Genomic DNA, 288,358 nt, shown 5'->3' with positions numbered 1-288,358 from the left:
AATGCTGCTGTGAACATCAGGGTGCATATGACTTTTCTTTTCTTTTTTTTTGCATATGACTTTTCAAATTAATGTTTTCATTTTCTTCACATGTATACCCAGAAATGAAATTTTGGATCATATGGTAGTTCTATTTTTTAATCTTTTGTGAGTACCTCCATACTGTTTTCCATAGTAGCTGTACCAATTTACGTTCTGGTGAACAGTGTTACTGGGGTTTCCTTTCCTTACATCCTCACCAACACTTCTTATTTACTGTCTTTTTGAGGATAACTATCCTAATAGGTGTGAGATAGTATCTCGTGGTTTTATTTGATTATCATTTTTCTGGTAACTAATACTGAGCATCTTTTCACATGCCTGTTGGCCATCTGTATGTCTTCTTTGGAAAAATGCCTATTCAAGTCTTCTGCCCATTTTTTAAATCATTTTTTTAATGTCGAGTTATATGAATTCTGTTTTATGTATTTAGATGTTGTTGCCTAGTAGCTAAGTTGTAGCCGACTCTTTTGTGACCCCCTAGACTGTAGCCTGCCAGGCTGCTCTGTCCGTGGGATTTCCCAGCAAAAATGCTGGAGTAGGTTGCCATTTCCTTCTCGAGGGGATTACCTACTCCGGAATCAAGCCCACACGTCCTGCGCTGGCAGGCGGCTTCTTTACTACTGAGTCACCAGGGGTGTGCGGTTGGGTGTTACCACCTTCTCAGATGCACCATTTACAGTTCTCTTTATTCAGTAGGCTCCCTTTCAGTTTTGCTAATGGTTTCCTTTACTGTGCAAAAGCTTTTAAGTTTGACTGGGTTTCATTTATTTTGGCTTTTGTTTCCCTTGCTTGAGAAGACAGATTCAAAAGATACTGCTAAGATAGATGTCCAAGAGTGTGTTGCCTATGCCTTCTTCTAGGAGTTTTATGATTTCCAGTCTTACATTTAGGTCTTTAATCCATTTTGAGTTTCTTTTCATATGTGGCATGAAGAAGTGTTCTAATTTCATTGTTTTGCATGTAGCTGTCCAGTTTCCCCACCACTTACTGTCTTTTCCCCATTGTATACTCTTGCCTCATTTTTCGTAGATAATTGACCATATGTGTGTGTGTTTATTTCCAGGCTCTGTATTCAGTTCTTTTCCATTGATCTCTGTGCCTGTTTTTGTGCCAGTACTATGTAGTATAGAGTGAAGTCAGGGAACATGTTAATTTTTTTTTATCAATTTCTTTGGTAATTAAGGATCTTTTGTGGCTCCACACAAATTTTAGGATTGTTTATTCTAGTTCTATGAGAAATATGGGAATTTTGGTATGAACTGCATTAAAGCTGAAAATTACTTTGGTTAGTACAGACATTTTAACAATATTAATTTTTCTAGTCCTTGAACATGGGGGCTTCCCTTGTGGCTCAGCTGGTAAAGAATCCGCCTGCAATGCAGGAGACCTGGGTTTGATCCCTGGGTTGGGAAGATCCCATGGAGAAGGGAAAGGCTACCCACTCCAGTATTCTGGCCTGGAGAATTCCATGAACTGTATAGCCCTTGGGATCGCAAATAGTTGGACACGACTGAGTGACTTTCACTGAGCATGGCTTATCTTTACATTTCTTTGTATTATCTTTAATCTACTTCATCAGTATTTTATAGTTTTCAGAGTATAGGTATTTCACCTCCTTGTTTAAATTTGCTTAGTAATTCAGTCGTGTGTGACTCTTTGTGATCCTATGGACTGTAGCCCACCAAGCTCCTCTGTTCATGGGATTCTCCAGGCAAGAATACTGGACTGGATTGCCATTTCCTCCTCCAGGGAATCTTCCCGACCCAGGGATCAAACCCATGTTTCTTACTTCTGCAGCATGGGCAGGCAGGTTCCTTACCACTAGCTCCACCTGGGAAGCCTAGGTATTTTATTTTCTTTCATGCAATTGTAAGTGCAATTGTTTTCTTATTTTCTCCTTCTGATTGTTCATTGTTAGGGTATAGAAAAGCAACAGATATCTGTATATGAAACTTGTATCCTCCAAATTTACTGAGTTAACTTATTCTAGTAGTCTTTTGATGGTCTTTTGTGTTAGAATTCTATGTATAGTATCATGCCTTCTGCAAATAGTTACAGTTTTGCTTCTTGACTTCTGATTCAGATGCCTTTCATTCATTTTTCTTATCTGATTGCCATGGTTGGAACTGTCAATACTACTTTAAGTAGAAATGTTTATGGTGGGCATCCTGTTTTGTTCCTAATCTTAGAGGAAACACTTTCAGCTTTTCACTGTTGAGTATGATGTTAGCTGTGAATTTGTCATAAATGGCCTTTATTCAGTTGAGATATGTTCTCTTTATACCAACTTTGTTGAGAGTGTTTATCATGAATAGATATTGAATTTTGTCAGATGTTTTTTCTGCATCAGTTGAGATGATCATGTGATTCTTAATCTTGTTAATTTAGTATATCTTATTGATTTGTGGATATCGAACCGTTCTTACATCCCTAGGATAAATTCCACTTGATCATGGTGTATGATCCTTTTAATGTATTAATTGAGTTTAACTTGTTAATATTTTCTTGAGGATTTTGGCGTATATATTCATCAGAGATATTGGCCTTTGTGTGTGTGTGTGGTTTCTTGTTCTGATTTTGATATCAAGGTAATGCTGGCCTAATAAAATGAACATGGGAGTGTTCTCACTCTTCAGTTTTCTGGAATATTTTGAAAAGGATAGGTATTATCTCTTCTTTATATGTTTGGGATTCTGTGAATTGTGGTTCAGTCCTGGACTTTTGCTTGTTGGGAGTTTTTATTATTATTCTTCCTGATTCAATTTCAATACTAGTAATCTGTATCTTTAGGTCATCTGTTTCTTCCTAACTGTTGGAAGATTGTATATTTCTAGGAATTCACCCTCTTTTGGGGGGGCTGTCCAGTTTGCTGACATATTACTGTGCTCTTACAGGTCCCTGCTAGGGGCGCAGGCTCTGACTAGTTGGCTTTGCTCCCCTTCCTCCCAGACTGTGTGGTTCTTTCTTTGCAGCCAGGATCTTAGAAGCATCGCTCTGCTAGTCTTCAGAGCACTCAGTGAGAGCTGCCCTGTGTGTAGTTGGAGTACTGATATATTCATGAAGGGAAGTGTGCTCAGGGTTCTCCTACTCTGTCATCTTGATCCCACCCTTAGAAATATTTGAGATGAATATATTTAATCTAAAATTAAAATTCATATCAATGTGCCTACATTTTTATAGTGACAAGAAAAATCATATTTTATATTGACTTAAGTTTTTCATACAAAAATCCAAGCTTCATCCATATACTTTTCCTAATGGTTTTAGCCATTTTAGGTTATAAGAAATCATTCTTGTATGCTCCTTAGTGATATATCTTTTTTTTTCTTTTTTCTCTCTCCATAACAAAATTGTTTTACTGTTTTGACTTCTTCTACATCAACTTACCTTAGACATATTTCATATATGTTTTGTCTATGTATGTCTTCAAACTAGACCTTATTTATTTTAGTGAAATAGCATAGAATCACAAGATTGTTGCTTGATAGGCAAGAGGTATGCAAAATATATTATACCTCAAACCACTTCATAGAGGCTGTGTTAGCACTTATAAACGTTGAAAAACACAAATGTAAAAAAAAAAAAAAGCACAAATGTTTAGGAGTCAAACTTAAGATTCAGATTCACCTATGAGCCATATAATTCTAGACAAAATGCTTAACACCTGAAGACTTCTACCTAACTGCACAGGAAGAGTAAGTGGAAAAATGTACATATATTAATAACATGATGTCCAGACCATATTATATTTACAACAGAGGTTAGTTTTATTTCCTGGACTTAATGGTCTAACTCCATGTTTTCAAAATAAAAACACGTTTTGAATGAAATGAAATTTTATGGGAACTCCTACATACCAAACAGATATAATCACATGTGATATGGTCAAAATGTTAGTGGGTGCAGAGAATCCTATCAGTTCATTGATCACTGCCCCTTCCTACTTCATTCTTCCTGGATCATACATTGCACCATCATGGAGATAATTTATAGAATATTGAGGGTACTTCTCAAAAGAGCAATAGAATTTTGAAGGTACTGAGATTTTACTTTTATCCAACAGATGTTCTTTTGTGTATTACAGGACACATCCATTGTTTCTACCATGTGTTTTCTTCCACTTGTTTCTTGAGTTCTGACTGCTTACCCACCCATATATTTTTTTTTTATATTTTGTCTTTATTTTTAAAATTTTTATTGATGTCTATTCTTGCTTTGACTAGTGTTGGGGTACCATATGGTGGTCTTCTGTTTTTTGTTTTTTTTTTTTAATTTTATTTGTTATTTTATTTTTTGGTTAAATTCGTTGCTGTGTGCGGGCTTTGTCTGATTGCAGTGAGTGGGCTTCTCCTATTGTGAAGCACGGGCTCTAGGCACAGGCTTCAGTCCTTGAGGCTCGCAGGCTCTAGTTGTGGTGCATTGTGGCATGTGGAATCTTCCTGGATCAGGGATTGAACTCATGGCACCTGCATTGGCAGGTGGTTCTTAACCACTGGACCACCAGGGAAGTCCAAAAACCACAGTTTTTATTCTTGACTTCTTTTTTCTTCTTTTAACTTCTTTCTTTGATCTTGAGAAACCCGACTGTCCTTATCCATAGTATACTTACTTGTTTGCTCAATCCTAGAATATTCTTAGTTTCAGAAATGCTAACCCATAGCCCTGTGAAAAACAAATTTACCACTCAAGTGCAATATTTGTGTCCAGGTCATTTTGTCTTTAGTCTTACATAATATGAAGTACCAATTTCCAAAGTTACCTAGGCTGGTTCATTTTTTCCCCACTTACTTTATTAATTTGTTGAACCACTCTCCCATATATGATCACTTAGATTGTTTGCAACATTTTGCAATTGCAAACAGTGCTACAATAAACAAGTTTGTATATTTATTATTTATTATATACATTTTTTTTCATTTATTTCTATTAGTTGGAGGCTAATTACTTTACAGTTTTGTAGTGGTTTTTGCCATACATTGACATGAATCAGCCATGGATTTACATGTATTCCCCATCCCGATCCTCCCTCCCACCTCCCTCTCCACCCGATCCCTCTGGGTCTTCCCAGTGCACCGGCCCCGAGCACTTGTCTCACGCATCCAACCTGGGCTGGTGATCTGTCTCACCCTTGATAATATACATGTTTCGATGCTGTTCTCTCTAAACATCCCACCCTCGCCTTCTCCCACAGAGTCCAAAAGTCTGTTCTGTACATCTGTGTCTCTTCTTCTGTTTTGCATATAGGGTTATCATTACCATCTTTCTAAATTCCTACCTACCCATATTTTGACTAATCCTATTGACTTCACATCCCCTGAGTTATTCCAATTTTGCTTTCTTTTTAAAGGAAATTGTGTCATTTTAATTTTGAGTCATAAAATGCAATATTTTCATATTCTCCATAGCAACATTTTCCTGGGACATGCCTCTCATCTAGTGCATATAGGGGTATACTGAGTTTCTCTCAGATTCTTCTCTATACTTCCTGTTACGCATTTTTGCTGAGATATCAGATATTTTACAAGCCTTCTATAAACTTTGGAGTGTATGTGTGTGTGTATGCATATACATACATGTACACTTAGATTTGTTGAAAATGTAGCTTTCAGGTTTTCTTATATTTTCTAGTTGACTTTTTATGGATTTCAGAATAAGAAAGTGTTTTATGAAGCCATATTCTTGCTGCATGTCCCATATTTTCATTTCTCTCTTATTATTTCTGAATCCTGATATGACAATGAAGCTATCCAGTTGAGTTCATTAGAATGGTAATTAGGTCGTAAGTAGAAATGAAATATCATGAAAAACCACTACTGTCATGAAAATGTACTGTCATCAATAATCTATTCATTATGCTAGGCATTCTTAGCATAGAAGACTGCCTGTGTATAAGAGATTTTAATCTATATTTTAAATGCTGTCTAAATCTGTTCATGGGAGGGTAGCAGAGGATGAGATGATTACATAGCATCACTGACTCAATGGACATGAATCTGAGCAAACTCCAGGAGATAGTGAATGGACAAGGAAGCCTGGTTTGCTGCATGGGGTCGCAAAGAGTCAGACATGACTTAGTGACTGAACAACGAAATTTAAATCTAATTTTAAAATGCTAGTTTTCATATTGTAAATATCTTTGCTGAGAACTAATGGAACAATGTACATAACTTAGTTCAAATTTTTTATATATGTTTCTTAATGAGAAGGGTAGAAATGATTAATTACTTGTCCCAATTCACAAAGCAACCCAGAGGACCAAAATAGCCAATTTCATTATTTCGATAATTGTTTACACTGATGAAGCCTCTGTATGAGTTCCAGTTGTTGACCGTATGTGCAGTGATCTTTATAAGCAAAATAGTCTTTGCAACTACTTAAAAATATGTACAGCATATGTAACCAAGACCATTTTTGTCAGCATGAGGGGCTATCTAAACCAGTTATCGTTAGTGTTTTTCTTTGAAAAACAAAATCAGATTGTTGCATTAAGTACAGGAGAGACAAAAGCCAAGAAATTTGTTATATCATGGAACTCCTGACTTGTTTGTGCACAATAGTCATCTGCTACATGATTGAAATATCAGTCAACCACAGAGACATTATTTTTTAATTAGCAAGTGAGCCAACTACTGGAGTTGGAAAAATACTTGGTAGATCCAAGTATAAGATTGCTCAAAGTTCAATAAGAAAGAGAAAGGAATTCAGTAATTGCATAAATGATCGCATTCCCTCTCGATTTTGCATTGTTTTGCACCTGCTTTAATATTGATATTCTCCTTACACATGGTTTTAGTTTAATTTTAAATGAATTAACCAAAGTAGCTAAGAAATTGCATTTGTTTCCTAGCCTCTCTTTATTTAGTGAGAAAATAGATGCTAAAAAGAGAATGGTTAAAGAGAACTTTTGACCAAAAGGGATAGCAGATGTCATACATTTTCAAAAGTTGTAACATTTGTTTCAATTGACTTCAATTAATTAATTTAACTTGCCCAAGAGAAAATCTGCTAAATATTCTGAAATCAAGTGAAAACCAATGTGACAAAGAGATATTATACTAAATAACACTGGAATGTGGTATAGTGGGAAGTTTTCATTTAAATAAGCTGTAAGATAAATAATTTTAAAAATCATAAATAACTTATTGCAAAAGGTTGCATATTTATGAAGGAGGTTTTCTTGGAGGAAGAGTAGTAACTAATCTTAAACGTGGGAGACGTGACTCTGTTAGTCTGTGGTTTCTTCATGTACTTCATATTGTATGACGTTACATGCAGCATGCCTATATTCTTCAGCTAGAATTATGTATTACTGTTACATTTTGAGGAATAAGCATAAAAATGACCTTGTCCCCCTCAATCAAATAATACATCATAGGTAAATAATTATTCTATGTTTCAAAAAGCTGGTGGTGAGTAGGGCAGTGGAGGAATGAGAGGCATGAACCTAGGAAACTTGTATGTAGAATCTCCTTATATTAACAAAATATATAAAGTTTGAAATTTTATCCACTTTGTAACCCCCAATATATTGCCCTTCAAACTTGCTTAAAATATCTGTATAATTATAAAAAAGCTATACATTTGCTAAATGAAATAGGTTAGACTTGAAAGAAAAATCTGTATGATCTTATTTATATGGAGAATCTAAAAAAGTTGAATCCATAGAAGTAGAGTAGAATGGTGGTTACCAAGAGTGGGGAGGTGGGGGAAATGGAGAGATATTAGTCAAAGGTACAAAGTTTCAGTTATGTAGGATGCATAAAATCTTGAGACCTGATTTATAGCATGTTAGTTAATATTATATTATATACCAAAAATTTGCTAGGAGAGTAGATCTAAGTGTTCTTACCACAAAAATAACAACAACAACAATAATAATAAATGTCAACATGAAAGTACCAGGGTCTGGTTAGCGCATCCACTAACTATCAGAGAGAGTGAACCAGGATAAGAACAGGCACCCTGAAATCATGGCATGTCTGGATATTTGCTTATGCAGTAGAGTTTCATGGATGATGGGAAGACATTATCTCCTCAACACAGCATGCTCCCAACTGAATAAAATACCTAGAGGATCCTCCCCATTACCAGCAAGGTGCTACTTTTGAAAGTTATTTATTTATTTAACTTATTGAGGCCAGAATTCTGGTTTCTTCTTGTCTATAATCCCTGTCTCCAGACACAGCTGTGTTGTTTTCACATTCATACAGAAATAGCAACTCCAAGCAAATAATTGGACATAAAGGAAAGAAAATGACTTGGCATTATGTAAACTTGATTGTCTTATGGTAAGGAGATAAGAAGAATGTTGGTTGCCAGATTACTGGGAATATTATTTTCTCACTTTTTTTTTCAAAAATTCAGAGTACCACAGAACCAGGTGTGGGTAGAAGAATAAAATAATATGTCTATATGACTGACCTTTCTGACAAAAGTTAGAAATTGAATATAGAACTATGATCATTAACCAGCTCTTTTGTTGATCTGAAAAGATCACCCTTCAACTAAGGCAAAACTGCTACCACTTTCTACAGCACTTAGTATACATGAGATATTATTTTAAAAACTTTGTGTAAATCAACTTGTTTAATTTTACTAGACACCTTTTGAGGGAGATATTGTATTACCCGAAATTTACAGATGTGAAACTGAAGTATAGAAATGTAAAATTCACAAAACTAGTGAGTGGTGAAATTTGGATTTGAAACTAGGCAATATGGATGCGATGTCTGGACTTTGAATCATTTTGCAATACAGAAAGAGAGTGGGACCCAGGTGGGCTTTGAACCAGACCTATCTCAAGATCCACCGCTTCAGAATTTGTAACAAAATAAAACATAATTAGAATCAGTGAGAAAAACGACCTAACATGAGGAAAGAAGTATCATCCTAATGGGCCAAAGGAATAGCCACCTCTGAGAATTCTCTCTTGTGAAATCCAGAAGAAAATGTTAAAAAATTGTATGGAATCTTTAAACATTGTCTTAGAAGAGAAAAGGAAACCTGAAATCACTAAGAGATGAAAAAAGACAGTAGGCTGGGGTGAAAATAATGATAGAGGATTAAAAAGAACTTTGAGAATATCTAATTCAGTATCAGATTAAAAGTCCACAAGATACTACTCTATGCTGATACTGTATACAACTTAACGAGTAACAAACAGGAACAACTTACATTCATTTGCCAAAGACTTAAGCTGAAAATTAATACTCCTTGAGAAAATATTAGGCCAAATGGACAAGAAGCAGTAATCAATAGTACATGGTAGAGACTGTTTTACGATATGGGGGATAAAAGATCTGATGAAATACTAAAAGAGCTCTCCATGTTCCACAGAAAATAAAATGTATTTATCTTAGATTCTTAAGGGCGAAATATCTCTCCTGTTTCTGAGAGCTAAAATAGTTAAGTCTGAGGGGGGGTTGAGAATTTTCTGGAAGGGATCTCTAGTCCTTTGCTCTAGAGATCCCTTCAAGAAAATTAGAGATACCAAGAGAACATTTCATGCAGAGATAGGCATGATAAAGGACAGAAATGGTATGCCCTAAACAGAAGCAGATGACATTAAGTGATAGCAAGAATACACAGAAGAACTATGCAAAAAAACCTTAATGACCCAGGTAACCACAGTGGTGTAATCACTCACCTTGAGCGAGATGTCCTGGAGTGTGAAGTCAAATGGGCCTTAGGAAGTATCACTATGAACAAAGCTAGTGGAGGTGATGAAATTCCTACTGAGCTATTTCAAATCCTGAAAGATTGTGTTGCTAAAGTGCTGCACTCAGTATGCCAGCAAATTTGGAAAATTCAGGAGTGGCCACAGGGCTGGAAAAGGTCAGCTTTTATAACAGTCCCAAAGAAAGGCAATGCCACAGAATGTTCAGACACAATTGCACTCATCTCACATGCTAGCAATGTAATGCTCAAAATTCTCCAACCTAGGCTTCAACCATAGGTGAACCGAGAAATTCCAGATGTTCAGGCTGAATTTAGAAAAGACAGAGGAACCAGAGATCAAATTGCCAACATCTGTTGGATCATAGAAAAAGTAAGAGAATTCCAGAAAATCATCTACTTCTGCTTCATTGACTACATTAAAGCCTTTGACTGTGTGGATCACAACAAACTATGGAAAATCTTTAAGAGATGGGAATACTGGATCACCTGACCTGCCTCCTGAGAAACATATGTGCAGGTCAAGAAGCAAGAGTTAGAACCAGATGTGGAACAACAGATTGGTCAAAATTGGGAAAGGGGTGCATCAAGCCTGGATACTGTCACCCTGCTTATTTAACTTCTATGCAGAGTACATCATGTGAAATACCGGCCTGGATGATTCACAAGCTGGAATCAAGATTGCAGGGAGAAATATCAATAACCGTAGATATGCAAATGACACCACCCTTATGGCAGACAGAAAGAGGAATTAAAGAGCCTCTTGATGAAGGTGAAAGTGGAGAGTGAAAAAGCTGACTTAAAACTCAACATTCAAAAACTGAAGATCGTGGCATCCAGTCCCATCACTTCATGGCAAATAGATGAGGAAACAATGGAAACAGTGACAAACTTCATTTCCTTGAGCTCCAAAATCACTGCAGAACATGACTGCAGCCATGAAATTAAAAGACATTTACTCCTTGGAAGAAAAGTTATGCCAAACCTAGACAGCTTGTTTAAAAAGCAGAGATGTTACTTTGCCAACAAAGCCCATAGAGTCAAAACTGTGCTTTTTCCAGTAGTAATGCATGGATGATAGAGTTGGACCATAAAGAAGGCTGAGCACCCAATAATGGATGCTTTTGAACTGTGGTGTTGGAGAAGATTCCTGAAAGTCCCTTGGACTGTAAGGAGATGCAATGAGTCAATCCTAAAGGAAATCAGTCCTGAATATTCACTGGAAGAACTGATGCTGAAGCTGAAGCTCCAATAGTATGGCCACCTGTTGTGAAAAGCTGACACATTGGAAAAGACCCTGATGCTGGGAAAGATTGAAGGCAGGAGGAGAAGGGGATGACAGATATCATCCCCTCTATGCTGAGTACATCATGCGAAATACTGGGCTGGGTGAATCACAAGCTGGGTTGAAGGCAGGGAAGAAGGGATGTCAGATGGCTGCACTGACTCAATGCACATGAATTTGAGCAAGCACTGGGAGATAGTGAAGGACAGGGAAGCCTGGTGTGCTGCAGTCCATGGGGTCACAGTCAGGCATGACTGAGCGACTGAACAGCAACAAAAATAAGAGGAATTGTCATTTTTTATTGGTTTGGAGAAACCCATTCCCAAAATCATATGGCCTCTAGACCCAAGAGCAGATGATGGTAGTTCCTTGACAATATTTTTCATTGCTTTTATGGTTTGGACAACCTGTTTCTTGTTCAGTGTTGATGATTTTTGTATTCTAAAGAAGCATAAAGGCAATCTAAATTTCAAAGTTTACAACATGATTATTTATTTTAATATCTTAAAACAGTATGAGTTCCTATTTGTGGTCATATACCTTTTCTCATTCCTGATGTTATTTATGCCTGTCATTCTAGCCTTTCATCTGCAAGTTAGTCCAGAGACTTGTTTATGTCATGGATCTTTTCAAAGAACTAGCTTTTAAATGCAATTAGGAATTCTGCTGTTTCTGTTTTCTTGTGTTTCCTTTCTGCTGGATTTTTTTTTTTTAATTCCCTCATGGGTTTCTTTAAGCTTGGATTTTGTAGGGTGGAGTGCTTTCACTAGTTTGAAGAGTTGAATATTAAATGTGTTTTCATTCTTTCTTAATTAATACTAAGAGCATTTAAGACTGAAAGCTGTTTAATTTTTCCTCTTGAGCTGTATTCCACAACTTGTAGTACAAATATAATATCTAACTAGAAAGCAATTGCAATTTTTATTTTCTTAATGATACAGGACTTATTTAAGAAAGTGCTGTTAAGTTTCCAAATGGATAGATATTCTGGATGTTTGTATTTCCTTTAACCCTTCCTGTTACTTCCTAATTTATTTCACTGTGGATGGAGAATGTAATTTGTATAAATTCTATCTCTGCTGCTTAAAAAAAAAAAAAAATCACCTGCTTTAAAAAAAAAAAAAAATCACCTGCTTTAAAAAAAAAAAAATCACCTGCTTAAAAAAAAAAAAAAATCACCTGCTTAAAAAAAAAAAAAAAAAAAATCACCTGCTTAAAAAAAAAAAAAATTCTATCTCTGGGAATTTTGAAATATATTCTTTCTGGGCTAATATAATCAATTTTGAAGCTTTCTGTGGGAGTATAAGATGTGTTCTTTATTGGAGTTAAATTATATGAAGCAATTAAATCATTTTTATTTATTATATCATTACTTTTCTTGCATCCTGTATAATGGATAGCCCAGGTGATAGATGAGCAAAATTTAGTTTCTAATTTTCTGCTTTTTGATTTCTAGTATCATTCCAGATCTTATTGATGCTGATCAAAGAAGTATTCTGGACATGCATATTAAAAAATTGAACATTACTTTATTGGGTGATTTTATATATACATATATATGTATATCTCAGATTTAAAAAATGAACATTACTTTATTGGGTGATTTTATATGTACATATATATATATATATCTCAGATTTTGAGCAACTGTATTATGTACTTGTAGTAATATTCTTTAATATGATTCGATACAATCAAATGTATATTGGTGCAATTCAGTTCAGTCGCTCAGTTGTGTCTGACTCTTTGCGACCCCATGGACTGCAGCTCACCAGGCTTCCCTGTCCATCACCAACTCCTGGAACTTGCTCAACTCATGTCCATTAAGTGAATGATGCCATCCAACCATCTCATCGTCTGTCGTCCCCTTCTCCGCCTGCTTTCAATATTTCCCAGCATCAGGTCTTTGCCAGTGAGTCAGTTCTTTGCATCAGGTGACCAAAGTGTTGGAACTTCAGCTTCACCATAAGTCCTTGCAATGAATATTCAGGACTGATCTCCTTTAGGATGGACTGGTTGGATCTCCTTGAAGTCCAAGGACTCTCAACAGTCTTCTCCAACACCACAGTTGAAAGGCATCAGTTCTTTGGCACTCAGCTTTCTTTATGGTCCAGCTCTCACATCCATATATGACTACTGGAAAAACCATAGCTTTGACTATATGGACTTTTATCAGCAAAGTAATGTTTTCTTCTTTTTAATATGCTGTCTAGGTTGGTCATAACTTTTCTTCCAATTTTTTTCTTTCCAAACTTTTCTTTTTAATTTCATGACTGCAGTCACCATTTGCAGTGATTTTGGAGCCCAAGAAAATAAAGTCTATCACTGTTTCCATTGTTTCCCCATCTATTTGCCGTGAAGTGATGGGACCGGATGCCATGATCTTCGTTTCCTGAATGCTGAGTTTTAAGCCAGCTTTTTTACTTTCACTATGATATATTGATTACCATACCATATTAGTGTTTTCAATGCCAGATTAATTTGATATTAAAATTCAACACTCTGCTTTACCTTTTATATCTGTTTACTTAATATATTTATTTCAGTGTAAACTATTTAAGTTACTTTATTTTAAATGTACCTGTTTGAAAGCCATTAATTAATTTTTCTTACCTATTTTTCTCTCTTAATAAGGGATATTTTACCATTTAGATTTATTTCTAAAAACTCCATGTTTATAAATAGCATTTTAAAATAAATTATAATAGTAATAGTAATGCTAATTTAGAATGTTTTCCATGGACAAATAAGTATGTAAACACTGAATACTGCAATAACTTTTTAGAAATTCTAATTTCACATTAGAAAATTAAAGAATCTAATAAGTTTTGAGTAAAAAACCTGTTTAAATCTTGCTAGTTTAGCCGATAATCTAAGATTTTATAATGCCTAAGAGATATATTTTTGCATGGAGAGCTTCTTAAAATTAATTATGCTTTAAAATAATGCTTAATTTATACCAATTAAAATTCATAAACTTTATTTTTCTTGGATCATTATGTTCAGCTTGCTATGTTGTTTATAGATCCCATAAAATAAGAACAATCACCATTTAAGAAAGGACTTCCCCGGTGGCTCAGCTATAAAGAATCTGCCTGCAATACAGGAGATGTGGGTTCAATCCCTGAGTCAGGAAGATCCCATGGAGGAGGGCATGGCAACCCACTCCAGTATTTCTTTCCTGGGGAGTCCCATCGGCAGAGGAGCCTGTGGGCTGCTGTCCATGGCATCGCGAAGAGCTGGGCATGACTGCAGTGACTGAGGGCACACACCTTTAAGGAAAATTTATGTTCTATTGTATCAGCCTGAACACAGTAAACTCCTAAGTTATCAGATCCAGTTATAAACCTAATTAATATCCTTATACATATTAAGCTGCATTTCAGAAATTTAATATATTAGAAAGTTTTGTGTTCTGTGTATATTTGACAGAATAAATTTGGAATTCTAATTTGCCACAATTTAAAAAGTGAAGCATTGCAAATTATATATAAATGAGTAAAACTACTTTTAATTATTCCTATACAGTTTGCAAACAGTCAAAGTTCTGTGTATATTTCAGCTCAAAATCACAGAACAAATATGTCAGCTTTCTTAAATATAAAATATTAAGTATGAAAATATTTAAAAAATACAAATACACCAAAGTAATTTTTAACATAGCACAAATAAGACTCCCATGAGTTTTACTTAGATTCATCACCTCTATAGTTGGTTACTTTTATTTTGTTTAACTTTTAATTTTTATTTTATATTATAGTTCATTAACAATGATGTGTTTGTTACAGATAAATAGCAAAGTGATTCAATTATATCCATACAAGTATTCATTCTTTTTCAAATTCTTTTCCCATTTAGGTTATTAGAGAATATTGAGCCTAGTTCCCTGTACTATACAATAGGTCCTTGTTGGTTATCTATATTAAATACAGTGGTGTGTACAGGTCAATTTCAAACTCCTAATCTATCCCCCAACACCAACCTTTTCCCCTTGGTAGCCATACGTTCTTTTTCTAAGTATGTGAGTGTTTCTGTTTTGTGAATAAGTTCATTTGGATTTTTTTTTTTTTTTTTTTTGGTTTTCATGCATAAGTGACATCATGTGGTATTTGTCTTTGTCTGACTTACTTCACTTAGTATGATAATCTCCAGGTCCATCTGTGTTGCTGCAAGTAGCATTATTTCATTCTTTGTAATATTTAAGTAATATTCCATTATATATATGTACCACATCTTCTTTATCCATTCCTCTGTCAATGGACATTTAGATTGCTTCCTTGTCTCCAATGTTGTAAACAGCACTGCAATGAACATCAGGGTGTATGTATCCTTTTGAACCATGGTTTTCTCCAGACATATACCCAGGAGTGGGGTTTCTGGGTCATGTGGTACCTCTATTCTTTGTTTTTAAAGGAACCTCCATACTATTCCATAGTTGTTATATGAATTTATATCCCCACCATCACTATAGTTGGTTACTCTTTAAAAATAATTAGTTTTATGTTTTAGAGCAGTTTCAAATTTACATAAAAATGAAGTAGAAAGAAAAGCAAGCTTCTTTCATGCCACTTACACATAGTTTCCTCTATTATTAATATCTTAAATTGATGTGGTATATTTACTATAATTAATGAATATTGATAAGTTACTATTAGCTAAAGTTCATAGTTTGCAATAGGGGTCACTTTCTTTTTTTCTTTTTTTTTTTTTTAAAGTTGTTCATGTGTCTGTGTGTGTGTGTGTGTGTGCTCAGTCATGTCTGACTCTTTGCAACCCAATAGACTATAGCCCGCCAGGCTCCTCTGTCCATGAAAGTTTTCAGCTAAGAATACTGGAGTGGGTTGCCATTTCCTACTCTAGAGGATCTTCTCAACTCAGGGACTGAATCTGTGTCTCTTATATTTTCTGCATCGGCAGGAAGATTCTTTACCATAAGCGCCACCTGGGAAGCCCTTACAGTTATGTGAGTTTTGATGCATGCCTAATCAAACAATTACTATATCATACAGAATCATTTCACTGCACTAAAAATCCTTTCTGCTCCACCTATTCATTCCCTCAACCCCCACCAATATTTGACAACCATTGATCTTTTCCTTGTCTGAGAAGTTTTGCCCTTTCTAAAACATTGCATAGTTTGAATCATGTATAGCCTTAGCCTATAGATGGGGAAACAATGGAAACAGTGAGAGATTTTGTTTTTTTGGGCTCCAAAGTCACTGCACATGGTGATGCAGCCGTGAAATTAAAAGATGTTTGCTCCTTTGAGGAAAAGCTATGACCAACCTAGACAGCATACTAGAAAGCAGAAACATTACTTTGCTGACAGTGGTCCATCTAGTCAAAGCTGTGGTTTTTCCAGTAGTCATTATGGATGTGAGAGTTGGACTATAAAGAAAGCTGAACACCGAAGAATTGATGCTTTTGAACTGTGGTGTTGGAGAAGACTCTTGAGAGTCCCTTGGACTGCAAGGAGATCCAACCAGTCCATCTTAAAGGAAATCAGTCCTGAATATTCATTGGAAGGACTGATGCTGAAGCTGAAACTCCAATACTTTGGCCACCTGATGTGAAGAACTGACTCACTGGAAAAGACTCTGATGCTGGTAAAGATTGAAGGCAAGAGGAGAAGGGGTCGACAGAGGATGAGATGACTGGATGGTATCACCGACTCGACATGAGTTTGAGCAAGCTCCGGGAGTTGGTGATGGCCAGGGAAGCCTGGTGTGCTGCAGTCCATGGAGTTGCAAAGAGTCGGACACGACTGAGTAACTGAACTGAGAGCTTTTCCAGGCTGGCTTTTTCACTCAACAATATGCATTTTAGGTTCTTTCATGTCTTCTTCTTCATTTTTCTTTCTTTCTTTTTTCTTTTTTTTTTTTTGTAATTTACATTCTCTCCTGACTGTCTTTTTGTGGGGGAAGAAAAGTTGTTTGTGCCTGATCTTAGCTGTAGCACATGATATCGTTGATCTTCATTTCCATGTGCAAATTCTTTAGTTGCGGCATGTACTCTTAGTTGCTGACATGTGGGATCGAACCTGGCCCCCTGCATTGGGACTATGGAGTCACTGAACCACCAGGGAAGTTCCCATGTCTTTTTATAGCTTATTTGTTTTGCAGTTCATTTCCATTGCTTAGTCATCTCCAACTCTTTGTGATCCCATGGACTGCAGCATGCCAGGCCTCCCTGTCCATCACCAATTACTCCAACTCGTGTCCATTGAGTCGGTGATGCCATCCAACCATCTCATCCTCTGTCGTCCCCTTCTCCTCCCAGTTTCAATCTTTCCAGCATCGGGGTCTTTTCAGATTTAGTCAGTTCTTCGCATCAGGTGGCCAAAGTATTGGAGTTTCAGCTTTAACATCAGTCCTTCCAATGAGTATTCAGGACTGATTTCCTTTAGGATGTACTGGTTTGATCTCCTGCAATCCAAATTTCTTTTCAGCACTGGATAATATTCTGTGGTATGGTTGTATTCATTCATCTGTCCCAGGTTTTGACAGTTATTAGTAGAGCTTCTATAAATATCCATGTATAGATTCTCATGTGGATTTAAGTTTCTCACTCCTTTGGGTAAACACTAAGAATCATGGCTACTTGGTCATATGAAAAGTGTATATTTAGTTTTGTAATAAACCACCAAACTGTCTTCCAGAATGGCTGTTTTATTTTGCATTCCCATCAGCAATGAATGAAAGTTCCCACTGTTGTACATGCATTTGATGTTGTCACTCTTCCTGATTTTGACCATTCTTAAAGATGGTGTCTTGTTGTTTTAATTTGTAATTCCCTGATCACATATGATGTTGAGCATCTTTTCATATTCTACTTGCCATTTATGTAGTATATCTTCTTTGAGGTGTCTGTTCAGGTAGTTTGCCCATTTCTAAATGGGCTATTCGTTTTCTTATTGTTGAGTTTTACTAGTTCTTTGTATATTTTGGATTCAATCCCTTCATCGCATATGTGTTTTGCAAATATTTTCTCCCAATCTGTGGCTTATCTTTTCATTCTTTCGTATTTAAAAATTAATCTTTTCCAAACTCACAGCTACTTACCTACCAAGAGATGCTGATTTATCATCTCAAGTTAGTTGACATTACTGAATTGAAAAATCAAGTTACTGTTTTTATATGGAACCCTAATGGTTGTGGGTATTCTGTTAATCATAGCAAAAAGTAACAGTAACAGTAAAACAGTTGACATTTTTGTATTATGCCAGGCATAGTAGTAAGGACTTTGAATGTATCATCTCAAAGTCTCCTTATTGTAATATTCCTTAGTAGTTGCTGCCATTATTCTTATTTAACAACTGGCAACATTACATTGTGGAAAGATTCCATAATCTTTCCATAACACAGGGCTTTTGGGCTTTATGGTATCATCTGGGAAAGAGCTGAGTACCTCCTATCCAAATTGTAACAAATCCAAAGGCTCCAGATGGATAGAGCCTTGCCCAGTGGCTCAGCAGAAACAGTCCACCTTCAGTGCAGGAGACACAGGAGACCCGGGTTCCATCCCAGGGTCAGGAAGACCCCCTGGAGGAGGGCATGGCAACCCACTCCAGTGTTCTTGCCTGGAGAATCCTATGGACAGAGGAGCTTGGCGGGCTACAGTCCAAGGGTCACAGAGAGTCGGACACGACTGAAGTTACTGAGCACACACAGATAAAGGAGGTGAAACTTTCCCTCTTTGTCTAAACTTTGAGAAACTGAGATGCTTGCTTCTTGACAGATGGATGCTTAAATAAAGGTAAATATGGTTTCTAATCATCCTTTAAAATGGTTTTACAAAATTTACATTCTCGTTTAGCTTTTTAATATTAATAAAAAGCTTCTGAGTGTATAGAAGTTGTTTGGCTAAATGTAAAAGAATTAAAGGAAATAGAAATTCCTGGCTCTAAAGGGACTAAAGGTATTATCAAAGTGGCTCCAAATGATTGATTATCAGGCATTCAGCATCTAGCTCAGAAAGCTTTTGGCTGATTTCAAAGGGAAGTCATTTAGCTTTTTTGCTAATTAATTAAGAAAAATGTAAGTCAGAAATCAAAATTATGTGATCAATAGCAAAAGTGAAAAAAGAATCCACAGTTTCAGCCAGTGTTAGTTTTAATGATGTATATAGCTACCACATGCCAAAGTGATTCTGAACTATGTTAGTAGCATCTCAGTTTGCAGCAGGCTTAACTGATTCCTTAGAAGAAAGTATTGTACGTATTGGAAAATTGAAGTTACTGTCCGTAAGAAAATAACCTGTTTGTTTAGTATACATTTTCCTTTCCATGAACAGCTATTAGTGTGGTGATTAATAGTATGCACTCTGGAGGTACATAGGCTTTGGGTCTAAGCACTTGCCTTTCCATTTTAGATTTTGTATTATTTTAGACAAATCACTTAATCATCCTAACCTGTTTTATGGTCACTAAGATGGGGATAAAACTAACATATATTAGTGTAGTTATAACCACTAAATGGTGTAAACTATGAGAAATACATTTAAAATAGTTCCGTGGGCTTACCTGGTGACTCAGAAGAAAAAGAATCTGCCTGGAAATTTGGAGACCCAGGTTTGATCCATGGGTTGGAAAGATGCCCTGGAGAAGGGAATGGCTATCCACTCCAGTATTCTTGCTGGTGAATCCCATGGAAAGAGGAGACTAGCAGGCTACAGTCCATGAGGTCGCAGAGTCGGACATGGCTGAGTGACTAACACTAAGCATAGGGCAGGTACTTCAAAATAGCACCTATATTTATAGGATTAATTTTCTTCCTGCATTACAGCTTTGTGGACCTTATCTTACTAAGCGAGGTAATTTTTCCTAAGAAACCTGCAATTAGCTAAACTAAGAGAGATGCATTTCAGTTCTAAAGGTAAAGCAAGCATACTTGACCTTTTGATTGTTTTAAAAAACTGTCTTTTTCAAGTACTTTATTTAACAGTCGGTTCAGTTTTTTCCTATTGGTTGCCTATACTCTAGCAGTCACCATTCTTTGTAATAGAGTAGCAAACACAAATATATTAATACTACCCTTGCATACCTACAAATGTTCTCTGTAACACATATTCTATTGGAAATTAAGTTAAAGTCCATTTCATTTGGAGACCTTTACCATTCCTCTTGAGAAAATCAGAATTTTTTTGGCAGAGGCAGAGGGGTAGTGTTGACAGGGACAGGGTTTACAAAATGAAAAAGATATTTAGCATTTTGGAAAATACTGTGGTTCTCACTTTATTTTCCAAAAGTTTTTTCAGGACTTTCCTAATGCTACTGATTAAGAAATGATGAATCTTAAGTTATTATTGTTATCATTTTAACAAATAGAAGATTTATTTACTGACTTTGTACACTTCTGTGCCCTGTTGTTCCAAGAGAGAACTTTCATAGGGTCATTTTTGGGACGTTGTTAGGAAGTTCTGTGATACTCAGATTCTTAGGATTCCTTCTCTTTTCCTCTCCTACTTTATCCAAGAGTATAGCAGTTGAGTGAAATGCTGTACGCCCCTCTCTGGAAGAAATATGGCATAACATTCCTTAATTTTCAGAACTATGGCACAGCATTTTTCAGCCCTATCTGTCCAGATCTGAATTTCTACTTCACTATGGTATTGTGATCCATTACCAGGAACAAGAGACCAACTTAAAAGACTTAAATGGTTTTCATTTTAACTCTGGAACTTGATATTTTAAAAGCTAAAAATGCTGTCATGTTTAAAGTAATCATCTCAATGTTTCTAAGTCTTGGTATGAAGCTTAACTTACAGAGAATGCTGACTTGCCAAATGACTTTCAAGCTACCTCGGTATTTATTCAATTTTAAGGTCTTAAAATCTAGTCACAAAGCATATGTGAAGGGAATTCCTCCAAGCTATACTTCAGGTTAAAAAGAAAATTTAATTCAGAGAATGTACCCCAAAAGAAATTTACATCTAAGGAAATTTAATCAAAAAACTAGAGGAAAATGAACACTTAAAAAAAAATAAGATGACTACAATGATGTTTCAGAAAGTGACAGTAAACATATCCTGTCTCCCTTTTAATGAATCATGATGGAAAAAGACACAGGGGAAAATAAAACTCAAGAAGCAGCTAGGGAACAGAACAATGTGGGTCCTACAAACATGGTCTGCCTGAGTTCCTTAGTGACCTAAAAGCAACAGGGGTCTACCTAGGAGTGTTGGGGAGCAAGAACAGCCCCTCAAGTAGCTATAGATTTGGACTTGCTCATCTTTTTCATTCCTGTAAGATAGCCAGAAAGTCCTGAAGTCCCTCCCTTATCCTGAGGGATAAGGGAGCATAATTTGGAAGCTCTCTATGAAAAGTACTATGTTTTCTTACAGCTATTTCCAAAAAGTTTCTTGAGTTAAAAAAAATTAGATACACACATACCACACATATGCAGATATATGCAGGCTTTTTTTCTTTTCTTTTCTTTTCTTTTTTTTTTTTTTGGTGTTTTGCTCAGTCTCTGAGTCGTGTCTGATTTTGTGACCCCACGGACTGTATAGCCCGCCAGGTTCCTCTGTCCTTGGGATTTTCCAGGCAAGAATACTGGATTGGGTTGCCGTTTCCTACTGCAGGGGATCTTCCCTACCCAGGAATTGAACCCACATCTCTCATATATATGTGTATCCATGCACATACACACCTCCACACATACTGGCCTTCAGTCTCTCTGAGGTCGTTCCTTAATCTGCTGAGCAGGCATTACGCTTTACCTCCTGGGTTTTATGGCAGCTGTGTTTGAGGATAGGGCCTGGTGTCCTTGCAGTTCTGTCTCTGGAGCCTCATCAATTGCCTGTCACATAGTACCAATGGATGCTTAGGAAATGTTTTCTGAATAAGTGAAATGAAAAAAAAACACAATAAATCCATTATTTGAGCATGACTTAAAAGGACTTAAAATCCTATCCAAATGCTAATTGTTACCATTGTAAATTCTTCCGCTGAAACTAAAACACAAAATCATATCATTAATCTTTTGCCATGGTTAAATTGATTTGCTGTGATTTCATATATGAAAGAGCTCTTTTGAAATTGATGAAATATTTCCATGTAAATTCCAGTCATCAGCCTATAAAGAAAAACATAATGACTGTTAATTCTCCTGATTTGAGTTTTGGTGTTGGTCAGCAGGGGACATAGAGACATTTTCTCTCATAACTTAAATAACTAAATGTGCTACAATGACTATCTGGTTTCCTCAGAAGAATATGGCAATATGGCATTGGACTTACCCTGAATAATAACTGAGTATCATATACCAAGTCTTGGAAGACTAAAAATCTTCTCTGATAATGACAGATTATTTGTTCTCAAAGATATATCACAGTGGAAGCCAAAGAGATCATCTGATGGTCACAAAAATGTTTTCTTAAGAAGTTGCTTACTGGAGCTACCTGCTTCTTTATTATAAAATCAATGCTAAACAAATCTTAGAGTCTTTACTTAATCATGATCTTACAGACTGAGTAAAAAATGTTTTTAAAATCTAGATATAATCTTGCTTTGTTTTCCATTTTCCAGTATCATTTAGAAGTCCTATATAGCCAAATTTTTTTCAGCATGAAGTTAATACTTTTGTATTACTGGAAAATTTTGAAACGTTTTAATATTGTTTTTCTATAACTTAGTGTTTTTCATACCCTCAGTTCAGTTCAGTGACTCCATCGTTTACAACTCTTTGCAACCCCATAGACTGTAGCACACCAGGCCACCATGTCCATCACCAACTCCCAAAGCTTGCTCAGACTCATGTCCATCGAGTCGGTGATGCCATCTCACCATCTCATCCCCTGCCATCCCCTTCTCCTCTTGCCTTCGATCTTTCGCAGCATTAGGGTCTTTGCCAGTGAGTCAGTTCTTCGTATCAGGTGGCCGAAGCATTGGAGCTTCAGCTTCATCATCAGTCCTTGCAATGAATATTCAGGATTGATTTCCTTTAGGATTGACTGGTTTGATCTCCCTGCAGTCCAAGGGACTCTAAAGAGGCCTCTCCAACACCACAGTTTAAAAGCACCAATTCTTCAGCACTCAGCTTTCCTTATCTCCAACTCTTACTCTATACATGACTACTGGAAAAACTATAGCTTTGACTAGATGGACCTTGTAGGCAAAGTAATGTCTCTGCTTTTTAATATGTTGTCTAGGTTGGTCACAGCTTTTCCTCCAAGGAGCAAGCATCTAATTTCATGGCTGCAGTCACCATCCCCAGTGATTTTGGAGTCCGAGAAAATAAAGCCTTTAACGGTTTCCATTGTTTCCCCATCTGTTTGCCGTGAAGTGATGGGACTGGATGCTATGCTCTTAATTTTCTGAATGAGTTTTAAGCCAGCTTTTTCACTCTCCTCTTTCACTTTCATCAAGAGACACTTCAGTTCCTTTTCGCTTTCTGCCATAAGGGTGGTTTCATCTGGATTTTTGTGGTTATTGATATTTCTCCCAGCAGTTGTGATTCCAGCTTGTGCTTCATCCAGCCTGGCATTTTGCATGATGTACTCTGCATAGAAGTTAAAAAAGCAGGGTGACAATATACAGCCTTGCTGTACTCCTTTACCAATTTGGAAACAGTCCATTGTTCCATGCCCAGTTCTAACTGTTGCTTCTTGACGGGCATACAGATTTCTCAGGAGGCAGGTCAGGTGGTCTGGTATTACCATCTCTTTAAGAATGTTCCATAGTTTGATGTGATCCACACAGTCAAAGGGTTTGGCAGAGTCAATAAAGCAGAAGCAGATGTTTTTCTGGAACTCTTTTTCTATGATCCAACTGATGTTGGCAATTTGATCACTGATTCCTATGCCTTTTCTAAATCCAGCTTGAATATTGGGAATTCTCATGGGGAGAATTTTGAGCATTACCTTCCTAGTGTGTGAGATGAGTGCAGTTTTGTGGTAATTTGAACCTTCTTCAGCTTTGCCTTTCTTTGGTATCAGAATGAAAACTGACTTTTTCCAGTCCTGTGGCCACTTCCAAGTTTTCCAAATTTGCTGGCATATTGTGCACAGCATTATCTCTTAGTATTTGAAATAGCTCAACTGGAATTCCATCACCTCCACTAGCTTTGTTCATAGTGATGCTTCCTAAGGCCCACCTGACTTCACATTCCAGGAAGTCTGGCTCTAGGTGAGTGATCACACCATCGTGGTTATCTGGGTCATTAAGATCTGTTTTGTATAGTTCTTCTGGGTATTCTTGCCACCTCTTCTTAATACCTTCTGCTTTTGTTATGTGTCCATACTGTTTCTATCCTTTATTGTGCCCATCTTTGCATGAAATGTTCCCTTGGTATCTCTAATCTTCTTGAAGAGATCTCTAGTCTTTCCCAGTCTATTGTTTTCCTCTATTTCTTTGCATTGATCACTGAGGAAGGCTTTCTTGTATCTCCTTGCTATTCTTTGTAACTCTGCATTCAGATGAGTGTATCTTTCCTTTTCTCCTTTGCCTTTTGCTTCTCTTCTTTTCTCAGCTATTTGTAAGGCCTCCTCAGACAACCATTTTGCCTTTTTGCATTTCTTTTTCTTGGGGATGGTCTTGATCACTGCCCTCCTGTACAATGTCATGAACCTCCATCTATAGTTCTTCAGGCACTCTGTCTATCAGATCTAATTCCTTGAATCTGTTTGCCACTTCCACTGTATAATCATAAGGGATTTGATTTAGGTAATACTTGAATGGTCTAGTGGTTTTCCCTACTTTCTTCAATTTAAGTCTGAATTTGGCAATAAGGAGTCTATGATCTGAGCTTCAATCAGCTCTTGTCTTGTTTTTTCTTTTTGCTTCCTCTTTTTTTTTTTTTTGGTACGTTATTCATACCTTATTTATTCATTCAACAATGTTGGTGTCATCTGGTGGCCCTAATCTTTCTTTTCAGCTTCCTAAATTTTAATGTGATATTTTATCCTGTGTCTTTGCTTTATTTGGTAAGAGCTCAGAAGCCCAATTCTGTTCACTAGAATCTTCATATTATTTGATTTTTATTTGCATCTGATCAGCTGCTGACTTACCTTCTCGCCACCTTACCAAAATATTTTTCAGGAAGATTTCTATAGGACCTATACAATAAAAAAGGCATCTAAAGTGAGAGTGGCTATCATTCTTTTTCATCTTTAAAAACTCGTATTTGCTTTAAGGAAATAAATTCAACAAAATATCTTGGTAAACTCAAAGTAATTCAAATGCGGAATTTAAGAAGTTAACACCTTTTCTTTCTTTCTTTCTTTCTTTCTTTTTTTTTTTTTAAGCAGGAAAAAAAAAAGAAATTTTTTTTTTTTTTAGTTTTATTTTTTCTTTTTAATTTTTTCTCTTTTATTTTCCTTTAAAATTCCCTATTACTCCCCCATTACTCCTTAACATTCATTTTCATAAATTCTTACGATTTTTGTAGTTAGGGAAAATTTTTTTTTCCTCTTTTTTTTCTCTTCTTCTTCTTTTTTTTCTCCCTTCTCCTCCTCTATTTTTTATTTTTCTTCTTCTCTTATTTCTTTTAAAGTCCTCTAGTACTCCTCTACTACTCCTTAATTATTCATTTTCAATACACTATAACTTACAAAGAGGAGAGGAAAAAAGGAAAAAAAAGAAGAGAAGCCTTATTTTTAAACCGAACCTCATATATATTTCTAAAATTTTTGGGGGGGTGTTTTTGTTTTTGTTTTTAATATAGTATTTTTATGAGTCTAACCTATACTCTAGATTTTTAATTTTTGTTCTTCAGTATATGATATAAACTGTGAACATTTAAGAATCCAATATTCAGTTTCCATTTTTATTCAGGAGTGTGGTGATTATTCTCTCCCAATCTTGACTCTCTGTTTTCTACCTCAGAACACCTCTATTTCCTCCTTTCCCCTTCTCTTCCCAATTCAATTCTGTGAATCTTTGCTGGTGTCTGGGCTACGGAGAACACTCTAGGAACAGACGACTGCATAGATCTGTCTCTCTCCTCTTGAGTCCCCCTTTTTCTCCTCCTGCTCATCTCTATTTCCCTCTTCCCTGTCCTCTTCTTCATGTAACTCTGTGAACCTCTCTGGGAGCCCCTAACAGGGGAGAATCTTTTCGCCATTAACCTAGAAGTTTTATTATCAGTGCTGTATAGTTGGAGAAGTCCTGAGACTACAGGAAGAATAAAACTGAAATCCAGAGGCAGGAGATTTAAGCCCAAAACCTGAGAACACCAGAAAACTCCTGACTACATGGAACTTTAAGTAATAAGAGACCGTCCAAAAGCCTTCATACCTACACTGAAACCAACCACCACCCAGGAGCCAACAAGTTTTAGAGCAAGACATATCACACAAATTCCCCAGCAACACAGGAACATAGCCCTGAAAGTCAACATACAGACTGCCCAAAGTCACACCTAACACATAGACCCATCTCAAAACTCATTACTGGGCACACCATTGCTCTTCAAAGAGAAGAGATCAAGTTCCACGCTCCAGATCACTGAAACAAGCTTCCCTAACCAGGAAACCTTGACAAGTCAACCGTCCAACCCCACCCACTGGGAAAAAACTCCACAATAAAAAGAAATCACAGACCTCCAGAATACAGAAAACCCACTCCAGACACAGCAATCTAAACAAGATGAAAAGGCAGAGAAATACCCAACAGGTAAAGGAACATGACAAGTGCCCACCAAGTCAAACAAAAGAGGAGGAGATAGGGAATCTATCTGAAAAAGAATTTAGAATAATGATAATAAAAATGATCCAAAATCTTGAAAACAAAATGGAGTTACAGATAAATAGCCTGGAGACAAAGATTGAAAAGATGCAAGAAATGTTTAATAAAGACCTAGAAGAAATAAAAGAGAGTCAATTAAAAATGAATAATGCAATGAATGAGATCAAAAACACTTTGGAGGGAACCAAGAGTAGAATAACGGAGACAGAAGATAGGATAAGTGAGGTAGAAGATAGAATGGTGGAAATAAATGAAGCAGAGAGGAAAAAAGAAAAAAGGATCAAAAGAAATGAGGACAACCTCAGGGACCTCTGGGACAATGTGAAACGCCCCAACATTCGAATCATAGGAGTCCCAGAAGAAGAAGACAAAAAGAAAGGCCACGGGAAAATACTCGAGGAGATAATAGCTGAAAACTTCCCTAAAATGGGGAAGGAAATAGCCACCCAAGTCCAAGAAACCCAGAGAGTCCCAAACAGGATAAACCCAAGGCGAAACACTCCAAGACACATAGTAATCAAATTAACAAAGATCAAACACAAAGAACAAATACTAAAAGCAGCAAGGGAGAAACAACAAATAACACACAAAGGGATTCCCATAAGGATAACAGCTGATCTATCAATAGAAACCCTCCAGGCCAGAAGGGAATGGCAGGACTTAATGAAAGTAATGAAAGAGAATAATCTACAACCTAGATTACTGTACCCAGCAAGGATCTCATTCAGATATGAAGGAGAATTCAAAAGCTTTACAGACAAGCAAAAGCTGAGAGAATTCAGCACCACCAAACCAGCTCTTCAACAAATGCTAAAAGATCTTCTCTAGACAGGAAATGCAGAAAGGTTGTATAAACGTGAACCCAAAACAACAAAGTAAATGGCAACGGGACCACACCTATCAATAATTACCTTAAATGTAAATGGGTTGAATGCCCCAACCAAAAGACAAAGATTGGCTGAATGGATACAAAAACAAGACCCCTATATATGCTGCCTACAAGAGACCCACCTCAAAACCAGAGACACATACAGACTAAAAGTGAAGGGCTGGAAAAAAATATTTCACGCAAATGGAGACCAAAAGAAAGCAGGAGTCGCAATACTCATATCAGATAAAATAGACTTTCAAATAAAGGATGTGAAGAGAGACAAAGAAGGACACTACATAATGATCAAAGGATCAATCCAAGAAGAAGATATAACAATTATAAACATATATGCACCCAACATAGGAGCACCACAATATGTACGGCAAACGCTAATGAGTATGAAAGAGGAAATTAATAGCAACACAATAATAGTGGGAGACTTTAACACCCCACTCACAACTATGGATAGATCAACTAAGCAGAAAATCAACAAGGAAACACAAACCTTAAATGATACAATGGACCAGCTAGACCTAATTGATATCTATAGGACATTTCACCCCAAAACAATCAATTTCACCTTTTTCTCAAGTGCACACGGAACCTTCTCCAGAATAGATCACATCCTGGGCCATAAATCTGGTCTTGGAAAATTCAGAAAAATTGAAATCATTCCAGTCATCTTTTCTGATCACAGTGCAGTAAGATTAGATCTCAATTCCAGGAAAAAAATTGTTAAAAATGCAAACATATGGAGGCTAAATAACACGCTTCTGAATAACCAACAAATCATAGAAGAAATCAAAAAAGAAATCAAAATATGTATAGAAATGAATGAAAATGAAAACACAACAACCCAAAACCTATGGGACACTGTAAAAGCAGTGCTAAGGGGAAGGTTCATAGCATTACAGGCTTACATCAAGAAACAAGAAAAAAGCCAAATAAATAACCTAACCCTACACCTAAAGCAGTTAGAGAAGGAAGAAATGAAGAACCCCAGGGTCAGAAGAAGGAAAGAAATCTTAAAAATTAGGGCAGAAATAAATGCAAAAGAAACTAAAGAGACCATAGCAAAAATCAACAAAGCTAAAAGCTGGTTTTTTGAAAAAATAAACAAAATTGACAAACCATTCGCAAGACTCATTAAGAAACAAAGAGAGAAGAACCAAATTAACAAAATAAGAAATGAAAAGGGTGAGATCACAACAGACAACACTGAAATACAAAGGATCATAAGAGACTACTACCAGCAGCTCTATGCCAATAAAATGGACAACTTGGATGAAATGGACAAATTCTTAGAAAAGTATAACTTTCCAAAACTGAACCAGGAAGAAATAGAAGATCTTAACAGAACCATCACAAGCAAGGAAATCGAAACTGTAATCAAAAATCTTCCAGGACACAAAAGCCCACGACCAGATGGCTTCACAGCTGAATTCTACCAAAAATTTAGAGACGAGCTAACACCTATCTTACTCAAACTCTTCCAGAAAATTGCAGAAGAAGGTAAACTTCCAAACTCATTCTATGAGGCCACCATCACCCTAATTCCAAAACCAGACAAAGATGCCACAAAAAAAGAAAACTACAGGCCAATATCACTGATGAACATAGATGCAAAAATCCTTAACAAAATTCTAGCAAACAGAATCCAACAACATATTAAAAAAATCATACACCATGACCAAGTGGGCTTTATCCCAGGAATGCAAGGATTCTTTAATATCCGCAAGTCAATCAATGTAATACACCACATTAACAAATTGAAAGATAAAAACCATATGATTATCTCAATAGATGCAGAGAAAGCCTTTGACAAAATTCAACACCCATTTATGATTAAAACTCTCCAGAAAGCAGGAATAGAGGGAACATACCTCAACATAATAAAAGCTATATATGACAAACCCACAGCAAGCATCACCCTCAATGGTGAAAAATTGAAAGCATTTCCCCTGAAATCAGGAACAAGACAGCGGTGCCCACTCTCACCACTACTATTCAACATAGTGTTGGAAGTTTTGGCCACAGCAATCAGAGCAGAAAAAGAAGTAAAAGGAATCCAGATAGGAAAAGAAGAAGTGAAACTCTCGCTGTTTGCAGATGACATGATCCTCTACATAGCAAACCCTAAAGACTCTACCAGAAAATTACTAGAGCTAATCAACGAATATAGTAAAGTTGCAGGATATAAAATTAATACACAGAAATCCCTTGCATTTCTATACACTAACAATGAGAAAACAGAAAGAGAAATTAAGGAAACAATACCATTCACCATTGCAACAAAAAGAATAAAATACTTAGGAGTATATCTACCTAAAGAAACAAAAGACCTGTACATAGAAAACTATAAAACACTGATAAAAGAAATCAAAGAGGACACAAACAGATGGAGAAACATACCGTGTTCATGGATTGGAAGAATCAATATTGTCAAAATGGCTATTCTACCCAAAGCAATCTATAGATTCAATGCAATCCCTATCAAGCTACCAACGGTATTTTTCACAGAACTAGAACAAATAATTTCACAATTTGTATGGAAATACAGAAAACCATGAATAGCCAAAGTAATCTTGAGAAAGAAGAATGGAACTGGAGGAATCACCCTCCCTGACTTCAGACTCTACTACAAAGCCACAGTCATCAAGACAGTATGGTACTGGCACAAAGACAGAAATATAGATCAATGGAACAGAATAGAAAGCCCAGAGATAAATCCCCGAACCTATGGACACCTTATCTTTGACAAAGGAGGCAAGGATATACAATGGAAAAAAGACAACCTCTTTAACAAGTGGTGCTGGGAAAACTGGTCAACCACTTGTAAAAGAATGAAACTAGAACACTTTCTAACACCATACACAAAAATAAACTCAAAATGGATTAAAGATCTAAATGTAAGACCAGAAACTATAAAACTCCTAGAGGAGAACATAGGCAAAACACTCTCCGACATAAATCACAGCAAGATCTTCTATGACCCACCTCCCAGAATATTGGAAATAAAAGCAAAACTAAACAAATGGGACCTAATGTAACTTAAAAGCTTTTGCACTACAAAGGAAACTATAAGTAAGGTGAAAAGACAGCCCACAGATTGGGATAAAATAATAGCAAATGAAGAAACAGACAAAGGATTAATCTCAAAAATATACAAGCAACTCCTGAAGCTCAATTCCAGAAAAATAAATGACCCAATCAAAAAATGGGCCAAAGAACTAAACAGACATTTCTCCAAAGAAGACATACAGATGGCTAACAAACACACGAAAAGATGCTCAACATCACTCATTATTAGAGAAATGCAAATCAAAACCACAATGAGATACCATTACACGCCAGTCAGGATGGCTGCTATCCAAAAGTCTACAAGCAATAAATGCTGGAGAGGATGTGGAGAAAAGGGAACCCTCTTACACTGTTGGTGGGAATGCAAACTAGTACAGCCACTATGGAAAACAGTGTGGAGATTTCTTAAAAAACTGGAAATAGAACTGCCATATGACCCAGCAATACCACTTCTGGGCATACACACCGAGGAAACCAGATCTGAAAGAGACACGTGTACCCCAATGTTCATCGCAGCACTGTTTATAATAGCCAGGACATGGAAGCAGCCTAGATGCCCATCCGCAGATGAATGGATAAGGAAGCTGTGGTACGTATACACCATGGAATATTACTCAGCCGTTAAAAAGAATTCATTTGAATCAGTTCTAATGAGATGGACGAAACTGGAGCCCATTATACAGAGTGAAGTAAGCCAGAAAGATAAAGAACATTACAGCATACTAACACATATATCCGAAATTTAGAAAGATGGTAACGATAACCCTATATGCAAAACAGAAAAAGAAACACAGAAGTACAGAACAGACTTTTGAACTCCGTGGGAGAAGGTGAGGGTGGGATGTTTCAAAAGAACAGCATGTATATTATCTATGGTGAATCAGATCACTAGCCCAGGTGGGATGCATGAGACGAGTGCTCGGGCCTGGTGCACTGGGAGGACCCAGAGGAGTCGGGTGAAGAGGGAGGTGGGAGGGGGGATCGGGATGGGGAATACGTGTAACTCAATGGCTGATTCGTGTCAATGTATGACAAAACCCACTGAAATGTTGTGAAGGAATTGGCCTCCAACTAATAAAATAAAATTAAAAAAAAAAAAAATAGTTAACACCTATTCTAGTATGTATATGCATGTGATTATATATTTGATGTGTTCTTTGTTGTGTATAGTGAGTTCTATATCAGTCAAGGTTTTTTATTTTGATACTGTCAGAATAGTGCTTCATAACCTATAGGTACATAAATAAAATTTATTCTACTTTGATCTTTAATTCCCAGTGTTCATTCATTATGTTCATTTGATGATATACGAGCTTTAAAAGCTCCTCTTTTTTGGCAAAATATATATTAATAAAACGTAATGATAGCTTCTCTGATGGCTTAATGATAACAATCTGCAAGCAATGAGAGAGATGCAAGTTTGGTCCATGGGTGGAGAAGATCCTCTTGAAGAGGAAATGGCAACCCACTCCAGTATTCTTAGCTTAGCTAGAATATCTCATGGACAGAGGAGCCTGGTGGTCTGTAATCCATGGTATCTCAAAGAGTCGAACATGGCTTAGCAACTAAAAAACAATAATAATAGAGCATAATATTTATCATCTGTTTATTCTAAACATTTATTGTTGTTGTTGTTCAGCCGCTCAGTCATGTCTGACCCTTTACAACCCCATGGACTGCAGCACGCCAAGTTTCCCTGTCCTTCACCATCTCCCTAAGCTTGCTCAAACTCATGTCCATGTCCATGTCCATGAGTCAGTGATGCCATCCAACCGTGTCATCCTCTGTCGTCCCCTTCTCCTTCTGCCTGCAATCTTTCCCAGAATCTGGGTCTTTTCTAAGGAGTCAGCTCTTTGCATCAGATGGTCAAAGTATTGAACTTTCAGCTTCATCATCAGTCCTTCCAATGAATATGCAGGACTTATTTCTTTTAGGATTGACTGGTTTGATCTCCTTGCAGTCCAAGGGACTCATAAGAGTTTTTTCCAACACCACAATTCAAAATCATCCGTTCTTTGGCATTCAGCTTTCTTTATGGTCCAACTCTCACATCCATACATGACTACCAGAAAAACCATAGCTTTTACTAGACAGACCTTTGTTGGCAAAGTAATGTCTATGCCTTTTAATACGCTGTCTAGGTTTGTTACAGCTTTGCTTCCAAGCTTTCACTTCCAAAAAAACAAGCGTCTTTTAATTTCATGGCTGCAGTCACCACATGCAGTGATTTTGAAGCCCAAGAAAGTAAAGCTTGTCACTGTTTCCACTGTTTCCTCTTCTATTTGACTTGAAGTGATGGGAATGGATGCCATGATCTTTGTTTTTTGAATGTTGAGGTTTAAGCCAGCTTTTTCACTCTCCTCTTTCACCTTCATCAAGAGGCTTTTTAGTTCCTCTTCACTTTCTGCATAAGGGTGGTCTTATTTGCATATCTGAGGTCATTGATACTTCTACCGGCAATCTTGATTCCAGCTTGTGCTTCATCCAGCCTGGCATTTCACATGATGCACTCTGCATAGAATTTAAATAAGTAGGGTGACAGTATACAGCCTTGACATACTCCTTTCCCAATTTGGAACCAATTTGTTGTTTCATGTCGGGTTGTATCTGTTCTTTCTTGACCTTGCATACATTTGTTGCAGGAGGCAGGTCAGGTGGTCTGGTATTCCCATCTCTTTAAGAATTTTCCACAGTTTGTTATGATCCACACAGCCAAAGGCTTTGTGTGTTATGTCACTTCAGTCCTGCCCAACTCTTTGCAACCCTATATAGACTGTAGCCCACCAGGCTCTTCTGTCCATGGGATACTCTAGGCAAGAATATTGGAGTTGGTTGCTTTGCCCTCCTCCAGGAGATCCTCCCAACCTGGGGATTGAACTGGTGCCTCTTAGGTCTCCTACATTGGCAGGCAGGTTCTTTACCACTAGCACCACCTAGGAAGTCAATGAAGCAGAAGTAGATGTTCTTCTGGAATTCTCGTGCTTTTTTTGTGATCCAATGGATGTTGGCAATTTGATCTCTGGTTCCTCTGCCTTTTCTAAATCCAACTTGAATATCTGGAAGTTCTCTGTTCACAAACTGTTGAAGCCTTATTTGGAGAATTTTGAACATTACTTTGTTAGTGTGTGACGTGAGTGCAGTTGTGTGGTAGTTTGGACATTCTTTGGCATTGCCTTTCTTTGGAATTGGGATGAAAACTGATCTTTTCTAGTCCTGTGATCACTGCTGAGTTTTCCAATTTTGCTGGCATATTGAGTGCTGCAATTTCACAGCATCATCTTTTAGGATTTGAAATAGCTCAGCTGGAATTCCATCACCTCCACTGGCTCCTCAGCTAACCATTTTGCCTCTTTGCATTTCTTTTTCTTGGTGCTGGTTTTGATCACTGCTGTCACAAATCTCTGTCCATAGTTCTTCAGACACTCTATCAGATCTAATCCCTTGAATCTATTTGTCACTTCCACTGTATAATTGTAAGGAATTTGGTGTAGGTCATACCTGAATGGTCTAGTGGTTTTCCCTACTTTCTTCAGTTTAAGTCTGAATTTTACAATGAGTTGTTCATGATCTGAGCCACACACAGCTCCTGGTCTTGTTTGTGCTGACTGTATAGAGCTTTTCCATCTTTGGCTCCAAGAATATAATCAATCTAGTTTCAGTGCTGACTTTATAGAGCTTTTCCATCTTTGGCTCCAAGAATATAATCAATCTAGTTTCAGTACTGACCATTTGGTGATGCCCATGTGCAGATTAGTCTCTTGTGTTGATGGAAGAAGGCGTTTGCTATGACCTATGAGTTCTCTTGGCAAAACTCTGTTGTCCTTTGCCTTGCTTCATTTTGTACTCCAAAGCCAAACTTTCCTGTTACTCCAGGTATCTTTCGACTTCCTACTTTTGCATTCCAATCTCCTATATAAAAAGGACATCTCTTTTTTTCTTTTTTTTTGGTTTTAGTTCTAGGAGGTGTTGTTGGTCTTCATAGAACCATTCAACTTCAGCTTCTTTGGCTTTAGTGTTTGGGGCATAGACTTGGATTACCATGATATTGAATGGTTTGCCTTGGAAACGAACAGAGATCATTCTGTTGTTTTTGAGACTGCACCCAAGTACTGCATTTCAGACTCTTTTGTTCACTATGAGGTCTACTCCATTTCTTCTAAGGGATTCTTGCCCACAATAGTAGACATAATGGTCATCTGAATTAAATTTGCCCAGTCCGGTCCATTTTAGTTCACTGATTCCTAAAATGTCGATGTTCACTCTTGTCATCTCTTGTTTGACCACTTCCAATTTACCTTGATTCATGGACCTAACATTCCAGGTTCCTATGAAGTAGTATTCTTTACAAAAATGGATTTTACTTTCATCACCAGACACATCCACAGCTGGTGTTGTTTCCTCTTTGACTCAGCATCTTCATTCCTCTGGAGCTATTTCCCTTCTCTTTTCCAGCAACGTGTTGGACACCTACCGACCTGGGGAGTTCATCTTTCTGTGTCATATTTTTTTTGTCTTTTCACACTGTCCATGGGGTTCTCAAGGCAAGAATGCTAAAATGGTTTGCCATCTCATTTCCATTGGACAGCATTTTGTCAGAACTCTCCATCATCACACATCCATCTTGGGTGGCCCTAACTGGTATGGCTTATAGTTAACTCACTGAGTTAGGCAAGACTGTGATCCATGTGGTCAGTTTTCTGTGATTGTTGTTTACATTCTGTCTGGATGAGGATAAGAGGCTTGTGAAGCTTCCGGCGCTTCCTAATGGGATGGACTGGCTGTGGGTTAACTTGGGTCTTGCTCTCATGGGCAAGGCCATGCTCAATAAACCTTTAATCCAGTTTTCCACTGATGAGTGGAGTTGTAGTTTGGTCTGAGGCCAAATTATGGTAGGGGTAATGAAGGTAATGGCAACCTCCTTCAAAAGGGCTTATGCCAGCATCCCAAGGTTCCAGGACTGTTATAGTCAGTGTCCTTGACCCTGCGGCAAGCCACTGTTGACCCACGCCTCTGCAGGAGACTCCCGGGAACTCACAGGGAGGCAAGTCTGGCTCAGTCTCTTTTGGGGTCCCTGCTCCTTTCTCCTGGGCCCTGGTGCACACAGGGTTTTGTTTGTGCCCTCTAAGAGTCTGTTACTCTGGGGGTTTCTGAGTCCTTTTGCTGGATCCCCAGGATGGGAAATCTGTTGTGGGCCCTCGAACTTTTGCTACAGTGCCAGAACTTATTTGGTATAATTTTTCTCCGGTTTATCAGCTGTCTGATCAGTGACTCCATAGTGGAGATCTTAACAACCTCCTCCAAGAGGACTTACACCATATGCTCTGCCCCTCAGGTCTGCTGCAGCCAGAGCCCCTGTTCCTGCGGCAGGTCACTGCTGACTCGTGCCTCTGCAGGAGACCCTCAGACACTCAAAGGTAGGTCTGGCTCAGTCTCTTGTGAGGGTCACTGCTCCTTGCCTTTGGTCCCCTCTGAGTTGTCTCTGGCAGGTCTGAGATTTTGTTTTAAATGTGATTGCACCCCTCCTACCATCTTGTTGGGGCTTCGCCTTTGCCCTTGGACATGGGGTATCTTTTTTTGGTGGGATCCAACATTCTCCTGTCAATGGTTGTTCAGCATCTAGTTGTGATTTTGGTGTTCTCACAGGAGAAGATGAGCCCATGTCCTTAAACTCTACCATCTTGTACCACTACCATTTTTGTTTGAATTTTTATGATGAATTGTATCTTATATATGGTGTATAATTAACAATATGGACTTAAAAGATAATTTTATTTTCTTTGTCAGCCCACATTTCTTCCTCTAACTACAATAAACAGAATTGGCTTTTATTGTTTATACAAGTCAATAATTTCATATCCAGTTTTCATTTATACTTGAATAATAATTTATATGTAGTTTGTAAAAGATTCTATTTCTGTCATGACAGATTGTGAGAAGAAATATTTTATTTCACTTCAGCCAGGGTTATACTTGGATTGGATATTTTCTGCGCCTCATGCAAACATTCTGCTAGTCTAAATATAATATTTAAAGCTCATTCAGTGTATTTATGGGCAATGACTGCTTTGTTTTCATTTGTTTAAAGATTTTTTTATGAATTTTATTGAAATGTAATTTATCTGCAATGTATTAATTTCTGCTATACAGCAGAGTGATTCAGTGATTACATATGTGTGTGTATTCTTTTTCATGTTCTTTTCCATTATGATTTATCACAGGATATTGAATATAGCTTCCTGTGCTGTACAATAAGACCTTCTTGTTTTTCATCCTATATATAACAGTTCGCCCCTGCTAATCCAAAACTCCCAATTTTTTCCCACCCCTGGAAACTGGAGATCTGTTCTTTATGTCCATGAGTCTGTTTCTGTTTTGTAGATGAGTTCATCTGCATCATGTTTTAGATTCCACATATAACTGATATCATGGTATTCGTGTTTCTTTCTCTCTTACTTTGCTTAATCTCCAAGTCCATCCATGTTGCTGCATATGGCGTTATTTCAATCTTTTTTCTGGCTGAGTGGTATTCCATTATGAATATGTACCACATCTTCTTTATCTCTTCATCTGTCAATGGACATTTAGGTTATTGTTTTGTCTTGGCTGATGTAAATGGTGCTGCATATATCTTTTCAAGTTATCGTTTTGTCTGAGTGTATGCCTAGGAGTGGGATTCCTGGATCATATTGCAACTTTATTTTTAGTTTTTTGAGGAGCCTCCATGATACATTCCATTGTGGCTGCACCAATTTGTATTCCCACCAGCTATGTAGTAGGGTTCCCTTTTCTCCACACCACCCTAGCATTTATTGTTTGTAGACATTTTAGTGATGGTCATTCTGATCCATGTGAGGTGGTACCTCATTGTAGTTTTGATTTGCATTTCTCTAATAATATGATGTTGCACATTTTTTCATGTGTCTATTGGCTATCTGTATGTCTTTTTTGGAGAATTGTCTGTTTAAGTCTTCTGCCTATTTTTTGGTTGGGATGTGTGAATTTTTTGTTGCTGAGTTGTATGAGCCATTTGTATAATTTGGAAATTAAGCCCTTGTTGTCCGCATCATTTGCAGATATTTCCTCCCAGTCCATAGGTTGTCTGTTCACTTAGTTTATGGTTTCCTTTGCTGTTCAAGAGACTATAAATTTGATTAGGTCCCATTTGTTTATTTTTGCTTTTATTTATATTGTCTTAAGAGACTACCTAAGAAGACATTAATATGATTTATGTCAGAGAATATTTTGCCTATGTTCTCTTTGAGATTTTTGGTGTCTGGACTTATATTTAGTATTTAAGCTATTTTGAATTTGTTTTTATCTATGTTGTGAGGGTCTGTTCTGACTTCATTGATTTACATGTGACTGTCCATCTTTTCCAATACCACTTTTGAAGAGGCTGTCTTTTCCCTATTGTATATTCTTGCCTTCTTTGTCAAATATTAATTGTCCATAGGTGTGGGGTTTATTTTTGGACTCTATTCCATTCCATTGATCCATATGTCTGTTTTTGTTTGTTTGTTTGTTTTTTTGACAGAACCATGTTGTTTTAATTGCTATAGCCTTATAGTATTGTCTGAGGTCTTGAGAGGTTATGCCTCCCAGGTTTTTTTTTTTTCTTTTTTTTTTTCACCTTGGGATTGCTTTGGCATTTCTGGGTCTTGTATTTTTCCATATAAATTTTGGGATTATTTTTTCAAGTTCTGTGAAAAATGTCATGAGTAATTCGGTAGGGATCATATTAAATCTGGAGATTGCTTTGGGCCATATGGCCATTTTATTTCTTACAATCCAAGAATATGGATATATTTCCATTCTTTGAATCATCTTTGATTTTCCTTGTTAATGTTTTATAGTTCTCAGTATATATATTTCACCTCCTTGGTGAGGTCTATTACTAAATTTTTTATATGATTTTAAAAAGATTGTTTACATTTCCATTGTTTGTGTAAAGAAATGCAACTGATTTCTGTATGTTAATTTTGTGTCCTGCTACCTTGCTGAATTTGTTAATCAGGTTTAGTAGTTTTTGTGTGGAGTCTTTAGGGTTTTCTATATACAGTATCATGTCATCTGTGTATAGTGACAATTTTACCTCTTCCCTACCAATTTGAATACCTTTTGTTTCTTTTTCTTGCCTGATTGCCATGGCTAGGACTTCTAATACTACTTGCATAGAAGTGGTGAGAGTGGGCATCTTATTCTCATTCCAGATTTTAGTGGGAAGGCTATCAGTTTTTCACCATTGAGTATTATGTTGGCTGTGGGTTTGTCATAGATAGCTTTCATTATGCTGAAATATGTTCCCTCTATACAAACTTTCATAAAGTTTCTTTTTATCATAAACAGATGTTGAATTTTATCAAATACATGTCATGCATTTATTGAGATGATCATGTGGGTTTTTTCCTTTTTTGTTGATGTAGTGTATCATATTTGTTAATTTCTTTATGTTGAACCATCTTTGTGACCCAGGGATGAATCCAACTTGGTTATGTTATATGACCTTTTTTGTCCATGATTGGATTAGTTTTGTTAATATCTTATTAAGAGTTTTTGCATCTATGTTCATTAAAAATATTGGCCTGTGGTGTTTTTTGGTAGTGTCTTCGTCTGGTTTTGGTATTAGGGTGATGATGGTTGCTTCACAGAATGTCTTTGGGAGTATTCCTTCCTCCAGTCTTTTGGAAGAGTTTAAGAGGAATCCTTTAAAATTTTTCTTTGTATGTTTGGTAGAATTCCCTAGTGAAGCCATCTGGTCCACAGTTTCTCATTTCTTGCTTTGTTTAAATTTTTGATTCTTCTGGAAATATGGGGAATATGTAGAGACTTACTTCATTGACTTGAAATGTGTACCTAAGATATACAATAATCATGTGACAAATTTTTCTATAATGTGGAAAACATTTTGTTAAGATAAACATTTAGCATTAAGAAAATACAAATTAGCCTTTAATTTTTCAAGTTTATAGAATATTATTAAAGTGTAAGTCAAAAGAAGAGGAAAAACTTTCGTGTATGAAACTGTGAAAAATTAGCCTCAAGTAGTGCCAGGTGAACAAAAGGGGGAACTCGCACACCCTGTGATGGTAACAGAGCCCAACAGGAAGGAAAACTCTACTTTGCCAGCAAGGACATAGCCAGTGAAAAGCCCTGGGCCCTGTTTACTATATCCCTCCCCACTTTCTTCTATAGAAGAGTGCCTTGCTTTTGGCTAGTTTGCCATGGTTGTACACCCTGAATTGCAATTCTTTATTGATTGTGAATAAGCCTATTTTTTCTTGAGAAATGACTGACAGTCTATTTTTTAGGTCAGCAAAGCCATATGCTTATACAAAATAGGAGTAGTCTTCTGGGCAAGTGTTCTAGAGAAAGAGAAAAATGGATATCAAGAAGGAAAACAGTAAGAGTAGAATTTGGTGATAATAAAAAAAGTTAAGACAGATGAGAGAAAGGGAGCAGTCAAACGATCAAAGGAATGACCAAGAAGTAAAAGTAGGAAAAAGACAAATACTGTGGAGTGGTGGGGAATGCAGAAGCAGTATTATCACCATCCAAGTTTGGCCAAAGAACTCTCACTGGCACCCTTATTCCATTTACAGATTCAGCTTGTCTTTCGATATCCCTAGAAATTAGGAGTTAGTGAGATCAGGATTATCTTTCCCCAGAGAGAAAAGACTTGAGACCAGAGAAATTAAAGAAAAAAGGGCTGCCTGGAGACTGGACTTCCATCAGCACTGCATACCTGTAGATGAGTTTAACAGTGGGGACTGAGTGGGTTTCAGGCATGGAAGATCACACTGACAACAAGTTGGCTTGGAACTATACTTATCTTACAGTTAATTCAGACTGTCATGAACCCATCCTGCTGGAATGCAAATGGCAGAATCAGCTGATACGAGGAAGAGCTCAGGGTGTGCTTTAAGTACTCCATGACCCAAATCTTCAATTTTACTAGTCTCTCCTTGTGTCCAAAGCCACTTTGTGGTCACAGCATGCCAGAAATGTCCACATCCACTTGAGCTTTCCTAAACTTAATAGCCAGGAGTAAGCTTTTAGCTTAGGATCATAACTAAAATTAATATGAGGTATGGATAAGCAAGACTCTGGAGGAGTCATTATCTGTCTTCCAGATGCAGGGGCAAGGAAAGTATGGGAGTTACTGTGCATCTAAAAATATTCATATTCTCCTGGCTCCAGTCCAGATCCTGACTAATAATTTTGAAATGCTGAGGACAGAAGTTAAACAGGCATCTAGATCCATGTCCACTAGGGAGCCCTTGATCAGCCAGCAGCAGGCCAGCAGTGAGAAAAACTCTGAATCTTGAAGTCAGGCCAAGAATATAAAACCCAGTGGGTCTGGGCCTATCCTAGGCGCTAATGGAGAGACTGAGTCCTAATGAGGGTAAAGGCCAAAGTCTAAGAAGCAAGGATTGATTGAGAAGTGAGGGAATTGTGTGAGTTCAAGTTGCATAAACTTAAGGAAGGTCTCTCATGTTAATGGCTCAGAAACTATAAAGAACTAGGGGCATAATTAGAGCTCTATGTTTGTGATTAGCTTGTCTAAATGCTGATGAGGGAATGATAGTGAGAAATAAGAGGGTATAAGATCAACGGGGTCAGGATAATAGCCTATTGGGGGTCAACTTTAAAAATAGTTAATTGAAAAGGTAATCAGTATATTATCTAACTAGCTTTCTGTTTGCAATGTAAACTAAGGTCACCCTCTTGGGAGTTTGTTTTGTTTTGTTTTTTAACGTTCCCTGAATGGTCTCTATGATTATGATTTGTAGTTTATTTTCCCAAAGCACTTTTTTTTTGTTTTTTTAACTTTAATATCTGAAAAGTCATCAAGGAAAATATCAGAATGTATTGCTTCCTCCTAATGCCTCATCATTCATGCTATTACATTACAAAGAAGTAATTTGGAAAAGTTAGGTCATAAAAATTAGAGCTAGCTCTAATATCTAAATTTAATATTAAGTAAAACTTACTGTGTTTTATACATTAATAGGTATACATTTAATATAAATATTAGATAAAATAACATTCATTGGAATGTTTATTGCTTGCCCCATATGTATTATTTACTTCACATATATTAATTCATTTTTTGAAATAGATACTACCATTATACATAGTTTATAAAGAGAAAACCAAAGCACAAAGAAAGTAAGTAACTTGTCCAGGGTCACAGTTTGTAAACATATAAACCAGAATTCAAATCCAAGTAGTATACACATGGGCCTATTGAGTATGTGATCTTGCTGCTTTTGGAGGGGAAACACTTTTACTCACACACACACACACACACACACACACACATAAAACTTTAACTGAAGATCAAATTGAGATAGAATTAATGAAATAAAATGGTGGTCAGGGACCTGTTTGAAATGGTATTTTTCTCAAGAAAAAAAAAAAGCTTTAATATCAACATTATTGAAAGTCATTAAGTGCCTGCTCACCAGAATCTGGGTAACCAGATAAGGAAATAAATCCAGGAACCACAGGATCCAGTAAAAATGAACTAAGTTAGCCATTTGTTGTAGTTGTTCAGTCGCTCAGTCGTGTCCAACTCTTTCTAACCCCGTGAACAGGAGCATGCCAGCCTTCCCTGTCCTTCGCCATCCCACAGATTTTTTTCAGACTCATGTCCATTGAGTCAATAATGCCATCCAACCATTTCATCCTCTGCTGTCCCTTCCTCCTCCCACCCTCAATCTTTCACAGCATCAGGGTCTTTTCCATTGAGTTGGTTCTTTGCATCAGGTGACCAAAATATTGGGGCTTTGGCTTCAGCATCAGTCCTTCCAATGAATATTCAGGATTTGTTTCCTTTAGGATCGACTGGTTTGATCACATTGCAGTCCAAGGAACTCTCAAGAGTCTTCTCTAGCACCACAGTTCGAGATCAGCAATAGGTCTGTCACTAATGGCATATTTAAATTGGATTCTTCCTATATCCTCAGAAATAAGTGATGCTCCAATTTTTTTCTGGCTTTTTGTCCTGAATATCATTCCCCTGAAATATCTCCTTGAATTCCTTGTTCATTCAAGCAAGACTTGAAGAAAGGGCACTTTTATCTTTAGCTGTGTCATTCATTGATCCTTTTTTTTTTTTTTTTTTTTTTTTTGGTCCCTCTTCTGAGCTCTAAGTAGAACTACAATTAAATGTTGTACTATCTGGGGCAAATGGAACTTTAAAGAGATAGCTTCAATAAAGCTGGTTTAAGAGTCCCTGTCTCTCAAGCCAGAACCAAGCTATGACATATTACATATTAACAATTACAATATAATTTGGGCAAACATTTTGCCCATTACCTGCATGATTACTGTCATCCTCAGCTTCACATTGATATCGGTCCCTGATCCCCAAAAGGACTGCATTTGGGCTAACTTTACATCAGAGTCTAATGGGCAGATTTGATGGGAGCATTCCAGCAGGAAAAGTGAAGATTGCAGAGGAATACTAAGCAGAAATGGCTTGGGAAGAAGAGAATAAAGGCTAAAAATATACAGAAATAAAAAGGGAGAGGAGTCTTGGTTATATGGGAAAAGAAAAAAGAAAATTTGTTAATAATTTAGAAGAGGTTTTCAGATATAGAAGCTTTAAAGGGCAAGTTGTTTTACTTCATTAAGAAGTTTTAGGCTCTGGATTCCTTGCCGCATTAGGGTAATTTAGGTAAACTGAAAAAAAAAAAGAGGCAGAAAGATGTAATTAGGTGAGAGGAAAAAGAGCAATTGACCATGCCAGGTAGAGAAAATAAGAGATTTATGCTAAAATCCATAGGAAAATGTGATATGGAGATATTTCGTGATTTTTTTTTTTTTGATAGAATGTCACTCCCACTAAAAACAAAACCATGCTATATCAAATTGGATAAATATTTGGGGAATATCCCTTTTACTTGAACATTTACACTGAAATAAAGTGCACTGTAATTGATTAGAAATTTTATTCATGTCAATATGTTACCATTATTTTTTGTTACTTATTATAATTTTCATTAGCTATAATTTGTTGTCCTTCAGTGAATTTATCATTTTTATATCATAGAGGCTGAATTAATGAATCAGTTTTTATCTATAGTATTCTTAAAATTTTAAACACTCAAAATTAAACTATATATATATTTATAAACACAGAGAAATATATTTAAGAAAAAGAAACATAACAAAAATAAATTATTTTTAAAACTGAAATATTCTCAATTTGCTGTCTATGCATATGGATATAATATAGATTTTATAAAATCAGATTATACTGTAAATATTATATAGCAACCTACTGTTTTCACTTAATGTATTTTGCACATTTGGCTTTGAAAATATAAATGCCCCTTTTCAGAAGCTTTGTGACTTTCCATGCAATGAGTAGACATTTCTTCCAACCTGTGTAAAAGTTTAGAATTCCCATTTTTTGCTATTATCTAAAACAAAGAACATCCATTGTAGCTAAATTTTGCACTTATCTCTAATTGTTGCTCTAATATAAGTTTCCCTGAAGAGAAATAATGCAAAATGGGCCTCAGCCAAATGTCACTCCAGAAAATTTTTAGTGAGTTAAAATTCCACTAATGATATATGAAAGTATCCATTTGCATATGGAAGGGAGTGAAGCCTAGGAAGGCAGAGGGCCAAGAGGTGGTGGTGAGAAAATCCCAATCAGACCCCAGTATCTGTTTATTCTTGAATTCATACCTTATATAATCTCTCACCTTGACTAGGGCTGGTCCTGTGACTTGCTTCTTTCTCAATATGGCAAAGGTGATAGAAGGTCACTCCCGTAATCGTTACTTTACTTTGTATAAGGCTTTGTCTTTCCAGTAGACTAGAGCCTCTGTTGCTACTTTTCAAGAAGCCAGCTGCCATGAAATTAGGGCCAGTGTGAAAAAAGCTTACATTTTAAGGGACTGGAGGTGGTCTTTATGAGCCAACGGTGATTTTCAGCAAAAAAATCAAAACCCTCAGCCCTGCAGCTGCAAGGAACTTAATTCTGCAAACAATCTGAGGAGGTTTAGAAGCGGATCTTTCCCTAGTTGAGCCTCTGATGAGACCACAGCTCTGGCTGACAATTGGATTGCAGACTGGCAAGGCCCTGAATGAGAATCTAGCTAAGCAGTACCCAGATTTGTGACCTGCAGAAACTGTGTAAGAACAAATGTGTGTTGTTTAAAGCTACAGAGCCTGGAGTAATTTGTGATGTAGCAGCAGAAAACTCATACATTAATCAAACTGGCAATTTACTCACTTATTTGTATAAATATTGACCTATGGTTTCTAATTCTTTACCATCATTTATTTCAGTGCTCTTATTGTCCCAGATTTGACCAGTGTGAACCAGTAGGGTTGCTGTGTCCTTTTGTCATGTGGCCATCATTCTTTGATTATCTCCTGCTTTCTGTCATAATGCTTCTTCCTCTTTGCAGACACCCTCCCAGTCACACTCAGGTTCTCATACACTGCCCCGAATTTTACTGCTCCTTCCCCTCTCTTCCATCCCCTGCCACCTGCCACCATGGACATTATCTTTACTCTGCTTGAAATGTGATCCTCAAGCCAGGCTGCCTACCTCCTACCCCTGAGTTGATGTCCGCTTTGTCCTAGTTGAACTCAAGGCAGTCCCTGTCAGCTCATCCTTCCATGTAGATGCTCCTTCCAAGCTGCTAAATTGCTGGCATGCGATGCCAGGCAGCTGCTATGCATGACCACCTCCTCATCTCCCTCAAGCTCTGATAATCCATGCCAGGCCTTTTTATTGAGTTCTCTCTTCCCTGTCTTCAGGTTCTGAAGTGAGACTGTCCTTTGATGGATGATTTCCCCACACAGCTCAGGCTTTGACACCCAATTCTGGTCATTCCTCCCATCCACATTTACTCTCTAAAACCTCTCATTTGGTCAGCCCTCTGCAGGGATGCCCTACCCGCCCTGCTTGAATTCTGACACCCTACAATAGATGTTCTAATGCCTGGATATTCCTTTTAGCCTTCTTAATTTTCAACACTGACGCCTGGCAGCCCTTCTATGCAAAAGCCTTCCTTGCATAGAAGGCACCTCTTCCTCCAACTAGACCAATATGACTCATTCCATCTCCCCAGTTCAGATATCTACCTGGTTTTCAGTCTCCCCAAAGGTCTTTGAACTTAATTATTCAGAGAGAGGAATGAAGAAAGGAAAGGCAAATTAAGGGTGGAGAAGGAAAATTGAAAGGGGAATGAGAAAAGAAAGAGGAAGTTACATACATATATATATATATATACACACACGCACACACATACATATATATATATATATGATCCTATGTAAATTAAATATACCAGTAGCTCAAGCCGTAAAGAATCTACCTGCAATGCGGGTACCTGGGTTAAATCCCAAGGTACAGAAGATCCCATGCAGAAGGGCATGGCAGCCCACTCCAGTATTCTTGCCTGGAGAATTCCATGAACAGTGGAGCCTGGTGGGCTACATGGACCCATAAAGAGTCAGACACGACTGAGCAACTAACGCACACACAAATTAAATACCAGAATAAGTGTCATAGGTCAAAATGTATAACGATTCATATTTCCAGGTCTTACAAGGTTTCTCAAATATGTTTATTAACATAAAGTTTTTTAAAGTTTAGTTTATTATGGAATTCACATCAACTGTGCTAGGCACATATAAGGTACTCAAAAAGTTAATTCCTGTTCTTTTAAAGGAAACTTAATAAATTTGATATTGATTTTTCTCATAAAGTATTTACCACCATCTCTCTATTTTCTGTGACTTATGTGTAAGCAATGTATGTCCTTTACCTATCAAAATACAGCTAAATTGAAAGATAAGCCAGAATATAATTTTAATGATGTCTCAGTTCAGTGTTATACCTTCCTCTATACACATATAAAATTTAACCAAAATGACAAATGTTTATTTCCTCCACAATATGAAAAAGTATTTAGTGTTGTTGAATTTTTCCACTCCATTTTCAAATATTGTTCTTGTTCAGTCACCAAGTCATGTCCAACTCCTTGTGATCCCATGGACTGCAGCATACCAGGCCTCCTTGTCCCTCACCATCTCCTGGAGTTTGTCCAAGTTCATGTCCATTGAATTAGTGATGTCATTCAACCATTTCATTCTCTGTTGCCCTCTTCTCCTACCTGTCTTTCCCAGCATCAGAGTCCTTTCCAGTGAATCAGCTCTTTGAATCAGGTGACCAAGGATTGGAACTTCAGCTTCAGCATCAGTCCTTCCAATGAGTATTCAGGGTTGATTTCCTTTAGGATTGACCGATTTGATCTCCTTGCTGTCCAAGGGACTCTCAAGATTCTTCTCCAGTATTCTGTCATTTTTATGGTCCAACTCACATCCATACATGAATACTGAAAACACCATAGTCTTATTGACCTTTGTCAGAAAAGTGATGTTTTTGTTTTTTAATAAACTGTCTATGTTTTTCATAGCTTTCCTTCCAAAAAAGAATTCTCTCCTAATTTCATGGATGCAGTCACAATTCCACAGTGATTTCAGAGCCCAATAAGAGGACAGGGTGAACCCTGTCACTGCTTCTACTTTTTCCTTTTCTCTTTACCATGAAGTGATGGGACCAGGTACCATGATCTTAGATTGTTCAATATTGAATTTTAAGCCGGCTTTTTCAGTCTCCTCTTTCACCCTCATCAAGAGGCTCTTTAGTTCCTCTTTGCTTTCTGCCATTAGAGTAGTATCATCTGCATATCTGAGGTTCTTTATATTTCTCCCAGCAATCTTGATTCCAGCATGTAACTCATGCAGCCCAGCATTTCACATGAGGTGTTCTGCATATAAGTTAAATTAACTGGATGACAATATATAGCCTTGTCGTACTCCTTTCTGAATTTTGAACCAGTAAACTTTTCCATATAAGGTTCTAACTGTTGTTTCTTGACCCACATGCAGTTTTCTCAGGAGACAGGTAAGATGGTGTGGTATTCCCATTTCTTTAAGAGTTTTCTAGTTTGTTATGATCCACACAGTCAGAGGCTTTAGATTAGTCAGTGAAACCTTGCTTTCTCTATGAGGCAGCAAATGTTGTCAATTTGATCTGTCTCTGGTTCCTCTGCCTTTTCTAAACCCAGTTTGTACCTCTGAAAGTTCTTGATTCAAGTACTGCTGAAACCTAGCTTGACGAGTTTTGAGCATAACCTTACTAGCATGGGCAGTGAGTGCAATTGTCCAGTAGTTTGAATATTCTTTAGTACTGCCTTTCTTGGGAATTGGGCTGAAGATTGACCTTTTTCAGTCCTGTGGCCCCTACTGGGTTTTTCAAATTTGCTGACATAATGAGTGCAGCACTTTAACCGCATCATCTCTTAGGATTTTAAATAGCTCAGCTGGAATTCCATCACCTCCACCAGCTTTATTGGCAGTGCTTCCTAAGGCCCACTAGACTTACCACTCCAGGATGTCTGGTTCTAGATGAGTGACCACAGCATCAAGGTTATCCAAGTCAGTAAGATCTTTTTTTGCACAGTTCTCCTTTGTCTTCTTTTCATCTCTTCTTGATCTCTCTGCTTCTATTAGGTCTTTACCATTTCTCTCATTTATTGTGCCCATCTTTGAATGAAATGCTCCTTTGATATCTCCAATTTTCTTGAAGAACTCTCTAGTATTTCCCCCTTCTGTTGTCTTCCTCAGTTTCTCTGCATTGTTCATTGATGAAGGCATTCTTTTCTCTCCTTGCCATCTTCTGGAACGCTGAATTCAGTTGGACATACTTTTCCCTTTCTCCCCTGTTTTTTGTTTTTCTTCTTTTCTCAGCTATTTTTAAAGCCTCCTCAGACAACCACCTTGCCTTCTTGCCTTTCTTTTTCTTTGGAGTGGATTTGGTCAGTGTCTCCTGTACAATGTTACGAACCTCTGTCCATAGTTCCTCAGGCACTCTGTTTACCAGATCTAATCCCTTGAATCTATTCATCACTTCCACTGTAGAATCATAGGGAATTTGATTTAGGGTATACTTGATGGGCATAGTGGTTTTCCCCATTTTCTTTAGTTTTAATCTGAATTTTCCAGCATGGGGCTAATGTACTGAGCCACCGTCAGATCCAGGTCTTATTTTTCTGACTGTGTAGAGTTTCTGATTCCTAAAATGTCAGTGTTTAACTCTTGTCATCTTCTGCTTGACAACTTCCAATTTTCCTTGATTCATGAACCTAACACTCCAAGTTCCTAATACAATACTGTTTTTTACAGCATTGGATTTTACTTTCATCACCAGACACATCCTCAACTGAACGTCATTCTTGCTTTGCATCAGCCACTTCATTCTTTCTGGAGCTATTAGTAATTGTCCTATGCTATTCCCCAGTTGCATATTGGACACCTTCTGACCTGGAGGGAATCATCTTTTTGTGTCATATCTCTGCATTTTTATAGTATTCATGGGGTTCTCTTGGCAAGAATCCTGAAGTGCTTTCTCAAAGCTCTCCACCATGACCCGTCTGTCTTGGGTGGCCCTGCAGGGCATGGCTCATAGCTTCACTGAGTTACACAAACCCCTCCGCCCATCTATATTTCACTAATAAAACTCTCTGAACTAAATAAAATAAAATAAAATCAGTGCAAATTTCTTGTAGTTGTTAAGTAGTCACAATCAGAAGATTATTTCATGTGACAGTCAACTCATAGGAGAGAGAGAATAGACAATTGAATTTTCATTCTTTTCAATAAAATATTTAATACCTAATTGACAAAACAAGTAATGTTTTCAGGGAAAAAACAGTGACATTGGTCATTTATTTAGCAGATGGGAAAAAAGTTGAAAACAGTTGAATTTTAAATAACAAAAATGAGCAGAGAGTGATTATCTTTGCTTTATACTGATAAAGTAGTGGTTGTATATATGAATATTTTTTATAATACCTAAATCATAGCATATGTTGTTAATTGTTTAAAAAATGCATATTGAAATATATTTGATTTATTCTTTTTAACAGAGTTAGCAAATTCCCTTGAGTTTGCTCAACTTAATGTCAGGGTCAATTAAAATATGCCATTTTTATTCCACAAAGTGTGACATGTTTATTGAAATGTGATATACAGACTTTCTATCTTTTCAATAAGTGGTTTCAAATTAACTCAAATCTGTATGCTCAGAGAGGACTGTGTTCAATAATATCTGTTGCCTAGAAGTAAAAGTATGGTAAGAATAAAGTAATAAAAAAGAACAATAGAGGAGGAAATAAACAAATTGTGTAAGGGCTGGAGCATAATGAAGCTTTTACTGGCATGAATGGTACTAACTGTAAATTGTATCTGGGTGGCCAAGCCACAAAGAGATGATGCAATCAGTGATAAAGCTGTGTATCTTAGGACATAGTCACTTTATTACCACTTTTATTTTGTGCTCTTTTCTTTCTAAGATCTTTGTAACATATAGTGTAATTTATGGATACCTTTATTATGACGATCCTTGCTGAAATGTAGCTTATGGAACTTTTCAGTAAGGATAAGTGCTTCCTGAAAATACTTCATTTTGAAAATCAGTTTTTATTTCCAGACAATTGATACCACCTCTAATTTTTTATGAAATTACACATTTTGTATTTTAAGCTTTGGGTTGATTTTAATATTTTAAAGTTTTTATGTACATTATATTTAACTTTTATAAAAAGTAAGACAGTTATTTGGGACAGAATTACCTCCTTGGTTATATTATAAAAATAATGTTTGTCATTTATTCAGTAAATGCCTGGGACTTGAATTATTTTCTTTATTCTTTCAACAGCCTTTTGCCATAGATGCCATTGTGTCCTCCACATTTTGCCAGAGGAAGGTAAGTTTTAGAGAAGTAACAAATTCATGGTTGCAGAGTTAGGAAGTGGTCAAGCCAATTAAACTCCAAGTTTATTCTAGGCCCACGATCAGCTACTATACTGGCATAGAAAAAAAAAAAAAAACTAATTTTGTTTTTAGTCTCTATAATTGTGGTTATGTGCAGGTGGAAGGAAATAAGTGAATTTAAGGTCTTCTTAAATGTAATAATAAGAAAATTGTAATAATGTACTGTAATAATAAGAAAATTGCTTGTATGTTTTAGAAATAAGTGCTTTGGTCCATGGTCTAAGTTCACCCTGCAGGTCACATGAAAGCATACATTCTTCATGTGCTTCTTGGTTTACTTATTGTAGAGTTCAGCAATGCTAGTGAGGCTGGATCACTGCCTGGTATGGGGTTTTAGCTACAGCTCGATTAGACCATGATAGCTGTTGTTCACTTGCCAAGTGGTGTCCAACTCTTTGCGACCCCATGGGCTGCAGCGTGCCAGGCTTCCCTGTCCCTCACCATCTCCCAGAGTTTGCCCAAGTTCATGTCCATTGAATCAGTGATGCCATGCAGCCATCTCATCCTCTGTCACCCTCTTCTCCTTCTGTCTTCAATATTTCTCATTATCAGGGTCTTTTCCAATGAGCCAGCTCTTCACTCCAGCTGACCAAAGTATTGGAGCTCCAGCTTCAGCATCAATCCTTCCAATGGGTATTCAGGGTTGATTTCCTTTAAAACCATGGTTATGTTGGGTGAAATTCTCAAGGTACAGAAAGGCTGGAGAACATCCAGAAGCAAAGACTTTTTAATTAACTTACTTCCATTTCTCTTCCATAAAGTACCATTTTCAGTTTGAAATTTCAGGAAACATTCTTTAAATGAGGAGGGATGACTGACTTCTGTCTTCTACTTTACCTTTACAGTTTTTAGGTTGCTTTACCCCTATGTTAATGAAATGATGGCATATAACACTGATGACTGATTTTCTGGCACATATTTTGAAGCAAAATTATTCTCAAAGTTGGGAATTATAATATTATTGGCCCTATACTCTATATCTATCCACCACCATAAGCTATACTCCATCCCTGTTACTTCTTAACTTACTAAGTAAAGTCAGGTTAGAAATATGAATTTTAAAAGATATATATAATTAGAAATCTGACATGTAATAATCTGTATCAGCAATGTCAATAAAACTATAGTGTAAGCTGCATGTGTAATTTTATTACTTTTTAGTTTTTTAAATTAGAATATTTTATTGAAATATTATTGATTTACAATGCATTAGTTTCAGATATACAATGTAGTGATACAAATTTTATATAGACTGTTTATTACAGTATTGTACCCCATTTAAATTTATTACAAAATATTGGCTGTGTAGCTTGTGCTATACAAAATGTCTTATAGCTTATTTATTTTACACATTGTTTGTACCTCTTAATCCCCTACTCCAAGCCTGCTCCTCCCTTCTACTGTCTCTGCTGGTAACCACTACTTTGTTCTCTGTATCTGTCAGTCTATTTCTGTTTTGTTATATTCATTCATTTATTTTTTAGATTCCACATACAAGAGATGTTATATAGTGCTTATCCTTCTCTCTCTGACTTACTTCATTAGCATAACACCTGCTAAGTCCATCCATGTTGTTGCAAATGGCAAATTTATTCTTTTACGTGACCGAATAGTATTCCAGTGTGTATATATACACCATATCTTTTACCTAGGAGTGGAAATTCTAGATCATATGGTAGTTCCATTTGTAGTTTTTTGAGGCATATCTATACTGTTTTCCATAGTGGCTGTACCAGTTTGCATTCCCACCAACAGTGTGCAAGCGTTTCCATCTCTCCACAGCTTTGCCAGCATTTGTTACTGTGTTCTTTTTTATGGTAGTAATTCTGAAAGGTGTGAGGTGATTTGTCAGTGTGATTTTGATTTGCATTTCACTGGTAACTGGGCTTCCCTAATAGCTCAGTTGGTAAAGAATCCACCAGCAATGCAGGAGACCCCGGTTTGATTCCTGGGTTGGGAAGATCCACGGGAGAAGGGATAAGCTACCCACTCCAGTATTCTTGGGCTTCCCTTGTGGCTCAGCTGGTAAATAATCCGCCTGCAATCCAGGAGACCTGGGTTCAATCCATGAGTTGGGAAGATCCCTTGAGAAGGGAAAGGCTACCCACTCTAGTATTCTGGCCTGGATAATTCCATGGACTGTGAAGTCCATGGGGTCGCAAACTAGCTGAGTTGAGCATCTTTTCATGTGCCTGTTGGCGATCTGTGTATCTTATTTGGAAAAATATCTATTCAGGTATACTGCATAATTCTTAAACAAGTTGTTTGATTCTTTTTTTATATTGAGTTATATAAGCTGTATATTTTGGATGTTGCTTTTGTTCAGTCGCTAAGTCATGTCTGACTCTTGCAACCCCATGAACTGTAACATGCCAGGCTCCTCTGTTCTCCACAGTCTCCCAGAGTCTGCTCAAACTCATGTCCACTGAGTCAGTGATGCCATCCTACCATATCATCCTCCATCATCGGCTTTTCCTTCTGCCTTCAATATTTTCCAACATCAGGGGCTTTTCCAGTGAGTCAGCTCTTAACATCAGGTGGCCAATGGATTGAAGCTTCAGCTTCAGCATCAGTCCTTCCAATTAATATTCAGGACTGATCTCCTTTAGGATTGACTGGTTTGCTCTCCTTGCAGTCGAGAGGACTCTCAAGAGTCTTCTCCAACACCACAGTTCAAAAGCATCAATTCTTTGGCACTCAGCCTTTTTATGGTTCAACTCTCATATCCATACATGACTACTGGAAAAACCATAGCTTTGACTAGATGGACCTTTGTTGGAAAAGTGATGTCTCTGCTTTTTAATATGCTGTCTAGGTTTGTGATAGTTTTTCTTCCAAGGAGCAAGTGTCTTTTAATTTCATGGCTGCAGTCACCCATCTGCAGTAATTTTGGAGCCCAGGAAAATCGAGTCTGTCGCTGTTTTCATTTTTTCCCTCATCTATTTGCCATGAAATGATGGGACCGGATGCTAACCCCTTATTAGTCATATCATTTCCAAATGTTTCCTCCTATTCAGTAGGTTGTTGTTTTATTTTGTCAGTGGTTTCCTTTGCTCTGGAAAAGCTTTTAAGTTTAATTAGATCTTATTTGTCTGCTTCTCCTTAGGAGGTCAAAAACACATTGCTATGATTTATGTCAAATCTGTCTTTGTTTTCTTCTAGGAGTTTTGTGGGTTTTGGTTTTACATTTAAATGATTCATTCATATGAGTTTATTTTTGCATATGTTATGAGATGTTTTAATTTAATTGTTTTGCATGTAGCTGTCCTGTTTTCCTGACACTGTTTTTTTAATTTATTTTTTAATTACAAGATAATTGCTTTACAATTTGTGTTAATTTCTGCTGTAGAGCAGCATGAATCAGCTGTAAGTATACATATGTCCGCTTGCTTTTGAGCTTCCCTTCTACCACCATCCCCAGTCCTAACCTTCTAGGGCATTACAGAACACCAGAATGGGCTCCCTGCAACACTGCTTATTGAAGAGACTGTTTTTTCCTCCATTGTATATTCTTGGCTCTTTTGTCATAGTTTAACTGACCATAAGCAGGTCGGTTTATTTATGGACTATCTGTCCCATTCCAATAATCCATGGATCTTTTTGTTTTTAATGTGTCTGTTTTTGAGCCAGTACCATACTGTTTTAACTACTTTAAACCATAGTTGAAAGTCAGGGAGTGTGATACTTCCCTGTTCCAGCCCTATTCTTCTTTATCAAGATTGTTTTGGCTATTTGAGGTGTTTTGTGGTTCCATAAAATGGTGTTGAAGGAGACTCTTGAGAATCCCTTGGACTACAAGGAGATTAACCAGTCCATCCTAAAGGAAATCAGTCCTGAATATTCACTGGAAGGATTGATGCTGAAGCTGAAACTCCAGTACTTTTGCCACCTGATGCGAAGAACTGACTTATTTGAAAATACCCTGATGCTGGGAAAGATTGAAGGTGGGAAGAGAAGGGGATGACAGAGGATGAGATGGTTGGATGGCATCACTGACTCAATGGACATGAGTTTGAGTAAACTCCAGGAGTTGGTTATGGATGGAGAAGCCTGGCATGCTGGAGTCCATGGGGTCGCAAAGAGTCGGAGATGACTGAGTGACTGAACTGAACGGAAATATTTTAAAATTGTTTGTTCTGTTTCTATGAAAAATACCATTGGTATTTTGGTAGGGACTACCTTGGGTCATATGGTTGTTTAACAATATTAACTTTTCTAAGCCATAAACATGGTATATCTTTCCATCTATATGTGTCTTCTTTGATTTCTTTCCAGTGTCTTATAGTTTTTCAATTGCAAGTCTTTTTCCTCCTTAGATGGATTTATTCCTAGGTTGTTTGTTTGTTTGTTTGATTGCATTGTAAGGGTGGTTGTTTCCTTAATTTCTTTTTCTGATAGTTTATTGTTAGTGTGTAGAAATGCAGCAAGTCTCTGCATGTTCCTTTTACATCCTGTAATTTTACCAAATTCACTGAAGAGCTCTAGCAGTATTTTGGTGGTGTCTTCAGAATTTTGTGTGTCATGTCATTAGCAAACATGGTAATTCTGCTTCTTTTCCAGTTTGGGTTCTTTTTATTACCATTTTTTTGGTCTGATTACTGTGGCTAGGACTTCTTAAACTACATTTCATTAAAGTTATGAGAGTGAGCATCCTTTTCTTTTTCATGATTTTAGATAAAATGCTATCAACTTTTCATTGTTAAGTATGGTATTACCTATGGGCTTTTCATATATGGATTCTATTACGTTATGTTCTCTCTATACCCACTTTGTGGATAGGTTTTTTTTTTTAATCGTTAATTGGTATTGAATTTTGTCAAGCTTATTCTGTATCTATTGAGTTGAATATATGACTTTTATTCTTAAATTTGTTAATATGATGTATCACATTGATTGGGCTTCCCTTGTAACTCAGTGGGTAAAGAATCTGCCTGCAATGCAGGAGATCTGGGTTTGATTCCTGGGTCAGCAAGATCCCCTGGAGAAGGAAATGGCAGCTTACTCCAGTATTCTTGCCTGGAGAATCCCCGTGGACAGAAGAACCTGGCTGGCTACAGTCCATGGGGTCACAAGAGTTGGACACATATTAATCACATTGATTAATATGCAGATATTGAATCATTCTTGCATCCCTATAATAAGTCTCACTTGATCATGTTGTATAATCCTTTTAATGTATTTTTGGATTCGTTTTGCTAACATTTTATTGAGGATTTTTGTATTTCTGTACATCAGTAGTACTGGCCTGTGATTTTCTCTTTTGTCATGTCATTGTCTAGTTTTGATATCAGGACGATCCTTATCTCAAAATAAGTTGTGGAGCATTCCTTTCTCTGCAATTTTTAGAAAAGTTTGAGAAGTTAAACCTAAATATTTGGTAGAATTCACTTGCAAATTTTTCTTGCCCTGGACTTTTGTTTGACAGGAGTTTCTTTCTGTTTTTTTCTTGTCCTGGACTTTTGTTTGACAGGAGTTTCTTTCTGATAATTGGTCTCTTCATATGTTATATTTCGTCCTGGTGCAGTCATGGCAGATTATATTTTTCTAGAAATATGTCCATTGCTTCTAGGTTGTGTATTTTATTGACATATAGTTGTTTGCAATAATCTCTTATCTCTTGTATTTCTGTGCCCACTCCAGTATTCTTGCCTGGAAAATCCCCATGGACAGAGGAGCCTGGCGGACTACAGTCCATTGGGTCACAAAGAGTCAGACAGGACTGAGCAACTAAGCGCAGCATAGCACAGTGTTATTTTTAGCTTCTCTTTTTTCGTTTCTGTTTTTATTGATTTTGTTTGATCTGTCCTCTTGATGAGGCTAGCTAAAGACTTACTGTTGTCGCTGTTGTTTAGTCACTAAGTTGTGACTCTCCTGCAACCTCATGGACTGTAGCCCACCCAGCTACTCTGTTCATGGGATTTCCCAGGCATGAATACTGGAGTGGGTTGCCATTTCCTTCTTGAAGGGATCTTCCTGACCCAGGGATCAATCCCAAATCTCCTGCATTGGCGGGCAGATTTTTTACCACTGAGCCACCAGGGAAACCCAAAAAAGTTTATGTTTTGTTTATCTTTTTAAAATCAGATCTTAATTTCATTGACCCCCTTTTTTTGGTTTTGTTTTGTATTTTTCTATTTCATTTATTTCTTCTCTGTTCTTTATGATTTTTTTCCTCCTACTAATTTTGGACTTCATTCCTCTTCTAGTTGCTTTAGGTGTAAATTTAAACTGTTTATTTGAACTTTTTCTTGTTTTCTGATATAGGCTTGTATTGTTTTAAACTTCAGTCTTAGAACTGCTTTTGCTGATCTCATAGGTTTGGGATCATTGTGGTTTCTTTTTCATTTTTTCTCTAAGTATTGCTTAATTTCTTCTTTGATTTCTTCAGTTATCCATTGGTAGTTTAATAGTATATTGTTTAGTCTCCACATGTTTGTGTTTTTTGCAATTTTTCTTATTGTTGACTTCTTGTCTCATGGCATTATGATCAGAAAAGATCATTGATGTGATTTCAGCTGTCTTAAATTTATCAAGACTTGTTTTCTGATCTAGTGTGTGAACTATCATGGAGAATGTTCCATGTGTACTTGAAAAGAATGTGTATTCTGCAGTTTTTTCCTTTAATTTTTGCCATTTTAATTGCAGTTTGTTTTGATGTGGTCCACTTTAGGGTGGTCCTGTTTGGGGTCTTCTGTACTTTCTGGACTTGTATGTCTGTGTCATTTCCCAGGTCAGGGAAATTTTTGGCTGCTATATCTTCAAATTAGTCCTCTGCCACATTCTCCCTTCGCCTTCTGAAAACCCTACAGTACAAATGTTAGTACCCTTGATGTTGTCTCAGAGTTCTCTTAAACTATCTTTGTTTCTTTTTATTCTTTTTTTGTTTTTCTGATTCTGTGATTTCCCCTACTGTCTTCTGGATCACTGACCCATTCCTCCGTATCATTTAATTTACTGCTGATTTCTTTATTTTTTTTTAAATCTCGTTGTATCTTTCATCTCTGTTTGGTTTTCTTATATTTTTTAACTCTTTAATAAAAGCTTCTAGTTTCTCCCTCTGTTCATTCATTTTTCTAACAAGTTCTTTGATCTTCTTTATGGTCATTACCTTAAACACTTTCTCAGGTAGATTGCCCATCTCTTCTTCTTTTTTTTTTTTTTTTGCTTTTTTTTTTTTGCCCATCTCTTCTTCACTTAGTTCTTTTTCTGGGGTTTATCTTTTTGCTTTATTTGGAACTTGGTCCTCTGTCACATCATTTTGCCTAATTTGCTGTTTTTATTTCTATGTATCTAGTGGGCTGGTTATCTTTTCTGACCTTGAAGAAGTGGCCTTTTGTATGAAGCATCCTATACACCCCAGTAGAGCTATTCCCTCTTGTCTTCCTAGCTGTATGCTCTAGGAGTACTCTATGTGAGCTATATGGGTCCTTCTTGTTTCTTGATTTTCATTTTTAATTGGAGGATAATTCCTTTACAATGTTGTATTATTTTCTGCTGAACAATGTGGATCAGCTCTAAGTATCTTGTGTCCCCTCCCTCTTGAGCCTCCCTAGCATCCCCCACCCCACCCTCCAGGTCTTCGCAGAGCCCCAAACCGAGCTCCATGTGTTACACAGCACTTCCCACAGCTCGCGGTTTTACCTGTGCTAGTGTATGTTTGTCAGTGTTACTCTCTCAATTTGTCTCACCTTCTCCTTCCCCTGCTATGTCCACCAGTCCATTCTCTATGTCTGTGTCTATATTCTTGCTCTACAAACAGGTTCATCAGTGCCAATTTTCTAGATTCCATATATATTTGTTATAATATATGACATTTCTTTTCCTCTTCATGACTTACTTTACTCTGTATGACAGACTCTAGGTTCATCCACCTCAGTTCAGCTGATTCAATTTTATTCCCTTTTATGGCTGAGTAATGTTCCATCATGTATATGTAACACAACTTCTTTATCCGTTCATCTGTCAGCGGACATCTTGGTTGCTTCCGTGTCCTGGCTGTTGTAAATACTGTTGCAATGAGCATTGGAGTACATGTGTCATTTTGAACTATGGTTTTCTCAGGGTGTATGCCCAATAGTGGGATTGCTGGGGCATATGGTAATTCTATTTGTTGTTTCTTAAGGAATCTACATACTGTTCTCTATATTGGCTGTATCAGTTGACACTGTCACCAACAGTGCAGGAGGTTTCTCTTTTCTCCACATCTTCTCCAGCAATTTATTGTTTGTAAATTTTTTTGATGATAGCCATTCTGACTGGTGTGAGATGCATGGGCCTTTCTGTCGTGATGGAGTGACCACTGCGGGTAGCCTGGTAGGAGTGGCTGGCCTGTAGTTCAGTTGGTGGCTAGCCCTGATTTGTGTGGAGGCTGCCAGTCATGTTTGGCAGTGATAGGTCACAATGTCACTCAGAGTGGAAACCTGCAGGCTGCTGGGGCTAGTGTTGGCTCACCCGTGGACAACACTTGATTTGGTGTGGATAGTTTCGTGGCCTGGGTTCCCAGATAGTGTTCGCCTGCTGGGGACTGGAACTAGTTCCTTACACAGCTGGCTGAAGATTCTGCAGTTATACTGAGACATCACAAATGCTATACCCTCAAAGTAATGAGACCTAGGAGTCACAACCATACTATGGGACAGAGGGCTCTGTCTTTGGGGTAGGGGTACACCTAGATACATGACAGAAAGATTTAATAAAAGGGGAACATTCTAAAAACTTTCAAAGATAAAAGCACATTACTCACAAGAAAGCAAAAATTAAGTTGCTTTGTCAGCAGTGACTAGAGGCATAAACAAATTTAAGAAAAAAATCAAATAAAATATTTAAATTATTAAAGGAAAATAATACCAGATCTAGAATTTTATATTTTAGATATTTTCTTTTAACTAAGATGGCAATATAAAAATATTTCTATAATAAATATTGTTGTTCAGTCACCCACTTGTGTCTGACTATTTGTGACCCCATGGACTGCAGCACACCAGGACTCACTGTCCCTCACCACTTCCTGAAGTTTGCCCAAGTTCATGTCCATTGCAATGGTAATGCCAACCAGTCATGTCATCCTCGGATGCCCTCTTCTCCTTCCTCCCTCAATCTTTCCCAGCATCAGGGACTTTTTCAGTGAGTCAGCTGTTCGCATCAGATAACCAAAATACTGGAGTTTTAGCTTCAGCATTAGTCCTTCCAAAGAGTATTCAGGGTTGATTTCCCTTAAGACTGACTGGTTTCAACTCCTTGCTGTCCAAAGGATTCTCAGGAGTCTTCCCGAGCACCACAGTTCTAAGGCATCAATTCTTTGGTGTTCCACTTTCATTACAATCCAGCTCTCAAAATCATATGTGACCACGGGGAGGACCACAGCCTTGACTATGCAGACCTTTCTGGGCAGAGTAATGTCTGTGCTTTTCAACACGTGGTCTAGGTTTGTCATAACTTTCCTGCCAGGAAGCAAACATCTTTTAATTTCATGTCTGCAGTCACCATCCACAGTGAGTTTAGAACCCAGGAATATGAAGTCTATCACTGCTTCCATTTTTTCCCCATCAAATATCATGATCATACTTTTTTGAATGTTGGGTTTCAGGGCACCTGTTTTACTCTTCTTTCTCATCCTCATCAAGAGGCTCTTTAGTTCCTCTTTGCTTTCTGCTATTCAGTTCAATTCAGTTCAGTCGCTCAGTCGTGTCCAACTCTTTCCGACCCCATGAATCGCAGCACAGCAGGCCTCCCTGTCCATCACCAACTCCCAGAGTTTACTCAAACTCATGCCCATCGAGTCGGTGATGCCATCCAGCCATCTCATCCTTTGTCGTCCCCTTCTCCTCCTGCCCCCAATCCCTCCAAGCATCAGGGTCTTTTCCAATGAGTCAGCTCTTCACATGAGATGGCCAAAGTATTGGAGTTTCAGCTTCAGCATCAGTCCTTCCAATGAACACCCAGGACTGATCTCCTTTAGGATGGACTGGGGATCTCCTTGCAGTCCAAGGGACTCTCAAGAGTCTTCTCCAACACCATAGTTCAAAAGCATCAGTTTTTCGGTGCTCAGCTTTACTCACAGTCCAACTCTCACATCCATACATGACCAGGGTGGTGTCATCTGTATATCTGAGATTGTTGATGATTCTTCCTGAAATCTTGATTCCAGCTTGTGAGTCATCTAGCCTAGCCTCTTGCATGGTGTAGTCTCCATAGAAGTTAAATAAGCAGGATGACAATATAGAGCCTTGACTTAACTCCTTTCCCAAATTTGAACCAGTCATTTGTTCCATGTCCAGTTCTAACTATTGCTTCTTGAGCCACACATAGATTTCTCAGGAGACAGGTAAGGTGGTCTGGTATTCCCTTCTCTTTAAGAATTTTCAACAATTTGTTATGATCCACACAGTCAAAGACTTTTGTGTGCCAATGAAGCAGAAGTAGATTTTTTTGGAATTCACTTACTTTCTCTGATCCAAAAAATAGTTGAAGGATTCCTTCTTCTCTCACTCCCCACACCTGATGTATCACAAAACCTCTTTATACCATCTTAAAAATATACTAAAATGGACTGGAATGGGTGAATTTAACTCAGATGACCATTATATCTACTACTGTGGGTAGGAATCCCTTAGAAGAAATGGAATAGCCATCATAGTTAACAAAAGAGTCCAAAATGCAGTACATGGATGAAATCCCTATTCATTTTCAAGGCAAACCATTCAGTATCATGGTAATCCAAGTCTGTGCCCCAACCAGGAATGCTGAAGAAGCTGAAGTTGAATGGTTCTATGAAGACCTACAAGACCTTCTAGAACTAACACTAAAAAAAAAAAAAAAAAGATGTCCTTTTCATTATAAGGGACTAGAATACAAAAGTATGAAGTCAAGAAACACCTGAAACACCTGGAGTAACAGGCAAATTTGGCCTTGGAGTACAGAATGAAGCAGGGCAAAGGCTAATAGAATTTTGCCAAGAGAACGCACTGATCATAGCAAAGACCCTCTTCCAACAACACAAGAGAAAACTCTACACATGGACATCACCAGATGGCCAACACCAAAATAAGATTGATTATATTCTTTGCATCCAAAGATGGAGAAACTCTGTACAGTCAGCAAAAGCAAGACTGGAAGCTGACTATGGCTCAGATCATGAACTCCTTATTGCCAAATTCAGACTTAAATTGAAGAAAGTGGGTAAAACTGCTAGACCATTCAGGTATGACATAAATCAAATCCCTTATGATTATACAGTGGAAGTGAAAAATAAACTTAAGGGACTAGACCTGATAGACAGAGTGCCTGATGAACTATGGACGGAGATTCGTGACATTGTACAGGAGATAGGGATCAAGACCATCCCCATGGAAAACAAATGCAAACAGGCAAAATGGCTGTCTGAGGAGGCCTTACAAATAGCTGTGAAACGAAGAGAAGCAAAAAGCAAAGGAGAAAAGGAAAGGTATTCCCATTTGAATGCAGAGTTCCAAAGAATAGCAAGGAGAGATAAAAAAGCCTTCCTCAGTGACCAATGCAAAGAAATAGAGGAAAACAACAGAATGGGAAAGACTAGAGATCTCTTCAAGAAAATTAGAGATATCAAGGGAACATTTCAAGCAAAGATGGGTTTGATAAAGGACAGAAGTGGTATGGACTTAACAGAAGCAAAAGATAGAACTGTACAAAAATGATCTTCATGACCCAGATAATCATGATGGTGTGATCTCTCACCTAGAGCCAGACATCCTGGAATATGAAGTCAGGTGGGCCTTCAGAAGTATCACTATGAACAAAGCTAGTGGAGGTGATGGAATTTCAGCTGAGCTATTTCAAATCTTATAAAATGATGCTGTGAAAGTGCTGCACTCAATATGCCAGCAAATTTGGAAAACTCAGCAGTGGCCACAGGACTGGAAAAGGTCAGCTTTCATTCCCTAAGGTCAGCTTCCTCCCTAAGAAAGGCAATGCCAAAGAATGTTCAAACTACCACACAATTGCACTCATTTCACACGCTAGTAAAGTAATACTCAAAATTCTCCAAGCCAGACTTCAATCATATGTGAACCGTGAACTTCCAGATGTTCAAGCTAGTTTTAGAAAAGGCAGAGGAACCAGAGATAAAATTGCCAACAGCTGCTGAATCATCAAAAAAGCAAAAGAGTTCCAGAAATCATCTATTTCTGCTTTATTGACTATGCTAAAGCCTTTAACTATGTGGATCACAATAAAGTGTGGAAAATTCTGAAAGAGGTGAGAATACCAGCCAACCTGACATGCCTCTTGAGAAACCTGTAGCAAGTCAGGAAGCAAAAGTTAGAACTGGACATGGAACAACAGACTGGTTCCAAATAGGAAAAGGAGTATGTCAAGGCTGTATATTGTCACCCTGCTTATTTAACTTATATGCAGAGTAAATCATGAGAAACACAGGGCTGGAAGAAGCACAAGCTGGAATCAAGATTCCCATGAAAAATTTCAATAACCTCAGATATGCAGATAACATCACCCTTATAACAGAAAGTGAAGAAGAACTAAAGAGCCTCTTGATGAAAGTGAAAGAGGAGGGTGAAGAAGTTGGCTTAAAGCTCAACATTCAGAAAACTAAGATAATGACATATGGTCCCATCACTTCATGGCAAATAGATGGGGAAGCAGTGGATCAGTGGCTGAGTTTATTTTTCTGGGCTCCAAAATCACTGCAGATGGTGATTGCAGCCATGAAATTAAAAGAAACTTACACCTTGGTAGGAAAGTTATGATCAACCTAGACAGCATGTTAAAAAGCAGAGACATTACTTTTTCAACAAATGTCTGTCTAGTCAAGGCTATGGTTTTTCCAGTGGTCATGTATGGATGTGAGAGTTGGACTACAAAGAAAGCTGAGCAGCAAAGAATTGATGCTTTTGAACTGTGGTATTGGAGAAGACTCTTGAGAATCCCTTGGACTGCAAGGAGATCCAACCAGTCCATCCTAGGGGAGATCAGTCCTGGGTGTTCATTGGAAGGACTGATGTTGAAGCTGAAACTCCAATTCTTTGGCCTCCTGATGTGAAGAGCTGACTCACTTGAAAAGACCCTGATGCTGGGTAAGATTAAGGGCAGCAGGAGAAGTGGATAACAGAGGATGAGATGGTTGGATGGCATCACCAACTCAATGGACATAGATTTGTATAAACTCCGGGAGTTGGTGACGGACAGGGAGACCTGGCGTGTTGCAGTTCATGGGGTCGCAAAGAGTCGGACACAACTGAGCGACTGAACTGAACTGAAAAGTATACTCACAATCCAGCCATATTTCACTATTTCCACTGCAACATTCATTATGTGATTCGTCATGGTGCATGCATGCTAAGTTGCTTAGTCATGTCCAACTGTTTGTGACCCCATGGACTGTAGCCCATGAGTTTCCTCTGTCCTTGGGATTCTCCAAGCAAGAATACTGGAGTGAGTTGCCATTTCCTCCTCTAAGGGACCTACTGTCGTCTCTTGATTTTTCTCTTTTCCATCCTTGATCCCATAGCCAGTAAGTCACTCAATAGCCAGTGTTTAAAATGTGAGAATCATATTACTCCTTTGTTCTAAAACTTCTGAATGCTTCTCTGTCTGAATAAAAAGGCGAATTTTTTTCAGTGCCCTGTGAGACTCTCCATCATTTGGCCTCCATAACCACACATTCCTTGAAGGATCTGGCTACCTCAGGACACTGAAGGGGCTGGCCCTTTTCCCTGGAATTATATTTTTCCAGATATCTTATTAATTCCAGCTCTCATTTCCTTTCGCTATCTGTTTTAATGCCGCCTTTTCAAGAAAGCCAACCTTGATCATTTTGTTTTATAAAATTTAAATCCTGTCTCACTTGACATTGCCAATCTGCTTTATCCATCTCTCCATTTTTCTTCCCATAATGTTTGTTTATTTTTAGCTTTCCATTTATCTACTAACTAGTATTAGCTATCCTTTTTCTTTCTGGTAGACTATAACCTCCTTGAGGAAAGAGATTTTATCTTTTTTATTCACTAACTTACCCAAGTGCTTAAAAGCGTATTGGAAACTCAGAAACTGAATATTCATTAAGTATTGTTACATGACTGAACACGAAGCAGTCAAAAATTAAATTTTCTCAAGGCCATGTGGAAGCATCGTTATATTTTTAACAAGCAAATATCGTAATGAATGTGTTCTCTGATCCACAGAGCAATAAAATTAAAAATTAATAATTAAAGGAACTTTAAAAAAAAAATCCCGAATGTCTGGAAAACACAAAATAATATACTAGAAAAAAAAAAAAACGTGAATTAAAAAGCAAATCTTTAGGGAAATTATAAAATGGTAAAAACTGAAGAAAAATGAAAACATTACAGTTAAAATTTATTGTGTACACTAAAACAGAGTTTGGAAAGAAGTTTAGCTGTGTATACAATTAGTCACAGAGCAGGAAATGTTGAAGTCATACTAATTTCCTTTTGTAAAAGAACAACAGAATAATGCCAATGAAACAAGAATACAACAAACATAAAAGCAGAAATCATTTAAATAAATAATGAGAGAAGTCAAAATTTTGGCAAGATTTATGTATGGATTAAAAAGGAAGATGCTAGCAAAATTATTCTAGTAAAGGGGGAAGTAATCTCAGATATAACAGATTTTTAAAAAGCAATATATGAATATTTTATAAAATATAAATATGATAATTTGCTTTCAATCAGAGGCAACATCAGTTCCTAGCTGACATTTGGAAATCTGTGGGTATTTATAATTGTCACAGTGACTGGGGATGTGACATAGTTGTCCAGAGCCCAGGATAGAAAACTAAAATATTGAAAAAAATTGAAATGATTAATGAAAGATACGCCATTTTCCTCCTTCCCTACCATTGCTCTTCCACAAAATGCCCTGGTCTATATTGCTTTATTTTTGAATTTTGCTGACCTTTATATAGACAGAAATATCTACCATATGTATTTTGTTTCAAGACATAGGAAAAAAGGACAAGTTCACAAATGAATTTTATGAGGCTAGCACAACATTACTGTAAAATCATCCAAGAATAGTATAAGAAAAATATATGATAGATCATTTTTATTTTAAATCTAGAAGTAAATATCTTAAGTAAATTTTATCTAAGTCCAAAATACACTAGGAAACTGAGGATAGTTCACCGTTATAAACTATTATTTTTTTAAACTACCTTCATTTACCACATAATTGAGTATTACAACAAGCAGATAAAACTAATACTTATTTAAAACTAATTACTTATATTTGGTTTTTAAAATTCATAAAACAAGGAATTGATTGAACTTTCCTAACAATAAACATCTGTATACCCTAAACCCACAGAAAGAAAGCATTCTTACTGCAAGAAATTTAGATGAATTTAGATGCATAATATCAGGGATATGATACACAGTTCATTACAGCTACCTTTTAGCATAATATTGAAGATCATTGCCAATGGCTGTGATTTGAATGTTTGTGTGGGCACGTCCTACTCTTCCTGTTAAATTTATGTTTTGAAATCCAAATGCCCGAGGTGAAGGTATTAGTAGGTGGGGATCTTTGGGAAGTGTTTAGGTCATCCTCATGAACGAAATTAATGTTCTTATGAAAGAGATCCCAGAGAGTATACTTGTTTTCTGTTGTGTGGGAATATGGTAAGAAATCTGTGTCCCAGATGAAGGCCTTTATCTGACTATGCTCTTCTCAGACTACCAGCCTTCAGAACTGTAAGCAATACATCTCTCCTGTTTATAAGGCACACAGTCTGTGGTGTTTTGTTAGAGCAGCCCAAATGGACTAAGACACCCAACATTTGAGAAAGAGGCAGGAAGAGTGTAAGGATTATAAGGGAAGGAAAAAAATCTGTTATAGGTAGTTCAATAGTAAACAATTTTTAAATAATAATGACAGTTCACCTGAATGAAAGTTGAACTTAGAAAATCAATGATATAATTCTTTACCAGCATCAAACAATCAAAAAATAATTTTAAATGGGATTGGATTTATAAGAGAAATGTAAAATATATAACATGTTATAAATTAATGCAAGTAAGAATAACAAACAGTACATAAAGCTCCTCAGAGAACAACATGAGAAATATATTAAAGGAATAAACCTGAAAAGATGCTCAGCATAATTAGTCATTATGGAAATACAAATCAAGCCCACAGTGAGATACCACTTCACATCCACTAGAATGGCTAAAATAAAAAGGAAATAACAGGAGCTGCAGAAGCTTTTGAATAATGGGACGCCTCACACATTACTTGTGGGAAGTAAAACGGAGCAGTCATGCAAAATATTTGTTGATTTGTCAAAAAGTTAAACTTAGATGTGACCCAGAAATTCTTCTCTGCAGTAGACGGTCAAAGAGTCGAAAACAGCTACTCAAATACTTGTACACAGGTATTCATAGCAGCACTGTGCACAATAGCCAAAAGATGGGGAAAAAATATCTATCAGCAGACAAGTAAGTAAATCAAAATATAGTATATTCATACAATGGAATATTATTCAGTCATAGAAAAGAATAAAGTATTCATATATGCTACAACATGGCTAAACTGTGAAAGCATTAAGCCTATCTGGCTGGTATCTAAATCAATCCTGATAAAATTCAGGTGGATTTTTGTGTTGTGTATTGAATAGTTGAGTGAGATTTCTTTCCTTCTTCATTCTCTCCCACCTTCCTCACTTCCTTCCTTCATTCCTTTCTTCCTCTCCCCTCCTTCCATTTCTTCATTTCTTTCTTTAGTTAAATGTTTTGTTTTGTGGTAACTATAGATTCACATGCAGTTGTAATAAATTACATAGAGAGGTCTACTATATCCTTTGCCCAGTTTCTCCCAGTGGTAGCATCTTGTGAAACTATATTACAGTATCACAAGCAAGATATTGCTTACATTTATACATTGCTATACATACAATGCTGTACAGAGCATTTCCATTTCCAATTCACAGAAATCTATCATGTTACCATTTATAGTCACATAGATTTCTCTCTTGCCCTAATTTTGTCATTTCAAGAATGTTCCATATATAAAATCATGTAATACATAAATTTTTGAGATTGGCTTTTCTCAGTATAATCATCTGGAATGTCAAGCTGTTGTGTGTATCAGTGGTTCATTCTTTTTTATTGCTGAGTGGTATTCCATGGCATGGATATATGAGCTTGTTTAACCATTTACCTGTTAACGGTTTAGAAAGACATCTAGATTTGTTTCCAGTTTTTGTCTATTAAGAATAAAGCTAAAAAAAAAAAAAAGAATAAAGCTGCTTTAAGTAGTTTTCATACCAGTGTTTATAGCAGCATTAGTCACAGCAAAAAAGTAGAAACAACACTTGTGTAGGTCAACAGATAAATGGATAAACAACATGTGGTCTATACATTATGCTGTTCTGTGCTTAGTCACTCAGTTGTGTCAGATTCTTTGCAACACCATGGATTCTAGCCTGCCAGGCTCCTCTGTCTGTGGGGATTCTTTAGGCAAGAATACTGGGTGAGGTACCATGCCCTTCTCCAGGGGATTTTCCCAACCTAGGGATTGAACCCAGGTTTCCCACATTGCAGGCAGATTCTTTACCGTCTGAGTCACCTTGGAAGCCTGGGGGGGGTGTGTGTGTGGGTGTGTGTGTGTGTACCATCTGAGCCACCTTGGAAGCCTGGTGTGTGTGTGTGTGTGTGTGTGTGTGTGTGTGTACCATCTGAGCCACCTTGGAAGCCTGGTGTGTGTGTGTGTGTGTACCATCTGAGCCACCTTGGAAGCCTGGTGTGTGTGTGTGTGTGTACCATCTGAGCCACCCTGGAAGCCTGGTGTGTGTGTGTGTTTGTGTGTGTATTAGCATGGAATATTATTCAGCCTTAAAAGAATAAAATTCTGATACATATTTAAACATGGAGGAACCTTGAAAACATTATGCTTAGTGAAATAAGACAGGCACAGAGTCATACTTGAATCTATTTATTGTATATATTATGTGAAATATCCAGAATAGGTAAATCTATAGAGAAAGAAGATAAATTGGTGATTTCCAGTGGCTGGGAAAAGTGGGAAATAGGGGGTTGACTTGCTTAGTGAGTACAATATTTTGTTTTGTGATGATGGAAGTTTTTATAAATTGATAGACATGGTAGTTGCACAACATTGCGACTATTATATGCCAATGAATTATGCACTTTAACATAAAATTTGATGTTAGTGAATTTTGCCTCTCTAAAAATAAGTAAATGAATGAATGAGTCAATAAAACATTGTAAAGGATAAAATAACTCCTGAATACATAGAAATATAAAATATCTTTATATAGGAATCTTAACCTAGAAAATGTTAATTATATTTAAATTTTCCATAAATTATTTGAAATATAAAATACATATAGCATTATATTAGTTTTACCATGGCCAATATATTAAGTTGATATTTGTATATATTGCCAAATGATCACCACAGTAAATCTAGTTAACATCTACATCTACCACCACATATGATACATTTTTTTCTTGTGATGAGAAATTTTATGATTTACTCTCTTAGTGACTTTCATATATACAATATAGTATTATTAACTGTTTTCACCATGCTGTACCTTATATCATGTGGACTTATTTGTTTCATAACTGGAAATTTGTACCTTTTGAGCACCTTCACCCATTTAGCTCCTTGTTCCCTCCCCCACCCCTGCTGTACCTTTGGTAACAAACAGTCTGTTCTCTGTATATCTGAGTTTTTATTGTGTGTGTGTGTGTGTGTTTTTAAAAATTCCACATATGATATCATATATTGACTTGACCTGACTTATTTCACTTACTGTAATACCCTGAAACCTCATCTATGTTGTTGTAAATGGCAAAATTTCACTCTTTTCCATAGTTTTATAGAGATAAAATTGATATATATTGCTACATTTGTGTAAGATTCATAACATAATGTTTTGACTTATGTATATCGTGAAATGATATACATATCATTTAGTTAGCATCAGTTTAGTTAGCATCCTGCACCTCATATAGTGACAGTAAAAAGAAAAAGCAAAAAAACAAAGCTGGTGGTGATAACCCTTAGGACTTACTTTCTTTAACAGTTTTCATGGACACCGTTTAGCAGTATTAACTGTAACCAACAGATTGCATGTTATGTTCCTAGTATTTATTTATCTTGCAGCTACAAGTTTGACCATTTTCTCTTTCTTCCTTCTCCCACCTCTGGTAGCTACAAAAAGATTTCAGTCTTTTTGTGTCTGACTAATATTCCATCCTGTGAAATATTCTTTACCCATTCATCTATTTTTGGTTGTTTAGGTTGTGTCTTTGTTTTGACTATTGTAGAAAATTCTGCAGTGAACATAGAGGTATAGATTTTTTTTTGATAAATTCATTTTCACAGTATAATGAATTAATATTTCAAGTAGACTTTTATGTGGAAAAAATTTATATGAACGTTAATAATAGCAGAGAGAAATGCCTTGTTCTTGGATATTGAAACATGTTTTAAAGCTATAGCAACAGCTTCTGGCTCTTGTACCTAGCATGGAGAAAGCATAACTCTCACTCTGACTAGAAAAGTCCAAAGCATCTACAAAATCATTATTGTTCTTCAAATCCTCAGTGAGTTGAGGCTACAGAGTAACCTGTTTGCTGCCAATTTAAAGAAAGACTTGTGCTCCCAACTCAAATTTGTGCATGGCAGAAAGACAACACTGCCATACAACTGGGTAGGAAGAATTTGCAGTTCACAAATATTTGAAGGCTGAGTGTGAAGGTATAAAGTTCTTGGGCAAGTATGAGGCTGCAGATCCAAAGGGAGTTTGTATCCGTTTGTAGGCTCTTCTCCACAGACCGCAAGTAGGCATTTACAAAAAAAAAAAATTAAAGAGCCAGTCAGGAAAGCTAGAGAGCTCCTGTGAGTGGTACAGGCTTGAAGAGTGTCAGACTGCTGTGGGAAGGCATTAAATTCTCCAGGACCCTTTCATCCATAAAACAAAAGACAGAGTATCGCCAAACATTAACTCTCCCTAATTTGATCTATATGTTCACTGTCATCCCATGAAAATCTCATATATGCTAGAAATTGAAAGATTTATTCCAATATATACATAGAAAAGCAAAGGAATAGAATATTCAAAAACAATTTGAAAAAAAAAAGAGGCAACACGAATATCAGATTTCAGGATTTACTCTAAAGCTACAGTATTGTCTGCAAGAGAGTCTACGTAGAAAGCAGAACAGAACAGGGAATCCAGAAATAGACCCACCCATATGGTCAATTGTTGTATCAGTACAAAGGAAATTTAATGAAGCAAGGACAGTCTTTTCAACAAATGGTACTGAAACAATTGGCTATCCATATATAAAAAATAATCCTTGACCCATACTTCTCAACATATATACAAATTAAGTTGAAATAGATTGTATTCCTCATTGTAAAACCCGAACTTAAAAAACTTTGAGAAGAAAATTTTTGTGAGAAAAAGATCTTTGTGATTTTGACATAGACAGGTATTTCTTTTTATTTTTTTAATCATGGGATATTGCTTTAGCAGGATTTATTTCTATTCAAGTAAACTATGCATGCCATTTCACTATATGATATATTTTATTTTAATTTTTATTGGCGTATAATTGCTTTACAATGTTGTGTTAGTTCCTACTGGTGACTCAGTAAACAGTCTGCCTGCAATGCAGGAGACCTGGGTTCAATCCCTGGGTCGGGAGGATCCCCTGGAGGATGAAATGGCAATCCACTCAGGATCTTGCCTTGAGAATTCCATGGACAGAGGAGCCTGGTAGGCTGCAGTTCATAGGGTTGCAAAGAGTTGGACATGGCTAGCACTTTCATTTTCATACCATTTTTCTAGATTATATAAATACGTGTTGCTACACAATATTTGTTTTTCTCTTTCTGACTTACTTCACCCTGATGACAGTCTGTAGGTCCATCCACATCTCTACATATGACCCAGTTTTGTTCCTTTTTATGGCTGAGTAATATTCAATTGTACCTATGTACCACATCTTCCTTATCCATTCCTCTGTTGATGGACATTTAGATTGCTTCCATGTATAGGCTATTGTGAATAGAGCTACAATGAAAATTGCAGCATGTGTGTCTTTTGGAACTATGGTTTTCTCGGTATATGCCCAGTAGTGGGATTGCTGAGTCATATGGTAGTTCTAGTTTTAATTTTTTAATGAACCACTATATGGTTCTCCATTGTGGCTGTATCAATTTACATTCCCACCAACAGTGTAAGAGGGTTCCCTTTTCTCTACACCCCCTCCAGCATTTATTGTTTGTAAATTTTTAAATAATAAGCATTCTGACTGGTATGAGGTGATACTTCCTTCTAGTTTTGATTTGCATTTCTCTGATTATTAGTGATGTTGAGCATCCTTTCACATGTTTCTTGGCCATCTTGAAATTCAGTATCGATGTACCTTTAGACCAAGGAATAACATATGTGAATATATATTTCATAGCTCTAGATAGGAGGAAAATTTGAGAGGGTTCACTGCTCCCGTGGTCATGTATGAATGTGAGAGTTGGACTATAAAGAAAGCTGGGCACCAAAAAATTGGTGCTTTTGAACTGTGGTGTTGGAGAAGACTCTTGAGAGTCCCTTGGACTGCAAGGAGATCCAACCAGTCCATCCTAAAGGAGATCAGTCCTGGGTGTTCATCGGAAGGACTGATGTTGAAGCTGAAACTCCAGTACTTTGGCCACCTGATACAAAGAGCTGACTCATCTGAAAAGACCCTGATGCTGGAAAAGATTGAGGGCAGGAGGAGAAGGGGACAACAGAGGATGAGATGGTTGGATGGTATCACTGACTCAGTGGACATGAGTTTGGGAAACTCTGGGAGTTGGTGATGGACACGGAGGCCTGGTGTGCTGTGGTTCATGGGGTCGCAAAGAGTCAGACACGACTGAGCAACTGAACTGAACTGAACTGCATTAAGATTGGCCATAGTGGGGAGTTGGAGGCAATCTGTGTCTTTGCAGAACCTAATATATAAGATGTGGTAAAGAGAAAATTCTAAAATATGATTCACCTGTGAGGAGCAATAAGCTATGCTGCAAAAGTTACTTAAACTTAGTTTACTCACCCTTAGGTAGAAATAATAAAAATACATATATAATGGAGTTACTGAAAAATTAATGAGGTAATACAGCACCTTGGTCCCTTTGGGCTGATGTAGCACAGTACTGTAAACTGGGTGGCTTAAAAACAAATTTATTCCTCATAGTTCTAGTGGCATGAAGTCTGAGATCAGGTTGCTAGCATGGACAGGTTCTGTTGAGGACCTTCCGATGGATAGCTATCAAGAGTTTTCTGTGTCTTCACATGCAGAGAGAGGAAAGCAGTTCTTTCAAGGTACTTAGAAGGGCACTGGTCCCATCATGGGAGCACCACCCTCCTGACCTCATCTAATCCTAATTACCTCCCAAAGGCTCCGCCTGCTAAAACCATCAAATTAGAGAGTAGGACTTCAACATATGAATTTTGGAGGAACATAAATGTTCAGTTCATAACATGCAGCATATGTAAAGACTTGGACAGAACAATATTATAAATTATAAATACCCAATAAATTCTAGTTACCAGAATTTTTATTCTTGCATGTAAGAATATGACAAGATGATTTTTAGTAGTGTTAAGTGAAAAAAGTCAGAAACAGGCTTTAAAGGGCTGAGAGAGAGACAGAGAGAAAGCTGCATAATTCCCACCACTGTTAAATCGGCTGACTGTAATTTGAGATAAAGCATTTCAGAAGCGGAATTCCCCCATTTCTTTTGGCTCTTTCTACCAACATCTCAGTAAACCTCGTAGATCTGAAATGGCTTATCTCCCATTAGGAACAAACTTTGGGGATATTTATAAGTTCTAGCTGCATTGTACTTTGCCTGTTGGCTCTCCACACTTGTCTTGCCTGGTCAGAGCTGAGCTGTAAGTATGCACCGTTGCCCTCTACTGGGTGAACGTGTAGCGTCTATTAAAAGCAGGGTCGGATTTTCTGGAGCTCTAAATTTAAACTTCATGTGTTATGATTAACTCATGAAATAGTATCAGCATTGCTTAAGAAAGCCCCTAAATAGAATTTGGTTGCTGAATTACAGAGTGACATCTTTTATTCCTTTGTTTTAGTTCAAAAAAATGTTAAAATATGTCAATGGAATATATTTAGGACGTTAGTCTGAGTTCTTTCTGTTTCAGTTGCATATGTATAAATAGTTTCACTTTGATGACTTGCCTGGGATATTGACTTTTTCCCTTTTTTAGTAGAAAAATTTGAGATTGTTGTTTCCAAAAATAATTATATCTGTATTAATTCCAACTTTGAAATCTGAATTTGTCCTATCTCATATGCCTTAATATGTTAAAGCTTCATGCCCTTCATCCTCTTCTTAAGTCAGTTTCTAATTTCAAAACTTGTCCAAATGTGGCAGTTGGTTTCCTGGGAAAAGGTGAATCCCAGGGAATGAGGTCTTCATCACTCTCCACAGCTACTTCAGTCTGACATTTTTTCTTGGTTAGTGTCAGCTGTTTAGCCAAGACAGCCAAATTCTCTGTTAAAATAATCACACTGATAATATAAAAGTTAATAAACTATTTTAAATATAAATTTAAAAAAAGATAACGTAAGACTCATAAGATTTAATTTTTTTAAAATTTTTTGACATTAAACATTCTAATTTGTTTTCTTGACTAACATTCAAGAAAATGTTAAGTCTGAAAGTAACTTTTAATATTTAACTTCCTAAAAATGGTTACTTTGAGTTAAGTATAGAATTAAAATTGCTTGTTAGCTTGTTAATTTATTTTCCTATATCTTTAAACTTAATTTTAAGAACTGTGTGTCATGAGCTTCTCTAGCCTCTGCACTATGTTAAAGGCAAGCACCCGTCCCCCCACAGTCAACTAAAATGTCACATGTCTCAACACAGTTGTTTTAGTTCTATTAAAAATGAATTCTAACTAAAACAGAGATTCTAAGCCTCCAGGCTTGTTGAGTCAGAAGATGAGCCATGATCTGTAGTAAGGAAGGTTTCCCCCAGAATCTTTTGTTCTGACTCTTGCGTGCCCAGAAAGAAGACAACTAAGACAACTTAACAACTAAGACAAAGGCAAAATTGTAGGAAGGGCCTTGAAAGGGAACTAAAAGGGAGTATTAAAGCACATTAATTTGAAACAGTACAGTATGAACAAAGAAGGCACCTCTCCTGGGGTGAGATGCAGGGGAAATGGTTGTGGGAATGAACTGAATGAAACACTAAACTTCCTGCATTGGTTTTGAAAACAAGTGATGAAGGTGGACTTTGAATCTACGTGATAGATATCTCGTCAAGGTAGTTTATACGAAGTTCCATCAAGCGAAAGGGAGGTAATTTTGGAAAATCCATATTTAATTTCATTATGGGAATAACATTTAAAGTTTGTCTTTTATCTATTAGAGTGTTCTGAGATGGTACCTCAGTATATCTGAAGCTTTATTGGCTGACCACCAGGATAAAATGACTATGAAAAAATTGTCAGAAGTTGGTTTTGTGTAACTTTAAAGAAGAGGACAGTAGAAGTTGTATTTGTTATGATCTTTTTGTTGTTGGGTTTATGAGCTTCTATTGCCATTTAGTTGATATTGTATGTGTTTTGGACAAGGACAGTCAGGACAGCATCCAAATGTGAATGCTTTAGGCTGGCATATTGTTGTACTTAATGATTTTAAAAGGCTGTGTCATATTCATGACATATTCATGACATGACATGACATGACATTCATGACATGAAGGCATCATTTTTGCAGAGAGAGTATTGTGAAGTTAAGTATTTTCCCAGTTTCCTCTGGCAAGGAGCTCTGAAGCTATGGGAAAGACTTTGTAGGAGAAGAAACCAAGATCTTATTAGAAATTGGGCTGAGGGCTCAAAGACATATATAGCCTCACAGGATTCAGTGTTAGAGAGTATATCCTCAACATTAGCAGCAGAGACACCTAATATTGAAATTTGCTAGCTCAGGTGACACCTCCTATTGGACATTTAATTTGCATCCCAAGTTCATAAGATAAATGTAACATTTCTAAGTCATTGTTTTACATTTTGTAACTCTAATTGATTATATTCTTTGTGGCTAACGATGGAGAAGCTCTAAACACTCAGCAAAAAACAAGACCGGGAGCTGACTGTGACTCAGATCATGAACTCCCTATTGCCAAATTCAGACTTAAATTGAAGAAAGTAGGAAAAACCACTAGACCATTCAAGTATTACCTAAATCAAATGCCTTACGATTATACAGTGGAAGTGGGAAATAGATTTAAGGGACTATATCTGATAAACAGAGTGCCTGATGAACTATGGATGGAGGTCCATGACATTGTACAGGAGGCAGTGATCAGACCATCCCCACGAAAAAGAAATGCAGAAAGGCAAAATTGCTGTCTGAGGAGGCCTTACAAGTATCTGAGAAAAGAAAAGAAAAGTGAAAGGCAACGGAGAAAAAGAAAGATATGCCCATTTGAATGCAGAGTTCCAAAGGATAGCAAAGAGAGATAAGAAAACCTTCCTCGGTGATCAGTGCAAAGAACTAGAGGAAAACAACAGAATGGGAAAGACTAGAGCTCTTCAGGAAAATTAGAGATACCAAGGGAACATTTCAGGCAAAGATGGGATCAAAAAAGGACAGAAATGGTATGGACCTAACAGAAGCAGAAGATACTAAGAAGAGGTGGCAAGATAACACAGAAGAACTATACAAAAAAGATCTTCACAACCCACATAATCACAATGGTGTGATCACTCACCTAGAGCCAGACATCCTGGAATGTGAAGTCAGGTGGGCCTTAGAAAGCATCACTACGAACAAAGCTAGTGGAGGTGATGGAATTCCAGTTGAACTATTTCAAATCCTGAAAGATGATGCTGTGAAAGTGCTGCACTCAATGTGCCAGCAAATATGGAAAACTCAGCAGTGGCCACAGGACTGGAAAAGGTCAGTTTTCATTCCAGTCCCAAAGAAAGGCAATGCCAACGAATGCTGAAACTACCACACAATTGTACTCATCTCACAAGCTGGTAAAGTAACGCTCAAAATTCTCCAAGCCATGCTTCAACAATAGTTGAACCAGGAACTTCCAGATGTTCAAGCTGGTTTTAGCAAAGGCAGAGGAACCAGAGATCAAATTGTCAACATTCGTTGGATATTTGAATAAGCAAGAGAGTTCCAGAGAAACATCTATTTCTGCTTTATTGACTTTGCTAAAGCTTTTGACTATGTAAATCACAATAAACCATGGAAAATTCTGAAAGAGATGAGAATACCAAACCACCTGACCTGTCTCTTGAGAAATCTGTATACAGGTCAGGAAGCAACAGTTATAACTGGACATGGAACAACAGACTGGTTCCAAATAGGAAAAGGAGTATGTCAAGACTGTATAGTGTCACTCTGCTTATTTAACTTATATGCAGAGTACATCATGAGAAATGCTGGGCTGGAAGAAGCACAAGCTGGAATCAAGATTGCTAGGAGGAAAATCAATAACCCCAGTTATGTAGATGACACCACCCTTATGGCAGAAAGTGAAGAAGAACTAAAGAGCCTCTTGATGAGAGTGAAAGAGGAAAGTGAAAAAGTTCGCTAAAAGCTCAGCATTCGTAAAACTAAGATCATGGCATCTGGTCACATCACTTCATGCAAATGGATGGGGAAACAGTGGAAACAGTGGCTGACTTTATTTTTCTGGGCTCCAAAATCACTGCAGATGGTGACTGCAGCCATGAAATTAAGACACTTACTCCTTGGAAGGATAGTTATAGCCAACCTAGATAGCATATTAAAAAGCAGAGACATTACTTTGCCAACAGAGGTCCGTCTATTCAAGGCTATGGTTTTTCCAGTACTCATGGATGCGAGAGTTGGACTATAAAGAAAGCTGAGCACCAAAGATTTGATGCTTTTGAACAAGACTTTTGAGAGTCCCTTGGATTGCAAGGGGATCCAACCAGTCCATCCTAAACTAAATCAGTCCTGAGTTTTCATTGGAAGGACTGATGTTGAATGTGAAACTTCAGTACTTTGGCCACCTGGTGTGAAGAACTGACTCATTGGAAAAGACCCTGATGATGGGCAAGATCGAAGACAGGAGGAGAAGCGGACGACAGAAGATGAGCTGGTTGGATGGCATCATCGACTCAGTGGACCTGAGTTTGGGTAAACTCCGGGAGTTGGTGATGGACAGGAAGGCTTGGCGTGCTGCAGTCCATGGGTTTGCAAAAAGTCAGACATGACTGAGCAACTGAACTGAACTATAATTGAAGCTCACTGTAAACATTTTTGTACTTTATTTCTTGGCAGAATGTTTTCTATTTAAAAAACCCTTATAAATAAGACTAGTTCTCATTCTTTCTTCCATATGCCATGAATTTATTTGGTCTTCAGGATTATTTGGATTGTTATGTAGACTTTGTGGCATTTCCATCCTTTTCTTTACATTACAGACACTCACTGTGAAGTCTGAGTCAAGGTCACTATGCTCTCCAGGGCAACAGAATGTCTCAGTGTCTGCTTTTCTTCCAGGTTCAGGTTGGGTGGGTAAGTAAAGCCATATGTGTCTTTAGCACCCAAAGAAATCCTTTAGCATCCATCAGTTGATGCAGGTCAGCTTTGTGAAGCTGGGAAATACGTTTCCTGCAAACTCCTTGCCTATGTGAATCCATGTTAGAAATGTGAGTAAGATCTAGAAAAAAGCCATGAAGCAGACCTCTTTGCAGTCAGATGTCTTCAAGAACATTGTTTAGCAGTTCTCATCAGGCCCAATTGATCATTTCTGTCCTCTATTCTATGTTCAGATCTTTCCCACTTCAGGTCCTGTTGACCAAAGTGGCTTTAGAAAAATTACCAGATGTACTTGACCATGACCCCACAGGGATGGTAGCTGTAGCAGAGTTTTCTCTAGACCTAGCCACAAGCTCCCACTGAGGAGACTCACTTTAGCAGCTGGACAGACTTGGTTTCTGGGCCTCCCCGGGGGCACTAGTAGTAAAGAACCCACCTGCCGATGCAAGTAGATGTAAAAGACACAGGTTTGATCCCTGGGCTGGTAAGATCCTCTGGAGAAGGAAATGGTAACCCACTCCAGTATTCTTCCCTGAAGAATTCCATGGACAGAGGAGCCTGGCTGGTTGGCAACTCTCTCCTTTATCTTCCAACTCGATATTCCAGATGTTCATTTCTCAACTCCTCCCACAATTGCCTAAAATATAATAACCATAATAAATTTGCCATAGCAATCATTGCAGCTCTTCTACCTCCATTGATGAACCCTAAGCAATAAAATAGGAATTTTCCCATCGTGATTTTTTGAAAAATTGACTCTCACCATCATAAATATTTTCTTATACTCTTTTCTCTTTCTTTGATTTTTTAGATTAGTCTTTGTCCTTTAGATTAGTCTCTGATACAACATTTCTGAGGATGAACTCCATAACACTAAAAGAACAACAGCAAAACTTTAAATGAAGTTGATGTCTGTTATGTGATGATTAATATTTTCCTTACAAAAAGTTTAAGGTCAGAGTTTATTCATTCATACATAGGATATTTTGACTGACTAGTATGAACCACTTACTGAGAGAGAAAACAGTGACCAAGACATAATCATTGCTCTCATGAAATTTAAAATATATTTATTGGTTACTGGCAATTAAATAGTCAATAAAACACCACATAAAGTGTGTAACTATAGTGAAGTTAAAGAAGAATAGCAACAGGGAACAGTGGAAGGGAGAGTGGAAAACATTTCCTAAAAGAAATGAGATCTATCTTGAAATACATATATTCCAGGTAAAAGAAACCAAATATTCAGTAGCCCAAGATAAGAGGGAAATCCTGAGTTCCTTCAGTTTAGTTCAGTCGCTCAGTTCTTTCCGACTCTTTGCAACCCTATGAATCACAGCACACCAGGCCTCCTTGTCCATCAGAAACTCCCAGAGTTTACTCAAACTCATGCCCATCGAGTCAGTGATGCCATCCAGCCATCTCATCCTTTGTCGTCCCCTTCTCCTCCTGCCCCCAATCCCTCCCAGAATCAGGGTCTTTTCAAATGAGTGAACTCTTCGCATGAGGTGGTCAAAGTACTGGAGTTTCAGCTTCAGCATCAGTCCTTCCAATGAACACCCAGGACTGATCTCCCCTAGGATGAACTGGTTGGATCTCAATGTAGTCCAAGGGACTCTCAGGAGTCTTCTCCAACACCACAGTTCAAAAGCATCAATTTTTCGATGCTCAGCTTTCTTCACTGTCCAACTCTCACATCCATACATGACCACTGGAAAAACCATAGCCTTGACTAGACAGACCTTTGTTGGCAAAGTAATGTCTCTGCTTTTTAATATGCTATCTAGGTTGGCTATAACTTTCCTTCCAAGGAGTAAGCATCTTCTAATTTCATGACTGCAGTCACCATCTGCAGTGATTTTGGAGCCCCAAAAAAATAAAGTCTGCCACTGTTTACACTGTCTCCCCATCTGTTTCCCTTGAGGTGATGGGACCAGATGCCATGATCTTAGCTTTCTGAACGTTAAGCTTCAAGCCAACTTTTTCACTCTCCTCTTTCACTTTCATCAACAGGCTTTTTAGTTCCTCTTCACTTTCTGCCATAAGTGTGGTATCATCTGCATATCTGAGGTTATTGATATTTCTCCCGGCAATCTTGATTCCAGCTTGTGCTTCCTCCAGCCCAGCATTTCTCATGACGTACTCTGCATATAAGTTAAATAAGCAGGGTGACAATATACAGCCTTGACGTACTCCTTTTCCTATTTGGAACCAGTCTGTTGTTCCATGTCCAGTTCTAACTGTTGCTTCCTGACCTGCATACAGGTTTCTCAAGAGGCAGGTCAAGTGGTCTGGTATTCCCGTCTCTTTCAGAATTTTCCACAGTTTATTGTGATCCACACAGTCGAAGGCTTTGGCGTAGTCAATAAAGCAGAAATAGATGTTTCTCTGGAACTCTCTTGCTTTTTCGATAATCCAGTGGATATTGGCAATTTGATCTCTGGTTCCTCTGCTTTTTGAGTTCCTTAGAGGAAGTGAACATGTTTAGTGTGCTGAGAACACTGTCTGAGTGGTAAATAGTAACGGAGCAGGAAACTGGAGAGGTAAGCGGGGACCTTCGAAGTTGCATTATTCTAACAAGGACTGATTAGAGGACATTAGGCAAAAAAAAACCATATAATTGTATTTTCTTGGACAAACATCACTGTCTGCAGTATGAAAAATTAATTAGAATAAAGGGTTGATTAAGAATAAAGACAAAGCCATCAATCAGGAAGCTACAGGTATAATCCTGTGGATGGTGGGCCCAAAGGAAGAGATATTCAGAATAGAGAATGTACAGGACTTTATGATTCATTGAATGTAAGGGCAAGTAGAAATGAATGATAACTCCCAGCTCTCTTCCTTGGGCAAATGGAAAGATGGTTGTACCACTTAGTATGATAAGAAATATAAGATGTCACAACATTTGCAGTGTTATCAAGTAGATGAAATCTAAAGTCAAACAACAAGACAGACTATCCCTGGGAGAGTCTACAGTCTGTGAAGAAGAGAGGATTCAGGTCCCTGAATAAAGCATCACGTTTTCCAGGCAGAAAGATATCGGAACAGGAAACTGGATAGAAAATCAGTGTTACAGAAGTCAAGAGAACAGAATATTTGAAACCAGAGGGCATGAAAAACAATGTTGTATTTTATTCGACCTGTTGATAAAATTTAAGTTGGAACATCTGACTAAATTTTCATCTTGCACCTTCTTACTCAGTGTGTTATTTTTTCCCTTTGTGAATATTCTTTCAGGGTTCCTTCTCTCTATTATAAAGTTAATTTTGTAATTTATCTTCTAATTGCCCACATCCTGTTCACACTGAGATTGAACCCTTCCAAGAAACTAATGGGTTTTGCATCATTTTCTTTTCGATAATCCATTTGGTTTGGAACACCAGTGAAATAATGTAATTATAGACACTAGAATCACTTCACTGTAACCTAGCTTGAACTTTTTTTCATGTATTTTTGGAGCCTGATCCATGAACAAGAATCACTCACCTCAGTCACTTAACAATGACTTTGGGAAGAGTTTCTTCCTTTAGTAATTTTAGAAACCATAGGGGCCATATAAGGACTCTATTCATGAACACCACAAATTAAAAGAGAGAGGAAAATAGTGCAAAAACCACTTTATAATGGAAAGTGTTAACTGTTAAAGATGAGCAGCTGGGATTTCTATATCAGGCAATCAGAGCAAAACCCTTGTGTATTAATACACTATGCTTTCCAAAGATTTTTTTAAAGTGTCTTACAGTGGGTTGTGCTTGTTCTCTCCCTCTGTCTGGGAGCCTTCAGGTGCATAATTTCTAATAAAGATCACCGTGGCTCACTCTTCCTCATACCCAAGGGAATAGTTCTGCTGGATAAAATTTCTCAGCTTATTCATCATTTCTCCTTAAGGACTCTGAGATGAAGGCTGCAGATGAAATTATTCTATCTTTCCAAGTGATAAATTTTATGTTCCTTTATGTTCCCCAAAGATAGCATTAGACTTTGAGAAGGACTCCTTCGAAATCCAAATCTACTGCAGTCACAGGTCAGATTGAGACTGAGGTCTCGGCCACTACTTCTCCAGAGGTGACCACCAGAGTTCCTTCCACTCATTCAGAGACGAAACCTGTCAGTAGGAAGGAAAAAATGTGTCCCCATGGCCCATTTCCACCCTGAGTCTTCTTTTGATGGAATAAAGACGGCTAGTTGGACCAAAGTTGAGGTCCTTTAGTTATGTGCTGGGAACTCAATTTCTCTGGGAATAGTGCCAAGACCACCAGACTCATTGAACTCACAACTTTTTACCATCACATCATCAGAATGAATTCCAGTCCCTCTGGTCAATATTGGATTCCAACCAATGTGAGTCAGGTGAAAGGTTACTAACTTTAAAATTACTTTGTGTTTTTGGATTTTTTTTTAATGTCTCTTTCTGATCCCTCCCCATTGTCTCAGTAATTAACTTACATCTATTGCTTCTTTATACAAGTTTATGTATCACCATAAACTGGATTCCAGGCTACTGGAATGTCTGTTTGTCTTTATATGGTTATAATTATTTAAGTTGAAAACGTTAAGCCTTGCTTAAGAAGGGATAGTTCATAGGGAAATTTTACAAATAAGAATGAAAAGTGAAAATTAGCTCTCAGGCTGCATTTTTATAAGGAAAAGATTCTGACTCCTCCTTTGGGTCTTGCCTTTTTAAAAAAATAAAACTTAAATGAACACAGTGACTTCATTACCTTGGCTAATCAGTTATGTCAATGGAGAAGAGTTATGCAGAATGGAAAAGTAAGATCACATTGAAGGACACATTCAGTTCAATATATGGCCTGCATGATGTTGATCTAGGCCTTGCTGGTAGATTGAAGGGCAGAGAGCAGACATGGTGGGGAAGGTACTGAAACTCTCAGATTCTGAGGTCTGAATAAATTCAGAATATTCAAGCTTTAATAGTACCACCTAAAGCAGCTACACCAAATACCTAATTCAGCCCATAGCAACAAAAATTTATTAATTCCTCCAAAGAAAAAGTGCATATATATCCCCCTGATGTTCATAAAGTTTCACAGTGGGGTTTGTTGTTGTTGTTGTTGTTGATCTGTTTTGATTTGTTCTGTCTCGAGGGCTGTGATCAGAATTTTCCAGACTGGTACTTCTCCAGTCTTTAATTCTCTGTTTTGAAATAAAATTGCCTTCATATTACTATCAAAGATGGAGTAGGATAGTCTTTGTGCTGATAGAAATAGTTTCTCTGTAAAGGTCACACCTGCCTAACACCCCTGTGCAGGTTTCTGAAAGGGTGCACACTCGGGTCTGAGGAAGCCACAGCAGTCTTCCCCTTAGCCAGATCATCAGCCTGCTCCCAGAGTGGGCTTCCTTCCCCCAAGAAGCAGGCCTGGAGTTTTCGAGTTGGAACACTTCGCAGAGCGCTGGAGCTTCTGGCGTCTATTCCCAGCTGCACCATCAGATCACAGAGTGACCTTCTGCAAGTGAACGTCTGTGTGATGTGGAGTTGGTTACCTTGTGCAGGCAAGAGTTAGCATGCGTGGTCAGTGTTCACTGTGAGCGTCTTGCCTGAAAGGTGTTGCGTGCTCTGAGGAAGGAAGGTTACTGCATGATGTCACTGCTTCTAACATATGCTCAGATGTTTTAAAAAAAAAAGAAAACAGAAGGTAGGATAATGAAAGCAAGCCTCTTTTCTTGGAGGGTGTTTCAGGGATTGTAGGAGAGATGCACAGATAAGTAGGTGGCAGGTTGTTTTCCTACCATAAAGCACAACTTTTGCATCATGTCACTCTGACAAGTGGAATTTAAAAGATATTTCCAGCAAGGTGTGATGTACGCTGGAAATGTTTGATGAAAGAACATGGGGAAGTGATTGGGGACCTGGAAATATGGAGTTGATTTGAACCTTTCGATGAAAATCCTCTTTTCTGGGTTGTTTCCATGACTTGTAATATTACCGTGATGACATTTGCATTCTCCAGCTCAGAATTAGCTAGAGAGGAAGTGAGGGCTCAGTTCGATTGCTTTAGTGAGCACATAAACCATGACCTCTCCTGGAAGATAATTCTAATTAAAGGATAGTAAACCCTAAGTCCATTTGCCTCTAACATGGGTAATAGAATTATACACAATTGTAACATTTGCTTGAATGCACAGAGGAAATTTTTCTTCATCGTCATTTGCATTCTGGTTTTGAGTTGAAAGCAGTCATAATTTTCACATGGTGATGTCAGATCCATTCCCACAACAGAGATTAGACAATACCACAAACACAGATTTATGGTTTCATGGGAAAAATCTCCTGTTTTCAAACATTTATCTTTTAACAGTAGGCTACTGGCAGGGAGGGAAGGTGATCAGTTGCACAGGAAAAGTATGGTATCCTGTTGTCAGTGATCAACAATGCACCAGCACAGACCCTGGTTGCTTCTATTGTCCCTGCTCCCACTCACAACCTCCATTCCTCTGGTGTATTTAACCTTAGCCATTATAGTTTGAGCACATAGTAGATAGGTGGCATCACAGCTCATTTATGTAAGAGAACTATCAAATGTTCATTATCATTAACAATAAAGAATACAATAAACTACTTATTCTATCAAGGTAATTTCTATTTTCAAATATTAAAGGAATCTTTAAAAAAAATATTCCATAGTTGAGAAAGCTAAAAGAAAACTTCACTTTTCTCCTCTGTAAAAAGATAACAAGTAAAACATCAAAACTTCTAGGTTTAAAACAGCTTTTTTAACTTGCTAAAACTTTCAGATTTTCTAATAATATCATGACACTGTACTTAGTAATTTCAGAATAATTACTTTAAAAAAGAAACTATTGCCTGCATCTTAGTATTTTATGATCATTTAGTGCTGTCTTTATCTCTTTAAATACTATCTTGTTCCAAAAAAGACTTAAAGGGATTTGTAAATATGTTCACAGTATAGTAAGATGAAATAAATACATGATCAAAGTGAGGCAAAAACAAAAAAAACCTAAAGGGTGTAATTAGAGTGAGGATAGTATTAACTCTTTCATATAGTTCACTCCATTTCCCAGAGATGAGTGATTTAGATCTCCACTTTCTAAAACCCAATGAAATGGTGAAATAGTGCCAATTAAAGCAGTAATTCTCAAAATGTCATCTGAGTACACTGTAGTGCCCCTTAGATCCTTTGAGGGCTACAAAGTGAAATTATTTTCATAATAAAACAAAAACAGTATTTGCCTTTTACTCTCTCTTGATCACACAGTGGGATTTTCCAAAGACCCCATGAGCATCTCTCTGATGGTGGAGTTACTCTGAAGGCTAATGGAATCAGCCTTGTGTGCCTGTATATGTTGCATTTGTTTCAGTCCCTCCTGTGGTACATTCCACATAAACAAAAGCTCTTTGCAGTCCTCAATTGTTAAGAGTATGAAAGAGTACTGTTCCAAAATAGGAACAATTTTGTTAGTTGTCAGTTTCCTTACACTAAAGCCTATAAATTGTCATTCGTAGAAACTTAATAGATTAGATATTATTCTATCTACTCACAAGCAGATGAGTAACTTTTAGGTTATTTATGATGTACTGTAATCATCAGGAAAGCAGTGTATCTTACTGGACTCTTTATTTTGAGGATATTGGTCAAAGCTCCTTTGGGAACTGATGAAAACCATGAACCCTCTTAACTAAACACAACAATGGACACACAAATATTACAGAGAATTTCATAATGTTTTTTAACACCCAGAAGTCTGTCAGTTGACACCATAGAGTTCTAAGAACTGCACAAGGAAACCAAGAATTCCTGGTTTCTTATAATTGATGCCTTTAAATTGCTTTATAACAGTTTTAATGTAAATTTGGATAATAAGATACAGAGAGGCTTAATGAATAGTGGTTTCTTTTTATCCTCTCTCTCTTGTCATCTCTATTTCTCCCCAGAATATAAAGTGTTTCTAGTTATATTGTAACTCATTCTATTCCAAAAAGAAATATTATTTCTGATCATGTTGGTGAATGGAAAGTTTTGCAAACTCAGCTTTCCTTCCTTAGATCCTAAAAATAGTAACCTCAATTACATAGTATAAATCTATTTCTTTGGAATATTCTAATGATCTAAAAAATAAAAATGCTGAAGTCTCATAGATTTAAAAAACTTGACTATATGCAGCTAGGTGAGCTGATGTAGGACTGTGGAGACTCTCATGAGGAATGTTTAGTTCCAACTACAGCTTCTGAATTTCTAAGATGTATTTATTTAGTGACTCCCATAATACAGACCTGGGCACTGTAGGGACTATTTGAGTACAGAGTGACATTTGGCTGAGACTCAATGAATATATAAGATATAATTCATATATGAGTAGATATTTTTATGTGGGAGATAGTGTAACATAATCAAGCAGAATGGTTGAAAAGAATGTTTCTAAATTCAGAAATATTGGTAGGTGATAACATTTACTGACTGTATGACTTGAGCAAATATTTTAATCTGGTCTATTGAATTGGCATAAAGAACCAATAGGATTGATACATAGGGTTATTGTGAGAATTAAATTTTGTGATTCATGTAAAGTACAGAGGAGTGTGTGTCATATAACAAGGGCTCAGTAAATGTTATTACAGAAAGTGCTGTGGGATGTGATGCAATGAAAAACACAATATGAATGTGGAGAAGGAGAGGATCACCAGGGGTCAGAAAGGTCTAAGGGAGAGTTCATGAAAGAGGTAAGGCTTCAGCTGTGGGGCTACTAAGTGGAGTGGGGAGTTATAAACTTCTTGGTGAGCCATAAATTTAAAATCTAATGGAAGAGAGAGGATCAGCCCCAATATATATAAGCACAAGTGTCAAAAACATGGAAAGAATGCTTAGGTCTCTAGAGATATGCATAGAAGTGCTAAAAACACAGGCAAATGAACAGGATAAAGAGTGGGTGTGAGTTATTATAAAATGATTGGAATAGAACTAAGTATATTGCACTACTTATGGGACCAGATTGTTCCATTCATCCCTCCCAAATTAAATTTCACTTTCCTCGTAGGAGTCTTTTGTGGTTAATGGTTCCAAAGGGAGGACTTATCTTTTGTTTTATTTATTTTGGAGGAAACACACCTTATGCACACAGAAAATACACACACATGCACACCCACATCCCAAAAACGAAGCCCCAAAACTCTGTACCTTTGAAGACATTTATGCTTTTTGTCTCCTCATTTAGCAAATTAAAAAATATGGAAGGTATTTTAGAGAGGGCTCACAAGAACTTGTTAATGGAAATATATGTCTGTAGAAAAATTTCAAGGATATCCTAAAGTAATGGCTTTCCTGATTTTTTTAATGATCATGATATATCCTGGCTTTATTAGTACACTTTTCCTGATTAAGAACCCCCATTACGCTAATTAAAATAATACCATCTGGTTTTAATACTGCATAATAACTCTTCCTCCTCTTAATCCCAGGGCTGAAACAACATTCAGTCTGGACCATGCAGAGGTCATGCGGTGTTAGCTTGCTTGCTGTTACAGTTTATGGATTTGTTGGTGGAGGATCCTGAGAGATAGGGGTGCTGGAGATTGTATAAAAAGTAGGTCAAGGACCCAAAAGAAAGATATTAGAGTTGTATGCATACATGCTAGCTTCTTTTTAAATTAATTAATTAATTTTTGGCTGTGCTGGGTCTTCGTTGCTCTTCAGGCTTTCTCTAGTTGCGGTCAGTCGGGGCTACTCTTCATTGTGGTGCGAGGGCTGCCCGTTGCGGTGGCTTCTCATTGCGGAGCACAAGCTCTAGGCGTGTGGGCTTCAGGAGTTGCAGCTTGTGGGCCCAGTTGTGGCGCACCAGCTCAGATGCTCGGCAGCATGTGGCATCCTCCCCCGGGACAGAGATCAAACCCGTGTCCCCTGCGTTGGCAGGCGGATTCTTATCTACAGCGCCACCAGCGAAGTCCCGCATGCTAGATTCTGCTTTCAGAATGGATACTTCAGATTCTAGAGAGAAGATTTTTCAAGAAATAGCATTCATTTGAATCAGTTCTAATGAGATGGATGAAACTGGAGCCCATTATACAGAGTGAAGTAAGCCAGAAAGATAAAGAACATTACAGCATACTAACACATATATATGGAATTTAGAAAGATGGTAGCGATAACCCTATATGCAAAAAAGAAAAAGAGACACAGAAGTACATTTCATGGATCTTTATGAATTAAGGAAGCAAGCCATGTGAACATCAGGTGGGAATGTGTGTATGGAAACTACACTAGGCAAAAGGACTGAAGGAAGGGTGAGTTTGATGAGAACAACCTTGGTGAATTCAAAGAACAGGAAGAAGAAAAGCTTGACTGGAGTGGAGTGAGAGAAAAGGGAGAGAGGTGGGAGAGGAGCTCTGAAAGATAGGCAGAGGCCAGACCACATCGAATTTAGAGGCTATTCTGAGGGTAATGAGAGACTGAAGTTTTTGTAGCAGAGAAATCTGTGATATTTCCTTTTGTTACCAAATATACAAGGAAAGATCCCACATTCAATTAAAAAATAGCAATTGGTAATCTAATGCAGGAGAGGTGGCAATTGAAGAAAGTTAGAGACTCCAGCTCCCCAAGGCCCTAATCAATTGCTGTTGGGCAGAAATGCAGACCCAGCATTTTCCTATAATTCAGGGTAGTATGTTTTCTTTTTCAGGAGGATCTAGAAATCCAGGTTTTTTATGGGGGGCTATATGTGAAGATAATATAGTTTTTACTTTATAGCTTTAATATTTTTATGTAAAAAATTACTTGTAAAATCATAGCTCTAGCCTTTTATGAGCATATGAGTAATGAATAACTGCTTTTACACACCATTGGATGTTAGGTTTTCAGATAGGCTAGCTAGCATATCAACAAGGGCACAGATAACAGATTTTGGGATGCTAGGCAGATAAGAGTAAGTGGTGACTCATCTTCAGAAAACATTAGAGATTCAGTGGATTGTCTTGGAAACATAAGGAGGAACAGAATAAAAGAGAAAGGAAGCAACCCTAATCAACAAGGACCTACTGTATAGTCCAGGAACTCTGCTCAATATTTTGTAATAACCCAAATGGGAAAATAACTTGAAAAAGGATAGATACGTGTATATATATGTGTATATATATAACTAAATCACTTTGCTGTATACCTGAGACAAGCACAACATTGTTAGTCAACTATACTCTCATTTTAAAAAGTTTAAGCATGTTTAATCAAAAAGTCTAGCTATATCACATGTAGATGGAAAATGTTTTTTAGAAATCTTATATATAATGTACTTAAAGTCAGATTTTTTTGTAAAAAAAAAAAAACTTCCTGTTTTCAAAATAGAAATAATCCCCATTTTTCTAAAATCAGCATACAACCCAGTGCTTGTAAATTCAAGTGGTTAGTAGATAATACCGAACAAACTTGGAAGCCAGATGAAGCCCTGGCCTTGATGATGTAACATCTTGATGATGTTACATCTTGGCTTGCGTAGACTGTGGGTGAGAAAGTGAGGAGGAAGAGCACATTAACGTTTAGAGCTGGTCAGGTATCAGTCAGGTTCCTGGCAGGAAGCAGGCGGCAGAGACAGGTAACTGAGGAGAGACTGACGAAGTACTATTTAAAATGGTGTGGGCAGTGTTAGGAAAAAGCAACAAGGAATATTCACATCTTCAGGGCTAGGATTAGCATGAAGTAACATTGGTGTGACTGAAGGAATCATTCCTGAAACCGGGAGAGGACTTAGAAGAAATATGCTCATCCCTGCCTGTGGCCTTTGGTGGAAGAACACAGCCACTGCCAGATTCCGCCACATCAGGGCAGGAGCCAAATGTAGTTACACTCTGAGCCATCTATTCTTTTTTTTTTTTCATTTATTTTTATTAGTTGGAGGCTAATTACTTTACTGGGTTTTGTCATACATTGACATGAATCAGCCATGGATTTACATGTGTTCCCCATCCCGATCCCCCCTCCCACCTCCCTCTCTACCCAATCCCTCTGAGTCTTCCCAGTGCACCAGGCCCGAGCACTTGTCTCATGCATCCAACCTGGGCTGGTGATCTATTTCACTATAGATAATATACATCTATTCTTATTCCCAGACCTTCCTCGGGTGTCTTCCAATGGCCAGACCCAGAAAGGAGCTGGAGGTTTAGAGAGCCTCCCGGCCGCAGTTGGTATTGGTCAGTCTTGTGGGACAAAGGTGGACCATCCAGCACAGTCAGGCAACTCTTTTAAAGAGTGATTTAAAATACTTTATAACCTTTAATATCCATGCAGTAAGCATTAAAAACCTTTCCAATTTAAGATATTTTTTATGAAAACGAGTTGCAAACTAGAAGTTGTAGCTTTTTTTTTTTTTTTAAACTAGCAAATTGTGACCATTATGCAAAGTCTTTTCTTACCTGACTGTGATTGTTCAAGTTTTTGTTTTCTTTAAAGGAAAGAAATGCTTCTCAAGAGTACTTTTCATATTCTGGTGAAAATTACTCATCCAACCCAGGGTTTTTAAGAAAACACAATCTGAACTCACAGTCGGCCTCACGTTCCTATTAAGGAGTTGGATGTAGTGAATGAATGGAGGGAAGAATGGAGAGCATCTGTGAAGCACAGTTTATAATATAAGAATCACCATTCTTCCAGGAGCCGTTCAGTTCTCTAGGCCACACTAGGCAAAGAAGCAAAATATATGTATAGTAATATTTTTTAAAATATATAAAAGAACTTGGCCCACAAGTAAAGCACAGGTGTCAAAGCATATTGGACGTGATTTGGGCAAATCTGGCCCCCACTCCAGTGACACTGGCAAGTTATTTTGTTCAGTTTGTATTTCTGTTTCCCTGGCAGATGATTGGACCCTCTTTGAATGTATGCAGTCAAAGAGTGATTAACACATTTGTATCATGTGTAGTAATTCTGTGTGTTATCTAAATAGGTATAATGTTTTGGTATAAGTAGCATAGAACATAGTGTAAACTCAGTGGAATCTTAAACTGATTTTTTGCAAAATAACAAGATGTTCAAAGAAGTAATGATTAATTTTCTAATATGAACTATGTTTCACAGCATAATGTGAGGTGACGTGGGATGGAGATTCAATCACTATTTTAGCATGTTAGTCATTCCAGAGCAAATTCTAATCATATACTCTCCAAATCCTGCTTTGAAAAATCCCATTCCTGCTTTCCATTCTTGTTGTGAAATTTTGAACTTTTAAATTACCTTCCAATTGTGTACCTGTCAAGTTATAGATCGCTTATTTGTAAAATTTATAAACTTATTCTTGGTAACATTGTCCAAAATACTAATTGGATAGATTTGTCCCCTGGAAAGAAGTCAGTGGGGAGTAGTATCTGCTGGAGAGAAAATGATGTTTTCTTCAGTTAGCCCACATTCTAGCACTAGCTACTATGATTTCAAGGGAAATAAGGAAAGTGCTTTAGGAAGTAGTCAGTAAATCTTGGGAGTGAAGAAATGGTTATAAAAGATGTCCTTTAACCTCAAGTCTGATACTAATGAGCTCTGAGGTAGTAGGCAGGCCACAGAATACCCTATAATCCTGAAAAGGGTCATCATTTCCAAATGGAGGCAGCATGGACTAATTGATAAGAATGCAGAGTCTGGCTTCAGAGAGTCAAATCTTGGCTTCACCTCACTCTGCTATAGAGTAGTTGCTGTGAAAAGTGACCAGAGATGATGGGGAGGCATCAGTAAGCCAGCACCTGGTCCACAGTCAACCTTCGAAAGAGACAGGAGTTGCAAGCATATTATAAGGAATAAAGCATAGTAAGACACTTGATGGCATTTCTGAAGTAAATAATAAGTGCTGTGTAAATAGTAACGATTATTATCATCACTCTTGTGTATGTTTCCTATGGGAAAGTCCTTATGAACATTCCTCTTTGCCAATTGACGATGAGATAAGAGCTGGATTCTCAGTAAGATGACTTGAAGCATCAGAAAGGAATGTTGGACTAGTGCAGTGTTCTTTTCGGATAGTCTCTAAATCACTGTTTTTTTCTGAGAAGCCCCCACCCATAGCAACCAGTTTTCAGCCAGTCAGTCCTCCTTTTCCAGTGCTGCATTTGACTTATTTTGAAGCTACCAAAACAAAGATTTTTCCAAGGAGAGCTCGAGTAACAGTCCTGATTCTTGAACATTTTCTTGAACTGCCACTGCTTTTCTTTCTTCCACAGTTACTCTCTTCAGCCTGCCTCACTCTTAACACTGTTTCCCTGCCCCCAAGGTGGGTTTTCCCTGTTAAGTAACAGATACCCACTCTCCTCTATAACCTTAAAATAGGTTTTTGAGTGACTTCACACTCATTTACAAAATAAATCCTGTTTTCAAGGGTTTTTCTTAAACCACTTTTATCTCAAGAGAAGTTAGCACAGCACCCCCAACTTTTCCTTAGGTAATATTCAGTTTTAATAGTCCCAAACTGAAGCCTGTGGTATACTAGGGGCATTTACTCCCCATAGAGAACTCAAGGTCCCTTAAAATGTAAAAATGAATTTTGCTATATCTTTCTCTGAGGCATTATTAAAAGGTAGCATCGCTATATTTTGATCTTAGAAAGTTATAAGATGTGGATATATGTTATGATTCCTGTGCAATTCCCGTAGACATTGCTTAGTCTTCCTGTTATCTAAATAAGCTTGGCGTAATGGCATACAATTGGGCACAGAATAAATAGCTATTGAAACAGGCAAAAAACACAGCTGCCAGGAGGAATAGCCAAGATAGAGAAATAAATGGTCGATAAAATGATCTCAATTTCAAAGTCTGCCTGAGAAGCTTAAGTAGGACTTAGAATATTTGACATGCACTAGCTGATCTGATGTTCTCCATCTGTTACTGGGCCCTGGAGGCTGACTGGCCATTAAACACACAATGATGACTGGTGTAGCAGGTGCAGTGAAGTGGGAAGGTGTGGAGCAAATAAAACAAGCCCATGGCATCTGTAAGAAATGCTGACCCCCAGGAAATTTTAAAAGGTCATGCACTGTAGTATTCATGACGTATGTGTGAGAGGTATGATGGCCAGTGTATTTCTCATGAAAGTACTTCAATTACTTGCATATTGTTATTTCTTTAGAATCCCCAGGTCCTACACTGTACAATTACTTAAGACTCAAAAGAGAACTATGACTTGCTTTGACAAATGGCCCTTTAATGCAGTGCATTGGCCCAGTGTCAATGGGAATGTTGCCTGAGCTACACCCTTCGCTAAAATAGTTTTCTAAACCGACTGCTGAGAGTCAACCGTTCTCTTCCTGTAAGCTTTCCTTGACACTCTTTGACATCTGCCTCAAATTGAAGCTCCTTATTAGCACCTTTTCGTATTTCTACCATGTCTCTCCATGCATCTCATGCTCTCTCCCCTCAGTCTCTATGCTCTAGCACCTGTTTATTCCCTTTTCTATATCTTCCCGATGGCCCTCATCCTTTCATTTGTCTGCAACTGATTCCCGTAGCGCATCCAACAAGTTCTCTCTTTTTATTGATGCAATCCCTCCTTCATATAACTTTTCATTATGTTCTCAAGATGTCTGGTGAGAAACTTACGAAGGGCAACTTTCTAAAGAATTGTCGGTATTCTACTGAGGGCAAATTTTTATATATTAGCTATGACATCTCTGTTCAGGGAAGAGATTTTTTTTAATCTTTCTTTTCTCATCAATACTTTCTCTATGTTCTTGATCCTTATATAAGGCTAAAGAGGTTTTACTTTCTCTCACAACCCTCATCCAGATCAACAGCATATCCAGTTGCCTCTATCTCCAGCATATCCTAAGCCCAGTGATCTGTCAGAACTTCCACCTTATCTCACCGTTTAAGTCACTAACAGTTCTTGCCTGGATGTGCTAGCCTCTTTGCTACATAGCAGCTTAGGTGGTCCTTTCAAAGTGTGTGAATTCATGCTACTCTCCTGCTCAAAAGCTCTTGCCAGCTTCATATCTCTTTCAAAATAGATGTATTTATGATGGGCAGTAAGGGTCTACACAGTCTGACTCAACTCTTTTTCTGACCTCATCCTCTTTCTCTCTTCCCTCACCCATTCGACCCCAGTCTGCCTCTCAACTTCTTCCCATGGTCAAATGTTTCCTTTTGCTCTTCCTGTGACACTATTTATCCAGATCACCCCTCATTTCATTCAGGTTTCTACTCATGTTTGCTTCCTCTGAGAGATCTTCCCTGACTGCAGAAGCAAAAACAACCCTCCTCACCTTCCTCTGCTCCTTTACCCTGCTTGGGTTTTCTTCATAGGGCTCCTATCTCCTCTCCTGTAGCATTTTTACAACTGTTACTTAGTTATTTTCTGCCTCCTAGCCATTTCCCTGAAAAATAACTGGAGGGTAAAAACAATGAATGAATAAACTTTCCTGGTTTGGTTTTCTGTTTCTGCCCACTGTGCCTGCAAAGTTGCCTGACACCATAGACACTGCTCTTCGTGAGTACGTGTTGAGGGAAGGAACGTTAAATTGGGATTGTCTTCTATGCCCCTGTGCACTCTTGCTCAAATAATTTTCAGAAGTATCCGTAGCAGTTTTATTGCAGGAATGTGTGTTGGTGTGCTTCTACAGTTAGAAGAAATGCAGGCTTGAGGGAGTAAGGAATTCCACGGTATGAAGCCGTGGAAGCAGCCACTGCAGTACAGTCCCGAAAAGGTCAGCTTGTGGCCCTGTGGAGGCCACATCACCCAGCTAAACCTGTTCTCAGATGAGCACTGGTAATGCTTTGAATGTGCTGAGAGCAAAAGAAGACACAATGAGGCCCGCAGCATAGCAGGCTTCCAAACTGAGCAGGTTTACATGGAGACGGCAGCACTTCAACTAACAGTCTCTAAAAGTAGCTGAAGAACATAGCTGGGCTTCTCCCTTCTCTCCACCCCAATTTACAGTAAACTGTAGTTCTGTTGCTAATATCTTGGTGGGACATTTTCCCCACGTAAGTTTAGGTATATAGGCCATGGGCTCCAGACAGCTAATTTGGATTGGTTGACTTTAGCAAAGCAAAAACAAAGATTTTCTCCATCCATCTTTCTTCACTCAGATTCCAAGCATCTCTACTGTGGTTTTTGACAACACCAAGTCCTAGATTTGTTAATAGCACATTATCTGAGATATCTGTTCTATGAGGTGGAGAATGGGCTTCTTTTCTCAATGTGGTGACAGTTTTTACTTAATCTTGTGCATCCTAAAATCTTATTGGCCTTTTTAAAAGTGAAAGTCTCTCATTCCAGTGAGACACAGTCCATTCCATAGCTGTTGGAATCCCACTTCACCCAGGCATCCAGAACTGTTCTGGCAACTCAGAGACTGAGAGAAGGAGTTTGCGGTTACCAGAGGGGAGGTGCCAGGGGCGGGATAGATGGAAAGTCTGGCACTGACAGCGTACTGTGTGCTGTGATTAGTTGCTCAGTTGTGTCCGACTCTTTGTGACCCCATGGACTGTAGCCCACCAGGCTCCTCTGTCCATGGGGATTCAAAAGGCAGGAATACTGGAATGGGTTGCCATGTCAGCCTCTAGGGGATCTTCCCAAACCGGGAATCAAACCCAGGTCTCCCGCATTGCAGGTGGATTCTTTACTGTCTGAGCCATCAAGAAAGTCCACTGACATGTACACACTACTGTATTTAAAAAAGACAACCAATAAGGACCTACTATAAAAAATTAAAGTGAATTAACTTACAGTAAACAAACAAAAAATAACTCCTCTGGCTGAGTCAGAGCAGAATGTGGAATGAGGGAAATATACTTTAGCTGTGAACTTGAGGATTTTGAATTTTGATTTCCTTTGACTCTATTCTGTAGAGGAAAATAGCAAATGTATAGTATTATGTCATTGGCAAACAGCCACAGTTTTACTTCTTTCCAATTTGGACTCCATTTATTTTTATTTTCTAGGACTTCCAAAACTGTGTTGAATCAAAGTGGTGGCAATGGACATCCTTGCCTTGTTCCTGGTCTTAGAGGGAATGTTTTCAGCTTTCCACCATTGAGAATGAGGTCAGCTATGAATTTGTCATATATGGCCTTTATTATGTTGAGGTAAGTTCCCACTTAACCACAAGAGAGATAAGAGAGATTTTATCTTAAATGGGTGTAAAATTTTATCAAAAGTTTTTCCTGCCTCTATTGAGATGATTATATGGTTTTTATTCTTCAATTTGTTGCTGTGGTATATCACAATGGTTGATTTGTGGATACTGAAGAATCCTTGCATCCCTGGGATAAATCCTATATGATCATGGTAAGTGATCCTTTGAATGTATTGTTGGATTCAGTTTGCTACTGTTTCATTGAGCTTTTTCACATCTATGTTCATCAGTGATATTGGCCCGTGATTTTCTCTTTTTGTGTGATACTTTTGTCTGGTTTTGGTATCAGGGTGATGGTGGCTTCATAGATTGATCTTGGGAGTGTCCTTTCCTTTGAAATTTTTTGGAAGGGTTTCAGAAGGATAGGTGTTAACTCTTCTCTAAATGTTTGATAGAGTTTGCCTGTGAAGCCATCACTATTTCAATTTCAGTACTTGTGGAAGGTCTGTTCATATTTTCTATTTCTTCCTGATTTAGTCTTGCAAGGTCATACCTTTCTAAGAATTTGTCCATTTCTTCTGTGTTGTCCATTGAAGATAGGAAATATAGACTGATTTATCTGGACTTCAACTTATTATGGTTTTAACATGCAACAACATGTAAATTTTGTACTTGAATTCATTCCAGGAATTTTTTAATGGAAGAGGATTTATATTAAAAAGTGGGATGTCTGTTTTGTCAAAATTTTATGACTGAAGTGCTTTTATACATTTTATTACCAGATACACGTGTTATTTAATCTCACTACAGAACCTCTAATCAACTATATTAGTAATATGATGGGCATAATTTGGATCATAAAAAGGAGGAGGCAGCTATTGGATTTTTTTTTTCCCAGTCCTGAGGATAGTGTGATTTGAGAGTCGGTTGAATTAGTGAACTATTTTCATCTGTTTTACAATTTTCTGGGGATAAAACCTAAATTGCCTAGAGGATCCATAAAAAGGGAGTAATTGGCATTGGGGAAATGACCTCATCTAGTAGATAGCTTCTCAGATTTTGGTTACAACCCTTATCTTCACCATAGTCAATGGTTATGTTCACTCAATTAATATAAAGATCTGGGGAATAAAATGGAGAGAAGGTCTTCTTTTCTAATCCTTAATTTAGTTTTATGTGAAATGGATAATAATCTTTGTCTCATTTCATCCCTCACTCACTCCTTTAATGTGATATGAATAATAATCTTTGTCTCATTTCATCCCTCACTCACTCCTTTAATGTGATATGAATTATCCAGTTTTAGAGAATTTCAACTAAGAGATGCTTGAATGATAAATGCATTGTTCCATCTTCTCTTCACCCTTCTTCTTTGGCAGTAACTTCCAGAAGGAAGTGTCTCATTCGATTCTGCCCAGGTATATTGTAAGTTTTACCGGGGCAGCTCCAACAGGTAGAACTGATAGTCTGGTGTTGCCTGATAGTGGGCACAGATCCTATCTCCTTGCCCACAGATACATTTGCACTCTCCATTATTAACTTTATCAGCCACAGGGTTATCTGTCATGTGCCTTTCTTTCTTAACCTTTTTCTCAAATGGTCTCAATTTGAGGGAGGAGAAAAGTGTAATTGATTGTTTCCCCTTAAATTCTAAGACTGCAATAAGGTATTGTTTTTTCTTGGCTAAAAAGAAAGTCAGGGCAATTCATCACTTCTCAGAGCATCTCACTGCGCTCAGTGGAAAAGAAAAATATCACCCATATGATTGTTATAATCTAAAAATACACTGTAGCTTGGAAATCTGAATGTTCTCAATTTGAATAAATGGATAACTATTTGAGAAAACACCAAGTGACTAATTAGAATAATGTGGGGAATTATTTCAGCCATGCTTGAGATGTCTTCAATCCTGACCTCTAACTATCAGACTGTTTTAGCTTCATTAAGCTGCCATGGCTGTACTTAATTCATTCCACTATGTCACAGAATGTTTGTTTTCCACATTTCTATCCCATTAACATCTAATACAACATGCTCTCTTGCAACCACTCCCAGTCTCATAATTGATGAGTAATGTTTGTCAAACACTCCTGACATCTTTGTGTTCAGGAAGAAGGGGAAAAACCTTCCAGGGAACTAGATTTTAGTTCATGGGGGCCCTCTGTAGCCACAGGGGTAAATATAATTTGTAATTTATTTGTGCCATACCAGAATGAACCAATACCTTAAGCATATTGGTATTTGTATTTGGAGAAATTTTGACCTAAAGTGAAGATGATAAAAAACACAGTAGGTGACTTCAAGTGTTTTAAAGAGGTTTGTGGAATATTTGTGTTCTAAGATGTTTCAGAAGGGGAAAAAAAGGATAAATGGGTAGAAAGCACAAGTTAGAACACTATAGATTTAATAAAGAAAAAAAAAAGTCCAGTCTCTCACTCATGTCCAACACTTTATGACCCCATGGACTGCAGCATGCAAGACTTCCCTGTCCATCACCAACTCCCAGAGCTTGCTCAAACTCATGTGCATCAAGTTGGTGATGCCAACCAAGCATCTCATCCTCTGTCATCCACTTTTCCTCCTGCCCTCAATTTTTCCCAGCTTCAAGGTCTTTTTCAATGAGTCGGTTCTTCCCATCAGGTGGCCAAAGTATTGGAGCTTCAGCCTCAGCATCAGTCCTTCCCATGGATATTCAGGACTGATTTCCTTTAGGATTGACTGATATGATCTCCTCTCAGTCCAAAGGACTCTTCAAGAGCCTTTTCTGGCACCACAGTTGAAAAGCATTAATTCTTTGGTGCTTAGCTTTCTTTTTGGTCCAACTCACACATCCATACATGCTGCTACTGCTGCTGCTAAGTCGCTTCAGTCGTGTCCGAAACGGTGCGATCCCATAGACAGCAGCCTACCAGGCTTTGCTGTCCCTGGGATTCTCCAAGCAAGAACAGTGGAGTGGGTTGCCATTTCCCTCTCCAATGCATGAAAGTGAAAAGTGAAAGTGAAGTCGCTTAGTCGTGTCCGACTCTTAGTGACTCCATGGACTGCAGTCCACCAGGCTCCTCCGTCCATGGGATTTTCCAGGCAGAAGTACTGGAGTGGGTTGCCATTGCCTTCTCCAATCCATACATGACTACTGGAAAAACCATAGCTTTAACTAGATGGACCTTTGTGGGCAAAGTAATATCTCTGCTTTTTAATATTCTGTCTAGGTTTGTCATAGCTTTGCTTCCAAGGAGCAATGTCTTTTAATTTCATGGCTGCAGTCACCATCTGCAGTGATTTTGGAGCCCAAGAAAATAAAGTCTGTCATTGTTTCCATTGCTTCCCCTTCTATTTGCCATGAAGTGATGGGACTGGGTGCCACGATCTTAGTTTTTTGAATGTTGACTTTTAAGTCAGCTTTTTCACTCTCCTCTTTCACTTTCATCAAGAGGCTCTTTAGTTCCTCTTTACTTTCTGCCACAAGGGTGGTGTCATCTGCATATCTGAGGTTATTGATATTTCTCCTGGCAATCTTGATTCTAGCTTGTGCTTCATCCAGTCTGGCATTTCACATGATGTACTCTGCATAAAAGTTAAATAAGCAGGGTGACAATATACAGCCTTGATGTACCCCTTTCCCAATTTGGAACCAGTCCATTGTTCCATGTCTGGTTCTAACTGTTGCTTCTTCACCTGCATGCAGATTTCTCAGAAGGCAGGTAAGGTGGTCTGTTTATCCCATCTCTTGAAGAATTTTCCACAGATATTGTGATCCATACAGTCAAAGGCTTTAGTGTAGTCAATGAAGCAGAAGTAGATGTTTTTCTGGAACTCTCTTGCTTTTTCTATGATCCAACAGATGTTGGCAATTTGATCTCTGGTTCTTCTGCCTTTTATAAATCCAGCTTGAACATATACACATACATGGTTCATATACTGTTGAAGCCTAACTTGGAGAATTTTGAGCATTACTTTGCTAGTGTGTGAGATGAGTGCAATGTGCAGTGGTTTGAACATTCTTTGGCGTTGCCTTTTTTGGGGATTGGAATGAAAATGATCTTTTCCAGTCCTGTGGCCACTGCTGAGTTTTCCAAATTTGCTGGCATAGTGAGTGCAGCACTTTCACAGCATCCTCTTTTAGGATTTGAAATAGCTCAACTGGAATTCCACCACCTCCACTAGCTTTGTTCATAGTGATGCTTCCTAAGGCCCACTTGACTTCACACTCCAGGATGTCTGTCTCTGGGTGAGATTTCTTAATGACTCTCTTTTGTATATAGTTCTTCTGTGTATTCTTGCCACCTCTTAATGTCTTCTGCTTCTGTTAGGTCCATACAGTTTCTGTCTTTTATTGTGCCCATCTTTGCATGAAATTTTCCCTTTGTATTTCTAATTTTCTTGAAGAGATCTCTAGATCTGTAGACAACTATAGCTGTCCCACCATGATATAAGTACCTAACCATAAACTGCCTTGGATCATCTCATGGTGATGTCATCCAAAGGATTATCTGCTAAGACTGCAAAATCAGACCCATCTGTCTGGTTGAACTCAGAGAATCTGTGCTTCTTAAAAGTTTTTCCCATAAGCAAAACACAAAGAAATTTGAATTCCATTTTTGAAGGCAAAATTTTTAATATATTTTATCTTATTATACATTTCCCCTAAATTACAATGTCAATAGCTGCAAATATATTCTGCTACAAAGCTTTCTGTAAGAAATATCTCTATAAGAAAATACATCTCATTAACATTTCCTGTAAATAAATTAGTTCAAATAATAATTTTTGAAGGGATGTACATAAGGGAAGTAATGCAGAAACCAGATTTTAAATGTAATTTTTGTATAGGAAATGTTTCCCTGAAATGTTCCATTTTCACGTTGCTAAGCTTATAGAACCCTGTTTGTACAGACTTTGGTTCTTTTTGTTTTAACAGACATGTGGGGAAAAAATGCAAATCTTAATCATACTAGTGAACGTATGTGGGCAGGTGAAATTCTTAAAAGACATGCAGGCTCAGGTTCAGTTTCTACTGGGAGAACTTGAATTTGAGACTGCAAGTGAGATTTAAGTAAATGAAAACTATGGAGTGATTTATAGTCTATAAAAGAAAAGTTCCAAAGTAAAATATACGATAACTTTTTGGCTTTAATCTCTAGACATAATATTAGAACTGAATAGAACTGAATAAAGTAAAAAGTAATAAAATGGATGTAAAAATTTAGAACCTGTGGTTTCTACAGATTAGCAAAATGTAGATTTGACAAGTTATTCCATTTATAATTTTTAATCTCAGTGACTGTAGAAGACAGAAACTATATCTCTGGCAAAACAAACAAACAAACAGAAAAAAAAAAAAAAAAAACAGCTGTTGCAGAAAGAGTTGATACTGAGAAAAGTCAGATGGTGCCATCAGCCAGTTAGAAAGCAGCTTACCAAGAGCAATGGAACCTTACTATCCTAACTGCCTTGGAGTCCATTTAATGAGGCCTCCTCAAAATAAGATGATTTTATGACCTCAGAAATTTAAAAGAAATATTTTGAGGTCAAGTGGTTACCACACACTGAACTCATCTGCGTAGTAAATACTGTGATAGCAAATCCATGGACACCTTCCATGTGGGTTATGCAGCCTCGGGCTTCACATATGAAAACTCAGCTTGTTCTTCAAACACATGATCCACTTGTTGCCAAAACCTAGAGAGTTGACAAGGTTTTCCCCATCCTCTTGCTGTGCTTCAGTGCAGAACAGATATATCTCGCTTCTTTTGTCATTTTTATTACACTGCAGAGTATGTGAAGAGTAAATGTCTAGTTCTATCTAACGTAGGGAATGCCAAAGCTTTGAATAATATGCTCTAGTAACTTTTACTTTGGGCATCTTAAAATTTTTACAACCTGAAAATTCTGCTCTGTGTTATTCACAATGTGTATAATTTGGAGAATAAAATGAGTAGGAATAATGCACAATCAAGAGATGCAATTTATATCCTCTAGAAATCTGAATGGATTATTTTGGTCTTATTCTGCTGGTTCTTATTAATTGTAGCTGAAATTAAACTTTTCAAAAATATAAACAAGCAGCTTAAGGGAAAACAAGGTTTTTTTTTCCTGAAGGACTTAAAGACCTGTGATTGTTTTGAAATTATTTGGAAAATATTGACTGCTTTTTTCCTACCAAGGTCTTTAATTGAGCAGTAAGAAGTAGTGTTCCAGATTAAAAGGTGATTCTATGGTGCAGATTCTCTGCGCTCCATGCTTTTATTTTCCATTAAACAATTCCTCTTTTCACGTTTTAGAGCCTGTATACCAGGGTATATGGGGAGTACTTTGTTTAAATAGAAATAAGGCTTTTCAGTTATTTTTTATAGGCAGTCACCGCTGTGAGAGAAATTGATCCTCCAGCACAACCTAAGCTCCTGGCAAGTCACATGGTAACATCAGTAATCTCTCTGTGTGCCTTTTTTTTTGTGTGTGAGTCATGGCATCTTCACAAATGTGTACATTATTTACATAAACAAGTTGCATGATGGAAAACACACTGATCACACTGGTCACCCTTTCTGATCTTCCATTTTCTTTTTCTTTCTCTTTCTTTGATCTATGTTCTTATCATATTCCTCATTTTACCCCTTCTTCTGAAATCCAAATCCCACTCTCCACCATGCTATAATGCATTAAATACATGGATTCACAGTCTACTCCTGATGCTTGTCTTCAGAGGTGGTCATATTTTCTGACAGACGTGGAGTCTGGCTTTGGAGGAGTAGGTGGCATCTTTCCATACTTTACAAGATAGGCCTTTTGCGCAGTCACAGCGCTGGAAGATTTCCAGCCCATGTGAGCCCTTCTTGCGCTGCTTGGTACAGACTTCCCCCTGATGGAGCACTGGTTTGCAGATTTTGGTCCAGAAGTGGCGAGCACAGCAAAACCCTTCAATGCAGTCTAATGATCGTAGACAGGGATCTCCTTCATGTCCTAAAGAAATGATGACCAAAAGATTTTACCATGACACTGTAGGAGAAAAATTTACTCTGCAATCAGAAGCACCTGAAATATCTGTACTTACACTATCTTCCTATCTTCCGTGATGTCTTAGAGTCATATCAATTGACTTTCCCTCTAATCATGTGAACCAATTATCATCTCTTTCCATTGTTTGCTCTCTGAATATTAACTTTAATGAATAGCTAGGATGGGGCTGTATCTTCTCTTCACCTTGGTATGGTGTGACCTTAGATATTTCTATTTTGTGTTGTTGTTTACTTAGGTGAATGACAATAAGTAAAAAGAAATGCCCTCTATTTAATTTGCTACCTTCTTGGAAAGAGTAAACAAACTCTGAGTCAAGAAGGCTGAAGTTGTCTGTAACCTCCTAAGGCCAGGTATCAGTTAAGGCCTTAGATACCTAAGGCCAGGTATCTAGCCGGGAAAATGGAAGCTGAGTATTGAAAAGAGAAGATATTTAATGCAGAGAACGAGTCACACAGGCAGTGAGTTGCGAGGCTAGAGAACTTAGAGAACTTAGAGCTGCACCGCAGGAAGCCACCCCCGCATTTAGGCTGGAGGGTCCAGAGGAGCTGATGACGTCAGGAGCGGGCAGGGACATGGGGCTGGGATCCTGGCAGAGGCTGAGGCCCCAGGAGGTGCAGCTCTGCCAGAAACACTCCCAGAGGCAGAGAGAACCCGTTGGCCTTCCCCTCCTCTGCCTCTCAACCTCTCACCACAGCCAAACCCCTGCGGCTGGAAGCCCCCAACAGGGAGTCTAAGCAATGAAGTCTGTGAAACGCTGTGATACAGAGCGGAGCAGAGCAAGGGCGAACAGCCGCAGGGTCAACCAAGAACCCATCAGAAAAGTCACGGGGGCACAGGTCTGGGGATTCAATTCAGTAAGAGGATGGTGTCAGCAGAGAGCACCCATGGGTCACAGTGGGGTTGATGTTAGCCCGCAAGCTTCTTTGTCATCTCCCAGATTGTAAATACTTCTGAGTTTTTAGGCCATGTGATCTGTGTCACAGCTCTTCATTCTGCTCTTGTATCACAAAAGCAGTCATAGATGGTGCCTAAGTGAATGGGCAGGTCTGTGTTACAATAAAACATTATTTACAAAAACTGGCAGCAGGGCAGACTTGGCTCACGGGCTGCAGTGTGCCAAACCTGGTCTAAAAGGTGAGCTGTCACCCTGGATGTCACCAGTCCCACTGTGTGAATGTGGACACAACTCACTAGCCATCAACATTTTTTGCTAGCTGCCATCAGGAAATTACACATATAATTAGCTAACGGTAATTAATAAACTAGAAACTGTATGTAACACAGATATCTGTCAGAATAAACACGGACACTTATGTGCTAACAACTTCTTAGACAGCTCAGCGGGTAAAGGACCTGCCGGCAATGCAGGAGACAGAGGAGATGGCGGGTTTGATCCCTGGGTCAGAAAGATCCCCTGGAGAAAGAAATGGCCACCCACTCCAGTATTCTTGCCTTGGAAATCCCATGGACAGAGGAGCCTGGTGGGCTACAAGTCCACGGGGTCAGAGTAGGACACGACTGAGGGACTAAGCGCACATGTACTAACAAATGCATGTGATTTCAGTTGGATAGAAATAGGAGATGTGGGTAAAGGCCTAGGCCTTCAGGAAGTGTAGACGAGGGCTGGTTGAAGAGGGACTGTCAGTCACTTTAGCCCTACTGATAGAATCATTAGTATTTCAGGTTGGACTAACACGTCAGATATTTTGTAGGGTACTAGCTCCACAGAAGGTAAAAATGTGGAGAAATGGTTTTATGGTTAAGTAAACTAGGGAAATACAGTGTCTAAAAAAGTTAACCTGTTTTCCTCATGGCTGAACTTCTCAGAGCCTTCACTATATCAAAGTTTATCTTAAAGTTCCCCAAATGGGCAGATACATAATTACAAAACTCTTGAACACACAGGCTCTTTTAGTCATTTAATGTCTTGAAAGAATATTGCTCCATCATAGAATGCATTTGCAAAAGCCTCCTTTGAAAATAAAGGTATTTCTACTTTTCAAAAGTTTACTTTTAGTGATTAGGCTTACCAAATATTTTAACACAAGGAAGGGAATTTTTATGGGCATACATAATCCCTCTAGAAACCAATTATTTTTGGAAAATTCATTTATGCATAGTATATTACCTGATTGTTTAATGAAATAAAATTTCTGAATCTGCAAAGGTGAGAAAAGGACTCTAAATCTTAGTAATTTAATTATATGGCAGCAAAAATTTTCCCATTTATGTTTTGGAATGCTTTATTCTTGATTATGGAAGAGAAATGCTTGTGTAAAAGATTTATTCTAAATATCCTGTAAAAAGCTGATCTATTTAGAAAATGGCATGGTTAATTTGAGTACCACAATTCTTGTCATATGTATTTCTCACAATTTAAGATCTTAAGGAAACCTCTAGCATCCTCAAAATTGATAAGAAATTCAGTTAAAATCTTACAGTAACTCCCCATTATTTTTTTTTTAAATTGCATTCAGAAGCAATGAAATTAATTATCTACATTTCTCTGGAGCTACAGCTATTCCCACCTTTTATATGCGACACCTTAGTGTGAGGTCTTCCTAGGTTCTGCCATCCCAGGTCGTGGTTTGAGTGATGGCCGTGGTTCCGATCTCTGTGCCGAGTGCTGTCCAGAGCTGGGATATGAGGGGTTAAGATGCTCTCGGTGACGGGGATGCAGATGCCTGGAGATGGTCAGATAATTAGTTATACTTGTTCAGTTCTATAAAGTGTGTTTCTTATCCAAGTATTTTCCTGATGTGAAGTATGATGCCATGTATCTACCATCTATCTAGACTTGAAAACTCAATAGTTTGGACCTAAGCCAGGCTTTCTTGATTTGAACCTTGCCAGTCTCATAAACAAGTGACCTTGGGCAAAAATAGGGATAAAAACAGAATTCCTTTCATGAAGTTACTGTGAATACATATAGGAAGAGTTGAGGATAGTGACAGAGTGAAATATTATCAAATCTTAGTAGCTTAAAGGTGTTCAGGATCAAGGTTCCTTTTTTAATCAAAAATATAATCCCCATCTACTCTGTAAACATCTCTAATGGGATGAGGTCTTCCCTTCATTTCTTGTCCAGGGTACTCTCAGTAGGACCAGGCCCACAGGTCAGGAACAAGTGTAGGAATATGAACATGATTATGATGTTTTGCATTACTAGTTGTGTTTCTGATCACGTTCTGCAAGTATTTAATCGTCTACCATGTGTTGGAGATTCTTCATTTCATCATCAATGCTGAACTGTCTGCCCATAAGGTCACTGAGATTGGGTGAAGGCGGAGTAACAAACTCCTATGTTTCTTTTTGGAGGAAACAATCACTCCATCAGCATTTGTGTGTGCCACAGTGTGGGGCTTTCAAAAAAGGACACTGTGAGTGTGAGAATCAAGGTATGAAATTGGTATGAAAATGAAAACAAGCTCACAAGTGTATTGCTGAATCACAGGTTTCTGTCTTTGGTTCCTTTGCACATAACTGCTTGTTCAGTGGAATATGACATCTAGCTATTTATATGCAACATTTCAACATGGCAAATCCTAGGTCAGCATAGATTATACATTACAGCAGGTGATCAGAGCCCAGAAAAACTGAGATTTGAGAGGGACAGTAAAGCACTCGCCTGCAATGCAGGACACACAGGTTCGATCCCTGGGTCAGGAAGACTCCCTGGAGAAGGGAATGCCTACCCACTCCAGTATTGCTGTCTGGGAAATACCATGGACAGAGGAGCCTGGCAGGCTCCAGTCTGTGGGGTCACAAAATGTCAGACACAGCTGCGCAACTAATAAACACACACCAGGTAATCTCATAGATTTCTAAACCCTGATTCCATTCCTGCCAGTTTGGAAGTCTCCTTACATTTTAGAAGTATGACTAAGGAGAGGGCAGTATAACTCGGTATCCAGATTTCCTACTTGAAAGGAAAGAGGCCCATCAACACGGAATGAGACCTTTACCATTATTGCAGCGGGTACCAGGACAACACATGCCATCTCTATGGCAGCGCTTCTTTTTCCTTCGACACACCATGCAGGCCGACGATCCTTGGTGAGGACTGTGGCAGTATCTCCCAACTTCACATTCCTTATCACTGCTACAAGGGTAGGCCTGTCATGAAGTAGAACAATACCACCAAAAGCAAAGATTAGATTTTGTAAGCAAAAACTATTGCACCAAATCGTGATGGAAAATCGGAATATTTCCCTCCTCAAAGGAAATATACCATTTAATAATGTTCTGAGCAGAGGTACTACGTGGTAACAATTACTTAATTAAGGGTTTTATAAACATTGATTGCTGATGGTGATGACAAAGATAAAGTTGACAGTATTCATACATTTTCAATGACACGACTTTGGGGTTAGGATTTAGACTTTATTTTGATTCAGTTCAGTTCAGTCACTCAGTCATGTCCGATTCTTTGCAACCCCATGAATCACAGCACGCCAGGCCTCTCTATCCATCACCAGCTCCCGGAGTCCACCCAAACCCATGTCCATTGTGTCAGTGATGCCATCCAACCATCTCATCCTCTGTCGTCCCCTTCTCCTCCTACCCTCAATCTTTCCCAGCATCAGGGTCTTTTCAAATGAGTCAGCTCTCCACATCAGGTGGCCAAAGTATTGGAGTTTCAGCTTCAGCATCAGTCCTACCAATGAACACCCAGGACTGATCTCCCCTAGGATGGACTGGTTGGATCTCTTTGGAGTCCAAGGGACTCTCAAGAGTCTTCTCCAACACCACAGTTCAAAAGCATCAATTCTTCAGCACTCAACTTTCTTTGTAATCCAACTCTCACATCCATACATGACCACTGGAAAAACCATAGCCTTCACTAGACAGACCTTTGTTGACAAAGTAATGTCTCTACTTTTTAATATACTGTCTAGTTTGGTCATAGCTTTCCTTCCAAGGAGTAAGCATCTTTTAATTTCATGGCTGCAGTCACCAACCGCAGTGATTTTGGAGCCCAGAAAAATAAAGTCAGCCACTGTTTCCCCATCTATTTGCCATGAAGTGATGGGACCAGATGCTGTGATCTTAGTTTTCTGAATGTTGAGCTTTAAGTCAACTTTTGCACTCTCCTCTTTCACTTTCATCAAGAGGCTCTTTAGTTCTTCCTCACTTTCTGCCATAAGGGTGGTGTCATCTGCATATCTGAGGTTATTGATATTTCTTCTGGCAATCTTGATTCCAGCTTGTGCTTCCTCCAGCCCAGCGTTTCTCATGATGTACTTTGCATATAAGTTAAATAAGCAGGGTGACAATATACAGCCTTGATGTACTCCTTTTCCTATTTGGAACCAGTCTGTTGTTCCATGTCCAGTTCTAACTGTTGCTTCCTAACCTGCGTACAGGTTTCTTAAGAGGCAAGTCAGGTGGTCTGGTATTCCCATCTCTTTCAGAATTTTCCAGAGTTTATTGTGATCCACACAGTCAAAGGCTTTGGCATAGTCAATAAAGCAGAAATAGATGTTTTTCTGGAATTAATTCTCTTGCTTTTTTGATGATCCAGGGAATGTTGGCAGTTTGATCTCTGGTTCCTCTGCCTTTTCTAAAACCGGTTTAAACATCTGGAAGTTCACAGTTCACAAATTGCTGAAGCCTGGCTTGGAGAATTTTGCGCATTACTTTGCTAGTGTGTGAAATGAGTGCAGTTGTGCAGTAGTTTGAACATTCTTTGGCATTGCCTTTCTTAGGGATTGGAATGAAAACTGACCTTTTCCAGTCCTGTGGCCACTGCTGGGTTTTCCAAATTTGCTGGCATATTGAGTGCAACACTTTCACAGCATCCTCTTTTAGGATTTGAAATAGCTCAACTGGAATTCTATCACCTCTACTAGCTTTGTTCGTAGTGACACTTCCTAAGGCCCACCTGACTTCACATTTCAGGATGTCTGGCTCTAGAGCCCTAAAGAGTGACTCTGGAGGCTCAAAAATAGCTGTAATTGTTATACTGCCACTGATTTAAGGTGTAAATGAAATGGCCTAGTCACTCTTTTTTACCCACTGAACTAGCAAAAGTAGAAGGTTGCATAAAGCAACAATGGGCTGTGCTAGCAGCTAAAATACATCTCCTGCCCACTTATGGAACAGCTATTCTAAGAGTGATTCCTCAGTTCTGCCTGTGAGGAACACACAGACAGAGATGCTTCCAGAGATTTTGAAGCAATGAAACTTTGGGACAGAGAATTCAAGGAGCAGCTCTTCACTCCACATTTAGTGATGAGCAGCAGCAGAATTCTGCGTGGTCAGAGCATGCTCACTCCAGTTATATGATTATGTTCTCAAGAAACAAAAAAGCAGACTTGCAACATACAAAAATAGCCCTACAGGCTATTTATACAGAAAGGACTTCAGTTCCTACATTTCTCTACCAACTTATTAATTCAGAAGGCTACTTAAGCAATGTCATATATTATCTCAAAAAATACACTTATATACACACTCCAGTTATATATTCCTTATATCTAGGAAGTTACTGGAATTCTTAAAATGCCCCTGTTTTCAGAGACTGAGAATTGAGAAACAGAAATATCACACCACATATCAGACTAACTCATATTTTGAGGCATGTTGACAGGGAGACTTATTTGGAAATCTTTTTTTTATTGCTGTGGTTGTAGTTCATTTTTTTCCTACTTTTCACAGTAATGCGTTTTTTTTAATTGCAAAATAAAAAATAAAGCAATATAGTTTTTAAGCAAGCATACATGATAGGACTAGAAAACTACGGGATAAAGTTTTTGTGACTCTCAAATAATCAATGTGGTTTGAATGTTTTACTTTTGCATTGAGGTTGATGACTACCCCGCGTGCATTGCTTCTCCCTCCCCCCAGTCCTCTCTTTCCATCGCCTTTTCTCCCTGGGCCTTACTCCTGGGTATGTTTGTATGCGTTCAGCTCCCTTGTGTTTTCCATTTAGATCTGATCATGTTAGAAAGAGGAAATAAGTGGGAAGTTGATGTGTGACTCTGGAAACTTTACATGTTATTTGATGAAAAAAGATAAAACTTTAACATCATTACAATTTACTTTTACCCTCAGAAGAGAATAGAAAATAGAAAAACCTCTAACTTCAAATTGAAAGTGTTTTTGAAGCCTTACACACTGGCAATATTTGATGCCCACTTTACAAGTGAAGCCAGATAAAACTATAAAATTAACTTGGATATTACTGCCCCATTCTGTAACTCCATCATTAGGCTTAATAAAGAATCTGAATGAGCTTGAATTCAGAGTATCAGGCCACTTTTCAAGAGTCTAGGACTGATGAAAACAAAACAAATGTCACTTCCTGACTTGCTACACTCTTTCCCCCTTAGCACTTTACTGCCTTCATATTTAAACCCATTAATTTTAACTGAAATACAATTCACATGTTTCTGATTCATTTACATTTATTTCACCAAATTGTTTTGCAAGAAACATTTGATGTATCACAAGTTTTTTTTTTCTTTCTTTCCTCAAAAATAGGACATGTTCTTTCAATGGAAGTAAACACATGCCACCTAAAACATCATGTCTAATTCAACTCAAACAATGACTCTTCAAGGGATTTTGAATATAGAGAAATACTTGATTCCATTCCTAAAAAAAATAGCCTGTATGGTAGAAAGCAACTTGTTTTCTAAAAGTTGAAGTTCATTTATGCAGAAAATTAGAGAAGGCACATTATCATCTTCCTGTTCTCAGTTGATGGGAAATGGAAAATACTTGGTGGAAAATATGTGACACTGTTACAAAAAGCAATATGCACAGTAGTACTTTGTGAATGGGATCACAGTAAAATTCTCACTAATTTTTCAGAGAGAGGAAAAATATTAGGCAGTTTTATTATGTTCCAGTGTATCTTTTATTGAACTAGAAATGATATAGGCAGAAAAAGTATGCAGGAGTTTCTTTTTAAATGGAAGGTTATTGCTAATGTGAACTTGTCCTTAGAATGGAATCCCAGAACATAATATTAAGAGAAGTTCTTTGACAAAAATAATTTTTCAATAATTGAAATATAAGGTTATATTACATAGCTTCTAGTATGCTTATGGAACTCCTGACTCCAATAATCAGCATTTATATATAAATAAAATCAAGAATGGATGAGAAAAAGTTGATTGAAACAAGTTATAGGGAAAGCAGCTGATATTTGGGGACATGCTTTGTCTTCTGAAAATCATTGTCCCTCAGGATGGATCTAGTCAGTAATAAAGTTTACTTGATGTAACCATTAGCAAGAAAATGCAGAACAGGATAAAACACGACTCTGATTGATTAAAAGGGATTCTCATGTTTTTGGCCTAATGCATTATTTTTCAGTAAAGAGTTTTTTTTTTTTTTTTTAAATATTATTTTATTAGTTGGAGGCCAATCACTTTACAACATTTCAGTGGGTTTTGTCATACATTGACATGAATCAGCCATATAGTTACACGTATTCCCCATCCCGATCCCCCCTCCCACCTCCCTCCCCACCCGACTCCTCAGGGTCCTCCCAGTGCACCAGGCCCGAGCACCTGACTCATGTATCCCACCTGGGCTGGTGGTCCGTTTCACCATAGATAATATACATGCTGTTCTTTCAAAACATCCCACCCTCACGTTCTCCCCCAGAGTTCAAAAGTCTGTTCTGTACTTCTGTGTCTCTTTTTCTGTTTTGCATATAGGGTTATCGCCACCATCTATCTAAATTCCGTATATATGTGTTAGTATACTGTAATGTTCTTTATCTTTCTGGCTTACTTCACTCTGTATAATGGGCTCCAGTTTCATCCATCTCATTAGAACTGATTCAAATGAATTCTTTTTAACGGCTGAGTAATATTCCATGGTGTATATGTACCACAGCTTCCTTATCCATTCATCTGCTGATGGGCATCTGGGTTGCTTCCATGTCCTGGCTATTATAAACAGTGCTGCAATGAACATTGGGGTGCACGTGTCTCTTTCAGATCTGGATTCCTCAGTGTGTATGCCTAGAAGTGGTATTGCTGGGTCATATGGCAGTTCTATTTCCAGTTTTTTAAGAAATCTCCACACTGTTTTCCATAGTGGCTGTACTAGTTTGCATTCCCACCAACAGTGTAAGAGGGTTCCCTTTTCTCCACACCCTCTCCAGCATTTATTGCTTGTAGACTTTTGGATAGCAGCCATCCTGACTGGCGTGTAATGGTACCTCATTGTGGTTTTGATTTGCATTTCTCTGATGATGAGTGATGTTGAGCATCTTTTCATGTGTTTGTTAGCCATCTGTATGTCTTCTTTGGAGAAATGTCTGTTTAGTTCTTTGGCCCATTTTTTGATTGGGTCGTTTATTTTTCTGGAATTGAGCTTCAGGAGTAGCAAACAGAATCCAACAACATATTAAAAAAATCATACACCATGACCAAGTGGGCTTTATCCCAGGAATGCAAGGATTCTTTAATATCCGCAAATCAATCAACGTAATACACCACATTAACAAATTGAAAGATAAAAACCATATGATTATCTCAATAGATGCAGAGAAAGCCTTTGACAAAATTCAACACTCATTTATGATTAAAACTCTCCAGAAAGCAGGAATAGAAGGAACATACCTCAACATAATAAAAGCTATATATGACAAACCCACAGCAAGCATCACCCTCAATGGTGAAAAATTGAAAGCATTTCCCCTGAAATCAGGAACAAGACAAGGATGCCCACTCTCACCACTACTATTCAACATAGTGTTGGAAGTTTTGGCCACAGCAATCAGAGCAGAAAAAGACATAAAAGGAATCCATATAGGAAAAGAAGAAGTGAAACTGTCGCTGTTTGCAGATGACATGATCCTCTACATAGAAAACCCTAAAGACTCTTCCAGAAAATTATTAGAGCTAATCAATGAATATAGTAAAGTTGCAGGATATAAAATTAACACACAGAAATCCCTTGCATTCCTATACACTAACAATGAAAAAACAGAAAGAGGAATTAAGGAAACAATACCATTCACCATTGCAACAAAAAGAATAAAATACTTAGGAGTATATCTACCTAAAGAAACAAAAGACCTATACATAGAAAACTATAAAACACTGATGAAAGAAATCAAAGAGGACACAAACAGATGGAGAAACATACCGTGCTCATGGATTGGAAGAATCAATATTATCAAAATGGCTATTCTACCCAAAGCAATCTATAGATTCAATGCAATCCCTATCAAGTTACCAACGGTATTTTTCACAGAACTAGAACAAATAATTTCACAATTTGTATGGAAATACAAAAAACCTCGAATAGCCAAAGTAATCTTGAGAAAGAAGAATGGAACTGGAGGAATCAACCTGCCTGACTTCAGACTCTACTACAAAGCCACAGTCATCAAGACAGTATGGTACTGGCACAAAGACAGAAATATAGATCAATGGAATAGAATAGAAAGCCCAGAGATAAATCCACGAACATATGGACACCTCATCTTTGACAAAGGAGGCAAGGATATACAATGGAAAAAAGACAATCTCTTTAACAAGTGGTGCTGGGAAAACTGGTCAACCACTTGTAAAAGAATGAAACTAGAACACTTTCTAACACCATACACAAAAATAAACTCAAAATGGATTAAAGATCTAAATGTAAGACCAGAAACTATAAAACTCCTAGAGGAGAACATAGGCAAAACACTCTCCGACATAAATCACAGCAAGATCTTCTATGACCCACCTCCCAGAATATTGGAAATAAAAGCAAAAATAAACAAATGGGACCTAATGAAAATTAAAAGCTTTTGCACAACAAAGGAAACTGTAAGTAAGGTGAAAAGACAGCCCTCAGATTGGGAGAAAATAATAACAAATGAGGAAACAGACAAAGGATTAATCTCAAAATATTTTTCAGTAAAGAGTTTTAAACTCAAGTATGAGGGGTCTGCAGTTTGCTACTGAGTTTTTTTCTGAACATTCAGTTCAGTTCAGTCGCTCAGTCGTGTCTTACTCTCTGCGACCCCATGGGCTGCAGCACGCCAGGCTTCCTGTCCTACATTAGTCCCTTCTGACATGGAAATGGTGTCATATTAGGCAAGAGAGGGAGGAAGGGAGAGACAGAGAAGAAAAGCACATAGTTAATGTAGCTACAGAGAATCCTGAAGAAGTGATGACTTGCGGCAATTAACAAGCCCACTGAAGGGACTTATATACTTTAATAAAAGTGTCATTGAGAAAATTTCCCATGGAAGAATACTTTTCTTTACTTTGGCCTCTAAGTTCAGTTCAGTTCAGTCACTCAGTCGTGTCCGACTCTTTGTGACCCCATGAATCGCAGCACGCCAGGCCTCCCTGTCCATCACAACCTCCAGAGTTTACTCAAACTCATGCCCATCGAGTCGGTGATGCCATCCAGCCATCTCATCCCCTGTCATCCCCTTCTCCTCCTGCCCCCAATCCCTCCCAGCATCAGGGTCTTTTCCAATGAGTCAACTCTTCGCATGAGGTGGCCAAAGTATCGGAGTTTCAGCTTCAGCATCAGTCCTTCCAATGAACACCCAGGACTGATCTCCTTCAGGATGGACTGGTTGGATCTCCTTGCAGTCCAAGGGACTTTCAAGAGTCTTCTCCAACACCATAGTTCAAAAGCATCCATTTTTCGGTGCTCAGTTTTCTTCACTGTCCAACTCTCACATCCATACATGACCACTGGAAAAACCATAGCCTTGACTAGACAGACCTTTGTTGGCAAAGTAATGTCTCTGCTTTTTAATATGCTATCTAGGTTGGCTATAACTTCCTTCCAAGGAGTAAGCGTCTTTTAATTTCATGGCTGCAGTCATCATCTGCAGTGATTTTGGAGCCCAAAAAAATAAAGTCTGACACTGTTTCCACTGTCTCCCCATCTATTTCCCATGAGGTGATGAGACCAGATGCCATGATCTTAGTTTTCTGAATGTTAAGCTTTAAGCCAACTTTTTCACTCTCTTCTTTCACTTTCATCAACAGGCTTTTTAGTTCCTCTTCACTTTCTGCCATAAGGGTGGTGTCATCTGCATACCTGAGGTTATTGATACTTCTTCTGGCAATCTTGATTCCAGCTTGTGCTTCTTCCAGCCCAGCATTTCTCATGATGTACTCTGCATATAAGTTAAATAAGCAGGGTGATAATATATAGCCTTGATATACTCCTTTTCCTATTTGGAACCAGTCTGTTGTTCCATTGGCCTCCAAAGGTTACGTTTAATGATGATTTTTACATTTGAGCACCTCAGTCTAAGTTTCTATTTAACAAAAATAATAATATGTGTCCCTGGTTCTTATTTTATAGATGAGTAAGAAGACTGATTCTCTTCACCTGATATGGAATTTATTAGTAGTGAATTTCTTTGGCTCTTCATTGACTTGACTTTAAGTGAACAGTATAAGGAACAGTGATAGTCTGTGTGGATGTCTAGAAATCAAAGGAAAGAATTAGAGACTTTATGCATGCCTATCCTGTATTACTATTTCCAAAACTGAATCAGAATTCCAGTTCCCTGAGCATCCAGGAATACTTGCCTTCATGCAAAATCATTCGTGACTTATCCTCAGTCACACTTAGGGGCTGAATTCATTTGCAAGACCTAATAATAGCAGAAGATAGGCCATATAGTTAAGAAAGCATGAGAGCTGTCCCTGATCAGGCCAAAAAGCAGAGAAGTTTTGCCCAACCCCTCCCCCCCTTTAGACTAAAAATACAGTGGTTCCCATAAATAGAAGTGCTAGTTATCATTAGCAGCATGCCATGGACTAAAATAAGAGTGAACAGATTGGGCACAGCTTGAAAATTATGTCCATCAGAAGTGAGCATTTCTTGTTTAGTATACAGGGTATTTTTTAACATCTGTTTACTCTGTGCTAATCTGGAACCTTTCTTTACAGTTTTAGCAACGAAATGAAGAGAGGTTAAGTAACTTCTGCAAATAAGATTCATGTGCTCAGCGGCAAAAAAGTTGGGGATCAGAGCCCTGGCCTGGGTTTCAGAACTGACTGTAAGGTGTCACGACTGATCTTTTAATGACTGTTAATGCACACATAGAAAAGGTATTTGAATGGTGACCAGTGTGCTGAATTTAGAGATTAGGAAGATAAACTTGGCCACTTCTCTTTCTAGAAGCCTCCAAATACCAACAGCATGTCTTGCTGCAGCTGTTGGAAAAACAGAATACTGGCAGAAAACTCTGACAAGACTATAAACAATGTTTTCTCTTTCTATCTTTTTGACAACCGTTTTATGGCTGTTTAAATTCAGTGTAACCAGAGTTATAAGCAAAATCCCATCATGCAAATAATGATAAATGATATTCTAATGACTAAAATAAAATGTTACTGCATTTTCTTAGACTAATTGAGCCTCTTTTTTTTCTCTATTATTCTTAAAACTGCAGAGAGAAAAGGCTTATTAAATCAAGACTTAGATTCAGGGCTGAGTATTTTTTTTTACTTTTCAATTACTGCCCATCCCTTAGAACCCTCCCCCCCCCCCCAATGCAACAGTGAAGTGATTATGAAATGAGAAGAAGTGTTTCAGGTATCTCAGCAGCACTGACTACTTTTTATAGACCTTTTGCCACAAGTACAACCTTAGTTTAACTCCCAAGCTTTCGAAACAATGACATTGTCCCTATTTAATAAAGGAGGGAAAGAAGAGAGAAACATCAGACAGTTTCCGTGTGGGCGAGCCACCCATCCGGATTCTCGCAAGACCGTCCTAGTTTTGTTGTTGTCTTACTCGGGACAATCCTTTGTCCCCGTAAGCACTGTTTGTAACAATCTCGGAAGTTTTTTGGAGCCAGAAAAACGTCATCAGCTGGGCAGGCAGAAGAAAGCCTGCAGGGGAACAACCCAGCTGTGGGAATGAAGAACATTTGAAGCAAGTGGATAGAGGGAGGTGGCCAAAAGGGCTGGGGAGTAGAACAAGTCTGAGGTCTTAAAGAGAGCACAGCAAAGGGCTGGCGATTGCCTTTGGGAAACCAGATCAGACTGGCTTCCTCTCAGTCTTTAGGGAAAAGATTCATTTCCCTTGTCATGACATTCTGCATGATAGAGCTATATTTCAATGAGCACGCAAAATATGCTACTCTTTAAAGTGGTCGTTTCAGACTCATACCCTAACATCGTAACTGCAGGAGGTGCAGGGAAATATAACTCAATCTGTGCAGTTTTACACTTCATGCCAAAGACTAGGCAATTTGATCTTTCTCTTTGTCCACAATTATCTCTAGGGGACAGGGGTTTACTAGATGCATCTTTGAGGATTCCTGAACCTAAGGCCAGGAAAATTGAGCTATATTAACTTTGAGGGGAAATTTTCAGATATTTCATGATATTCTGGATGTGTACCATAGTTTCTTAAGGCAGCTGCTTGGATATTCCTTTAGTATTCAATAATTACTTATTCGGCTTTTATTTATTGAACTCCAACTATAATACAGAAACTAAAAACTATATTCTGTGATCTGCAAATCACTGCCCCTAAAATAATTTTGAAAAACATGCATCATTGCATGCATTTGATGTGTAAAATGTTTCAGTGTAAGTTTGTTTTATTAATTATAATGTTTAACATTTTTATAAGATGAAGTTCACAGTAATTTGTCACGATTCAATAAAATACTGTGCAATGCATCCTGATCCTAAATGCATCCTGATCCTAAAATAAATCACAATGTATTTATCAGTCGATATTCTTCCTTGAAAAAGATAATCTGAGAAAACATTCAGTTAAATTTTAAAATGCACAAGTCATCACAACTATTTTGAATGTTCTATATTCAGAACTTTCCAAGTAGAGCCAAGATTCACTTAAAAAAACAAAAACTTAATGATAAGAGAAGGACGTTTAAAGTGATGAAGGATATGTAAATTGATCAAAGAGAAAAAGCTACAACCAAGAATACCAAGTAAGGCTTTCATTCAGGCTCTCACTCAGATTCGAGAAGAAATCAAAAGCGTTACAGATAAGAGAATTCAGCACCACCAAATCAGCTTCACAACAGAAGCTAAAGGAACTTATCTAGGCTGGGGAAAAAAAAGAGGCCACAACTAGAAAGAAAAAAATCACAAATGGGAAAGCTCACCAGTAAAGGCAAATGTACAGTAAAAGTAGGAAATCATCTGCACCCAAATACGACATCAAAATCAGCAAGCATGAGAATAGGAAAACACAAATGCAAGAAATGAGAAACACATTTGAAACTAAGAGACCAGCAACTTAGAACAACGTGTGTGTGTGTGTGTGTGTGTGTGTATGTGTAGACTGCTATATCAAAACCTCATGGGAACTGTAAACCAAAAAACTAAAATAGATAGACACACAAAAAGAAAAATCAATGCAAACACAACTCTATAGAGTATCAGATTGTCATCAAGCCATAAGAAGAGTAAAGAAGGGAAGAACAAAGATCTATAATAACAAATTCAAAACAGATTTTAAAATGGCAATAAGAACATGTATGTTGATAATTACCTTAAATATTAAATGGATTAAATGCTCTAACCAAAAGACATAGACTGGCTGATTGGTTATGAAAACAAGTTTCATATATATGCCGCCTACAAGAGACCTACTTCAGGCTCAGGGGCACATACAGACTGAAAGTGAGGGGATGGAAGAAGATATTCCATGCAAATGGAAATCAAAAGAAAGGTGGACTAGCAATACTCATATCAGACAAAATGGACTGTAAAGACTGTTACAAAAGATAAGGATAATGTAATACATAATGATCAAGGGATCAGTCCAAGAAGATAAGAGAAGGAGAGAAAGTGCCTTTCTGTGTTTAGAATGTCCTGATCAATCACTAATGATATCTTTGTTAAACCAATATTCTGAATTCTATTTTAGTTTGTCACCAAAAGTGGTGTGGTTTTTTTTTTTTCCAATCTCTGACTAATGCAGTATATCAAGATTTGGAATGTGTGACAGTTTTGCCTTTTCATACTGTTCATGGGGTTATAAATGAAAGAATACTAAAGTGGTTTGCCATTCACCTCTCTGATGGAACATGTTTTGTCAGAACTCTCCACCATGACCCGTCTGTGGCCCTACATGGCGTGTCTCATAGTTTCACTGAATTAGACAAGGTTGTGATCCATGTGATTAATTTTCTGTAATTGGTTAACATTGGTTAGTTTTCTGTAATTGTGGTTTTCATTCTGTCTGCCCTCTAAAGGATAAGGAAGCTTCCTGATGGGAGGGACTGGCTTTGGGGGAATCTGGGTCTTGCTCTGATGGGCGGGACCATGCTCAGTAAATCTTTAATCCAATTTTCTGTTGAGGGGTGGTATATTACACTGAAAGATGAACTCCCAGGTCCATAGGTGCCCAATATGCTACTGGAGAAGAGTGGAGAAATAACTCCAGAAAGAATGAAGAGGCTGAGCCAAAGCAAAAATAGTGCCCAGCTGTGGATGTGTCTGGTGATGGAAGTAAAGTCTGATGCTGTAAAGAGCAACACTGCATAGGAACCTGGGGTGTTAGGGCCACTAATCAAGGTAAGTTGGAAGTGGTCAAACAGGAGATGGCAAGAGTGAACATTGACATTTTGGGATCAGTGAACTAAAATGGACTGGAATGGGTGAATTTAATTCAGGTGACCATTATATCTACTACTGTGGGCAAGAATCCCTTAGAAGAAATGGAGTAGCCCTCATAGTCAACCAAAGAGTCTGAAATGCAGTACTTGGGTACAGTCCTAAGAATGACAAGATTATCCCTTGTTTCCAAGGCAAACCATTCAGTATCACAGTAATCCAGATCTATGCCCCAAGCACTAATGCCGAAGAAGCTGAATGGTTCTATGAAGACCTACAAGACTTTCTAGAACTAACACCAAAAAAAGATGTCCTTTTCATCATAGTGGACTGGGATGCAAAAGTATGAAGTCAAGAGATACACAGACTAATAGGCAAGTTTGGCCATGGAGTACAAAATGAAGCAGGGCAAAGGCTAACAGAGTTTTGCCAAGAGAATGCACTGGTCATAGAAAACACTGTCTTGCAACAACCCAAGAGATGACTCTACACAAGGACATCACCAGATGGTCAAAACCTAAATCAGATTGATTATATTCTTTGCAGCCAAAGATAGAGAAGCTCTATACAGTCAGTAAAACCAAGACCAGGAGCTGACTGTGGCTTAGATCATGAACACTTTATTGCAAATTTCAGACTTAAATTTATGAAAGTAGGGGAAAACACTAGACCATTCAGGTATGCAGAGAAGGCAATGGCACCCCACTCCAGTACTCTTGCCTGGAAAATCCCATGGATGGAGGAGCCTGGTAGGCTGCAGTCCTTGGGGTCGCTAAGAGTCAGACACAACTGTGCAACTTCACTTTTGCTTTTCACTTTCATGCATTGGAGAAGGAAATGGCAATCACTCCAGTGTTCTTGCCTGGAGAATTCCAGCGATGGCAGAGCCTGGTGGGCTGCCGTCTATGGGCTCGCACAGAGTTGGATATTACTGAAGCAACTTAGCAGCAGCAGCAGCATTCAGGTATGACCTAAATCAATTCCCTTATGATTTTACAGTGGAAGGGACAAATAGATTCAAGGGATTAGGTCTGATAGAGTGCCTGAAGAACTATGGACAGAGGAGGTTTATACCATTGTATAGGAGGTGGTGATAAAAACCATGCCCAAGAAAAAGAAATGCAAAAAGGCAAATGGTTGTCTGAGGAGACCTTACAAATAGCTGAGAGAAGAGAAGCAAAAGGGAAAGAAGAAAAGGAAAGATATACCCATCTGAATGCAGTGTTACAAAGAATAGAAAAGAGAGATAAGAAAGCCTTCCTCAGTGATCAATGCTGAGGAATAGAGGAAAATAATAGGATGGGAAAAACTAGAAATCTCTTCAAGAAACTTAGAGATAACAAGGGAAAATTTCATGCAAAGATAAGCACAATAAAGGATATTAATAGTATGGACCTAACAGAAGCAGAAGATACCAAAAAGAGAAGGCAAGAATCCACAAAAGAACTATACAAAACAGATCTTAAGGACCCAGATAACCATAATGGTGTGATCACTCACCCAGAGTCAGACATCCTGGTGAGTGAATCCAAGTGGGCCTTAGGAAGCATCACTATGAACAAAGCTAGTGGAGGTGATGGAATTCCAGCTGAGCTATTTCAAATTCTAAAAGATGCTGCTGAAAGTGCTGTACCCAATATACCAGCAAATTTAGAAAACTCAGCAGTGGCCACAAGACTGATAAAGGTCAGTTTTCATTCCAATTCCAAGGAAGGGCAATGCCAAAGAATGTTCAAACTACCACACAATTGCACTCATTTCACACTCTAGCAATGTAATGCTCAAAATTCTCCAAGTGAGACTTCAACAGTACATGAATCACATACATGTAGATGTTCAAGCTGGATTTAGAAAAGGCAGAGGAACCAGAGATCAAATTGCCAACATCCATTGGATCACAGAAAAACCAAGAGAGCTCTAGAAAAATATCTACTTCTGCTTCACTCACTACACTAAAGCCTTTGACTGCGTGGGTCACAACAAACTGGAAAATTCTTCAAGAGCTAGGAATAACAGACCACCTTACCTGCCTCCTGAGAAAACTGTAGGCAGGTCAAGAAGCAACAGTTAGATCCAAACATGGAATGACGGAGTACATCAAGGCTGTTTATTGTCACCCTGCGTATTTAACTTCTATGCAGGGTACATCATGTGAAATGCCGGGTTGGATGAAGCACAAGCTGGAATCAAGACTGCCAGGAGAAATATCATATCCAGATGACACAACTCTTATGGCAGAAGACGAAGAAAAACTAAAGAGCCTCTTGATGAAAGTGAAAGAGGAGACTGAAAAAGCTGGCCTAAAACTCAACATTCAAAAAACTAAGATCATGGCATCTGGTCCCATCACTTCATGGAAAACAGATAGGGAAACAATGGAAACAGTGACAGACTTTATTTTCTTGGGCTCCAAAATCACTGTGAATGGTGATTGCCGCCGTGAAATTAAAAGATGCTTGCTCCTTGGAAGAAAAGCTTTGACCAACCTAAACAGCATATTAAAAAGCAGAGATGCTACTATGCCAACAAAGGTCCATCTAGTCAAAGCTATTGTTTTTCCAGTAGTCATGTATGGTTTTGAGAATTGGACCATAAAGAAAACTGAACACTGAAGAATGATTTTTTTGAACTGTGGTGTTGGAGAAGACTCTTGAGAGTCCCTTGGACTGCAAGGAGATCAAACCTGTCAATTCTAAAGGAAATCAGCCCTGAATATTCATTGGAAGGACTGATGCTAAAGCTGAAGCTCCAATACTTTGGCCACCTGATGTGAATAATTGAGTCCTTAGAAAAGGCCCTGATGCTGGGAAAGATAGAAGGCGGAGGAGAAGGGGACAACAGAGGATGAGATGGTTGGATGGCATCACCATCTTGATGGATATGAGTTTGAGCAAGCTCTGCAAGTTGGTGATGGACAGGGAACCCTGCTGTGCTGCATGAGGTTGCAAAATGTCAGATAGGACTAAACTGAACTGAATTCAACCATTTTGCTTTTTTTTCCCCATAAAATAGCAAAAGACTTATTGTAAACACAGGCATTTTCCCAGACAATTTTAAGGAAAAGAACCATGGAAGCTGAAGATCTGGAAATTGATTCCCTAAAACAATTCAGGTTGTGCACACCTTGATAACCCTTTGAATACTTTTTACACATACTCATTTTACAACTAAGTTTGTTAGATATTTGTATTTTTGATGTAAAAGTTCAGAATTTAGAGAATTTCTACCAATACTGCCTGGATTATAAATTAAGAATGCTAAGATTTCTGGCAGGGGTTCATTAACCTCCCCAGTGTTCAGAAAGCCTTGCTTAAATCCTAAGAAACAATAATTTTGTGAAATAAATTCAGGGTCCTCTCCCACTTCAGTTCTTCACCCTATTCTCTGTATGTTATTAAGTAGAAAAGAGATTCTAAGGAATTCCCCACTTTGAACACGGACCACATTCTCAACTGTACTGTGTGCTTTACTGCTGTTGATCCTGGGGTGAATGGTGAATGGAAAGAGGAACCCTTCCCTTATGGTCTCAGGACCTGAGAAACCTAAACCGTCTTGTTAACCTGGCTTTTATTTTGCTGATCTTAGGCCATTTCCCCCTCATTTGGAATATACAGGGCAGAACACTTCTATCCCTGTTGAAAAAGCATTTCCAGAGTGCTTTTGCAGCAGTGGCTACAGCCCTTTATACTCCATATATAATCATAAAGCCCTTTGTAATTCTGCAGTTGGTTCAGTATAACTGTCCTAACCAAAACAGCAGAAGCAATTCCACAATTTTGCATTTTATTTTAAATCCAGGATCAAATGTCTATAATACATAATTTTCATTGTAGCCTTTCAAATTTACCTGACCTCATGACCTGTAGCAAAGTATTATGGTAGGAAGAAATTTGGATCTCAGTACTGAAGTTCAAATTATGCGTCCACAATTAATTTGTTGTTACAAGTTATTTAACTGAGTCTCAGTTTCCTCCTTGATAAGACGGAAATAATCTCTACCTTCAGCAGCATATCCCCATCTTTGTTGTTTAGTTGCCAAGTTATGTCTGAGTCTCTTGTGACTGCATGGACTATAGCCCACCAGACTCCTCTGTTCATGGAATTTTTCAGGAAGAATACTAGAATGGGTTACTATTTTTCTCCTGGGGATCTTCCTAACCCAGGGATCAAACCCACATCTCCTGCATTGGTAGGTGGATTCTTTACCACTGAACCACCAGGAGCCCTTCCCCCTCCTTACCTAATCTTAAAAATCACATTGGGTTTCTTTAAAACAACTTATTCTTCACAGACTACTCACAGAAGCTAATTCTGTAAAACTAGATGTGGTCCAGGAATCTTTATTTTTAATGAATACTGTCCTGGTGATTATATGATAAGGTAAGATAGGGAAACACTGCTTTATAGAATTATTGCAAAAATTACAGATGCTTTTGTACATGTATTATACTGACAATGTCTCGTCTACATGAGATACGGACACAGTAGTGTTCCAGATAGACATGGATATAAGGTAGGGATTGGTTCCCTACCATCAGCATGAATCTAAGTAAGAGGCTCACTAACAGCAACAACTATTTCCACACCGGTTTATCCTCAGTGCTAGTACGTAGCCACTGTGCTTAGGGGTGGCTTAAGAATTTCTAAGACTGTATGAAATAGTAAAGTAACAGATAACACACCAGTGCATTTGGGAGAAACACAGTGTAGACTCAGAGCTGTCAACACAGCCATTATGGCTGGTTTGTTTCATGTCCCCATGTGGTGTACACCTGGTTCCGGGTGACAGTGCGTAGCTTTGCAGTTTTCTTTGCATTGTGCATCCTGTTGGTCTTTACAAAACAAGTACTCTTCCTCCCCATATCAAGTGTGATAAATAGATGAGGTATGTTTTTATTATTTTTTATTATTTTCTATTTCTTTGTATAGCATTAGATTTTCCTTTCTAATGAAAAGCACATTGAAAATTCAAATATCGATGTCCAGGAAGATGTGAAAACATTCTTTCAAACTGCTGTTTAAAACAGTCTTTATGATTATAGAATAGGTCAGTGTTGGTAAATATTGATGTGCCCCAGTGTAAACACTTGTGAATTTTCAATGTTTCAAGAGTTGGAGTCATTTTTCACTTATAATATCATGGGTTTAGAAATGGGAATCCTATGGAGGTGTGTGTGTATGTGTATGTGCATACGTTATCTTGCCTTCTTGCCTTCTCTTGGGAAGATATACTAAAGAAACACATACCAAAATTTACCAATGGAAATGTGGACAGTGTTGTTGAGAACAGAGAAAAGAGAAACATTTGGTTTCCATATAAATGCTTTTAAACATTTTATAGTATGTGATAGGTGCATGCATTATCTATTAAAATTAACATAATTTTTAAAAGATCTACAGCTAATAGGCCCCATAGAACACACCAGAGCAGAAGCCATTTCTTATAAGGGTCTTGAGCATCCTCAAATTTTGGCAACTATAAGGGTCCCTGGAACCAATTCCCTGTGAATACTGAGGGACAACTGTAATATTATGAGATTCAAAGTGAAATTTCTTACTCCTTCCTAATTTATGCCTCATATTTTTTATATTAGGAAGGCTTGGAAGAACTTGGATTTCCTAAAGCCAGGGTTTCTTGCAAGAGTATCAAGAATACAGATTGAAGTTTCTTGATTAAAAATTTTCTCTTTTGTTTCATAAATGTTTATCCTATTAGCAGGATCAGATCATCAATGCAACATTCAAATTATACACACACACACACACACACACACAGACACACACACACACACATAAACAATCCATTGTCCCAACAATTATTTAATTGAGCTAATGTTTATTGTCTTGGCTCATATAATTTAGTATACAATGTACAAACTTCATGCTTCTCTAATCTCAGTTGATTCTCCTTTATTTCTTCTAAGAATCAGGCTAAACCAATAGTCAAATAGCCACTTGCATATTCTATTCTGACTTTGAGGCAACAGTTGATGGAAGCTGGTAAAACTGAAAATATTGCTGTTTTATACTTGGGAAAATGGAAAAAGCACAGCAAAATATAACACTTAATATTCATTTTCAGTGAAAAGACTCAAATTCTGTTTAAGAAAGTACTTGAAACTCCTTATAAATATTTCTTGAAAATATAAAATGTTACCATTTAAATTTAGAGTCATAAATCAGAAAGCAGGCAGCATTTTATCCTCTAGATATTCTGGGGGGAGAAGCAATCATTTGAGATAAAGCATGGCCCTAGAAGATGACCCAGAGGGTTAGAACAAGAGGTTTACTCAATAGCAATAACCACAGAGATTGGATTGAAACCTGTGAAACCTTTTAATTAAAAGAGTAGGATGAAGAAGTGATTCACAGTTCTAATACAGAACTCTGCCCAAGTAACTCAGCGCATTTCTGCCTTTGCCATTTGGAGGAAAACAATAAATGCATGAAGAGTCTTGAACTAAAATCATTATGATATCAGATATTACTGAGATATGGAGGGGCTAAGATACAAGTTATAGCTGCAATGGGATGAAAGACTTCAACTCTCGCACTTTGGATGAATTACTGAGAGATAAACTTGTATGTTACTAAGAGAAAGGAATAGGAGTTATATCGCCGGTTATTTCACCATACTTATTCTTTCCCATTTTCTAGTCTTTTTCTTTAGGTAGTTTACATATCTGATATTTACATAACCTGCAAAATATGTAAAGATCTATGTTACATACCTGTCTCATTTGTATTTATTTGAAATGTTTAGTTGATAAGGCAGATCTCCATGGAAGTTCTTCATGCAAAGATCACTTTAAGTACACTCATGTCATCATTTCTGGGTTCCAAAGATCCAAACCGTTTCAGAGAGTTTGGATTAGTCTAAGAGACTCTAACATAATCATAGGGTTAAATTATCCAGGAAAATTATTACCTGACTTTCTGTAAGATGAAATTATAATATCTAAGGCTACTCATATATTTCAGACATTCACAAGACAATTGGGTTGAAAAGCTCCAACCTGGAGAGTTTTAGCGTCAGATAATAGCAATTATATGACTACATGATGTTTATTAAAATAAAACTCTTCAAGAAATAATCAGTATTTTAATACACATGTGGTTCTTCTCAGCCTTCTACCCTCATGACCAAATTTAAATTCTTATTATGTAGAAGGAAAGGGAGGTTAGCACATAAAGACAAAGATAATCTACTTCTAGTAAACAATATGGCATAGAGCAAAACATCACTCATTGGCTTATAATCTGCTGTCAAAAAAGTCTATTTAAATGCTTTTCTTGAGATGGGAAAGGGAGGAAATGATGAGCCAGATGACAGATACTTTGATTTGCGTGACGTTTGTGTTCAAATCTCAGCCTCAGTGTTCAAATCTCAACCACATCAAATGTGGTTCATTTGATGATATATTCAGTGTGTTATGATGATATATTCAGTGTGTTAGTAATCTCAAAGAAAACACGTAGAAGACATTAATCCCCCAAACCACACACATCTCAATACATCTACTTGGTGTGGTGACCAGGACCTTCTCAAAAGTGCAGGAGAGGTCAGATGATTTGTTACTAGATGAAAGAAATGAAGTCCTGTCTCAGGTTCAGGTCAGTTCCCCCTTCGTCCCATTGTGCAAAGAGTATGCTCCTCTGTATTTCTGCTGCTCCTTTTGTTGGCCCTTGTTCATTACTAAGGATCCCAAGATGTGCTGGCATTGGACTCTTTAACACCTCTGTGTCTGGCATCACATTCCAGCAGAATTTTCAGCAACTATGGGGCTTTAAAATGTGAGATGGTGGAGGGAGAGAGGAAAAGAGAAATGGAATGCAGGATCACCCCAGAGATGGGGTAGATAACATACTGCCTCAGCACAGCTCCTCAGGTGCTGTGTTTCAGTCAGAAGTCTAGAGAAACAAATCAAACAAAAGGATTCATTAGCCAAATGGTTAATAGAGTTTTTGATACAACTCTGCTAGGGTCAATCTGAAATCTTACACTTCTTTTTTTTTCCAGATCCCCCCCCCCCCATATCCAATAGCAGTGTTTCTGACACTACGTTTGAGATGCTATCTGAAATCTATCCCATTTGTTTTTGTTTGCCTGGTTTAACCAAAGCAGGCAATGTTGTTGCAATAAAGATGAGCAGAAAATATTTCTCTTCTTAGCATGGCATTCTGATCCCTATCTACCCCCTCTACTATATTATATGCCAGAAATAAGGGGCCGCTTGCACATCCTTTAGCCATACACCCTCATGTCTATGCATTTACAGACGTTTTTCCTCTGCCATGTGAATACCTTTCCTCTGCTCACTTCATCATCAGAATAATTCCAACTCATTCAGAGATGATATCCAGTAGCTTCATTTTTTGGAAAACTTTTGGCCTGGCTTCTCACCCCCAACCTCCCAGCTAATTTGGATATCCAGTTTAACCAGCCTTCTGCTAACACCTCATGCTTATTTGTACTGTGTTGTATTATAGATCATGTTCTGTTAAATTATTCTTCTGCCTTTTATATGATCTTTGATCATAGAAATCATCTTTATATTTTCCCATGGACACATGATGAAGTAAGTTAGCATTCTGCATTTTGTCTGGTAATAAATTAATGAATGAGATATTGTTGCAATAGTGGTTTGAAATTTTTACCACTGAGTGCTCACATAAGTGCCCTTAAGAAGATGTTAAAAAGGAGTAGTCAGAAAATCGAGAGATGGTTTTGTATATATTTTGAAATAGATTTTAAAAAATCAGATAAGTCCTACATAAATCATTTGTAACCTCTAACTTTTAAACTAAGAACTTCATATGCGTTTATAAAAAGAAAATCGATTGAAAAGCAATTTTCCAGCTAGCAACTTGGCTGCAGATATTTCATGTTGAGCCTCAGATTCACCTTTTCAAGTGCTATCCTCAGCCCTTTAGATTATATCCCTAAATGGCCAACAAACACATGAAAAGATGCACAGTCTGATAAATCAAATCAGAACTACGATGACATATTACTTCACACTGGTCAGAATGCCCATCATCACAAAATCTACAAATAATAAATGCTGGAGAGGGTCTTAAGAAAATGGAACCCTCTTGAACTGTTAGTGGGAATGTATTATTGTTCTCTACTATGGAGAACAATATGGAGATGCCTTAAAAAAAACTAAAAATTGAACTACTGTGTGACTCAGCAGTCCCAGTACTGGGCACATACTAAGAGAAAACTATAATTCAAAAAGACATATGCACCCCAATGTTCACTGAAGCACTATTTACAATAGCCACACATGTAAAATAAACATAAATGTCCATAAACCGGAATGGATAAAGAAGATGTGGCACATATAGACAATAGAATAATACTCAGCCATAAAAGGGAATGAAATTGGGTCATTTGTAGAGATATGGCTGGACCTAGAGTCTGTCATACAGAGGGAGGTAAGTCAGAAAGAGAAAAATACCATATAGTAACACATATATATGGAATTGAAAAAATTGGTATAGATGATCTTATTTACAAAGCAGAAATAGAAACACAGATGTGGAGAACAAACATATGGATACCAAGGGGGAAAGGGAGTCTGTGATGAATGGGGAGATTGCAGTTGACATACTGATACTATGTATAAAATAGATAACTAAGGAGAACCTATGACATTACACAGGACACTCCACTCAGTGCTGTGTGTGACCTAAATGGAAATGAAATCCGCAGAAGCAGCTATATGTGTGTGCATACAGCTGATTCACATTATTGTACAGTAGAAACTAACGCAACATTGTATAGCAGCTATACTCCAATTAAAACAATTGTAAAGTCATATGTTACATTCCTATAGCTGGTATTTTTCACATATAAATTATCTAAAGGAAAAAACAGACTCATCTCGAAATGGTATTGTTGGTCTCTGCCACAGCAATAATGCTGTCCTAGCAGCACACAACAATGACTCTCTATTCCATTTCTTCCCTAACTGTTCTCAGGAAACTGGTTAAGCCTCCTGGTGGTGGGAGCTATGACACTGGGTACTTCTAAGGATCAAATGAAGCTGCTGACCTTCCATCCTAAATCAGTCAGTTCAGTTCAGTCGCTCAGTCATGTCCGACTCTTTGCGACCCCATGAATCGCAGCATGCCAGGCCTCCCTGTCCATCACCAACTCCCGGAGTTTGCTCAAACCCATGTCCATCGAGTCGGTGATGCCATCCAGTCATCTCATCCTCTGTTGTCCCCTTCTCCTCCTGCCCCCAATCCCTCCCAGCATCAGGGTCTTATGAGTCAACTCTTCGCATCAGGTGGCCAAAGTACTGGCGTTTCAGCTTCAGGATCAGTCCTTCCAATGAACACCCAGGACTGATATCCTTCAGGATGGACTGGTTGGATCTCCTTGCAGTCCCAGGGACTCTCAAGAGTCTTCTCCAACACCACAGTTCAAAAGCATCAATTTTTCGGCACTCAACTTTCTTCACAGCCCAACTCTCACATCCATACATGACCACTGGAAAAACCATAGCCTTGACTAGACGGACCTTTGTTGGCAAAGTAATGTCTCTGCTTTTTAATATGCTGTCTAGGTTGGTCATAACTTTCCTTCCAAGGAGTAAGCATCTTAATTTAATGGCTGCAATCACCATCTGCAGTGATTTTGGAGCCCAAAAAAATAAAGTCTGAAACTGTTTTCACTGTCTCCCTATCTATTTCCCATGAAGTGATGGGACCAGATGCCATCCTAAATACTTCTTCCTATATTTTCTTTGCCTCAATATTTTTCTCATTGGTGGTCGTATCTTAGTGTTCCTAGTTAACCTTCACCACTATATTTTTGTAAAGAAACAAAAAGGTGAGCAGCTAGTCATGGCTTCCTTTAAACACCCTAAAGATATGTAAATGGAATACTAAGGGGATTCAGTTTCTTGATACACCTTCGTCACCACAATATAGAAACGAGCATAAAACAACTACTTTTTCAAAATTCTTGCCCCATGGAATGCCACCACCAAGTCATTTATTTTAAAGTCTAACTTGTTTATGATCCTAAACAAATTGAGTTAATAAGCAAGTTTCCCATCATGTTAATTTTGTTAAATCTCATGGGCATGCCAGTTTTTACCCCAAAATATGAACAGTGTGTCTATATTTTGAAATAAGTTCACTTCAGATCATGTCTGTAATTGTTATACACACCTATCAACTGCCTTGTTATGCCCATACATTAGAATTTTGGGGATACCCATACATTTTTCAAGCCCTGCTCCCAAGTTTAAGAACTTAGAAAAATTTGAAAAGTACTTTACTCAACCTAAACTAGAATCATATTTCATATTTGTAAAAAGATTTGTAGGAAGAGCCTATTGCTTGGGCAAAAAGGTGAAAAATAACTCTACCTCAGGAAATTTTGACAGAAGTTACATATTTGTTACATGTTGTGAGTCCAGGCAAGAACGTCACTGTGTTTGAAAAGGTCAAGTCTCTTTAAGACTCCTGTACAATTTAGGGGTATGGTCTAAAGTGATTGGATTCCCTCCTGTAAGAAGAGGAAAGACACAGTCACACCTGGGCCCAGCAGGTATCAGATAGAATGGATTACGGCCTAACTATAACATTTCTTGTGTTTAAATGAGATCACCAGAACTTTATTCACACAAACAAATCAAGTTGTTTCCACATTAACATTGGATGAAGTGATTTTTCTTACAAAACCCAGTACTTGCCAGACTCTTCTGAGGGTGGATCAAAAGCATAAGCATCTCGTCATGTACTGCTTTTCATCTCCCCTCTTTGAGCATGCACTGACTAATATGCACTGACCAAATCCACCTGCAGTTTTAAACAGGACCTTTTGGAAAAGTCAAGAATATGCTCTTGAAATAATACTGCTTGTCCCATGGTAACAAGAGCTGTACTTTTATAAATGGTACACTGAAAACTGTTTACAACTTGCAAATGATGATTCCAAGAAACATTACAATGCCTTTCTTATATGCAGACATTAATAAACAAGAGCAAATTTGCTAAAAAGTTCAGTCCTGCTTTTGGGGAACCTTCCAAAAAGAAGTTATCGTTCTTTAAAACACAGTTTCGTAGAATGAATCAGTTTAAAGAGTAATCACCCAGTTACTGATTAGATAGTAATAATAATAATTACTATCTAACATCGATTGTGCATACAGCTGTTTGTCTTCAAAAGTAGTGACTTTCTTAAGCATTAACAAATTAACTCTCTGTCACTACTGCCAGCATGTGTTTGGAGAGCCCTAGGGAGAAGTTCATTTAACATTCGTAGGTCCTGTCCTTGTAATGTCTGCAGGGGATCTTTCCATTGCTAGATAAATGTGTTTGGATGTACAGAGATGGGACAAGAATACACACCCATGTCCTGCTGACTGGCTGGTTCACTGCCCAGTCCTGAACCAATCCCTGATCATTGGCAAAAATTTGTTTCTAGCAATAGAGCAGGATGGTTCTCATTGAGGACAGTCTTTGCCGAAAATAATACAAAAATTGTCTGGGAATTTGGGTGCATAACCTGGGTGTGGTGAGGATGAGTTCAGTACTCTACCCATAACCTCAGTCCAGATGTAAATTCACCATGTCACCAGCCAAAAAGCCTCCTCCTGCTAATAGATGCCACAGATGCTGGAGCTTCTCTATAAATTGCACATATTTTCATGAGACCCTGAAAATAACAGGCTCCTGGAAACTGCAAACACTTTGCAGATGTGCTTTTTACAAAATGATTTCACAATGTGCCTAAGCACCTTATCGATATGTTACTTAAAGATAAGCAAAGAACCACCACTGGTCTTCACACATTTCAGTTGTAATCAGTTTTCCTTGATGATTTCCAAAATTGTAAGCATTCAAGAATTCTACTTATTGGATATTTAATGATATTAAGGAACTCAAAGTTTTGATAATAATATTGCAGCTATTTTTCTAAAGTCCTCTTCTCTTAAACAACTCCTCAACAAAATACTGGCAAACCAAATCTAACAATACATTAAAAGGATCATACACCATGATCAAGAGGGATTTATCTTAGGAATACAAGGATTCTTCAATATCCACAAATCCATGTGATACAGTACATTAGCAAACTGAAGAATTAAAAACATATGATCATCTTAATAGATGAAGAAAAAACTTTTAACAAAATTCAACACCCAATTATGACACAAATGCTCAAGAAAGTGGACATAGAGGGAATATACCTCAAAATATTAAAGGCCATATATGACAAACCCACAGCTAACATCGTTCTCAATGGTGCAAAGCAGAAAGCATTTCCTTTAATATCAGGACAAGAAAAAGATGTCCCCTCTTGCCACTTGTATCCAAAATAGTTTTGGAAGTCCTAGCCATGACTAATCAAAGAAGAAAAAGAAATAAATCCAAATTGGAAAAGGAAAAATAAAAAACTGTCACTGTTTGCAGATGACATGATACTCTACATAGAAAAACCTAAAGATGTTATCAGAAAACTACTAGAGCTCATAAATGAATTCAGTAAAATTGCAGGATACAAAATTAATACACAGAAATCCCTAGCATTTCTATATACGAATAATGAAAAGAAAGAGAAATTAAGGATATGATCCCACTTACCATCACATCAAAAAGAATAAAATACCTATGAATAAACCTACCTAAGGAGGCAAATGAACTGTACTCCAAAAACTGTAAGATGTTGATGAAAGAAATCAAAGATGACACAAACAGATGGAAAGATAATACCATATTCTTATACTGGAAGAATCTATATTGTCAAAATGACTATATTACCCAAAGCAATCTACAGATTCAGTGCAATCCCTATCAAATTACCAATGGCATTTTTCACAAAACTAGAACAAAAAATTTTAAAATGTGTATGGAAACACAAAAGACCCAGAATAGCCAAAGTAGCCCTGAGAAAGAAAAACAGATGGAGAAATCAGGCTCCCCGACTTCAGACTATACTACAAAGCTACAGTCATCAAACCGGTGTTGCGCTGGAACAAAAACAGATAAATAGATCATTGGAACAGGATAGAAAGCCCAGAAGTAAACCCACGCACCTATGGTCAAGTAATCTGTGACAAAGGAGGCAAGACTACAGTAAAGACAGTCTCTTCAATAACTATTGCTTTGAAAACTGGACAGCTATATGTATAAGAATGAAATTAGAACATTCTCTAGTAGCAGACATAAAAATAAACTTAGAATGGACTGAAGACTTAAATGTAAGGCCAGATGCTATAAACTCTTAGAGGATAGCATAGGCAGAATATTCTGTGACATAAATTGCCACAATATCTTTTTTTTTTTAATTTTTTAAATTAGTTGGAGGCTAATTACTTCACAACATTTCAGTGGGTTTTGTCATACATTGATATGAATCAGCCATAGAGTTACACGTATTCCCCATCCTGATCCCCCCTCCCACCTCCCTCTCCACCCGACTCCTCTGGGTCCTCCCAGTGCACTAGGCCTGAGCACTTGTCTCATGCATCCCACCTGGGCTGGTGATCTGTTTCACCATAGATAATATACATGCTGTTCTTTTGAAACATCCCACCCTCACCTTCTCCCACAGAGTTCAAAAGTCTGTTCTGTACTTCTGTGTCTCTTTTTCTGTTTTGCATATAGGGTTATCGTTACCATCTTTCTAAATTCCATATATATGTGTTAGTATGCTGTAATGTTCTTTATCTTTCTGGCTTACTTCACTCTGTATAATGGGCTCCAGTTTCATACATCTCATTAGAACTGATTCAAATAAATTCTTTTTAACGGCTGAGTAATATTCCATGGTGTATATGTACCACAGCTTCCTTATCCATTCATCTGCTGATGGGCATCTAGGTTGCTTCCATGTCCTGGCTATTATAAACAGTGCTGCGAGGAACATTGGGGTGCACGTGTCTCTTTCAGATCTGGTTTCCTTGGTGTGTATGCCAGAAGTGGTATTGCTGGGTCATGTGGCAGTTCTGTTTCCAGTTTTTTAAGAAATCTCCACACTGTTTTCCATAGTGGCTGTACTAGTTTGCATTCCCACCAACAATGTAAGAGGGTTCCCTTTTCTCCACACCCTCTCCAGCATTTATTGTTTGTAGACTTTTGGATAGCAGCCATCCTGACTGGCGTGTAATGGTACCTCATTGTGGTTTTGATTTGTATCTCTCTGATAATGAGTGATGTTGAGCATCTTTTCATGTGTTTGTTAGCCATCTGTATGTCTTCTTTGGAGAAATGTCTGTTTAGTTCTTTGGCCCATTTTTTGATTGGGTCATTTATTTTTCTGGAATCGAGCTGCAGGAGTTGCTTATATATTTTTGAGATTAATCCTTTATCTGTTTCTTCATTTGCTATTATTTTCTCCCAATCTGAGGGCTGTCTTTTCACCTTACTTATAGTTTCCTTTGTAGTGCAAAAGCTTTTAAGTTTCATTAGGTCCCATTTGTTTAGTTTTGCTTTTATTTCCAATATTCTGGGAGGTGGGTCATAGAGGATCTTGTTGAGATTTATGTCGGAGAGTGTTTTGCCTATGTTCTCCTCTAGGAGTTTTATAGTTTCTGGTCTTACATTTAGATCTTTAATCCATTTTGAGTTTATTTTTGTGTATGGTGTTAGAAAGTGTTCGAGTTTCATTCTTTTACAAGTGGTTGACCAGTTTTCCCAGCACTACTTGTTAAAGAGGTTGTCTTTTTTCCATTGTATATCCTTGCCTCCTTTGTCAAAGATAAGGTGTCCATAGGTTCGTGGATTTATCTCTGGGCTTTCTATTCTGTTCCATTGATTTATATTCCATATATGTTCCATATATCTATATTTCTGTCTTTGTGCAAGTACCATACTGTCTTGATGACTGTGGCTTTGTAGTAGAGTCTGAAGTCAGGCAGGTTGATTCCTCCAGTTCCATTCTTCTTTCTTAAGATTACTTTGGCTGTTCGAGGTTTTTTGTATTTCCATACAAATTGTGAAATTATTTGTTCTAGTTCTGTGAAAAATATTGTTGTTAGCTTAATAGGGATTGCATTGAATCTATAGATTGCTTTGGGTAGAATAGCCATTTTGACAATATTGATTCTTCCAATCCATGTTTCTCCATCTGTTTGTGTCCTCTTTGATTTCTTTCATCAGTATTTTATAGTTTTCTATGTATAGGTCTTTTGTTTCTTTAGGTAGATATACTCCTAAGTATTTTATTCTTTTTGTTGCAATGGTGAATGGTATTGTTTCCTTAATTTCTCTTTCTGTTTTTTCATTGTTAGTATATAGGAATACAAGGGATTTCTGTGTGTTAATTTTATACCCTGCAACTTTACTATATTCATTGATTAGCTCTAGTAATTTTCTGGAAGAGTCTTTAGGGTTTTCTATGTAGAGGATCATGTCATCTGCAAACAGCAAGAGTTTCACTTCTTCTTTTCCTATCTGGATTCCTTTTATGTCTTTTTCTGCTCTGATTGCTGTGGCCAAAACTTCTAACACTATGTTGAATAGTAGTGGTGAGAGTGGGCACCCTTGTCTTGTTCCTGATTTCAGAGGAAATGCTTTCAATTTTTCACCATTGAGGGTGATGCTTGCTGTGGGTTTGTCATATATAGCTTTTATTATGTTGAGGTATGTTTCTTCTATTCCTGCTTTCTGGAGAGTTTTAATCATAAATGAGTGTTGAATTTTGTCAAAGGCTTTCTCTGCATCTATTGAGATAATCATGTGGTTTTTATCTTTCAATTTGTTAATGAAATTGCCACAATATCTTTTTGTATCTACCTCGTAGAGTAATGAAATGAAAAATAAAAATAAAGAAATGGGACCTAATTGAACTTTTCTTTTGCACAACAAAGGAAATTATAAACAAAATGGAAAGATAAGCCACAGAATGGAAGAAAATATTTGTAAATGATGCTAACAAGGGATTAATCTCTAAAATTTACAAACAGCTCATGCAGCTCTATATAAAAGAAACAAACAACCCAAACAAAGAAAATGGGCAGAAGATCTAAATAGACATTTATCCAAAGAAGAAATGCAGATAGTCAAAAGCACATGAAAAAATGCTCAATATCACTAATGATTAGGGCAATGCAAATCAAAAATACAGTAAGATATCACCTTACACCAGTCAGAATGGCCATCATGAAAAAGTCTACAAACAGTAAATGCTGTAGAGGGTGTGAAGAAAGGGAACCCTCCCCTACACCATTGGTCAAAATGTAAATTAGTACAACCCCTAAGGAGAGCAGTATGAAGGTTCCTTAAAAAACTAAAAATAGATTTACCATATGAGCCATCCATCCCATTCCTGGGATATATCCAGAGGGAACCATAATTCAAAAAGATATATGCATCTCCAATGTTCATTGCAGCACCATTTACAATAACCAAGATATGAACCATCATGCTAGACTGAGTTGCCTATTAGCATATTTCCTAGTTACAGGTTTTGCTAATTCAATCAGGGACATTGTCTATTTAAACAAAATAGGTTTGTTTAACAGAAAACTTACTGGTTCAAAATTGACAAAGGAATACAACAAGATGTGTATTGTCACCCTGCTGATTTAACTTATATGCACAGTACATCATGTTAATGTATGATGGATGACTGGATGGATGACTCACAAGCCTGAATCAGGCTGGATGATTCACAAGCCTAAATCAAGATTGCTGGGAGAAATAGCAACAGCCTCAGATATGCAGATGATACCTCGCTAATGGCAGAAAGTGAAGAGGAACTGAAGAGCCTCTTCATGAGTGTGAAAAAGTGAAAAAGCTGGCTTGGAAAAAAAAAAAAAAAAGCTGGCTTGAAACTCAACATTCAAAAACTAAGATTATGATGTCCAGTCCCATCATTTCATGGCAAAAAGAAGATTTCTTTTCCTTGGGTCCCAAAACCACTGCAGGTGGTGACTGCAGCTATAAAATTAAAAGATGCTTGCTCCTTGGAAGGAAAGCTAAGACAAACTTAGCACATTAAAAAACAGAGATACCACTTTGTTGACAAAGGTCCGTATAGTCAAAGCTATGGTTTTTCCAGTAGTCATGTATGAATGTGAGAATTGGACTATAAAGAAGGCTGAATGCCAAAGAATTGATGCTTTTGAACTGTGGTGTTGGAGAAGACTCGTGAGAGTTTGTTGGAATGTAAGGAGATCAAACCCCTCAATCCTAAAGGAAATCAACCCTAAATATTCAGTAGAAGGACTCATGCTGAACCTGAAGCTCCAATCTTTTAGCCAACTGATGTGAAGAGTCAACTCATTGGAAAAAACCCTGATGCTGGGAAAGATTGAAGGCAAAATAAAAAGGGTTTGGCAGAGGACGAGATTGTTAGATCAAGCATCACCAACTCAATGGACATGCGTTTGAGCAAACTCTGGGAGCTAGTGGAGGACTGAGGAGACTAGTGTGCTACAGTCCATGGAGTCGCAGAGTCAGACACGACTGAGCAACTAAATAAGAATAGGCTTATAGAAGGTGTCCATTTTCTCTACATCACAGGTTCACTGACTGAGTCAACATCAAAATGAAAACATGTAGGTGAAAGCCCTATATCAGCTTTGAAATGATCGTGCAAATTGGTGTCTTATTCCTGGCTGAAGATCAGTACTTTTACCTAATTAGTTAAGTTTACTACCTCTTCCAGCATGTATGAGGAAATTACTAAACTGTGTAAGTTTGTACTTGCAAAATTCTGGAACTAATACCTACTGTCTTGGGTCTGACACACAGTGCCTGGCACAGAATAGTCATTTAATGTTGAATGAATTAGTTTGCTTAACAGTCAAAGGGAAGAGGGCTTATTTTAGTATTACTTGAGATGCTTCTAGATATATAGAGATATTTTTGGCTGTAAGCAACCTATCTGACATGAAGACACAGGTCAGTCCTTACCCATAAAGTTTTTTGCCTGTGTCCTAGTCCATGTTCACTGAAAGGTCTCAGAAGTACCAATTAGGGCATCAACTCCTATCCTGCATCTCTGCAAGGGTGATGCCAGTGTCTTAGCATCAACCCTAAACCACTTTCTTTGCCCTACCCCATGTGTGTACATGTGTAGAGATGACAAGTGGCGATATAGCCAACATATATTCCAACATCTGCCTACCAGATTGTGCATGCTCTCCCAGTCACTTTGCTTGGGGTTGAGTATAGCGGAGCATTGCTGGGAAGAAAACGGTAGATTTGACAATGTCTTGTTTCTAAAGTGCTAGGATCCTTTAATCTTCCTTCTTCCTTTGATGTCTGAGATTTCCTTCTTTATGCGCTGACACTGGGACTAAATGAAACGCCAGGAAATCATTCACCAGTAAAGGGCATGCGTTACGGACACCTGCAGAGTCCATAGTGCCCAGGTGACTTGAATTACTCACATATTTCTAAGCTTTGCTCTGTGGGTGGGTGGCTGTTTTGGACTCTTTTGTACTTTAGTAAAAAGATGACAGCTCTGGTCACATTTTAATGACTTCTGTTTAGTTTCTCCCTATACATCACAGAAAGGCACAAACAATGGGGGTGTAGCTCTTTGACTCTGATGAACATAAGGGCAGTTGCCTGAAAACACATAGAAATTTTTGTACAGATGAGGTTTGGATTCAAACAAAAGAGGTAATATTATTGTGGTCCAAGTAGCTGAGGACTGGGAGATGGAATTCTGGATTCAGCTCCTGATTCTCCCTTATCAGCATGTAGACTTTGCACGTATCACTAATACCTGTGGGGTTTTGGTTTTTGTCTACATAATGAGGGAAATCACCTCTTAAAAGCTCTATTTTGGTTTCTGTTTGTAGAAGCTATTTGTTGCAACTAATATAAAAGTTGCCCATTTTTCAGGGACTATATGTCATTAACCTGCTTTCTTTATTTAGCATTACAGAAATAATATGATATTACCTGCTTTTATTGTTTGTTTCCATCTAGCATCTCAACAGCCTGACACTACAAAATTTCTAATAATAGGTAACATGTATTGAAATTATTTTTTGTAGTTACTATGGACTGTGTTCTGTGTTAAGTGCTTTACATGCAGTAACATGTGTGAGACTTCTGCACAATGTGAAATGTCATGAATTGCAAAACTTCAATTTAGTTCCAAATTGAAATGTTAAAAAATCCCAGGGAATGTTTTGTGGAAATCCATATAGGTGGGAACGATCCTTTGGAAGTCTTCAGAGGAATATTACAAATGCTATTCTATTTCTTTTTCACAGAAGTCTTCCCTATCTCAGTGAATGGCAAGTCTGTAATGGCAGATATCAGGCCAGAACCTCACACCATGCTGTATTCCTCTTTCCCTCCTAACTTCAAATCTGTCGCCAGGTCCACTGAGCTCTATCCTTAGCGTGTTTTTGGAATCCAGCCTCTCCTCGCTATCTGCACTGCTTCACTCCTTCCATCTTTGCTCCTCCATCCCAGAATTCTCCTACACCATTGTATTCTCAACACAGCAGCCTTAGTGGGTCTGCTGAAATGGAAGATCTATCCTGTCAGTTACTCGCTAAAAACTGTCCACTGGCTTTGCATCTCATTCAGCACAGAAGCCTGATCCCCTTCTGTTTGATAGGAGCTGACCCTGTGCTTATTTTACACTGCTCACCCCACTCCAGCCATGCTGGTCTTATGATTCCCACACACCAGGCATCTTCACACTTAACGACCCAATAGCCAGCCCTTCTCTTTGCTGGGAGGCTCATCCCCAGAGAGCCACCTGACCCAGTCTCCCCTCTCCTTCCCTCACTGTATTCACTGTATTACTGCGCCCATCCTGACACCCACCCCATTGCTCCCTCCCTCCTTTACAACTTTAGTTTTCTCCACAGCATTTCTCACTATATGGCATTTCTCACTATCATTTACTTATCTATTGTCTCTCCCCTGACTGAAGTATAAGCACCATGAGGGCAGGAGTCTTTTCTTTTTTATGACTGTGTCTACAACACCTGGAACTGTGCCTGGCCTATCATAAATGCTTAAAAATGGATGAATGAATTGCTATGTAAACATTGTTTTGCACATCTAGCATTAACAGGGTACTGTTCCTCCCTACTGCCCTCTCGTTTAGGCTCCATAGACTCTTACTTCTCTGATGGTTTTTCCTTTCTATTGTATAAGTTTGGCCTGCTACCTGAATATATTGTTTTCTGGAGTTTGACTAGTGAGAGTTTAGTTAGAAAGACAGCGTGTATTTTTATTTCTTCCCATCTGCTAGCAAATGGTGCAAAATTCTATTAAAAACAAAATCTCTATGCTTATTCTCTTTTTGTTAGTAAATTTCTTGAAAGAGTAGTTTACACAGGCTCTTTCTGGATGCTAATCTATTCCTTAATTCATCATGTAACCTGAGATCTGATCCTGTCAATGTGCAGAAACTCATAATTTACCCCTGGTTGTACTTAACCTTCAAAGAGCTCAATACAGAGAGTTATCCCTACTCATTTCATTCTGTCTCTTTCTGAAGGATATGATTGTCCCTAATGGACACTGATTTTCTCCTTAGCAACTAGCACTCATCATTCCTGGTTCTTCGCCTTATCTTAAGTGGGTCATCTTCATTCTTTCATCTTTCTAACATACTAATTCTAAACAGCTCTGCTCTCAGATTTTCCAGTTTTTTCATAGAATGTTTCACTCCAGAATTCTGTCCATTTATGGCCTTGACTGCCTTCTATATATGGCATTCTCAACTGTCCCCTGCAACTATGGACATGATGACCTCGAGGGGTTGTCTATTCCCTTTTGGAAACAAATTCATAAATTATTCTTCTCTGTGACAAGTAAAAGTCTGATTCCCTTTCCATTCCTATCTAGATTTTCTGGTTCTGCCTATTAAATCTACTCAGAATAAGCCTTACACTGTTATGAGTCCAGTGGCTTTATTTAACTTTTTGTGATTATATCTTAAACCACAAGAAAGCCTCTGCCTATTTTCAGTCAGTTTCCTTGTAGGAAAGAACATATTTCTATTTCATATATTTTATTACCTAGTACGAGAGTAGATATAGCAGGAATTTTTTTTATACTATTGTAAATTTAATGAACTTTCCAACTTTAGAGGTGAAGGTGGAGAATTATCACTATGAATCTCTGTTAACAACTTTATGTAAGTAATATCCTGTGCCATTCAAAATGAGTAATATTGGTGCCAACATTATTTATTTGTATTAACATTGTGATTTAAAATGAGTACTACTTCAGTATGTATTCAATGAGTCCAGAAAAAAAACCACCTCTTCAAAATAAAAATAACCTCAAATCCGTCAACTATAACAACATGTAATTCTATGAGTAGAAATCAATAGTTAAAAGCTGCTGATCAACTACTTCTACAAGAAATCCTGAGTATTTTCTCATCTTCAAACACTTTACCAAGAATTTTCAAAAGGTTTGACTACACTTGCAATCATGATTTCCACTTGTGTTGGGACTTATGGAGTACAAAATATAGTCTGTTGGTTCATATTCTCCAAAATTTAATTTTGATCTTTCATTTTTCCAACATGCTGGTCAATTTGCTTATAAAAATAATGCAAAACTTAAAACTCACAATATTATTTTCACAATATTATTTTCCAAATGACATTATCTTTTATCCGCTTTTTAATCCCTAATATGTTTCTCTCTGCATTTTGCAGAGTTGCATCTCATTTCCTGCTTTAGCTTAGTTATTTCTTGGTATTCCTCCTAGGTAACTACTTTTATGGTATTCCCATTTGTGTTTCAACTCCTTGTTCAATTTTTTCTGTAGACAACCAGCTGTTAAGCTTAAGAACACCAGATGTTAGTGTAAGATTTGAGATGCTGTTACCAGGACAACCAGCATTGAGTGCCGGCCATCCCATCACTGTGTTCACTGCTCCAAAGCGGGGATTGCACTTCACCTTCCTCTATGGAAATAAAACAGACAAAAACACATTTGTAACACAAATCTAAAGAGGTGGCTAGAACACCCTTCTAGTGTAAATTTTGTTCATACCTTCCCACTGGTTTTGCTCTACAGAAGGAGAACAAAGTAACAAATGTTTAATACAGAAAAATATGAGATGAAGGCTTTAACCATTACCACTTGGAAGATCAATTACATTTTGATGATTTTCAAGGCTAATTTGCCTTATCCAGTAGATAAAAGGGAAAGCTGAGACTTCTCATCTTTCCTTCCCTTTCCTTAGAAGCTCAGAGGTTACTGAGACTTTTTCCCCACTGTGTTCATGTGAGGTAGTCCCTTACCTCAAAACAGCAATCCTATTAAGTCACTACATAGCCCAGTGAAGAGTTGAGCAGCAAGAGATTGAGAGTGTTCCCAGCAGCAAGGAGATTATTTCATCCTCCTCCTCACATTCCAGAATCACAGAATAATGCGACAGAGGGTTGCACTACATTATCATAAATTCTATCACTTTCAAGTAATAAAATCAAATATTTTAGACTTCAAAAATATACTCACTTTATAATTCCAGTTACTTTATCATAAGGCTCTAGATATCTAGTTTTCTTACAGTGTGAAAGTCCTACTATGCATTATGGTGAGGAAAATGTAACTTATGGATGGAGTTTGAGCACCGTCTTTTGCAAATTATCAGCCAAGCCTCAGTTTAGTTCGGTCACTCAATTGTGTTTAACTCTGCAACCCCATGGTCTGCAGCATGCCAGGCATCCCAGAGTTTACTCAAACTCACATCCACTGAGTTGGTGATGCCATCCAACCATCTCATCCTCTGTCATCCCCTTCTGCTCCCGCCTTTAGTCTTTTCCAGCATCAGGGTCTTTTCCAATGAGTCAGCTCTTCACATTAGGTGACCAAAGTATTGGAGTTTCGGCTTCAGCATTAGTCCTTCTTATGAATATTCAGGACTGATCTCCTGTAGGATGGACTGGTTGGATCACCTTGCAGTCCAAGAGACTCTCAAGAGTCTTCTCCAACACCATAGTTCAAAAGTATCAATTCTTCAGTGCTCAGCTTTCTTTATGGCCCAACTCTCACATCCATACATGACTACTGGAAAAACAATAGCTTTGACTAGACAGACCTTTGTTGGCAAAGTAATGTCTCAGTTTCCACAAATACACAATGAGTATAATAATTACTATTTACTAGACTGTTGAATGGTCAAATGAGATAACCTATTACTTAAACTACATTATAAATGTTGTAAAAGTGTTGTTATTCTCATTAATTTACATAGAGTTTCCCAAATAGATGATAAGCTGCATGATGAAAATCTGTCTCCTCTTCCAGTTATAGCCAGGATCACCACTGTACCAGCTAAAAATTCACAGACACAAGATTTAGATGGTTAGTAATGATCTAAAGGTCCTAGGATGTGCATATGAATTTTGAAGCTTTGAGTTGTTTTGTTTGTTGATTTCTTTTGCCTAATGTTATCATCGCTGCTTTATATTTTCTATTTGGCCTACCTAATTTTTTACATTTTTATCATAGCAAAATTAGAGAGGAAAGAGGTATGACTTCTGTAATTGCATCTTAATTAAGACACAATACATTCCTTAATAAACCACTCCATTACTTCAAATGACAGCCTAAATCAGAGTTGAGAAATGCTCATTTTTATGAGACGGAGAAGAGCAGGTATCTGAAAGTTCATATGTACACAAACCACCATCAGTGTTAGATGGCTGTGTCTGTAGAGACTGGAATGGAAACACTTCCGGACAGTGTGGAGAGATCTCCCCATTGTGGAATATGATCCCACAAGTTCATAATTAATAGCACTGCTTTGTCTTAATTGGAGAGCCTTGGGAAACTGCACCGTGAGGCAACTTTGCTTCTCCATGGAACTTCTCAATTGAATTATTTTTTCTTTAATTCACAAATCAAGTAATAATGAACAAGACAGTGTGCTAGATTGTAATGTTAATTATCTCTTAAAATAACAACTTACTGGAAATGTAGTAGGTTTTATTTTCTCTTTTAATGATATACTCATGCCCTTCTCCAAACTGAAGGCCAAGTAGGTTTTTATGCTTCTCTCTCTTTTTTTTTTTTATGCTTCTCTTTTTTACCCGTATTTCCAACCCATCCTTCTAAAGTCAGAAAGGCATACTTTCTCTACAGCTGAAACTCTTTGAAAGCAAGTGTAAGGTGAGTACATTTTTAAAACAGGGTCCTTGTTGACTTCACTCACTAGGCTTGAGCATACTGATTAAAGAGACATGCTAGGTTTGAGCTATGACGTGGCCCAGTCAAGAGCTCAGTGAATGTGACCCCTCTGGTGGAGCCCTTTCATCCTTTCGCTCCATCTGCACCCAGCCCCAGAAACAGAACCCCGACTCTTTCTTTTCTTCACCAGGGAGGGTTTCAGAGGATGCCAAGGGCACCACCACCCTAGAGTGTGTCTGTGGAACAGCGGCTTTCTCACCCATGCAGTCACACCCAGCAGGTATCAATACACCCCCCCACGAGCTCACTGCTACTCATCTTTCCACTCCTAACAATACAATGGAAAAGCAAATTATTCCTTGTTTTCCAAAAAGGTTAACAAATTTCTGCTGTACCACAGAAACTTTGGTGAATTGCAGCCAACTCTAGATATGCTACATGGTTTTGCCACAGTCAGAAATACAGAGGGAGCAAATGTAAAACACTGCCTGGTAGTAAGCTGTTGGTATCAACTACAGAATACTGATTAAAAAAGAAATCCTAGGTTTGATCTATGACATGGCCCAGTAGAGAGTTAAGTGAACATTACCCCTCTGGTGGAGCCCTTTCCTTCATTCCCTCCACCTGCACCCCAACCCCAGAAACAGAGCTCCCACTTTTTCTCCCACTAGAACTCATTTCCCTTTATTACAGCAATTATCACAAACCACTAGTATTGTTTAGGCATTTCCTTAGTGCAGGTAAGGTGTTAGACTCCTCTCTATATTCATGTTGTAGTAGTTTCTGATGGGAGTCAATGAATAATTATTGAAAACAGAAATTCTGAACTCCAGAGATCATTTCATCTAAACTGTTGAATGCAGTCCATATTAAGACGGTAATCTACTAGCATTTAAAAAAAAGAACAAGAACTCTTTAAAAATTTATCCGACCACTTCTACTGAAGTAAAAGAACTGAGAATTGATTCAGAATTGTCTGCATTGCAAAACTGTATTTTTTCAATTTCTCTGACCTAGAATAGAAATGACTAATAATATGATGTGTGCTAATTCACATCAGTCGTGTCCGACTCTTTGTGACCCCATGGACTGTAGCCTGTCAGGCTCCTCTGTCCGTGGGGATTCTCCAGGCAAGAATACTGGAGTGGGTTGCCATGCCTTCCTCCAGGGGGTCTTCCCAACCCGGGGATCGAACCTGCATCATTTGTTTCCTGCACTGGCATGCATGCTAAGTTCACTCAGTCATGTCTGACTCTTTGTGACCCTATGGATCGACTGTAGCCCGCCAGGCTCCTCTGTTTATGGGATTCTCCAAACAAGAATACTGGAGTGGGTTGTCATTGCCTTCTCCAGGGAATCATATAAATTATATATAGATTATATTACAGGGTCCTTGGAATGGGCTGTTAGTACTTTCATCTTTGTTGACAGCTTTATTAACAAAATTTTAATTATTCCAAGCTCAAGTGTCAATACTAATCTCAATCCTTTTTAAAAGAATCAATCAAAAATAGATGCAAACCCGAGATCTGTGAGAACATGCTTGGATTAAACGTTACTTAACTTTAAAAAATCTGCACTGTTAGTTAAGAAACAAGGCGATACTATCACTCTTCATCTCTCATTTATACTATACATAAAAAAAAAAAAAAAAGTCCTACTGTACTGAATACATGGTTGGCCCTGTGAAGGAAATCTAAATTCATGGTCACATGGCTAGCATCATTTTTAAAGGATATAGTTTGGTAAAATTTTAATTAAGCAAGGAGTACAAAAATTATGCACTTGAGCATAGCTGTTTCTAATTTTTGGTGTCTAGTTCAACCAGTTGCTCTCCTGCCTAATAGATTCAGTTTTCTTTATGCTCTCCCCATTCCTTAAATATAATGAAATGAATCAGCAAATTATCATTAAAAGTTGAGATGAAAAATGACTTTAAATACAGACACATGTTTACATTTGTTTTCTTTACAGTTGATCATATCAAGCACACATTTTGGAACACCAAAAAAAAATGTGCCCAATTATTGTATTTGACTTTCACAAACTGTCTAAAAAAAGATTTTGTCTGTTTGGGAAAAATATTCCAAACATATAAATGGATTTTCCTTGTGGATAAAAATTAAATATTGCAAGTATCCACATCACAAAAATTCATTACATTAAGTCTTTTTTTACGAATGCCTGATTGCCTCTCATAAGTTTATGTTCTTGACTGGTCTCACTTTTTTTTTTCTCAGTGACTCTAGAAAATTGGTCTTCCATGCCATTAAGCAGTGGTTGGTTGGCTTACTGTACTCAGTGCAAGGAAATTACCTCTTTCCTTGTCACATAAATCTCTTCAGTTATCTGGAAAGTCTACTTGATTCTGCCTATTCTTTCAAAGGTTTCTTAAGAGAACACAGTTTTAAATGGGAGCTAGACCCATATTTGTAAATTATCTGTAAGTTACTTTAATCCTAGAACATAATGGTCAGATTTTAATGGGAATTTCAGTTTTGTTTTTAACTATTGAATATGCTTAATAAAGAATAAACACAAAATATGAGCAAATCCATGACAACAGTAAGGATATTGTCAAAAGTGAAGGATTTTGAAAAAATTATCAGACATTTCTCTTTTGCTCATTCATTCATTCAATAAATATTTTTTGACCCTTCTGAAAGCGATCTGCCCTTCTTACCACAGATATTCAATTAAGCTCATGTACAATGACGCTCAAGTAACTTTTAAAACGTTATTTCTAAGTTTGCTCAAGATGTCTTCAATTTATGAAGCAATTTGCTCACTGGCATGAAAACTGAAGTAAGGGGGTTCAAACTTAGACCAAAAAAAAAAAAAAAAAAAAAGGATGAAACTAATTGTGTTTAGAAAGAACTTGGATGTTTAGATGAAAGTGAAAGTTGCTCAGTCGTGCCCATCTCTTTGTGACCCCATGGACTTCCCCAGGCCAGAATACTGGAGTGGGGAGCCATTCCCTTCTCCAGGGGATCTTCCCAACCCAGGGATCAAACTAAGGTCTCCCACACTGCAGATGGATTCTTTACCAACTGAGCCAACAGGGAAACCCAAGAATAATGGAGTGGGGAGCCTATCCCTTCTTCGGGGATAGAACCATGATCTCCTACATTGCAGGTGGATTCTTTACCAGCCGAATCACTGGGGAAGGTATCTATCATAAATTTATTTTGTTAACAGTGATTTATGTCTCAGTAAATAAATGGTTGACTAGGCTTAAGACACACCACCTGAAGTTTCAGGATGTTTCATATTAACATTGTATTATAAAATGTGCAAACTTTCTTTCACATTAGTTAAAATTTATAGCTAGCACTAATTAATTTCTATTAATTAACAACTAATTTAATTCTTTTTCCATTGAGTCTTAGTAATAATGGTTAAACTACAAAAGAACAATGAAATGGATGGTTGTTTGTTTGTTTTTTTTTTCAATATTCTTCTTCCCTCCTTTTATTAATTCTGTTGTCATAAGCCCGCTCTACTGAGGAAAATAGTGTGTGTGCTAAGTCGCTTCGGTCGTGTCTGGCTCTTTATGACCCCATGGAATGCAGTAGCACACCAGGCTCCTCTGTTCATGGGATTCTCCAGACAAGAGCACTGGAATGGATTGCCATGCCCTCCTCCAGGGGCTCTTCCTGCCCAGGGATCAAAACCACATCTCTTACATCTCTTGCATTGGCAGGTGGGTTCTTTATTACTAGTGCCACCTCAGAAGCACTTAATAATATGGTCACTGATGTTTATTATTCAGTATAATTATGCATATTTGGGCGATCCAAGAATGTGATATTTTTCTCTTTTAACCCAAAGTTTTTTTTTTCTTTTGCCAACTTTATGTGTAAAGAGGTTCAGTTCAGTTCAGTTGCTCAGTCATGTCTGACTCTTTGAGACCCTATGAATCATAGCACACCAGGCCTCACTGTCCATCACCAACTCCCGGAGTTTACTCAGACTCATGCCCATCAAGTCAGTGATGCCTCCCAGCCATCTCATCCTCTGCCGTCCCCTTCTCCTCCTGCCCTGAGTCCCTCCCAGCATCAGGGTCTTTTCCAATGTGTCAACTCTTCACATGAGGTGGCCAAAGTACTGGAGTTTCAGCTTCAGCATCAGTCCTTCCAATGAACACCCAGGACTGATCTCCTTTAGGATGGACTGCTTGGATCCCCTTGCAGTCCCAGGGACTCTCAAGAGTCTTCTCCAACACCACAGTTCAAAAGCATCAATTTTTCAGCACTCAGCTTTCTTCACAGCCCAACTCTCACATCCATACATGACCACTGGAAAAACCATAGCCTTGACTAGACAGAACTTTGTTGGCAAAGTAATGTCTCTGCTTTTTAATATGCTATCTAGGTTGGTCATAACTTTCTTTCCAAGGAGTAAGCGTCTTTTAATTCCATGGCTGCAGTCACCATCTGCAGTGATTTTGGAGCCCAAAAAAATAGAGTCTGCCACTATTTCCACTGTTTCCCCATCTATTTCCCATGAAGTAATGGGACCAGATGCCATGATCTTAGTTTTCTGAATGTTGAGCTTTAAGCCAACTTTTTCACTCTCTTCTTTCACTTTCATCAAGAGGCTTTTTAGTTCTTCTTCACTTTCTGCCATTAAGCGTGGTGTCATCTGCATATCTGAGGTTATTGATATTTCTCCTGGCAATCTTGATTCCAGCTTGTGCTTCTTCCAGCCCAGCATTTCTCATGATGTACTCTGCATATAAGTTAAATAAGCAGGGTGACAATATACAGCCTTGATGTACTCCTTTTTCTATTTGGAGCCAGTCTGTTGTTTCATGTCCAGTTCTAACTATTGCTTCCTCACCTGCATACAGGTTTCTCAAGAGGCAGATCAGGTGGTCTGGTATTCCCATTTCTTTCAGAATTTTCCAGAGTTTATTGTGATCCATACAGTCGAAGGCTTTGGTGCAGTCAGTAAAGTAGAAATAGATGTTTTTCTGGAACTCTCTTGCTTTTTCGATGATCCAGCAGATATGTTGGCAGTTTGATCTCTGGTTCCTCTGCCTTTTCTAAAACCAGCTTGAACATTGGAAGTTCTTGGTTCACATGTTGCTGAAGCCTGGCTTGGAGAATTTTGAGCATTACCTTACTAGCATGTGAGATGAGTGCAATTGTGCAGTAGTTTGAGCATTCTTTGGGATTGGAATGAAAACTGACCTTTTCCAGTCCCATGGCCACTGCTGAGTTTTCCAAATTTGCTGGCATATTGAGTGCAGCACTTTCACAGCATCATCTTTCAGGTAAAGAGGTTAATTCCACTTAATTCATCTATTTGTTAGAAACTTAACTAATATTTTGATGAAATAGAAGGTTTATTTTAAATACTGTGTTTGGCTTGACACCAAATATGAATTCTCATGCCATCTCATCTCCCCTTTCTCTGGAAAGTTAACAGTTGGTTCAATTTTTGTGTGTTCTAAAACAGTAACCCTAAATCATTAAATCTTTCAGGAAAAAAAAATAGTGTTTTCACCCTGTTGAAAAGTTGGTACATATTGTGGGTTTTCTCTTTTGCACAATTTTGAGTTGAAAAATACTTAGTATTTTATTATAGTAGCCATGTTTTAACATCATGTTAATTTTCTTAAATTTTTAATCTTATTAAAACTTCTGAGACCTTGACATTTTCACAACAAAGTGATTCTAGAATTTCAACAGAGTCAAAAATAAAAAAAAAAATACAACATAAATTTTAAAATGTTTTAACCTTATGAAGAAATTTCAAACTCAATGTTTTAACCACCAACAGCTTATACTAAAAAATATAAAAATAAGAAAATCTGGTAATGGCTAACAATCATAGACTTTCTTTGCATGAGTTTTCCGTTTCTTATGCTTCTGACATTTAGTTTCAACAGTATATAAATTAGATAGACAATAGTAAAACCCTTTATGCAAAACTTTTTCTACTGGAAAAAGTGTCTCATATATTTCTGGCCTTCCATCATTTACCACAAAACTCAAGCAAATACAAAAAAACCAGTTATATAGCACAATAGTTAAAAGACCATGATGGACCTGGCTCTATCACTTACAAAGCTGTTTGGCTTTAGACAAGTTACTTCACCTCTCTGTATACCTGTAAAATCTTACCTCATTGAGTTTTTCTAAGAATGATGTGATGTGACATATTTAAAGCACTTAGAACAATATCTGGCAATTAATAATTGCTTTAAGTTTTTAGCTACCACTATTACTGCTCTTGTCATCAGTACAAACCTGAGAAATTAAATCCATGGATAATCTCCAAGTCTCAGCTGATTAAAGCATCTTTTTTTACTTATCAAACAGTAGGCTGATTCTTTCTTTTTTTTTTAAGGGCTTTTTCTTTTTTTTTTTCCATTTATTTTTATTAGTTGGAAACTAATTACTTTACAATATTGTAGTGGTTTTTGCCATACATTGACATGAATCAGCCATGGATTTACATGTATTCCCCATCCCGATCCCCCCTCCCACCTCCCTCTCCATCCCATCCCTCTGAGTCTTCCCAGTGCACAAGCCCTGAGCACTTGTCTCATACATCCAACCTAGGCTGGTGATCTGTTTCACCCTTGATAATATACATGTTTCGATGCTGTTCTCTTGAAACATTCCACCCTCGCCTTCTCCCACAGAGTTCAAAAGTCTGTTCTGTACATCTGTGTCTCTTTTTCTGTTTTGCATATAGGGTTATTGTTACCATCTTAGTAGGCTGATTCTTAACCAGAGGTCTCTGAACTTGGTTGGGAAAGCATGACACCTGTATTTTCACTAACCTCCAGCTCCATGTCTTTCAACTGTAAATACACACCACGGATCACAGTGGTATTAGCAGTATCTGTGACTTTGTCAACAACAGAAATCGCATATATCTTCATATCACATTACAGTCATTTCTGAATCTCAAAATACTGTTCCTACCCATCATTATTTTTAAATCATGGTATTTATTAAATCTATAGCTATATCTTATTATTTAGTATATAAATACATATATTGTCATATTACAAACTTGGTTAATCATATTTAAATATAAATAGCATTCCTTTTAGTTTTATTATTTTATTTAAATGTTATCCTGAGAAGGTCCCTAAGTTTCACCAGACTGCCAAAGGGGACTTGTGTACTTGACCCACTGATAAAAGTACATGGATGGATAGAGGGAGGTTTATTTACTTTAATTCTCAGATGACTATAACAATAGTCAGCAAAATGAATAAGGAGTGAGAAACTAAAAGAAGGAATGAAATCTCCACACTGTTTTCCATAGTGGCTGTACTAGTTTGCATTCCCACCAACAATGTAAGAGGGTTCCCTTTTCTCCACACCCTCTCCAGCATTTATTGCTTGTAGACTTTTGGATAGCAGCCATCCTGACTGGCATGTAATGGTACCTCATTGTAGTTTTGATTTGCGTTTCTCTAATAATGAGTGATGTTGAGCATCTTTTCATGTGTTTGTTAGCCATCTGTATGTCTTCTTTGGAGAAATGTCTGTTTAGTTCTTTGGCCCGAAACAGTGTGGAGATTTCTTAAAAAAATGGAATTAGAACTGCCATATGACCCAGCAATACCACTTCTGGGCATACACACTGAGGAATCCAGATCTGAAAGAGACACGTGCACCCCAATGTTCATCACAGCACTGTTTATAATAGCCAGGACATGGAAGCAACCTAGATGCCCATCAGCAGATGAATGGATAAGGAAGCTGTGGTACATATACACCATGGAATATTACTCAGCTGTTAAAAGAATTCATTTGAATCAGTTCTAATGAGATGGATGAAACTGGAGCCCATTATACAGAGTGAAGTAAGCCAGAAAGATAAAGAACATTACAGTATACTAACACATATATATGGAATTTAGAAAGATGGTAACGATAACCCTATATGCAAAACAGAAAAAGAAACACAGAAGTACAGAACAGACTTTTGAACTCTGTAGGAGAAGGCGAGGGTGGGATGTTTCGAAAGAACAGCATGTCTATTATCTATGGTGAAACAGATCACCAGCCCAGGTGGGATGCATGAGACAAGTGCTCGGGCCTGGTACACTGGGAAGACCCAGAGGAGTCAGGTGGAGAGGGAGGTGGGAGGGGGATCAGGATGGGGAATACGTGTAACTCTATGGCTGATTCATATCAATGTATGACAAAACCCACTGAAATGTTGTGAAGTAATTAGCCTCCAACTAATAAAAAAATTTTTTTTAATTTAAATAAATAAATAAATAAATAAAAAAGAAGGAATGATTATTTTTGGTGGGATGCTCCAAACAGTTTATAAGATTTAATATATAGAACCCACTTGACTTGTTTTTAATTGTTTATGTAATTATTTCAGTATTCTTCCAAAATATCTTAATACCACTGAGAAGTTCTTGGCTATATTTGAAGTCTAGTGAAAAATCCAGGGATACATATAGTAATTTAAGATATAAAATTAATTTGGAAAAGTGTAAAGGCTTTTACATACTTAATTTCAAATGAACTCGGTTCAGATGTTTTTAGTAAGTCATGGATAATTAATTTATATTCTAAGATGATTGAAATTATGATATAATGACCAAGTAATAATTTAAACAATAATTCACCAAAAATCAGTAGCTAATAGGCTGTCTAGTAAAAACTAGCTTTTGTGACATAATATCAGACTCATGCAATTCATTCATTTTTTTTTTCATATGCCTTTTACACTATGGAATTTATGTCAGTATATACATTACAGGACAAAATTTATGTAGCATTATTCTCAACTACAGTCACAAAAGTTGCAGTTGAATACCAACTAATCAATTTCCTGGGGTTTTTCTCATTAGTAGCCAACTCTCCATCTCTCCTAAATTTTCAGCCATTTTAATTTTCCCAAGAAAGTACGTTTGTTTTTTTTATTTAAACCTCATCTGTTAGGAAGTAAACTAAATGTCTTGACCATTATTTGCAAATAGTCATGTTTGAAAGAGCATGTTGTAAGCCCCTGGGTTCTTTCTTTCTTTAAACAATATGCATCTTAATGAAAGCCTGGAAGTCTTAATTCTCTGGAGGCTATCTCAGAACTACCAAGCTTTTCAGCTGCAGGGATCTGGTTAATAATATTGATAGATTACGAGTAGAAGAAAGGTCACAATAAGGTACTGTCTTCAAAAAATTATCTTCATTATTATAGTGTATTTGTATAATAAAGCAGTGCACTTTTTTTTTAATTTAAAGGAGGAACTGCTTTATATAAAGCTACACAACAACTGATAGGCCAAGAATTGAGGAGAATGAATTTTCCTGGTGGATTCACTTACTCATGGATTCATTCAAATAACAAATATTGAGCACTTATCATTGATCAGGGACTGTGGGAGGCTCTGGCTTCACAATGGTGGAAGTAAACAAATACAGACTTTGGTCTTATGGAGCTTGCTCCTTGGTGGAGTAGAGAGTAATAAATAAATATAAGCTCAGACAGGTGAATGAGACACAGCACTATAGAAGCACACAGCCAGAGAACCTCATCCAGATGAAGGGTCAGAGAACGTTTTTCTGAGGAAGTGATATTTGAGCCGAGAGCTGAAGGGCACCTAGGAGTTAACTAATTGAAGGGAGAGCCATGCTGAGGAAAAGTTCCAGAAAATGGAAATAATTTGTGAAAAATCCCTGTGGCAGGAGGCTGTGTGGTGAAAAAGAAGGTTGAAGTGTCCAGAGGTATGAGAACAAGGTGACAGTGAAGAGAGATGAGGCTTGCTCAGCCATGACCCAGCTATTGGTCTTTATTGTAAAAGAAGTAAGAAGTCGCATAAGGATTTTAAGGAGGAGGATGCATTGACCTTAAGACACAGATTTTTCTTTTCTGCTGGGGATTTTGTAAATTAAATTACATTAAACACACTGCTTAGCACTTAACAGAGTTGATAAATACATGTAAAAAGAAAGGAGGGAGAAAGGGATGGATGGAGGGGAAAAAGGAAGAAAGGAACATAGTAGAGTTGCAAGATTTGAAGATATCTAAATCGAATAGAGGGCTTCCCTGGTGGCTCAGACGGTAAAGAATCTGCCTGCAATGACCGCTCCGTCGGGAAGAACCCTGGAGAAGGAAATAGCTACTCTCTCCAGTATTCTTGCCTGGAATTCCACGGACAGAGGAGCATGGTGGGCTACAGTCTATGGGGTCACAAACAGTCGGACACAATTGAGTGACTAACACACACACAAGTCAAACAGAGCCCCCATCCTCTACGGGGCTCCTCAACTTTTTACAAAGTTTATCTCATTTTTATATGGATGGGATAATAAAGCCAGGATAGTTCAGCAACTTGCTTAAAGTGATTCAGCCATACCAGCCCTCTCTCTAGCATGTTAGTGTGAGTGTGTGCATGCATACACACACACACACAAACACACAAAAATCATTTTTTAAATTTTTCTCTCTCCACTGAGGGGGTCTTGATAGTGATTAAGATTTAGAGAGTCTAAATAATGGGGCCATGATTCATATTCTTCAAATTATTGCAAATATTACATTTACTTTTAAATAAAGTTGTGAAACATAGTGTGCCCAAAAGATAGGAGAAACACATAATGCATAAAATGGTCTGCATATGAGTCATTGAGTCTCCCTTCTCCATATGGCTTTCTGGGCAGTTTGGCTTTAAATGTGTTGGCAAGATTCCTGGACCCTTGTCACACATGGGATTTATAGAAAATTGAAGAGCTGGCCCTGGTTGTAGTTCTTCAGGTTAAGAGAAAAGGAGTTAAAAATATTATTGACTCCCCCACTGAAGAGAAGATAAAAAGACACTCCCTCAAGATATGCAGTCATGTTCTTCCTGCCTTTCCCACGTTGCCAATTTGGATCTCACAGAAGCATGACTGGTCAACTCAGAGACACTCCCAGAGTAAAACAAACGCACTCAAGAAGAAATTTTAGCATTTGACCTAAAACAAATCCCAGTTCTTTTCTGGAATTAAGTTAAGTGCTAGGTTCCTAGAGGATAAGGCTGATTTATGCTCTTTTTTTCCCCCTTTTTTTAAGTGTTAAGCACTGCAAAGGGGCAGTTCCGTGATCTTTGCTGAGAACTGAAGCCTGGCTTCCCTTACTCTGCCTTTGCTCAGACTTTGAAGCTCAGTTTGGGACCCCTCTTCCCTCCTGTCTCACACAGCCTGGAGCCATCCCAGGCACTGCCACTTCTTCTCCAGGACTGTAACCCTAGGGACCATCACTCCTGGGACCTACTCTCTCAGGAGCACTAAGGCCCCTTCTTTCCTTATCTTTCTGTTTCCACATGTCCCAGCCCTCCTCCCCTCGGAAATCCAGCGCCAAGCTGACTCCATAACCACACACCAAAAAACCTTTACTCTGAAAATCAATTACATAACTTGGACCAATTGTAAGTGTTTAAATGGGGAACAGAGGATGGGATGGGGAGGGAAAAAGGATAGTTTAGAAAAAAAGGAGGAATATGTTTTCCCTCTTGATGTACTTTCAACCTATTTATTTCTGCCTACACCACTCCCCCAGCAATAGAAACCTTAAATGTTTTTTATATACTTGTAGTGCTTACTTTAGTTGTGAGAAATATTCTACCACTTTCTGAACTAATGGGAAATAAAGCAACTTGGAATTTACTGGTAGTAGCAAAGGAAAGAAGCTGTCATAAAAGGGATACAAGGAGTCCTCGAGAGTGCAGACATATCCCCGGATGTCTAGTCAGACACCTCCTTCACTCTCCTGAGTCTAAGCTTCCTCTCAAATCTACTATGTACGACCCCCTCCCCCCAGGGGGATAAGAGCTGGAGAACTTCCTGTCTCTACTTAGGAACTGGATGTGGAATAAAGGAGGAAGATGTACACCACACAGTTTCAGGGAGATTAAGCTAGATAGGACTGTATGAAAACCCAGCCATTGTCATTATTTTCCTTAAAACATGTGTTTTGGAGTTTGAGTCAGACTTTAGTGCAGTTGAACCAGGTGGCTTGGGTTTGAATCGCAGTTCTACCACTTTTGAGATACATGACTTTCAACAATTTATTTAACCTCAATTTCACATTTATGAAACAGGGATAATGTTTCTATCTGCTTCACAGAGAACACTTTCTGGCATTATATGAGACTGTTAAATTAAGGATATAAATAAACAAACATTTTGGAAGCGTTCTGAATACATGAGTAACTGCAGGCATGCAACTGCTGTCCATCTAAGAAAAGAGTAATGGCTATCTTTGTTAGGACTGTGGCCACACTGGCAGTGCTGATTATTGAGAAAGTCTTTAAACTACACAGTGCAGTTCCAAACTTTCAGGCCAACTATGGCTACCTTTTGCCTAAAGAAGGAGAAATTAGTGGCCCAAGTTTACATTTGACAATGTCTATCAGGAAATTTTGCTGTAAAATGCAGTTGACCGCTTCTTTGAGAAGGGTCAGAAAGGTAAAGGTTCCAGAATGTTAACACAACTATTTGGAAACAGAAAAAAGGAATAAAATAAGTTTGTTGCTGTGTTTCAAACTTTTAAAATACCCAATTAGGTTTTGTTTTGTTTTGCTTTGCTTTACAGAAGTAAACATTTGTTCGGGTGGCCATCTTAGAATCTGTTCTAGCACTGACTTTTGTCATGGTGTGCAAACATTTTCTTGCTTTGTATTTTCTCCGAGTAAACATACAGGGAATGTGATTTTCCATATGTACTCTGTCATTTGCATTGCTTTGGGGGATTTGATTAGTCTGAGATATACAAGAACCCTGAGTCAGGATAAACCCACCGACTAACTTTCTAAGTGATCCTGAGTTGTTCCCTCTAGACATGCAATTTCTTTGTATTACAGATTTACCTCTCCTTAAAAAAGCAAAAACAAAACCATGATATGTTCCTCCTGGTACTTTTTATGTTATTAAAGCAAAAGTGGTTGCAAATTCATTTTAACATATTTCAGAAATAATTCTTCAACAGCCTATATCTATACTCCGCTTAATGCTAGAAGAAGGAAGAAACAGAAGATTAATGGCACACTCATGAGACAAAGCAGAGGAAACTCCTGCCCTCAAGATCATCAAAACCCACGACATGTACACAACTACCTATAACGTAGGCCAGACCACATAAACGCTAAGCAGTGCTTTAAAGTCCTCTGAAAAATAATGCCCTAACTAAACAAAATCACCCTAAACTCAGAGTATGAATGATGCTGTTATTACTTATTTCTACTGTCTTCCATCTATTTTATGGTGTTTTCTGATCCATTCTTTGCATTCTTCTTGTCTGAAAGTAATATTCTTGATATGTTTAATAAGGAGACCCCCTCCTTTGTTCCTAGATGCCTTGGCTGCTGACCAACAAAAGCCACTGAAAGACTTAATCGTCTAAGCTTGGCACCACATCAGTCTGGAAGTCGTTTACATGCAGAGTCCTTTGGAGTAAATACTCATTAGAGGTTCCATTGGGTTATTTGGTCACCCACATTTTGCAGTGGGTGGCCCAGTTGGTATCCTCATTATTTTATTTTCCACCCCTGAAAATAATCCAGATGTAGCAACCTGACACTGTTCTCCTTGGTACTGAAAATCTGTTGTAAGGAGCATCCATCATTTGTGATGCTAGTTAATAGATCCAAAGAAGTAAGGCTCTCAGACTGGTAATGCTGTAATACATTTTTAGCTAAAATACCCTGTTCAGTGCAACTCCTGAAATAACAATGAGGACTTCCAAGAGTAATTTGCTAGTAATTTCTCATACCTGAGGACGTAGAAAACTGTGTCATCTTCTTTCCTCCCTCTCTCTTCCCACACCACTCTCTAAATGAACAGACCAAATTCAAGGTTTGGGTTTTATTCACAAATTACACAGCATACTTTTTCTTGTACTACCTAGATCTTCTTGATTAGTACTTAGATCAGTGAAACAGAGTCTCTATGCCATCATCTTTCTGGGTTTAGCAATGAAAGTTCTCAAGGGAAAGAAGTCAACTAATGTTTCTTGACAATGGATTAAGCGCAGAACTGAGTAACATTAAAACAAAAGGCAGTTAAACTTGCCTTCCTCTTGCTGAGCGTGCATCGTAATGTACTTAGTCGCTCAATCATGTCCAACTCTTTGCGATCCCAGGGACTACAGCCCGCCAGGCTTCTCTGTCCATGGAATTCTCCAGGCAAGAACACTGGAGTGGCTTGCAATATCCTCCTCCAGGGGATCTTCCCAACCCAGGGAGCAAATCCAGGTCTCCTGCATTGCAGCGGATTCTTTATCACCTGAACCACTAGGAAAGCCCAAGAATACTGGAGTGGGTAGCCTATCCCCGGAACTTCCTGACCCAGGAATCGAACCACGGTGTCCTGCATTGCAGGCAGATTCTTTACCAGCTGAGCTACCTGGGAAGCCCTTTTTCTTGTAATAAGGCCAGTGTAAGTAAGTTGGTACTTTTTTCTTCATAACTGTTATGATAAGCATATGCAAAATACTTACAATAATATCTACCAGATGGGGTATCTACAGACATGTGGATTAAAACAATAATATTTATAGGGCTTCCCCAGTGGCTCAGTGATAAAGAATCCTCCTGCCAATGCCGGAGACACAGGTTGCGTCCCTATCCAGGAAGAACCTACATGCCATGGAATGACTAAGTCCATGTGCCACAATTACCAAGCCTGTGTTCTGGAGCCCACGAGCCACAAGTACGGAATCCTGAACGTGTAGAGCCCATGCTCCACAACAAAAGAAGCCACCACACGGAGAAGCCCACACACTTCAACTAGAGAGTAGCCACTGCACACACAACCAGAGAAAAGCTCACACAGAAATGAAGATCCAGCACAGCCAAAAACAAATACAATTATTTAAAAAATAATAACATATATAAACTTCATAGGACAGTTGCTGGCTTTTTTTTCTTATGGGTACCAATATCTGAGAAGGTATTGCATTCTTTTATATGAATTAGCATCAGTTTTCAATAGGAAAACATTCACAGTTTTTATTTTTAGAATTTATAGAACTCTAAAATTTGTTGTTAATTTGCCCTTTGGTGATAGGAAATGGAAAGGAGATGTGGTGTTCAAGGGCAAGGGAATGTGAGATCTAAAACATATTGGACATTACATTGAATATTTGCATCCATCATTTCATTTAATGGGCTTCCCTGGTGGCTCAGATGGTGGAGTCTGCCTGCAATGTAGGAGACCTGGGTTCGATCCCTGGGTTGGGAAGATTCCTGAAGAAGGAAGTGGCTACCCACTCCAGTATTCTTGCCTGGAAAATCCCATGGACAGAGGAGCTTGGTGGGATACAGTCCATGGGGTCACAAAGAACCTGGACACGACTGAGCGACTTTCACTCACTTTGATCTCGTTAAATACTCAAAATAATCACACAAGGTGCATATTGTTCTGTCTATTGTACAAAAAAACATAAAACTTGGGCCAACAAAAGCTAAATAAAGAGCCGGGATTTGAAGACAAGTTCATCTGGCTCAAAAACATGCTTTTCCCATTCCTTGAGTTCTGATTAGCCTATACTTAATATCATTTTTTCCAAAGACGAGAGGCATGTAGGAAGCATCCTGTCATCTTGTGCAAAGTCATACAGTATCCTGGATTTTAACTGCCACTAAGATTTAATAACTGTGTGAAAAAGCAACCAGCGAGGTATCCCCCTGTGTACCATAAATAGGCCACTCCATGGTAAATTACACACTCGTGACTTACCCTAGAAGGAGCTCCACATCACTGTTGGACACTGTTGCTGACCCGCACCACGAGGCCTTGCACGTGTTCAGGATCTGCCCTGCTAAGTGTGTAGCACACTCGGCAGAAGCCGTGCTGCTCCCATCCTCACTGCCGACTTACTCAGACTCCCCGCACTCGGGCACAGACGCAGTGTCTGCCTTTCCTCATCCGTCACAGTGTCCAAGTGTGTGTTTGTTTGTTGAACCTGGACGTCTAACCCCATAAGATTTTTCCAAATGGTCAAAAAGATTCATAAGGGGATAATGCATAAAACTCGTCACTTTACTACCACAAGTCTTAAATTTTTCATCCACAAACCTGAATGTAAAATTTCATTTTGGTGGATATGTTATAATTTCTGCTACATCAGTCTTTATTACAGACAGCTTCTCCTATATAGGATGCTGTAAGAGTCCTAGAATAGTTTTAATTTTAACAACACAGTTTCTGATTTTGTTTCCCTATGAATGCGACTTGAAACAGCACATTCTGAGACACTAGCAATATTAATTTCAATTCAGACCACATGGTTGTATATTTATAATATCTATACATCTATATATTTACATATATAGGTATATACTTCTAGATATCTGTGTTTATATATATAACATATCCACCTGATATAAAATATATTGGAATACATGTTGGAAAAATGGATGAAATGAGAGTAAAGCAAAATTGTGCCCTGTGGATTCATGAAGGTATGGTCTGAGTTTTTTTAACTGAATTAAAGTAGCAAATTATTATGATTTCATGTGGATACATTATGCAAATATTTCCAGGCTTTAATAAGAAAAATAAAATTTTCTTTTATTAAACTTTATATTTTACCCATTATTCAGTCTAAAATCTTAAAAAGCTATTATTATACAAGTGAAGGCATTCTCCCATCCTACTCAAAGTCTGAATCTTTGAATTCTTTGAGAAGCTACTATAAGTATAGGGTCTAGGTACAAAAAGGCATATTTCTAGACTGAACAGGTGTTGCCCACATTGGTACCTTTTGTATTTGCGTCTCCTACTTTATAATGTCAAACTGGCCTTTCTATCATTTCTGAAACAGAGGAGTCATGTTTTCTCTCCACGCTGACCCTCTCTTAGTGCCATCACTTCATTATTTTGCCTCCACTGTGTGACTATTTGAAATTCTGTCTGCCTATTATGGTTGGCTGCAAAGCCCAGCTTTATGATGTTACTTAGTGGTTCTTTTCCATGATTATTCCCAAGGGAGGAGACTTTTCCTCTTTACTAGACTATTTTAGTTTTTTTTTTACATTTATTTATCATTCTCTTTATATGACACTAATTTAAAATACTTGTGCTTACGTATATTCTTACCTCCTCAGCTAAATTATAAATTCTTGGAAATCAAAACTTACACAGTTTTTTTCTTTCAGATTACTGCAGCAACTAGGACAGTACTGGTATATGCCATAAATATTGGGAAATCAGTAAAATATTGTCAATGAATCAAAACATATCACTCTAATGACACATTTTGTAATTCTAATATTATAATTAACATAACTACTATCTGAAGGTTTGGAGTATTTCAATGTATGGCAATGATGACGTAAAATGACATTCATTCTGTTTTCACTTTATTTGCTTATCTTCTTCCTATTTCACCGGAATAAAATCTCTATGAAAGAAAAAAGGTCTACTTTGTATAACATATCACTCCTAGTTATTTATTATTTGTAGAAGGAAGGAAATAGGGAGGGAGGGAAGAAGTAATGTATAAGATCTGTTTGCCGAAATCACCACGTTTGCTACAGAGACACCTGTGCCCCATTCCCAAGTCCCTGGTGCTCCCAGTACACCGGGATAGAAATAAACCCAGGTGAACTGAGCCTGATGACACTGAGCCCGCTGTACAAAAGAGGACTGAAAGGTCTTACCTGTTTCCATCTCTTTTTTGCTCATTAATTAAATGATGGTTACGAAAGTGAACCAGCAAAATTCTGTTTAGGTGTTTTATAAATACTTAGAAAATATAAATGTGTGCCTTATGTATACACACTCATCACCAAACTTCATAGCATGAAGGTGCCAAAACTCTGTTTACAGACACAGTGAAGATAGTGTAGATTGTGTAAAGCAGTGACCAAAAAGAGAAAGAGGAAGGGAGAGAGAGGGAAGGAAGAAAGGATAAAGCATTACCTTAGGGTAATTTTTAAAATTCAATGAAGAAAGGATCGTCTTTTCAGCAAATGATGTAAAAGAAATTGGTTATCCCTAAGGGAAACCAGAGATCAAACTGCAAACATACTCTGGATCATCGCAAAAGCAAGAGAGATCCAGAAAAACATTTATTTCTGCTTTATTGACTACACCAAAGCCTTTGACTATGTGGATCACAACAAACCATGGGAAATTCTGAAAGCAATGAGAATACCAGACCACCTGATCCGCCTCTTGAGAAAGCTATATGCAGGTCAGGAAACAACAGTTAGAACTGGACATGGAACAACAGACTGGTTCCAGATAGGAAAAGGAGTACATCAAGGCTGTATATTGTCAGCCTGCTTATTTAACTTATACGCAGAGTACATCATGAGAAACACTGGGCTGGAAGAAGCACAAGCTGGAACCAACATTGCTGGGAGAAATATCAATAACCTCAGATATGCAGATGACACCACCCTTATGGCAGAAAGTGAAGAGGAACTAAAAAGTCTCTTGATGAAAGTGAAGAGGAGAGTGAAAAAGTTGGCTTGAAGCTTAACATTCAGAAAACTAAGATCATGGCATCTGGTCCCATCACTTCATGGCAAATAGATGGGGAAACAGTGGAAACAGTGGCAGACTTTATTTTTGGGGGCTCCAAAATCACTGCAGATGGTGATTGCAGCCACGAAATTAAAAGACACTTACTCCTTGGAAGGAAAGTTATGATCAACCTAGATAGCATATTAAAAAGCAGTGACATTACTTTGCCAACAAAGGTCTGTCTATTCAAGGCTATATTTTTTCAGTGGTAATGTATGGATGCGAGAGTTGGACTGTGAAGAAAGCTGAACACCGAAGAATTGATGCTTTTGAACTGTGGTGTTGGAGAAGACTCTTGAGAGTCCCTTGGACCGCAAGGAGATCCAAGCAGTCCATCCTAAAGGAGATCAGTCCTGGGTGTTCACTGGAAGGACTGATGCTAAAGCTGAAACTCCAATACTTTAGCCACCATGCGAAAAGTTGACTCATTGGAAAAGACCCTGATGCTAGGAGGGATTAGAGGCAGGAGGAGAAGGGGACGACAGGGTGAGATGGTTGGATGGCATCACCGACTCGATGGACATGGGTTTGGGTGGACTCCAGGAGTTGGTGATGGACAGGGAGGCCTGGTGTGCTGTGATTTATGGGGTCGCAAAGAGTTGGACATGACTGAGCGACTGAACTTAAGGGAAATAATAATCAAAAATATAGGAGGAAACTTTGGGATCTAGGACTAAGCAAGGAGTTCTTAGATCTGACAAAAAAATCATAATCCACAGAAAGAAAAAATGATAAATCAGACTTCATCAAAACTTAAAAATTTTGGTCTATGAAAGATGATATTAGAAGGATTGAGAGACAGATGATAAGAGTAGTTGCAACTATTTGCAAAACTATACCTCTGCCAAAGGTCTAGTATGTAGATATGTAAAGAACTCTCAAAAGTCAATAGTAAAAAAGTGAACCATACAGTTAGAAAACAGGCAAAAGGTATGAAGAGATAGTTCAACTAGGAAAATATAAAATTGGCAAAACCGCATCTGAGAAGACATTCAGTGTCACTGGTTATCAGGGAAATGCAAATTAAAACTACAGTGAGATAGATACCACTACACACCTATCAGAATGGTTAACTGTTTTTTTTAATTAGTGACAACACCACATATTGGCGAGTATGCAGAGATAGACACTGGACCACTGATACATTGGTGATGGGAATTTAAAATGTACAGTACTCTGACGTTTTCTTGAAAAACACAAATGTAACTATCATACAAACTAGCAATTGCATTTCTGGACTTTTATCCCAGAGAAATTGAGACTTCTATTCATATGAAAACCTACACACAAATGCTTATATATTCTCTTTTTAAAATTGTGGGAAAATATACATAAAATTTAGAGTTTTGATTTGTACAACTCATTGGCATTAAGTACATTCACAATATCATGCAATCATCAATAGTATTCATTATCCCAAACAGAAATTTCATCCTCACTAAATGATAACTCCCCATTTCTTTCTCTTCTTCAGCCCCTGCTAACCTCTATTCTACTTTCTGTCTTTGTGAATTTGCCTATTCTTGGCAATTCACATTAGTAAGTGAAATTGTACAGTGTGTTCTTTTGTGTCTGACTTATTTCACTTAGCATAATCTTTGCAAGGTTCATCTATGTTGTAGCATATATAGAACTTCATTCTTTTCTAAGGCTGAACAATATTCCATGCTAATATATATACATACACACACACATATATACACACATTTTGTTTATCCATTTATCTGTTGATGTACATTTGTGTTGTTTTTACCTTTTGGTTACTGTGAATAATGCTGCTATGAATATTCATATACAAGCTTCTGTAGCGGTTTTATTCTGAATAAACAAAAACTGGAAATAAACCCAGATGTCTTTCAACTGGTGAATAATAGTTAAACAAACTGGTATATCCATACCATGGACTACTACTCAGCAGTAAAAAAGATGAATCATTGATACACATAACAGCATGAATGAAGTTCCAGAAAAGCATGCTAAGTGAGAAAAGCCAATCTCAAAAGATTATATACTGAAAGATTCCTTTATGGGACATTCCTGAAATGACAGAATTAGGGCAAGAGAGAAGCAAGTGTGACTATAAAGGCAATATGGTAGATCCCCATGTAATGTAAATGTTCTGTACCTTGACCTATATCAATGTAAATATCCTGGTTGTGATAGTATGCTAGAGTTTTACAATACCGCTGAAGGCAACTGGGTAAAGGGTACAGTAAGTCTCTCATTTATTATTACTGCTGGTGAATCTAATTGTCACAAAGGATTTAACTGAAGAAAGGAAAGAAGAAAGGGAGGAAGGTGGGAGGGAATGAAGAAGGAAAGGAATTTCACTCAGGTAGTCAAATATATAATACAAAACCAACCTGAATCTTTGATCAGGACTCAGTTTAGATCCCAGCTGATGCTGGATCAGAGCAACCCAGATGGCAGAGCAGAAAGAAACTGTGCTCACCTCCCATCATGAGTGCACCTACCCTACAACTATCTTCAGAATAACCACTGATGAAAAAGACCAAAACCTCCTAGAAAAGATCTTCTACCATTAAAGATGTAAAGAAGAAGCCACAGCCCAAGACAGGCAGGCAAACTTGTGATATCTAATTCCATACCCTCAGGTGAGCAACCCACAAACTGGAGAATAAATATATTACAGAGGTTCTCCAACAGGAGTAAGAATTCTGAGCTGCATGTCAGCCCCTCACCCCCACCCCGGCCCAGGGGTCTGGCACCAGGAAGATGCCAGCCAGCAGGGCCTAATAGCAGGAGCCCCACAGGACTGGGGAAAACAGAGACTTCAGTCTTAATGGGCTCACACAAAATCTCACGCACACAAGCACCCAGGGCAAAACAAGTAATTTGATAGGAACCTGGGCCAATCATACCTTCGGGTCTCAGCCTTCTGGAGAGGGATATGTCTGTACTAGGAGTGGGTGGGGACTGCAGCTCATCCACAGGATGTAGACACTAGTGGGAGACATACTGGGGACATCCAAATGCAAAAACCCTCCTGGCAGCTACATATTGGCTCACTAGTACCCAGACCTGGCCCTACCCAATGGCTTGTAGGCTTCAGTGCTGCAGGGGACACCACACCAAACAACGAACTGGTTAACCAACAGACTGGCTGCCTAAAGACTAAAGAGTCCACAGCCGCTCCCAGACATGCCGCTAGACACGGTCCAGCCCACCAGAGGGTCAAGACCCAGCTCCACACATCAGTGGGCAGGCACCAGCCCCTCCACCAGGAAGCTGCACAAGCCTCTAGACCAGCCTCACCCACTAGGGGACAGACACCAGAAGCAAGAAAACGGTGATCCTGCAACACAGGCCAGACTGTCCCCTGTGACCAGCTGGGCCCTGGCCTTGCCCACTAACAGGCCAACACAACCTTCAGGACATTCCAGACCTCACAGCCAGCTGTGTCAGGAACGCGGCACCCCAGCAATCTGAAGAAAGCTCTGGGACTCATGGGTCTTATAACCAGACTCCAGGAATCAACTCTGCCTGCCAGTAGACTGGCACTAACCCCAGGTTCCGCCTTCAGCGGCCAGTGAGTGGGCAACAGCCCCCAAGTCCTTGGGGACCCTGACTCTGCCCACTGGGGAGGTGGTACTGGCCCCAGGGCCCCTAGGGTTCTTCGACCCGCCACCTTGTGACCAGACCCCACTAAACAGCGGCCAGCAGCAGCCACACAAGATAGGACCTGGCAACCAACCAGACTGGGAGCCAACCAAGCCTGTTAGACTGCCCACAGAGCCAGCCTGCCACCAAAGGAAGCCCCACACAGCCCATTTAGGGGAACCCCGCGAGCATATAGCTGGGGTGACCAGAGGGGAGTGCACTCTGGGACCCGCAGGACACCTCCTACAGAGCGCCGCTTCTCCAAGGTTGAGATATGTAACTACCCTACCACATAGATAAAAATGTCCATGGCAACTTAGACAAAATGAGGTGGTAGAGGAATATGGTCAGATGAAGGAACAAAATAAAACCCCAGAAGAAGAACTAAGTGAAGTGGAGATAGGCAGTCTACCTGAGAAAGAGTTCAGAGTAATCATCATAAAGATGCTCAGAGAACTTGGGAAGAGAAGAGAGGTTCAGAGCCAGAAGTTAGAATTTTTAAACAAAGGATTAGAAAATACAAAGAACAACCAGAGATGACAAATACCATAACTGAAATGAAAAAATAAAGGAATCAATGGTTCCCAGCTAGTCAAGCTTCTTCCACATTGCCCCCAAATGGTAGCTCAGACACTATATGAATACTAAGATATTTCCAGAACAGAAAGAGTGATTAAATATCCAGAGTGTACTATGCAAAGTAAAACTATAAAATGGCACAATTTAAAATTTCCTTCAACCCATGTTTATTTACAGAATCCCTCAAAAAGTTTTGACAACCATTATATCTTGACACTATGCAGCTACTACCTTCAGTTCAGTAGGAGTTTCCTCTTACTAGAGATGTTTTATGGAAGCAGAGGGCATACTCAGGTTCCTCTTCATAGTGAATGAATTTTTTTGCTTATCACTGAAAATTTCCAATGAGAAAAATAACTTTGAGTCTATGTTAATTGTTGGAGGCTTTGCTATGAGGGTGCTAATCATTTAGGTTTTTCTTTTAATTTATTTTTTATTGACAGATAATCACTTTACAGAATTTTGTTGTTTTCTGTCAAACCTCAACATGACTCAGCCATAGGTATACATATATCCCCTCCCTTTTGAACCTCCTTCCCACCTCCCTCCCCATCCCACCCCTCTAGGTTGATACAAAGCCCCTGTTTGAGTTTCCTGAGTCATTCAGCAAATTCCCGGTTGGCCATCTATTTTACATATGGGAATGTAAGTTTCCATGTTACTTCCTCCATACATCTCACCCTCTCCTCCCCCATCCCCATGTCCATAAGTCTATTCTCTATGTCTGTTTCTCCATTGCTGCCCTGTAAATAAATTCTTCAGTACCATTTTCTTAGATTTGGAATATGTATTTTAGAATAGGATATTTATCTTTCTCTTTCACACTCACTTCCCTCTGTATAATAGGTTCTAGGTTCATCCACCTCATCAGAATTGACTCAAATGTGTTCCTTTTTATGGCTGAGTAATATTCCATTGTGTATACGTACATAATTCTTTACCCATTCATCTGTCGATGAACATCTAGGTTGCTTCCATGTTCTAGCTATTGAAAATAGTACTGCAGTGAACAATGGGATACATGTGTCTTTTTCAATTTTGGTTTCCTCAGGGTATATTTGTAGGAGTGGGATTGCTGGGTCATACAGCAGTTTTATTTCTAGTTTTTTAAGGACTCTCCATACCATCTTCCATAGTGGTTGCATCAATTTACATTCCCACCAACAGTGAAAGAATGTTCCCTTTTCTCCACACCCTCTCCAGCATTTATTATTTGTAGACTTATTGATGATGGTCATTCTGACTGGTGTGAAGTGATATATCATTGTGGTTTTGATTTGCATTTCTCTAATAATGAGCAATGTTGAGCATCTTTTCATGTGTTTGTTAGCCATCTGTATGTCTTGTCTTCTTTGGAGAAATGTCTGTTTAGGTCTTTTCCCCACTTTTTGATTGGGTGGTTTGTTTTTCTGGTATTGAGGTGTATGAGCTGCTTGTATATTTTGGAAATTAATCCTTTGTCAGTTGTTTCATTTGCTATTATTTTCTCCTATTCTGAGGGTTGTCTTTTCACCTTGCTTATAGTTTCTTTTGTTGTGCAAAAGATTTTAAGTTTAATCAGGCCCCACTTGGTTACTTTTGTTTTTATTTCTGTTACTTTAGGAGGCAGGTCATAGAGGATCTTGCTTTGATTTATGTCATCGAGTGTACTGCCTATGTTTTCCTTTAAGAGTTTTATAGTTTCTGGTCTTACATTTATGTCTTTAATCCATTTTGAGTTTATCTTTGTGTATGGTATTAGGAAGTGTTCTAACTTCATTCTTTTACATGTAGCTGTCCAGTTTTCCCAGCACCATTTATTGAAGAGGCTGTCTTTTCCCCATTGTATATTCTTGTCTCCTTTTGTCAAAAATAAGATACCCATAGGTGCATGGATTTATTTCTGGGCTTTTTATCTTGTTCTTTTGGTCTATGTTTTTGTGCCAGTACCATACTGACTTGATGACAGTAGCTTTGTAGTATAATCTGAAGTCAGAAAGATTGATTCCTACAGCTCTGTTCTTCTTTGTCAAGATTACTTTGGTTATTCAGGGTGTTTTGTGTTTCCATATGAACTGTGACATTTTTTTGTCCTAGTTCTCTGAAAAATGCCATTGGTAATTTGATAGAGATCGCATTGCATCCGTAGATTGCATTTGGTAGTATAGACATTTTCACAATATTGATTCTTCCTACCCAGGAACATGGAATATCTCTCCATCTGTTTATGTCATCTTTGATTTCTTTAATCAGTGTCTTATAATTTTCTATGGACAGTCTTTTGTCTCCTTAAGTAAGTTTATTCCTAGACCTTTAATTCTTTTTGTTGCAATGGTGAATGAGATTGATTGCTTAATTTCTCTTTCTGATTTTTCATTGTTAGTATATAGAAATGCAAGTGATTTCTGTGTATTGATTTTATATCTTGCAACTTTGCTAAATTCACTGATTAACTCTAGTAATTTTCTGATACTATCTTTAGGGTTTTCTATGTACAGAATCATGTCATCTGCAAACAGTGAGAGCTTTACTTCTTTTCCAATCTGGATTCTGTTTATTTCTTTTTCTTCTCTGATTGCTGTAGCTAGGACTTTCAGAACTATGTTGAATAACAGTGGTGAAAGTGGACACCCTTGTCTTGTTCCTGAACTTACGGAGAATGCTTTCAGTTTTCCACCATTGAGAATAATGTTTGCTGTAGGCTTATCATATATGGCCTTTACTATGTTGAGGTAGGTTCCTTCTATACCTATTTTTGAAAGAGTTTTAATCATAAATGGATGCTGCATTTTGTCAAAGGATTTTTCTGCATCTATTGAGAGTATCATGTAGTTTTTATCTTTCAATTTGTTAATATGCTGTATCACATTGATTAGTTTGTGTATATTGAAGAAACCTTGCATCCCTGGAATAAACCCAACTTGATCATGGTGTATGAACTTTTTGATGTGTTGCCAAATTCTGTTTGCTAAAATTTTGTTGAGGATTTTTGCGTCTATGTTCATCAGTGATATTGGCCTGTAGTTTTCCTTTAGTGTGTTGTCTTTGTCGGGTTTTGAAATCAGGGTGATGGTGGCCTCCTTGAATGAGTTTGGAAGTGTTCCTTCCTCTGCAATTTTTTGAAAGAGGTTTAGAAGGACAGGCATTAGCTCTTCTCTTAATGGTTGATAGAATTCCCCTGTGAAGCTATCTAGTCCTGGGCTTTTGTTTTTTGGGAGATTTTTTTATCACAGCTTCAATTTCAGTGCTTGTAATTGGGTTGTTCATAATTTCTATTTCTTTCTGGTTCAGTCTTGGAAGATTGAACTTTTCTAAGAACCTGTCATTTCTTCCAGCTTATCCATTTTATTGCCATATAGTTGTTCATAATAGTGTCTTATAATCCTTTGTATTCCTGCATTGTCTGTTGTAACCTCTGCTTTTTCATTTTTAATTTTGTTAATATGATTCTTCTCTCTCTTTCCCTTGATGAGTTGGGCTAAAGGTTTGTCAATTTTATTTATCTTCTCAAAGAACCAGCTTTTGGTTCTTATTAATCTTTACTATTGTTTCTTTCTTTTTCACTTATTTCTGCTCAGATCTTTATGATTTTTTTCCTTCTACTAATTTTGGGGGTTTTTTTGTTCTTCTTTGTCTAGTTGTTTTAGGTATAAAGTTAGGTTGTCTATTCGATGTTTTTTTGTTTCTTGAGGTAAGATTGTATTGCTATAAACTTCCCTCTTAGAGCGACTTTTGCTGCATCCCATAGGTTTCATCCCATGAAAGCATGTCGAGTTTTCATTGTCATTTGTTTCTAGAAATTTTTTTATTTCCCTTTTGATTTCTTCAGTAACCTGTTGGTTATTTAGAAATGTGTTGCTTAATCTCCATGTGTTTGTGTTTCTTACAGTTTTGTGTGTGTGTGTGTGTAATTGATATTTAGTTTCATAACGTTGTGGTCAGAGAAGATGTTTGATATGATTTCAATCTTCTTAAATTTACTGAGGTTTGATTTGTGACCCAAGGTGTAATCTATCCTGGAGAATGTTCTGTGTGCACTTGAGAAGAAGGTGTATTCTTCTGCATTTGGATGGAGTGTACTGAAGATGTCAAAGAGATCTATCTCATGTAATGTATGATTTAAAACTTGTGTTTCCTTATTAATTTTCTGATTTGATGATCTGTCCATTGGTGTGAGTTGGGTGTTACTAAGTCTCCTACTAATATTGTGTTACTGTCAGTTTCCCCTTTTATGTCTTTTAGTGTGTGTTTTATGTATTGAGGTGCTCCTAGGTTGGCTGCATAGATAGTTACAACTTGTTATGTCTTCCTCTTGGATTGATCCCTTGATCATTATGTAGTGTCCTTCCTTATCTCTTGTAATCTTCTTTATTTTAAGGTCTGTTTTATCTGATGTGAGGATTGCTACTCCAGCTTTCTTTTGCTTCCCATTTTCATGGAATGTATTTTTCCATCCCCCCACTTTCAGTCTATATGTGTCTTTAGGTCTGAAGTGGATTTCTTGTAGACAGCATATATATGGGTCTTGTTTTTGTATCCATTCAGCCAGTCTGTATCTTTTGGTTGGAGCATTTAATCCATTGACATTTAAAGTAATTATTGATGTATATGTTTCCATTGCCATTTTCTTAATTGTTTGGGGTTGATTTTGTAGATCTTTTTTTTTCTCTTGTATTTCTTGACTTATTTAACATTTGTTGTAAAGCTGGTTTAGTGGTACTGAATTCTCTTAACCTTTGCTTTTTGTCTGAAAAGTTTTTATTTCTCCGTCAATTTTGAATGAGATCCTTGCCAGGTACAGTAATCTTGGTTATAGATTTTCCCCTTTCAGTACTTTAAATATCCTTCTTGCCTGCAGAGTTTCTGCTGAAAGATCAGCTGTTAAGTGTATGAGGTTTCTCTTGTATATTACTTGCTGCTTTTAATATTCTTTATTTGTGTTTAGTCTTTGTTGGTTTGATTAGTATTTGTCCTGGAATGTTTCTCTTTGGGTTTACCCTGTATGGGACTCTTTGTGCTTCTTGGATTTGATTGACTTTTTCCTTTTCCATGTTGGGGACATTTTCAACTATAATCTCTTCAAAAATTTTCTCATACCCTTTCTTTTTCTCTTCTTCTTCTGGTTCCCCTATAATTCGAATGTTGGTGTGTTTGAGATTGTCCCAGAGGTCTCTGAGACTATCCTCAGTTCTTTTCATTATTTTTATTTTATTCTGCTCTTCAGAAGTTATTTCCACAATTTTATCTTCCAGCTCACTGATTCGTTCTTCTGCTTCAGAAATTCTGCTATTGGTTCCTTCTAGAGTATTTTAATGTCATTAATTGTGCTGTTTGTCTCTGTATGTTTATTCTTTAATTCTTCTAGGTCTTTGTTAATTGATTCTTGCATTTTCTCCATTTTGTTTTCAAGGTTTTTGATCATCTTTACTAACACTATTCTGAATTCTTTTTCAGGTAGTTTGCCTACTTCCTCTTCATTGATTTGGACTTCTGTGCTACTAGCTCGTTCCTTTATTTGTGTAGTATTTCTCTGCTTTTTCATTATTTTTTCTTTTTGTGTTTGAGGTCTCCTTTTCCTAGGCTTCAGGGTTGAATTCTTTCTTCCTTTCGGTTTCTGCCCTCCTAAGGTTTGTCCAGTGGTTTGTGTAAGCTTCTTAAGGGTGAGATTTGTGCTGGTTTTGTTTGTTTGTTTGCATTTCCTCTGTTGGCCAAGGCTGAGTGAGGAGGTAACCCTGCCTGCTCATGGCTGGGTTTGTATTTTTGTTTAGTTGTTTGGATGAGGTGTCCTGCAAGGGTGCTGTTGGTGGTTCAGTGATGCTGGGCCTTGTACTCCAGCGGTGGCCTTTGTCTGAGTTCTCACTATTTGATACCCGCTAGGGTTAGTCCTCTGGTTACTCTAGGGTCTTGGAGTCAGTGCTCCCACTCCAAAGGCTCAGTGCTTGATTTCTGGTCAGGAACAAATATTCCACAAGTTGTTTGTTATGGCATTAAGTGAGATTAAAACAAATATCCAAAAACGAGGACCCAAAGATGAACCCCAGACAAGTGGCAGTTATCAAATCAGGCAAATGATAATTAAAATAATGGAATATACACATATACATATACACCCATGAGCAAAGTCAAAACATCCCAACTAAAATAAAAGTACAATAGACTGACCCGGCAAACAAAGGAAATCAAAAATTATATTTATCAGTTAAGAACAAAACTAGCTAAAGCACAAACTGGAAAAGAAAAAAAGTAAAGCAAGGTGCCAAGTGGGGAATAAAGCAATGAAAACAAAACTAAGAAATATGTTGAGAGGAAAGGAAAGAAAAGAAAGAATAGAAATACAAAGTTAAATAGAGGTAAATGAAAATGAAAGTGAAACTGAAGCCACTCAGTCATGTCTGACTCTTTGTGACCCCATGGTTTGTAGCCTACCAGGCTCCTCTGATCATAGGATTTTCCAGGCAAAGGTACTGGAGTGGGTTGCCATTTCCAACTCCAGGGGATCTTCCCAACCCAGGGATCAAACCCAGGTCTCCCACATTGCAGGCAGATGCTTTATCCACTGAGCCATCAGGGAAGAGGTAGATGAAGAAGATTTATATACATTAAAGATTAACTGCAAGGGGAAAAGAGCAGTAGGAAAGGCAAACAAAGGAATAAAAGTAGAAAAAGTATAATAGGTTTTAAAAAATTGAAAGTTAAAAATAAAAAAGAGAAAAGAAAAATAAGTTGAAGAAGAAAGATAAAAGGAAAACTCCACAGAACTGCAAAAGCCCAATGTAGATACAGAGGCCTATAAAAACAATAAAAAATGTGACTGAATATACACATATACATATACATTCATAAGCAAAATCGAAACAGCCCAACAAAAATAAAGTACAATAGATTGAGCTGGCAAACAAAGGAAACCAAAAATATACCTACCAGAACAAAACTAACTAAAGCACAAACTGGAAAACAAGACTAAAGGAAGGTGCCAATTGGGGAATAAAGCAATGATAATATTAACAAATATGTCAAGAGGAAAAAAAAGAAAGGAAAGAATCAATATGCAAGGTTAAGTAGGTAGATGAAGAAGATTTATATACATTAAAGATTAACTGCAAAGGGAAAAGAACAGTAGGAAAGGCAAACTAAGGAATACATGTAGAAAAAATATAATAGGCTTAAGAAATTAAAATTATAAAAAAGAGAAAAAAAAAATGGAAGAAGAAAGAGAAAAGGATAAAAAGGAAAACTCCACAGAACTGCAGAGGCCCAATATGGAGGCAGAGGTTTATAACAACAATAAAAAGTGTGACTGAATATACATATATACCCACAAGTGAAATCTAAACAGCCCAACAAAAATAAAATACAATAGACTGACCCAGCAAACAAAGGTAACCAAAAAGTATGCCTACCAGAACAAAACTAACTACAGCACAAATTGGAAAACAAAACTAATGCAAAGTGCCAATTGGGGAATAAAGCAAGAAAATAAAACTAATGAATATGTTGAGACTAAAGGAAAGAAACAATGGATATGCAAAGTTAAACAGAGGTAGATAAAGAAGATTTAAAGATTAACTGCAAGGGGAAAAGTACAGTAGGAAAAGCAAGCAAAGGAATAAATTAAAAATTAAGAGAGGAAAAAAAAAAACAAAAAAAACTCCCCATAACTGCAAAAGCCGAACACAGAGGCAGAGGTTTATAACAATAAAAAATACGACTGAGAAGAAAAAGAATAAAGAAGCTCAGAAGCTTAATTAGATTTCATAGTGCCAATAAAATTGACAACTACAACAGAGTAGGTAGAAAAGGAAAAAAAAAAGAAAAAAAATCCAAAAGCATCTACAGAACAAGTCAAAATGTAAGAATAATAAATGTTTTTCATGAGTCACTGCTGTCAAGAGTCCCTTTCCTCGCTGGGAGTCACAGTCCACTTCACTTCCCTAGGATGCCGTCTCCACTGTGCTGATCTCTGGACCTGCTGTGGAGCTCAGATTCTGACCTGGTCCTGCTCCTGTGTGTTCTTGCCCCCAGTGTCCACAGCTAACAGAACTAGTGCGTTTCTTTTGTGGGCGCTCTCAATGCCCTTTTACATATTCCATAGACACAGAGTCTGCCCAGTTCATCGTGTGGATTTAATCTGCAGCTTGTACAGCTGGTGGGAAGGTTTTGGGTCTTCTTCCTTAGCCACACTGCCCCTGGGTTTCAATTGTGGTTTAATTTCCACCTCTGCATGTGGTTCCACTGGGGTTTGCTCCTGAGGCTGCCCTGGAGGACTTGGGTTTGCCCCTGTAAGGGCCAGGCATGGAGGTGGTGCAACTGCTTGGGCTGCAGGGGTTCTGGCAGCACCAGGTACTCAGGGGGCTGGTGGCTAGGGCAGCAGGAAATATAGTGCTCTAGAAGGGTATGGCAACCAGTATTGGCCAATATGCTCCAGTGTTCTTGCCTGGAGAACCCCCGTCCCTGACAGATAAGCCTGACAGGCCACAGTCCACAGGGTGGCAAAGAGTCAGACTCGACCAAAGTGACGCTGCACGCATGGGCACAAGACTTTCCTTTGCCTGTGGCAGCTCTGCCCCAGTGGGAGTTGAGCGTGAAGGGGGCGCAGCTGCTTGGCTTGCGGGGACCCTGGTGGCGCCAAGTGTGCAGGGACACAGACTGCCTCTGCCGCAGGAGTCATGGCCCTATCAGAGTCTTTTTTGAGCCTCTTGTAGCTGGTCATCAGAAGGCCTCTTGGGCCAGTCTCTGTAGCCCCACCCATACATCACTTAGAGGGCTCCCTTGCCTGGGGTCCTTCTCTGCTGTTCAGTGCATCAGGCACATAGGACCCCACCCCCCACCCCGGGGTCCTACTCTGTAGTTCAGGGCGTCAGGCGTTTGATGGGCCAGCCTCTCTATTGTTCAGCTGCCAATGCTGGCCTGTGGGGAGAGAGGCTATGGTTGATGGCTCCACCTCCTACACATGACTCAGGAGTATCGCCTTGCTTCCATGGCTGCCTGTCTTTCCTCCACAGGCACTTCCCACCACAATGGCCTCCCTCACATCCCCTCAATCCTCTCTGCAGTCAGCAGCAGCCCTCGCCCAGGGATAGCTCCACAATCCCTAAACTCCAGCTCCCAGCCACTGCGTCATCTGGGGTATGTATGGCTGCGGCAAGGACTGTCTGATTCTCATTCCATTTAGGCTGCCACAGATCAGCTGTTTTCACTCCAAGCCTTAAAAGTTTCTCCTCTGACTCAGACAATTGCCCCGATGTGGGGATCAGACCCCTGCTTCAGTTCCCCCACCTGCTGAGGGCACGTCCAGTCCTACTAACACTCCTGTTTTTCCCCCTAGTTCCTTCATCGTCCTGAGTTTTGTGAGGTTCTATATATTCTTTCCCGCTGGTCAGGTACTCCTGTTAGCTCTCAGCTGGTGTGCTGCATGCACTTCTGTGTCTGAAGGTGTATTCCTGATGTATCTGCGGAGAGAGATGTGCTCCACGTCCACCTACTCCTCCACCATCTTGTTCTCTGATCTAATCATTTAGTATTAATGGAAGACATCGTCAAGTGAAAGCAGAAGTTGGAAAAAAAATAGAGTTGGTTCCTTTTAAGTTTCTGGTATTGGCATTCAGTTCATAAGCAGTTTCACGCCAAGTGTAAATAGACTCTCTAATCTTAATGTTCTTTATAAAGTTACAAATTTCAATGTAGATTGGCAGTCTTAGTGTGGGATAGCAATTTACCACAGAATTTTGGTGGTGGTTTAGTCACTAAGTCATGTCCAACTCTGCCACCCCGTGGACTGTAGCCTGCCAGGCTCCTCTGTCCATGGAATTTCCCAGGCAAGAATACTGAAGTAGGTTGCTATTTCCTACTCCAGGGGATCTTCCTGACCCAGGGATCAAACCTGTGTCTCCTTCATTAGCAGGGAGATTCTTTACCACAGAGCCACTAGGGAAGCCCACCACAGAATGTATTCCTCTAAAGACTAGTTCAGGGAAGAGTTCTAGACTTTCTGTTTGCACATAGCTGAAAAGACTTATTCATACACACACACACAACACACCCACACACACACCATCAGTGAACTCATGTCAGAAGAGTTTATAGCCTCTCTAATTTGAAGCAGTTGGTACATTCTAAATATGGAAAGCCCAGGCTTCTAGAATCATCAGTACTTTCATTAAGAATCAGAATCCTTGATTTTAAAATGTTCTTTAATATTCTCTTTGTAGGGGGATTTATATGACATAGCTGTTAGCACATCTCCTATTGTTCCCAGAATGTCATGCATAAATGTCAACAACAGTATATTTCATTCATGCTCTAAAATTAAATCCTTTATCCCACAATTAGCCATAATCATGACCACATACGACTATGATTTACCCTAACTAAAATAGATAGCGTGGGATTTACTGTTGGCTTATGTTTGAAAAACCAAAGGCATATTTTTAAGTTAAATAATTGCATGCAAACTGTTTGGGACATAATTCCTACTTATTTAGTTTTCCATATATCTCTATCTAGTTAGATAGTAAATTGTTACAATACCCCATTAGTAAAATCTGAGGGACTGCTCTGTGTGTGTGTGTTTGAAATATGCTCTTGGAAAACATAATGGGAAGAATAAATTAAATTATAAATTCTGTCTTACTGACTTTTAAAAATTATCTTTATTGATAATTTGTATGTACTATTACTGTGTAGACCTATGTCAGTGATCTCATTTCAATAGCATAATCACTCTATAAGTCAAGAGCATGTAAAATACATCATTTCTTTTGCTTGTCCAACACCCATATCCCTTTCTTGGGTAACACCACCCTGCTGTTTTATTTAGGAGCTCAGCCTCCCTCATTTACTATAGTTTCTCAGTTGGGCCACCCTTCCTTTTCCTGCTTTCCCTTCATCAAGGAAATGAAGTCAGTTCACTGACTCTTTCTGGGAGTTTGCGTCTTGAGTAGAAGAGCCAAAGGATGGAATCTGATAAGAAATCTTACTTTGGCTGAGGTGCCCTAATTATGCCAAGAAAGGTCTTGTTTTCTAGAACCCTGGAGCACCATAAGTTCATGCTCTTCTGAGGCTCAGTTCATTCTTTCACTTGATTATTCAGTTCTCTCATATCCTTACAGTAAATTCCCCTTTAAAAATAGTTTTGTGTAGTCAAGAGTTGATTTCTGTTGCTTACACCTGAAGAACTCTACCTGCTAGGCTGCTACCTTCTTCTTGCAGACAAGGCAGCTGAGGTGTAGAGAAGGGAAGGAGCCGGGCCACCCCCATACAACGTCCAGACAACACAGCTCAACCCTGGTCTGCCTGCCTCAAGCTCTCTTTTAATCCCTAAGTAACACTGCCTCCGTTTTCAGAAGCGCTTAGGTGAGAGAATATCTAGAAGGTCACACAGTAATATTAGATCAGACCAAAAATATAAAATGAATAGAGGAGGAAACATCCCTTTCTTTGGTACATTTAATCAGATGGTATTTAACTATTAAATGTTTAAGTATTAAATATTTAATCACTGTTTACATTTAATTACTGTGCATCTGAAGAACGCCTTGCACTAAATAAAGAGTACAAAACCATGACCAGTTTTGTAATTAATCTGGAGGCTCCTGTAATTCCTTGTAGTGTTTAATGTGACACAGCTGTGCACAATTCCAGAATTAACATGGGTCCAAGTACAGTTGCTACCTGCATTTAAAAACACATTTTTATTTCATACCCATTTAGCTAGGGACGATACAGTGAAGTCCAAAGCAACATGTGCTAACATGTGTAAACATCACTTTAAAACTCCCATGAAGAATTACATCGTAAGTCAGAATCAAATGCAGGAGGATCAGACTATGCATAGATTGAAAATAAGAGTGAGAGGCAGCACTATGATGTCTTCAAACCCAGGCCCAAGGACTTTTGTCCCTTTTGTGATTTGGATACAGTTTACATCTCTGAGCCTCTGTTTACATCATTCCGCAATGTCACTAAATGAAAGCAAGACTATCTAAGTGTGCACATGGCACTCTGACTAAGGATAGGGTGAGTCTGCGGCCGGGATTGGGGCTGGACTCAACAGAACGCAGCCTGCCCAGACTGGCCTGATTTATTCTACCAAACCTCTGTCTCTCCCTTCTTGCAAGTGACCTGACAAGCCCGCCTTAGAAGCTCCTTTTCATGGAAGCTTTGTGAGCTATGGTCTTTTCTGGGTCTGTTTGAAAGTGGCTACACTTGGGGCTGCTGAAGAGGTGGAATGTGGTCTGAGAGATTGGGTAAGAAATACAGCGCTAAAGACCACCTACATTTCGAGGAAAGTTTTAAAATCAATACCTGATAAAATCGACAAATTTCCCCCTTAAATTTTGTTTAAACTGTCTTAGAGTAAGGGATATTTTATTGTTTGGTGTGCTAGAATGATCCTGGGCTATAAAGTCAAGCAAATCTCGACTTAATTTGGCCTCTATGCTTGCCTGCTGTGTGACCTTAAACAACCTTTTCATGCCTCACTTTCCTGGTCTGTACGATGAGGGCAGCTCAAAACATTCCCACCTCAAAGGACTGATGGGAGACAACTCGAGGTCTGTTTGAAAGTGGCTGTCCATGAGGCTCCAAGAAGACGTAGAAAGTGGTCTAGGAGTTGGATAGACTGGATAATCTGTCAAAAATTTTCTGACATATGATAGCTACTTAATACTAGTACTTCCATTCAGAAAACACTTTTCAAGATTATTTTACTAGTCCACAACGTAAAGATTGTTTAGGAAACATCTTTAGAAGCCACATATTGCCTAGCTACTCATATAATGCCCACTGGAAAAAGAAAATATATATATGTGAGTGTGTGTGTGTGTGTGTGTGTGTGTATGTATCTTCCTCCAAAGAAGCCTATTTTTTTTTCTCTTTAAAAACAGAGTGGTGATTTAGTTCACAAGAAATAAAGTTAATTAGTCACAGTTTGTCTTTTTTTTTTTTGGTTGCAGTGGAATCAGTTGGGGTTCTACCAGTCAGAAAGTGGTGGCATATTTAAACTGTGTATGTATATTTGAAGAGTATAAAGGGGCTATTTACAATGATGTGGGCAAGATTTACAGCAGGAATGTTCATTAGTGGCAGCCACATAGTAATTTAGAATTTTCTAGTAACAACATTAAAAAAGTGTAAAGAAACAGGTGAAATTAATCTTAATAATATACTTAGTTTAACCCAACCTATCCAAGTTATTTTAGTGTAATAAATATTTTAAATGTTCATTAAGATATATTTCTTTTTTCATATTAAATCATTGAAATCTGATGTGTATTTTACATTTATAGTTCATCTCAGTTTAAATAATAGATTCTCAAGTAAAATACAGTCCTACCAAAGTAATAAAACTGTGTTTAGTTTTATATTATTTCTGGCTTTTAAGTTTAAGTGTTAGTTGCTCAGTCATGCCCGATTCTGCGACCCCATGGACTGCAGTCCACCACGCTCCTTTGCCCACGAGATTTTCCAGACAACAATACTGGAGCGGGTTGCCATTTCCCTCTCCAGGGGATCTTCCCAACCCAGGGATCGAACCCAGGCCTCCTACACTGCAGGCACATACTTTGCCGACTGAGCTACAGGGGAACTTCCCTGATGGCTCAGATGGTAAAGTGTCTACCCGCAGTGTGGGAGACTGGGTTCAATCCCTGGGTCAGGAAGAGCCCCTGGAGAGGGAAATGGCAACCCGCTCCAGTACTCTTGCCTGGAAAATCCCATGGATGGAGGAGCCTGGTAGGCTCCAACAAAGAGTTGGACACAACTGAGCGACTTCACTTTAAGTTTAAATTTAATTAATTTTAACTAAATAAAAAATTCAACTCACCAGTTACACGATTATGTTAATCACACCATCAAGTGGTCAGTGGCCCCCCGTAGCTGGTGGCTACCATATCACAGGGTACAGGTTTAGAGAAATAAAGGAAACCATTATCCCTCTTAAGCCTGAAGAGGAAGTGGTGGTGGCAGAAACCTGTGGAGAAAGTCCCCTCCACATAACTTTGGTTAAGGTACATAGCCAACCTAGATGGCCAAGTACAGAGGGACCAAAAAGTAAACTATGCTTTTATTCTAGTAAAATATTTAATACTTCTCAGGACTGGTATACTATTTTATTAAAAAACCTGGCTTCATTTGTTATAGATAATAGTATTATTATCTATAACAGTACTGATCCATTAACAGTACTAATTGTGTGTAAACTAAAACTATTACCTAAAATATTAATTTCCTATAATCCAATTTGTTTCCTTTTTTGTTTCCATAATTTTGTAAAATTGAATATTGAGATTCATACAGTCCTAATGTCATTTTCTAAGATGATATTTTTGAGAATAAATGAGTCAGCAATTAAAACGTGTAGTATTTTTGTTATCCCACCTGGCACTGCTGGGTTAGTCTTCCTAAGATACCTCTTCCGTCATCCCACTGTTCAAGAACCTTCAGGGCTCTCTATTCTCTACCAACACGAGTCCAATCCTTGGCCTGGCCTTCAAAGAACTCCATCACTTGAATTTAACCTACATTTCAAAAGTTTCCTATGAGCATTTCCATGCAGCCAGATCAAGTTATTGCAATCTTCAGAACACAGGCTCAATTTACAACAGTACTTTTTCCCATACTAACTCATTTTCTTCTGGCCTCCAATACACACATATGCAGATGCACATACACACATGTGCACATCAGAATACTACTTTTCTTCTGAATTTTTCCAAATCCCACCCATCAGTGAGGTTCCTCATTGGGGCTCAAACTGTTGAAGCCTTTGTAACCATTCATTCTATATCCTCAACTTCAAACCCTGAGCTCCAGCAAGAGTCCATTTCCTCACTTATTTGCCACTTGGATCTTCAAACTTCAGTTGTTTCCATGGCCAACCTTGCACTGCTCCATTCTCTCTCCATCCTAATGCTAAACTCTTAAGTGATCCAGTGGAGCCAGAAACGTGACCAGATTTTGAATCTAGGTCAAATATTGCTAAAGCCTTCCCTCAGAGGCTTGAGTTAAGCAGCAGGTTGTGAAATACCAACGACTGTCACGTGTAAATGTACCAAGAGTAGCTATGCTTGAACAGATTTATCCTATTATCATCAGTTACATTCATGGTGCTTGTCATCTGCCTTAAGCCATGGAATCACCGGATCATTCGATGAGAGATTTGCATTAGGAAATAAGCAGAGATGCTAAAAGGTTTGGGTTAAGTGCTGACCTACAGTTAAGTGCCAGACTTTCCCTCTACGTAGCTCTGCACTGGCAGACAACTCTCTGATTAGCACATAGAACGCAGCTTTGCTCCCCCAAGCCCCATGTCTCTGGTGTGGTCTGTAGAATTGCTGGAGTAATACCCCTCTCCCCCTGCTGATCCACTCCTCACCTCCTGGTCATTAAGGTTTGTCCATGGGCTTGGTTCTGAATTCAGGATGCTACTGAAATCTGTAACAACAATCCTTGATCTGTATTCTATAGCACATTAATAGGTGTTAGTGGCAATAGGAGTGAATAATAAAATAAATTTTGAATACCCTGACTAGAAGGGAGAAAAGCTTCTTTGCTGCAGAGATTCTCAGAGCCTTTACTAGGCTCATGTGAACTGTGAATCATTAAAAAGAGAATCTAGTAGGAAGCATTTATATGTATATTTGAGTAGAAAAAATCAACCTCCCGACCCCCACCTAATCTCTGGCCCCAGAAAATGAGAACTTCTCTCATGGGGTTGTTGTGAAGTTGGAAATGAGTTACTGCATAGAAAGCACTTAAAACAGTGCCTGACAGAAGTGCTGTTTGGGCTCTTTAGGCTTATTATTGCCGTTGTTATCACAGGGCATGGTTTAAATGGGACCTCATCTGTGTTCCTGTACTCTTGAGAAAGAAAAAGTTGCATGTGGATTGAATGGAGTTCTTTTTAGAAGCTATGAAGATCTCATACAGATACTGCATAGAACAAGTATGCATCTCTCTTTGGGTTCCTTTGAATCACAACATGGTTCAAGTGCAAAGAAGTTTATTCTTTTCCATTCTTCCAAATCCTGGGTGACCAGGGTTCAATTAAATTGCACGAAGTAATGATTCAGAGTATAGCCTTCAGTGTTGCGTTAGTTGCTCAGTCATGTCCAACTCTGTGACCCCATAGACTGTAGCCTGCCAGGCTCCTCTGTCCATGGGACTTTCCAGGAAAGAATACTGGAGCGAGTTGCCATTTCCTACTCCAGGGGATCTTCCCGACCCAGGAATCGAACCTGGGTCTCCTGCATTGCAGGTAGATTCTTTACCATTTGAGCCACGAGGGAAGCCCAGAGTCTGATTTAAATCTTGACTCTTCCACCAATGACCATAAACCCTTGGAAAAATTGATTAAAGGTGCCCAAAAATCTGTAAAATTATTTTAAAAAAATTCTCTCTCTAGGTTGTTGTCAGTAATTTAAAAGATTGTGCCTATGAAGTACTTAGCCCATGACTCATACATGGTAAAATGTGATACATGGTTTTATTTGTTGTTTCGTCGCTAAGTTTGCCCAACACTTTGCAACTCCATGCACTGTTCGCATCAGGCTCCTCTGTCCATGGCATTTCCCAGGCAAGAATAGTGGAGTGATACATGGTGAAATGTTCAGTAAGCGGAGGTTCCTAATCATCTCACTAACAGAATAATTTCTCTAGTTTATTTAAACTGTGAGATAATAGTTCAGTTGCCCATGTAATCATTGCCACAGTATCTATGGGGACCAATTTGCTTCACAAGTGAAAGTGAAAGTTGCTCAGACAAGTCCTACTCTTTGTGACCCCATGGACTATACAGTCCATGAAATTCTCCAGGCCAGAGTTCTGGAGTGGGTAGCCTTTCCTTTCCCCAGGGGATCTTCCCAGCCCAGGGATAGAACCAAGGTCTCCTGCATTGCGGGCATATTCTTTACCAGCTGAACCACAAGTAAAGTCCAAGAATCCTGGAGTGGGTAGCCTATGGCTTCTCCAGCAGAGCTTCCCAACCCAGGAATCGAATCAGGGTCTCCCGCATTACAGTTGGATTCTTTACCAACTGAACTATCAGGGAAGTCCTATTTGCTTCACATCTGCTAGGTATTTAGTAAATATATTGGCTTCTTGAATTGCTGACTGATTGGATTGCTGGATTAGACTCCCGAAGCCTACTGGATAACTCCCTGCCATTAGGAATTGAAGGGGGATGCCATACAGGCCTCAGTGACCACTGTCCTGGGCAACTAAAACAGGCAAACTGGTTTTTCACAAGATCAAAAATAATCTCTGAAGGAACTCTGGTACCCCTTTATTTTGAAAAACCTATAAACAATTTCTAATATAATAAAGATTTAGTTCCTAGGCAAAATAAAAATATTTCTAAGTTCACTGCTTTGATTAGGAAGGTTGTGAATAATATCAAAGCTATTCACAATCCAGTGGTCAGAAGCTGTGGGAAACATACTTTTAATTTTAGATATTTCATGCAACACTGCTAATGTTATCTATCCTGTTGGGCAGGGAGAAAACTGGCAAGCATTGTGAGATAGGGATTTTATGTGAGTTAATGGAAATGTTGCGGCTGACCAACAAAGGAACTTACCCAGCCAAAATCAAAACAAAGACATTAACTTGGAAGGGGGAAAAAAGGCCTGCAGAATAATAATATCATGCATTGAAACCTTATCTAGTGGTTGAAGTAATTTAGTTTGAAGAACTTAAAGAGCATTTTGTGGTTTGTGAAAACAGCCAGCAGACACTGTATTTAGCAGCCTCTCCACTATTAACTTCACATACCATCCTCTCCTCTCACCAAGTGGGGCCATTTAACTATCTTTATCTCTGGATTTTTACCAGCCTAAGACCTCTTGAGGACAGAAGCCAAGCTTTCAGAATCTGCAATGCAATGCCCATACGCGGCAGACTATTTCTGAAGATTAGTATAGCCACAACAGATCTGAAGATTTGCTTATATTCACTTAGGATACATTTTCAGATTTTAGTCCATGATTTAGGAGCATCCATCCCTCTTCCAAAACAATCACACACACACACCCTCTCCCAGATGATTCCTCATAACCAGTTCTCAATTAGAGTTGATAATAATTCTGAATTAAATAATTCAAAAAGCAAGTTATACTAAGTGAACCAGACATTGCAAAAGAAAAATAATTTGAGGGTTAGAGACCAATTCTTTTTATCTTATAATTCAGCACCATGGCTTTTTGTGTGTAAATAACAGGAAAGTCACCAGGGAAGAAGAAACCTCGCTAAGGAGCTTACCACACTCACCCTTTCATGGATGCCACTTGCCCCATCTGGGCCCAGCCTCTCTCCTCTGAAGTCCCAGTGCTCCTCTGAGCACTGCCTTGCACACCCAATACCAGGGAAAGTGCAGTAATGGCCCTTGTTTGACCAACATGTGGACACAGGCTGTTAACTGCTCAAACAGCTTCAGGAAGATGACAGGACTTATTTCCTCATTCGTATTTCATTCATTCATTTTTCATTGAAGAAATCTTTAAAAAATAAGTTCACCAATATGAATTTTCAAGATGCTGCATAATGTAGGAGGGAAAGCGAATCATAAGGTCACTAAGGAACAGGACTTCATGTACTTTTAGGTACCTATTCACCAAGAGAAATCCAAAAGAAATTTTACTTCCATATTTTTACTTAGTCAGCCATCTGTCCCAAACTCAATTCTGTGATATTGAGAAATCCTTAAGGTGGAGAAAAGTGCTGGAGAATAAAAACCAAAAAAGCCTACTTTGGAAAACTTTAAACTGTAATGAAAATCAAAGAGAATGCATACAGACGAACAGAATGCAAACAGAATGCAATACAGACAAACTATATTTGTCATTTTAGACCTTCAGAGTCACAGAATCTCTTAATTGATAAGTGCTCAGGTACAAAACTGGCCCAAACTGCAGTTATTTCTAGATCAGATTTTTTTTTAAAAAGTGTGAATCAATTTATGGACAACATAGAACATGTGACTATTAAGGAAAAAAGTATAACCTCAGAGATTTCTTATTTCAAGTGTTCTGATCAGGATCCCATTCTGTTTCTAGGAAAGGTAACTGAACCTCTCCCATTTTAAAACTATAAGATTGTAAATTTAATATGATCTCAAGAAAGGGAGTTCTTCAATGAAGTTCTTCTGAGCCCAAAGTTCTATGGTGAACTATGAAGTCACATGGATGTTGAAGCTGACAGATCTTGGAGGCCACAACCACCCCCACCCTCCAAGACATCAAAAGAAGGACAGGATCTGGTGATTAACCTCACACACAAATGGCTGGGCCATGGGATGGAGATAGGTTTTCATAGTTCCTTTAGTGGCCTGTTTCACTAGTCTAAAAACCAGTGAGGTGATGAAAAACAGCTGCACAAGATTACCCCTCTGCTTTCTAAGGCAGCTGTGACAGGAATACAACTAGTAGACTTCCTTGCTTCTCTGAAAAGTGCCTGACACCTAGTTTAGCTTTTTTCTGTAGGCCAAGGTTAACTCTGAGTTAACTCTGGCTAATAATAAATTACATGTGATTTTAAAAAGAAATCATTGAGTTGAGAGGAAGCATAGGAAGTTTCACCATATTAATGTATGTGACAGTGAAAGTCACTCAGTCATGTCCAACTCTTTGTGACCCCATGGACTGCAGCCCACCAGGCTTCTCTGTCCGTGGAATTCTCCAGGCAAGAATACTGGAGTGGGTAGCCATTCCCTTCTCCAGGAGATCTTCCTGACGCAAGGATTGAACCTGGGTCTCCCACACTGCAGGCAGATTCTTTACCCTCTGAGTTACCAGGGAAGTCCTATATTAATACATATAATGGTATACATTAAATATTCCCTACAAATTGGCACACAGTTATCTCTAGAACATTGCTAGAGGGTTCTATAACACAAAATAGCCCACTTACTTTCATAAAATCTCTGGCTTTTAGAAAATTTTACCTTAATCAGAATTCAAGTGTAATCTCTATAATGCTTATAATGCCTATTAGTCCCAGTTCTTTCTACCAGTTACAAAGAGAAACTGTTTCCACCATACTAGCTATATAGTGCAGCAATTCCTTCTGTATTTAGCACCAGTCCTAACATGCAGTGGGTTTTTGATGTCTGTTATATAAATAATTGAGTGAATGGATAATTACTCCATACGAGCACTTAGAATACTGCTAAATATTCTTTCCAGGTTAAAAGTTTCAATTATTTTATTTGTTCATCCTATGAAATGATTTTCAGATTTTTTTCTCAGTCAAGTGCCACATGTTTTGGTCAGAATATTTAGATTATACTTATGCTAATAATGTAAATATGCAAATAGATTCAATTCCTCCTGAAATACAGGAAATTACTAAGAGTATCAACGAGTTTATCTGGGGCCAATCAACTACCCAGGCACTCAGGAGATATATTTTTAATTCTCTTAGTGCTTAATTCTTCCTTTATCATGCCAATGAAATATACTCCATGTAATCTCATCTAAAAAAAGATATTGGTGGGGATCGGGATGGGGAATACGTGTAACTCTATGGCTGATTCATGTCAATGTATGACAAAACCCACTGAAATGTTGTGAAGTAATTAGCCTCCAACTAATTAAAAAAAAAAAAGATATTGGAAGACTGGAACATATTAATAGTAAGTCCACAAACCAAAACATCTATGATGAAGATGGTAACTTAAATACTGATGTTTGTTTTCAATTTCCAAGACTCAGGTGTATTGAAACAAATATTCAAGTCTGCAATTATGCATGTATGTGTAATCAGCTACTCAGACACTTTTTAATAGGCATTATACTTGCTCTTCTCATTTTAAATATTTTCTTTTTTCTCTCTTTTATAGTCTACCAAATTACATCTGAAAATGGAGTCTATTAGAGTGTAACCTTACCCAACTATTGTTTTCTTCAGGAGGAAATAATGGAGAGCATGTGCAGATGCGTCATATCAGGCTCCTGTTTCCAGAATTACAGTCTTAAAGCTGTCAGGACTGTTTAAGAGCAGGGATGATCGGGAGATTGTTCGGTATATGAAACACCATTTTCTGAACATTTAAGCAGGTGAGGCAGGAGAATGTGAAACAACTGGCAAAGAGAACTTGAAATATCAAGCAAAGGACTTTTTCTTTCCTTCTCAGCTTTCAAGACATCCTGTTTTTCCACAAAATAAATGAACCACATTTTCTATTCTATTTTCAATGCACTGAGTTTTTCTGTCCATTCTGTTTCAATCTCACAGTGTTGTAGGCCTCCATCTGGCCACAAACAAGTTATTTTGCTTAAATTTTTTCTGGAAGAAGAGTAAAATAAGTGTATCCAGATTTTTCTGTCAAATTTCTGTAACCTCTTTGGTTTTGCAGGAGCATAAAGGTATATTTGGGCTCCCCAGATGGCACTAGTAGTAAAGAACCCATCTGCCAGTTCAGAAGATAGAAGAGATGTGGGTTTGATCCTGGGTCAGAAAGATCTCCTGGAGGAGGGCATGGCAACCCACTCCAGTGTTCTTGCCTAAAGAATCCCATGAACAGAGGAGCCTGGTGGGCTACAGTCTATAGGGTTGCAAAGAGTCAGACACAACTGAAGCAACTTAGCACACATGCAAAGGTATATTTACATCTGGTCCTTTACTCTAGTAAGGGCAACCTGTCAGTCTTTCTTACAGAAGCACTCTCTGAAATGAATGCCACCAAGGATTTACAGTTAATCTCATTTAACACAGTAGCTCTAGTCAAAAGAGAATACTGATGTAATTAAAAAAAAAAAATCTTCAATGTATTCTCATATAAAGGGAATACTTCTACAAAATAATAATATTTTCATAAATGTATGTCCAATAAATTTGTTGTCAAATCTCCTTAAAATGAGCCATATACAAACAGCTATAGCTAATCAGAAAAATAGTCATAAGTCTTATTTTGAGAGAGCAATCTATTTATTTGTGCTAATTATAGAAAGCGTGAATAGTACTTTAAATTGATGACCATATTATAAAGCCTACATTTGAGACACTAAATCACAAGTAATCACATAAATTGATTATAAGTATGTGATTCTGCAGCTGATAAAAATAGCTCCCTGAATAATATGTGAGAAGCAGAGCAACAACTGAAACGTTAAAACTGAGTGTCTCTGACTTAACCAAGATGCAATGTAGTAACTCCTTAGAGTCATCATGGCAGATAGAAGCGGAAAAGGCGGAAGTAGTGACAGCTTTCCTTTGCTTGGGCTCTAAGATCACAGTGGATGGTGACTGCAGCCATGTTCAGAAGACCATTGCTTCTTGGCAGGAAAACATTGACAAACCCAGACAGTGTATAAAAAGCAGACACATTATTCTGCCAACAAAGATCTGGGTGGTCATGGCTACGGTCTTCCCGGAGGTCACTACAGTTATGGAGAGCTGGACCATAAAGAAGGCAGGGCACCAAGGAGTCAGTGCCTTCGAACTGTGGTGCTGGAGAAGACCTTTGAAAAGTCCCTTGGGTAGCAAGGAGATCAAACCCGTAAATCTTAAAGGAAATCAATCCTAAATACTAGTTGGAAGGACTGGTGCTGAAGCTGGAGCTCCAGTATTTTGGTCATCTGGTGCTAACAACTAGCTCATTGGAAAAGTCCCTGATGCTGGGAAAGATTGAGGGCAGGAGGAGAAAAGGGCATAAGAGGATGAGATGGCTGGATGGCATCACTGATGCAATGGACATGAACTTAGGCAAACTCTGGGAGACGGTGAGGGACAGGGAGGCCTGGCGTCCTGTAGTCCATGGGGTCGCAAAGAGACACGACTGGATGACTGAAGAACAGAGTCATCTACTTTAAGTTTCTTTAGGGGAAAAAACAGGTAGGAGCTGGCTTCAGGGAGAGTATATGGACTTTGGAGATAGGAAGACCTGGGTTAATATCCTGACCTCTTACTTTTGTGTCCTTAGGCAAAATTACTTTATTTTCCTGGTGATAATCCTAAACCCACCTTCCAGAGTTACTACACCAATCACAAAAAAAGTATGTAAATCACCTAGCACAAGGCCTGGGTCACTTCATATTTTAGGATTTTAAGAATACACTAGAAGTGACCGTACTTTATAAAGAAAATCTTTGTGTGTGTGTGTGTGTGTGTGTGTATACATACATATATATGTATATATCTTTTTTTAAGGGAAGGGGGCTTCTTTTTCTAGTTCAGCCTTTATTTCTTTAGTTAGAAAGGATACGGCTACATAAAAAACAAATAACTTGTTAAAAAATCTAAGTCAAATTTTTGTATTTTTTCTTCTTTTTACTTTAATATTTTATAGACGTATGCCGCATAATGTCAACTTTAAGTATAAACTGGAGTATTTTAAAATGGTAAGAGATCAACTCAGATATTTCTAGGAGAAAGAACGGTGCCTGTGAAAGGAAGGGGAATGTTTTGAAACCTTATCACTATGAAAAAGAATAAATGTGATAATGAAATATGTAATATGAAAAGAAATACATAAAGAGGTGATAAGAGTAGATATATCTGCATAAAAGGAAAGTGTGTAAAGGGTGATAAAATGAAAATATAAACATCAATGGGCCAAAATATTTTCAAAAACAATGCATAGTTGTAAAAATCATCAAAGATAAAAATTCACTAAAACTTACTTACTCGACTTAAAATTTGCTAGATATCTAATAAACTCTTACTTTAAGAAGAATGATCCTTGATTAATGGCAAATTTGCTTTTACTATGGATTTTTATTTTTCAGTGTTAACAGTGTGAAAATGCAGTTCAATAGTTTTGAAGTGATGTTAATAGCTAGAGATTAGATTCCAGTGTTTCTGTTTAATTCATCAAAAATATAGCACTCATTTCAATTAGAATAAACAATGTTGTTTATAAGATTTAGACAAAATGACTGTGGATTTTTTAATCTAAGCAGAACTTGCACTATTGATTTTGCAACACTGAACATGAAACTACTTTTAGCACCAGAGGCTTTTTACTCAAGAGTGGAAGCTTCTATTCAAGGAGCAAAACGGCATTATACTGCATACCTCAATTTGTTATTTGGTAACTATTCAGTGTCTTTCCCTATGCTAATAGAGAAGGCTTGTACCAGATTTCCTAAATTGTGACCCCTCTGAGATATAATGCACCCACATATATCAAAGGACATTATATGCCAGACATGATGCCATACTCTTCAAATGTAATGTCTCATAGAATCCTCTTGCAATGAATATTATCTCCACTTTACAGATGAGGAAACTGGCATTTGAATTCATCTCTTATCCATGGACAATACAGCTAGGAAGTTTAGATCTCACCACCTTGAAAATCTGTGAGAGTTGGGGTAAGTAGTTATTTTCTGTTTCACAACTACCTGAAATATACCAACTGCAGCTGGTTCTAAGATCATAGATTTGAAGTATCCTGAGAGGGAAAACCCAGGTATGACTGGTTAAAAGAGTAACCTCTTTTAACTTCTCTCCATATCATATGGACAGGACTCTTCTCTCTGCTTAAAAAAAAAAAAAAAAAAATAACCTACACTCTGTTTCATGCAAGATGAGCACAATAAAGGACAGAAACGGTAAGGATCTAACAGAAACAGAAGAGATTAAGAAGACGTGGCAAGAATACATGGAAAAACATACAAAAAAGGTCTTAATGACACTGATAACTACAATGGTGTGGTTACAAACCTAGACACCCTGGAGTGTGAAGTCAAGTGAGCCTTAGGAAGTATTACTATGAACAAAGCTAGTGGAGGTGGTGGAATTCCAGCTGAACTATTGAAAGTCCTAAAAGATGATGCTGTTAATGTGCTGCACTCAATATTTCAAAATTTCCAGCAAATTTGGAAAACTCAGCTGTGGATACATGACTGGAAAAGGTCAGTTTTCATTCCAATCCCAAAGAAGGGCAATGCCAAAGAATGATCAAACTACTGCACAAGTGTACTCATTTTACATGCTGGCAAAGTAATACTCAAAATCTTTCAAGCTAGGCTTCAAAAGTACGTGAACCAAGAGCTTCCAGATGTACAAACTGGATTTAGAAAAGGCAGAGGAACCAGAGATCAAATTGCCAATATCCACTGGATCATAGGAAAAGCAAGAGAATTCCAAAAAACAATCTGCCTCATTGACTACACTAAAGCCTTTGACTGTGTGGATCACAACAAGCTGTGGAAAAATCTTAAAGAAAAGGATTATCAGACCACCTTACTTGCCTCCTGAGAAACCTGTATGCAGGTTAAGAAGCAACAGTTAGAACTGGACATGGAACAACAGACTGGTTCAAATCGGGAAAGGAGTATATCAAGGATGTATATTGTCACCCTGCTTATTTAACTTATCTACAGAGTACATAATGCAAAATATTGGGCTGGATTAGTCACCAGCTGGAATCAAGATTGCCCAGAGAAATATCAACTACCTCAGATATGCAGATGATACCACCCTAAAGGCAGAAAGCAAAGAAGAACTAAAGAGCCTCTTGATGTAGGTGAAAAGGAGAGCGAAAAAGCTGGCTTAAAACTCAGCATTAAAAAAACGAAGATTATGGAATCCAGTTCCATCACTTTATGGCAAATAGATGGGAAAAAATGAAAATGGTTTATTTTCTTGGGCTCCAAAATCAGTGTCCAGTGACTGCAGCAATGAAAGTAAAAGTCACTTGCTCCTTGGAAGAAAAGCTGTGACAAAATTAGACAGCATATTAAAACATCACTTTGCGGCAAAGAACCATCTGGTCAAAGCTATGGTTTTTCCAGTAGTCAGGTATGGATATGAGAGTTATACCATAAAGAAAACTAAGCACCAGAGTACTGATGCTTTTGAACTGTGGTGCTGAAGAAGACTCTTCAGTGTCCCTTGGACTGCAAGATCAAACCAGTCAATCCCAAAGGAAATCAGTCCTGAATATTCACTGGAAAAACTGATACTGAAACTGAAGCCCCAGTACTTTGGCCACCTAATGAGCACTAGAAAAGACCCTGCTGCTAGCAAAGATTGAGGGCAGGAGGAGAAGGTGATGACAGAGGATGAGATGGTTGGATGGCCTCACTGACTGAATGGATATGAGTTTGAGCAAGCTCTGGGAGATTGTGAAGGACAGGGAAGTCTGGTGGGTTGCAGTCCATAGGGTCCCAAAGAGTTGGACATGACTTAGTAGCTGAACAACAACCCTCTGTTTAGAAATATATAGCCCCAGTGAGGCCAAGCTTTACCACTTTTTAGCATCATCAATCTATACAACATACAAAGTTACTGAATGCCAAGGATTGCCAATAATATCAGAAGAGGCAAGAATGAGTCCTTGCCTAGAGCCTTCAGAGGAATAATGGTGCTGCCAACACCTTGATTTCTGGCTTCTCCTATTCTGACCTGAGAGCGAATAAACTTCAGTTGTTTCAAACCAATTGGTTTGGCTTAAATATTTAAGTTTCTATTGTTTTAAGCCACTCACTTCGTTAGAGCAGCCCTAGGAAATTAATAGAGATCTTGGTAATCCTAAATCTTTCCATTTCTAAGAATTTTCTAAATAAACAACTTTACCCTTATATGATGAAATTCATGCCTTCAAGACTAGATTAAGGAAATAGCTTTTTGAGGCAGCAGGACTGGGGTTTAAAAATAACTGGCACTGATTGCTGTAAGGATTAAATAATAAATTTAAAGCTCTTAGCCCCAAACCTGGGGGCTATCTCTTGCTCAGTAAGAAACAGTACATTCTTTTTCTTCCTTTTTTCTTCCTTTGTATCTCAGATTATCTGCAAGTTTTAAGGTCATGCAGGGCAGAGAATTATGGTTTGCCACCTCTCACACCATTTGGTGCATTGTCTTGCTCATAAAGTATGATATGTTGTGTTTACAAAAGAATGAGCTGTTATTTTTTTTTTAACCTAAAGGAATGAGAAGTTGTTTTCCATAAGGAAAGGCACATAACAATGTATTAAAGAAATCTTCTGTAACAAATAGGAAAAATAAACATTTTAATTCACAACAGAGAAGAATTACTGTCTTTTGGAATTTGAAAGCCTTATCATTACATCACTACCTTCAGTGGGCTGCAGACCTCAGCCCTGAAAAGCACTATGGTCTTTGCTGACAAGAAATACACTCACCCAATCAAAAATAAGCAGGAAGTGAAATGTTACCTACCATGAAACTCTTACTCTGTATGTAATTTTTTGCACTTGGTATATGATGACTTTTCCATCTTCCTTCAAAAAATCTTTGATTTTAAAACCATGTGTCGGAGGGGAAAAAAAAAAAAATCTGTCCTGAATTATATCATTCTGAACTAGTTACAAGATGCTGTTTCTTCACAATGCCTGATTTCACAGTTCACAGATATACAAACAAATTGTTCAAATCTTTTAAGTCTACATTTTTGTATTCTGGAACTCAGTGTATCACTGTGTGACTCTACAGTAAGCAGACCTACTGGTCTTCTCCCTGCCTTTTACTTGCTTTTTCCATAAGGAGAAGCTGGATCTCATTTCCAAATGAAAGACCTCTTCACCAAAAATTTATTTTTATGAAGGAATGGCTTCACAGTGTTTGCCATTTGGGTTATTTTATTTGGCTTTTTTATTCTCTTCAAAATGTGAATGGAAAATGTTTATCTGCTGGTGGGCTTCACATGCATCTGCTTTGCTGGCTCAATGATTTCCACTGCCAAAAAGAAAAAGAAGGGAAAAAAGAAAGAAAAGGCATAGAAAAACCACTAGTCATTGAGCAAATGTTGAGTCAAAAGCAAATTTGGCATGGCCTAAAAATGGTATAAAAAATTAAAAATCAGTTTCATTCTAATATTCTTTTTTTTTTTTCATTCTAATATCCTAATTTCTGGACCTGGGGTTCAGAGTTTACTCTCTGTTGAAATACTTACCATAACACAGTGATTAAAATCCCAGGTTCTAGAATAACATAGATAATGTGTTTGAATTCAACTGTGCCACTTACAAACTCTGTAATCTTGAACAAATCATTTGACTTTCCTCAGCTTTCACTTCCTTTTCTATAAAATGGGGATAATTGCCCATCTCTTGGTACCACTGTGAGGATTAAATTAGATAACATAAGTAAAATGCTTAGTATAGTATCATATAGGGCTTCCCATATGGTGCAGTGGTAAAGAACCCATCTACCAATGGAGGAAACATGGGTTTGATCCCTGGGTTGGGAAGATCCCCTTGAGGAAGAAATGGCAACCCACTCCAGTATTCTTGCCCAGGAAATCCAATGGGCAGAGGAGCTGGTGGGCTACAGTCCACGGGGTCACATAGTATCAGATGTTATCACATTCCATAAATGGTTAATAGTACATAATTCAAAGCACCTCCTACAGGATTGTGGATAGGTTGAAAGAGAGCTCTTCCATAGCTCAAGTCCACAAAACCTTGTTACTTAACAGGTAGGGGAAGGTTGGTTCCTTCTGGGGGTGCGGAGGGGGGTTTTTGGCAGTCTTCAGCCATCCTTGACTTGCAGATCCCTGCCTTCCTCTGCACATGGCATTCTCCGTGTGTGCCTGCTCCCCTGATGGAATCTTCAGAGGGAACTAGCTACTGGATGGCCAGGTCTCCTCTCCTACAGCCAGAGTCAGAAGAAGGATCAGCACAGGATGTCTATGGATCTCCACCAGTCTCCTCGGGCTTCATTCGGCCCAGGCAAGTTTACCGTCACTCCAGTCTTAACAAATGTGTTCATGTTCCCAGAATTCCCTTAGCTGACTGGAGAGGCCTCGGGATGCCAGCCCAATGACCTTCACTCATTGAGCCAAAGGCTACATAGGCAGTTCAAGGCTTGCTGGCATTGCCCTGAAGCTGGCCTTGGCAGAGTGCTGACTAGGAGGCATTCAGATAATTCCATGATAGTAGCTTGGCCCTTTTGGCTTCTTGGCCAAGCATATGCACCAAATGCCTCAACTAACAGCTTCCTTTCCTGTTGGCAGGGTTACCATGGCAACAACAAATCATCAGGGTACAACTAAATCATTAGGGTACAACTAATCTGTCCCAGTCAGGGTACATCATCATCACGTGACCTGTGTGCACATGCATGCTCAGCTGTGTCCCACTCTTTGTGACCCCAGGGACTGTGGCCCGCCAAGCTCCTCTGTCCCCCAGAATCTCCAGGCAAGAATACTAGAGTAGGTCACCATTTCCTCTTCCAAGGGATCTTCCTGACCCAGAGATCAAACCCAGGTCTCTTGCATCTCCTGCATTGACTGGTGGATTCTCTACCATAAGCCCTTCACCTGGGACCTTCTTAAAATGCAAAATGTTAGGCTCCACCCCAGGTCCCCTAAAGCAGAATCTGCATTCTAGTCAAAGTCCCAGGTAATCTGTATGCACATTGTGATTTGCGAAGCCAGATCTAAGAAGTTAAGTCTTGCATTCCAAACTGAACTACAGGATGCGGGGGTGGGGGGAATGCACAGGGATGGAACTCATATACTCTGTTTGTTTTACTTACTTATTTTCTTATGAGTGATGGTCAAAAGTAGAAGTGATAACGCAAAAAATAGTTATTATTGATAGGCCTATGCTGGGGTCCATAATGATGACTTCCTAAGAGATTTGTGAGAGTGGTCTAGACCAAAGCCCCAGTTAAAAATTTACTAACATCTATTCTACCATGAATCACAAGTCATCTGCAGTTGCCAAAAAATTCTTTTACAGTTTTAAAATGTATCTCACTATATAAAAATGATATAATTCAATAAACTTATAGAAGATGTGGTATACACAATGTGTGACTAAAGATCACACATACAGTAGGCAGAATAATGTTCCCCCCAATGATGTCCATATTCTAGTCCCTAGAACTTGTGAATGTGTGACTTCACATGACAAAAGAGACTTTCCAGATATTAAATACCTTGGGATGAGATTAGTCTGAAATATTAGGGTACACAGATTTTAAAACTGGAAAAGATTCCAGAGTGATGCAGTGTGAAAGGATTCAAACTTCTGTTTCTGGCTTTGAACATGGAAGAAAGGGGTCCAGTAAGCCAAGGAATGTGAGATACCTCTAGAAAGTGGAAAAGTCCAGGTAAGGGATTCTCCCCTACGGCTGTAGACAGGAACTCAGATTTGCTGACACCTTGACTTTAGTCCCAGTGAGACCAATGTTGAATTTCTGACATATAAATCTATAAAGTAATTAATTTGATTGATTTAACTGGTTGATTTAACCCACTAGTGAAGCGAAAGTCGCTCAGTCGTGTCCAACTCTTTGTGACCCCCATAGACCGTCCATGGAATTCTCCAGGTCAAAATACTGGAGTGGGTTGCTATTTCCTTCTCCAGTCAACCCAAACAAGTAGTCAGGCATTGATGTCTCTTCAGTTTTGGCATGAGTGAAGTCTATCTGCCAGTCCTCTCCGGGATATCTTCCTGTATGCTGTAAATCTGGAAGAGCTGACTGGTTGTTACGGGGATTATTCTTCTGACAGACTTCACATCCTTTAACAACCTGGCTTATAGTTTTCATTAATCCTTTTATCTTGAAGAGACTCTTAGCAAATTGGTAAGTATTTTCAATTCCCAAGTAGAAAGTTTGATGTAGAATTTTAAGAATCTTTCATTGGGTGCTAGAGGGCAATATGAGTTCTTCATCATCTGTTTGAGGCCACCCAGAGGGAAGAAGTATCTCCACGAGAAAGAGAGTGTTGAAGTTCCTCAGGAACTTCCTTTTACCCACTAAGTTTGTGGTAATTTGTTATGGCAGCAAGAGAAAACAAAAAATAGAAAAATTTTAAAATGTGAAACAGCAGAGAGACCTAGAACATCTGTTTCTTCCTTCTTGATGCCTTCAACACAGTTCTCCCCAAAATACATTGAAATACTTGGATGATATTCTAACATCGTGGCATTTTTGGTTTTTTCTATGGTCTCTGATGAGCACGATTCTCTTAATTCACCTCTGCATCTCTTGCAGTCTACTTGCATTATTATTCCAAACTTGCAATTTAAGAGGTAGAAGCTATTTTCCAGTATTTTTTTTAAGTGGGAGGATAAAATGCACAGATTTGAAGTTTCTATTCTTTTAATATCCTATGAGCTCATACACACTCTCTGTTAGACATATTATAATCTTACAATTATCAGTAGAGTTTCACTGACTACGCTATACTAGTCAACAGAAATTTTTAAATCTCACTTAGTAAATACTTTGTTTTCTAGAGCAATGAGTTCCCAAATCTGGCAGCTTACCAGAATCACTAGAGAAGCTCCTCAGAGAAGATGATGGTCTCCTCTTGTTTTAAAACAGCAAAAAACTACAGAAACTAGAAGTGTAATGGGGATTTAAAGTAAATAATAACCTTCTACGTAAAACCCAGTCCTGGCTTCAAAGACAATTCGTTTAAGAAAATGTTGGAAATAAAAACTAAAGAGCTGAGAAGGTAATCAAAGAACTAGAATGTCACTAATGAGCTGGAAGGTAAATGTTGGAAATAAAAATTAAAGGGCTGGAGGGTAATGGTTTGAGGCTCACATTAAAATGACTCAAAAAAAAAAAAAAAAAACCAAGCAGCTTTTTCTGTTTTATTAATGATCATCATAAAGTTGAATATACAATTTTGGTAAAGTGGATAGAGTGTTACAGCATGATTCAGAAGGCGGAATTCCAACATCTCAACAACATTTCAAAGCAGTCCGCTTTTCTGTATCCCTACCTAACCCTCAAGAGGGAGTCCTCCCTGGTTTCTCAGCTCCACTTTCCATGCTTAGAAGCACCTGGTTGTAGGGAAAAAGAACACCTTCAGCAAACAATCTTTGGGTAACCAAGAAGGCTTGTTTGTTTGAATCAAATTTCTAGAGTCTGGTTGAAATCTTTAGTGACTCCAAAATCATGTTAAGTGCACAGTTATTTGTCAAGTGTTCAATTCTGTGTGATTCATTTGGTGGCTGAATTGAGTGCAGGTTTCTTTCCTTTTTATGCTCTGCTGATCCCCTCCCCTCACTTACACTCCCTACCTCCCAATCTGACTTAGTGAAAGAAGTAAAAAGGCCGGTGACAATCTCTGGCTTAGGTCCTATTTACAGACAAAGCAAATCACATGAAAAGTAAGGATGTTACGTAAGAATCTTTTGGCAAAATATTGTTCTCAAATTTTGATTTGGGAAGGACAGAAATTTGAGAGCAAATTGAAAGAAAAATTTAACCTTCCTTGGTTCTAAGTAAAACACAGCTATTTTGGAGGAGAAAGTGAAGGGAAATAAGGAATGTTAATATGGCAAATATGTCAAACATTGATAAACTGAAAACTTTTCAAAAGGATAGTGTTCTAGATGTTATAAAGAGAAGACATTCTTTAAAAGAGAACCTCACTTCACATTTTCAGAGATAATGGATAAAATCAATGAGCACATGTATTCTGAAGAAGCAACATCATAGTAACTTTGCTTTTATAGGTTAATGAATGATAGAATGATCCTGGACTTACTAAAGAAAAAACAAACCAGAATATTTGTGCTTTCTTTTTTTTAAGTCTGTGCTTAAATTTAAGCTCCTGCATGAAGCTTTAATATGCCCTCTGTGTCAATGGACTCAGGAGTAATAGAGGCTCTGTTTTATCTTTATTATATGATTATGAAAAATTTTAAGTTCTTTTTGTGGCATAGACTTAAGAAAGGTAAGAAAATAGATTATTTTTTCATATGTATTTGTTTTTTCTTGACAAAGTAGACATTTATTTCAGCATTCCTGAAAACAGAGTGACTCCATTAGTATAAATAAATACAGTTTTAAATTATACCACTACAAAATAAGAAATGTTTGAGAAGAAATCAACAACTTGAAGTACGGTGTGGTGCTGTGGCTGGGTAATTTTCTAACCCAAAGATGCCCTTCCCTTGAGCATACTCATGGAGTTTCATGTAATTCCAAGGCAACAGTTCTGTTGTCATCTTCAAGTACATCAGATCTCAAATTGGCTGCACGTTGCACTCATAAGACCTTTAGAAACTAACCATGCCTGGATTTTATACCAGGAGACTTCATTGTTCTGAGGGGCAACTGGGGAATCTGATGATTCTAGTATGGTGCTAAGTTTAGGAGCTGATATACTAGTGGATGACGTCATGCTTTGGGCAAAGATAAATAATGACATACTTGATATTGGTAAGACTTGAGGTGAACAGTGGGAGGCGAGTGCATGCCATTATACATGGTTGCTGATTCCTTGGGAAATACCAACTCTCAGAATGAGAAACTCCCCAAACTAGACCCCCATCTCATCTCCTGACTTTTACTCCTTTCCTGGCTGCACCTTGCTTGATTCAACTCCAATATTCTCTACCAGTAATCTCCCTACTTATGTTTCAGCCTTTGATAAAATATGATAAAAGAAAATAGGTATTCTCTAATTACCACTAATAAAAACTAAGTAAACAACATAAAAAAGCAATATGGAATCACATTCCATATTTAAGAGGTACTTTAAAAGATTTACAATTCAACACTTATTCATTCATTTAAGTAATATTTACTACATGTCCATTCTGTGTCTGTACTAAATGCAGGACGGATATACAATAGTGAAAATAAGATTTTCAGTCTGAGTGGAAAGGGGGAATCAGCGGTAATACTGACCAAAAATATTCACAGCCGCAAAAATTATAATGAAGGTAAATACAGGGTGCTATAGGAACACCTAGGAATCTTACTTTGGCTTGAGAAGTTTGGGAAAACCTGTAGGATGAGCAAGAGTTATCCAAGTAAAATGTGTGATGGGAAAAAGAAGCCCACACGTTAGGCGAAAATAAACACTCTTGTACATCATGGACCTGTAAGTAAGTCATGGTAAAGCAGTTAAACTTTATCTTAAAGGGGAGAAACACCATCAGATATGCAATTTAGAAAGTTCACTCTAGCCACAACATTGACTAGCAAAGCAAGAGGCCAAACCTCCTTTAGTGTCTCATACACAATATCTTACACATGTACACACACACACACATACACACACACGCTGAACATTCTATACACTTCAGGTTATTTATTTAGTGCCAGTAAAGGCTTCAGCAATATGTGAACCATGAAATTTCAGATGTTCAAGCTGGTTTTAGAAAAGGCAGAGGAACCAGAGATCAAATTGCCAACATCTGCTGGATCATTGAAAAAATAAGAGAGTTCCAGAAAAACATCTATTTCTGCTTTACTGGCTATACCAAAGCCTTTGACTGTGTGGATCACAATAAACTGTGGAAAATTCTGAAAGAGACGGGAACAGCAGACCACCTCCTGAGAAACCTATATGCAGGTCAGGAGACAACAGTTAGAACTGGACATGGAAAAACAGACTGATTCCAAATAGGAAAAGGAGTATGTCAAGGCTATATATTATCACCCTGCTTATTTAACTTATATGCAGAGTACATCATGAGAACCGCTGGGCTGGAAGAAGCACAGCTGGAATCACGATTGCTGGGAAAAATATCAGTAGCTACTCAGATATGCAGATGACACCACCCTTATGGCAAAGAGTGAAGAGGAACCAAAAAGCCTCTTGATGAAGGTGAAAAAGGAGAGTGAAAAAGTTGACTTAAAGCTCAACATTCAGAAAACTAAGAACATGGCATCTGGCCCCATCACTTCATGGGAAATAGATGGGGGAAACAGTGGAAACAGTGGCAGACTTTATTTTTTTGGACTCCAAAATCACTACAGATGGTGATTGCAGCCATGAAATTAAAAGACGCTTACTCCTTGGAAGGAAAGTTATGACCAACCTAGATAGCATATTAAAAAGCAGAGACATTACTTTGCCAACAAAGGTCTGTCTGGTCAAGGCTATGGTTTTTCCAGTGGTCATGTATGGATGTGAGAGTTGGACTATAAAGAAAGCCGAGTGCCGAAGAATTGATGCTTTTGAACTGTGGTGTTGGAGAAGACTCTTGAGAGTCCCTTGGACCGCAAGGAGATCCAACCAGTCCATCCTAAAGGAGATCAATCCTGGCTGTTCATTGGAAGGACTGATGCTGAAGCTGAAAGTCCAATACTTTGGCCACCTCATGCGAAGAGTTGACTCATTGGAAAAGACCCTGATGTTGGGAGGGATTGGGGGCAGGAGGAGAAGGGGCCGACAGAGGATGAGATGGCTGGATGGCATCACCGACTCAATGGGCATGAGTTTGAGTAAACTCCCGGAGTTGGTGATGGACAGGGAGGCCTGGAGTGCTGCGATTCATGGGGTTGCAAAGAGTCAGATATGACTGAACTGAACTGAAGACTTATACTTGTTTCCAAGTTTTAGGATTTAATATTTTAAGAAAATTAAAAGTCAAATAAAATTGTTCCTAGTAGTAATAACATAGAATGGTTTCCTAGACTTGACATTTTACTAAACAGATGTTTTCAAGAGTATTTAGAAAGATGATAAACTAATGTAATCAAAACTGGATTATATAACAGAAGTATCAATTTATCACTCTGTTATCAGGAATACTTCATTATTTGTAATGTCTTTTCAAAAAATGCCAAATAACAGAATATGCTGTTTGCAATCTAATAAATAAACGAAAATGAACATGAACATCAAAGAGTATCAAAGTAGAACCAAATAAATCTTGTCAACAACTGAAATCTTTTCATACACTTAACATTATTCATATGAAGGAATTATAGATTACCTACTAATGGACGAGTTCAAAAGGTCCATGTCTGTCACCTTCAAGCACAGAAAGAAACTTCTCCTCAGTTTTCATACTAGAAAATTATAACATGCCCTTCCTTGGATAATGCTCATTTAGTAATATTTTTAGGACTGAGGAATTGAAAAGTAAAATAAAATAGTGGAGTTCAAAAGTAATGTTGCAACTGAGGAAGGGCCTGGACTAATCTTCACTGGCAACAATCGGAACCACTGAGAATCCAGACATCAGTGTGGGTTTGGAAAGAGGAACCAGAGAATCTGAACTTGTATCTGTATTTATGAAATATTACTACAAACAAAAAACTGAAAAAAAGCCATGAAAGGGCTAGAAATCTCCAGCTGGAAGGGTGGGGGGGGGGGTGCATTCTTATTTTCAACATATGTATTAATTATTGAACAAAGCAGGGTAGAAGTTTGCAGCTGGAAGGGGTAGAGCAAAGGAAAAAAAGAAATTTTATTTCAGAATAAATTTATGAAATCATGCTTCAACAAGGGAACTTGCAGCTGGGGGAGGGCAAAGGGACAGCAATATTTTTCAAGTAAGTCACTTTAATAAAATATGCAAACCCTCACTCTGACAGCATTGGAAGGGACGTTCTTGAATCAGTATCAAAGTGGACTAAGGCATTTTCTTACGTGAACAAAAAACCATTTTAGGCTCCTTGGACAACAGCGATTTTTCTTTTAATGAGTACTTGCTAACCAGTTTTCTAAATCTCTGTAATTCTGCGGGAATTCTACTCGAATTACAGGGAATAAGATTTTGGCCCCAGGTGACTGACTGTTCCTCAGATGTTCAAGTGTGTACTTCAAAAGAATTTATTTTACTCTAAGGATTCCAAAGCATTTTGCCATCTGTGAAGTATACCATCACTTGATCAGTTTAAATGAGCTGTTTTTTACACTAAAAGAAAAAAGTATACTTTTTTATTTCTCCCATTTAAATGACTTGATTTACCTTCTAGTAGGCTGCCGCCTTCTTCTTTTTTTTTTTAACCTTAAACAGATCCTTTTATTGCAGTGCTTATCAGAGCTTTTATTTACTGATGGGAAGCCAACAATGATATAATAACATCTATACTCATGTCTGTGCTTTGAGTTATATGACAGCCACGAGTCTTGATTAAACCCTCATCAACTAAAGACTATAAACTATACCATGATTCCCTTTCAAAGTATAGGCTAACTTTGTATTAAGATACATAAACATGAGAGTCATTAGGCAATAAAAATAGATAATACTTCTATTCCTTTTTTAAAATTGAAATCATCTACTAAATTGTGAAGGAATGAATAAAACAGAGTCTACAACACCAAGGCTTCTCAAGTGGCTCAGATGGTAAAGAATCTACCTATGATGCAGGAGACTCAGGTTTGATTACTGGGTCAGGAAGATGCCCTGGAGGAGGGCACTGCAATCCGCTCCATTACTCTTGCCTGGAGAACTCCATGGACATGGGAGCCTGGTGGGCTACAGCCCATTGAGTCGCAAAGTTGGACACAACTGAGCCACTAACTAACTACAATGCCAAGAGAGCACTAAAATGGAGCCAGACCTTTGGGTAAGCAAACCTGTGCATGACTGCATCTGGATGCAACATGAACTTTGAATTGGGCCACAGTGTCCTGAAAGAACGCTTACACAACAGACTCTTGAATAATAACAACCTTAGCAACTAATGAAGTATAGACAAAAATGGTTCCAGTCAGCCAGCCCCAATCATAATTTCTGCAATACAACTTATATCAGATTCTTTCTTTTTCCATTAAAAACCTTTTGGTTTTCAACCCTCCTCAGAGTATATTTGGGTTTCTACCAGATTCTGTGTCTCCAGAACTATAATTCTAAGGCCCCAAATAAATGCTTTTGTTGTCTTACAGCAATGGTCTTATTTTTTGGTTGACAAAATACACATGAAGTACCTTCACACAGTCTTTGAGTCTTATCAATTTAAGCTAAATCCAGTATTTAATTTAAATAACATTTTAAAGACAGAACAGGGACATTTGTCTTTTTTTTTTTTTTTTTTAAACTATGTTCCCAGTTCTAGGGCAATACTTGTCATATAAAAGGTTCTCAAAAATTTTTGGTTAAGAGAATAAATGTTGGGTTCAATTTTAGTAAGAGGTGACAAGTCTCAGAACCTAAAACTAAAGAGAATGGATCCAGTTGCCTTTCTAGTTCTCCTGTTAAGTACTAAAACTCCTGAAAGTTTTATATTTACTTTGCTCCAAACCACTGCAATAGAAAGACCAAGAGTTTGCAAAAGAAAATTATCCTCAAATGTTTGAGTCTAAGAACCCTATTAGAATCTTAGAAACTATTGAGGGCCCCCAAAAGGTTTTCTTTTATGTTTGTGATAGCTATCAACAATGACCATATCAGACATTAAAACTTTTTAAGGCACAATATTTAATAGTTCATTTCAAAAGAATAACATAGCCCATTATTTCTTATGAAAAATAACTGTATTCTCTAAAACAGGAGAAAACTGTAGTGAGAAGCATGGAATTGTTCTACATTTTTCAAAATCTCTTTAAAGTCTGAGTTAGCAGAAGACAGCTGGATTCTTTTATCTGCTTCTGCATTTAATCTCTTGTGATACGTTGTTTTGGTTGACACAGATAAAGAAAATCTGGCTTCGCTTAGATATGTAGTTCAAAAGGGGAGGAGTATCTTAATAGCTTTTTCATATAATTATGAATATTCCTCTTTGATTACTATACCAAAACTCAACAGATGGTAGTTTCTTAAAGGTTAGTTACAATATAGAACCCAAGGTCATATTTATGAAATTTTCATACTGTATTACATTAAAATCCTTTGGTGTCCTTTGCAACATCATCCATTGACCATTTAGGAAATCTTGGTTTGCAGACTTATACAGACCTTGAAAGCTCATATCTTATCATGGCAGCAAACATCATGAGCTGTTTTCCTTGAATTAACAGGTTTATTTTGTCCATTTCTGAGAAAACACTTGCTAAATACTTGCTAAGTCTGAATAACTACAGCTTGTTTTTCAATAATTCTTTCAGGTTAAAACAAAAAAACTGCTGTCACTGAAAAACAGCAGCAAGTTCAACTTGCAACTCAAGTATTGCAGTTGTATAATGAGATGCAACAAAAGTACTTTATACATATTTTCTATTTCATCACACAGAATGTTTAAAGATATGCACAATTAAATTTTACTGCTTCTTCAAGGACATTCTTCAGGTAAAATACATATGCTTGTATGTAAATATAACTTTATTATGAGTATGTTGGTGAAGAACACAACAGCTATTGGCATAATTTGGTGCCGTTGCATTGATTCATGGTAAGGCACCAGCAGGTTTACTCACCATTTTTTTTGCACTGTGTTTTGATAACATATTAAATAATATCTTAAGTCCTGGCTATACCCAAGAGTCCATGCACCAAACATTAAGAACCACTTACATAAGGCAATATTTTCATGTTAATAAATTAGAAAAAGCAATTTTCTATTTTACTATTAAAGAAAAGACTTAGTACTCACCCCTATTGTCCTTAGAACAGGAAGTAGCTAACCAGAGATAACCTACCATTCATGTAATAAAAATCACTTTAATCACACTCACAAAATGCAACAGGCAAAACGCATCCAAAGCTGAACTGCTGGAATATCTCATATCCCATACAAGCAATCTTGCTGAAGGGAAAGTTTAAACACAGGTTTTAAAGATATTTCAATCTGCTTTACTACAGCTTAAGAATTAGCACCTACTTTACAAGCAAGGAACCCATGAAGCTAATAGATTTAATAAAATTCCCAATAGAAGAGTTCAGCAAAAGGTTTTTCTACATGTGATTAAATCCATCCAGGATTCATGTCAGCTTCAGCACTGAGACCGTAGCATTAATATTCTCTTCATCTCTAATAAGTAATTTCATCTCTATCAAATCTCCTAAGAAGTCGCAGTAATAGGACAGAGGCATGTTTTGTAGAAAGGGTTGTTTACTGAAGCCGTGAATCCTTTTCTAACGAGTAGAAAAGAGGTTAGGGAGAAAATATCCCCAAATCATAATACTTTCAGAGATGGTGAGTAAGCAGAGGGATATCTAGGCTCATCAATCAAGGGAATATGCCGAAAGGTGGGATATGTGAGGGGCAAAGAGGCTCATCACTGGTTGGGTAGGAAACTCATAAAGGCTTTAACTACATCCTCTAAGGTCTGAGTCCTACTTTTATTGAGCTCTCCCTAATCTGTTTATCATAGTGTCAACATATGACTTTTAAACATCACTTTTAAAATGATAACACTTCTTAAAGGGTATGCTCAGAGATATTAACCTCTCTCCAACTCTCATCTGCCAATATCTCACCTTAGTGGATCATCCCTGAGTTATACAAGGGTTCTCAGATCTCCTTTTTGTATTATCTTTTAATTTTTTATGTTTAAAATATATTAAAACATATTTGATACATGAAAAATATATTTAAACATGTGTGTATTGTAAAGCATAACTATGAACACATCATCCAACCCAAGAACTAGAACAATATCAATAATTCATCTCAATTTAGTATATCTCCTGTATCCCAACCCTCCTGACTCTCCAAAATTAACACTGTCTTCCATATTATTTATATATTATTTCCTGTCACTAACCATTATATTTGTGCTCGGTTCTAGCTGTAGTTCATTTATGTATCTTCACTGTTCCATAACACTCCACAGCATTAATATACCATATTTACATATACATATACCATTTTACATATACATTCTTTGTCTATGAGCTTGGTTGTTTCCTGTTCTTTTATACTACACACCATGATGCTATAGCCCTTTTTAAACATATCTTTTGATGCACATAAATAAACATTTCTCTGGGTTATATCCTTAGGAGTCATAGGAGTAGAATTACTAGATCAGAGAATATAGGAACATTCAGAATTACAAGGCATTATCAAGTGATTATAGGTGGCACTAGTGTTAAAGAACCTGCCTGCCAAAGGTTTGTGATTCGATCCCTGGGTCAGGAAGGTCCCCAGGAGAAGGAAATGTCAACCCACTCCAGTATTCTTGACTGGGGGAATTCCACGGACAGAGGAGACTGTTAGCAACCCATAGAGTCACAAAGAGTCGGACACAACTGAAGTGACTTGGCACACAAGCACGTAGCCAGGGGCTTACATACATATAGTGATGACACACTCATGAACAATATACTGAAATTCCAGATATTCCCTCACACACTTGGTATTACCAAGTTTTTAATTTTTCATCATCCAGCATATGTGAGTAGGAAAGTCAGCATCTTAATTTGCATTCTCTTTATTACTAATTAATATTGATACTTTATTCAAATTTTCATTGGCCATTTTATTACTCTTCTATTAAGGGCCTATTCATGTTTGTTTGTTTGTTTGTTTTCATTTTTATGGAATGTTTATCCTGGTTTTAATTTCTTGTTAACTCACAGGAATTTGTTGAATATTCTAGACACTAATCCTTGGTCATACAAGATCTGGGTTGGCTACATGTGCTGCTTCCATCTCCCAGTTAGTGATATACTTTTTCATTGGGTAGGCCAGCATTCTTACTTTTAACATAGTCAAATTTATCATCTATTTTCTGGTTGATGCCTTGCTTTTTAAAATCCTTTTCTTTTTCCAGATTCAAACAATATTTATTATACTTCCTTCTAAATGTTTCCAATTTATTCTTTTTGCATGAAAATAATAATTTAGAGTTGATCTTTGTATTTAGTATGGTAATGTTACAATACCAGATTTTTCCATATAGGTACTCAATTTTTCAGGATCAGTTTTTAAATAGTTCCTCTTTCTCTTACTGACCCATGTCTCAATCTTTTCCTTGACTCTCTGATCTGTTTCATTGGTTAATTTGTCAATATCACAAGATCAACTAGTATAGTCATATTTTTCATATCTCAAGATACAAATACTAATTCCTATAAATGGGATTACAGAATAACCTGAAAATTTTGCAAAACAAAATATTTTTTGTAGTTAAAATGAAATACAATTTTCGTCAGGTGTCTGACAGATAAATCATTTATTGGTAATGTGATGCTGATTTAGTCGCTAAGTCCTATCCGACTCTCTGCGACCCCATGGACTGTAGCCCACCAGGCTCCTTTGTCCATGAGATTCTCCAGGCAAGAGTACTGGAGTGGGTTGCCATTTCCTTCTTCAATATAAGCAAACACTAAAAAAGAGAAATTTAATAATTACGATAAAAACTGAGACCAGGTTAATGGCATAATAACATCATAACGCTTCTTGTGTGATACCATTTCCCCTACTTCTAAACAATAAATTAGGCCTGCTCTTCCAAAGAGTCAAACAAGAGCAAAAGTTATTTAAAAGCCTGAGTTTGGAGAACTAAGTCACATCTCAATATAAGACTATTAGAGAACCTAATGGCCAATCTAATAAATCATTCTCCTTTTCTGCTAGCTATGTATATAACATAGAGAAAAACCCAAAAGAAGAAGATCCCAAAAAGCCAAAGAGAAGGGTCAAGAAAACACAACTAATACATGGGTTTTGGTGCTATCTGGTCACTAAAAAAATGACTGAGGAGTCCAGTATAAGAAAGAATAGGATTTTCAAAATGTTTTTGTTTTTATAGGCTATGGTCAGTAAATGCTACTTGAGTAATCTTTCCTGCCCTGGCAATGCAGACTTGATGACTGAATTGGTTTTTAGGATACCAAATTTTTTAACACTCTAAATGTATACAGATATAACTCTTCCTAGACTATAAAATAAACATGTTTCTCATGTTTGTATGAAGGTATTTTCTTGGGAAGTTCTGCTCTGCCCTGTGTGGTGGTGTTGATTTTCAGTCGCTAAGTCCTGTCCACCTCCTTGCGACCCCATGGACTGCAGCACACCAGACTTCCCTGTCTACTCTCTCCCGCAGTTTGCTCAAATTCGTGCCCACTGAGTCGGTGATGCTATCTAACCATCTTATCCTTTGCCACCCCTTCTTTTGCCTCCAGTCTTTCCCAGCATCAGGGTCTTTTCCAATGAGTCGGCTCTTCACATCAGTTGACCAAAGTATTGGAGCTTCAGCTTCAGCATTGGTCCTTCCAATGAATATTCAGGGTTGGTTTTGTCTTAAGTTAAATTCCTAAGTCAATTTTCTATGAACTACTGTTAATTCACATGCAGAAATGCCTGTTTTGATCTATGGATATGTTTATAAGATAGAGCTAAGGGGCTTTCCTGAGAGACTGAACATGAATATATGGGGGAAAAAAAGAAGTTATAGACGAATCCAAGCCTTTTTGGTTGAGCAACTAGAAAAATAGATTTACCATCAAATGGGTTGAGGAAATCCATGGGTGCCACAGCTTTGGAAAAGGGAAAAGATGATTTTGATATGGTCAGTATGAAATATGTATTAGTGGAAATGTTAGGTTGACATTTATTATTCTGAAGTCCAAGAGAGAGGTGTTGCTAAGAAATACAAATATGAGAGTCACTGGCATATAGTGGTATTTACAGATAAAAGATCATTAACTCTCAAAGGAAATGCCTATAAATGGCATCGTAGTGTCATCAGACTCGTTCCCATGTTCAAGAAATTATAAAATTAGTTTGTCATGATTTAATCTAAGTAAACCTGTGTTTTTTCCTTTGTTAAATCTATTTCCATAAGTACTTAATTTTATAATCTGCTTTGTAATGTAGGCCACAATCAGTATCAAACTCAACATTCTATGGAATAAACCATCACTTTTTGAAAATTAGGATATCTCTTCTGTATTATATCATTCCTTTTAGATCAAAGGCAATAGCTGAATTATCTTAAAACAGTGGGATAAAATCACTTCTGAGTAATAAACTTTTCCTTCTCGAGCTGTACTGTGTAATTATGTCTACTTATCTAAAGGCAAAACCAATCAGATTTGTAGGACATAGTTGAGTGAAGATGAATAGCTTTTGGTAAAGAAGACATCATTTTCAGAATTATCTTTTGTGAGAAAGAATCAGAGTCAGGTCAGGAACACAATCTATAGCACTAAATTATGTTACCGTCTACTTCCCTTATTATTCCCACTTATGTTTTTCCTGCTTAGACATATTCATTATAAGTGGTTGTTAGAAGCAGCTGTTACTAAGATGGAAAGGAATGAGAAAGTTCTTAAATATTGTTGTCTTTAAGAAAAAAAAAACTTTAGAACATCTGGGTTCTGCACTAAGAAATATTTTGGGTGAGACTGAAATGATTATGTAAAAGATTATGCAGAAAAGAACAACTAAATTTCCTCCTCGTTGCCTGCATTTAAAAAAATATTTTACTTTCATAGTCATTTTTGTAAAATACCATGAAGGTATTTAAAGAAATTGTCTAGTTTTGCTTATTTTTAAACACTTGAAGACTATTTAACATTGGAATGTGGTTTCTCAATATATACTAATGATTGGAAGACTACCTTACTATGTATGTGCAATTTTTAGCTTTGTTTATGTATTACAGCAGTATTTTCCTTCTCTAAAAAAAAACTTTCCCACCCTTCTGAGATGTCCCCCAAATCCTAAGAGGTGAGAGGAGGAGACACGAATGACAAAAACACAATATAAAAGAGGAAATCAAAACCAAAAAGTTGGCCTAGACTCCTAGAACAAACCCTGTACCCTGGGTCCCAGCTAAGTATGAGTTAGAGGGTTATGTTATCACCTTACTTGGGGCTGTTATTGCTAGCCCAGTATATCTGTTGTCACTGGAAAACAGCATAGCCAAGTCATACTTCCCAGTGGAGGAAAACGTGGTGTCAGAATTTCAAGAAGGTCCAAATCAGGACACCTGTGTGCCAGAGAGGCGCAGCTGCACAGGCGGGCTGGCCGGGGCCGCAGGACACCATCTGCTCAGCATATGAAATGCCAGTTTCTTTGCTAAAGATGGGTTTGAAGGATGGGATTCTTTAAAGGGAAAGCTCACCACTCGGCTGTGACATCCTTAGCCTTCCTCACATTTTAAAATAAACAATTTTAGGAAGAGGGGATTAAAGGCTTATGTCTGAGAGATGACAAGTAGAGTATATAGTGAGCTCCAGAAGAATTGCCTCAGAAGTTCTCCTTCAGATCGGCATTTGGCTTTTCATTCTGGTGACTGATGAAGTATGACTATAGCTCTCAGAATATTCCAGGTGCTAAGCATGTGCAAATTCCAAAAATACTCTGTGTTCTTGTCACTGAGTTTGCAACAATCAGACCAGCAAGGAAATCTCTCTCTTCCCTAGTTCCCTTAAGCTGTAAAGAGCCATTTGGCCCCTACCTTGACTGACTGACTAGCCTTTAATGAAATTCTGGTCAGAGAAAACATGGCGGACAACCCAGAGCTATTGAACAATTAGTATTAACTGTCTCTTCTTCCCCACTAAAACTATAGTTTATATACTAGAATAGTATAAACTATTTACAGTTTGGGGTCTGAATTTCCCATAGCCTATCTTTAGGTTCTTACTTAGCAATCTGTTGTTATCTTTAAGTGACCATTAGTAATTATTATATATTTTAAAGGTTTGTATTTCTTTTAATGGATTTATATACTCTACTCTGCTTGAAGCTTGTGGCAACTGTGATTTGTTCTTCAGAGATGAGAAAACAAAGACTTCAGTATAGTTTCCAGAGCTTCTATGCACAGCTCTATAAAGTTGTTAAATTCCTAAAAAAATAAATATAACCCAATATGGAAAAGTCTCATTCACTTTTACAAAAAAAAAAAAAAGTGTGTTCTTTCCACTGTACTCATCAAGACAAAACGTTTCTGTATTAAAACTATACTCAAATAACTCTAAGTTGAAGCTGATCCATCATGGGACCACAGATACCAAATACTGAGCTCACCTACAATGCATATGGTCACTTTTCTAGCATTTTCCTTCCTGCCTGACTGCCTCCCTCAAGTATTTTCTGAGGGCTCTGCACATGACAGGTGGTAAAGGGTATTGAGACGATGAACTAAGGTTATTAATATAGTGAAATTACCAGAAATTTCTTGACATAAAGTAGGTTCTCAACAAATGCTGGTTGCACCATCTTCTAGAAGCAAGGGCTTGTGTATTGCTTAGATATTCAACCACAGCATCAACCACACTGATCCTGTTTGTAGGATATTGATAGAAATGTGGTGGAGAGGTACAGTCACAACATGGTTAATATCAGGCTACATTAACCATGGGGCAGGCAATGACTAAAGTTGGAGGTCAGCCTGTTTATCCCGCTTAATTGTGTGTTTAAGATACAAGTGTGTTTAAAATACATTTATGGTCTTCCTTTTCTTTCCATGCATCTTAGCTTCAGAATATTACTCCTTCAGTTCCTCATATTAAATCTTATTATGATGATTGATACTAGCTCTTCACTGAATGTGCCATTCTTTAATCTGCTATCAGGGATTTGAAATCAATAATTTGTCCAAGGCTCTGGCCACTCTGCCTTGATACCCTGAGATATTTTAAAGAGTTCTTAAAAATTAGGAACATCTTGTTCCCATAATTAGAGCATTTTCTCCAGCTAGTCTCTGACTCCCAGAAATGGACTTTTTTATAAAACAGAATTACTGGTGAGGTTGGAATACATTTTTTTTATTGCTTCTACTAACAACCAGAATTATATTTTGGTCTTACTTAACTTTTTAAGTGACAGGCTATCAAATATAGTTGTTCTTTTGTGTTGTTGAAAGCTTGTATTTTTTTTAACAAGAAAATTCACAGCACACATTCCAATCCAATTTGTAATCAATCACTGGGATGGCTATGGCACAAGACCTGAGTGTTGGTCACTTGTGTTTTTAACAATGAGAACCAAAATAGACAATGGTTTAGTAACAACGTGTTGCAGCTGGTGTCGCCAGGACCCCATTGGAAATGGGACTTCAAGAAGATTTTTCTTGTTAAAAAACAATTTCCTTCTGAAGAGTGTTGGGATGATAGCAGGAGGGTACATAGGCAAGGAAACTTACAAGGATTTCCAAAGAGCATTTTGGAAGCATTGGATTAATTTTGAACAATTGAAAAAACATTTTTACTGAGTTAAGCTGTTAAGTCTTTTCTATGAAACTTTAATAGGATGTATTTGCATTAAAAAAAATAACTTTTTACAGACCGTCTTTTTATTTCCCCCCCCCGACTTCAGTGCATGTATTTTAACTAAAAAGTGGCACATGAAGTAATGGGTGTCATCCGACTGGACTCTAGGGAAATGCACTGGTGTGATTTGCTTTTGCTTCTTCTTTCACAGAAAGAGTGGGGTTTTGGGTGGGGAACATACTAGTGGCTTGCACTCATTAATTGCTTCCTGAAGTCCCTGCTTCCCTGAGAAATGGTAACCATACTACATAAATTCCAGCCAGGTTCTTTCTCATAGAGTGGACTTGATTACAAGGTGATAGGACAGATTTGCTTAAGGCTACAAACCAAACTGAGGGTGGTATACCACCTTAAAGCAATCAGCATTGAACTGTTTACACTTATAACTACAATACTGATTCTGTGACTCTGAATGCCTTTTGGAGCTTTTTGGGATTGGTTTCACAAAGTGTACCACATTTCTTTGATGTCCTCACCTTCTGTGGGATATTTTTGTTTATGGAAACAACACAAAGGCACTCAGCATCAAGGATTTTGAATACGGTGTGTTAATCAATATATATAACTTTGTTTATGATCATAAAGTTATGGCCTTTAATAAACATGTAAACTATTTCTGAAGTTGATTTCAAAAGAAAGGTCTAAATGACAATATCAAAGGAATGAGTTTTCTGCAGTTACCAATCTGGAAAAATAATGCTTGAGCGTGCTCGTTTAAAAAAACTTATGACATCATTTTAAACTTGCACTTTACCACATTCTTTCTTTAATACATTTCAGTCCACCTGTTTCTCCACCCCATTTGTGAGAACTTGTCCACTTTAATTAACACAATCCTTCTACCATTCGCTCTGAGGTCACCAGACCCTTCCACTAGTACTATTTTGTTGTTTCTTACCATGCTTCTAATTCCTTGTGAACCTGCTGCTTCTGGACCAGAAAGATCCCTGGAGGAGGAAATGGCAACCCACTCCAGTATTCTTGCCTGGGAAATCCCATAGACAGAAGAGCCTGGTGGGCTACAGCCCATAGGGTCGCAAAAGAGTCAGACACGACTGAGCTACTAAACAACAACCGCCTCTTCCCACTTATGTTTCCAAAGTGCTTTTGTAAATGATAAAATTAAGATCCAACTTTCTCTGGGAGCACTGACACTGACAAACAGGAAAAAATAATAAAAATTTAATTCCTTCCAAAATATTTGGAACAGAAAAGGCAAGCAGGCACCACCTCTTAAAATGATCACCATGATGTCCAGCATGTCAGACCTCTTCTTAACTGTTAATGAATACGGTATAACTCTTCAAGGACAGTCTGACTATCTGTCAAAGGGACCAGAGTATATTCTGTGAAAAATGGCTAAAATAAATAGATACCTTTTCTGTTAGTGAGGAAGTATTTTTACATAGAGATTGATATCCAGCTTCATTTTATTCAAGTTTCACTTACAGCAGCACATGTAAGTTTCCTATTCTTAATTAAAATCAGGGTAACCAGATAACTAAGAGACACAAGTATTCATCTTAAAAATCTTCATAAAAAGGAAAACTGATCAAATTGCTCAGCTCTCATACAGTCCTAAAAATAGAGGCTTGAACTGGACAATATCTGGGAGTCTCATTCAACCTTAAAATTCCAACTGGCTTCCTCAAATACACTATATTTGTTTTTATGGCTGCTTATACCAAGGACCCCGTAAAACATATGTGTCTAATAAATGTTTGTTGACTGTGATCGTAGCACCTAATACCTCTAAGACGTAAGCAATCAGCAAGCTGACTGGCTTACCAAAAGAATTTAATCACATCTGAATTCTCAAACATACCAATGAAAAGTCTTTAGCTGGATTCTCTGGCCTCCAATTTATATGAGGCTGTGGCATAGCATGACTAAGTAGACTCAAGTAAGACTGCTTGGCTTTAACCCCTAGCTCTGCCACTCATCAGCTGTGTGGTCTCAGGGCCAAAGTATAAGAAATAAGGTAACTGACGATGTTGTGTGCCAAGTTGAGAAGTGTAGACTTCATGCCCTAGAAGTGAACATTTCTAGAACAGCTTTGTCAGAGTTTTTACTTTAGAAAGCTCACTTCTGAAATAGTGTGGAGGATGGTTTGGAGAAGCAAAAAAACTACCACAATATTGTAATGTTCCCCTGGGAAATGATAATGGTCCAAATCAAGGCCATGACAGTTGAGATGACAATAAAACAACAAAAGCAATCATTATTGAAGAAGAAGAATCCTGTAAATTAGCGGATAATTACTTAGGAGCAGGAACGGCAAGCAGGAAGCCTGCACTGTTTATAGCCTGAACAAATATTTGGATGAGATTCGTGCACATGTAACATGAAAGATCAGAGCTACTACCCTGTTCACTAGGAAATGCCAGCTTAGCAAAACAATAGTATGTTTTCACCAGCTTTGAAAAATACCCACTTTCCTGTTTGAAGGGTTTGTGGCAAAAATATATTTTGTCTGTCACAGTTCATGTGATCTCACAGTCACACAACTTGACTTTACAATTGGCTGTTTCCCTGAAATTTATGCTTTGTGAACCCTATAACATATAATGTGCCCAAAATATGATGCTCAAGTTTAGTTCCAGAATTTTAAAATACACTTACTTCTATTATTGAGACCCTTATTATGCCTTTCCAAGACATTTAAAAAATATATAAACAGTAACATATCTTATACATGATAGAATAAAAACACATAGGGCTCTTCTTGAAGTCATAGGCAGGATATTCTAATAGCAGGTTGTCTGTAGCCTGCAGGAATAAAAATAATAATTATCATCATAACATCACCAAGTTCTAATCAGAAATGTGGAAGTATTACTACTGGCACTTATTTTTTCCCAAGAAACCCAAGAGAATCAAGACAAAAAGGCAAAGAAAGAAAACAAAAGCAAAGAAACACCTTCCACACACGGTCTTTCTTTCTTTTAAAAAAAAAAAAAGAGGCAGTCTATCAAAACAGAAACTGAATTTATAATTCCAGAATCATAAAATCCATCTAGAGCAACTTATTCTTGGTTTAACTCTAATTCAGATTTATCGTTCATAAATTCAGAGTGTAAAGGTCTTAGTTTCTTCATTAAAACAGCCTCTCAACATATAATGTAAATAAGCAATGCTTTATATTTTGCAAACAGATAAGATAAAACACCATCATTACAGTCCCTACTTTTCTGATGAGGAAACTAAAGCTTGAAGGTGTCAGATGATTTCTTCATGCCCAGCATATCAGACAGTAGGCTAACCAGGTCTTCTCATCTATATCCCAGGCTATGTCACGTTCACCTGCTATCCTATGTAGAAACCGTATCCTCAACTGTATATCCTTAGAAATAAAGTATGATGATACACATGGCACACACCCAGAAAGAACAATACTAATGTGGGATAACAGACACATTAATATGTCTGAAACATCCAAGTACCAAACACAGCATTGTTTTAAGTCAGTTCCTCCTGAAGTAGAGAGAGAGGCAGAGGCTCGGTCTATCCCAGGTGAAGAGCTCCCCTAACATCGAGCCCAGAGGCTGACAGGCAGCTGAGAAGGGAAGGTGGGAGCGGTCTGAGATGATGGATGCTGCATGCCATGAAAACCTTCATGCCCTGCGTTCGCTTCAAGGCAAGGGCAATAGCAGACGGGTCAGTGGTTCTTCAAACAACAGGTTTTGGTCAGTCTATCCTCTAGTGATGACCAGTATTCAAAGATAAAGAGCAAAGAGAGCAGAGCAAGAGAGTAGCACAGCGCAGAATAGAAGGAAAGGACTAAAGAAATTTTTTTGCCTGGCCTGCTGCAGTACATGGGGTCACAAAGAGTCAGACACGACTGAGTGACTGACAACAACTGCATCGTAAGAATATTTATTGCTGAAACTCCTCTCAGGATTGTGTGCATGTGTGTGTGTATGTTCTTGATTACAAGGGAAAATGTTTTTCTTTGGTAGAAACTCTCTTCAGTCAGGCTTCCTGCTAAATGCATTACTAAAGTATCATGGCTAAAAGAGCAGGCAAGGATAATATAGCCAAAGCCCTGTCCTTTCATCAATTTTCTTTAAATCCCACTGACACAGTTGTCATCGTGGCATTGTATTCTTTGCTAATACATTTTGACACACACAAATTGAGAGCTGAAAGGGGGTTCTATATATAATTTATCTCCCATTAGATTTTTTAATCAACTGAAATTAATTCGTCTGCAGAGCTTTGTTATTATTTGAAAGGCCCTTGTTAGAAGTCAGAAGATACAAGTTTCAGCAGAAGTTTCTTTGTCACAGGCAAAGTATTATTTGTAGTATGAGGGCAGATCACAAAAATCTCCTAAATTGCTTCCCTCATATGTAAAATAAGCCGAGTTAAACTAGGTGATTTCTAATGTATATCCCAGAACTAAGCATGCCCACTTTAGTCTGTTATACAAGTTCGTGAAACTTGCAGGTGATGTAAGTTTTTCTTGGTTCTTTCTATAACAATCTCCATCTTGATTAATAGTGATTAAGCACACTTTAAGAATCATCTTATTCAGTTAATAAATATCAAGCACTTTTAAGAGTGTGTCAGGTGGAATATAAATGTTGAGGTTTCTCACTCTAAAAATTAATAATTATTTATAAGATTGGAAGTAGCAAAAAATAACTCTTTAGTGAGTAGTTCAAGTTATAAAAATGAACATTACATATTGCTTAAAATATGTGTGTGCATATTATAATATGTAACATTTCATGAGCATAAATAATAGATGCTTGCATCTTCTCATCAGATATTAATGTAACAAGTTCATCATAGAGGAAAAAAAATTGGAGGCCATTTAAATCCCAAGGATTCAAACACATAGAGGTCAAGAAGCAAAAGCATTGGTAGGAATGTACACAGCCTTCTTTCATCAGCAGCGAGTGATGAAACAGACCAGAGCATAAGAAGTTGGGGTAATCAGACTTGATTCTTGTGACCTGCATTGTTCTGACCCCTGGAACTTTCTAGCAGACTTTTTTATAACATTTAGAAATCATAAAGACCTGGTTGCCTGATTCCTGACAATTTGATGTTAACCATAAAAGGTTAAATTTCGATACAGAGATTTGTTTGTTTCTGGAAAGACTTCCCAAACAGTTGAGCAAGCAAGGAGGCTCAGTACTTTAAACAAGCATACTTCCGTAAGTGACAAACATTTCAAATAGGGAAATAATGGGCTTCCCTGATGGTTCAGTAAAGAATCTGCCTGCAATGCAGGAGACATAAGAGACTGAGGTTCAATCTCTGGGTCGGGAAGATCCGCTGGAGAAGGAAATGGCAATCCACTCCAGTATTCTTGTCTGAAAAATCCCATGGACAGAGGAGCTTGGCAGGCTGCTGTCCAAAGGGTCTGGAAGAGTCGGACACAACTGAGCGACTTCGCACAGCACACCAGCACACAAGGAAAGAAGAGAACATGGAACAGAAAGAAAAGAGAACTGGGGAGAGAATGTGAAGGAATGTCCACATTTATAGGCACAAGGTTGTGGAGTGAAAACTATAAAGAGGAATGAACCAGAGTGGAAAAGAAAAATCTATAATATTACAGAAGTAAGGGAATATATTAGGTATAAGAGATAGATAAGAGGCTACACAGTATACTGGATGATTACTAAAAAACAAACTTTGGATTTCAAGTGACAAATTAACACAATGCCTGTAGAGCCAAATTTCAAAAGGCTAAGATGAAATTAGAATGAGCAAGTGAACACTGTTATTTGAATGTAAGCTGTCATCTCAGTTGATTTTAAATGACAATTTCCCCATTTGAATGAAGTTTTGAAGTTTTTTTAGTTCATTACCAGATAGAAACTCTTACTGGTAGTTTATATCTAATATATTGGAAGAAGTATATTACATACTTCAGTGAGTTGACTTGCACTCTCAATTTAACATTATCAAAATATGTTCAAATTACCTGAATCATGAAAAAAGAACTCAAAACAAACAAAGGAAGGGAATGGGAATAATGAGCTCCAAATCTCTGAGTCCTCTTAGTATGACAGGCTGACACTCAAAGAGGGTTTTAAGTCTTCCAAATTCTTAGCAAGCTCTTCAGGGTCCAAGCACTCTGCATAAAGTGTCAAGAAGTTTGCCTCTACAAAGGCTGTCTTACTTCAGAGGATATCAAATTAATGCTGTTGGCAGCTGACTCTAACATGTTATTCAACTGTTTTGGTTCCTATGTCTAAATAACTGATATTGCCATTGCCCCTTCCTATCATGGTTGTATTTTTAATGTCTGTACACTCTTGCTTCTGTGTAATTTCACCAATTATTCAATTATGTACTATTTTGCTTTCTTTTTACAACACTGACCTATTATCACTCATGCTAACATGCAGTACAGGAAACATGATAGCATATGTATGTGTGTATATGTATGTTTTTTGTCTTGTTTTCTTCTGATTTACAATTCTTGGCATTGGTGTAACTGAGTTCATTTGTTTCCTTCATGTATATCATATATGCATTCATTTAGTTACTCCTGCCCGTCTGGGTGGGGAAAATTAAGCAGCCACTTTCTATTTTTTGCAGGAGCACTTGACCTTACATATTTCTGTAATGGTAATAGAAATAATAACATCAGTTAAATGATTGAGTGCACTTTCCTCTTCCTCCCTGTTGCCCAGTAAGTTGAGTGTTATTATTATTATGGTTGCCATTGTTATTATTATCCTATTTTACAGATTTTTTAAAAAGGACCAGAGATTAAGTGGCTTTTCCAAAGCCATTAAGCTAGCCAGATGCAATTGAGAAAAACTCCCCTAGGAATTCTGTTAGGAAACTCTAGTGCTGCTACAAATCAACCGATTATCTGTACGGCAGTTAGGAGGAGGTCAAAAGTCAAGGAAAAACAAAACCAATAGCAGGTTTTAAAAGGTTCCTCCCTGTCCAATCAGAGTGTGATGGATGCCAGCCAGACCAACGGAAAGTCACTGCAGAGAGGCCACTGGGAAGGCCTCCACTTTGCTCATGTCGGTGGGCACACGGCGTCACTTAGAGGCAGGGGGATGGGTACTGTGTGGTGGTTACGGACAGCAAAATAGGATTTATGCAATAGCGTTCCTTTCTACGTGAGGCAATGCAATAAATTAATGGAGAAGGGTAGGAGAGAGAAAGAGGGGTGTGCGTGTGTGTGTGTGTGTGTGCACGGGCCTTGTTGACAGTGAATTTTCTCTGGCAGGGAGGCAAGTAAAGGCAGAGATGATACTCATGTACTGCTATGGGCCTGCTTTTGAGTCCATAAACTATTCTCATACTCTGGCTACTCAGAGTAGCAATTGGCATCAACAGAGGGTTTGGGTTTTGCTACGGTTTTTCATGAACCTAGAGTCATACCCATGTAAGTTGAAAATAGAATAGGGGAAGTAATTAGCCTCCACTAACAAAATAAAATTTTAAAAAATTAAAAAAAAAAAAGAAAATAGAATAGGGAAGAATACAATAAAGGTCCATGTTTCCTCTTAACTCCACATTATAGAGATAGTGTGCCCATGTTTTATATGGCTGGATACTGTGGCAGCAGCCTGGTAGGTAAATATTCAGGCTCTAACACTCGATCACTTAGGTTCATATTGTGGCTTTCTGCACTTACTGCTGCATGACTTGTACAAATTGCAAAACCTCTCTGTGTCCCAGGAGAATGATTGCTTTATCATTTATGAAAATAAGGGCAATATTAGGACTTACTTGCTTCAAAGGGCTACTGAGAGAATTAAAAAATTAATTCAAATAAAGTATCTGAAGCGGTGCCTAGCAGAGTAAATAATTAACAAATGGAACCTCTTACTATAACTTATTGTGTGCTGTACCTACTTGCAAGCCAATTTAAGAAAATGATATCTGAAAGCCACTCCTATCTTCCTTTCTGGGGAAGAACATTCTTATTCTACACGATAAAGCATAACATGGAGAGCTAAAATTTTTAGGAGATATTTGTATAAATCTAACACTTTAAAAAGTCTCTCTCCCTAATTGTAACGCTTTGTTTTTCTAATTAATGTTCATATTCATTCACTGCCTTTATTTATTTGCTCGCTTTAGACAGGATGGGATAGTTAAAATATTGTATGATAATGAAATATTTAAATTTAAGCTATTGTATGTGCCAAAATTATAATACATAAGTAGAATCAACCAATTAAATTAGACCCTGTAATATATTTCAAAAGATATCTGATGCACATTTGTCCCTTTTATCTGACTGTGGAAAAGAGATAAGTAACTTGTTAAAATATTTACTAATTTTCTCTTTTGCTGATTTTATTCCTACATTGAAGCACACAGATAAATCTAAGCTACTATTAAAATCCCACAAATGTAGTATCCTAATCAGGTTCACTGGTTGTGGATAAAAGTTAAAATACTAATTCTGTTTTTAGTGCTGCATAAACTGAGCTAATATACGGCAATTTATATCTGATATTGAAATCTCTTCTGCCTCAATGGTTTCTGATTTAATTTACCATTACAAAGACAAGGATTTACGGGATGAACTGTCCCTAAGGAGTCTAATTAGACATTGGTGTTACTCATGGTCTTCCTTTCTTGTTTTGAACCCAAAGAAGTGAGCAGTAACCCAAAATTGTTAACATGAGACACTCACTGGGAAGCCACTATTTAAAATATTTGGATGTTGACTTTCCTCCTGTGGACAGATGTTCCTATCAAAAAAAAAAAAAAATCACCCATATTTTATATCAGTTGACCTCTGTGTGTGGGAGAATGGTTTATATTTATTCTGAGGAAAAAAAACAAAAAAACAACTATTAGAGAAAAATATATCATTCACTAATTCCCGGAAAGTAAAGAGGGAACAGAGGAGGAAAAAAATTAACTTCTGCTTTCCTAAAACAATAACACTAAATTTTTGTTTTATGTGCCATATTAACATATGTCTATGTAATCTTAAAGCAATGCTACATGACACAAAAATCTATCCATTATTATTTTGTTTGGGGGAACTTGCTTCAGATTTTTAAAAAAATTACTAAGAGGAATATAAATATTGCATCAATCTTTTCAATGATTAAATAATTAACTAGGAGTAGCTTTATCACCTTTTTATAGATGAATACAAGTGACTGGATGTATGATGAAGCAAAATGACTTAAAAGGGCCATTAGGGAATCACAGAAATAAGATTGTAACTCTTTTCAATGGTACATCAATACCAAAGAATGGACAGCCAGAGGAGACTGAGTGCAAAATACTGAATATACTGACTATTATAAAGGCCTCTGTAATCTAACAGGTCATTTTACTGTTCACTTAATGTGACTGTGCAGGGGGAAGAATAAGAAAGCATGATAGTCTCCTAGGTGCCCTTCTATTACGTTGCTTTCTCTACTTTAAAAATTACACATTTTGAAACATCCTGGGAAGGAGTTTGTATCAGAGAGGAGTACTCAAGAAGACTATGGTAAGGTCAGAGTCACAGCTGGAGTGAGTTTAAGTAACCTTGTAACTTGTCCTTTGCTCTCTCTTCTCTAACACAGAAATAAAATGATGGATGTCCCCACTTAGATTATCATTAAAATACTTTTCTTGCTATTCACGAGGTAACCTTCACTTGTATCAACCATCAACTTTCTATCTATAGAGAAAGAAAAGAAATAGTGTAGTGCAGATTATTTCAAATATTTTTTTTTTGTTTTGAAATAATTTTAGTGATGATTTACTTTCCTGATTATGTTTAGTGTCAACTGAAGTACAGAGGAGGTAGCAAATATTTAACCTCTGAGAGGGGAAAGTTGGGCTGGAATTTTAAAAAAAAAGTCACGGCTAATTTTAGAAAGTTAAGCAATCACCTACAGAAAATAGGATATATAGTTTTTTTCAATGAGCATTTTCATGAGTGTATGCAAACAGATATAGCATGTTTGTTAAAGAAAATTCAATATACAAATAAATATTAGTGTTCTCTTACCAACTTCCTCAAGTTTCCGTTTCAGTGTATTGCAAGCGTTCTTTTCTTACAACATAATTTCATACAAAGCACTGTCCCTCAAGTGTCCAAATTATATTAGAAAATAATGGAATCTGAATTTACATGAAACAAATTTCATCTTCTTTTTAAAGACATATACCAAGAAGCTTTTCTACCTTTAAAATAGAATTATTTTTCACAGTTCTCATATTAACTTTTACAAACACTTAAAATTCATACAGTGTTGTGTTCAAATTAAATCTGCTGGTCTCAAAAAGACAAAATGAGGAGTAAAGGCTAAAAGAAGCAATTACAAATACATTCAAAATATTTTTCATTCACATAAAAAAATCACTGTTCATTTCAAGAGTAAATTGATTTTCTAAATTGCTTTTTGAAAATAAACTTTGTCTTTAAGGTGGCCTGCAAAAATTGATGCCTCATACACCTGAAGTGATGTTGAGCAATATTTTACTTAATCAGAATATATTTTCTCACATGATATTGAAAATTTTGTCTAATAATACTTTTGAAGTAGAAAGTTTGCAAGACTCTTCATAAATTGAGATATATAAATTATTCATATATGTGCTAGTTACAGTCCTACAGTCTAATGTATCCAATATACATACACAAATGCATACTACCTTTTAAAACCCATCAGTAATAGATGCAAGTAGAAAGTCAAATTAAAACAATGTGAATAATTCACCAAAATAATTTTTGCTGCTTCTGTTTCCATCACCTGAATGAAGACTAAGACATTCAACTTTCTATGGCAGTTTGAATCAAAACTCAAAATTATGTCTTTGAAAACAAACCCAAGGATGAGAATTTTAACACCCCTGGAGAACAGTACATTTTCTTTGGGCACCCTCTAAATCGTTCCTGAAATTCAAAGACAACTTTTCCAGAAGTGATGTACAAATAATCCACCTTGTTGACAGGATAAGTAGAATTCCTATAAATAAGAATATTTTCTTCATATGAGATCAGACTACGGTGAATCAAGAAAACCTTGGAGCCCATTTAGCCTCATTTTCGCATTTGTAGATTAATGAATTATTAAATTTCTTCAATAATTTCTTCTGCAATGGCAATAAAATTTTTATTTTTATTCTCCATTATGAAAATAAATCAGGAAAAGTAGACAATCATTCAATTTTCACTTAAGGAAAAGAAGACTAAAGACTAAGTTTCTGACATTCGTACGTGAGGTTCTATCTCAGTCTCTGGCCCCTGCATCTTTACTGTTCAGAGCTTCCCTGGTGGCTTAGACAGTAAAGAATCCACCTGCAATGCCGGAGGCCTGGATTCAATCCCTAGGTTGGAAAGATCCCCTGTAGGAGGGCATGGCAACCCACACCAGTATTCTTGCCTGGAAAATCCCATGGACAGAGAAACCGGGCGGGCTGCAGTCCACAGGGTCGCAAAGAGTCAGACACAACTGAGTGACTAAAACAGTGACTGATTGACAGAACATCATCAATCAAAGATCGGGGATGGGAGACAGACATTAGGCCTCAAGATGACACTATGTAATTAGTTTTAACAGTTGGCATTTTACTTACAAATTTTCTCAATCATTTTGTGATGGATAAAAGTTCAGCTCAACTGAATTTTATTTGTAGTTTTTCTCCATAAGCAGATGTGGCATCTTCCGTTTGGAACAATCTTTCTAATTTCCATTCCATTGTTGAAAATAAAAGTACTAAAATTTTTGGTAACCAAATGTGGAAGAAGTGGAAGAAACAAGATAAAGAGATCCATAAGTATTCAAAGAATTCCTCTACCTCTACAAGAAAAAGATATTTTTTTCTATTTGTTCCTTCACAGCAGCACACATTTTAGACCACCCGATAAACAAGTGCAAAGCCAGAATATACAAAAGATAATAATTTTATTTTCCAAGTATCTTCCTGTGATTCAACTCAATGTTTCATTCCATGTTCCCACTCTCTCTAGTATGTTACAATTTTCCCACAAATCCGATGTCAATTTTTAAGGATCCTGTGTTACAATTAAGTGAATATAATGAAATATATTCCACTGAACCACTAAGATATGGAGAGCATAAAAGATATTCAACTCATAAAAAAAAGGAACTTCAACTGATTTATAAAGGAAATCTTCAATTTGAAGACATGCAATATAACTCACATCCTCTTTAAGGAGCAGATATTTGGAGAGAGAAAAATAAGCAAACATATTTGTATACGGATATAATATCAACACATAAGTGATAAGCCAGATTTTTAGATGGATCCCATAGTCTAGCCCATATAGCCCTATGGCTAGTGGCAGTACTGACATAACTGATAATTTGACTGAGCAACATTAGGTGTTAGGGCCCATGGTGTCAGAAACAAAACCTTTAGACTTCTTTACAGAAATTCACAGAATGTACATAGATTAGAATCAAAAGGAACCTCAAAAATTACTGGGTCCATCCCTCTGTTCTTGGCTGAACTAAACACGGCTCTTTTCAACAACTGATAAGGTGGAGTTTGAAGTCAGTAACATTAGGGGGAAAAATCAGATTTGGACTGAGCGCACCCTTTCTTTGTAAGCTTTGACCCATTGTGTGATGGATTTCTAAGAGAATGTTGTCAGTTCCTACTGAAAACGGCAGAGCATTTCCTAATGAAGAGAAAAAGGCAGTGAGAGTGGTCTTGTAAGTGTGGATGGAGGTGTGTGCACGTGTGTGAGAATATGCACAGGGCATGTACGCCTGTGCTGTGTGTGCAGATCTATAGTTTCTTATTTCCCCTGGGTCATTAAAAAGAATCCTGCGCTTGCAGACTCTGTTTTCCTTTCAGAGGAGAGCTGAAATGTTTGACATTGCAGAGCCCAGGAAGCATTCTGGAACTGCAGAACTAGCAGAACTCTCCCCGTGAGAGGGCAGTAGGGGGCCAGGCGGAGCAGACTTCCCCGTGGTCCCTCCAGGACCGGCCCTGGCTGTCAATCTTCACCCTGACGCCTGCGCTGCGGGCGCGGGCAGGGGAAGACGCCGCTGAGCGCGCGCGCAGCAGCTGCAGCAGGCGCCTCTCGGAAGACAGGGAAACCCACGATCTGTGGGGCCATGAACTGCCTTTATGAGCTGACAGTTGGGCTGTGTGAGGTGCCGGTGCTGCTGGGCAAACTGGCTCAGTCTCGGCTTCCCACAAAAGCAGCGGAAGGGGGAGCTGTCTTGGTTCCCAGTGCCCACAGGGCCCCCTTCCCGGCTGCTGTGTGCCGGCCACAGCGGCTGCCGCGGGGAGCCTGCGAGCTCGTGTCTGTGTCTGTCTGTGTAACTCCTTGCATGACTGTCCATCTCTCTGTCTGCCTGGGTGACAGAGAGACAAAGATGCTCGGGAACGTTTTCACTGGAAAACATACCTCGAGAGTTCTCCTGGCTATGTCCCAGGCACCCTGGTCCTCCGCACCTGATACTACCTCTGTCAGCTCATTATTTTGTGTCCTCTGGGATGATTTATATCCAGACATGAGAAATGCACGTGTACTGAGGCTTTCTGTATGTGACCTTACTTCACGGAACTGAGAAGGAAGGAGAACCTGAAAAACGGTCAATTTTCCTTCAGATTGTAAAGTGCATGGGATAACAGCCCAGAAACTGGACTCGGACTGTCCAAATTGGAATCCCGCTCTGCCACCTCCACTAAGTGTGTGCCTTGGGCAAGTAGCTTCTACTCCTTGCCTGAGTTTCTTCATTTGCAGGGAAGGGAGGGTAACAGCGCCAAGCTCATAGGGTGATGAAGATTAAACATACGGAAAACTCAGAACAGTGCCTGACACCCAGTTAGCTAGTAACAGCATCCTCGGCATCCGCTGTGTTAAACGTCCTGGCCCTTTTCCCCATCGGTACTCACTAGCGCTCCGTACAAGCCCATATCCCAAAACAGAGATGAGAAAGTACCCTATCCCCTATCCATCCCGCCCGCCCCACCGTCCTCCAGCACTCACACCCACACAGCCATCCCCGCCAGCGCAACCGTGCATCTGGGAAGCCCTCCCCAGCTATCCTGCGCGCCACACCTGGGGCGCACTCCGGGTGGGCCAAGTCAAATGAAGTGCCCAAGAGCCCCGGTCCCTACCTCTTCTGGTTGACAAGTGTATTGGGGGTATTTTCCTACCTGCCCCAGGTTTTTGCCCTTCTTACTGCCGCCGAAAGCCAGTCCTTGGTAAGTGCCCGCAGATCGGTTGGCGGCCTGGGCTGGCGTCTCCCCGCCCAGAGAGGACTTGATGGAGTTGAGTTTGGCCCGCGAGCTGCCGAACTGTGAGCTCTCCACCATCAGCACCGCGGCCAGTAGGAGCAGGCAGCGGGAGGAGTCCTTGCCCCGCATCAATGCGGCCATCTCCCGGCGAGGGGTCCCCCGGGGAGGCGCAACGCCCGCAAGGATGCGGATACAAATGGGAAGAAGGAGCCCGACACGGGGCCCTGCACTCGGGGCGCCGGGACTCGCAGACTCTGTTCCCCCAACCCCACTTGGCTCTGGGGGCCCAGCACCGTGTGAACTCAGTCTCAAGGCTCAGACCCGGAGGAAGCGCGACCCAAGCAAGACCCGCTTCTCCGCCAGGGCAGGAAGTTCTGCAGTAACTGGAAGCAATCAAAGGCGAGGCGCCTTCTCGCCAAGGAGGCGTGACCCGAGGTGCAAGCAGACCCAGCCCCACGGCCCGCACCGCTTCCGTTGCTCCTTGCCCACACCTCCTCCGAGGTCCTGCCTCGGCTCTCAGAGGTCCAGTCCTCCTCCTAACTGCTCAGGAGGTCCACATGAGTTCGTTCTCCTTCAGTCTCAGTTGCGTTTTCTCTCCTTTCTTCCTTCTCTACCTCTTAGGACTCAACCTCTGCGGGACTCAAGTCCTCCTTTTCAAAGTTAGCGGGCACTAATATGGGAGATCAGGAACCGCCCCCAGACCGGACCCTGGAGTTCAGAGGCCAGCTAAGGTTTCCCACGTGCATGCAAAGTCGCCCGAAGCGGTGTTCAACCAGCCCGCAGCCAAGCGCTGCCAGGGACGCTGCGTTGCCCCGGGAGCTGCCCTGCGCTGCGCGTGGTCTCCCTCGCTGCGTCTGCTGTCTCTCCGCCGCCCCCTTTGCTTTTTATAGCTTCTCACAGCAGGGTGGTTGGAGGGGGGGTTCCCTCCGCCCCCAGTTCAAGAGTGACAAAGAGTAAAACCGTTTCCATCACCCCCACGTCCCCGCCCCCCCCCTTCTCTTTTTCCTGCGGCTTTTCCTTCTGAGGCTTCTCCTCGCCCCCTCCCACTACCCTTCCACCGAAGAGCAACTGAGAAGATGGGATTCACCCCTAGAGTAACACGCGGACTCCTAATTCCTGACAACCAACCGCTCCAGAGGGTGAAAGAGCCTTTGCCAACAAACGGAGGGCAAATGTGGAAGTGAAGAGGGGCGGGTCAGGACTGCCAGCACCCTTCCATGGGTTCGCCAACCCACCTCCAGTCCCTGACTCCGAGAGGAGCCCTAGAAAAGCCCGACAGAAGGTTAAGGAAAATGAGCATCTGGGCGTTAATGGTCTGTGTACACTCAAGTTGGGTTTTAGCCTGTGCCTCCCAGAGGATGTGTGAGGCTGGCACTGTATTGGTGCGCCAGGGAGTGTGTAACCGATCCAGATGGGGCTTTGGGAAGAAGAGTATCAGAGAAGGGGGAAAGAAAGTCCCACCTTGCTACCAAGAGGCATTTGGGACTTTCTCGTCTCCTCCTCCTTCACCCTGCAGACCCCCTCCCCACCACACAAGTAGCTGTTTGCCTCTGTCTCTTGGGAGCGGGGAGGGATGGGGCAGCGGACCTGAACTCTGAACCTCACAATTCTACCGGGCATCTTTATCATCCTAGGCAGCTCCGCCTTTGCAAGGAGGAAATCCCAGACAGGAATGAACCGCGGGCGAGGGAGTCTCTGAGGTTCTGCCGTCTGCCTCTTAGCCTCTGGCAATTACATGCGATGCCTTTCCTGGGAGACCCGGAGGCTCGCCAGGTCTCCTTTGCTTCGGCGTGAAAGAGGTTCAGAGAAGGGCTGGAGCGCGGCGCTTGGGGGCGCCAGTGGCAGCTGGTGAGGCGAGGAAGTAAATGAGATGAGAACTGTCCCGGGCAATCTCCCAGTTTGGAGATGATCACAGGCAATAGAGCGCCCAGGCTTCCAAAACACCCCGAGGACTTAGGAAGTTGTTGCATTTCTGCTTCCCTGGTGTGCTACCATCTGTGCACAGAGAAGTCCGAGGCTGGGCGCCAGCCCCACGCGGTGGCCGACAGCTAGGGGAGGAAGCTGTTCCTTCGGAACTTGTTGTCGAGTTTTCAGACCCGAGCTCCTCAGCTTTCACACCGGATCCTGGCACACAAGGGCACGGACAGGGGCAGACAGTCAAGGCGGTACTAAGTGAGAATGCTAGCGATTCCTTTCTTTTCCCTCCAAAGGACTGAGGTTTAAAGTGTGAATTTACAGCTGGTTCCCCGGGGCTGCACCAGCCTTGCATGTTTCTCTGCCCTGTGTGTGGAATTCATTTTCAGAATGATCTTTTTTTTTTTTAATACACAAGCAAAAGGTGATTAAAATTTGAGGAACCCTCAGGGATGTTTTCTTCCGATTGCTATGTGCTTCCTCAGAATATAAGAGATTTACCTTTAAAAAATATTTTTTTTTCACTTTTTAAAAAGGTGCCCAGAAATGGATTTGTAAGGACAAGTGAAACATTCCAGGCACTACTGAAGGGCAAGAAAACTGACTTACATTCTATAGGTCAGTACTCGGGATTCAACACATAGACTTTACACAAGGGTGTATCTTTTGTCTTCATTGGGATTTGCCAATCAGAGAAGTAAAGAAAATTAAGTTAGGAGCCTAAAGGTTTGTATATTTTTCAAAAGTATTTTAGAGCAAGAGGAAAAGGGAGTTAAATATGTAAGCAATAAATTGCTCAACCTCCACTTGAAGAGTGTGGATATCCACAATCTGCTGAAGAACCACCTCAAATGAATCAAAAGAAAATTTGAAGATACTTTGCCTGGTTCTGTTGATTCCCTCTTTCTTTACCACCAACAAAAGTAAGATGCTACATAGTCAGAACATAACTCCAGGCATATGCTACAAAGAAATAAGTGTAAAGCTCAGCGTACATATTCTTGAGAAACCCCTAGGCTCTGGCTATCAGGATAAAGAGATTATCTCAGAGGTTTACACAGGACCCTACAAATTCCAAAAGCAAACTTTGCAAATACAGTTAAAAATCAAAGTTCACATGAAAGTTACTTTCACAAACATTGTCCCTTTTATATAAAACAAAATCAACTGCTAAAACATACACAACTACACCTGAGGCTAAAAAGGAGGTAAAAACTAACTTCATTCATGATCCAGATGCTCTCAGTAACACTGAATAGAAGACAGAAACAGACACACAAAGCCCACATGCAGACAAGTAGATGTGCATACACAAAATCAACTAACTGCAAATAAACATAATCCTTTGGATTACTGTCATGATCCCACACGTGTTTTCTTATGTGTTTTCGTAAGTATGAAGACACAAATTTCATCTTCTACAAAAACAGACTTTTATACCTTTTGCAATAACATCATTAGGAAGCGAATGTATAAAAGCAACACTATACAGAAGTAAGCAGAGGGTCCTCTTGACCAGATCAAAGTACTTCTGTGAAAGTGCCTCTTTCTCCTTTCGCCATCATTTCCCTCTTTTTGCTCCTCACCTCAGGGTCACTTTGGTTCCATAGAACAATCACAACTGACTCTGCAGTTCCTGCTGGGTCCTGATTTCCTTCTGAATACTTAGGGCCCACGTGAGCATCGTGTTGCCTTATCCTTGTTTTTCATCCTATTACCTCTCCCTGCGTTAGTAACTATTTCCAACAATAATCCATTTATCAGTTGCTCATTGATTCACTGTAAATTTATTAAACTTAAGGCCTTGCGGATATAAAAGTGAGTAGGTCAGGGCCTTGGCTTTGGAGGGGCTCACACCCCACTGTGAAGGCCTTGACCTACTGAAACCTGCCTCCGCCCATCTCAGGAGTTGCTGCCATGACCTTCATCTGTCCTCATCTGCCACTGAATTCTGCCAGCCTCAGTCTCTAAGAGGGCATTTGGATCTTCCAAGCTAGAGTGAACTTTCACATGACTGTGGGAATAAAAGTATTAGGAGTGTTCCCCCAGAGTCTTGTCTTTTCTCATGAATTGTATTTTAAGAGCATACAGGGAGACAGCATCCCTATATTTGCAGTTAAAGGCAGAGAAATGATACTAAATAAGCCTAGACGTAGGGTACTATGGCAAACCTGGATAGGGACACTGATTTTCAGTAGGACCCATAGGCCCACAGTCATTTTGTTCACATGAGAAAGACATGAAACATCTTCATCATGCTGGTGTTAAAGGATTATGAAATTTATGTTTTTGTAGGTTTCCCCTCTCCATAATAAATCAATAAATCAGCCTACCTGGTCCTCTATTCTAGCAAGGCTTCCGACCTTACCAACGACAATTTTATGTTTCTCACTTTGCCTAAGGAAAAACAGTACCATGTGTCAGCACCAGTTGCATTTTAAATAATGTGTAATAAATGGTTGTTAGCACTAGTCCTGTACACATTACCCAGATATGTAAAAGTACATCTCCTATACTGTCCTTGTGATAGTTTCAGCTGTTCACGCTCTTCTGACTTGATCTCCTTTACAACAGAACCAGCTAATGAGAAAAGACCATGTCACTCACATTTAAGGCACTAGCTGTACTGGACAGAAACAAGCGCAGGTGAAATGCTTCAAGTTTATTTCATAGTAAATCAATCAGAAACACGATTTCTTAGCCAATGTCTTGTTTTTTGACCCTAACACAGCAGTCATCTTCTCAATACTTTATCTGCCACCCAAATAAAAGAAATTTATTAAAGTAGTCCCTCCCTGAGAGACTGAATCCAACTAATAAAAAGCATGCAAATATAGTCAGAAACTCAGGTAGAGAAACTTCTATTGATTCTTGTGCATATGAGTGACCTTAAATAGAACTGAAATTATATATCATCGCCAAGCGTTTAACACCAAACCTGTCACAATTTCTGCTGGTTCTATACCTCTACTATTAAGCTCTGGCAGGCTGTTTCAAGATCCATCTTTTATAAGAGTAGTAGACTTGGTGGCAAATGGGAATTCTACTTAATTATTGACAGAGGCCAGTAGTTTCCAAACTCTGTTCCTTAGATCTTCAGAGTTCTGCAGAAGTCTGACAATAAGTTAGACCTGCTCTTATTTTTGACAGGATCTCATGGGAAATGGCTCCAGCAACATGGATTTTTAAATGCCTGTCTTGTTACTGTTTTTATTTGGGGGAGGGATGTGTTAGTTGCTTGGTTGTTTTTAACCAACTACATAGATATGGATGCAACAAGGAGTTGGGAAAAATGCTGTGTGAGCCCTTAACCTGCCAACAACATGGAGTGATTGCTACTCTGTTACCGTTGCAGATTTTTTCCAAAACAAACATTACTCTAAGGAAGAAACTATTGAAAATTTGGCAGTTTTTCCAGTCAGATATGATCATTTGAAGTAAAGAATACTAAACAATGGAAGGGCAGAGTAGCTAATCAAGTCATGGTAAAATGTGTTCCTGGTCAGCTATCTAAATCTATGAATATAAACACAGAAAAGCTTCAACTATAAAATAAGTTGTGGCACAGACTGGAAAATAATAGGAAAACTATTTGCAAAAACTAAAGGAAAAAGTTCCTAAGTGGCGATTTAAAATCTGTGTTTGAAGCCTAATCATGCTTAGTAATAGGAAGTGTAAACTGTGTTGTTTATCTTCAAAATGATCATTCTGTAACAGATCTTACCTTCTGATACCTTGGAAATAGGCTCCAATGCTCAAAATGAGCTTGAGGTATGAAAAAAATCAAGGTATTAAACTTTCAATCAGTTTATGGGATTTTACAGGTAACTGGCTTGGAAGATACAGGAATAACAAAAAATAATAATAACCAAAATATACGAATGCTTACTATGTGCCAGGCTTGTTACGTACTTTACATGTATTACATGTATTCTCTCTTATTTGTATCCCACAGTTCATGTCTTTAAAGACATGTCCAATATTAATATTAAACTGAGCAGAGAGTAACTTGCAGCACATCAGGCCATCGTTGTACTTACAGAGGTGCAATCATGGCAACAGCGTGGAATGCACCTAAGAAAAGGAGAATTCATCTGAAGAAAATGGAGACACTTTTGCATCACTGAAGGAGGACTTAAACACTGATTCCTCTAAAAGAGCCAAGATAAATCTTTTGATAAACAGCCAAAAATAACACCAACAATACAAGTGGATGACTATGTATATTGCAGCTTTGACCAATAGAGTAAAAGCCTCTTGGAAACAATGATATAACAGAAAACCAACAAAGCCTCTCTGTTATAAAGATGGTATCTTCATCTGCTCAGGCTGCAACAGTGAAACACTACAGACTGGACGGTTTAAACAACAGAAATGTCTTTACTTACAGTTCTGGAGTCTGGAAGTGCAAGATCAAGGTGTTAGCAGGTGTGGTTTCCTCTAGGGCCGTTTCCCCTAGCTTGCAGACAGCCCTCTTCTCACTGTGTCTTCCTTCCATCTTTGTCCAAATTTCCTCTTTTAAAAAAATCATGCCATATTTGGATTAGGGTCTATCCTAAAGACTGCATTTTAACTTAATTACCTTTTGAAAAACCTTATCTCCAAAGGCAGTTATGTAATTATGCCTTATCTCCAAAGGCAGTAAAGGAGTTTGGAGGTACTGGGGGTTAAGGTGGCAGCATATAAATCTGGGGAGGGGGCATGCAATTCAGCCTCAAACAGATGGATTTATAGACCCCGGGAATATAAAACATTTGAGGAAGGGTAACATTTCAGGAAGTGGCATAGGTTCAGTTAAAAGTGTTATTTAAATTTTTCCTACTGTCATTTTACCTCTTACCTGTGTTAATGATACTAACTTCCTCACCTTTCTTCTGTGTGAATTATGGCTAAATATGAACGCAGCTGAGTCTGAATGTGACCATCAAGATTCCACAGGGGCCCTGAAAAAAAGAAACCAAAAAATACAAGCTATTTGCCAGGAAGATAAGATCAATTTCTACATTTAAAAACAGCACTTGGTTAATGAAAGATGGAAACAATAAAATACAGGAGTGTATGATAGAAAAATGAAGTTATTACAGATCAAGGAAAAAGGAAGCAGCCATCAAAAATAGAGTGATCTAGCAATCAGCACATTGTTCTGTTAATAACTTAATTTGTCCATTTATTTAATTTAATTTGTTCAGTTTACTCAGTAAATTAATAGTCACTTGGAATCACAGTACCTTTAATTAATTAAAGGCAATGCCAAATATGTTGAAGCAGGGGGAATATCTAATTTCACTGAAACTATTCATGAAATCATTTTGTAATATATGTGCACTGTGACCATTTAGTTTTTAAATTATTAAGAAATCTGAGTTAGAATAAGCTCAAACTTCAGTTTTTTAGTTGTTACTGTTGTTGTTCCTCCTGAAATCCATAAAACTCATCTACAGCAATACCACCCTGAACACACCAAATCTAGTCTAAAACCTAGAAAATGCCATTTGATTATTGGTGTCAAGAATATATGTGCAGATTTGTATGTAGCTAAGATAAAACAACATCTCAAAGAACATTATAACTGTTTCCATATTCTAAAATTGGGTTACCTTTGTTCTTGAATACCAGTATTGTATATTTTAATTAACAAGAGAATGACATTCTTAAATCTTTGATCAGCTTGCCTTTTAGGTATCAAAATGTATTCTGTGCCCCTCAATGAAAAGTAACTTATGGAAATAGAATTTGCAAGAGCAATCAGGAGAAAAGAAAAAGTCTAGATAAAAACGAACAAAGGGAGAAAGTAGATATCAAAAATATGAGACCATTTTTAAAATCACTTCGTAAACACGAGAGGAGAGGGAGTGCTAGAGATATGTAGCTAGAAAAGTTATTTTGTTCCAAAAACTCTCTCTAATACAAAGAAACGCTTATCTGAATTAACAATGAGCAAGGAATGAGGATTGTGGTCCAAGCTTATATAAATTTAATATGTATAAAAAAAAAAAAAAGAATGCAGACTAGAATAGCAACACTACCTGCAAGGAAAAAAAAAACCACAATGCCCAGTAAACACATAAAAACAGCAACCTAATACTCCAAACAGCAACCTAATATTCCAAACAGTAACCTAATGTTTCAAAACATGATAAAGAAAATTAAGAAAAATTTATAACTATCAAAGAACATATGTCAGGATTAGAAAACTTGAATAACATGTTTCAAGAAAAGAAAGATATAGAAAGAGATGTAACAAGCAAAATGATTTCAGAAATTAAGACTGAATGAATCTCCTAAAGAAAATCTTTAGGAAAAGTACCAGATAAAAAGGAGAGATGTTGATATATCAAGAAAGAAGGAAAGAAAAGAGTTCAAGAAAAATAAATTCTGAGATAGGAAAAGCTGATTCAACAGACTTAAAATAGTTTTCCCCAAATAAAAAAACCAGGCAATGGAACAAAATAAACCCCAAATAAGAAAATGTTCTAAAATAACATGAACAAAAGCAAAAAGATCTAAAATTACAGATGATAATTTTACACAGGAGAAAGCCTAGAATGAACAACCCCATAATATATTCTAGTTAAAGTACTGAACTTGAAAAATAAATAATTTGGCTAGTAGGCAGAAAGGTTGTGTCACTTGCATCAACCATGTTTTATACAAGGAGACAATTAAGTAACATATTTAAGATATTCAGAGAAAGAAAATGTGAACCAAGGGTTTTAAATACAGCTAAACTGATCTTTACAGACGAAAGTTTCAGAGAAATGGTTTGTGAATCCAAGGAGTCAGAGGATATTATCACATAACCCCTTCCTTAGAAATTTGCCAGAAAATAAGATTCGGACAACCACAAAGATTTGGGAGACATTGAAATGAAGCAAGGTATTGAAAACACAATTACCTGCAGAGCTAAGACTACAGGGTGGTCTCCAGAGAGGGGAATAGTATTTATATATTATATAAAGTCTGTCTACAATAACAAGTCACAGGAGAGAGAGGACACAACACTTATGTATGTGAACGTGAAGAAGTCTTCAATAAGGTTGTAGTAAACAAAATTCTAGTAAAATTCTTTTGAACAATACAGCATGACTAAATGGGGTTTATTCAGAAATGTAATGTACTTAGGAAATCCACTAATATGCTTCATCAGTATAATAGAGCTAAGAAGAGAATAATATGATTATCTCCATAGTTGCAGAAAAAGCATTTGGCAATACTAAGTCAAAACCATTCATGTTAAAAATTACCTCAATAAAATGGGGATTTATGGAACCGTATTCAGTTGACCCTTGAACAACACAGGTTTGAACTGCCCAGGTCAACTTATACGTAGATTTTTTTTTTTCCCAGTAGTGACTCCACAGTACCACAGGAGCTTGGTTGGTTACATCCTTGAATATAGAGGATCTGTGTGTACAGGGCGCTGACTACACACTATACTCAGATGTTTTTACTTCACAGGGTGGGTGTCCCTAATCCTCACACACTGTTCAAGGGCCAACTGTATAGTTATTGACATACATATAGGTATAACTAAAGGGATAGAGACACGGGGATGGCCCTAGACAAGATCAAGTTAATAGGGATAGAGAAATCATTACAAAATTTGGAATCTACTTTACAGAACCACCTGATGCATAAATGAGAAAGTCGGAAAGAAGGAAAGGATGATCAGTCTCCACAGCTACGGAGCGCTGTGTTACTGGCAAAAGTCACCTGCTGAGCAACAGAAATCAAATATAGCCATAAGAACTGGAAAGATTAAAGTGAAACTACTTCTATTTGAAGATAATGTAAGTATGTATTTGGAAAACTAAAAAAAAATGGAATTCACCAAAGAACCTGTTTTTAAATTTAATATTTAAAAATCTCTAGTCTTCATATATAAGAAAAAAAGTGTTTAGATGTTATCATGGAAGGGAAGAATCCCATGTCAACTGCCAAAAACTAACAATACAATTTTTAGGTATAAACATAACCTAAAATGTACAAAGTATTTTTTAAAAATATTTAATCTTTTTAACCTTTCCAATACTCCTGAAAGATTAAAAAAAAAAAAAAAACTAGACTTAAGCCAATGGAAAGTAATATGTTATTCCTGGAGGAGAAAACTAAGCATTATAAAGATGTCAGTTATGCCTGAATTAATTAATAAATTTAATGTACTCTCAATAAAAAATACATCATGTTTCTTTTCCCCCAAAACCGGGAAAGTTGTTTCTAAAATTTATTGGATTACAAATCTTTCAGGAGCATAAACAAGAAAGGTCAGGAAAACTCTAAAAAAGAAGAATAGTGATTGGAAAGGTGGAGATAAACTTACCAGAAATTAAAACCTCTAGAAAAGGCATTAGTTTGCTACTGACATATAAAAATAGTTTGTTACTGGAACATAAAAAGACATAGAGACTAACAGAAAACTCAAGAGTATATCCAATTGCATATGGACATCGAGTATATGATAAAAATACCATCCCAAATCAGTGGGCTAAAAGATGATTAGTTTAATTAGATAATTATATGGTGGTGGGGGGGGGGGGAATGAAATGAATCTATTCTTCACACCCTAACAGATAAATTCTAAGTGTAGAAAAACCCCAAATAATTCAAGAGGTAAAAAGAAAATATGGATGAATTCCTTCATAAACTGAATTCCTCCTTAACCAGGGAAATGGAATTCACCAAAGAATCAGTTTTTAAATTTAATATTTCACAATAATAACAATTTGATATTTAATAGTCATCTAATTTAAAATTCAGAAGTAATCAAGGGAAAGATTAGAAAATTTGATTTCATAAAGATTTTTCATGGTAAAAAAAAAAATCACTATAGACAAAGATATATTAATGACAAACAGGAAAAGTAATTGGATCTTTTGTCAGAGATAAATGATGACTATCCCTAACTTGTAAAGAGCTTCTAAAAAACAGAAAAGTCCAATAGCTCTAATTAAAAATAGCCTAATGATATGAACAGCATTTAGAGCAAGAAGGCAATTGGCTTTTGAAAATGTGAAAAAGCACTTGCATATAAGAGAAATACAAACTAAAACTACGCAATATATGATTTCTTATCTATAAGACTGAAAAAATCCTAATGTTTGACAATCTCTCTACACAAGCCTGTGGGAAAACAAGCAACTTTGTTGATGGGAATACAAAGTGATGGTATCCCACACAGAGGGAATTTGTCAACCTAGTAAAACGATACAAGCATTTCACCTGTGACTTAGTGAGTAGTCCCACCTTTAGGAATCTATTCCAGAGATAGACTACTAAAAGAACATATATTGACAGAACAGTGTTTACTACAGCCCTGTCTGTAACAAGAAGGGTTTGAAAAGAATGTAAATGTTTATAAGTAAAGCACTGGTTGAATAAACTCAGAAAAAAAGTGAAAGTCACTCAGTTGTGTCCGACTCTGTGACCCCATGGACTGTAGCCCACCAGGCTCCTCTGTCCATGGAATTCTCCAGGCAAGAATATTGGATTGTGTTGCCATTTCTTTCTCCAGGGGATCTTCCTGACCCAGGGATAGAACCCAGGTCTCATGAGCTCCAGACAGATTCTTTACTGTCTGAGCCATTAGAACATATCCACAAATCCATTATGAATTTCTGTGTATCTTTAAAAATGAATAAGTAAAATGTTTAATATACCTAATAGAATGATCTCCAAGATGCATCATTAAGTGAAAAAAGGCAAGATGGATAATTGTGTACTCTCATTCAACTAGGAAAGGATAGTTACAAATATATATCTGCAACAGTAATTCTATCTACTTGTCTTTGCTTATGATTTAAAAAATAATAAAGATAAACCACCACAAAAATTAAAACGGAGGACAGAAAAAGAGTGGAGGGCGCCATGAATATAAATTAGTCTCATTTCCAATAACTGGCATTGTCACTGTAGAAGTACTTTCAGTTCAGTTCAGTTCAGTCGCTCAGTTGTGTCCAACTCTTTGTGACCCCATGAATCGCAGCACACCAGGCCTCCCTGTCCATCACCAACTCTAGGAGTTTGCTCAAACTCATGCCCATCAAGTCTACATAACTATAAAATAATTATTCATTGTGCTTCGTTGCTCAGTCGTGTCCAACTCTTTGCGACCCCATGGACTGTAGCCCACCAGGCCCCTCTGTTCATGGGGATTCTCCAGGTAAGAATATTGGAGTGGGCTGCCATGCCCTCCTGCAGGGGACCTTCCCAACACAGGGATCGAACTTGGGTCTCCCCCTTTGCAGGTGGACTCTTTACTGGCTGAGCCATCAGGGAAGCCCAATTATTCATTACTGAACTATTTTCAATCATCAGATTCTTAGTGGTAGGTGTGGTATCATTATCTTGAGACTTTCCTGTGGTTTCTATGGGGTTTTCATTGTAATTTGTGTGGTGGGGGCCAGGACTTCTGATATTGGAGATACTGGAGATGGAAGAAACAGATGTAAGATCTATGAGGCTTAGTGTAAGCTTTCTTGGTGGCTCAGCTGATAAAGAATCTGTCTGCAATGTGGGAGACCTGGGTTCAATCCCTGGGTTGGGAAGATCCCCAGGAGAAGGGAACAGCTACCCACTCCAGATTCTGGCCTGGAGAATTCCATGGACTGTATAGTCCATGGGGTCGCAAAGAATCAGACATGACTGAGTGGCTTTCACTTCTTCACTTCATTGGAATTTGACTTTTCAGTGTCATTATTAACTTCTTACTAAAAGGACTAAGGGCTCTTTACAAAAAAGGCTAAAGTAGGAAATATATGAAATCAGCCTTATTATCTTGACAAACCAGACAGCAAGGAAATTATAAAAGACCAAGCTTATTATTTTGAAAATGATAAAAGAAAAAGAAAAAAACAAGCATTTATTCTGTTTTTTCCTAGTCTCACAATACTTCAGGGTAACTTAATAAATTACCAAGATGTGTTTTTCATATAGGGCTTTCCAGGTATAGGGGTTAAAATATGAAGAATAGATGATAGAATTAAAACACTGTCATTTTGCAATCCTTAAGGAACTATGGAATTTAGGCAATTATCATTGTTTGATTACATTACAAATATTGAGACTGCCAACTATTAAATACTGCTTGATGCCAGTACACCCTTGAACTACATGGGTTTGAACTGCAAAGGTCACTTATACACAAAGTTTTTTCAATAAATACACACTATTATACTACATAATCTAAGGTTGGTTGAATTGGCAAATGTGGAACTGAGGATTTGGAGGGCTGACTGTGAAGTTATGTGTTGATTTTTCACTGTGTGGAGGGTTGGTGTCCCTAACCCCGGAGTTGTTCAAGGGTCAACTGTACAACCTATCAAGTTGTCTTCCCAAAGTATTGGATCTGATCAAGCCTCTATATTGAAGTATGAATTTTCAGATATATAGGAAAGGGAGGAACATATTAAATAGCATCATGGGGATGAAATCAGTAAAACCCTGACCACATGTGTAACTGTAATACAAATGACTCAATTTTTATGAACAGCAGAAAAAAAATGACAGAAAATGCAAGGAAGGAATATGACAAAGGAAGAAACTCATAAATTTAAAAGATAACTGAGTCACATTAAGCAGTTGTGATGCATGGATCATATATGGATCTGAGTTAAATGAAAAATTATATGATGGATACTTGATACATTTAGAAGCTATTATTAATTCTTAAGATGTGATCATAGTTTCTGTGAATGAGTTTTCTTTTGCAGAAAATTTTTATCTTTTAAAGATACATACATACTAGAATATTTACAAGATGAGATGACTTTATGTCAGGGGTTTGCTTCAAAACAATCTCAGGGAGGGGTTTGGGGATTAAGTGAAACCTGTTTGATCACAAGTTGGTAATTGTTGAAGCTCAGTGATGTGTACGTATCATACATATATGAATTCATTATAATTATATTCTTCTATTTTTATAGTTATGAAAATTTCCATAAATGAAAGTAATAATAGCAATAACAACAAGACATTAAAGGCAAAAGCTCCAATTATACAAACAGGTGGTCTTTGGAGCAATGTATCTTCATGAATATTAATTATATCATTTTATATTCTTCTAAACTCTTCAAGAGAACTGGAAACACTGAAATATTGGGGCTGTAACTTAAAGTTTTCATGAGGAATTAATCTCTTCTAAATTCTTCTGCCATGGCAAGTTGGCTTCAGTGCCACTATCCGTTTACATTTCTTACCAGGAGATATATCGAAAACAAGCATGTTTTGACTATTCTCTTTTAGATGACATCCAATTTCAATGATAGTTTTTGTTCCAGTAATAGCATCTCAGACTATGTTTTCTGATTTGGTTTGGGGGCGGGGGGAGGAAAAGTGTACTCAGATCCTAAAGCATTGCATTTTGTAGTATAGAATGCAAAATTGTAATGCAGGTTTAGAAGCTAGAGAAGAATAAAAGACTATCCTAGAAATAGTTGTAGAAGATAATTCCTATACAAATACACAAAATAATGCTATTGGTACTAGAGTTTACCTTCGAGAGGTAAGTTTTTACAACAGAATTAAATTTTTTTAAGAGGACGTAACCTAAAAGTGGTGGGGGCTTCCTAGGTGGCGCAGTGGTGAAGAATCCAGCTGCCAATGCAAGAGATGTAAGAGATGTGGGTTCAATTCCTGGGTTGGCAACCCACTCCAGTGTTCTTTTTTTAAATTTGTTTATTTTTAATTGGAGGATAATTGTTTTACAGTGTTGTGTTTGCACACACCAACATGAACCAGCCACAGGTATACATATGCTCCCCTCCTCTGGAAACCCCCTCCCACTTCCCACTCCATTCCATCCGCCTAGACTGTCACGGAGCAGCACGTTGAGCTCCCTGGGCCATAGCACAAACTCCTACTAGCTGTCTGTTTTACACAGGGTGACACATATGTTTCAAAGCTACTCTCTTAATCCGTCCCTCTCTCTACTTCCCTGACCACGTCCACAAGTCTGTTCTGTATGCCCGGATCTCTCTTGCTGCCCTACAAACAGGTTCGTCCGTACCACTTTTTCTAGATTTCATATATATGTGTTAGTGTATGATATTTGTTTTTCTCTTTCTGACTAACTTCAATCTGTATAATAAGCTCTAGGCTCATCCACCTCACTAGAACTGACTCAAATGTGTTCCTTTTAATGGCTAAGTAATATTCCATTGCTCCAGCATGCTTGCCTGAAAAAATTCCATGGACAGAGGAGCCTGGTAGGCTCCATGGGATCACAGAGAGTCAGACATGACTAAGCACAACCCAGGCTACAAGTGGACCCTGAGTGAACTGTATGCCTCGACCCCCATCTCCTTCTCAGAGAACCATTTTCACTGAAAACAGACTCTCTTCTGCAGTTCCTTTTTGGTACTATATGGTATGTGAATTTTTTTTATTAAATTATAGTTGATTTACAATATTGTGTTAGTTTCAGGTATATAGCAAAATGATTCATTAAATATTTTTCAGATTCTTTCCCATTATAGGTTATTACAAGATATTAAACATAATTGCATGTGCTACAGAGTAAATCTTTATTGCTAATCTATGTTATGTACAGCAGTTTGTATCTGTTAATCTCATGCTCCCAATGTGTCCTTCCCCCGTCCTTCTCCGCTTTGGTAACCGTAAGTTTGTTTTCCATGCCTGTCAGTCTGTTTCTGTTTTGTATCTGGATTCGCTTGTATTATTTTGTAGATCCCACATAGAAGTAATATCATGTAACATTTGTCATTCAGCTGCAGAACAAGACTTCTGGCAGTCATGTTGCCACAACACCATCTGCCTCTGGCCACACGGTATTTCCATTTGGTGTCACATCTGAGCTAATAAGGCCAGTGAGTCCCTTCCTTCCCGTGAAACTGGGAATCACATTAAAAATATAGTCTGATTCTATGTGTGTTCTTGATATAAGATGCAAACTCAGAATCAGCTGGTGATATTTTCTGTCTTGTGACCAAGAAGGAAAGAGTCAGTCTTTGGGGAGAGAGACTGATGCAGGTGAGCAGAAATGGAGATGATTGATGAAAGAGGTTGAGATGACTGATAAGCTTATGTGATGGTTGAAAATGAGAGATCAGAAAGTTAAATGGCTGGATGGATAAGTAGGTAAATAGGTATAGAGATAAAATGGTAGAGATAAGTGAATAGTTATTATACATAGGTATCTCCAAGTTACACAGATAAATGAGAAATGCAAAATGAAGAAAAACAGTTTGTGTTTGTGTGTATGTACAGAAAAACTGAACATTTAAATAAAACTCATACTCCTAATAGGTTGGTTTCACCATGGGAAAGAATGTAGGACTGAGGGAAATAGGCTGCTGAAGGGTGCTTTTTATTTTATATATATATATATATATATATATATATATATATATATATTCCAATATTATTTAATTTTTTATAGATCAACTTGCATTTTTGCTTTGCTTACCCAAATGTTGACATACTTATATTCACATAATATTTAAATGGATAGAAAAATATATTTTATAACTCAATATCCAGGAAATACTGAGCAAGAACCCAAGACCTAAAGGGGAAAAATTTTGACTTCAAAACAATTAGTAAAACATTTAAAATTTTATCAATTAAAAATAATTATCAATGCTTAACTATTAAAAGAAACAAGTAAAAGCATGAGACCCATTTTGGGGATGTAATATTTTATTTCCTTTCACAGATCTGCTGTCTTGTGTTTACTTAGGCTAACACTAAATAAATTGCTATTCTCTAAGCATTCACATTCCCTGGAAGAAAGAAGCCATAAATTGTGTCATTTAGCAGCAAAGGCAGGGCTGGGAATACATACTCAGGACAGAAAATTCAAAATATATCATGGTTATCAAGAGTAGGGACTCTGATTTTCTGGTTTTGTAATTTTTTTCCCCAAATTCTTTAGCTCCACTGGGTTTCATATTAACAAATATTTATGAAATGATCACATATGAATTATAATTGCCAATTGCCAAACTAATCCCAGATAAATTTAATCAGCTACTAAGTTACTTCACAATAGTGTCATCAGACCTTTTCATGTATTTAAGATTCTGGTCAATACTTGGTCCATCAGTGGTCATGTCTAAACTAAACTTTATCTCTACTTCACTTCAGCTGCATTTCCAACAAATTCCAGTGGAGCAAGGTCTGCACATTTTCTTTCTTGGACACTAGAGGGAGATTGTTTGCAGTCATCCACTTTGAGGTGTGTTTTGCAGCAAGGCTATGTCCTTTTCAACACCATCCAGTCTGCTGCTGCGAACAGTCACATATGGCAGCTTCCTGCCCTTTGACCCTATCAAAACCACACATTTTTATGAGTGCTCTTCTAACATACGTCATGGTGGTGGTTTTTAGCTCATATTTATTTTAAAAATGAGATTACAAATTAAGGAAGCTTAAAATGGGTAAGGCTAACATCAAACCAAAGGAATCCATACAGAATTTGTTAATCTAATCATAATTACAAAGAAAAATACATTAAAAATGTAATAGCTGGATGTTTAGAACCTCAGAGGATACAACTAATTTGTACTAAAGCAGGTTGGATGGCATCATAAATTCAGTGGACATCAGTCTGAGCAAACGGCAAGAGATGGTGAAGGAAAGGGAAGCCTGGAGTGTTGCAGTTCATGGGGTCGCAGAGTCAGACATGATCGAGGAACTGAACAATAGCAACAATATTATAAACTCCTCTGTGCTCTCATCTTCTCCCACTCTCCGTGGTCATTCACTCCCAGCACACCAACCTCATCGCTAGTCCTGAGTCCTACAGACACATTCTCACCAGGAACTTCTCACTGGCTGATCACTCTGCCCACAATTTCTTCCTGCCGATATCCTACAGCTCATTCCCTCAGAGGTTCAAGTCTTTGCCCAAATGTCATCTACCCAATCAAATCTACCCTGCCTAGGAAACCTCATGGACAGAGGAGCCTGGCAGGCTACAGTTCATGGGGTCGCAGAGACTCTAACACGACTGAGCAACTGAGCACACACAAAAATAGCCTACCTTATTTCTGTTAACGTACTATGTTTTATTTTTGCCATGGCATATATACATTTCTATTCTACATATTTTACTTATTTATTTTGTTGATAATAATCAGTACATCATGTCTACATCCCTTACCAACATGTAAGCTCTATGAGAGTGAGGATGTCAGTCTGTTTACATATCACTGTAGCCCAAACACCTAGATTAATGCCTGGCAGGGAAAAGGTACTAAATGTTAAAAGACTTAACTGAATCCTCTGCAGTTTAATTCAATAAAACATTATTGCTTTGTACTTGAATTTAATAATATTTTTCATGATCTCAACATCTGTTATTCAATGAGTTTTTCTTACCAGAAAAACTTGCAAAGATAACAACATTATTTTGACATAGAATTTTATTCCACAAGCATTGATGGATAGCTATCATGTCTTGTCTTCCTTGTGGTTTGGCACTTGAAGGCCCTTCTTTTTTTCTTTAAAGCATCTATGAATAATAAATCCTTCTGTAACTTTCTTCTCTTATATACAATATAATTTATCTGCATTTTTCCATTGGAGTTGAAGAAATATAAAAGATGACTTAGAGCTGGAATAACCATAAGAAAACTGTGAAGTTAGACCAAGTAAATCTTTGATGCTGTGCCAACAAAAATCATCTACTATTCCATCTCCCTTAGACACTGTCCCTCAGAAAACTTTTATCACTAGCCATAGCTAATCCCTGATAGAGCGCCAACTCTGAGTTCCTTAAGATACTGCTGCTTTAAGGGGATATTTGTGTTTAAATTAAACTGGAAAACTCTAAGACCCCAAGGATACAAAAAAGTACATCTCTGTGTCCCATGGACAGAGGAGCCTGGAGGGCTATAGGCCATGGGGTTGCAAGAGCTGGACATGACTGAGTGACTAAACCTACTTACCTACCTAAGATAGGGAAGCACCTACTCAAGAAAGAAGTCTCTTTAAGGGGAAAACAGAGTCAAGAGAGAGAGAAAGGTTACTAATTAGGGTTTGAGCCAAATCTGAAGTCTAATGTAAGAGGATCTGTTATGAGAACCGATAAACTTTCCTTTTTGTCTAAGTTATTTCAAGGTAGGGGATTTTGCCACACAGGTCAAAAGAGGCTTATAAAAAAATACACTGAATTAGGAATAAACAGTTAAAATTCTCCAGTCTGAAAACAAATAGAGGACATTTGCTACTTGAGCAAATAAGTATACTTTCCATTAAGTTTAAGCTTAGCACAAGTTAGAGTTCAGGTTTAATTAGGGCCAAGAAGATGTTTGAGAATTTACTAGAGAAGTATCATCGTATAGAGAACTATCAACTATATGATAGATACCAAAATTGCTTATGATTTTCTAATATGGAAATATACCTTAAGATTAAAAAGTTCTTTTTCAGATTGAAATGTATTTTATTATTCACATACTTTGGATCTTGTAATTTTATATGAAATGGAAATGTAAGGAGAATCTCTTAAATTCTTTTGATTTATAATACCTCTTATATATTATCAAATTTATAAATACTTTTTGATTTTTAAATACCTCTCAGGATTATTAAGGGCTTCCCTGGTGGCTCAGATGGTAACGAATCTGCCTGCAACACAGAAGATCCAGGTTTTGATCCCTGGGTTGGGAAGATCCCTGGAGAAGGGAATGGCTACCCACTCCAGTATTCTCCCCTGGAGAATTCCCAGGACAGAGGATCCTGGCAGGCTACAGTGCATGGGGTCGCACAGAGTCAGACATGACTGAGCAACTAACCTTTCACTTTCAGGATCATTAGGTTGCAATAAACAAAAATTTACCCCAGTTCACACAGAAAATTTGAAGCACAAGAGAGAAGAAATTTGATGGCACCTGAGGATAAGACCCAGAAGTGCACTTCAGCTTGCTCACACTGGTCTAGACCTGAGAACTGAGAACCCTCTGCTTTTCTCAGACGCCCTGCTTCTTGTTCTTGCCTACCTTTCTGCTGCTGTTTAATTCTGCTGTGTTTTTTGTTTTTTTCTTTCTGAAAACCACACTTCCTTGCTGACTTGTTGCAGTCTTCTCTTTATAACTGGATTTGGCTTATTTTTTATTTTTTGGAGAGCCAACTTCCAGTAATATCTCTTTGTTATCTTGGGACTCAGTTTTTCTTAGCTGGATGATTCACTCAGTTTGATTTTTCTAAATTCCAAATTCCTGGTTAAGAGAATCTGCTTGGTGTCCTTTGGGGTCAGGGTCATCTGGTATCATCTGGTGCAAAGAATCTACCTGGGTTCACCATTTCCCACAGTGGAAGCGTCCAGTGGGCACAGATACTTTTCAGAAAGCATATGAGGAGGGAGGCAGGGATTAATTTTTCTACTGCAGAGAGTAATATGTAAATAATCTTGATTACCACAAGAATATTTACATTCTTTCTTACTAGAGGAACATATTAAAATTATAAGAGATAGCTTTACAAAATAAATAATAATGATTTGAATCATTAATTCATTTAAGGGTACTATTGCATGGTTTCTGTTCTATACAGAGCACTTTGGTTTCTATTAAGAGTAAATTAAAATATACATAAGTTAGAAGATTCTTTAGACATGCCTGAAATTATTCTGTCCATTATGTTTTAGAAAGTTGAAAATCAACAATATTACCTCTATAGCATTCATTAATGTGTGGTATATTTCTGAACAAAAGAAAGATTTTAGAAATAACCCAGACATAGCATTCACTCTGATAATTGTTTAGAGATGTTGGTTTCACTGGAAAGTTGAGGAGGGAAAAAGGAAATGGAAAAAAAAAACCAAAAAGAACCAATGACTAACCTACAAGATCAATTGAAAAATTCAAAATTGTTTCTGATGTTACAACCGACCTAATTTCTCGACATCATAAAATAATTTAAAACATATTCATATAGCTATAGATAACATTTATCTAAAGCAAAGAAATTGTAACCATACAAAATCAAATGCGTCTGATTTAGTTTTAGGGAATCTTTATGACCTAATATGCAAAGCAATTTTGGAGGAAACTAAAGTAAAAAATTTAAGCTCTCAGAGATCTGATATTTTTTCTGAAATGTGACATATTGAAATAATCTCTACTAAAAGGAGTACTGATGAGGCAATTGAGCAAACGATATTAGTTCAGAAGATGAAAGAAGCAAATGACATATTAACAATCAACAATATAAACAATATAAAATAGAAAATGTGCAATACTTGCTGTAACTGTTTAGGGTTTCTCTACTTCTTGATATTTCAAGCTATTTATAAAGGTGATTTGATGACTTTTCATTAATGAAGCAATCTGGACATGAAATTATGCTTATGCTTAAATACAGAAAAAAAATTAAGAAAGAGACTGATTAAAGGAACTGTCAGGAGAAATATCAATAACCTCAGATATTCAGATGACACCACCCTTATGGCAGAAAGTGAAGAAGAACTAAAGAGCCTCTTGATGAAAGTGAAAGAGGAGAGTGAAAAAATTGGCTTAAAGCTCAACATTCAGAAAACTAAGATCATGGCATCTGGTTCCATCACTTCATAGCAAATAGATGGGGAAAGAATGGAAACAGTGGAAGACTTTATTTTGGGGGCTCCAAAATCACTGCAGATGGTGATTGCAGCCATGAAATTAAAAGACGCTTACTCCTTGGAAGGAAAGTTATGACCAACCTAGATAGCATATGAAAAAGCAGAGACATTACTTCGTGAACAAAGGTCCATCTAGTCAAGGCTATGGTTTTTCCAGTAGTCATGTATGGATGTGAGAGTTGGACTATAAAGAAAGCTGAGCACAGAAGAATTGATGCTTTTAAACTGTGGTGTTGGAGAAGACTCTTGAGAGTCCCTTGGACTGCAAGGAGGTAAAACCAGTCAATCCTAAAGGAAATCAGTCCTGGGCGTTCACTGGAAGGACTGATTATTTAAATATTCGCTATTAGAAACAAAACAAGAATGGTTTAAACTGTTACAATCTAATTTCTGAGGAAGAAGACAAATGTTTCCTAATGAGAGCCACATGTCATTTGTAGTATTAGAAAAGTGTTAGGATTCGTTAATTAATAAAGTGCAAAATCACTAGAAAACTATGTAGATATATGAGTATTTTATATAGTGGCCTCTTCAACTAGATATGGCATTTCAAATGACTGAGTAATAAGCTCAGCTTTTGGAGGGGGGACCAAAAAATGCTTCCAAGCAGAGACGATATCTGATCTGAGATTTACAGAATGAACAGGAAATAGTGAACCAGGGCACAGTGACAGAGGCCAGAGGAACAAAAAAGACACTGAGCTGCCAGCATGCGTGGCAGGCTTCCTGAGGGGGAGAGCTCAGAATGGCCTGGGGACAAATGAGGAGCTTGGAAAGCTGCAACTCCAGGAAAATAGTGTCTCAGGCAGGACTGGAGTGCCACGCCCTCGATTTCTTTCACAGTTTCAGGTTTGTCCAGTTATGTTCCTCTGAAAGATTTATCTCCCTAAACCTGGACAACTCCAGGAATATCACCTGTCCTTGCTCAAACACACTCTTCACCAAATATTAAAAACGCTTGTTAACATTCAAAATGCGTGTTCCCAGGGGCAGCTCTTCTGCAGCCATGCCTGCTCAAGGAGAGGTACTTTCTGCCACTCGGTATCCTCAGGGCCTAGCCCCATGCAGCACACCGATGGTGCTTAATAAATGCTTAATGAAAGAAGAAACAAACGCTAAGCAGTAACTTTCTGCATATTCCTAGAAGGCCTTGCAATGAAAATTAATAAAAGTTGGGCACTAAAGCATAGCCTGTTATGTAACTGTCATGGTTAATAATGAAATAACTGAAATGGATCGACAATTCATGGTCTAATGTATCTTTCTGATTCGTCTGCCTAAAAATAATAGGAGCTTGGTCTGCAAGTCACGCAAACTCTGCTATGAACTAGGTGTGTGACCCTGGACAAGTAACTTAATTTCATCTTTAAAACAATGAGCACAACTGTCCCTAAGTCCAGTAATATGACAGGATGCAGAGATCATTTTAAGTGTAATTTTAAATACACTAAAAATAATGTATTTATCTCACTTGTTTGCTATTATGCAGAGAATGATTTAGTTTTGTATAATGATTGAATTTCTTTCCTTTTGCCCAAACTATATGCAGAAAATTATTTTACTGTTGTCAGTATACAGTCATACGATTAATCATATAAATTTATGTATATATACATACACACGCACATATATATACTGCTTTTTCTCTCTCATGAGTATAAGAAAAAAATATTCTAGTGCAGTTACTTTGGGAAGTTTATAAAGTAAAAATTTAAAGAGTAAATGTTGAAAATAAGGAAGAGAGAGAAACAGAATTCAGTTATTAATTTATATATTCTCATCTTTATCTTTTCAAAAAAACTGAAGTGATTAAACAAAAACATTGTACACAATATTCCAAAGAACAGCCTTTCTGTATCTGCTGAATTTATTTATCAGAGGAACAACAGAGATAAAATAAATCTTTTAAATTCAGGCTAGTTCCTTAGGGACAATTAAATCTTAGATATTTATATAACAACGTAGGTAGAGAGGCACTATATAGTTGGACAAAATTTGTCATTACAGGAAAAGTAAATAACTTACACACTCACAACAGGAAAACATTCATCACAAAAGGCAGAACAGGCAGGCAAATTTTCACCAAGAATTTAAAACTGCAATGTGAAGCAGCAGTAATTCACTGCCAAGAGTTTAGAGATAAAAAGCATAACAACCACCCTAACTTTTACAAGCAGAAAATATAAACGTGTTACAAAGAGAATTTTTCCAAAGCCATGACTTATTCACATAGCCATCATTGTTGTGAAAATGGATATTTTCACTATGTGTTCACTTAACGACTCAAGAACTCAATAATTCAATTCAGTAAATACTTGCCACATATATAGTCAAGCAGCAAGTCAGGACACAAAGATGTTTACAGCATAGTCTTCACTCTCAAACGGTCCATGGTCTCAGAAGGGAGGCAGATATGCAAAGAAATAAGTTACAGTACAGTGAAGTGAAAGATTAACAATATGTGCAAAGTACAGAGGGAGCAGAGAAAAATTAATAATTATGAATAATTACTTCTATAGAGATTCGAGGGAAGGAAAGTATAGAAGAAAATGTCCCAGAGGAGGGGAATTCTGAGCTAAATAGTTCAACCAGAAGTTCACTTTCCCCTACTTCACTCTCTATATTCCTGAAAAGACAATGCTTGTTTGGAAAAATGAAGAAGGATCATCACAGCAGGGTTTGATTTTATTTTTTGGCAAGAAATAAAGGAGTACAAGGGGCCAGAAATCATGGCAATTATAGGAGAAGGGCCAGAACTTAAACAATCATAATAACCAAAGAGAAAGTCTTTTAAATCAATTTTAAATTGAATTTACAATAATTATGAAGCATTATTTTCCTCCATATCTTCCAAAAGGATCTAAATCTGCCAAATACCATCCATAAATTTATCCTGCACATTTGTTTCTAGTAGAGTGAAAGTTGTTTATGTATAGCTGTCCTACTCCAGAGATGGTCAGGGCATGACCTATATGTCTTTAAATATTCAAAATTCGTTTTTGGAATCAAAGACCTAATGCATGCTCTCCTACTGTGCACTGAAAATAGCCTCCAAGAACACAATAAAGGAAAAATCATTTGGGGATTATATTGTTATGTCACTGGTTCAAAGAATATACATGCAACTGCTAGTATTTTTTAGTAAAGCTATCATTGATGAGGGCACAAGGAGTCAGACATGACTTAGCAACTGAACAACATCAAAAATCATTGATGGAGTACCTATTGCCTGCCAGGCACTTCACTGAGGGCTGCATTTACATTTTTCCATTTGGTCTTTATCACTTCCTTGCAAGTAAATAATACCCAATTGACATGAGGATCTGAACTCCAGAATTACCAGTCTTCAGAAGCGTCACAAAACTATAAGGCTAAATTTGAGGATGGGGGGGAAAAGAAAGTATGGAGGATTTTTCAGGTAGATTAAACAATCTGAAGCAAGATGACCAAAGAATTTGAAGTGTTAATTCTGCTTCTTTTATACACAGGAAGACAGCAAGCACTCGCATCCACCAGTAGTTGGGTCACCCTGTGCTGTATCCTCCTCCCTACTGTAACTGACTTTCCTAAATTTCAGAACCCATGTGTGACTTAAGTCATGCCAAATCCTTTGATTGAGGAAGCCCAGAGATCTTGGATGTGGGGGATGTAAGCTGCTAATGTGATTCATCCTTAAAGAGCTCAATATCCAACATGGTGTGGAACTTTCCAGCTCTACCTGAACAAGTACAAATGCTTTCGCCTGCTCAATCTGCAAAACTAAAGCATGCTGTTAAGAATGGAAACATTTCTCTCCCTACTATTTTTAAGGATTCCAAGGAAATCCATAAAACAGCTTGCATCCTCTCAAGAAAAAGGGAGATACGTTTATTTTGACAGACTATCTCTTCTCCAAATACCTATCGTAAATCAGTCACTGTTTCCCTAACACAGATCCAAATTCCCCAAACCAAAACAGACAGTTTTATTTGCTATCCCTCATGTACTTTCATTGTCAGCATCAAGTCCCCAAAGTGGTGGGGTTAAAGCATGCCTTCCTTGGCCACATTGTATTTCAACAAACCTCTTTAAATTATTGCTCAAACTCCAGAATTTCATGGAAAAGAATTTGAAATTTGTTGGCCTGGAATTACTATGTTCTTAATTTTACAGAGAGATGGATATTTTTGCACAAGAGTAACAATCTCACAATAGACAAGTGAATTCATTACTAAGAGGTTAACTATTTTTAATTGTATATGTTTACAATCTCTTTACCAAGGATCTGTGAGTTAAACATTTTACAAATTGATAAATTATCTTATAAAACATGCCTCTTCCCACCAATGTCCATGATTTGCTCTTTAACCTTTAACATAGATTGTCTTAAATCAACATAAAATTATTAGTGGTAAAGAAGGTTGGCAGGTCTGATTCCAAATCCCCTGCTTTTTGTAACAGTTTTATTTCCTGTCTGGTAAGCTCCAGCTGATGATGCTGCCATGCAGGTATGGCACTCAGAATTCCACTCTGCAGATCTTGTGTCGAAGTAAGAAATCTGATTTGCACCACCTCTAACCCTGCACCTCAGTGTACACTTAAGACTTCTGCAATGTTCTTTAGGTTTACATGCTTCCAATCTAACATTTCCATTATTTCAACCAAGGCAGTTTTCAGAAAGGGTCCCAAGAAAGTTACTTGATTTGAGAGACAGTTACCCTCAAAATGACCTTGACAGTTTGCATGAACTGAGCTATCAGTTCTAGGAACTTACTGTTTTAGTCAGTTTGGGCTGCTATTAAAAAATTACCATAGACTAGGTGGCTGTTAAAACAACAAACATTTATTTCTCAAGATGTGGCAGGCTGGAAGTCAGAGATCAGACTGCTAGTTTGGTCAAGTTCAAGAGCCATCTTCTTGGTTCGGTCCTCATACAGCCTTTCCTCGGGGTGCACGTGAAGACAGAGATTTCATGTCACCTCCTCTTTTACAAGAGCACTAATTACCTTCCAAAGACCCCCACTTTCAAATACCATCACACTGGGAATTATGCTTTCAACATAAGAATTTTGGAGATAAAAACATCCAGCTCATAGCACTTAAAAATAGACCATAAAGTTTTATTTTCTGGAGGTGGAGGGCATGCAGGGAATACAGATGGAAATAGCATCAGTAATACCTACGCCCAGTCTTCCCTTTCTATCTCAAGGCTCTATCCCAGGATCAGTTCCAGCTATATCTCTAAAGAATAATTGTCACTTTTGACTTGTGTGATGTTAATGCCTCTACTTAGCTATGTTTGGTTATAGGAATCCTCTTTGCTTCCACACAAAGGTAAATGGGAAAGTCGGGTTGCCTCTTGCATTGTCACTTTAACTGTACAGGTCTAGAATGTCACTTGTGGCTTCCCTTGTTTTTGACCAGAGCTCAGACACTCCACAGAGCTTCCATTCAACATGACCATCGAACCAATTTATTGGAAGAAAATATGTTCTTAGTAGTCCACTCTATGACATGATTATAGTAGAAGCAGGGGCTTACCTTTCATCTGCTTAATACTTCTAAGATCAATTCAGGGAGGCAGAAGCTGTATCATGAGTTCAATAACTTTATTAAGGAAGGCAATATTAATCAACACTTAGTTGAATCTGCCCCAAGAGAACTCAGAAACAGAGTTACTTCTTCATGAGATACACCTAGAATGCCAACTAACTCAAGTAAACCTAAATATTTATGTTCATTATTATTCCTGGGACATCTGCTGTAGACGATACCTATACTCTTTTTTAAATCTCCAATATAAGACAATTAGAAACAAGCTCCATGGTCAGAAATAGTTAAAACTTCATGAGAGGGATTCCATCACAACTAGGAAGCATTAAAGAGATTTTTAAAAATTAATTCAATATGAAAAGAATTCATATTGCTTCATATCAATACTTATTTATCAATTTTAATTTAAATGTTTAATAATACATATTAAATTATTATTTATGTAAATAATATTACACTTAAAATCCAAAATAATATAAAAAATAAAGTTATCAACCAACACGAAGATGTACTGTTCCTGAGGTTCTCTGCCAGGCTAGATGACTCACAACCTGGAATCAAGATTGCTGGGAGAAATATCAACAACCTCAGATATGCAGATGACACAACTCTAATGGCAGAAAGCAAAGAGGAAAAAGATGGCTTAAAACTCAACATTCAAAAAACTAAGATCACGGCATCCATCATTTCATAGAAAATAGATGGGGAAGAATTGGAAACAGTGACAAATTTTATTTTCTTGGGTTCCAAAATCACTGCAGACAGTGACTGCAGCCAAGGAATTAAAAAACTCTTGATCCTAGGAAGAAAAGCTATGACATCACTTTGCTGACAAAGGTCTGTCTAGCCAAGCTATGGTTTTTCCAATAGTCAAGTGTGGATGTGAGAGTTAAACCATAATGAAGGTTGAGTGCCAAAGAATCAATGCTTTTGAACTGTGGTGTTGGAGAAGACTCTTGACAGTCTCTTGGACTGCAAGAGATCAAACCAGTCAATCCTAAAGGAAATCAACCCTGGATATTCATTGGAAGGCCTAATGCTGAAGCTGAAACTCCAATACTTTGGCCCCCTGATGCAAAGAGCCAACTCATTGGAAAAGACTCTGATGGTAGGAAAGATTCAAGGCAGGAGGAGAAGGGGACAAAAGAGGATGAGATGGTTGGATGGCATCAATGACTCAATGGACATGAGTTTGAGCAAACTCAGGGAGATGGTGAAGGACAGGGAAGCCTGGCATGCTGCAGTCTGTGGCGTTGCAAAGAATCAGACATGACTTAATGACTGAACAATGAACAATGAAGATGTAAGATTTTTTTTTTAAGATGTAAGATTTTAAAATACCCTAACTTTGCTAAATTAACCCTTTAGTTTTGAAGCTACTTCCATTTTTCCTATATATCCAAGAAATGGAAGATCTGTAGTATTATAATTACTATTGCTAATTATTTATTATCATGCTATTATCAATTCATTAAACAAACATGTATTTCATACCTGCTATATACCAAATTCTCTCTGGGCCCCTTCATATGGCATAGTTTGCTCTTAGGTTAGCTATAGTGAGCATGCTGGCAATGGATGCTCTTATTTACGGGCTTTTCAATATATATGTGCAGCTCTCAGGTATAGCTGGTATATCTGGCTTAAATATTAATAAAAAGATCTTAAAGAACTTCTGTAATTTATTGAGTATGTACTATAGTCCAAGAATGTCTTTAAAGAGTTTAGGTAGATGATCAAGCATATAGTCAAACTTAAAAATGAGAAAATCAAGTCAAAGAGAGATTAATTTACATGCCCAGGCTTCCACTATTGAACACAAAATTACAGATGGCCATAAATAATGTACCCAAAGTAATTGATGGTACATTTCAATTATAAAATCATATAATCACATTATTTTAGCATAAGAGAAATAGTGAATACTCTAACCCCTATGCCTAAAAAGTGCTTAGTAGATAAAGGTCATAAAACACACATTTTTTTAGATGATTAAATGAATGAATATTTTGTCATATTTTGGTTTGAAATAATTAAATTTCTTAGTCAGTTTCTCTGCTAACTACAGAGTTTAAAGCTGAGGCTAATGTCCAAACTCATGTAGTAAATGGTGAATTGTGATAACCTGAAGAGCAAGGTAAGGGGATTTTTCTAACATCCAAATTCCTAGTGAAGGCAGCAGTACTCAGTCATTTATTTATTCAAAAATAAGTGATCAGTCACCTTGTGCCAGAAAATGCAAAAATAAGCAAGAAGACACAGTCTTAGAGTTTGCTAAAGTTTCAGCTGCATTATTAAAGACTTGAACAAGCAAACAATAAATCTGCAATTTAGATAACTATAATGGGAAGCTTCAGGATACCGTAAGGTGGGAAGAGAAACCGCAGGACACTTAGAAAGCAAGGATAAACAAACTTGGAATGTTAGAGAAGTCCTCCTTGATAAAGTAAAACTGAAGCTAGGATAAGATGGATGGCATCAAATTGGGTTCAAGAAAAGTGCCAGAGTGGTGGAAGGGCATTCCAAGCAATGCAGACCACAAGAGAAGAGTGGGAATGCGCTTGTTCTGCTAGCATGACCTAGAGAAGAGCAAGGTAGATGGAGGCCCAAGGTGAGAGGTGAAGTGTGACGGGAGGGGTGGAAGAAGATGCAGCAGAGGCCACATCACACAGGCTATGTTATGAAATTTGCACTTTATTCTAAAAACAGAGATACCATTGAGCAGATTCACACAGATGGACAACTTGAACAAAAATATCTCGAAAAGTCCAGTCTGGCCATATTGTGCAGCATGGCTTGGAAGAAAACAAGGAAACTAGTTTGGAAATTAGAATAGTACAAGAGAACCATAACAGATTGAAGTAGAGAAAATAGAGTAAAATGAATCCCCCCCCCAAAAAAAAAAACCCAGAAAAGATAAGATGTACTTAAAGTTAAGAATGAGCTGGTCCACAGAAGGAGGGATACCATGTCCCTAGAAGACTCTCCTTTTCATTCTCTTCAAAACAGCCCTATCACCCCATCAGAACATGAATCCCAGGAAAATGACTGACAGAAATTTATCTGACCCTTGAACAACACAGGTTTGAACTTCAAGGGTTCACTTCTGTGCAGATTTTTTTCATCAAGTACCACAGTACTACATGAGCCTCGGTTGAATCCAAGGGTGTGGAAATACAGACATGGACGGCCAACTGTGAGGTTACGTGTGGATTTTCTACTGTGCACTGGGTCAGTGTTCAAGGGTCAACTGTACATGAATTAGTGAATACTCTAACCCTTATGCCCAAACAGTGCTTAGTAGATAAAGATCATAAAACACACATTTTTCTGGATGATTAAATGAATGAATAAATACAATCATTTCAAAGACAAGAGCTACTCAGATTCTCGGATAAAATATGTATCCACTGTCAAAAATACTTTTTGACATTTTTGACAGTGATTTGTACAGCCTATAATTACTTAAATCATTATAAAATACCACCTATCTCACCACAAATGATAATTGGATATAAGGAAAAACAGAAATGTAAAACAACAATGAAAATCTGTAAGGAATTTAATAGTTTTAGCAAAACTGTTCTTGATTGGTCCCTAATTACCCTCTCTCTCTCTCTCTCTTTTTTTTTTTTTTGAAACATGTACCTGTGGGAGTATACAATACCTTCCTCTCCTACATAAGCTGCTTTAAATACATTTTTAATAAAATTTATTCAGTATCTTTAGTTTTACATATTTTAAACCAATACAATCATTTTAATAAGAGGCTTGCTTTACTTTTTTGAATATACATAGTTATAAAATCTTCCCACATTAAATATTTTTTCTGCTTGCTTTCACTCTTATAAGAAAGAGATGTGGTCCTATCAACATATTTTGTTGGGGCTGCCCCTGGTGGTCCAGTGGTTAAGAATCTGCCTGTCAATGCAGGGGACATGGGTTTGATCCCTGGTCTGGGAAGACCCCACATGCCATGGAGTAACTAAGTCCATGTATCACAACGACTGAAGTTCATGAAGAGTCTGTGTTCCACAATAAGAAAAGCCACCACAATGAGAAGCCCATGCACTGCCAAAAAGAGTAGCTCCTACTTGCTGCAACTAGAGAATGCCCACGCGCAGCAACAAAGATCTAGTGCAGCCAAAAATAGATAAAGTTTTAAAAATATATTTTGTGAAAGGTAATAAAGTTTTAAATAATCACACAATATTCAAAATATCCCATCACATATTTTTTAATTATCTACACTTTTAGGTGAATTCTTTCAGTGAAATTGGAGTAGACAGATATTGTAGTACATTATCGGCAATGTACTCTGGCGAATCACACACAGACCTCTGATAAGATGCAAAACCACTATCACCCATTGGGAGAGACTTCACTGAACTGTAGTTTCTCTATCCCTGCAGCTATAGAGCTATGTAATGTATATAGATACAGCTCTAGCTTACAGATATTCATTTCTAATTTTTTCTATCAATAACAAGTAAGGTCCTTTCTCACTCCATATTTTTCTCTTCTTATATCCTTGTTAAAGAGAAATAACTTTCCTGTTTTTCCTTTAGAAGCAATTCAACAAAAATTGCCAAAGATTGCTTTATTTTACTGTTACATCCAAAATAATTCTCTGCTTATCTATACAGTACAGAGACACAGAAAATTTCAATCTCATCCTATTTGTGCATTTTATACAAGAGAAATGTGTAATCTTCAGGCTGTTAGGACTTCAAAGCATGTGTCATTGATGTTAAAATTTACATTTCATTTTTCCCTTTTGCAGCAGCTAATCAAGTAGTAGAAGGTCACCAACTGACCATCTGATTTAATATTCTGAAGTAATCACATAAAGCTGGTAATGAAGCAAAAAGAGAAAATGTAAATATAGGATGTGGTGAGATATTTGGATTGGAGTGTCTGTAAAATAGCACAAGCATTAGTCAAGTGCATCCAATTAAACATCACATTCATTACCTCTGGATATTGCACAATCCTGTCTTTGGATCCAGTTGTGTATTTAAGTCTCTGACTTATGTGCAATGGAGAGAGAGCATGTTGATAGAATACGAGCTAGCTGCTTAAATTGCATAACCATTACATTTATGTGATTCACCCAGCTGGACATCCTTCCTGAATGACTCCTGAGTGATATTTTTAAATATACATTCTTCTAGGGGAAGGGATGAGATAAATCACTATATGTTCTTCTCTCCAAAAGCTGTTCCATAAAGATTCTGTCTCTTTGATGGATCTCAAAATTTCCTGACAGTTGAATATACCCTATAACAGAGTATCTGTAAAGCAAAAATGTATATAACATGCTTTCTTCAAGCCCACATGTAACAAATAAAGATATCAAATGAACTGACATTTCTGCATTACAGCTTAAAATAACATCCTGTGTGACTTCTATATGCTGTGCTGTTAGGTCAATTTCAGATTTTCTAAACACTGGCTTTGCTTTCAAAGAATAATGTTCCAGTTCCTGTACTGAGTGTGTGGAAAGTGGTTCTAAAGCTGGAGGGAAAGTTAAGAATGTGTGGGTTTTGGCTTCAGAATTAGCCATGCTTTAGTGATCTCCTGCATTAAACTGTTTCTTATTAATAGATCATGCAACTACCCACCACTGTTCACCCTCCCCCTTCCCCACACACATATCTGACACATTCTTATAATCAACAGCAAATGTTCATTCTGAAAGTTTCACTTTTTTTTCTTAAGCCCACCCTGACTTTCACTCTGATACAATGAAACCATCAACTATCAGAATTTAGTGTTTGGAGTGAAGCATATAAAATTAGTGAGTATATCCTGAAAGTATATTTGATACTTTTGAAGTAATATAACATTTATTGAGTTTATTCTCTCCAAAGAGAATGGAGATTTATCCTGAATAAACAAAAGGAGAATATATGAAGTTATGTAGATATTTAGCAATTATGAAAAAATGTATGAAAATTTTACATTTAAAGACCTTTCCACTTTGAATAAAGATTTTGCAAATGCTTTAGAAATAAACTCTTAAAAGTTTTCAAAAGCTTATGCTGCCTTTTAAATCATCTTAAGCCATTGTAACAGTTCTAATACATTTAACCATGTAGATCTTATGATTTCACTCTGCCCAGGACAAATTGTAGCTCTTATTTAACAGGTAGCCAAGCATCTGCTCTCCTCTCTATTCTCATTTAACTGCTCTGCTTCACTGATACTGTTGTTCCTCCTCTTGGTGAAATCCACTCCTTCCCCTGGCTGCTGTCAGACTTCTGCCTCTTCCCTCTACACAGATTCTTACCGAAATCTTTGCTGAATTGACCTTATTTCTCACACTTTCTAAATATAAATGCCCTGTATCTCTCCTGTCCTCCCCTTCTGAACGTCTGTTAACATTACTTGCACTTAAATATGAAACTACAAATACATGGATTTTTCTCTCTTGCTCTCTCTCTCTCCCTCCCTCCGCCTCCCCCAACTGTGTGTGTTCTTCCCTAAATTTCCTTAAATCTCTTTGTGACTATGCTTGAGAGAAGTAAATTACTGGTGTGGTGATACAGATTTACAGTTAGTACAACATCAGAGTAGATAACTTACGAGATCATCCATTTTACTTTATGAAGGAAGAAGTAATTTTGAGGAATTTATGAGCTCCCTGTGCTGGAGTCTATACCTATTCATGCACCACTCCCTACGGGGCAGGCACTATGCTAATGCTGAATAAGGTATGGTATTTACTCTCAAAATGCTTAGGCCAAGAGAAGAAAGGGATATACAAAAACCACTACAGTACAATTGTAAATGTAAAATAGTAGACATACATACAACACACAGACACTTTATAGACAAGAGAGTATGATGAGTGGAGAGAGAAGCCAAAGATCACAATCAGAGGAAGGATTACTATGACAGGAGGTGAGAGCATGTGAAAAATTTCCAGGAGGATCAAGGGAGCAAGGTATTTCAGACAGAGGGAGCAGTGTGCTTAGAGAGCTTAACCTGGTGCTAGTGTGAATACTGATGGAAAGTTTAGAAATTGGCATGATCCTCATATTTAAAAGGGTTCTTTTTATAATACACATCAATGGGACCATGTTGTTGTTTAGTCGTTAAGTCGTGTCTTTGACACCTTGGACTGCAGTCCCCCAGGATCCTCTCTATATGGGATTTTCCAGGCAAGAACACTAGAGTGGGTTGTCATTTCCTTCTCCAGGGGCCCTTCCCAAGCCAGGGATCGAACATGTGTCTCCTACATCGGCAGGTGGGTTCTTTACCACTGAGCCACCATCTGACCCTTGAATAACACAGGTTTGGAGCTGTGTTTGCCTACTTATATACTATCTCTCCCAGTACTCCACAGTCTGGTCGGTGAAATTTGCAGATACAGAGCGCCGGATATGGAGGGCCCATGGTAAAGTTATTTATGCTCGGATTTTGACTACATGAGAGTCAGTGACCCTAAACCCTGTGATGTTCAAGGGTCACCTGTGTATACAATAAAGCATTACTATGTATGTTAACATGGAAGTTCTCAGCACTAGGCCATGTCCTATACAGCACTCCCAGTAATAATTCACATGGGATCAACAGATGTGCTGACAATAAAATTTGCATTTTACAATATTAGTTTTTGATGTTACAAATTTTCAAATACTAATCTAATTGCAGCTCACAAATTTTTATAAATAAAATGTTATTATAGCTGTCATAAATCTGTTCTCATTTTTATTAATTTTTGATCCACAGATCATTTAGAAAATGTTTGAGAATGCCTAAATAAATGGGGGAGAGGGTAAATATTAATATGTTTTGTTGTTAATACCTAAAGTATACTGAACTGTGGTCAGAAAATGTAAGCTTGATGATATTGATTTTTTTTATATTTGGTGATGCTATTGCACACTTTGAGTTCAATTTTTCCAAATACCATATGGGGGTATAAAATGTGTATTCACTAATCATTGAGTATAGAAATTTAACATATGCCTATTAAATGAAAAAATTTAATGTGCTATTGAAATTAATTATATTTTCACTTCTTTGTCTTTGCCCTCTCCATTACTATGGGAGGTTTGTTAAAATTTTCCCACTCTGATGGTGAATTTGTCAATAATCCCTTGTAATTTGGCCAATTTCTTCATAAATTGAAAGGTTCTTATGAATATTTAGCTGAAGAATATTTATATCTTAATGAAGAAATAATTTTATCCTCTTTACCTCTAGTAATTCTTTTTGTCTTAATATCTGTCATTCCATTCACTCAGACTAAAAGCCATACCCCAAATTTAGTCTCCTTTCTCTCACATCTAAAACCCAAGTCACTAACAAATCACGCCAATTCTACCTTCAAAATACAACCAAAAATCAACAACTTCTCACTTCTTCCATTGCTACCAGCAAATCCAAATCATAGATTTTCTTCTTTTAATCATTTAAGTATGTTATCTCATATCCTCTATCTTTTAATTCTAAGGAATTTGACATTCTGAGTGGTCTATTTCTTTGTGTTTTCTGCTGTTTTGTCATGAATTGTGTTCTTGCGTTCATTGTAATTTTAGATTGTGACCTTACCGTATGTGGGACTTCATCTTTGGAGGAACTACCTGGCCTACTTGAGAATGTATCCATCCAGAGAAGTGTTGGTTTTGCTTAGCCAGGTGCTTCAAAGGTGTAAGTAACGTAGGTGTTTTCTATGTTAATGTTAAGATTGTACAGGAAATTAAAAAACCTAACCCATTTGTGAAAGAGTCATAGATGAGAAAGATTATTTTCTTGGGCTCCAAAATCACTGTGGGCAGTGACTGCAGCCATAAAACTAAAAGATGCTTGCTCCCTGGAAGAAAGACTATGAGAAACTTAGGCAGTATGTTAAAAAGCAGAGAAATGAGAAACCTAGATAGTGTATTAAAAAGCAGAAACTTCAAAGCTATGGTTTTTCCAGTAGTCATGTACGGATGTGAGAGTTGGACCATAAAGAAGCCTGAGCACTGAAGAATTGATGCTTTCGAACTGTAGTGCTGAAGACTCTTGAGAGTCCCTTGGACTGCAAGGAGATCGAACTATTCAATCCTAAAGGAAATCAACCCTCAATATTCATTGGAAGGCTTGATGCTAAAGCTGAAACTCTAATACTTTGGTCACCTGAGGCAAAGAGCTGACTCATTGGAAAAGACCCTGATGCTGGGAAAGATTGAGGGCAGGAGGAGAAGGGGGCAAGAGAGGATGACATGGTTGGATGGCATCACCAAGTCAAAGGACAGGAGTTTGAGCAAACTCCAGGATAACGAAGGACAGGAAAGCCTGGCATGCCTGCAGTCCATGGGGTCTCAAAGGGTCAGACAAGACTGAGCAACTGAACAACAAAAAACAACATAGATGAGAACTAGGAGAGAGACTGTTTTTTCCTTTACAGAGTCTAAGCTATGCTGATCAAGTTTCCTTGTTATCTACCCTTGCAGGTTTGAACTTTTCTATGTCACCCTTACCCAACTTAACACTGGCATCTCAGTTTGAATCCCCAGGTATGTAGGTAGGCCTTATCTACATTCCCTGAGTGGCTGTTAAAACCTCAGCCCCCGGCTGGCAAACTAGCAGCTTGTCTCCAACTACCATTCCTGAGAGCTACAGCCTACCTACACTCCCGCTTACCTCTCCTGCTACAGTTCCCATTTTGCTTTTATAACCAACATCTTAAAAAGGCATTTTGTACCTTATTGAACAAGTCCAAGTGTATTGTAGATAAACGCTTTTTCAGAGAAATTACTAGAGAATCTGATTGTAAACAGACTTGCATTTATATTTTGTGTGCTCCATCATATACAACTCTTTGCAATCCCATGGACTATAGCCAGTCAGGCTCTTCTGTCCATGGAATTTTCCAGGCAAGAATACTAGAGTGGATTGCCATTTCCTACTTCAGAAGATCTTCCTGACCTAGGGATCAAACTTGTGTCTCTTGCATCTCCTGCATTGGGGGCAGATTCTTCACCATTGTGCCACCTTTTAAACTTTTTAAAATTAAAAATTATGCATGTATTTATATTTTATTATAGGAAATTAAAAAAACGAAAAGCAAAGAAGTTGATTTCTTCTAACTAGTTCAGCTACTTAACAAATGTATCAAGTACCCCAGATTCTTTCTCCCCATCTTGCCATTCTTAGTGTATTGGCTTTTCATTCTTAGGTATATCACCTCTTGGTTGCAAAGTGGCTGCTGCGCTCCATGTATTTCATAAATATTCTAGACAGCAAGAACGGAGAAGAGCAAAGGGCCACCCTGGCTACAAAATATTTTCTCAGATCCCTCGGTAGCTGAGTTTACTAAGTCTCTTTACCAGATGACCACTTTAAGTATCAAGGGAGGCTAGGGTGAGGTGGTTTATTAATGTGAATTTTAAGATTGTAGAGGAAATTAAAACACCTAGCCCATTTGTGGAAGAGTCATGGGTGAGCCCTATCAAGAGAGAGTAGTCTTTTTCTTTCAGAAGCCTGAGCTATAATTGTCAAGTTCCCCTTATTACCTACCTTTGCAGATGTGAGGCCTTTTACACCGGGCGGGGGAGGGGCGAGGTACTAGTATTTCACTTTGCACAGTATTTAAGGTTCTGGAACGGTAGTTTGCATCAGTCAGTTCAGTCGCTCGGTCGTGTCCAACTCTTTGAGACCCCATGGACTGCAGCACACCAAGCTTCCCTGTCCATCACCAACTCTTGGAGCTTGCTCAAACTCATGTCCATTGAGTTGGTGATGCCATCCAACCATCTCATCCTCTGTCATCCCCTTCTCCTGCCTTTAAGCTTTCTTTGCATCAGAATCTCAATTAAAAAAAAAATCACCTGGAGTGCTTAATTAAATACTAATCACTGGCCCCCACCCTCGGAGCTAACTAGGGAAGTTTCCAGAGGGGCCTAAGAATTTGCATTTCTAACAAATCTTTAGGAAAGGCTTCTTCACTTCAATAACCCCTGTTCCAAAGGAAGGCAGATGTGAAGGTGTTTGGAGATGGTTTTGAAGAGAGCCAACTTAAAGTACTTGCCACAAACATCAGATCAGAAAGCACGTTTACTTGAGGACCTAAAGAATCTTAAGGGAACAAGTCAAGGAAAGGAATTGTATAATACAAACAAGCCTCAAGGCCAGTGAAAACCTACCATAGAGAAGGGAATGTCAGAGCTCAGAGTGAGGAGGAAAGAGGTGAGAGGTGAGTCTGGGATTACAGAAACTCCCTTAGGGCATGAAGTACCTAAGAAACAATGCCAAGATTTGGATGCAAATGTCTGGCACTAGCCTCTCTGGCCTCTTTCCTGAAGAATAAATGAAAAACCTTTAATAAACCTTTACAGAAATTTTTTACTACAAGGAAAATATTTATCAACTTATTATAATTTCTAAACTTTAAAACAAAACAAACTAGAGGGATAATAATACAATAAGTTAAAGTGATGGATATCCCTCATTCAAAACCATATTCTTATAAATAAACAACCCAAACAGATATGGGGAAACAATCAATACTGCAGGAAAAAAAAATGGTTAGAAAGTAATAAAGTATGTCTGATCAAAAACACAGACATTTAAGTGGTAATGAGATCCCCGGTCAGTTCAGTTTGGTTCAGTCGCTCAGTTGTGTCTGATGCTTTGTGAGCCCATGAACTGCAGCACACCAGGCTTCCCCGTCCATCACAAATTCCTGGAGCTTACTCAAATTCATGTCCAACAAGTTGGTGATGCCATCCAACCATCTCATCCTCTGTTGTCCCCTTACCCGCCCACTTTCAATCTTTCCCAGCATCAGGGTCTTTTCTGGTCAGTGCTTCTCATCAGGTAGCCAAAGTTTTGGAGTTTCAGCTTCAGCATCAGTCCTTCCAATGAATATTCAGGACTGATTTCCTTTAGGATAGACTGGTTGGATCTTCTTGCAGTTCAAGGGACTCTTAAGAGTCTTCTACAACACCACAGTTCAAAAACATCAGTTCTTTGGCGCTCAGCTTTCTTTTTAGTCCAACTCTCACATCCATACAAGACTACTGGAAAAACCATAGCCTTCACTAGATGGACCTTTGTCAGCAAAATGATGTCTCTGCTTTTTCATATGCTGTCTAGGTTGGTCACAGCTTTTCTTCCAAGGAGTAAGGATCTTTTAATTTCATGGCTGCAGTCTCCATTTGCAGTTATTTTGGAGCCCAAAGAAAATAAAGTCTCTCACTGTTTCCATTGTTTCCCCATCTATTTGCCATGAAGTAATGAAAATAGATGCCATGATCCTAGTTTTCTGAATGTTGAGTTTTAAGACAGCTTTTTCACTCTCCTCTTTCACTTTCATCAAGAGGCTCTTTAGTTCTTTGCCATAAGGGTGGTGTCATCTGCATATCTGAAGTTATTGATATTTCTCCCAGCAATTTTGATTCCAGCTTGTGCTTCATCCAGCCCAGCATTCTGCATGATATACTCGGCATATAAGTTAAACAAGCAAAGTGACAATATACAACCTTGAAGTACACCTTTCCCAATTCGGAACTAGTCTGTTGTTCCATGTCCAGTTCTAACTTGCTTCTTGACCTGCATACAGATTTCTCAGGAAGCAAGTCAGGTGGTGTGGTATTCCCATCTCTTTAAGAATTTTCCATAGTTTGTTGTGATCCACACAGTCAAAGGCTTTGGCATAGTAAACAAAGCACAAGTAAGATATTTTTCTAGAAGCATCTTGCTTTTTGGATGATCCAATGGATTTTGGCAATTTGATCTCTGGTTCCTCTGCCTTTTCTCAATCCAGCTTAAACATCTGGAAGTTTATGGTTCACATATTATTGAAGCCTGGCTTGGAGATTTTTGATCACTACTTTGCTAGTGTGTGAGATATGTGCAACTAAGTGGTAGTTTGAACATTCTTTGGGATTGGAATGAAAACTGACCTTTTCCAGTCCTGTGGCCACTACTGAGTCTTCCATATTTGCTGTCATACTGAGTGCAGCACTTGCACAGCATCATCTTTGAAATAGGTCAACTGGAATTCCATCACCTCCAGTAGCTTTGTTCATAGTGATGCTTCCTAAGGTCCACTTGACTTCGCATTCCAGGATGTCTGGCTACAGGTGAGTGATCACAACATCATGATTGTCTGGGTTATGATGATCTTTTTAGTATAGTTCTTCTGTGTATTCTTGTCAACTCTTCTTAATATCTTTTGCTTCTGTTAGAGCCATACTATTTCTGTCCTTTATTGTGCCCCTCTTTGCATGAAATGTTCCCTTGGTATCTCTAATTTTCTTGAAGAGATCTTTCATCTTTCCTATTCTATTGTTTTCCTCTATTTCTTCGTATTGATTACTGAGGAAGGCTTTCTTATCTCTCCTTGCTATTCTTTGGAACTCTGCATTCAAATGGATTTAATCTTCCCTTTTCTCTTTTGCCTTTTGCTTCTCTTCTTTTCACAGCTATTTGTAAGGCCTCCTTAGACAACCATATTGCCTTTTTACATTTCTTTTTCTTGGGGATGGTGTTAATCTCTGCCTCCTGTACAATGTCATGAACCTCTGTCCACAGTTCTTCAAGGACGCTGTGTATCAGATCTAATTCCTTGAACCTATTTCTCACTTCCACTTTATAATCCTAAGGGATCTGATTTAGATCATACCTGTAATGTTCTAGTGGTTTTCCCTACTTTCTTCAATTTAAGTCTGAATTTGGCAGTAAGGAGTTCATGATCTGAGCCACAGTCAACTCCTGGACCTGTTTTCACTGACTGTATAAAGCTTCTCTATCTTTGGCTGCAAAGAATATAGTCAATCTGATTTCGGTGTTGACCATCTAGTGATGTTCATGTGTGGAGTCTTCTCTTGTGTTGTTGCAAGAGGGTGTTTGCTGTGACAAATGTGTTCTCTTGGCAAAACCCTATTAGCCTTTGACCTGCTTCATTTTGTGCTCCAAGGCCAAATTTGCCTGTTACTCCAGGTATCTCCTGACTTCCTTCTTTGGCATTCCAGTTCCCTATAATGAAAAGGACATCTTTTTTAGGTGTTGGTTCTTGAAGGTCTTGTAGGTCCTCATAGAACTGTTCAGCTTCAGCTTCTTCAGCATTACCGGTCGGGGCATAGGCTTGGACTACTGTGATACTGAATGGTTTGCCTTGAAAATGAACAGATATCATTCTGTCGTTTTTGAGACTGCATCCAAGTACTGCACTTTGGACTGTTTTGTTGACTATGATGGCTACTCCATTTCTTCTAAGGGATTCTTGCCCACAGTAGTAGATATAATGATCATCTGAATTAAATTCGCCCATTCCAGTCCATTTTAGTTCACTGATTCCTAAAATGTCAATGTTCAGTCTTGGCATCTCCTGTTTGAGCACTTCCAATTTGCCTTGATTCATGAACCTAACATTCCAGGTTCCTGTGCAATATTGCTCTTTATAGCATCGGACTTCACTTCCATCACCAGTCACATCTACAACTGGGTGTTGTGTTTGCTTTGGTTCTGTCTCTTCATCTTTCCAGAGTTATTTCTCCACTGATCTCCAGTGGCATATTGGGCACCTCCCTATCTGGGGAGTTCATCTTTCAGTGTCATATCTTCTTGCCTTTTCATACAAGATGGCAGAGTAGAAGGACGTCTGCTCATCTTCTCCTGCAAGAACTCCAAAATTACAACATGCTGCTGAACAATGTCAACAGGAGAACATTAGATTCCACCAAAAAAAGATAACAACATCCAAGGGCAAAGGAGAAGCCCCAGCAAAATGGTTGGAGGGACAAAATCATGTTTAGAATCAAACCCCATACCCACCAGAGATGCCTGGAGGGCTCAAACAAACCTTGTGTGCAGCAGGACCCAGAGACCCCACAGAGCCTGAGCCAGAACTGTGTTTGAGTGCCTTCTATGAAGGCATGGTTCAGCAGTGGCCTGATGTAGGGGCAGGGGCCCTGGATGCAGCAGACCTGGGTGTGGCATGAGCCCTATTTGAGGAGGTCACCATTAACCCCACCATAGAGCCACCAGAACTTACACAGGACTGGGAAACAGACTTTTAGAGGGCACAATCAGAACCTCGTGTGCACCAGGACCCAGAGAAAGGAGCAGTGACCCCACAAGAGACTGACCCAGACTTGCCCATGAGTGTCCAGGAGTCTCTGGCAGAGGCGTGGGTCTGCCATGGCCTGCTGCAGGGCCAGGGGCATTGGGTGCAGCCGTGTGTGCACTGGACCTTTTCAAAGAGGTTGCCATTACCTCCACCATAGTTTGGCCCCAGGTCAAACAACAGGGAGAGAACACAGCCCCGCCCATCAACAGAAAATTGGATTAGAGATTTACTGAGCATGGCCCTGCCCACCAGAACAAAACCCAGTTTCCCCCTCAGTCAGTCTCTCCCATCAGGAAGCTTCCATAAACCTCTTATCTTTATCCATCAGAGGGCAGATAGAATGAAAACCACAATCACAGGAAACTAACCAAACTGATCGCATGGACTACAGCCTTGTCTAACTCAATGAAACTATGGGTCACGTGTGTAGGGCCACCTAAGACCAATGGGGTCATGGTGGAGAGTTCTGACAAAACATGGTTCACTGGAGAAGGGAATGGCAAACCACTTCAGCAGTATTGCCTTGAGAACCTCATGAGCAGTATGAAAAGGCAAAAAGATATGACACTGATATACCTGGTAGGTCAGTGGTATAGAATCTGCCCACCAATGCAGAAGACACGAGTTCAATCCCTGTGTCTGGAAGGTCCCCTAGAGAAGGAAATGGCAACCCACTTCAGTATTCTTGCCTGGGAAATCCCATGGACAGAGGAGCCTGGCAGGCTACTGTCTATGAGGTCTCAAGAGTCAGACATGACTTAGTGACTAAAGAGCAACAACAAGATATCATATGTTGCCCATCAGAGACACAAAATTTAAAAGGTTGATGATATCCATGTAAGCTGGGAAGTGAATAAATAGGAATTCTCAAATATTGTTGATAAAAACATGTAAATGGATACAGTAAAGCTAGAAGCCAATATTGCAATATATGTAATAATAAAATTAAATATATGTTTGGCTTTAGTACTTCAAGTTCTAAAAATTCATCATACGAAAATAATTAGACTTGTGCACAAAGATCAATGTACAAAATTGTTCTAGTGTTCTCTTCACATAAAAGATGAAGCAAGAATTCCTCTCTGTGAAACCCTAGCCCTAATATTGAATATTTCCGGAATGAGAAAAATAGGCATTCAGGGGAATAGATTACATTATTTCCCAAAATAAAAGGTCATATCATAACATAATTAACACAGCATCACCTTCTGATCTCAGTGCTGTAGTGAGAAGAAAATCGTGAAGATAGCGCCTTTGTAGTTCTTCGGCAGTTCAGGCTCTGGGTTGTCCTTTTCCAACCTGGGAGAGGACGTGCTCACCACAGAGGGTTCTTCAGAGAAGCCTACTGTGTCCAGCCTGGAGACCACCAGGGAAGCACTATGGATACTTATAAACGGACAGATCATTTACAGAAAGATAATCCATCAGTGGTCCCAGGTCACAAATATTCAACACAGGGTTGTTCATAGTAGGAAATACAAATGAGACTGCTTACAGCTCAAAAGTAGGCAACTGGTGGGCAGTTTAACTGCAGGTGATGATATAGAATGTGATCTAGAGAAGTTTAGGCATGGAGAATAGACTCTACTCAAGTGGTTTGTGGTTTGGTGTGATTTTGCGTCATAGCCCACTGCACACATTGCAACTGAGTGAAGTCATTCCCATGGGGATGTAAGCACAGCCCAGAAGCTTATCACCTGCCACAGAGTGAAACAGGGCCAAAGGAATATTATACATTCATTGCAAATGGAGCTTCTAAAATGTGGAAAACTGCCTAGTTTATAAAAAGTATAAAACTTGGATTCAAACCTTAATGTATTAAGAATACTTAAGTTCAAAAAAATAAAACAGAAATAAGAAATTAGAAATGGAAAGTATGAAAGTTTCTAACAGCGCATTTCTTTAAAACAGAAATGATGTTATAAGTATATTTGTTACAATGCTATTTTTAATCTATGCCAGCTAAGAGATTAGTTAATATAAGAGTACCAAACAACTCAATGTAAATAAAGTGAGAAAGAAATCAAAATTATCAGTTGCAGTTGACAAGATTTTATACTTGATAGTCCCATAAGGAAAAACATTTTTGAAAGAATAATATAGAAATGTGATAATTTACAATAGTATATGAATAATATTTTTCTAAAAAACACAGCAAGAAAAACATTTTAAGTAGTATAGCAAATAAAAGTTAAAATAACTAGAAAATTAGGAAAAATGTTTATGGTAGTTGAACTTGGGTGATGATTATATGAGGCTGTTATACTATACACTTTACTTCTTCATGTTTGAAAAATTCCATAAGAAAACATTGTTAAATGACAAGATATAAACATTAAAATTGTATAAAAATATTGTATAAAATATTGTAAAATATTTTGTATGGTAAACATTGTACTATAAAATTGTATAAAAATATACAAATATTGTGTAAAAACCAAGTCTTAAAATATACACAAAGATATTGAGGACTTCACTATTTTAAAATGCAAATCTTTTTGTGGTTAGGGAAAGATAAATATTGCCCAAAATTAATATTTACTTTACTATTAATTTAAAATATGAAAAAAAATACAGCTTTATTCCCCCTAAAATATTAACTTGAATTTTTATTGAAACATTATAGAAAACAAAACCATAATTCAAAAAGCTAAATATGAAAGAACACCCAGAAAACTGAAGAAGAATAATGAGGTTATAGAGTGACCATGTAGTTTATCATCCAAATCAAGTCACTTGATAGGAAAAATCACATTACAAGTAATTAACAGGTATTAACTGATCTACCACAGGTATAAACTGGGACTGTTTTGATTAACTGACCAGAATGATCAGTCTATCATTAGAGAACTACCAGGTATCAAGATGAAGTTTAACATTAACAATGGAAAACAAGTTAGAGGAGAATTGAAAGAGCCAAATGCATCTGAGAATACAGTATATAATCAAGGTAACACTACAACTCAACACAATTACCACTATATATTCAGTTACGTGTTGAGACACACAGATGCTGCTCTGCTTTCCTTTCGCTTCCCTGTATGATCTTCTCCACGAAGCTACTAAGAGGATCCTTTATAAGTGAAAATGAGTTATGTCCATCTGCATATTATCTTCCATGGCTTCCCATCTCACTCAGATGAATTAACAGTGAATTTAAAATTTCCTGCCACTTCTGACTAATCTAGAGACTCCCCCCAGTTGACCACAAAAGCCCCCACCCCTCTACTCTCTCGGCCCTCCTGCTACCGGGGCCTCTTTCTAATATTGCCAGCACGCTGAGCAGCAACCATCGTCAGGTCCTTGTTCATGCCATTTCATCTAACTGGAATCTTCTTTCTCCAGACATCCACATAACTTACTTCGTTCATTCAGGTCTTCACTTAAATATACCTATCAAAGAATCTTTACCTAAAGATTTTGTAGAAAAACTGAAATTCCCCAATCCAAAATATATTTCCATTGGACTGAATTCCCCATGCCACGTTTTATTCTTCTCCACACTTACTTACCACCATATGATATATCGAATGTGTTTATGCTGTATTTATTCTCTCTATCCTCATTACTCATTAGAATATAAACTTCATCAATGCAGGATTAGTCATATTCCCAGCACTTAGAACAGGGCCTGGAATGTAGCTGGTATACAGTAAACATTGTTGAATGATTGAATGAATGAATAAATGAATGAAGATAGAAAGAATACTAAGAAATCAATTAAAAAGGAAAAGTATAAATGGGAAAATGACTAAGGCCTGTAAGTAGGCAAAGAAAAAGAAATATACAAGTCTGATAGCATGTAAAAATGACTAAACCTAACATATTCAAAGAATTATAAATAAAAATACCTCTCAAAGGGACAGATAGTAAAATATTGAATGAAATTCACTTTTGATAATGGATAGAAAAATAAGTACCCTATCATACAGAGTTGGCAGAAATGACAACTGGTACAATCTCTTTGAAGGGAAATTTGGCAACATATTAGCAAAATAAAATGTTCCTATCATTCTACTTCTAGCAAAGATGGAGTAACTGGTAGCAGACTGGCCCTTCTAATGAAACAAATAGAAACTGTACAAAATACATGAAACAAGTGTTTTCACACACTGGCCAGGAGACAGCACAGGACTGTGACCCTCGAGGGAAAGGAAACAGAAGAAGTGGCCAGTATGAGCACCTGGACTGTGAGCCGGGAGGTACTTTCCTGGATCTTGGTGCAGGAAGAACATGATGGTATTTTGAGTGAAAGGGAGAGATCAGAATGTGGGGAGACTGAGGTAGTTGGAATTTGTGAGGCAGAGCTTTGGAAAGGAGAAAGCTATCTAGTTAAAGAGATTCAGAAATATGGCTAATGGTCTCAAGTGTTTGGTTGAGTGTAAAGCTGCTTGGGAAAAGAGTGAAACTCCAGAGAATCTGGGCACAGACTTAGGATGCACAAGACTGAGAGATATTCAAACTTGGATTAGCCAGACTGAGCACTATACCACCAAGCTACATAATCAAAGCAGTATGGTACTGGCACTAAAGCACATAGACCATTGGAACTTCATAGACAGCTCAGAAGTAAACCATGCACCTATGGTCAATTAATCAACAGCAAAGGAGGCAAGAATATACAATGGAGAAAAGACAGTCTCCCCAGTAAATGGTACTGGGGAAACTGGATAGCTACGTGTCAAAGAATGAGATTAGAACATTTTCTCACACCATTTATAAAAGTAAACTCAAAATGGGTTAAAGACCTAAATGTAAGAAACCATAAAACTCCTAAAAGAAAACATAGGCAAAACAATCTTTCACATAATTAGTAGAAATATTTTTGAACTGTCTTGTAAGGCAAAGGCAACAAAAGCAAAAATTTTGTGATGAACCTAATTAAATTTAAAAGCTTTTGCACAGCAAAGGAAACCATTGACAAAATGAAAAGAAAACCTACTGAGTGGGAGAAAATATTTTTAAATCATTACCAACAAAGGATTGATATTCAGAATACATTAACAGCTCATACAACTCAAAATGAAAAAACCCTGATTAAAAGATGGGCAGAAGACTTGAATAGATATTTTTCCGAAGAAGCCATATAGATGGCCAACAGACACATGAAAAGGTGCTCAACATTTCTAATCATCAGAGACAAGCAAATCAGAACCAAAATGATATATCACCTCACTCGTATCAGAATGGCTATCATCAAAAAGAAAACAAATAACAAATATTTGTGAGGATGTTGAGAAAAGGGAACTCTAGTACTCTTTTGGTAAGAAAGTAAATTTGTGCAGCCACTGTGCAAAACAGTAAGATGGTTCCTCAAAAAACTAAAAATAGAATTACCATATGATCCTATAATTCCACTCTTGGGTATTTATCTGGAGAAAACAAAGACACTACTTTGAAAAGACGCATGGGCCCCAAAGTTCACAGCAGTATTATTTACAATAGCCAAGATATGGAAGCAACCAGTGTCCATCAACAGAGCTATGGTAAATATATACAAAGGAATACCGCTTGCCATAAAAAAGAAAGAAATTTTGCCATTTTCAACAACATGGATGAACCTGGAGGGTATTATGCTTAGTGAAATAATCAGAGAGGGAAAGACAAATACTATATGCTATCACATATATGTGGAACCTAAAAAATAAAACAAACTAGTGGATATAACAAAAAAGCAGAAGACACAGATTTAGAGAACAAACTAGTGGTTACCATCAAGAGAGGTAAGGGTGGAAGGGAAGATAGGATTAGAGGATTAAGAGCTACAAAGTAGTATGCATAAAACAAATAAGATAAAAGAATATATGGTTATAGCACAGGAAATATAGCCAGTATTGCATAATAGCTATACATGGAGTATAATCTGTAAAAGTTCTGAAGCACTACTTTGTACACTTGAACCTAATGTAATGCTGTAAATCAACTATACTGCAATTATAAAGAGTTAAAAATGAAAATGTGGTACATATAAAAAAGGATTAAAATATTAGATATTTTCATGGAAAAAGTGAAGCACTATACTTATCTGCCAACAGATACTGAAATTAACTTAAAATGATCTTAAATCTAAAAGTTAAAGCTAAAAACATAGAACTTATAGAAGAAACTATAAGAGAAAATTTTCACCACTTGTGTTAGACAAAGATTCCTTTGCAAAAAAAAAAGAACAATTTCACAGACCTTCAGAAAAAATGCTGATAAACCGATCTGTACCAAAATTAACACCTTCAGCTTTTGAAAGATAATAAGAATATGAAATGCTGGAGGAAACATAAAATGGTGCAACTATGTTGGGCAACTGTTTGTCAGTTCTGTATAAAATGAAACATACATGTCCTGTATAAACCAGCACACTTACCAAAACAAATTAATATCATATGTGTCCCCCTCAAAATACATGCATACAAATGTACAGAGAAGCTTTGTTCATAATAGGTAAAAACTAGAAGCACTGAAATGTCCAATGGTGGTAAATGTATAAACATGTACCTATATAAATATACCCAGTAACAAAGAACTATTGGCACATGTAATAGCATGAAAAACTCCCCAAAAGTGATGAGTGCCTGGTATTAAAAAAGAGGCCAAACACAGGAGACCACTTTCTGTATGATTCCATTTATATGAATTTCTAAATCTGGCAAAACTAATCTAGAATGATTAATCTAGAAATCAGATCGGTGGTTGCATGGGGCCAGGACTGGGGAAGGGGTTGACTACATATGAATACAAGGGAACTTTATAGTTTAATGGAAGTGTTTCATATCTTTATGGTGGTGTTTACATAGGTGTAAGTATTGTTAAAATTCATCAAATTGTACATTTTAAATGGATGCATTTTATTGCATGTAAATTACATCTCAGTAGAGTTGATTTAAAAAGGGAAACATAAAAAGATTTGATGTGGTGATCTAATATATTTACAGTATAATATGTTTCACATCATCTACACTAGTTTATTAAAAAGGAAAAAAATCTGTATCTGTGTGTATGGATGCATGCCCCTCCTTTACAAAAGGGTTTGGCAGAGATTAAAAAGGGAATGAAATTGAAATTTTTTCTCTAGATAATTTTTCATCAGATATAAATTCACGCATCATTTTGTATAATTAAACAATGCAAATAGCATTTTAACTACCTCAAAAGTGAAAGATTTCAGGAAAATCTGAGAATTTAGAAATCGACCAGTAACTGAGAGCCCTATTCCAGTTCCTTCACCATGCCCCTTTTCCAAAAATTCTATTTATAGGAACTTTTTTATATATATATTTGAATAAAGTTTGCAAAGGCATATGTTAAGACGATGTTAACTTCTTGCAGCAAAAACTAGGGTAAATTTAAATTCTACTATTGGGGAATGTGTTCAATAAATTATGGTCATCTATACGCACTTTTCAAAAAAGAAAGGAAGCGAGGTTGGAGAGAAGAAAGGAAGGTGAAAAGAAGATTAAAAGTGCTGACAGGAAAGATACAGATGATAAAATTGGCAAATGTTTATCATATTACTAAGATTCAGAGAAGAGCGCTGAAAATCATAATATCAGCATTGGATTTCTTTTTAGAACTCTTTAATAAGTTGTTTCCTACAGAGAAGTACAAATGATTACAAAATGTGATGGGCCTCACAAGACTAAAGTAAAATTAGTATCATCACGTGAGAGTTGTAAGTAGAAAATGAAAAAAAAAGGAAATGATTTCTTTGTTCTGAAAGCCATGATTCTTTTTGAAGAAAAATCAACATTGAGAAAGATGTATAAAATTAGCTAAGTCAAACAAATTTTGATTACAATAGATGAAACCATCCTGTCTGATAATGAAGTTTTATTGCTTATAACGTAAAGTTCATAAAGAATGCAAAAGTATTACTGGATATGTTATATTCAAAATTACATTCAATGTATACAAAGGGGTCCCTTATGTTTGAAAGCTTTAAAAACTAATTCGTGGAAAAAGTCCATTTCCCAGTGGCAAGCATTGTGCAACAGATGGAGCCCAGGCTATGGCTGACAGACAATTTAGGTATACGAGCAACTTTTTAAAAAGTAGCAACAGATGTTTTAGTGATTCATTGTATTATGCGTAGCAACAAATGGTCTCCAAGAATCATTATGGAAAAGCTCACAAAGGAATGCTATTATCAGTTCTACAAATGAAATTAAGAATAACATATATTTTATAAACTATGTAGATACTGAAGAACAATTTAAATATTATACTTTACGTATGTAATTAAGGGGCTCTCCAAAACAGACTTTTTAAAATAATATTTGCAATAAATTTTAAATTATTGTCATTTTTATTCAATTAATTAAAATTCAACAATCAAATTTATAGCCTGAAATAATGTGACATATCTTAAAGGCATGTTAAATGACATTCTTAAACCACAGGAAAAATGAAGTCAATTTTATTAATACAGAGATAATTATCATTGGCTTTCTCACAAAATTACATTGTGTATAAATAGTACCACTTTCTGAGAAGTGATAGTTTCTATGCATTCAGCAGAATGCAAAACTAGAAAAATATGAATCATTTGGTCTAACATTATCTCTGCCACCCCAATCTATCAGCCCAGCTAAGACTGACAGCCAGTCCAAGAATTCTATGAAATCCTTTAAGGAATATACTCTGTCTCTCTCTCTAAAGCTTTGTGGGTTTTTTAGTCATATGACTGAAAACACATGTTCTGGTGATTCTTTTTTTCACCCTGACAGCCAGTTCATTTTATATAGGAAAATATTTTAGTGTGTGTGTCCCTGAGCTTCCTTTCTCCTAACTTCTTGTTTCTCTATCCCACATGGCATAATATGTTCACATCGCTCCCTTGCCCCATGAGAAAATAAATACAGGCACAAAATTTATAATCAGCAAGGTTAATTTTGTGTGTGAAGTGACTACTTTGGTGGAAATTTCCTTTCAGCACAGAGCTTCTCATTCCTAGTGCTTCTAGGACACCGTTAAAGGCTGCCTCATAGAGCACCTGAGTTCTGCCATTCCACAAGGAGCAGTAAAGGCAACATTTCAGCAGATAGAGGAGGGAGTATTCACTTTCAGCTCTGAGATCTGAGTTCTGCTGCTGTTGATGCTTTGCTTGAATCCTGAACGTTTGAACTTGGGATCCTTTCTTATGAGGTAACTTTCAGGTCAGTTTGAATCAACACAAATTTATAGGCAGGCTCCTTCCAGGCATATTTTAAAGGATAACACTCAGTGGGAAATATAGAATAAGCAGAAGAAAGAAAGAATTATTAACACAGAATTCTAATTTTGACCATGTCCATCACTTACTATAAAAAAAAGTCTCTTAAATGCCTCTAGTTTTGTGGGAGGTAGGTGGTTTGGGGTTTCTTCGTTTGTTTCTTCATTTTTTTTTTTTTTTGGTTGGAGAACCTTGTTCTTGTTCTCCAACCAGGAATCAGGCCCACGACCCCTGCAATGCTAGTGTGGAATCCTAACCACTGGACCGCCAAAGAATTTCCTGTTTGACATTTTTAACATCCGCACTAAATAGCTACTACTTTTATAATCTCAAATAAGCTCAGTACTTGTTATTGTAGTTGTTTTTGTTAATATCCGTTATCTTAGATTTATGATCTAGACAGCTGCTCACTGAGATACTAAGCAATCTTATCTATCTTCAAAGCTTCAATTACCATCATTATAGTTGAGGATTCTCAAGACAATGGTTCAATCTAGTGAATTACTCTCCTAACATCCAGACTTATGTATCCAACAATCTCTTGGCCATCTCTACTTTTATGTCCCGTGGACAATAAAAACTCAACATGCACAAAACTGAATTCATCAAAATGAGCCAGGTTAACAAAGAATCCCATGTGAAAATGTCCTGAATTCAAAATAATTCTCCACTACAGCAAAATTCACATCTAATATCTGAAAGCATATACTGAAATTTGGTCAAATATGGGGCATTTTGTGCATCAATAAAAAAGATGGTAGCAAATTAAAAACCGAAAAAAATAGGAATCCATGCTTGGGGGAGAAAAGAAGGCTCTAGAGCACAATGTCAACTGATAATTGTGGAGAGAGTGGTGGAGTTGGAAAATTATTTTGTAACTAGCATAGTAAAGATTGGCTCATGAAAGAATCACCAGTGGATGATAAATCAAAGAGGTTAGGGGGAGAGAGATTTTAATGAGGAGCATATGTTTATTTGTATGTCCTGGAATGTCTCTTCATAAAGTGTTTATAAGATGCAAGGGGGAAACAGTAATTATCCTGTAGAAAAATAAGGCAATACCTTGATAAGATGATCTAAATCAAATCATCTGTTAAGAGGTGGATAGAAAACATATGCCTCTGAATGTAATACCCTGAGAGGCGTACAACATCTCTTAGGTAATGTCATGACCTGGGGTGCACAACTTGAATCTAATCAGGACAAAGTATCAGACAATTCCAAATAGAAAATGTTTCATTATATTATAAATTATTCTAGTCTATTATAAAAAATGGAAGACAGTGAAACTACTGAAGAACTATTTCAGATGAAAGGATATTAAAGAGACATAGAATGAAATGCAATACATGACCCTGGAATGGATCCAGTTCTGGGGAGGAAAAAAAAGTTAAAAAGGATATAATCTGATCAACTAACAAAATCGGAATATGGATGGTACATTTAAGTGATGTATCAATGTAAAGCTCCTAAAATGGAAAATTGCAGTATCCTTATGTAAAGGAATGTCCTTGTTCTTTAAAACACATGCAATGAAAATAGAGACAAAAATTTATGATAGTTCAGGGATGCTAAATCTAACTACACACTTATAACTATCTACTTATATCTATCTCTTCCTGTGCATGTATGTATGTGTGTGTGTGTGTGTGTGTACAGAGAGAAAGTGTCTAAGAGGATCTTTGTATCATTTTTTTCAACTTTTCATTAAGCATGAAACTATTTCCAAGTAAAAAGTTTTTTGTAATAACCAAAAACCTTTAATTCATTCTCTTTGCTCCAAAACTTTCTTTCCTCCATATTTAAAAGCATTACATCACCAGATGCTGATGGCCCACACAGCAACAGTAGTGTAATCTTTAAATCCTCCTTCCCTTTCATGTCTCTGTTTTAATCAACCGCAAGTCGTGATGATTCTACTTCATAACTATTTCTTGAATTTGTGCACCACTTTCCCTCACTGCCTTTACCAGGATGAAAAGCAAACTATTCCCATCTCAAGTGAGATAACTCTGGAGGATGATCGTTTCATTTGGAGTACTGCAAGTTAGTAACGGTCCTAATCTCTGCCTTCAGTTTTGACCCCCAAAATTCCTTCTCCAAACTGCAAGCAGCAGTTTAAAGCAAAGTTCTAAAGTACGACTCTGATTGCCTTGAAGGATTTCAACTCATCCCCACTGCCCTTAGGATACAGTCCCCCTGACTCAGCATGGTTTATGTGACCCAGCACTTACTTCCCCTACAAGTTGCAGCCCTTCTCTCTCATGTCCAGATTCACACAATGAATACTAACTTCTAGAAACAGTTACCATTTTTGTGTCTGGGCCTTTCTATGCAGTTTGCTCTGGAACACTCTGGCCCCTTCTTTTTCTTGTTGTATCTGACTCATTCTTTAAGTATCAGTGTAAGTATCACTTCCTTTAAGGTACCTTTCCATCCCATCCACAAACTGTGAGGTGTCTCTATCTTGTCTTCTGTTTTCTTCCCTTACTTTCCCCTCCTTACACTTAACACACGTCATTACAAATCCTTGCTCCATTTTATGTTGTCTCATTGCCTTCATCACCATTGCCTTCTCAAGCCGTTCAGAGTCTGACACTAAAGAGATCATTTTCTATAATGAATGGATGACAGCAAAGATACATTTAAAATTTATAAATTTAAAATAAAACAGCAAATCAAGGTCTTTGTCCTTATAAAATCAATATACTAGATAATTAATTGGACAGTAATATATAATGTATCCTGTGAGTCAAGAAGAAAAATGAATGATTAACTTAAAATATGGAGTGAATGTTTGGTTTGCTACATTAATCACACTGGTCATTTTATGTTTAAAGCTATTATTTGCATGCAATAAAACACTTGTCTAATATTATCCTCAAGAGTTATTATTCTGGGGTTGTTATTGGATGTGGCAGACCACTTTAGATGGTGGTGCTCAGGGCAGTAGTGCTGAGACTGCTGCTGATGCAGTAGTGGGGATAGTGGTGATAGTGGTTATGGTGTAAAAGTAACAGTGGCTGTGAATGGGGGTGCTAGAGAAAAAGGACGGCGAATCATGATGACCCTGATGAAACTAATGGTGCTAATGATGATGTAAGGAAGACTAAGGCTGGCTTGCAAGTCAGGTTAAGATGCAATCCTAGTTTAGCCACAAATTACCATCTTGGGGAAGTTTCTGAATATTTATAAAATGGGAGTAATACAAATCACTATAAAGTTGAAGCTAAAATTAAATGAAATTATTTAAATGGTTAATTCTTAAGCACAGAGTAGGTATTTAAGAAATGGCTACTTTTTTTTTAATTTCAGAAGTCACACAAGTTGATTGAACATTCATAAAATCAAAGACTCAGAAAATGCCATGGAAACTCTGAACATGTGAGAAATGTTTTTATTATTAATTTCTGTACTCTTTATCCTCAGCCTTCATCAAACCCTGACCATCTCTGAGAGTTTAAATTCTTTGCTCATCTTAAATTTTTATTGAGCCAAATATTCCACAGGACTTTTCAATATGTAACAACCATGGTTTTCAGGAAACATTTATGCATATAATATGCCATAAAAGAAGCAGTCAGAGCTCTCTTCTTTGCATTCATTCTTAGAGACTAGAATTAGTTTTCCCTCACCCTTTGCAGCATAGTATTAGTCAAGACTATTTGGACCACAAGCTGTAACAGCTTGACTTAAATTTATTTAGCAAATCACATACACACAAATTTATTTGTCTACTTAATTAGAAAGTCAGGAAGGAGCACAACCATATTCAAACATTTAAAAAACTTCAACTTTTATCAACTACAGGAAGACTTTGTAGAGTAGAAAAGGAAGCTTCCAGGAAACCCAGATGCCTACATTTGATAAAAACAGACATGCTTCCTTAAATTTCCATTCTCCACTTTTTCTATGACAGTAGAATTTTTAACTAGTCATGTGGTTACTCATATAATGGTGACTACTTCCACCTTGACTTAAAGACAGGTGTGGCCATGTAAGTTACAGCTGATATGATCTGAGCAGTAATAATCCACACGTCTTCTAGTTATGCCTTTGAAGAGATGAGGTATGCTATCCCCTTGGTGGTTCCCTTCCCACTAGCTGTAATGAAGACATAGGGTAGAAGCTGGAGCAGTCCTCTTTGATTATGAGAGAAAACTTGTATGTCTGGCATTGCAGGGTAACTATATATAGTGAGTGTGGGCCCCTAATGACACGGTGGAGGACAGCTACCATACAGATTAGACTTTTATATGATAAATTAGTCAACTTCTATCATGTTCAAGCTAATGCTAACTTGAGGTCTTGTATTTAACATTACCTGGATTATAATCTAATGAATCCCATACCCTGCATTACCATCCAGAGAAGAACCTTCTCCTAGCTCCACAAAAAGAAGACTCCTGGAAAAATGAATTGATTGACCTATCTCGGCTCACATGCCTATATTGAATCAATCAACATTATAGTAGATTCTACAAAAGAGCAGAAAAGTATGTTTCAGATCACACACTCAGTCCTGTGACCAGGAGTGTGATACTATGTGTGTGATCACAAGGAGGTTATGTGACTGGTAGTCCCAATAGAATCACAGCGGATGAGATAGCAAACATTCTCTAACAGAACAGAACTGAACAGTTAAAACAACAGATTTCTCTAGACTCTGGAGGGGAGAAGGAAATGGCAACCCACTCCAGTATTCTTGCCTAGAGAATCCCGTGGACAGAGGAGCCTGGTGGGCTGCTGTCCATGGGGTTGAACAGAGTCAGACACTACTGAAGTGACTTGGCATGCATGCATGCATTGAAGAAGGAAATAGCAACCCACTCCAGTTTCTTGCTTGGAGAATCCCAGGGACAGAGGAGCCTGGTGGGCTGCCGTCTATGGGGTCGCACAGAGTCGAACACGACTGAAGTGACTTAGCAGCAACAGACACTGGAGATCATAAGTAAGAAACTTTAACAGTAAAGTATATTTTCTTACATATGAAAACACATAAGGAGAAACAACAACAAATACACTTTTTTGACTGGGAAAAGAATCCAACTTATAACTGAGACCAAAATCAAGAATATAACAAGTCTCAAAGCATAGACTATCTTAAGACACTGTTAAAGAATGCCTTCTCTTCAGGAATTGTCCTCACTCTCTTAGAGCCTTGGTAAGAACAAGGCAAGGCTTCTCATCTTTCATTTATCAATCTCTCTTTGACTTCTTTCCAAACAGCTGGTCCTGTCTTAGTAGACAATATTCAAGATAATGTATCTTATTCCAGGGACTGTATAGTCCATGGGGTTGCAAGGAGTTGGACACAATTGAGCGACTTTCCCTTTCACTTTTCACTATTTGTGGACCTGGCTCCAATTCTGCATATTCTATTTTTTCCCAAGGACTGACCTTTGCTGGACTTACCATTCTCTCTCTACTTGGTCCTTGCTATCTAAACTCATAAAGCCATCTCTCCTGAGTACTCTGACAGATGCTTTTATCTTTCCTTTTCAGTAGCAAGTTCAGGTTCTACATAGAGGAACAAGTTTGGGGATTCAAATTAGTTTCCAGAACTCTCTGCAAACAAATGCTCCGGTAAGAGCCTCCTCACATCAAGTCACCCATCACCGTGTCTTGGTCTCATGGTCACGGCCCATTTTCCATGAGCATGTTGAAGAGTCAAAGGGCAGATAAATGTGGGATCAGATCTGTCATTTGAGACTCATTTGGTTTCTGATTCACTCATCCCATTGTGTTCCTCTGAAATGTTACAACTGTAAATTGTCAGAGGCACTTAATGACTAAGAAGCTTTTCAATACTTCAGTTAAACATCTCAAAGGAGCATTCTGAGAATAGGAAATAACTGTTTGACAAGAGTTGTTGGTGGTGGTTTGGCTGCTGTGTGTGTCCAACTCATTGCAACCCCATGGACTGTGGTCTACCAGGCTCCTCTGTCCATGGGATTTTCCAGGCAAGAATACTGGAGTGGGTTGCCATTTCCTCCTCCAGGGGATCTTCCTGACCCAGGGATCGAACCTGAATCTCCTGTATTGGCAGGCAAGTTCTTTACTGCTGAGCCTCCAGGGAAGCCCCTTGACAAGAGCAAGTGAAGCTAAATAGGAAAAGGCTTGAAACTGGTTCCAGATCTTGAATCCAAAATATCACAAAATATTCTCCAATTTTATTTATTACATATTGTTTGTCTAGACAGTTGCCAGATAACTGATACATGATAACATATTCATTTCCATATTTTCTTCACCTTAAGGTCTTTACTCACAAAAAGGCTAAATTCTTTTCTGCAACTAAGCAGAAGCATATTTTCCTCCAGAGATTTCTAGCTTTTCCTTGACCGCAGGAGCTGGAAGTCATTTGATTTTGTCATGATGCCCTTTAAAAACAACTAAGACAAGAAAACTAATTCTGTTTATAAGGAAGACCCATGATGGTTCCTTTGGATTACGGCAAACTAATAATGGTTATTCAAAAGAACATGGTGGAGTACCTATTCCAAATCTGGCAACAAGAAAAATGTTTCTCTACTCTATTCTGAAGACAGAGGACCTTTGTCAGATACCTAAAAGAGCTGAAATTCATTGTTACAGAAGGAAGAAGTTGAGCAAAGATCAAGTGACAGATACCTAAATTCAGATTGATTTTTTTCTAAACAGAGGGCTAACTTTATTTCCTATCATTTAAAAACTTGTAAGGGTGCCTTAGATACAAAATACCATGTTGACTTCAATGTTAGAGGTCAGACTAAACACCAGTTGGTTCTTCTAGTTCTTTGATTTGTTCCTTTTTTTATTCACCTGACAGAAAAAAAATTTTATTTGTCTGTATGTCCAAAGATAAATTCAATACTGAGCATCATATTGAAATTTGAGACTGACAGGATGGCCAGTGTAGTCTCCGAATTTTAGCAGTAAAAGGAGTAGTAAGCATTACCCAGTGACAATGTTCTAATCACCTAATCTTCCTTAAAGTGATAATATACAAATGAAATACACAGAATTATAATGAGATTTATTGTGCATACTAAGGCAAAGTAAAAATTTAGCTTTGTTTGCTAATTTCACTGAACAAGGTGTTAAAAAAGTCAAAAGTTCTGAACTTTATCTCTCAAAATTTTATCTCTCCCCCATTGAATTGGCTCACCCTTCCATCTCAAGAAAATGAAAGTATCTAATATGAAATAAGGAATAAATTGTGAATTCCATAGTAACAAAGAGGGTAAACAAGGTTGTATTATCATGAGTAGAAACTAAGGAATTTTTTCCCTTGGGTAGAATAGGAATAAAAAATGTTTCTTAAAAGACAGGAAATAAAAGGTTTATCATTTGGCCATTAGTGTGAGAAAGAAGAGTTTGTAGAAAATACTTGAACAGCTAAAGTTCTGGAAACAAAGCTGAATGCAGGACAAGCAAGTCAGAAGATTAATACAAAATAACAGCCTCCTTTAAGGTAGAATTTTTCATGTACTTTTTTTTTTTTTTAATTATTTACCAGCTTATTAAAGGCTATGATAAGGGATAAAAATGAATAGCCGGATGAAGCACAGAGTATCTTGAGCTCTGGATTTATGTGTTTCTAGAGATGGTATGTAAAATCTATAGTTATCTTTGCATGGAATAAAAGACTGCTTATTCACTGTAGCTTATCAAAATAGGATTAAGAAATGTTATACTTAACAACACAAATGATCCAAAACAGACCTTTTTTCACATAATTCAGTATCTTTTGGAAAGAGTCAGACTTCCCTTCTACCCAAGGCTTATGATTAGCACTAGGTTTTAAGGAAAGTTTTAAAATAGTACAGATATAAGGATATTCATCAAACTGAAATCTGTCTCAATATACTCCATGCTTAATATTCATAGCTATCAGATATTTCATCACTATAACACTCTTGATAAAAAGTGTTGCTGGCTGATACTATACATGTTTCCTAGGACTGATAAAATTTTTAAACCTATTTATAAGGTTGACAAAAGGACCCCTGGACTCTTGTATTATAAATATCTCTCTAAATAGCTATACAACTGAAGAAATTTTAAAAGCTTACTCTACTGAGAGAGAGAAACAATTTCAAACTTTTTTCCTCTTAACTGGCTCTAGCAGCTCTGTTACTCTCATAAAACTAACTGGTAGTAAATCAAGTCATAACTTTGGGAGGACCATGGCGGTCAGTGGATAGGACTTTGTGCTTCTACTGCAGGGAGCACAGGTTTGAACCCTGATTGGGGAATGAAGCTCCAACAGGCCACACGCCACGTCCCCCCCAAAGTCGTAACTTCACTCCAGAAACCTAAGATTTAATAGGCTTCATAAAACCTAGTTCTGTACAATTAATTTTTTGAATTTGTGGACACAGCATTTGCTTGACTTTATAGATTTGTGAATGCTGTACTTTATTCACCACCAGATGGGAAGGAGAAAATAAAATTGTCTTTGTACATAGATGATGTGATTATCTATGTTAAAAACCCTAAAGAATGGACATCACAAAAACGAAAAATCCTTCTGTAACTAAGTGAGTATAGCAAAGTTTTAGGACTCAAAAGTCAGTTGATTTCCTATCTTCCAGCACCTAAGAATTTGAGTCTTTTAAAATTATACCATTTACAATAGCACAAAGAAAAAAGAAACACATGTATGCCTAACAGAATATGTAAAGGATCTATACATAGAAAACTATAAAAATCTAATCA

At 37.8% G+C, this 288,358-nt stretch overlaps 1 protein-coding gene across 1 annotated transcript; it reads right to left on the bottom strand.

The window, feature by feature from the left end:
- Positions 1–100,710: 100,710 nt before the first annotated feature.
- Positions 100,711–229,199, bottom strand: DKK2 (dickkopf WNT signaling pathway inhibitor 2). Its single transcript, XM_065907446.1, has 4 exons — positions 228,278–229,199; positions 107,103–107,253; positions 105,666–105,821; positions 100,711–103,080 (listed from the first exon to the last, which is right to left on the bottom strand). Exons 1-4 carry the CDS (start codon positions 228,497–228,499, stop codon positions 102,830–102,832), a joined length of 780 nt encoding a protein of 259 aa, XP_065763518.1. The 5' UTR covers positions 228,500–229,199; the 3' UTR covers positions 100,711–102,829.
- Between the last annotated feature and the right edge of the window lie 59,159 nt (positions 229,200–288,358).

This window comes from Muntiacus reevesi, chromosome 16, assembly GCF_963930625.1.
Source record: "Muntiacus reevesi chromosome 16, mMunRee1.1, whole genome shotgun sequence".
NCBI lineage: Eukaryota > Metazoa > Chordata > Mammalia > Artiodactyla > Cervidae > Muntiacus > Muntiacus reevesi.
Note: the sequence above shows the minus strand (reverse complement) of the source record. Positions and strands in the feature narration are given on the sequence as shown.

Excerpts from the sequence above, each read along its gene's own strand:
- DKK2 (XM_065907446.1), bottom strand. The coding sequence starts at position 228,499 with ATGGCCGCATTGATGCGGGGCAAGGACTCCTCCCGCTGCCTGCTCCTA. Across the intron at positions 105,822-107,102 it reads TGGTACCCGCTGCAATAATG|GCATCTGCATCCCCGTCACC; the intron begins GTAAAGGTCTCA and ends GACCATCTCCAG. Across the intron at positions 103,081-105,665 it reads TAAGGTGTCGCATATAAAAG|GACATGAAGGAGATCCCTGT; the intron begins GTGGGAATAGCT and ends TCATTTCTTTAG.